The 288,358-nt window shown below is 38.4% G+C and overlaps 1 protein-coding gene across 2 annotated transcripts; it reads right to left on the reverse strand.

Moving 5' to 3' along the window:
* Window positions 1-67,897: 67,897 nt before the first annotated feature.
* On the reverse strand, window positions 67,898-200,073 carry ARHGAP20 (Rho GTPase activating protein 20). Of its 2 annotated transcripts, none has more exons than XM_054440284.2 (15): window positions 199,744-200,073; window positions 180,655-180,737; window positions 120,086-120,250; window positions 113,928-114,077; window positions 106,357-106,398; window positions 105,368-105,452; window positions 102,156-102,233; window positions 99,827-99,893; window positions 97,408-97,596; window positions 82,730-82,908; window positions 81,392-81,553; window positions 76,949-77,058; window positions 74,399-74,588; window positions 73,175-73,289; window positions 67,898-72,063 (listed from the first exon to the last, which is right to left on the reverse strand). In XM_054440284.2, the coding sequence occupies exons 1-15, from the start codon at window positions 199,846-199,848 to the stop codon at window positions 70,208-70,210; spliced, it is 3,576 nt and encodes a 1,191-aa protein (XP_054296259.1). In that variant the 5' UTR covers window positions 199,849-200,073; the 3' UTR covers window positions 67,898-70,207. The 2 variants fall into 2 exon arrangements, with proteins under 2 accessions (XP_054296259.1, XP_054296260.1); XM_054440285.2 differs by having other exon boundaries at window positions 199,279-200,073.
* Window positions 200,074-288,358: the final 88,285 nt, after the last annotated feature.

Below are 288,358 nucleotides of genomic sequence, written 5' to 3' on the forward strand. Positions count from 1 at the left end.
TTTTAATATGCAGATGAATTCAGTTTCCTAGTATTTTTTAAAGGATTTTTTCATCCGTATTCATAAGGGATATTGGTTTGTACTTTTTTTTTCCTTGTAGCATCTTTGTCTGGTTTTGGTATTTAGGCAACATTGGCCTCATAGGAAGAGTTAGGAAGTGTTCCAATTTCAATTTTTTGAAAAAGTTTGAAAAAGATAGGTGTTAATTTTTCTTTAAAAGTGATAGAAATCACTGATGAAGCCATATGCTTTGCTTTTCTGGGAGTTTTTTTTATTACTAATTCAATCTCCTTATTAGTTATAGATCTATTTATATTTTCCATTTCTTCATGATCTATTCTAGGTAGGTTTTGTTTCTAGGAATTGGTCTGTTTCATCTAAGTTACCCAATGTATTGGGGCCTAATTGTTCATAGTATTCCTTAAAATCCTTTTTATTTCTGTAGAATTAGTAGTAATGTCTTTGCTTTCATTTCTGATTTTAGTAATTTGAGTTGTCTTTTTTCTTAGTCTAGGAAAAGATTCAATTTTGTTTATCTTTTCAGAGAAAACTTTTTATTTTATTGGTGTTCTCCACTTCATTTCTTTCTTCTTTAATCTTTATTCTTCCCATCCTTCTACTTGTTTTAAGCTTAATCTCCTCTTTTTTCTCATTTTTTTAAAGGCATAATTATTTCTCTCCTCAATTCTGTCAGTTTTTGCTTCATGTGTTTAGGGCTTGGTTTTTAGGTCCACATATATTTATAGTTATTATTTATTCCTGATGAATTGACACTTTAATCATTATAAAAAGTTCTTTATCTTTAATAACAATTTTTTGTCATAAAGTCTTTTTTGTCTGCCATTAGGATAGCCACTTTAGCTCTCTTTTGGTTACTATTTGCATAGTATATCTTTTCTGATTCTTTTAAAATACTCGTGTCTTTGAATAAAAAATATGTCTTATAGACAGCGTATAGTTGGGTTAAAAAATCTATTTTGCCAATTTCTGCCTCATGATTGGACTGTTTATTTGCACTTAGTGTAATTATGATATGGTCAGTTTACATCTGTCATTTTGTTGTTTTCTCTTATGTATATTTTTTGTTCCCCTATTCCTTCATTATTTCTTTGTTAACATTAAATCTCTATTTTATAGAATACAATTTCAATTTCCATTGTTTCTTTTAACACATATTTTTAGTTCTTTTACTATATATTTTAGTCTACTATATATTTTCTTAATGGCTACCCTGGAAATTACAATCAACATCTTAACTTATAAAAATCTAGCTTGGACTAATACCAACTTAATTTCAATAATTTAAAGAAGTTTGCTCCAATATAACTCTACCCCATCTCCTCTCCTTCATGTTGTTATTGATATACAAATTACATTATATATACATAATGTATCAATGCAGTTTATATTTTTAAAAATAATTATTTCAGTTATCTTTTAAAATATATAGAAGAAAAAGAATTAGAAGCAAAAATACATTTGAATCATCTTTTAAATTTACTCCACTCCAAGATGCCACTTACACTAGATTGCCTCTGACCCAGTTATTTGGGCACTGTGTGTGTGTGTGTGTGTGTGTGTGTGTGTGAGCACCTGTAGAGCTATAAACTAAAAGATTTACTTCACTAAAGAACCACGACTATGGGATCCCCAGAAAACTTTGATAAAGGTAACTAATATCTGTTGGTGATCATAGAAGATTATCTAGTTCAGCTGTAATAGTGAAATGAAAACAACCAGGACCAGTTCCTAGATCTAATAGATGAGGATAACGTGCCCAGCATCAATAGCAGTAGTGATGGTAGACAGGGGTATCTTGAGGCTGTTGGGCTTTCAGTGGTGATGCCAACCTCTCAACTTTGGCAGCTTTAACTGTGGTATGAAGGTCTGTTCTGGACCACCCTGTGCTCAAAGAGCAACTGGGACTGATCTGTTGGACCTAATCATTCCCTAAATACGGAACACTGGGAGAGTCAGCATTATATGAATTTAAATATTAAGATAAGTGGCTTTCTTTTAAATCATAACTAGTGAATGAAATGTCAATAAATTTAAGCAACACATTTTAGTAAGAGCCCTGCCAGTGAAAAGTAAATGAATAAACAAACAATAGTATTGTTTAATAGATTATATCTCTCCCTTCCAGTGCATTTGCTTGATGAGATTTACAAAGTCTAGAAGCTCCTGAAGAGTGGGCCAACACCTTATGCACCTGTAAGGGAACTCAAAATAATCATAGAAGCTCACACTTAGTCTTACCCTGTGCCAGGCACTGTGCTTCTCAGAGTGTGAGCTGTGGATCATTGCTGGTCCATGATCTGTTTGTTAATGATCCATGACAATGAGTACACAAATCGAGATAAACATTTAAACATTTTTATAGCAATTTGACATTGCTGCAACTTGAAGGTAGGTAATCATTTTCACTGAGCTTTACAAAAATGGCAGTCCAAGTTTGAAAAAACCAAAACCAATAAACAAAAACTAATCTTTTTGTTTGGATAGCTTGAAAAGTACTGTTGTATAATATTATTATTTTTTCCACTTTACCAATGAAGAAACAAACTTAGATTAATTACTTGCCCCGGGATACAGTTAACAAGTAGGTGCTGGAATTTAAACCCAGGTGACCTGACTTCGAGTCTATGGTCTCAGGGACCATACTGTGAGCAGTAAGAAGCAGCTCCTTACCCCACTGACAGACATTTGGCCTCTGGTTGTGGCAGCAGCAGCTCTTAGCAGAGCCCTTTCATTTAAATGACTCTGTCCTTGAGCTGACCTGTCATTGGTCAGGAGGTGAGCACGGGGTGGCTGATGGGGCCTGGCCACTAAGGTGGAAGACTAGGGCATAGGTATTTGTGTTAATAATCACGTATGTCCAGAAAGTCAGGGGTTCCAGCCACAGAAATGAGGGTTTCAGCACACGGCACTAATTACCATGATTTCACAGCTGTGATCAATTCACGTTTTCTCACTTTGAGCTCAGGCCTGCTCTATGGGGACTAATGTGAAGAGGTGTAAAAATAAGTTCTGTTTCCAGCCAGATTAATTACAGGCTCTGCTGAGGCCCCAGTGCAGACTGCCTGGACTGCAAGATTGATTGGCTTAGGCCCCAGGTCCAGCTGAAGGAAGGCTACATGGGCTGGTCCAAGGCTGCCCCAGGGGATGCGACTGAAGTCAGAGAGGCAGCCCAGCCCTGCCACTGTCCAGCTGTGGCTCACCCTGTAGCCTCCTCCTGAGGGCCTTCCCTCCATATGCCACCCATCCATCTCACAGATGTTGAAGGAAGATTAAAATGAGGCAACGTCTGTAAAAGCCTAGGACATGACACAGAGTATAGGGGATGCTCAACAGAAGCTAGTTATAATGTCGTTATTATCAGTGTTATTTATTTTTATTGTTATTAATTTTCTTTTTTATATATCCTTCTCCTCCTACTAAATCCTAAGTTCTTTGAGAGCAGGGACTTTTTTTTTCTTTCAGAAAAATACGAAGTGCAGAACACAAGTCAGTGTGCATGCCTTTGACGCATGATTTTCCAATCCACTAAATGAATTGTGAAGTTAAAAAGACACTTCTGAGAAACAGCTATAGAGAGCTGCTGACTTCGCCTAGAGACAGAAGTCACAGGTGATGTGGCAGGGGCAAGTCTTTTGTGTGTAAAGAGTTAGATTATGGGTAACAGATGTAAAATCATGTTTTCTGTTCCTGCTGACAAGAGGGGATCAGTACACTTGTTGGGATGAAGTGTGTTTGCCCAGATGGAAGGCTTTGCTAGGAACTTATGGGGGCTCCTTCAGGGGTGCCCCAAGAGAAAAGGCAGGGATGATGAGTGTGGCTTCATGACAGTGGGAGTCTCTGCCCCTACTGTGTTGGAACTTGGCAGGAGTGGTGACCACAGAGCCTGTCCATGCGCCATAAGTGGGCACGCTGATCCAGGTCACCCTGTGACAACACGGCCCCTCCAGAGCCTGCAGGGAAACAGCAGCCCAGCCAGACAGTGGGCGGGGCACCTCTGAACAAAGGTTTGGGCCAATCAAGAATCGGAGCTCCTAACAACAATAACTAAGATGCACTGAGCTGGGCACTCAATAAGCATCTGCCTTCCTTTATCTGATGAGTTCTCATAACAACCCTTTATGGTAAATACTAATAGCATCCCCATTTTACATGTGAGGAAACTGAGGCTTAGGTCAGGTAAGTAGCTTATTCAGTGTTGCTCAAGTAAATACGTTTTAAGAACCCTCAGCCTCACTCTCCTCTTCCTCAGGGCACACTTTTTTTTTTTTTTTTCCTTCCTACTGTATGAGCTGTGGTGGGAATGTTAATTGGGTTGCCTGTCTTTCCCTAGTCTTGGGGTCAGGCAAGTGCTCAAAGTCAGGATAAGCAAACTCTCCTTCCTGGGACTCTGAGGAAAGGCTCATTGATAGGAGAAATGGAGGGAGTAGATTCACTCCAGCTCGGCTCTGGGACAAGATGGCTGTGGAGCTCCTGCTACGTAAATGTCAGGGACTATCCTGGCTCCAACCTGCCTGCTTCCCTAGCTGCTGCCCAGCACTCACCTAATAAACATCCTTCGAGCTGGAGTTAGCCCGAATTGGTTTCTGTCCCTTGTGACCACTGAGCCCTGGCTGACGCAATCACAGGCTGGCGAGCAGAGGTACCAGACTTGGGTCCAGGCAGCCTGGCTCCAGAGCGTGCCCTCCCCATTGCTCCAGGCCAAGCCAATGGGCAGTGGCCACCACAGAGCCCCCTCTATGGAATGCTCAGGATGGAAAGAAGGGACTCTGGAAAGGCCGAGGAGGTCCACTAAGAGTTGACCGACAGGAACCCCTGCTTCTCTGGCCTTCAGTGTGCATGAGGAGCTCAGGTTCCAAGTTTCCAAGTGATGTGCCTCCCATTCCGGCTATATTTACATCTTCTGAGTGATGTTCAGAGGTGGTGGCCTTGGTCCCATCTCCTGATGGCTGTGGGCCTGCTCAGGCCAACATTTTAGCTCCTAGGATGGTCCTGGAGGTGCGGCCCACCTTTTCCCCAGGTCTCGACTTTGCCTTGCCTTCCCCACAGCCTCCTTTGTCTTCTTGGCTGCCTCCCTCCTGCTCCTAGAAGGGCCTGGTACCAGCCATGGAAGCTGTGATGTGGTGCCGTCCACGGTCAGCAGCTGCCAACTCTACTATCCTGGAAGGAAGGGCTTAGCTCTCAGGTACAGAAATAGGAAGCTTCAGGAAGCTGGTGAGACAGAGTGGCTGTGGTTGGGGGCTGCAGTCACACCTATGTGAGGCTGGCCTATGCTCAGCCTTACAAGGGCTGATGCCTCCAAGCAATTGTTCTCCAATTATGTTGGCTTCTCTGATTCCCTTAAAGATTATTCTGCCCAGTTGGCCAGATCTGCCGCACAGGCAATCCAATTTGGTTAGGAAAATGCCAGCCAGATCATTTTCCAATCTGATGTGTTTCTTTGCCCAACCTGAGATTCTTCCATCAGACTGAATTTTTTCCTATTTTTCCTGGCTCATTACATGGCTCTCTGGCCCATCTCTTGGGCATCAGACCTCCTGAAGTCCTGCATTCAGAGTCCCAGAAGGCCAGCAAAGAGGCCCAGGGTAAAAGATAGGGCTTAAAAACAAAACAAAACCAAAAAAACCTTAGAAAAAAGGCAAAGAGTATGTGATTCAGTGAACTCATTCAGCAATGTGGAAGAGATTAGTTTTCAATTACTTTAAATTTGAAAAGCAAAATAAATACTAACAGACTGAAGCAATTCATTAATTTTATGGTGCCATTTCTTTTCATTTGATACAGAACATAATTGATTACAATCTATTTATTTTCATTTAATTTTTGAATAGGTGATATATGCATGTGTTTCACAAACCAATAATTATAAAAATGTATACGAAAAGTTTCCTTTCCAACTTTGTTCCTCATCTGCCCTGCCCCACAACCAGAATTCAAATGTTTTTCAATGACTAAAATTTGTCTTTCTAACCATATTTGTCCTCCCCTGGGCTTAGTTTTAACTTAATTTTATCCCACAGATTAAAAAAAGAAACTTTTATCACATTATCTTTTGAGAAGATTTTTGCTTTAAAAAAAATGGTATGTGATACATAACCAAGACTGTGTTGTCATCTTTGAAATTCTTTTCCCTGGTGTTTTTATAAGCCAGTCTCCACTGACCTCAGATAACCTGATAAGTTTTGTGTCTCAAAATCCCAGAAAGATTTGTTGAGTGTCAATTGGTATCTTGAGGTCCATGTAGTCAATGATAAATACCATGCCAAAACTCATCCAAAGTGGCAATGAGATGTTAAAGCCCTGAGAAAGATCTCTGGCCAGTCATGCCCTCTGTCCCTTTAGGGTCTCAAACTGTCAGTAAGAGCATGTTATTTTAGACCAAACCAGAGAAGTGTCAGGGGACAATGGTGCTCCTTGGGAAATGCCTTCAACTCACATCAACAACCATGCACCAAGCTCTGTGCCGGGTCTTGAGAAGGAAAACATAAGATGGTTGTTAGGTAGTTGGTCATTTTGGCTAGGGGTGGCATGCAGAGAAAGAGAAAGAGAAAGAGAATATGCTAGAACAAGAGCAGTAGAAAGAATGGTCTTCAATTCTGGCCACACATTAGAATCATCTAGGGAAGATCTTTAAAACTATTGATCCCTGTGCCTCACATCCTGGAGTTTCTGGATTCTGATTTATTTGATCTGGAGTGGAGCCCAGGTATGACTATATTTTAACATTGTCTCTAGGTGATCTGACTGTGTAGCCAGATGATGAACTCTAAGGTCATTAGAGTCCAAAATATTTACTTTGAATCTCATTGAGATACAAAAACATGTGATTACAACTTATATAGTACAGGTTTCACATTACAGATATCATTTTGTTCTTAGAGAGTAAATGGAACAATATAAATGGATTTCCCTTGTGGTATCTGAAGAAAGCCATCATATTTATGTGAATTTGACTGGAGCCAAGGTTAAAATGAAAACAAGCAGTGCAAAACCCAGCCCCTTTACAGTTTGGCCAGGGTAATTTGGATGGTCCCTACCTTTATGACTTGTTGTCTTACTACTCTCTTCTACATTTCCCTCACTGCTCTTCTCTATAAAATGATCATTACCATCTTTTCTTTGCATCTCAAACATTTCCAGAGCTCCTAGTGGCTTAGAGGGGACACTAGTTCTCAAATTGGTCCAAAGATCATATTATGCTTGGAGAAATCACAGTGTACGGCTCTGAGGACATAAAGTGTGTAACTTTTTTTTTTTTTTTTTTTTTTTTTGAGACACAGTCTTGCCCTGTTGTCCAGGCTGGAGAGCAGTGGTGCAATTTCAGCTCACTGCAGCCTCCACCTCCTAGGTTCAGGCGATCCTCCTGCCTCGGCTTCTCAAGTAGCTGGGATTACAAGCATGCACCACCATGCCTGTCTAATTTTTTTTGTATTTTTAGTAGAGACGGGGTTTCACCATGTTGGCCAGGCTGGTCTTGAACTCCTGTCCTTAAGTGATCTGCCCACTCAGCCTCCCAAAGTGTTAGGATTATAGGCGTAAGCCACCGCGCCCGGCCTAAAGTGTGTAACTTTGTTTAATCCAGTGTTTCCCAAATGCATTTGACCATAGAACACTTTTTGTGAACATGGGTGTGAAGCAGACATGGTCCACAGACCTGAGCTTGCGTCTTGAATGAAGGCAGATCTGTTTGCACATCCCCAAGATGGCCTTCAATGACGCTCAGACGCTCACCTTATGGCCCTTATGCTCTTGGGTGGCCAGTCCCATCTTGAATCAGGGCTGAGCTGTGTGACCTCCAAGGCTAGCTAATGAAGGAGGTGTGGCTTCCGCCTTGTTTTCTTGGGTTGCTTCTTCTTGGGGGAAGCCGGCTACCATGTTGTGAGGACACTGGAGTAGCCCTGTGAAGTGGTCCACATGGTAGAGAATGGTAGCCTCCCGTCTACAGCCAGCACCACTGTGGCTGAGCCACCTTGGAAGTGGACCCTCTGGTCACAGTCCTCCAGCTGACCAGCATCTTGATGAGAACCTCATGAGAGTCAGAAGTGCCAGCTAAGCTCTCTCAAATTCCTAACTCACAGAAACTGTGAGAGTTAATCAATGTTTATTGTTTTAAGCCACTATGTTTTGGGGTAATTTGTTATTTAGCAATAGGTAACTAACACACCTGGAGATTTTACTTTTGGGTCTCAGTTTCCCCATCTGTAAAGTGGGCATTACAGTACCTTCTTCATAAGGTTATCATGCCAATCTTAAAAGGAGAAAATGCCTGACCTATAGTATGTGATCAATAATTGGTAGCTATTTTTATGAGCTCTTCTCCATTCTGATCGGTCTTTGTTGTTTCAGTTGTCTTAAAACCTCATTGTACAATTTCATTTTAACTACTTCTGCCTATATTTGTAGTTACAACTAGATGGAAAGCTTATTGTCTTTCATTCATTTTGTCTCACCTGACGACACGTACAAAACAGTCTTTTGGATTCACAGTATGAGCGATAATAGTGGGCTCTTTAAAGGCTCATTTTGTTGTGTCTCCTTTGGGGATCTTGCTGACCATCTCTACCTGCTGCATTCATCTTACAGCCTAGTGTGAGGCCTGCCCTCTGCTATATAACTGTGCTTTAGAGCCACAGGACAACATTGTTCTTATTCCTAACCTTGGGGGTCCCATCTGCCAGGTAAGGGTAGAGATCTTAGGTGACAATGAACCTTAGTAGGAGCCTTACTGCTCAAGCACTGTGGTTCCCTCTGCCTGAAAGGCTTCCAAATCTCTCCACTTCTTTGTCCCTACCGCTACCACCCTAGGCCAGGCCATCATTATCTCTTGCCTGAGCTGTCACAATAGCTTGCCACCTGCTTCCAGGATTGTCTCCCCACTCCCTGAAATTATGTCTGATATTTCAGCTAGAATAATATTCCTAAAGTTTAAATTTGATTATGTCATGTCCCTGCTCCAAACTGTTTTAAATGACTTACAAGACCTCGCGAGTTCTCATGTCTGTTCACCCTTCCAGTCCCACCTCCCCATGATATCTATTTGCAGTTCCCAAATGTGCTAATCTGTTTCTAGTCTCTTAAGCTTTGCACATAATTTTCTCTCTGCTTTAGGTCACATAACGTATAAAGTTCCAGAGAGTCCCCCAAACAGCATTACCATCAAAAAGCCACGTTTTTCTCATCCCAGATTAGCTGTAGCTGCATAAAATTCTGCTATCCACTAGTGAGACACTCAAGAGTTTAATAAGCAATTTCTTCCGGTTAGATTACAGATAATTGGCAGGGTGAGTGGGTGGGGGATGGAGAGTTACACAGGAGTTTGGCTTCTGGGCATTACAGACCATATTGTCCGTGTGATTCCCCAAATCATTTCAGTTTACTTGGGTCAGTGGAGCAGTCAGATGTTGAGTGAAAGAAAACCAGGTTAGAGTTCTGGAGCCCAGGGGTCAATACATGGACCACCACCCAGGCCTGACCCTTCTTCTGAACTCCAGACCTGGAAAGCCAATTGCCAATTGGACGTCTCTACTCACATGTCCTGCAGACAGCTCAAATTTTTCATGTCCACAACCAAACTCATTGTAGGGCCTCCCAAGCCTTCTCTTCCTTTGGTATTATCTTGGTAAATTAATGGAGCCATTAACCACCCAGTCCCTGGGCCAGAAACCTGGATGCCCTCCTGTGCCCACCTCTAAATCTCAGAGTCACTTACCATGTCCTGCATGTTCTGTATGTTGAATGTTTCTTCTGGTGGGTCTTTTCCTTTCTATCCACACTGCTTCTGCCTTGGTTCTGATTGGCATCTCTGTCCTGCACCATGGCTACATCAGTTTCTCAAGAGTTTCTCTGCTTCCAGTTGTATCTTTCTCCGTACACTCCCATAATGATATTTGGAAAATGCAAAACTCTCCTGATTAAAATTCCTCAGTGACTCCTTTACTCTGTAAGGTGGTGTCCCACATCCTCGCCATTGCACACAGGGACCTTGATGAGGGGCTCCTGCCCTCCTCTGCAGCCTCCCCTTGGCTGGCACCCCACTCACATCCTACAGCCTGGCCATGGTGAGCTCATGCTGTTATACTCTTCCTGCATCAGGCTGTGAAGTTTCATGACCCCTTACCCCCCACTGCCTTTTTCATACCCCCCTCACTTGGGAAGTTCCCAAACAGCCCATCAAAGGCATCTTAAAGTCTTGAAAGGCCTTCTAAGACTTGGCTCAAACACAGGCTTGCTGAAGCCTTTCCTGACCACCACCCCATCCTCTCCCACTCGGCTGAGCGCTTACAGGGTGGGTGTTCCCCATTTCAGCAGCAACTGGCTGACTGAGGGAGGGGGTGTGGGGGGATGGAGTTCCAGCCGAGCAGGCAATGATATGAAAAATTTGCTCAGCGGAAATCATCAGTGGAAAGGAGGGTGATCCAGGATTAACTCTACTTTGAATTTGGCACCAACGCTTTGGCCCTCGGCCTATGTGAAACCAGAGTGGGGCTGAAGGAGATGAGGCTGCTGGCTGGAGGAAATCTCTCTGGGGGACAGCAAAGGGTGGCAGACATGGTCTCTGGCCCCTTGAAACTTCCATGCTTCTTGCTTTGGTGTTTGTGGAAATCTCAGTGTGAATGTGTGGTGGGGTGGGAGACGGGGCTTAAGACAGGAGAGAGGAAGGGAGAGAGACAGATTTGTAAGTGTGGACAGCCAGAGGCTGGGAGGAGGCGGAGGCCTTCAGAGTCGGGGAGGGAAGGGCCATGCTCTCAGCTGAGAAGGGGGAAGGATGCGTCACCTCATTTAAAAACTCTTTACCAGGCAGCTTGACATTAAGGTTTGCACCTCCTTTGCACTACCCATCCAGAATCCTGCTTCCACATTGCCATGGAAAGGCAAAGGTGTGGCAGTGAGTGAGGGGTGAGGCACACCCACCCTTCCTGCCTCCAGCCACTTACCCAAGATTCGGTGACCACAGAGACCCATTTCCCCAAAACGGATACCCCTGTTTTGTCCGCAAATGAGAGAAAATGGAGCCTAAGAAAGGAACCCTGTGTGCAGCATGTCATCCTGCAGTGGTTGGCTTGGCAGGCCCCAGCACGGGCCCCTGCAGCACTGGCAGTGCTTTCCCAAACACCGCGTTTTTGATTTAACCAATTCAAAAAGGAGTTAACTTCTCCTGAAGAGTTTCACATAATTGGAAACATGCATTCTGGCAAAGACAGATGGAGAAATTTTTGGTACAACTCCAGCAAAAAGGCCAATTTATCAACTGCAGTGGGACTGACAGAGGCTGGTCTGCTGCAGCCGGGGAATTTAGGCAGTCAATGAAGCCTGGGGCTGACGGTAGGTAGGTAGGTAGGCAGGCAGGCAGGCAGGTAGGCAAGTAGGTAGGTAGCTGCCTGAATGGTGATGGCAAGCTGGACAGAAAGGCATATGGAGAGAGCTTTATAACTAAAAGGAGCAGGCAGTACTGAGAAAATGGAATCATTTTCCCTAAAGCGATAGCAAACTTTTTTTCCAGTGAGAAAAAAAGTGAGAGGCCGGGCACGGTAGCTCACACCTGTAACCCTAGCACTTTGGGAGGCTGACGTGGGTAGATCACCTGAGGTCAGGAGTTTGAGACCAGCCTGGCCAATATGGTGAAACCCCTTCTCTACTAAACATGTAAAAACTTAGCTGGGCTTGGTGGCGCATGCCTATAGTCCTAGCTACTCGGGAGGCTGAGGCAGGAGAATTGCTTGAATGTGTGAGGCAGAGGTTGCAGTGAGCCAAGATCACGCCACTGCACTCCAGCCTGGATGACAAAGTGAGACTCCATCTCAAAAAAAAAAAAAAAAAGGAAAAAGAAATGTGAGACCGGTGACATGTCAGTGACCAACAGCGGGCTTAATATGATGCTCAGATGTATAGATGATCAATGTTTTGTCCACACTGTGTCGTGTAGAGGGGGACAGAAGGTGAGTTCTCTCTGCCACTGACTGACACTTATCTTAGCTTCTCAAAGCCTGATTCCTCATAGATAAACTGGGGACATGGATGCCTACCTGCAGAGCTGTCACTGGGATTTAAAAATTACTTATAAAGCATGCCTGGTATAGTACCTGGTGCTCTGTATGAAGGATGACCTTGTAGGTAACTTCGGATGCCTTAACGCCTACCATTTATAAGATCTTGCCAGCCAGCTCAGGAAGGGAGAGGAGGTGCCACTTCACCAAGCATTTAGGTCCCTGGGCCATTTGTTTTAGTGCCTGTGTGGTTGAGGACCCTCCTCGTGAGGACCTGTGATACCCTGCTTGGCCATGCTCTTCTCTGCTCCTGATCTCACCCTCAAACCTCTGGCGTGGCCTCCCCCAGATCCCGATCTCTGCCCTCTGTGCCTCTCCCCTGACCCTAAGCAGACTGCTCTCAGCTCCCAAAGACTTGGGTGTCTTTATTCACCTTCTTCTCTGATTCGCAAGAAGCTTCCTGGAATGATTACCATGATTCAGTTTCTATGGAAATAAAAAGTTACCCAGCAGCAGCCTGCCCTTTTAACACAACTTCATTTCTGAATTTTAGAGACAGTTTCTTGGTGGTGAAGAGTCAGGCTTTGGAGTGTGCATGTCTGAATTCTAACTCTTGCTCAGTTACTCACTTCAGCAGTGTGACTTTGGGTGAATCACTTAACTTCTCTGAACTTCATTTAAATAAACTATAAAGTAAGGGCCGGGCACGGTGGCTCATGCCTGTAATCCCAGCACTTTGGGAGGCTGAGGGTAGGTGGATCATTTGATGTCAGGCGTTCAAGACCAGCCTGACCAACATGGTGAAACCCCATCTCTACTAAAAAAATACAAAAATTAGTCGGGCATGGTGGTGCGCGCCTGTAATCCCAGCTGCTTGGGAGGCTAAGGTGAGAGAATTGCTTGAACCCAGGAGGTGGAGGTTGCAGTGAGCTGAGATTGTGCCACTGTACTCCAGCCTGGGACAGAGTGAGACTCTGTCAAAAAACAAAACAAAACAAAAAACAACCCTATAAAGTAAGAATAACAACAACAAGTTCATAGTGATATTATGAAGATTTAATTAGTATCTAGCACTTGGGAAATGTTCAATAAATGGTAGCTATAAAAATAGGATATGTCAACGGGTGTATATCAGTGTGTGCATATGCTGTATACACAAATATAAATAATCTCTACCCCTCCTCCAACACGAATCTTTATCTGGGGTCACAGATAAAGTAACCATTCAAGAACCAGGTGACTCAGTTGGGACCTGGCTTCTTTGAGATGGAGTCTTGCTTTGTCGCCAGGCTGGAGTGCAGTGGCATGATCTCAGTTCACTGCAACTTCCTCCTCCTGGGTTCAAGCGATTCTCCTGCCTCAGCCTCCTAAGTAGCTGGGACTACAGCCATGCACCACCATGCCCAGCTAATTTTTTTTTTTTTTCTGTATTTTTAGTAGAGACGGGGTTTCACCATGTTGGCCAGGATGGTCTCGATCTCTTGACCTTGTGATCTGCCCTCCTCGGCCTCCCAAAGTGCTGGGATTTCAGGCATGAGCCACCATGCCTGGCCGAGACCTGGCTTCTAATGCGGGCACTGCCTCTAACCAGCTGAGTGACCCTGGAGAGGCCCCCTCATGTAGATGGTTCTCTAGAGGCTTCTATGAAGTCTGGCCATAAAGCAGGCACTTGTTATAAACCGAGACACGGAGCACCATGCTGGGGTGCAGGGTTTGGGAAGCAGGGGTCCTCACAGGGGTTCATGCTTGTCAAGAAGGAGCTGTGTAAAAGAAGGGGAGGGGCCTGCTGCCTCCTGACTCTGCCTCTCCTCCTCCAGCTTCCTTGGCCACCACAGCCATGTGAACTGCAGGAGAGAGGCCTCTCCGGTCTGCCTTTTCCTTCGCTTAGTGCAAGGCTGCTGCCAAACTGAGGCTGGTTGTTTCTTGAGCTCCTACCCAGGTGGTAGCAACTTCCCAGATAAAGCAGGGTCCTCTGCAACCCCAGGAGCCCACCGTGTGCTGGAAATGGGCTTTTAACACTGGGATCAGACCCTTGGGGCTTAAGTTGGTTCTTAAGTTGGATATTGGACTGTCATTCTGACACACAAACAGAATACTTGAAAAATCCAGTCCCTAGAAAACCAGGATTAAGATAAAGTTGAGGTGCAGGGGCAGTGGGGTCTAGAAGAACATGGACTAAGAGGAAGGGAAAGAAACTAGTATAGATAGCACAGACTACTGTGTGCCTGACATTGGACTTAGCATTTTACATATATTCTTATCTCATTATCTCATTTATACACTTCAACAATAGGCAGCACTATTACCAGTCCCATTTTAGAGATGAAGAAGTTAAGGCTGACAGCTTCAGTGACTTGTGCAAGGTTACCCAACTAGTAAGTCCTGGTGCCAGGATTTGAGTCGAGGTTTTTCTGACTTCACAGCTTAAGCACTAAACCACTAAACCATATGAGACAGCTAAGAGATACTCAGTTCTCCCCACAGCCTTGTGAGGTACAGGAGGCATCACTATCCTGATTTTCCTGTTGTGAGAAGTATGACCCAGACTTTCCCAAAGATTCCCAGCATGGATGTGAAGCCGGGTCTGTCTCACACCAAAGCCTGTGTGAGAGCAGCACCTTCCTTGTCTCCACCGGACACAGGGAGGGCTGGTTGGACATCCCTTGGGACAGGGCGTGTGCTGTTGCGGGAAGTCAGGGACCCCAAATGGAGGGACTGGCTGAAGCCATGGCAGAAGAACGTGGATTGTGAAGATTTCATGGACATTTATTAGTTCCCCAAATTAATACTTTTATAATTTCTTATGCCTGTCTTTACTGCAACCTCTAAACATAAATTGTAAAGATTTCATGGACACTTATCACTTCCCCAATCAATACCCTTGTGATTTCCTATGCCTGTCTTTACTTTAATCTCTTAATCCTGTCAGCTGAGGAGGATGTATGTTGCCTCAGGACCATGTGATAGTTGCATTAACTGCACAAACTGTACAGCATGTGTGTTTGAGCAATATGAAATCTGGGCACCTTGAAAAAAAAAAAACAGGATAACAGCAATTGTTCAGGGAATAAGAGAGATAACCTTAAACTCTGACCACCAGTGAGCCGGGCGGAACAGAGCCATATTTCTCTTCTTTCAAAAGCAAATGGGAGAAATATTGCTGAATTCTTTTTCTCAGCAAGGAACATCCCTGAGAAAGAGAATATGCACCTGGAGGTATAGGCTTATAAACAGCCCGCCCAGGTGTGCCTGTCTCTTGAGACTGCAGAGGTGAAATAGACTCCAGTCTCCCATAGCACTCCCAGGCTTACTAGGAAGAGGAAATTCCCACCTAATAATTTTGGTCAGACCGGTTGCTCTCAAAACCCTGTCTCCTGATAAGATGTTATCAGTGACAATGGTGCCCGAAACTTCATTAGCAATTTTAATTTCGCATCGGTCCTGTGGTCCTGTGATCTTGCCCTGCCTCCACTTGCCTTGTGATATTCTATTACCTTGTAAAGTACTTGATGTCTGTGACCCACACCTGTTCACACACTCCCTCCCCTTTTGAAAATCCCTAATAAAAACTTGCTGGTTTTTGTGGCTTGTGGGGCATCACGGAACCTACTGACATGTGATGTCTCCCCCAGATGCCCAGCTTTAAAATTTCTCTCTTTTGTACTCTGTCCCTTTATTTCTCAAGCTGGCCGATGCTTAAGGAAAATAAAAAAGAACCTACGTGAATATCGGAGCAGGTTCCCTGATAACGCACGAGTGGAATTTTGTGATCCCCACAGCACTGAAGACTTTTAATCATTTTCATAACACTGACCACTTCTGTCCATTTAAAAACAGAAATTTAACATCAAGAGGAAGCATAACATTTAGAAGGGATTTGTTGAATCTGGTACTGTATTAAGAGAGCCATTTCAACTCACTGAAAGTATGAGAAGTATTTTGCATTTAAGAAAATAAAAGTCTCAGGAGTCCACTAATAATTATGCAACCCCAAATTTATGGTTCCTAGGTCTCATTGGATAAAATGTGAAGCATAACAACAAACTCGTTAGGTTATGACACATTAAAAGAATGTGAAATATTTATTAAAGCAACAGACAATGGTGAAATAGACAGCTTGGGGCCTGATATTTGAGGATGAGAATACGAATTTTGAGTATACGCCAAAATTGCTCTTTGGCAATATTCATTAACATCTGTCACAAAACGTCAAGAGACCCAGAAAATATGCGTAAAAATAATTAACCACCAGGTTGAAGTGAGCAGGGAAACCAGGCACAGGAGAGGTGTGAAAAGGCTTTACAATGTCTGGAAGTCTTCCTCTTCAGTGTGTGTGGGCAAGGAGCTTAGATTCATTGTGGGGACACTTCCTAGGCAAAAATATAATACCCAATATGCCAATAAGGAGGCCCTGAAAGGAGAGGTTTTCAGCAATGCCTCCTTTTGAGGATGGTGAAGAGAATCATTTACAAGTCTTTATGTTTGCCATTATTGTACTCTCTCATCATTTAAGAAATATAATTTAGGGCTGGGTGTGGTGACTCATGCCTGTAATCCCAAAATTTTGGGAGGCTGTGGTGGGAGGATGACTTGAGTTCAGGGGTTTGAGACCAGCCTAGGCAACATAGCAAGACCCTGTTGCTACTTTAAAAAAAAAACTTTTTTTAAATTAGCCAGGCACAGTGGCATATGTCTGTAGTCCCAGCTACTTGGGATGCTGAGGTGGGAGGATTGCTTGAGCCCGGAGGTCAAGGTCGCAGTGAGCCAGGATCATACCACTGCACTCCAGCCTGAGTGACAGAGTGAGACCCCAACTCTAAACAAAACAGCAACAACAACAACAACAGAAAAGGAAATACAATTTTGGTTCTTTTCTTAAGGTGAATAAATGCCATCTGGTTCATGTTTTAATAGTTACATTTTAAATAAACTGGGGTTCATTTAGACGAATCCTGGGAATACCAGTGATAGCACTGCTCTGAGCAGCACCTTCAGCTCTTTAAACTACTCCAGCTGTTTGGGTCCCCCATGCTGAGCTCCTAGACGTCAGGGAGCAGAGACAAGCAACTCATGCTGTACCTTGTCCAAATTCCTGACCTGCATGAGCATGAGAAGCAGTTGTGTTTTATGCCACTAAGTTTGGGTGGTTTGTTATGCACCAATAGAAAACCAGAACATGTGGAATCTCCTAAGTTTTAAATGCCATGCCTAATTCAAGATTTTACAACAACAATGGCAATACCACAATGCTGGCCAATACTGTGCAGACCAAACACAATTGCTGAATTTGTTCCCATAGGACACCAGCTTGAGATTTCAACTTAAAGAAATTATAAATGGTAGGTGGTCGATGACCAATGGGACAAAAGAGAACCAGCAAGGAGGGCAGAGATTTCTTTGCAGAGAGAGAGCAGTCACAGGGATTAGTGGGGTGCTCAGAATTACAGCAGGTTTTCAAAAAGTGAACGTTAAATGCAAGAAGGTTCTCATTGAGAGGCCAAATGACCTTAATTGATCTGGAATACATTGGCATCTCATGTACCGTATACTTAGTTTTGGAATTCACCCAAGAAAACCACTGATAGCTATTTTGGATCCACAAATACCAAGTATTTTCTCCTTGCAGGGAACCTCAGTCTGGAGGGTCCCATTTGTTTCATCCTTGCCTGTGAGCAACTAGGCACTGAGTTTTCCCAGGTTGCATTGTGAGAAAACACTAGAATGGACAAGACAAAGGCAGATAGCATAAGGAGACTGGCCCTTAGCAAATAGAGTCCATGCAAATAAGTCTGTGTGGACTCAGAGAACAAATGTAACAAACTCCTACATGGGCCAACCGTCTCATCTCTTGAGTAACTTGTTTCTAGTTACCCCTTGGATTGTGAAATTCATTGATACAAGATTGCCCATCAATTGCAGTTAGCAAAGAGCACAGGCCATTTTCAAACACATTACATATTGGAGCAAGAAGAGGTCTTATCATTCAGTCTTCTTGTTTTACAGACAAGGGAAAGGAAGGCCCAGAGAGGGAGAAGGACCTGCCCAAGATCACACGGCCAGTTAGTGAGCAATTGAACCTGGAGCTCAGCTTGCCTTTCATTGTGCAACCAACTCATTTTTTCTGTGCTTTCAGTAGCTTTCTGTTTGACTTCATCTAACCACCTTCAGAGCACAGCTTATATTCTTCTTCATGATTTCAATAATTTGTGAAGACAGTATATTTTTCTAAGAAGGCTAAATTTTTCTAAGCCACAACTTTCTGCTGCTTTTATAGAATACTGTCTGTGCAGGGCTGTCATGAGGTGTTATGTTGTCTTCTCAGCTCTGATTACCACTGCTGAAGTAGGTGGGCTTATGTGGGCACTTAAGTTCTATAAGAACCTGGTTCTTACTCCATTTCCAATTCCTAAGTGATTTGACCCAGGAGAGCTAGTCCATCAGCTGGACAGAAACCAGTAATTCTCTCTAACCACTTCCTACCAAGAGACTCAGGAACCATGGCTGGATGGCAGTGAGCTCTTGAATTAAAATGTTATATGGAGCAATAGCTGTGCACAAGCTGAAGATAAGCAGCAACATTTAGGGAAATCTGCTTTGAAGATGGACAGGGGAGCAAATCCATAGAAAGAAGCCAAGGCAGGATCATGTGGCCTGGAGTGGGCAAAGGAAAGCACGGCTGTCCTCATGGGGCTCCCCTGCCAATCTTGTGCTATGGGGCCTGGCCGGTAGCCTTTCTACTTGAACCAGCTATTATAACCCACTGATCTTCCCTCAGTGAGCCGTGACCTAATGGTAGAGATAAAATACGTCAGGTCATTGAATACCTGTAGATTCTAATTTGGCAAGTGTGGAAAGGGCCTGGATGGCATATTTTAAAAGACCTTACTTCGCAATTCAGCAGACCAGCCAAGATCAAGAGCATCGTCCTGCAGAATAAGGTCCTGGCTCCTTGCAGGTACACATCCCCTTCTGTGCCTTGGCCTTGTCTGCCTCATTCGCCTCACTTTGCCCCAAGTCCTGCCTCAGAATTTATGCTTTTGAGCTTATGCTCAGAGATTTTCTCTAAGCTTCAGGACTAAGCGGGATGGAATCCCCTCAAGGGCATCCTCCCCTAAGCTACAGAGCTACTCAAGGGGTCATATCTCCCTCTGAGTCGGCAATTCCTTCCCTCCTCATCTACAACCTTTCTCCCTTTTATACCCTAGACTTCCCTTGGTCCCGGGGAAAGCGCAGGAGGAATTAGGACTTCTCTGGGGCCATCCCAGGTCCTCACCTGCCCCCTGCCGCTGTGCTTCCTTCTACCTCCTCCTGGAATCACCCTCTTTGCTACAGGGAGTACCTCCCTTCCCTCCTCTCCTCCTGTCTCCCTCCCTTAGCCTGAGACATTCAGGCCAGAAGAACATCCTGGCATCTGCTGGGGGTCAAAAGGCTCTGGGGACAGACCTGAGGTGAGGGTGGAGAAGGGGGTCTGGTGTTCCAAGATGTGACCTTCACATTCATTATTTTAGCTGACTTTTTTTTTGAGCCTAAGACTAAATGTAAACACCTATCTCAAGAACAGACACTTTACAGGGAGCTGTCTAGTACCACCTTAAGCTGAAATGAGGAAATATTTTCCCAATTAGCAAGACACCTTCTATTTCCTGAGTCTTGAGTGCCTGTTAATAGAGCAGTGTGTGGTTTCCATCCTACTCACTGGTGGCTTCCTGTAACTTGAAGAAGCTACAGTATTCTTTTTGGTCCCTGAGACATCAGGAAGGGAACCTAACTTATTGGGTTATCACACTTCTGACACCCCTGCTCCCAATTCCCTTCTTGCTGCTACTTTCCTCTCCTATGCTAGCTGTTCCCTTTGCCTTGAATCTCTTGTTGTTGTACCCCTTTACCACGCTGACTCCTGTCTTTTCTTTTATTTTTTTTTAAGAAGGAGTTTCGCTTGGTCGCTCAGGCTGGAGTGCAGTGGCACGATCTCGGCTCACCGCAACCTCTGCCTCCCAGGTTCAAGCCGATTCTCCTGCCTCAGCCTCCTGAGTACCTGGGGTTACAGGCTTATGCCATCACACCCAGCTGATTTTTGTATTTTTAGTAGAGATGGGGTTTTACCATGTTGGCCAGGCTGCTCTTGAACTGCTGACCTCAGGTGATCCACCCACCTTGGCCTCCCAAAGTGCTGGGATTACAGGTGTGAGCCATCTGGCCTGGCTGACACTTGTCTTGGCATCAACATGACTCCACATTTTTATTTTTCATACAGGATTCTGTTAGTTATTTAGTAAAGGAGACTCTGGACACCAGAAATAGCACCTCCCTCTGCTAGGAAAGCTTTCCTTGATTTCCTCTCCTTTCTGCTCTCATAGACACCATATCTGTCTCCATGGCGCACTGATCAGAGATAAGCACAAGGGCTTAATGATGGCTGAGTAGTGGGTTAGTGGAGCCCCATAGCAAAGGGTCTCTTGGCCCCAGAAGTGATAGCATGAGACTACAGCATGATTATAGGTGCCTGGAAGGAGCTGTGGAAAGGGGTGGGTGATGGAGAAGCAGAGGATAATGGACGGGGAGAGAGCAGAGAGGGAAGAGCCACAGCCCATGACGGGGCTAGCCTGGGAAGAGATCTGGCTCTGGAGGTGCATGCTGGGAGGACCTGGAGCAAAGATACTTTGTAGAGAAGAGGAGATGACAGAGGGTACCTGGCAGATGGATGTCTTTGGTCCTGTAGGCTCGTGACTTTCAAATTTGTTTGAACCATAAATCATAATAAGGAAAACATTCTACTTCACAATCCAGCAAATAAATACACATCTACATGCTGTCTGAAAACATTTCACAAAAAGTGCTTAATTTTACTACATGTGAAGCACTGATATGTTCTATTCAATTCTAGTCTCTTTTATTGAAAAAATGCAGGTCAGACCATCTAAATTGATCTTACAACCCCTTAACAGATCAAGTTTGTGCATGTGTGTGTGTTTACCAACATTTTTTTTGAAAAAATTAAATTCACAGAAAGATTAAAGAACAGTGAACATCCATATGCCCTTTATCTAGATTTATCACTTGCCACATTTGTACTATGAACATGAATATAATACACGCATATGGATATGTACATATGTGTGTACATGTACATGTGTACACACACACAACTGATTCCCATTATTCACGTATAGTTATACTCTAGAGAGTCATAGTGAACACTGAATTAGAGAATATGGAACCATTGCTCCTAAGGGAGATACAGGGCTAGATTGCTAAGAGCCTCTGCTGACATTTTCATTAAGCTTGTTTTGTGTGTGTTTCTGTTTGGAGACACTTTATGTATTATACATTGTTGACTCAGTAACACTGAGCATATGGCCATTAGTGCTATGACTCATGTCTGAACGAAGCTTCTCTAATATGTACTTTCTCCATGAGGTTCATCACAGCCATCTTGCTCATGGGAACACTAGACAGCACTTCAGCCTTGTGCGTGGGGCAATCTTAAATAGTGAAATCACCAACAAAAACAAAAATGCAAAAAATGTGCCACTAAATAGACCACAGAAAGGACACTTGTTTACAGTGTGAAACAAGAAGACAGAGTGTTGGTTAACACTTCTTGACCTCATCTGAGAATGTTTGCATCGGATGACTGAAAGTTTTCATCACTTTGTGTACATCTGCAAGTAACCATCAAAGCCCTACGAATATTGATTCAGGGGGCTATAATTCTGAAATACATTTTAGCAAGTAGGCAAATCTGCAAATATAGAATGTCAGTGATGAGTATCAGCTGTATGTATGTGTGAAAGTTGAAGACACTATGTCTCTTCCCCCTGAATGCATCTTTTAAGAATAAGGATATTCTCCAACATAACTACATGACCATTACCCCGCCCAGGATAACTAACCTTCATTCAATAATATCATCTATTATGCAGTTTATATTCAAACTTCTCCAATGTTCCCCAAGAATTCAAAGAGCTGTTTTTTGGGGCGGGGCCTAAATTCAGTCAAGGCTCACCCACACATTGCATTTAATTGTGTCTCTTTAGTCTCCTTTAATCTATACATCTCCTGCCTTTTAAGAAATTGACGTTGATATGTTTCAAGAGTCCAAGTCAATGGTGTCTTAGAATGTTCCACGTCCTAGATTTATCTGGTTGCTTCCTCATGATTAAGTGTTGACGAAACCTTTTCGGCAGGATTACCCCAAAGCGGGTATTGGGTACTGCTTTTGCAGGCCAGGAGAAGGCCTCTATCACTTTGTCCCTCTATTGGTGAGGCTGTTTCATTCCTTCATTAAATTACTGCTGTAGAGCGGGTGTGATGGCTCACTCACGCTTGTAATCACAGCACTTTGGGAGGCCAAGGCAGGAGGATCCCTTGAGCCCAGGAATTTGAGACCAGCCTGGGCAACATAGGGAGACCCCATCTCCATACAAAATTTAAAACATTAGCCAGGCATGATGGCACATACTTGTAGTGCCAGCTAATTAGGAGGCTGAGGCAGGAGGGCTGCTTGAATCCAGGAATTTGAGGCTGCAGTGAGTCATGATTGTGTCCCTGTACTCCAACCTGGGTGACAGAGTGAGACCCTGTCTCAGAAACAAATAAATAAAAAATGAAGTGCTGCTTTAGGTGAAGTAGGGTCAGCGCTGTAGAGGTGAGAGCCTGAAGAGTGGAGGAAGAACCAGGGATCATTGTTGTGAATGGGGCAGGAAGTCTTAGGGGCTAAATCCTGGCAGCGGCCTCTCTCCCAGGAGCAGAGGGCCTGTATGTGTCCTGGAACCCTTCCCTTGTCAAGAGCATGAAGAAACACAGCGTCAATGTCTGGGGGCCTACTTTCAATTTCCAGTGAAATTAGGACAAAGTTCCTTTAGGCTTGATATCATTTCTTTTAAGCCTGGGGCTTGAAGTTGGAGCATTCTAAATGCGTAGGAAACTGTTATGAATAGCAACAAAAGGCAGAGTAACTAACACCTGACATAGCTATTTTCCTTGCCATTGCCTCTGCATGATTTAATATTTAATATGCTTGTGGTCAAACCAAGTCTGAACAGAGCAAGCCTGAAGCATTTCTAGCAACACAGCCAGGTGGCCAGAAGCCCAAAGTGATATAACTGCGGTTTACTCACAGGCTTTCAGAGTAACCTTTAGGGCTGGTTGAACTCTCAGACACCACTTAGAATTTCCTAACAATGATCTGTAATGCATTTGGGAAGCCCGTCTGAATCACCCAATTAGATCATGCTTTCTAATGGGCCTCAATGCAGAGATGCTGCCAACAGCTTTGGCAGAGGCACACAGAGCCCCCTTCTTTACAAGGCATCTTCCACACTCTGTTTTTGATTTCACTCTCACAACATCACTGTGTTGTATCCCAGGCGGGTGTTACTATTCCCATTTGCAGATGAGGAATCTGAGGCTCACTGAAGTTAAGTGACTTGTGCAATGTCACGAAAACGTTGAATGGTTGCTGTGAGCTTTCAACTCAGGAAAGGGCTTGACTTTCCCCTCAGGTGCCCTTTCCACTGTGGTGTTGGGAGTTAAGCAGAGGCAGACAGGTCATTACTGGATGGGAAATGCCCTGTGAGCCATTGCCAGCTGTGTTTCTGTTGGCCTCCAGCAGTGCTTGTCTGATCAGAGACAGGGGTTATGTGGTTAGAATTGGGAAGAAGGCACCCACTAAAATTCTCTAGTGACTTGTTTTAACTTTTGTTTTAGGTTTAGGGGTATAAGTACAGGTTTATTATATAGGTAAATTGCATGTCACAGGGGTTTGGTGTATAGATTATTTCATCACCCAGGTAATAAGCAGAGTACCGGATAGACAGTTGTTGGATCCTCACCCTCCTCCCACCTTGTACCTTCAAGTAAGCCCCGGTATCTATTGTTCCCTTCTTTGTGTTTACATGTACTCAATGTTTAGCTCCCACTTACAAGTGAGAACATGGAGTATTTGGTCTTCTGTTTCTTTGTTAGTTTGTTGAGGATAATGGCCTCCAGCTCCATCCATGTTGCTACAAAGGATATGATCTCATTTTTTAAAAATGGCTGTGTAGTATTCCGTGGTGTATATGTATCACATTTTCTTTATCCAGTCTACCATTGATGGGCATATAGGTTGACTCCATGTCTTTGCTAATTGTGAATAGTGCTGCAGTGAACATACATGTGCATGTGTCTTTATGGTAGAATGATTTATATTCCTTTGGGTATATACCCAATAATGGGATTGCTGAGTTGAATGGTAATTCTGTTTTGAGTTCTTTGAGAAATCTCCAAACTGCTTTCCACAATGGCTGAACTAATTTACATTTCCACCAGCAGTGTATGAGCATTCCCTTTTCTCTGCAACCTCGGTAGCATCTGTTATTTTCTGACTTTTTAGTAATAGCCACCCTGACTGGTGTGAAATGGTATCTCATTGTGGTTTTGATTTGCATTTCTCTGATGATTAGTAATGTGGGCATTTTTTCATATGCTTTTTGGCTGCATGTATGTCTTCTTTTGAAAAATCTGTTTATGTTCTTTGCCCACTCTTTAATGACGTTGTTTTTTGCTTGTAAATTTAAGCTTATAGATTCTGGATATGAGACCTTTGTCAGATGCATATTTTGCAAATATTTTCTCCCATTCTGTAGGTTGTCTGTTTACTCTGTTGGTAGTGTCTTTTACTGTGCAGAAGATCTTTAGTTTAATTAGGTCCCATTTATCCATTTTTGTTTTTGTTGCAATTGCTTTTGGAGTCTTCATCACAAAATCTTTTCTGTAGCCTATACCCAGAATGCTATTTCCTAGGGTATTTTCCACGGTTTTTATATTTATGTTTTGCATTTAAGTCTTTGGTTCATCTTGAGTTGATTTTTGTATATGGTGTAAGGAAGGGGTCCAGTTTCAATCTTCTGCATATAGCTAGCCAGTTATTCCAGCACCATTTATTGTATTGGGAGTCCTTTCTCCATTACTTGTTTTTGTTGACTTTGTCAAAGTTCAGATGGTTGTAGAGGTGTGGCTTTATTTTTGGGCTTTCTACTTTGTTCCATTGGTCTATGTGTTGGTTTTAGTACCAGTACCTTATTGTTTCGATTACTGTAGCCTTGTAGTATACTTTGAAGTCTAGGTATAGAATCATACTGTCTACAAACAGAGATAGTTTGACTTCATCTCTTTCTATTTGGATGGCTTTTATTTCTTTATCTTGCCTGATTGCTATGGCCAGGACTTCCAGTACTATGTTGAATAGGAGTGGTGACAATGGGCGTTCTTGTTTTGTTCTGGTTCTCAAGGGGACTGCTTCCAGCTTTTGCCCATTCAGTGAGATGTTGGCTATGGGTTTGTCATAGATGGCTCTTATTATTTTGAGTTATGTTTCCTAAATGCCTAGTTTGTTGAGGGTTTTTAACATGAGGGGATATTAAATTTATTGAAAGCCTTTTCTGCTTCTATTGAGATGATCATATGGTTTCTGTTTTTATTTCTGTTTATGTGATAAATCACATTTATTTATTTGTATATGTTGAACCAACTTGTGTCCCAGGAATTAAAGCCTACTTGATCATGGTAGATTAGCTTTTTTATGTGCTGCTGGATTGAGTTTGCTAGTATTATGTTGAGTATTTTTGCTATATGTTCATCAGGGATATTAGCCTGAAGTTTTCTTTTTTCATTGTGTCTCTGCCAGGTTTTGGAACCAGAATGATGCTGGCTTCATAGAATGAGTTAGGAAGGAATACCTCCTCCTCAATTTGTTGGAATAGTTTCTGTAGGAATGGTAGCAGCTCTTCTTTATACATCTGGTGGAATTGGGCTGTGAATCTGTCTGGTCCTGGGCTTTTTCTGGTTGGTAGGCTTTTTATTACTGCTTCAGTTTTGGAACTCATTATCGGTCTGCTCATAGATGTGTTTGTAGTAGTCCCCGAGGGTTTTTTGTATTTCTGTTGGGTCAGTGGTAATGTCCCTTTTGTCATTTCTGATTGTGTTTATTTGGATCATCTCTCTCTTTTTTTTTCCTTTGTTAGTCTAGCTAGTGGCCTATCAATCTTATTTATTCTTTCTAATAATGAACTTTTGATTTTTGTTGATCTTTTGTATATTTTTGCATCTCAATTTCATTCAGTTCATCTCTGATTTTGTTATTTCTTTTCTTCTGCTAGCTTTGGGGTTGGTTTGCTCTTGTTTTTCTAGTTCTTCTAGGTGTGATGTTAGGTTGTTAATTTGAGATCTTTCTAACTTTTTGATGCAGGCATTTAGTGCTAGAATCTTCCCTCTTAATATCTAGTGACTTCCCAGGAGGTCAGGAGGGCTCCCTCTACTGGAAGCATCAAAAGTGGCCCACAGCTTGGTGGTCAAGGCCATAGAGTTAGAGTTAGATTGAGATTGGAATCTCAGCTCTGCCTCTTATTGATGTGTGGCCTTGAGCAGGTTGTTTAACCTTGCTCATTGTAAGTCTTCTTACCTATAAAATGTGGTTTTATAGTTTTTTATGAAGATTGAATTATTGTATGTAAGGTACTTAGATCAGTAGTAGACACTCTACAATTAATAACTGTTATTGTATAATGCACTTAGTAAACACTCAATAAAAAGCCATTGTCATGGCATTGAGACATTTTCATGAACAGTGGTTGCTACTTTCAGACGATGTCATTGAGAACTGAACATAATCTGTGGCAGTGTCTCCCAGAGGCTAAAGAAACTTCCTAAGTACAGAAACCTGTGATTTGCACCTATATAATGTGCTCCATGAGACAGTTTTCCATTATGTCATCAGTAGTGCATTGAATAAGTGCTGGACAAATGGAGGTAAGAGTTGTGTTTCTTGCCCTCAGGGAACTTATGATCTGGCTGGGGTTGGCCAGTGGGGGAAGGTGCAAAAACCCATGCATAGAAGATAAACACCAAATATGGTAACATTGTCCATATGGAGAGGATTGGGTCCCTTTGGAGTACAGAGAATTAGGGGAGGCAAGAGCCAGGGTGGCCAGGCAAGTCTTGGCATAGGAAATGGACTTAAACAGTAACATTAAGTCATTCCTACTCCCTCCTTGCTGAGCAGGAATAAGAAAGTGAACTCCCAATGACAGGTACCGACTTGGTATCAGTTCAGAGGACCTCCCAGGCCTCTCTGCCCTTTGGTGGGGGTGTTACCTTGTGTTCAATTGTAATTCTCTCAGAGGGTCCAGGCAGCTGGTGTGGGTATTAGTCAGGGTCAGGCCATACATGTGTCTGGGAAGCTCTGTCCATCTACCTGTTTGTCCACTCAATTATCTATATTTGTCTATATGTCTGTCTGTCCACATCTGCTCATTTGCCTGTCCATCTTTTCATCTGTTGACCTGCATATGTGTGTCCTTCCACTCATCTATACATCTGTTAGTTCAATCATCCATCTATCTGTTGTCTCTCTGTGTGTCCACCTGTCCTTTCCATGTTTCTATTGCTCATCTTATTCTACAAAAGATTTGCAGTGGATTACAGAAAACACAAGGAAACAGAACAAGCAGACACACACACACACACACACACGTATGCACACACACAGAGGATTAGAAAGGTCTATGAAGCTAAGAAGTTGCAAATGGGAAAGGGGCTAAAACTAAGACTATGTAGAAATGACATAATTGGTTGCTGCTATACTTGAGCCACAAATTTGTCTCCTATTTATTTTTACAGTTATCTTCCCTGAAGTAGACACAATCTACTATTTGTTTATGAGAAAAAATATTTTTTCTTGTTTTTAGCTCAAAAATAACTTTATCTCATGAGGCTTCCTTCAGTTTCTGGGGAGAGGCAGTTGTTGGTAGTTTTATATGGTGGCTTCTAAATCAGACCAGCCTGAGTTCATATACTGCATCCGTCATTCAACAACTGAGTAACCTTGGGCTCACTGAGTCTTTCTGTGTCATACTTTCCTAATCTATAAAAAAATGGGATAAGCCAAGTATCAACTCAAAGGGCTACAGTGAGGATTAACTGTGATTGTATATACCCAGAATTTAGTAAGGTGTGGGACACATAATTAATCTTTAATATGTGACAGCACTTGTTATTATTGAACCTAATCAGGTTTTGAACGCAATCTCTTGAGTATGGTTGAGCATTAGCATTCACTCAGCTTCTGCATGCAGAAATCATGCAGAAAGTCAAGGACAGAGCAGCTGTGCCCAGGATAGTGCCTGCTAGCCTTGGATGGGTAGGGTAGACACTCTCATTCTCCAATCTGTCCTGTCGATTAGCAATCTGCTTTTTCACTGTCCCTCAAGGTCCAGTCATGGGGGAGTACTTAGCCAGACTGCCCTGACCTTGTGGTCCCAGCTGGGAAGCAGAGACTAGGCAAGCTGCTGCGACTCACCTAATCTTCCCAGCAGCCATCCCTTTGTGCTTAAAGATGATTAGTTGCGTGGGATAGTAAGTGTGCATCCCTCTCCTTGGCTGCAGTTGCCTTTCTCCCTCAAGCTCTGTATAGCTAGCAGCATTTCACTCTTAACCTTGCAGTCTTCCTGGGCCTGATTTGCATCCACAAAGTTTCTATGTCCTCTTTAGGAGTTGAACCATCTCTCCTTAGAGATCAAGGGGTGTGGGGCAGGGGACAAGCAGGAGGTGGTGTGGCTTATTCTGTCTGAGAGCAAGAGCCAATAACTCGGTTGTGACTGTGTATATTTGTGTGCGAGGGAAGATAGGGTGAGAATGGAATAATTCCACTTTGTTTTTACTTTTAAGTATTGCACAAATGGTCTCTGGAGTCCGCTGGCAGCTGGTAGACTTTGATTTAAAAGCAATGAATTATATCCTCCAGTTGTGAGTAAAATTACAAATATCTTCAAGATGTGCAGTGCTCTGAGAAAGGGAGCTCACTCATCCAGGCTCTGTGGTTGCCTCCTGTCCAGAGAAGGACACAGCACCTCTCTCTCCAGAGGGGAAGTGGGAAATGGGGAGAAGACTGTGGGGAGCATGTCCTACAACACAGGGACTAGAGAAGAGTATGATTTAGGGACATATCCTGGATCAGATATGGGGTAGGCAGGAATGGGAAGGCCAAGTGAAGCAACATGGGCCCCTTTCAGGCTCTGCAGGTAAAATCCTCTCAAATTCATGTCTGGAGAGCAGCCATGTAGTTGAATACCTGGTATCATCAGGTAGAATGGATGCTACTTGATGAAGGCTTCTTTACCTCAGCAGCAAATATATATATTTGATACAGTGTCTCGCTCTGTTGCCCAGGCTGGAGTGCAGTGGTGTGATCTTGGCTGACTGCAGCCTTGACCTTCCAGGCTTAAGCGATCCTCCCACCTCAGACTCCCAAGTAGCTGGGACTACAGGCACACCACCACACCTGGCTAATTTTTGTATTTTTTGTAGAGACAGGGTTTCGCCATGTTGCCCAGGCTGGTCTTGAGCTCCTGGGTTCAAGCCATCCACCCACCTTGGCCTCTCAAAGTGCTAGGATTACAGACATGAGCCACTGTGTCCAGCCAGCAAATATTTACCAAGTGCCTGCAGTATAGAAATAGAAAGTCAAAGCTGGGTGTTATGGTTTGGATCTGTGTCCCCACCGAATCTCATGTCGAATCTTAATCCCCATATTGGAGGTGGGGCCTGGTAGGAGGTGATTGGATCATGGGGGTGATCCTTCATAAATAGTTTAGCACCATCCCCTTGGTGCTGTCCTCATGATAGTGAGTGAGTGATCATGAGATCCGGTTGTTTAAATCTGTGCGGCACTTCCCACTCTCGTTCTCTTTTCCTTGTTGCGCTGGCCATGTAAAGTGCCTCACTCCCGCTTTGCCTTCTGCCATGATTGGAAGCTTGCTGAGGCCTCCCCAGAGCAGGGGCCGTTATGCTTCCTGTATGGCCTACAGAATCATGAGACAATTAAACCTCTTTATAATTTACCCAGTAGCAAGTATTTCTTCATAGCAGTGCAAGAACAGACTAATATACGGGACATAGTGTCTCCCACCTGTAATCCCAGCACCTTGGGAGGCTAAGACAGGAAAATGGATTGAGGCCATGTGTTTGAGACCAGGCTGGGCAAGATAGCAAGACTTCGTCTCTACAAAAAATAAAAAAAATGAGCCAGGTGTGGTGGCATGTGTCCATAGTCCCAGCTGCTCCCAGCTGCTGGAAAGGCTGAGGCAGAAGGATTGCTTGAGCTCAGGAGTCTGAGGCTGTGGTGAGCTGTGGTTGCACTACTGCACCCCAGCCTGGATGACAAAACGAGACCCTGTGTCAAAAGAAATTAATAAGGTATGGTGCTCTAGGGATATGAAACCCTTGGATAGGGAGGACCAAGTTTTTGTATATATGCAGGTTCCAGAGGGCCAACTTCAAGACTTGAGTATGTGTGGATTTTGGTATCCAAGGGGATCCTGAAATGAATCCCCCAACTCTACTGAGGGACTGCTATATATTCAATAATTATTTTTCAAAGAGGTCACATCTTCTTGGTATAGTTAAGCATATTGCAGAAGGAGGTTAAGCAAGATGTATACTTGGGGAAGGCAACCAAAAGGAAAGGTTGCTGAAGGGGAGATTTGGCCCCTTCCCAGCTAACCCTTTGGCCAGGGGCCCAGCTCCAAGGCCCCCAGTCCAAACACCTGGGAATGAGAACACTGGGGCATGCCATTTTGAAAAGAAAAAGCTACTAATTACCTGCATAGAATAGATATTAAGAAGAGATTTGTCTAGGGATTTCAAACCAAATAATCCATTGATTTAATAACTAACCAATTTCCTTATGGAAACAATGACATCTCATCAAGCACATGTTTAATTTTGGACATTCAACAATTTTCTGGATAAAAGAGAAAGAAATGTGCATGGGAGCACACACACACACACTCACTCGCTCTTAAATGGTCTGGGTCATTGACCCTGCCATTCTCAGTGCTTACAGACCTGGTGAACATGAATGGGAAATTAGAATATAGGCTTTCTTCAATAGGTCACAGTTTTTATGAACCGTACAGAGTGAGTATTTCGTTGCTTTGGTGCTGAAAATTTTTTGTTTGTTTGTTTGTTTTAAAATGACCAATCTACTTCATTTCATACTCACTGAAGAAATGAATCTGTTGTAATCATGGAGGAAACCTTGGTTCTGTTGGACTTACTGAGAGATACTGTCTTCAACATGGTGCTGTCCTAGGGAAATTTCAAGAGTACTTTTAATCATTTGTGAGCATATAAGTTTAGTTTTAGATGCATATAATATAAAACTCAAATTAGTGACTTAAGATGAATTTTGATATCTTTCCAACAAAAATGTCCAGAGAAAAAAATGGTCCGGGTTGGTGACTCTATGGCTGTGAGAGATCCAGTTTCTGCCTGTCTTCTGCTTCTTCTGTTTGCCAAGAGCAGCTCGGTCAGGGAGACCCTAACCCAGCGGCGCTAGAGGAGTTAAAGACACACACAGATAAATATAGAGTGTGGAGCGGGAAATCAGGGGTCTCACAGCCTTCAGAGCTGAGAGCCTTGAACAGAGATTTACCCACGCATTTATTGACAGCAAGCCAGTGATAAACATTGTTTCTATAGATTACAGATTAACTAAAACTATTCCTTATGGGAAATAAAGGGATGGGTTTGGCTAGTTATCTGCAGCAGGAACATGTCCTTGAGGCACAGATCGCTCATGCTATTGTTTGTGGTTTAAGAACGCCTTTAAGCGGTTTTCCGCCCTGGGTGGGCCAGGTGTTCCTTGCCCTCATTCTGGTAAACCCACAACCTTCCAGCAGGGGTGTCATGGCCATCATGAACATGTCACAGTGCTGCAGAGATTTTGTTTATGGCCAGTTTTGGGGCCAGTTTATGGCCAGATTCTGGGTGGCCTGTTCCCAACACTATTATTGGCACATGTTTTCCAACTCAAGGCTACCTCATGACCCAAGATGATTACAGTAACATCTTAAAGTCACATTCTTGGCAAGAAGAAGGAGAAAGGGAGGAAAGAGCACAAAGGTGACCCTCCCAGTCAAGTAAACCCCTTTGAGATGCTTTCCCAGCAGCTCCAACAATGACTTCAGCCTGTACAGCATTGGCCACACCTAGCTTCAAGGGAGACTGGGCATACTGTTACCCAGACTAGTCCTGGGGTTCTATTAGCATGTGAGTAGGGGAGAATGAGTGTTAGGGAGGAAATAGTCTCTGCTATGAGTTTTTGCTTATGAACTGACTTTAAAAATCCAATCTCCATATAAGGTAGATCTCCAATGTAACTCAGAGCCCTCCAGGTCTTCTGGGGCTATTTGTGACTTGCTCATTCCTAGAAGGCAGGTATGCTGACCTGGGCTAACCCAGAGGGCACTAGGGCACCAACTGACATGGTGTGAGTTTGCTCTGCAATTTGGATGGAGAGTAGAAGGGCAGAAAGTAGGTTCTTCATCCTTACTTTACAGAGGAAGAAAGCAAGTACGGCAGTGATGGTTTCTCAGGGACAAGAAGGGCTAGAAACATGGTAATGCAGGATGCAGGAAGGCAGAGGCAGAGCTTTATTGGTTGTGGGGAGGCTGGGGGTGGGGATGGAGGGTGGGGCCTTTAGCACTTTGTATCACCAGTGGTGAGTTCTGGGAGCCTTCTGTAGAGGGTGTGTCAGAAAATGTTCGGGAGTATTAGGCCATTCTTGCTTGGCTATAATGAAATCCCTGAGACTGGGTAATTTATAAAGAAGAGAGGTTTAGTTGGCCCATGGTTCCACTGGCTTTACAGAAAGCATGGTGCTGGCATCTGCTCAGCTTCTTGGGAGTCCTCAGGAAGCTAATAATCATGGTGGAAGGTGAAGGCAGAGCAGGCATGTCACAGGCCAGAGCAGGAGCAATAAGGGTGGGGAAGATGCACATGATTGTCAATGACCAGATGTCCCAGATCTTGTGTGAACTCAGAGCAAGAGCTCATTTATCACCAAGGGGATGGCTCAAGCCATTCACGAGAGATCTGCCCCCATGATCCAAGCACCTCCCATCAGGTTCCCCCTCCAACATTGAAGATTACATTTCAACATGAGATTTGGGTAGAGACAAATATCCAAACTGTATCAAGGAGTGTACAAGCACCCACTTTTGGAGTAGGCACTCTGCCAGGGAGGGAAATGTTTTTCTGCCCATGCACAAATATACCCCTTGTTATATTGACTGCTGGAGTTGGCCAATTTTCTTTTATTCAGCATACCACTCTAGTCTGCCTTTGGTCTGATGTTCTCTTAGAGTTATTCTGAGAAAATACAGCCTGAGAAGATAAGCAGACAAGTAGACAAAGACAAATGTACAGGGATGTTCAATGCAGCATTGTTCAAATAGTAAAAAATTGGATACAACCTAAATGTTCTAAATGTTCATCAAAAGCATATCAGTTAAATTATGAAAGAGCTATCTAAAGAATGCTGTGGGGTCCATAAAACCGAAGCCAAGATTTATCTATTCACTGGCATAGAATGAGCTCCATGACGTATCTCAGAGTGATAAAAGGGTCACAAATCATTCATTTATAGTAGTATCCCATTTATATAAAATGTTAAAAAATCTATGCATATTTATGCACAGAACAATATCACAAAGGACGTGTCCCAAGATGTTTGACATGATGACATTTTATTTTTATTTTTTTGAGACGGAGTCTCACTCTGTTGCCCAGGCTAGAGTGCAGTGGTGCAATCTCAGATCACTGCAGCCTCCGCATCCTGGGTTCAAGAGATTTTCCTGCCTCAGCCTCCCAAGTAGCTGGGATTACAGACGTGTGCCACCACACCTGGCTAATTTTTTGTATTTTTAGTAGAGACGGGGTTTCACTACATTGGCCGGCCTGGTCTTGAACTCCTGACCTCAAGTGATTTGCCCACCTTGGCCTCCCAAAGTGTTGGGATTATAGGCATGAGCCACCGCACACAGCCAGACATGGTGACATTTTAATATTTTATTCTTTTTTATACTTCTCTGTGTTGATTGAGCATTCCAAGGATGTGCTATCTTTATAATCAGAAGAAATTAGGAATTTAGAATTTAGGAAAAAATACACGTATGTAAAAAACTGGAAGAAAACCCTCAAATGGCCATACCTTTTGGTTGGAATTATAGATACTTTTTTTCTCCTTTCTTCTCTTTTTTACCCCCAGATTTTCTAGTGTGATTATAATGTTTATAATAGAACAATGAATTAAAAATAGTACTAAGAGATAATACTGATTGTTTTCAAGGATGGTTATAGATGCTTTTGCATTCATAGTTGCATATCTACGTAACAATTCAACCTCTCTTCCCTCAGGATGCCTAATCAAGAAGGCAGGCACATAAACAATGGACCTTAAACTAAGGTGACCAGTGAGACATCAACAATAAGAACAAGGCCCCATGGGGCCACCAAGGAGGCACCAGGATCTCTGCTCAAGCCAGTAGCGGAGTGGCAAATGACAATAAAAGAATATTCATTTGTAGGAAAGGATTCACAAATCGAGGAGTTGAGAGAGACCCCATAGGTCATCCAGTTTCTTTCCTGTGAATGTAGCCATCTTCTCCCTTATATTCCATCAGAGGGAATTCAGTCTTTTCTTGAACAACTGCAGTGACCAGCAAGCTCAAAACCATGGACGTCTGCTATATCCATTGCTGAATGCTCTATTTATTAGAAAGTCCCTGGTCATAGTGATCTCAATTCAGTCTCTTTGAAACTTGTACTCATTGTCCCTCTTTCTATTTTGTGGGTTAACAAGAGGCAGGTCTCTTCAACCATGACTGAATGCCCTTGGCAGTGGCTTTCAAACTGTCCAGTGAAAGCCAGGTTTCCCGGAGATGCCTCTTCTAAATTCTCTGTTTTGAACTGTGTATGTTCCTTTACAGAGCGAGGTGGGCACTGAGAACTTCAGCTCAGGTCAGGGCTGGCCAGCTCTGAACCTCGCAGGAACAATAGTTCTCTTGCCCTGGACCTGCCTCTCTGTGTACAGTGGGGGCCCAGGCCTTGTCATTCTTGCTACTCCATCTCTCATTGTGGCTTCTGTTTCCTAGGTCCTCGAGGATTTTTCTCATTTCCTAGTCTGACTTTGTAGCCTTATGCTAACTTTCTTTGCAGAGATAGTTTCGTATTTTCTGCTTAAGTTAGTCAAAATAAACTTCTGTTGTTTGCAACCAAAGAACCCTGTCTGGTACAGATGGCATTCACTTCTTTATCATAAATAGATATTACATTAATCACTCATGTTAAGATTCTGGTTAACCAAATCCATCCTTACCCCACTCCACCCGGATTACTTTACACTGAGGTTGTCACTAAGCCAGATCTGTCTGTCCTGTGCATGTGGAAGTGATCTTTTATTTTTACCCTTTAATCTGTCTCCATTACATTAAATTTTGTTAATTTGGTCAATTTCTGTTGGGGTTACTTTTAATCTGGATGCCTGGCTTTCATCTATCACACTCATCTAGGTTTTGTGTTATCAGCAGATGCCACAAAATAACATAATGTGGTCTAGACATGGACCACTGTCTAGATTCTGACATATTTGCTTCTGAATTTGATAATGCCAAGTGATGGTGAGAATGTGAGATGCCGGTGGGGGTATAAACTCATACTACCACTTTGAAGACAGACTGCAGGAAATTAAAATAAAATTAAAAATGGACATACCTGGCTGGGTGCGGTGGCTCACGCCTGTAATCACAGCACTTGGGAGGCCGAGGCGGGTGGATCACAAGGTCAAGAGGTCGAGATCATCCTGGCCAACATGGTGAAACCCATCTCTACTAAAAGTACAAAAATTAGCCGGGTGTGTTGGCGTGTGCCTATAGTCCCAGCTACTCGGGAGGCTGAGGCAGGAGAATCGTTTGAACTCGGGAGGTGGAGGTTGCAGTGAGCCAAGATCGCACCACTGCACTCCAGCATGGGCGACAGAGCAAGACTCTGTCTCAAACAAACAAACAAACAAAAAACCACACACACACACAACAACAAAAACCTATACCCTACAACAGAGAAATCTATTTCTAGGTAAAATGGAAAAAGTTCCCTTGTCCTCCTTGCAGGGTGTGCAATGGGGGTGTGGCTCACTTCTTTGGTGCCCCACTGCTCAAACCTCCATGGGGAGCATGCAGATGGGCAGGCTGTGGGGCTCTGACCCCACAGCAGTGTCTGGGGGTGGATGTTTACCTGAAGCCCCAGTGGGCATGTGTTACAGGGTGCTGTTTCAGTTTAGCAGTCCATAGGTGGCTTGTGTTACTCAGTTCAATTAGACCCCTGCCTTATCGTAAGGACAGAGGGCTTTCTGTATCCCGGGGTTTTTGCCTTGGTGTACCAGAAGAATTAGATCACACATGTGCTTGGAGAATGAGTGCAAGGTTTTATTGAGTGGAAGTAGCTCTCAGAAGATGGGGGAGCCAGAAGGGAGATGGTTTTCCCCTGGAGTCAGGATGCCCAGCAGCCGGGCTCTCCTCCGTCTGCCCCAGCCAAACTCTGCATTGTTCCAGGGGTCGCTGGCCTGCCAGTGTGTTCTTCTGCCAGCATGCTCCTCTCGACATCCTCTCAACGTCCAGCCACTTGTGTGTGCTTGTTGTTCTTCCACTGGTGTGTTCCTCTCGATGTCTAGCCACTTGTGTCTCTTCTCGCTAGGGTCTTAGGGTTTTTACAGGCACAGGATGGGGGTGTGGTGGGCCAGGGTGGTCTTGGGAAATGCAACATTTGGGTATGAAAACAGGAGGGCCTGTTCATGGGCATAGGCCCGAGGGTTCATGGGCATAGGCCTGAGGGTGGAGCCCTTGCTAGGGACTATGCTCTTCTCCTCCCAGCACTTTCCTGCCCCCCTCCCACATCATAGGTATACATGCTAAATAAAGTCTTCCACATGGCACATAGAGCTAAGTATTAGAATGCAGATTGTAATAACAAAGTATTAGAAATGATGTACTATATTCATAAAATGAAATATTGTTTTAAAAATAGATCAAATTTATTACCGTGGATAAATCTCAAATATATAATGTCAAATGAAAAAAAGGAAATAGTAAAATAATATACCTGGTATAAAACCATTTGTAAATTAAAAAAAAAGAAAAAAATACATATGTGATTTTGGATACCTCTATGCAGAGTAAAAGTTTAAAAACATATGGAAGGGATACATATCAACTTCAGACTAATGGTTATCTCATGGAGAAGAAGGGACAAGAAAGAGATGGTGTGAGAAGGACTGATTCTATAATGACTCTGTAATGATTTATGTGGAAATCTTTTTAAACTAACCTTTTTATAGATTTTTATGGTTATTAAAGCACTCGGTGCTGCAGATGACAATTTGGGGTCATACTGATCTGGGTCCAATTCTGGCTTCAAGCTGTACAACCACAGGTAAATTGTGTAAGCTCCAGCAACATCAGTTTTCTCATCTGTTAAATGGGAACAATAATTAAGCCTATTTTACAGACCTGCCATGAGAGTGGAATTATATTAGATAGCTAAACTGTTGAGCATGGTGCTTGGTCTGTAATAGCACTAAATAAATGTGAAATATTGGTTTCTTTCCTCTTGCTGAGGCTAGTGAAGCATAAATGGAAGAGGGTAGGAGTGGGCAGTGGTAGGATGGGGAGGGCAGGGAGGAGGACGAATAAGAGTTGTATTCATAGCCGATGTGGGGAACAACACCATGGGAGAGAGGAACTCCATGAGTGAGAGACCGCACTTAAGAAGGCAACGAGTGAAACAGCTGGAAGCATTAGGGAAAAACAACCCAACGCACCAAGTAATCCAATCCAGTGGAATGAGCTGGGAATCATGGAAGACCAGAGACTAGGAGAAGAAAATATATTTACACTCCTGGAAGGAAATGCAAATGGAAAGACAAATCCCCAGACTGGAGCAAGCAGGCTGGCCCAGCATCCCTGCCTCTCCCTGGGGGCTTCGCAGTCCCCGAGTCTGCCTTTTGCAGGTTACTTCTTTCTTAATCCTCTTCAATGTTACTCAGATTCTGTCAGGAAACCAGATGGAATAGGCTGCGCTACACTTCTCTTGAAACGATCTTCGACCACCTTACCCTGTGCTTTCAGGAATGCTATGGTTTGAATGATGGTGTTGCCTCCAAAATTCAGGTGTAGAGGCTTAATGGCTAGTGTGATAGTATTGAGAGGCGGGTCCTTTAAGAGGTGATTAGGTTATGAAGCTCCTCCCTCATGAGTGGGATTAGGGACCTTATAAAAGGGCCTGAGGGAGAGGATTTGCTAGCCTTTTCTTTGTGTCTTGCCCTTCCACGTGTGACAATGAAGCAAGAAATGCTCACCAGATGCCAGCACCTTGATCTTGGACTTCTCAGCTTCCAGAATTTGTGAGGAAATACATTTCTGTTCTTTGTAAGTGGCTCAGTCTCAGGTATTTTGTTATAGTAGCACAAATGGCTTAAGACACAAGAAATGCATAAAGTGTGGTGACCCTATAAAATTCTGTGCTCTTAAAACCCTGAAAAGCTGGTGTGAGTGAGGACTTTCAGGACATTGCTTCAGCTAGAGAAGGGCAAAGGCTAGCCAAGTGACTCTCATTACCTTTTACCTTGAATCCTGCACCCCATTCTCCACTTTTCCACCTCCTCTCTTTCCCAGTCCAGTTTTATTTTCCTGAGATAGAGTTCAAATTTTATCATTCTTCTGCTCAGAAACATTCAATAGCTTCCCTATTGTCCTCAAAATTAAGGACTAGTTCTTTGGTTTAACCTTCAGGAACCTGCCATAATTTTACCCTAACCCATTTTTCTAACTTTTCCAACGTATTTTTCCTCTAGACTGATTCTTACATCACTACATTCCAGCTCCCCCCCAACATTTACTGCTTTTCCATCTTTGTTCTTTTCATCGTGTGTTCCCTCCATCCTCCCATTTCCATGTGTCCACATTTTTCTCATCCTTCATAGACTACTCCAAATGCCATTTGCTTTGTAAAGCATTTTTGGATCCACTTTCCTTCCTCCCCTAGCTGGATGTAAGTAGTCAGTTCAATTTTACTTAAGAAACTATTGAGATTGGAGTCCAGATTGGCAACTAGATGCAACCAGGAAAAGCTTCTTCCACTGAGAAACAAGACCATCAAGCAGAGCAGCACCCTCCAAGATCTTCAGGAGGAAGGCACTGAGAGTAGCAGATGGGGGACAGACAGAGGAAGGATGCAGGCCCTGGGCTGAAGTGGGGAGGTCAATGGGGACCCTGCATGGGGTTGCTGAGCACCAGGACTCATTCCTGGCCGCAGGAAGTTCCTGGAGAAGGAGTGAGTTAAATAGGTGTGGAGTGGCCCGCTCTCACCATGGACCTCTGGATCCTAGCTGCATGAGACCCCATGACCCCATGGGCATTTGAGCTGGCAGCGAGAGCTGCTTGGGGAGTTGGTGGGGACAGGTCTCTAGCCATGCAGAGCCCAGAGGGTTTGGTGCAGGAATGGCTGCAGTGGAGTATATTCAGGAACCCCATCCTCCAAGGCTCACCATGCTCCTCTAGGTGCCTGTGACCTTTGCTGACTGTCAGACCTGGACAGGGCAGGGCTATGTTGCCTGTGGGATGGGCAACCCCCATATCTGAGCACCCCCATGTCTGCTTGCCTCTCCTTGGGTTCCTGCTTGGCTGTGCCCACTTGCAGTACAGCCTTAGATGCCCAACTAGGGCATTTACCAGGAGCTACCACCATATCTCCTTCATGAGCACACCCTGTGTAACCACTGGAGAGCTTTTGCAGATGGGCCAGCGTTGGCATGCACTCACTTGCGGCCTCCTGCCGTTGGTTTGCAGGTGTGCATGGGTGGACCTCACCACCCTGCTGCCACTGGTGCATATGCACAGACCTCACTGCCATGCCATCACTGGACAAGTGCACACACGTGGTATCCATCACCCCACTGCCACCAGTACTCAAGTGTGCATGCTGACTCTGCTGTTCCACTGCACTGCCACCCCCCGTACATGCAGGTGGATTCCATTACACTGCAATTACTGGTGCATGTGCATACATGGACACTGCTGCTCTGCTGCCACCCATGCGTGCAAACACTGCCATGCCACCACCCTGCTGTTGCTAGCACATGTGCATGAGCATGGACCCTGTTGCCACCACTCTGATGAGGCATTTTTTGCCAGCACCCCCAAGCAGAGTGTTGTGGCCAGTGGACTGGGAACACCTCAGCCCCTCCAGTGCAGCAGGTGCTTAACCTTGAGGGGCCAGAGAACAAAGAAGCTGTGGGCCTGGTTCCAGCCTTTCAGGGTTAGAGAACACAGGCCAGGAGTGCTAAGCTGAGCCTTGGCTCCCTGAAATCATCCAGAAATGAAGCCAGTAGATTGAAGCCAACTTATACCACAATCGAATCCTCAAGGGCATCAAGTATATAAAAGCAAAAAGCCCCATCCAAAAGACAGCAATTTCAAACATCAAAGGAACATCAGTTCACAGAGATGAGAAAGAACCAGTGCAAAAACTCTGGCAACTCAAAAGCCAGAGTGTCTTCTTACCTCCAAAAGACCACACTAGTTCCCCAGCAATAGTTCTTAACTAGGCTGAAATGGTTGAAATGACAGACATAGAATTCAGAATTTGGATGGCAACAACGATCATCGAGATTCAGAAGAAAGTTGAAACCCAATCCAAAGAAGCCAGTAAAATTTTACAAGAGCTGAAAGACAAAATAGCCATTTGAAGAAAAAACCAAACTGATCTGGTATAGCTGAAAAACTCACTACAAGAATTTCATAACACAATCATAAGTATTAACAGCAGAATAGATAAAGCTGAGGAAAGAATCTCAGAGCTCGAAGGATGGTTCTTTAAGCCAACTCAGCAGGCAAAAATAAAGAAAAAAGAGTGAAGAAAACCCCTGAGAAATATGGGATTATGGAAAGAGAGACCAAACCTATGACTCACTGGCATCCCTGAAAAAGGAGGAGAGTGAGCGAGCAACTTGGAAAACATATTTGAGGATATTGTCCACAGAAATTTCCCCAGCCTTCCTAGAGAGATTGACATTCAAATTTAGGAAATTTAGAGAACCCCTGCAAAATATACAAGATGACCATCCTCAAGACACATGGTAATTCACATTCTCCAAGGTCAATGTGAAAGAAAAAAATATTACAGGCAGTTAGAAAGAAGGGGCTGGTCACCTACAATGGGAGCCCCATCAGGCTAACAGGGGAGCTTTCAGCAGAAATCCTATAAGCTAGAAAAGATTGGGGGGCCTATATTTAGCATTCTTAAAGAAATTTTGACCATGAATTTTGTATCCAGCCAAACTAAGCTTCATAAGTGAAAAAGAAGTAAAATCCTTTTTAGACAAGCAAATGCTAAGGGAATTAGCATTATAACCAGCCTTATAAGAGGTCTTTAAGGGAGTCCTAAACATGGAAATGAGTGACTGTTACTGGCCACCACAAAAACACACACACTTAAGTAATAGACCATTGACACTATAAAGCAACTACACAATCAAGCCTAGATAACAACCATCTAACAATATGATGACAGGATCAAATCAGCCTACATCAATATTAACCTTGAATGTAAATGGGCTAAATGCCCCACTTAAAAAGTGCTGAGTAGCAAGTCAGATAAAGAAGCAAGGCCTAACTCTATGCTGTCTTCAAGAGACCCATCTCACATGCAATGACACCCATAGGGCCAAAGTAAAGGGATGGAGAAAAATCTATCAAGCAAATGGAAAACAAACCCAAAAAAAGGTTTTATATTAAAATACAGCAGGGGTTGCTATTCCTATTTTTGACAAAACTGTTTTTAAACCAACAATGATCAAAAAGGACAAAGAAGGACATTACATAATGATAAAGCATTCAATTTGACAAAAGGACTTAACTATCCTAAATATATATTCCCAACACTGGAGCATCCAGATTTGTAAGACAAGTTCTTGTAGACCTGCAAAGAGACTTAGATAACCACACAATCATAGTGGGAGACTTCAACACCCCACTGACAGTATTAGGCAGATCAATGAGGCAGAAAACTAACAAAGATATTCAGGACCTAAACTCAAATTTGACCAAATGGACCTAACAGACATCTACATAACACTCCACCCAAAAGCACATGGCATACACTCTAAAATCAACCGCATGCTCAGCTATAAAGCAATTCTCAACAAATAAAAAAAATCTGAAATAATACCAACAATATTCCTGGACTACAGTACAATTAAAAAATCAGTACCAAGGAGATCTCTCAAAACCATACAATTATATGGAAATTAACCTGCTCCTGAAGGCCTTTTGGGTAAACAAAGAAATTAAGGCAGAAATCAAGAAATTCTTTGAAACTAATGAAAACAGAGATATAACATAGTAGAATCTCTGGGATACAGCTAGAGCAGTGTTAATAAGAAAGTTTACAGTGCCAACTGCTCACATCAAAAAGTTAGATCTCAACTTAAAAACCTAACATCACACCTAGAGGAACCAGAAAAACAAGAGAAAACCAACCCCAAAGCTCACAGAAGAAAAGAACCAAAATCAGAGCTGAACTGAATGAAATTGAGGCACAAAAAAAACTATACAACAGATTAACAAAACCAAAAGTTTGCTTTCTGAAACAGTAAAATTGATACACTACAAGCTAGGGTAATAAAGAAAAACAGAAAAGATCCAAATATACACAATCAGAAATGACAACGGGGACATTACCATTGACCCCAAAGAATATAAAAAACCCTCAGGGACTACTATGAACACCTCTATGCATAAAAACTAGAAAACCTAGAAGAAGTGGATAAATTCCTGGAAACATATAACCTCCCAAGTTTGGACCAGGAAGAAATTGAGACCCTTAACAGACCACAATAATGAGTTCCAAAGTTGAAGCAGTAATAAAAAGCCTACCAACCAGAAAAAGCCTGAACCAGATGGATTCATGGCTGAATTCTACCAGATATATAAGGAAGAGCTGGACCAATTTTACTGAAACTATTGCAACAAGTTGAGGAGGAGGGACTCCTCCCTAACTCATTCTGTGAGGCCAGCATCATTTGGGCAGAGACACAATGAAAAAAGAAAACTTCAGGCTAATATCCTTGATTAACATACATGCAAAAATACTCAACAAAATACTAACCAACTGAATCCAGAAGCACATCAAAAAGCTAATCCACCATAATCAAGTAGGCTTTAATCATTGGGATGCAAGGTTGGTTCAACATATACAAATAAATAAATGTGATTCATCACATAAACAGGATTAAAAACAGAAATCACATGATCTCAATAGAAGCAGGAAAGGCTTTCAGTAAAATTCAACATCCTCTTGTTAAAAACCCTCAACAAGCTATGCATTAAAGGAACATATGTAAAAATAATAATAGCTATCTGTGACAGACCCACAACCAGCATCATACTGCATGGGCAAAAGCTGGAATCATTCCCCTTCAGAACTGGAACAAGACAAGGATGCCAACTCTCATCACTCCTATATAACATAGTACTGGAAGTCCTTGCCATGGCAATCAGGCAAGAGAAAGGCATAAAAGCCATCCAAATAGGAAGAGAGGAAGTAAAACTATCTCTGATTGCCAATGATATGCTTCCATACCTAGAAATTCCCATAGTCTCTGCCTAAAGGCTCCTAGATCTGATAAACAACTTCAGCAAAGTTTCAGGATACAAAATCAATGTACAAAATTGGTAGCATTTCTATATACCAATATTGTCCAAGCTGAGAAACAAATCAAGAATGTAATCTCATTTACAACAGCCACAAAAAGAATAAAATACCTAGGAATACAGCTATCCAGGGAGGTGAAAGATCTCTACAATGAGAATTCTAAAACACTGCTCAAATAAATCAGAGATAAACAAATAAAAAAAATCCCGCTTGTTTACAACAAGAATTACAAAACACTGCTGAAAAAAATTGGAGATAATACAAACAAATGAAAAAACATCCCATGCTCATGGATAGGAAGAATCATATTGTTAAAATGACCATACTGCCCAAAGCAATGTACAGTTTCAGTGCTATTCCTATCAAGCTACCAATGACGTTTTTCATGGAATTAGAAAAAACTATTCTAAAATTCATACGGAACCAAAAAGAACCCAAATTGCAAAAGCAATCCTAATAAAAAAGAACAAAGCTGGAGGCATCACACTACCTGATTTTATTTTACAAAACTAACCAAAACATGATGGTACTGGTACAAAAACAGTTATATAGGTCAATGGAAAAGAATAGAGCACCCAGATATAAAGCCACATGCTTACAACCATCTGATCTTTTGACAAAGCTGACAAAAACAAGCAATGGGGAAAGGACCTCATGTTCAATATATGCTGCTGGGATAACTGGCTAGCTATATGCAGAAGAATGAAACTGACCCCTTCCTTTCACCATATACAAATGAAAATACCCCTTCCTTTCACCATATACAAAAATCAACTCAGGATGAATTAAAAATTTATTTTAAAATAAAACCTCAACCTATAAAAACCCAAGAGGAAAATCTAGGAAATAGCATTTTGGACATAGGCCTTGGCAAAGATTTTATGATGAAGACTCCAAAGCAGTTGCAACAATGACAAGTGGGACCTAATTAAAGAGTTTCCACACAGCAAAAAGCAAACAAACAAACAAGAAAACCTATCAACAGAGTAAACAGAAAACCTACAGAGTTGAAAATATTTGCAAATTGTGTGTCTGACAAAGGTCTGGATGTTAGCATCCAGAATCTATAAGGAACTTAAATTCACAAGCAAAAAACAAACAACCTCATTAAAAAATGGGCAAAGGACCTGAATAGACACTTTTCAAAAGAGGACATACACATGGCCAACAAACATAGGAAAAAAACGTCCATATCACTAATTATCAGAGAAATTCAAATCAAAACCACAGTGAGATACCATCTCACACCAGTCAGAATGGCTATTATTAAAAAGTCAGAAAATAACAGATGCTGGTGAGGTTGTGTAGAAAAGGTAATGTTTATATACTGCTGGTAGGAATGCAACTTAGTTCATCCATTGTGGAGAGCAGTTTGGAGGTTCCTCAAATAACTTAAAATAGAGCTAGCATCCCACCTAGCAATCCCATTCATTCCTGGGTATATACCCAAAGGAATAGAAATCATTCTACCACATAGACACATACATGCATATGTTCATCACAGCACTATTCACAATAGCAAAGACATGGAATTAACCTAGATGCCCATCAACAGTGGACTGGATAAAGAAAATGTGATACATATACACCATGGAATACTATGCAGTTATAAAAAAGAACAAAATCGTGTCCTTTGTAGCAACAAAGATGCTGCTGGAGGCCATTATCTTATGTGAATTTACATAGGAACAGAAATCCAAAAACCACATGTTCTCACTTAGAAGTAGCAACTAAACATTGAGGATACGTGGACAAGTAGAAGGAACAACAGACGCCGGGGCCTACTTGAGGGTGAAGGGTAGGAGGAGGGTGAGGATAATAAGAACTGTCTATTGGGTACTATGCTTATTAACCTGAGTGATGAAATAATCAGTACACCAAAGCTGTGTGACATACAATTTACTCATGTCACAAACTTGCACATGTGCCTCCTAACTTTTCTCTGATTCTTCTCTTGCCCATTTCCCCCACCTTACAATTTCTTTTATTATTATTATTATAATACTTTAAGTTCTAGGGTACATGTGCACAACGTGCAGGCTTGTTACATAGTATACATGTGCCATGCTCGCCTGCTGCACCCATCAACCCATCATTTACATTAGGTATTTCTCCCAGTGCTATCTCTCCCCCCACCCCCCACCCCACAACAGGCCTGGGTGTGTGATGTTCCCCACCCTGTGTCCAAGTGTTCTCATTGTTCAGTTCCCACCTATGAGTGAGAACATGTGGTGTTTGGTTTTCTGTCCTTGTGATAGTTTGCTCAGAATGATGGTTTCCAGCTTCATCCATGTCCCTGCAAAGGACATGAACTCATCCTTTTTTATGGCTGCATAGCATTCCATGGTGTATATGTGCCACATTTTCTTAATCCAGTCTATCACTGATGGACATTTGGGTTGGTTCCAAGACTTTGCTATTGTGAATAGAGCTGCAATAAACATACGTGTGCATGTGTCTTTATAGCAGCATGATTTATAGTCCTTTGGGTATATACCCAGTAATGGGATCACTGGGTCAAATGGTATTTCTAGCTCTAGACCCTTGAGGAATCACCACACTGTCTTCCACAATGGTTCAACTAGTTTACATTCCCACCAACAGTGTAATAGCATTTCTATTTCTCCACATCCTCTCCAGCACCTGTTGTTTCCTGACTTTTTAATGATCGCCATTCTAACTGGTGTGAGATGGTATCTTATTGTGGTTTTGATTTGCATTTCTCTAATGACCAGTGATGATGAGCATTTTTTCATGTGTCTGTTGGCTGCATAAATGTCTTCTTTTGAGAAGTCTCTGTTCATATGCTTTGCCCACTTTTTGATGGGGTTGTTTGTTTTTTTCTTGTAAATTTGTTTAAGTTCTTTGTAGATTCTGGATATTAGCCCTTTGTCAGATGGGTAGATTTGCAAAAATTTTCTCCCATTCTGTAGGTTGCCTGTTCACTCTGATGGTAGTTTCTTTTGCTATGCAGAAGCTCTTTAGTTTAATTAGATCCCATTTGTCTGTTTTGACTTTTGTTGCCATTGCTTTTGATGTATTAGACATGAAGTCCTTGCCCATGCCTATGTCCTGAATGGTATTGCCTAGGTTTTCTTCTAGGGTTTTTATGGTTTTTAGGTCTAACATTTAAGTCTTTAATCCATCTTGAATTAATTTTTGAATAAGGTGTAAGGAAGGGATCCAGTTTCAGCTTTCTACGTATGACTTGTCAGTTTTCCCAGCATAATTTATTAAATAGGGAATCCTTTCCCTATTGCTTGTTTTTGTCAGGTTTGTCAAAGACCAGATGGTTGTAGATGTGTGGTGTTATTTCTGAGGCCTCTGTTCTGTTCCGTTGGTCTATATCTCTGTTTTGGTACCAGTACCATGCTGTTTTGGTTACTGTAGCCTTGTAGTATAGTTTGAAGTCAGGTAGCGTGATGCCTCCAGCTTTGTTCTTCTGGCTTAGGACTGACTTGGCAATGTGGGCTCTTTTTTGGTTCCATATGAACTTTAGTTTTTTCCAATTCTGTGGAGAAAGTCATTGGTAGCTTGATGGGGATGGCATTGAATCTATAAATTACCTTGGGCAGTATGGCCATTTTTGCAATATGGATTCTTCCTATCCATGAGCATGGAATGTTCTTCCATTTGTTTGTGTCCTCTTTTATTTCGTTGAGCAGTGGTTTGTAGTTCTCCTTGAAGAGGTCCTTCACATCCCTTGTAAGTTGGATTCCTAGGTATTTTATTCTCTTTGAAGCAATTGTGAATGGGAGTTCACTCATGATTTGGCTCTCTGTTTGTCTGTTATTGGTGTATAGGAATGCTTGTGATTTTTGCACACTGATTTTGTATCCCGAGACTTTGCTGAAATTGCTTATCAGCTTAAGAAGATTTGAGGCTGAGATGATGGGGTTTTCTAGATATACAATCATGTCATCTGCAAACAGGGACAATTTGACTTCCTCTTTTCCTAATTGAATATCCTTTATTTCTTTCTCTTGCCTGATTGCCCTGGCCAGAACTTCCAACACTATGTTGAATAGGAGTGGTGATAGAGGGCATCCCTGTCTTGTGCCAGTTTTCAAAGGGAATGCTTCTAGTTTTTGCCCATTCAGTATGATATTGGCTGTGGGTTTGTCACAAATAGCTCTCATTATTTTGAGATATGTCTCATCAATACCTAATTTATTGAGAGTTTTTAGCATGAAGGGTTGTTGAATTTTGTCAAAGGCCTTTTCTGGATCTATTGAGATAATCATGTGGTTTTTATTGATGGTTCTGTTTATGTGGTGGATTACGTTTATTGATTTGCATATGTTGAACCAGCATTGCATCCCAGGGATGAAGCCGACTTGATCATGGTGGATAAGCTTTTTGATGTGCTGCTGGATTCGGTTTGCCAGTATTTTATTGAGGATTTTTGCATCGATGTTCATCAGGGATATTGGTCTAAAATTCTCTTTTTTTGTTGTATCTCTGCCAGGCTTTGGTATCAGAATGATGCTGGCCTCATAAAATGAGTTAAGGAGGATTCTCTCTTTTTCTATTGATTGGAATAGTTTCAGAAGGAATGGTACCAACTCCTCTTTGTACCTCTGGTAGAATTTGGCTGTGAATCCTTCTGGTCCTGGACTTTTTTTGGTTGGTAAGCTATTAATTATTGCCTCAATTTCAGAGCCTGTTGTTGGTCTATTCAGAGATTCAATTTCTTCCTTGTTTACTCTTGGGAGGGTGTTTGTGTCCAGGAATTTATCCATTTCTTCTAGATTTTCTAGTCGATTTGTGTAGACGTGTTTATAATATTCTCTGATGGTAGTTTGTATTTCTGTGGGATTGGTGGGGATATCTCCTATAGCATTTTTTATTGCATCTATTTGATTCTTCTCTCTTTTCTTCTTTATTAGTCTTGTTAGCAGTCTATCAATTTTGTTGATCTTTTCAAAAAACCACCTTCTGGATTCATTGATTTTTTGAAGGATTTTTTTGTGTCTTTATCTCCTTCAGTTCTGCTCTGATCTTAGTTATTTCTTGCTTTCTGCTAGCTTTTGAATTTGTTTGCTGTTGCTTCTCTAGTTCTTTTAATTGTGATGTTAGGGTGTCAATTTTAGATCTTTCCTGCTTTCTCTTGTCCCCCTTCTTATAATTTCTTCTCTCTACACCTGTCAGAGGGTTGACTCTGACTGATAGGTTCCTCCTCTGCTTTAACCCCTCCAGAGTCTTGCTGTTGTACATGGAATAAAATCTAAACCCACCATCCTGACTTATAAATGCCCCTCGAAACAGGCCTTGTCTACCTTTCTGACTTTCTGGACTCCATTATCTGCCTCTACCTCCCACATTGCTTCAGCACACTAACCTTTCTGTTCCTTAAACAGCCCAAATATTTCCCTTTTAAGACTTTGAACCAGTTTTCCCCTTTATCTATAATGCTCTTCCATCCTCGCTCTTGCCATTTCATTATCTGTTTAAATATCTCCTGCTTGGTGAGCACTTCCCTGACCCATCCAGCCATAACCAGCTGTCCAACCGCACTCTTACAGCTCATCACTGGCATTTGTGCTATTTGGCTGTTGTTCATCTGTCTCTCCCCCTAACATAATTTCCTGGAAGGCAGAGGTCTTGCTATGTGGTTCATAATTGCAGCCCCAATGCTCTAATGAAACAAGGCTTGGCACAGAATAGGAACTCAGTAAATGTTTGATGAATGATTGAACAATAGAAAGATCTCATAGAAGAGTTGAGAGAGGAAGTTTATTATTGCAGGGAACAGCATTTTGGGCAAAGGGAACAGCATAAGTGAAAAGGAATGAGGAGAGTATTAATAATTAGATAGCTGCATGTACTTCCCAAATGTAACATTTGGCTCATTTCATTAAAATTGCTTGTTAAATTGGCTTTCACTAAAGACTGTCAGTTTCTGAGAGCAGGAGCCTCATCTATCTTGCTTGCCACTGTATTTTCAATATCACACTGAAGACCCATTGTGGGTTCACAACCATTGTAATGAATAAATGAAGGGAATAAAAGGAAGAGCAGTGGGACACAAGGCTGGAAAGATACTGTGAAGCCTCATTGCTAAGGGTTGAATGTTGAACAAAAGAGGTTTTATTTTTGTCCTGTAAAAAATGGGGAGCCAGTGAAGATTTTCTTGTGTGTGTGTTTTTTTGTTTTGTTTTGTTTTGTTTTTGAGATGGAGTCTTGCTTGGTCACCCAGGCTGGATGGAGTACAGTGGTGCAGTCTCAGCTCACTCTGCTTCCCAAGTTCAAGCGATTCTCCTGCCTCAGCCTCCTGAGTAGCTGGGACTACAGGCACACGCCACCACACCTGGCTAATTTTTCTACTTTTAGTAGAGATGGGGTTTCTACTAAATGCTGGCCAGGCTGGCCTTGAACTCCTGACCTCAGGTGATCTGTCCGCCTCAGCCTCCCAAAGTGCTGGGATTACAGACGTAAGCTACCACGCCTGGCTGTGTGTTTTAATTTTTTAATAATTATGTATTTATTGTATAACTTAAAAATTTTTTTTGAGACAGTTTTTTGCTCTTGTTGCACAGGCTGGAGTGCAATGGTGTGATTTTGGCTCACCACAACCTCTGCCTCCCGGATTCAAGCGATTCTCCTGCCTCAGCCTCCTGAGTAGCTGGGATTACAGGCATGCACCACCATGTCCAGCTAATTTTGTATTTTTAGTAGAGATGGGGTTTCTCCATGTTGGTCAGGCTGCAGAAGGCTGTGAAGAAAGGTATAGTGAAGTCCCATGCACCATTTACCCAGCCCCTTCCAATACAACCATAGCACAATATCAAAACCAAGAACTTGATGTTGGTACAATCCATAGAACTTATTTAGATTTCACCAGTTTTATGCATGAATCTGTGCTTGTGTCACTTCATGCCATTTTATCACCAGTGTAGTCTTAAGTAACCACCATCACAATCAAGATACTCGACTGTTGAGTATCTTGGGAATGGTATTTGTTGAGTACCATTGCCACAAAATTCCCTTGTGTCACCCATTTGTAGTCACACTATGCCCCCATCCCTAATGCTTGGTAATTAGTAATATATCCTTCATCTAATTAAGTTATTTCATAATTGTTACATAAATAGAATTATGCAACATATATCCTTTTAAGATTTGCTTTTTTCAGTCAGCTTAATTTCCTTGAGGTGCACCCAAATTGCAGTGTACATCAAGAGTCCACTGCTTTTCATTGTGCAGTGATATTACATGGTATGGATGTACCAGTTTGTTTAAACATTCATCATTTAAAGGACATTTGGGTAGTTCCCAGAAGATCTTTACTTAAGGGAATAATAGCATGCTGACTTTTTACCTCTAAGGAGAGAATTCTAGAGGCAGGGGAAGAAGGAATTTGACTAGAATAGTACTTAGTATAAAGAAGAGAAATGGAGACAAGTAGGAGGTCATTTCAATAGGACAAGAGGGAGATGAGGAGTGGAACTAAGGAAGTGGCAATGAGGATGAGGAAGAGGTCAGAGATTCAAGAGAGATTTCTGAGGTAGAATTGACAGAAAGGAGTTGGCAGGAATTTGATGTAGAAGATAAGATAAAATAAATCAACAATCCCTTAAATTGTTCTGGCTTGGTTAACTGCAAGATTGGTGATTGTATACACTATGATATGCTATTCAGGAAGACAGGGCATTTAAGGAGGAGAAAAATGAATCCAATTTTGAGCACCCAGAGTTTGAGATGCTTAGCAAGAGATCCAAGTGGTAGTGCCCAGGGGTTCAGGAGAACTACCTGGGCAGGAGATGCAATAGAGAAGCTTCCAGAATACAAGTTATATTTGGATCTATGGAATGGATGAGATTGTCTGAGGAGTGACAGAAAGTTGAGTAGAGAGATTGCTGAGGATATAAGCTTGGGAAATCAACATGGAATGCTATGAAGGCATCAAACACAACGACAGGGAAAACTGTTGTACTGGTCATCAGGTGATCATTGGGTGATCTTTGCACAACCAGTCTCAGTAGACAGCATGGTGGGGCAGGTGAGGTGATGAAGGAGAGATGAAGCAGTGGAGGCAAGTAGCGAGAGCTCTGAAGAATTTGGGAGCTGGGAGCTACCTGCAGGATCTCACCAAGATCCCCACATACCTGGTGCCCCCTGTGGCCATGGGGGCATACACCAATCCACCAGATGTAGCTTTTCTGCAAGTCCATATGTGATCCTGGGACTGGTCTAAGTTTAGCTCTTGACTAACACCTACTTGCCTTCTCGGGGATAGACTAGGAATGTTGCTTTGGGTCTGAGAAATGAACAGGTCTGTGAACTGAGGTCTTGATACCAAGTGAAGAGAGAAGAGATAAGCAGGGGCTGGCACAGCTGATAGAGTGAGGTCCCTGAGGAATGGGAAGAGACTAGTGGAGAGATCTGTGTTGGGGGAAGAATCTTTCCTCAGAATCTGAAAGTAATTCCATCAGGATGGGAGAGATGATGACAGTTGTGATGTATAGGAGAGAAGGGCTTAGGCCACAATGTTCTCAATGAGGTAGGAGGTCACTGCAGTTGAAAGCAAGAAAGTAGGGGTGTTCCATAGGTCAAAGACAGTGATAAAGATTCAGAGCAATGCTGTTTCTCTGTAGCACCTGTCACCACCTGACGTAATACTGGTGTGGCATTTGGCTGTTTTTTTTTTTTCTCAGTAGTATGTAAACTCCACGCAGACAAGTTGTCTGTCTTCTTCACTGTATATCTCAGCATTTAGAATCGTGCCTGACACAAAGTAAGGCTTGATAAATATTGAGTGGATGAAAGAATGAACAAGGAGGAGCAAAATGACTGGTTAGCATCACAGAGGGCCCAGCTGCGGTGGAAATAATTCCTTCCTCTTCTGCTCTGGCCCTCGCGTCTGTACTTGTCCCCTGTTGCCTTGTAGCTGAGTTATTTCTAGTCATGTCTTGTCCCCTGTCCTGCACTGAACACTCTTTGGGGCTAAGTCTGCAGCTGATCCATCCTGCTGTGTGCACAGGTGGTAGGTGTTCAGAAATTATTTGCTAAATGAATTGATATGTGAACCGAATGTTAAGCAGCTTCAGTTGTTGCAAAAGTCCTTGTTTTGTTGCATTAAAATCTATCTTCTTGTGACTTCTATACGTTAGTTGACATTTTGCCATTTGGAATAACTGAAGCCTGTTTCTTCTACCCTTAGCCACCTTTTCAAGTGTTTGAATCATTGCGGCATCTCCCACACTTTCCCAGGTAAAGGCGTGTGATTCTTGTGACTGCCCCTCCTATGACTGGTTTCCAAGCCCCCTGGCATTCTGGTCTCTCTGGGATAGGAACTCCCATAGACACCATCAGACTATGCCTCTGCAGAGACCCAGGCACTCTGGTCCAGCACATATAGAAATAGCCGGAGGCCCTGTTTTTTAATCATCCCTTTCCAGAGTTTTACAGTCAACCTATAAAAGTGTGAGGTCCAATGAATTCTAAAATTAGAAGCCAGTCTGTCATTGGAGCTGACTTCTATGCCAGCAATGAGGTACATCTCTGCCCAGCAGGACCTGTGACCCTGAGCCTGTTAAGCTGGTAGCACTTTGCAGAGAGTTGTACTTTATTCCTTTTTGGGAGGTGACAGGCAAGTGCCTCTGGCATTCCCCCTCTGTATTTTAACAGATGAAGATAATAAATAAGGGGCCCCTACATCCCTGGGGTTGGGGGGCAGACAGAAGCCTCCTTTTCAGCACTGCTGGGCAGAAACAGCTTTTGGTTGGAGTTGTTTTGCTGAAACTCTTCATTGCCTTTACCCCTTAGGACCAGGCTATGTGGGGAGTTCATTAGCTCATATCTCAGGTTTCAGTCAGAGGGGAGGAAACTGGCCTCCAAGGAGCAAGGCTATGACCCTTATAGATAACCCAGCAGGGTGTATTTTTAAATTTATTGAGAGATAATTAGCATACAATAAAATACATAGCTCTTAAGGGCTCAGTGCGAGGAGTTTTGAAAGTTGTAGACACCTGCTTAAACATTGCCTAAAGTAAGACACAGAACATTTCCATTACCCCCAAAGGTCCCTGGTGCCCCTTCCCAATCTAGTCCACCACCTTCCTAACCACTTTCTGCCTTCTGTTATGATAGACTAGTAATTTCTGTCCTTGGGCTCTGTGGAAATGGAATCGTACAGCATTCACTCTTTTGTGTCTTCTTTTGATCAACACAATGTTTTAGATTCTATCATGTTGTTGTATGTATCAGCAGTTTACTCCTTTTCAGTACCAAATAGTATTTCATTTCATGAACATACAATTTATTTATTTGTTTTCCTGTTAACAAATGTTTGGATTGTTTAAAGTTTTTGGCCGTTGTGAATAGAAGCTATAATGAATCTCTGTGTGCAAGTCTTTGTGTGGACATACGGTTTTCACTCCTGTTAGGTAAGTATCTAGAGTAAATGCATGAACCTTAGAAGAAATTTTCAAACAGATTTTCAAAGTGGCTATGCCATTTTACACTCTTCTGCCCCACCCCACACCTGTCCCCAATAATGTATGTTCCAGTTGCCCTACGTCTTTGGATGATGTCTTCTAAGTTTTACCCACTCTAGTGGGTATGGAGTGCTATCTTATTGTGGTTTTCATTTGCATTTTCTTATAACTAATGATGTTAAGCATTTCTCAAGCGTTTTATGGGTCATTTGTAAATCTTCTTTGGTGAAGTGTCTTTTCAGATCTTTGCCCAATTTATAACTTGGATTTTTTTTGTCTTTTCTTGATTTGTAAGATTTTTTTATGTATTCTGGATTTGTTAGATATGTGCTGTGTGTGTATGTAGCAGTGTGTGGCCTGTGGCCTATTTCATCTTCTTAATGGTATAATTTGATAAGGAGACATGTTTAATTTTGTTTATATCAATTTATCAGTTTTTGTCTTTTATGGTTAGTGCTGGCTGATATAATTTTCATATGAGAGACTCTTTTTAGCTGTGAGAGACAGGAGGTCTGAGATACCAGAAAATTACCTGGAATAATTGGGAGTGGAAGGGGCTGGTAGAACCTTCACCTTTTAAGGTTACAGCAGCCCTGCAGCTTGGTACTTGGAGAAGGCACAAGGTTAGTGAGTAATCAGGAGACCTAAACTCAAGGCCTGGCTCAGCCATTTACTACTTGAGTGACCAGTTTATTCATCTGTAAGATGGGGAGTTGTCGTTGAGCTTACTCAGCCCGTATCACAATGAGCTTTGAAAAAACTGAAAGCCAAAAGGCGCTCAACAAGTGATCATGAGTATTATAATACTATAACCCCCCATTATATTATAACCACCATTACAACTACCATTATATTATAACCACCATTATATTGTAATATAATAACCACCACTCTTATTATCATCCACCCTACAGTGGTCCATTGTCTTGTTTGTGTTATCTAATTCCTGCTTCCCTGTTTCTTACTCCTGAACATTTCATGTTCAAAAGCATTTTTCTTGGGGGACAGGTAGGAAGGAAAGACTGCAAAACTTGAATCCATTTTTTGTCACTTGTTTGTATTTCCAGAAAAAACACCCTTGAGGTGTATTAGTCCCATGGTGCCGTGTGCTGGGTGCTGAGCTGTGCAGTGGGAGCCTCACATGAGAATCTGAGAGGTTCACAATGGATGGGGACACAGAATGAGCCCGAGCAGGCTGCCACGGGTGACCTCTCGTGGCCGCTTTTGTGATTTTTGTTCCCCCTCTACATCCCCAATTTTTCACATACCTTTCACCAAAAAACTCATGTGATTGTAGGTAGTTTATTTTATCAGGAGTCAGACCTTACTTTCCCACAAGTTAACATGGGTTCATGAATTACATATAACCAAAAGTAACTGCCATTAACCTGTGCAGTTTTATAATTGGCTTTTTAAAAATGTCGAAAATGTCATGGGTATCCTGCTCCTACCTCTGAGAAACCCGAGCAGTCTGAGACCTTGGAAGGATGGTCCCTACTCACTGCAGTCCACGTCTTTGAGAAGAGCTACAAGATGGCAATCTTTTTCTTTTTCCTTGTTTTAAAGTACAGTCCCTCTTAGGAGCAAAGGGGGCAGGCAGGGAGTCTCTTTATGATGCAGATTGCCAATCTGTGATGGGAATGATCTAAAGTTTTTGATAGGTGGAAAACATCCACTCTCATGGTACCCAGCTGAGTTTAGGCCTAGAAGTGTTAAGCTGGACCATACAGGCTGCCCCTCCTCCAGCCAGACATGGGGGTTCAGCCTGATAGCCCAGGGCTCCTCGTTATTGCCCTCCAGAGGAGTGTTCAAAACATAAAAGTGGTCTGAGAAAGGCAGGAATCTTGTTTTTTCATCTCTCCTTAGTTTATGGAGAAGCCAAAAAACTCCATAACAAATATTCAAATCCAGACCCTGTCTCCACCCTGAGATGGGTCCCCAGAGCCTGAGTGAGATGCGGTATAATCTGGAGAGGGAGGAGATGAGGGCAGGATGAAGTGGCGTGGGAGGCGCGGTGGAAAGTGTAAGGTCCTTGCCTGGCTGTGGTATCAGTAGTGAGTCCAGCAAGCAAAGGGTGTTAAGGGAACGAACTTGATCCTTGAGGCCTCAAAGCAGGAGTGGTCTCTGTTCTCTGTGTATATCTGAGAGAGGAGTTGGGAGGTGGGGAGGCAGCAAAGATAAGAGGCCAGTGGCTGGGTGTCATATTACAAAGCTGAGAGGAAGAAGCGAAGAAACGAAGAGCTCTCACAAGAAAGATCAGAGAAAGCTGTGATTATGCAATATGCCCACTGCAGACAGACAGGCGGCACTGGCCCTTCATCTTTCTTAACCTCAGATTCCGAGAGAGCCTTTGTAGCCTGGTCAGTCACACACAGGCATGGGCTGGGCTGGGCTGGGGTGAATGTCAAAGCCCTGGCAGGTCCCACTCTGGATAAGAGGGTAAACCTGGGGAAAACCGAAGTCATTTCCAGGTTAGGGAACTGATGCTCAGCCACAAGCCTGGTTATGTTTCCCACATTTAGCCCCCTTCAAGTTGCCCCCACCCTTCCAACCAAGTACCCCAGGCCTCTAAAGCTCCAGCACTGCAGATGATAGCGTGTGCAGGGCCCCAACCTGCCACACACTTGGCAGGCCCCACCCAGACGCGTGCCAACTTGAGCTGGGTAAAGAGTGAAACCGCAATCCATCCGGCAGTTGTTTTGTCTGCATGACACCAAACCAACCAGTTATTTACACTGGTGCCACACGGTAAGGAGAGCTATTTTGACTAAAACCAGCTCCTTGGACATTGTGGAGCCTACACTTGGTACCACATGGAGGGAAGGTAAAGACGTATGTCAGAGACTTTCTCAGATTCAGGCTGAGTCAAACATCACTGCCCTGACTGAGACTGGGCACTGTTTTGGGGTGCCCCAATCTTAAGGCGTCAAGCATTTTTGTTCACTGCCACAGCTCTGAGTATATGTATGGCCTCTGTGGGTGTTCCTGGGTGCCAGGAGTTACAGAGCAGAAGGAACACCACGCTGTGCTTGCAACTGAGAGGATTAGAAACCAAAGCACCACAGACACAGATCCTCACCTAAGACAGCACTTGGCATTGGAGAAGGGTTGCAGGGAAGCCAGTCTCTGGGTCATAACCTGGACGTCGCTTATCCCCAGGGTGGGTTCTCAGTAAATGTCAAATCACCAGCTTCTCGGGTAGGCAAATGCCAGGAATAAATGTGGACCATGGGGAAGGCACGAGGAACATCCTGCCACTTCCTAACTGGGAAACTTTGCTAGATGTGGCCTCTCCTGTGGTCATCTGAGGTTGGTCTGTTGATTTCTGAGGTCATGTCAAATGGCTCAGATTCTAGATAATAGACTTAATCTTTTGACAAAACCTGGAGGCAATGGAAGGGAAAGAGCTCCACAAAATACCTAAGATGTCTGATTAATTTTCCCTCACCCATGCACACGCATAGAGGGCTTTAGACTTTTGGACAGTTTTCCCATTCATCACGTTGCCTTTGAATGCTCTTGCCCTAGATACCCACAGAGCCAGCCGCCTGTCTTAGCGAGGCTTCTCTGGATACCTGACCCCACATTTTACCAGCTCCATCTGCTCCTGCCACTTCCATCTCCCTTTCTGGTTTTATTTCTCTACTTAGCACTTACTATAATTTGATACACAAAATATTTTCTCATTTGTCACATTCATTGCTTTCCCCACTAGAGTGCAAACTCCATGAAGGTGGGGAGGTTTCCTTGTGCACTGCTTGTTCACTGCTGTACCCGGTGAGGACAGCACCCGGCACATAGCGAGTTATTAATACATACTTATCAAATGACTAAATCATTGTTTTATGTTCTTTGAGTAGATACGTTACAGATGAGGAAATTGAGGCAGAATGTATCTACATTCATTTCCAATGACTAGGTTTGGGATGGGCTGAGAGCTGTGCTTTCTGCTGAGAAAGTGCTCTTATCTCTTCTGAGCAACCACGTCCCTGAGAAGTGGGTCCACTCATGGTGTCACCACACACATACTTTGCCCTCAGATATCAGCCTGGCTGGAGCACCATCTGGTGACCAGTGAGGAGAGCTGGGGGGTCATCAGTGGGCTGCTGAGGTGAGCGATTATGGAGAAGAACAGTTTCTAAGTGAACGAAAAGGGTCGGACCAATAGTCTGGGCAAGTACCAGTGGAGCACTCAGCCTGCCAGGTCTGTGCCCAAAAGTGGAAGTGGGGCACTGAGCCAAAAGAGATGGTTAGCCTTCAGGACTGGGACTAAGAGTGGGGAGGGCTGTGGGTGGAAGCAGAAGGGCCACAGGAGGGAGGGGAATCCTCACACACTTTTTAGGCTTGGAAAGACACAACCACCTCAAGTCAGACGGGTCAGGCCTCACCTCTAGGAACCCCGATCTATTCAAGCTCTTAGTTCAGCCTTCTGAGTAGCTGGGACTATAGGTGCTTACCACCATGCCTGGCTAATTTTTGTATTTTTTGTAGAGATGAGGTTTCACCATGTTTGTTGCCCAGGAAGTCTCGAACTCCTAGCCTCAGGCAACCCACCTACCTCAGCCTCCCAAAGTAGTGGGATTACAGGCTTGAGCTACTGCACCTGGCTGATGGTGATTACATTCTTTCAACACTTGAAATATTTCACTCTCTTTTGCTTGCATGATTTCTGATGAGAAGTCTGTTGTAATTCTTACCTTTGCTCCTCTAGGTATTTTTTTTTCTTCTTTCAATATTTTCTTTTTGACTTTGATTTACTGTGGTTTAAATATGATATGCCTAGGTGTAGATTTTTTGGTGTTTATCCTGAGCTTCCTTGCTCTGTGGTGTGGTGTGTGTCATTAATCATGAGAAGTTTTCAATAATTTTTGTTTCAAATGCTTTTCTTCTGTTTTTCTTCTCCTTCTGGCATTTGCCTTATATATATGTTATACCTTTTGTAATTTTCCCACAGTTTTTGGATATTCTATTTTATATTTTTCACTGCTTTTTCTCTTTGCCTTTCAGTTTTGGAAGTTTGTACTGACATTTCTTCAAGCTCACTGGTTCTTTCCTCAATCGTATCAAATCTATTGATGAGCCCATCAAAGGCATTCTTCATTTTTGTTACATTGTTACAGTGATTTCTAGAATTTTTTTATTCTTAGAGTTTCCATACCTCTGCTTATGGTATTCATCTGTTCTTGCATGCTGTCTTTTTGATTAGTACCATTAGTATATTAATCATAGCTGTTTAAATTCCTGGTGTAATAATTCCAACATCTCTGCCGTATCAAAGCCTATGGATGTGTTTCAAATATGTTCCACTGACATGTTTGTCTCTCTCTCCATCAATACTATACTCTCCTGATTGCTCTAATTGTATAGTAAGCCTTAATTTTGAGAAATGTGGTCTTTTCACCTTATTCTTCTTTGCCAAGGTGATGTTAGCTATTCTAAGGCCTGTGCCTTTCCAATAAATTTTAGAAGAAACTTATCTACAGCTACAAAAATCCTTTCTGGGAGTTTTGGTTGGAATTGAATTAAACCTATATATCAATTTGGGAAGAGTTGACATCTTTACTGCGTTGAGTCTTCCAATCCATGAATATTGCATATCTCCCCATTTATTTAGGTCCTCTGATTATTTTCACCAGCATTTCATCAATATTTTGTAATTTTCAGCATTCATATCCTATATATATTTTCTTAGATTTATGCCTAAGTATTTCATTTTCTTTAGAGTAACTTATAAGTGGCATTGTCTTTAATTTTACTTTCAGCATGTTATTAGCATATGTAAGTATAAAATGATTTTTGTGTGTTGACCTTGTATTCTGTGACCCTGCTGAATTAAATTATTAGTCCTAGGAGGTATTTTTAAAAAAATTCCTTGGGATTTTCTATGACAGTCATGTCAATCTTGACACTTGCAGATAGCTTTATTTCTTCTTTTCCAATCTGTATGCCTTTGTTTTCCTGCCTTAGTTCAGTGGCTATACCTTCCAGTAGTATGTTCAGCAAGAGTGGTGATAGCAGACATCCTTGGTTTGTTCCTAATCTTAGGAGAAACTGTTTAGTCTTTCACCATTTCAGTATGAGATTAGCTGTAGACTTTTTGTAGATTTAAAATAAATCAAACAGGCTGGGTGCAGTGGCTCATGCCTGTAATCCCAGCACTTTGGGAGGCTGAGATGGGTGGATTACCTGAGGTCAGGGGTTCAAGACCAGCCTGGCCAACATGGTGAAACCCCGTCTCTACTAAAAATACAAAAAATTAGCTGGGCGTGGGTGGCGGGTGCCTGTAACCCCAGGTACTTGGGAGGCTGAGGCAGGAGAATCGCTTGAACCCAGGAGTCGGAGGTTGCAGTAAGCCGAGATTACGCCATTGGACACCAGCCTGGGTGACAAGAACGAAATTCCATCTCAGAAAAACAAACAAACAAACAAACAAAACCAAAACACAAACAGGAAACAGGTATTTTCCTTCTAACTTGCTGAGTTGTTATTTTTTTTAATCATTAATGGGTATTGCATTTTCAAATGTCTGTGTCAATTTATATGATACTATGATTTTCCATCTTTAGCCTGTTGATATATGGTTGACATACTGATTTTCAAATATTGAACCACTTGCATATCTGGAAAAAAAATCCTACTTGGTCATTGTAAATAATTCCTTTTATTCATTGCTAGATTGTTTGCTAATTAAAAAATTGGCATCTAAATTCATGAGAGACACTGGTCTGTAATTCCTTCTTTTCTTCCTTTTCTTCTTTTCTTCCTTTCCTCTTTTTCTTTCTTTTCATATTGTCTTTTTTGGAATTTGTACCAGGATAATACTGACCTCATAAAATGAGTTGGAAGTGTTTCCTACTTTTCTATTTTCTGAAAGAGACTGTATAAAATTGGTTACAATTTTTCTTTAAATGTTAGAATTCTCCAGTGGAACCATCTGGGCCTGGGAGATTTTTTTCTTTGGGAGCCTTACATTGTGAATTTATTTAGTGATTATGTGACTATTCAGATTATGTTTCATCTTGGTGGTGTATTGGTAAGTTGTGGTTTGTCAAGTTTATGAGTGTGAAAATTATTTGTAGTATTCTCTTATTATCCTTTTAATGGCTGCAGATTCTGTAATGATATCTCATGTTTTATTCCTGATATTGGTGATTTTTTTTCTCTTTCATTAGTCTTCCTAGAGATTTAGCAATTTTATTGATTTTTAAAAATGAGCCATCTTTTTAATTTTCTCTATTTTTCTATATTCAATTTTATTGATTTCTGCTTTGATCTTTATTATTTTCTCCCTTCTGCTTGTTTTGGATTAATTTTGCTCTTCTTTATCTAGTTTCTTAAGGTGGGGTCTTAACTTATTGATTGGAGATCTTTCCTCTGTTTTAATATAAGCATTTAGTGTTATAAATTTTCCTCTAGGCACTGCTTTACCAATATCCCATATGTAGTAAATCCTCATTTAATGTCATCAATATGTTCTTGGAAACTGTGACTTTAAGCAAAAGGACAACAAAATGAAACCAATTTTACCTAAGGTTAATTGATATAAACAAGAGTTAAGCTTCTTTGGTGTTTCTGGTCACAAACCCTGTCAAACTTCTACATAAAGACCCAAATTATTCTAATATTGAATCTTGGAATAAATACTAACTCTATACATTTAAAATAGATTAATAAACACAAGTAAGATACTTACTCAGTTGTTCCAATTCAAGGTCTCGGGTGGCAGGTGCCTGTCCTGGCAACTCAGCTTGCAAGGCGGGAACCATCCCTGACAGGATGCCATCCCAACGCAGGGCACACTCACACACCCACACTCATCCTGGGACAATGCAGACATGCCAGTGGACTTAATGGGCACATCTTTGGGATGGATTTGTGGGAGGAAATCAGAGTACCAGAAAAAACCCAGGAACACGTAAGGACAATGTGCAAACTCCACACAGACAGTGGCCCCAGCTGGAAATCAATTTATTTATTTTTCTTCAGTGTTATAAGGAAACAACATCGAATGAAATGACGTTATTCAAGGACTTGCTGTATTTTGTAATGTTGTATTTCCACTTAGTTTTGTGATTAAAAAAGTTTTCTTTTGAAACTTCCTCTTTGACTCATGGATTATTTAGAAGTGTGTTGGTTTCCAAGTGTTTGGAGATTCTCCTGTTATCTTTCTGTTATTTACTTCTAGTTTAATTCCACTGTGGTCTCCAAACATACTCTGTATGATTTCAATTATTTTAAAATGTTGATGTTTGTTTTATGGCCCAGAGTAAGGCCTCTTGTATATGTTCCTTGAGCAATTGAAAAGAATGTCTACTCTGCTGTTGTATGGATTATTCTATAAAGGCTGATTAGGTATGATTGATGGTGTTGATGAAAATTCTTCTATATCCTTGCTGGTTTTCTGTCTAGTTGTTTTATTTAATTGTTGAGAGAGGAGTGTGGAAGTCTCCAACTATAATTGTGGATTTCTCTATTTCTCCTTTCAGTTACATCAGTTTTTGCTCTAATGTTTTGAAGCTCTGCTGTTTGTGCATACACATTTAAGGGTTGCTATGTCTTCTTGGTGGATTGTCATAAAATGTTCCTTTCTGTCTCTGGTAATTTTGTTTGTTTTATAGGTCTATCCTTCCAGTTTTAATATAGCCACTCCTGCTTTCTTTTGATGAATATTTGCATGATACATTTTTTTCACCATTTTACTTTGAACCTACCTATGTTGTTGAATTTGAAGTTAATTTTTTTACACAAGAAATATTAGGTCATTAAAAAAACTGTTTGTTCCTCCTCCACCCCGTACACACTTAAACACTGTCAATCTCTGTCTTTTGATCAGTATATGTAGATCATTTACATTTAAGGCAATTCTTGATACCTTAGAGCTTAAGTATGCCATTTTACTATTTTCTATTTGCTTCCTCTGGCTTTATTATTCTTTTTTTTTTTTTTTGCTTTCCTGTGGGTTTTAAAGAATTTTTTTGGAATTTCATCTTGATTTATTTATTGCTTTAGAGATATACACACTCCAAATATATAGTTTTTGTAGTAGTTGCTCTGGGTATTACAATATACACCTGTAGCATATCACATTCTTCTGGTACCAACATTTTACCATTTTGAATGAAGTATGGGAACCTCATTTCCATTTAGGTCCTTTTATCTTTTCCACTTTTCAATATCATTTAGTATCAAATGGTGTTATAATTTTTGTTTCAAGTATCAAATATGACTTATAAAACTCATGAGGATTGTCATACATACCCTTATTTCTGTTTTTTTTTTCCCGATGCTCCAAATTTTCCATCATTTACTGTTTAAAAAACTTTCTTTAGCAAATCTTTACAAGTATATCTGCTAGTGACACACACCTGACATTTTCTTTCATCTGAGAATGTCCTTATTCTTTCTTCATTCATTGAGGTTAGTTTCACTGGATATGGGATTCTGGGTTGACAGTTCTTTTTCTTTCTGCACTTGTAAAATGCTGTGCCACTTCCTTCTGGCCTCCATGGTTTCAAATGATAAATCCTGCCATTTGAATTGTGTTTTCCTATAGGTAAGGTGTTGGTTCTGTTTTCAAAATTTTGTCTTTAGTTTCCAGACATTCAATTATGATGCCTTTGCATTTATCCTGCTTAGGTTTCAGTTTTCTTGAATGTGTAGGTTTATGTCTTTTACCACATTTGTTAAGTTTTCAGCCATTATTTCCCTGAATACTGTTTCAGCCTTACCCTCTCTCCTTCTGGAACTCTGATACAAATGTTGGCTCTTTTGTTAGTGTTCCACAGGTCCCCGAGACTCTGATTATTATTATTTTTTCCAGTCTGTTCTGTTGTTCAGATTGTGATCAAATTCTATCAATCTGTCCCCAAATTTACCGATTCTATCCTCTGTCATCTCCACTCTGCTATTGAGCCCATACACTGAGATTTCTGCTATTGTATTTTTTCAGTTTAACAATTTCCATTTGGTTCTTTTGTATAGCTTCTATTTACTTGCTCAGATTATATATGTTTTTTCATTTAAGATAATTTGTATTTGGTTTCTGACACATTTTAGAGTGGCTGTTTTAAAAATCATCTTAATGTTGACATTGTCTTTTCTCATTGAAATTGTGATTTTCCTGGTTCTTAGTGAGACAGGTGATTTTTAATTGTATCCTGGACATTTTGTCTATTATGTAAGAGACTCTGGGTCCTACATAAATCTTTTTATTTTCGCAGGCAGTCACCTGTTTAGTTTCAGCACCCAGATCTGGCCTATGTTTGGGGTGGTGGGCCCAATGACAACTTAATTTTCAGAGCTTTTGTGGTGTGTTATTTTGATGTTTCCAGTCAGGGAGGCCTCTTTGTTCCTCATGCCTGAGACAGCCTTGGTTGGGTATTTTTTGTGGTGGAATCCTTCCCATACCGTCTGGCTGTTTCAGTGTCTTTGGACAGGGGAGGGGAATCTTACAGCAGCTGTGGCCAATTAGCTTCCCAGGATGAGCTGCCTGTTGTGGTTGGGTCCCTCTTGCTGTTGTTGCCTGACCAACTGTCTTTCAGGGGTGAGGCGGAGTCTCAGGCCTAGCAGGAAAGGTCATTTATTACTAGTGGAGCTCTCATCAGTCCATCTTGCCGATGGTTCCTGCTTCACCCAGTGGTGTCAGAGGGCTTCTCATTGATCAGGGAAAGGGGCATTTCTGAGCTGCCCTGTGTTGCTAGTTGGGAAAGGTCAGGTCTTGGGTCACCTTCTTCTACTGGTGAGGAGATGTAAGATGCTCTGCCACTGTGTTGTTCCCCCACTCCTAGAGTTCTAAGCCAATTTCACTGCCTCTTACCCCTTTCAAGATTCTCTTTTGGCTGTCTGTGGTATATTTACAGGATTTATAGTTGTACTTAGCAGAGAGGAGCATGGAGACACAAGTCTGCCATTTTGTGTAAACTAAATTCTCAGTCCAATTATTTTTATATTTATCATAACTTCCTGATTTCTGATATGATTTTCATAAATTTGAGATACCCAGCCTAGACACAAGAATTTAAGAAAGTCTGGATGGTCTTCAAATACATAATTTGTGCCTGTTTTATTATGAAAGAAGTATTATCTTACCTATTTTAAGAGGAAAAGGTTAAAAAAAAAAAAGAAAAAAAAGAACCTGTGGTCAGAATGAGGTGCCAGCTGAATGTAACCAGGACACAAGATCTATTGTGAGCATTAAATGAAATACTATGTGTAATACATTCATCACCAGTGCATGCATGCAACTAAGTACCCAATAAATGTTACTGTTCCCACTCTTCTACACAGCCCAATTTTTCCCTTCCCTGTTTAAAGTCCTTGAGGACAGAAATAATTTGTCTTTTTCACCTTGTATCACTAGGGTCTGGAACAGTACCTGGCAATAAAAGTTTAGCTGCCTGAATAACATTTTATCACTTTTAACATTTTGATTTCGCCAAGCCATGCTCTTTCCTTCTTTTCAGTTTTTTTTTTTCTTAAACTCCCCGTGATTCAGTTTCTTGTACGAATCATAATGCTTACTTAAGGCTTTTCCCTCACTTGCTGTGCCATCAAGCAGGAAGCGTCTTGTGTTCATGTATTTTGATGATTCTCTGCTACTTAATCATACCCTTCTTGGGAAAACATACATATTTCCTTTCCTCCTGAAAATTTTAGGCAGTAACAATCACAGCCCCTGTGATCTGGCAGAGAAGGCACATTTCTTTGTAGCACTCATTTTATTTGCTTGGAGTAATGGAACTACCTCACAAGTTTTTAGCTGATTTATTCACTTTGTAGCAGATAAAGCGGCTGCAAGGAGAAGTCCTAAATTTAATTCCAAGTTACTGTAATCTAATATCAAGTCTAGACTATAACAACTAGCATTTAAATCTTAATGTCTCCAAAGCCTATATATTACCATGTAAAATTCAACTCCAGAAAACATATATTTTGCTTTAACAAATGTTAAAATATATTTTGATCTAAAAACGTGTATGTGTTCTGGTGCTGCACTATGTGAACACACATTAAAGAACAATGCTCGGCCGGGCGCGGTGGCTCACGCCTGTAATCCCAGCACTTTGGGAGGCCATGGCGGGTGGATCACCTGAGGTTGGGAGTTCAAGACCAGCCTGACCAACATGGAGAAACCTCGTCTCTACTAAAAATACAAAATTGGCTGGGCATGGTGGCACATGCCTGTAATCCTAGCTACTTGGGAGGCTGAGGCAGAAGAATCACTTGAACCCGAGAGGCGGAGGTTGCCGTGAGCCGATGTTGTGCCATTGCACTCCAGCCTGGGTAATGAGAGTGAGACTCTGTCTCAATAAAAAAAAGGAGCAATGGTCATCTAGTACCATCATCTGTGTGTACTTCGTTGGGATTTCAAAACAAAACTTTCCAAATTACAACCCAGAGCCCTCTGTCAATTAACTCTACCATAACATCTGACATTATGGAGTGCAGAGCTAGAGTTCATGGTGTTTAAAAACAAACAAACCTGAATGCAACATGAAGGTGGCTCAGGAACAGGATAAAATGCTAGCTCAGGGTAAGTCAGCACATAACTCAAGAATACTTAGAAACTTACCTTATGAGAAATTCTCGCAGCCAGAATAGATGTTGAAGAAAGTAAACATTTTATCCAACTTTATTATTCAGGGAATAAAAATTATTTGCTAAAATTTTTTTGTAATGAATTTTTCTTTGCATTGGAATAGGCAGTTTGTAAAGATGTTCTCTGTGTTGTTAAAACATGAGCTGGCGCTTTAGGAGGCCAAGGCGGTATCTCCTGAGCTCAGGAGTTCAAGACCACCCAGGGCAACATGGTGAAACCCTGCCTCTACTAAAAATTAAAAAAAAAAATTAACCGGGTATGGTGGCACGCACCTGTAGTCTCAGCTACTTGGGAGGCTGACGCAGGAGAATTGCTTAAGCCCCAGAGGCAAAGGTTGCAGTGAGCCGAGATTACGCCACTGCACTCCAGCTTGGGCTACAGAGTGAGACTCCGTCACAAAACAAAGACAAAAACGAAAACAAAACAAACAAAACATGACCTGGAAGGAAAATACGAATTAAACACTTGCCAACAAAATTTGGATGATGATACATAATATTCTTAGAATTATTTTTTCAGCAGAAACAATATGGCATTGGTTCAAAGATATACATTAGATTCCTTCGAATCAATGTCATGTCATGAAAAGTAGAAAAGCACAAAGGAGACAATCTCTTAAATTCAATGCTTTTAGATTAAGACTTTTTTTAAAAGTGAAATTATCATTGTGTTTCTGTAATATTTAGAGAGAAATCCTTTCTGGACTAAAGTAGTATATGTTTTTGAGTCCCTTTGAAATAGTGATTAACTTTACACAGAGGGAACCTCAGCCAACTTTCAGACGGCAAAGCTGTAGTAGTCATGACAATCTTGTCATATTAAATACATTTATATGACCTGAAAAGCACTGATGTCTTGGTATGTGTCTGGGGTCATCTGGGTATTCTGGTTAGAATGGTCCAAACTTAGATAAGAAAATCTCACACAATCTAAGTGATCTTATGGTTCTTTGACATAAGAATACTGACTATATCTCATTCCAGGAGCACAGTGAAAACATAATGCCTAAGAAAATGAAGACTTTGTATCTAAAACATGACTTGTTTGGTAAATAACATTAGAAAAAAAGTATTTTAAAAAACCACTTTTCCTAAAAAGACAGACTGACCATGGGTTCTGACTAAAAGCTCAAGGTTCAAATTCAACATTAATTATACTCTATGAAATTTCCAATGTTAGATTATATTCTATGAAATTTCCGGTGTTAGGCAGAGACTGGGATCATTAACTAGAACAATTCTACAAAGGGCAATATTGCTCTGGTGGGATGGTTGATTCTGCAGAATGGCATTTTATTTAACAGACAGCATGGACTTCATACATATCCATTATCAGTGCCTTGAAAACCAAACAACTTTAAAAGTTAGCAGCAGTTTCTGCAAGTACAAAAATACACATTTATTACATAACATATGGTAGTAAAATTTGTCAAGATATATTATACAAACTCAAAGCATTTTAGATAAAGCATCAGTCTAATATATTATAGATTGATGGAGTATAATAAAATGACATATAGTCTGTCTTCAAATCGTACAATATAATACTTTACAGCAATATTAACAAACTATTCACATTAAGAATTACAGGAGTATCTAAGGGAACACAGATAGTAGGAATGGTTATTAAAAAACCTCAGCAACTATTTTCTTCTATGCTTTAAATTGGGTGAATGATTTTTTACCTAATATGAAAAAAAAAAAAGGCAATTTCTTTCAGAAAGACACTCCAAGCCGTAAGAGCTTCATTCACATCTTGCAGTTCTGACAGTAGTATGCCCTAAGGGAAAGGGGAGTCCCTGCTGACTTTATATATTATACCAAAAAAGATGCATATGGACACTTAGGAGTCTTAATATGTAGGACTGGTTAGTTATAAAGTGAAATCGACTTCACATCTGTGACTCAGATGGCCAGTGTCACAAAGTAGCTCTTTGGATACAGAGTTCTAAAAGATCATTGTAATGGTTAGCGCAAACAGGGCCATGTCCCCAAGAGGTAGGTAGCACCTATAGCTAATACTGAAATAATTTCTTCTATCTTAGAGAAAACATTTTTTCCCCCTATAACTGAAAATGCAACCTTTAGAACAAAAAAGAAATACCATTTGATATGACATTTTCTGGTGATTAATAAGACAAATAATTTAGAATAAGCTAGCTTGTGAGAGAAAGGTCCATCTGATGGTGAACTAAAGAGAATAAATGGGCTCAGAGCAACTTCTTATAGGTAAGTAGTTAATGTGAAAGAAGATGCACATCCATTTTTAGTGCCATCCCTGCATGCTAGTTGGCAAGGCCTGATAATCTATTCCTAGGTGATGAGATGTACTGCTGTAACCTTTAAGTCAAGAAAGCGGAGAAAGGTCCATGGATATAAAATAAACCAATGGGGTATAAGCCATGAAACATTTGGGGCAAAAATATGGAACAATGTCTGGAAGTAAAACCCAAAGCAAATGGCTGTCTGAGAAGGCCTGGTAGCCACTTTGTTGGGTATTCTACTGTGGGACTTCTTATAACCTGCCAACTTCAATATTGCTCTCTCAATTGCCAAACTAAACTATAAAAATCAGAAAAGGGATGATTTATAAGTATGTTTTTCTGGCTGACTGTAATCTAAGAGGCAGGACTGTGCAGAAACATTTCAGCAAAGTGATGCCATGGTTTGATCACATGTTAACAGCATTCGTGTAATTGAGAAAGGACAGTTGTTGTGGTCTTTTCCTCCACATTGAGAGTGAATGCTGTCAGGAGGTCACCTTCTAAATAGAAAAAGTTGCATTTTGGAAGAATGTTCCTAGTCAGAGACACCTTTGAAAAGGGTACTGAAATGAGCAGCCATTTTCTTCTTTCTCCTCACGACTCTGTTTCCTGAAGCCTTGCAAAGCACTTCAACACGAATGAAAAAACAAATCGACAAATACAACCAACAAAACTGGTATCATGGTACCCATGGCTTTTGAGTCACTCTGTTTTTCTCTACTCTAGCTGTAGCAATGGGCTGGTTCATGGAATGATTCTGTAAGGACACGTGATTAGTAAGATCCCACAAAAATGGCCATTGGCTTAGATTTAGGGAAAGATTTTACATGATATTCTTCATTACTGGACATACTCAATGTTTTGATTAGTGGCATTTTTCTTGCCTACTTATTAAAAACATTCCATGGAATGTAGATGGTTTCTCTGTACCCTTCCCCTCTCTCCTCAGGCCCCTATTCCTCATTCCTGATGTCTTGGTCTTCTCAGGACATCAATCTCACAGACTGTTCCAATAAGTGGTTCCTCTACAGAAGATGCTTTCTCTAGCCCTCTGTTAGTATCTCTAAAACCACATGACAGGACCAATCCCAACCTTTAATAAGAAAAAGCCTCCCAAACACTTAGGTGACAAAATTTTTAGCATAAAGTATTTGTCAAGTAGTCTCAATAAAGAGAATTATTTCGTTGTCCTAAGTATTAGCAATGATAATCCTTATGCTACCTCTCCCAGGTATCTTATACAAAGGGGTCACAATAATTATTGTCTATTATTATTAACTCAGTTCCTGTTCTCGTGGACATCAGATTCTTATTATGGTTAAATGTCTTTGGTTAAATACCTGTCCTCAATGTCGCAGACCACTGTAGGCCCTGAGTCTGGGCTGGTCACATCCTCTAGAGTCCAAGAGCTGGCTGAGGCTCTTTCCCAAGGCAGAGAACCAGAAGAGCTCTGACTACCAGGCTCTATTTCCTCAAGTGACTTCATGCACAGCTTAAGTCTGCTCTCCACCAGGCTGAATGGAGAGCTACAGTGTCTCTCTGAGTCCTGGAAGGGAGAAGAACTACACCTTTGGGCTGATTGCACAGGGGCCAGTCCTTCAGCTGCCCTTAAGGGCAAGTCTTTTTGTTCCTCTTGCAGTGAGTTGGCTTCTGGAACACCAGAAGCATGTGGGGGTGGCTCTAAGGGTCCTTTTGGAGAAGCTATTTTCTTTTCCTCTGGTCTGGCTGCCTTTGCTTTCTTTTTGAGGGACCAGTTTTTCAAACTGGCCACACCATTTCTCAACCATGTGCTGGGATGAAGAGTTACAGAATGCATTTGTGAATGCCACTCCATGGTCTCCTTCTTTGTATAGGCTGGGCGACTGCAAGCCTGCCCTGATGAGGGACCGGGCATTCCAGAAACATGGCTAGCATTGCTAAAGTCAGGAGAATGCTCTTCTTGTTTTCTCTGAGCCTGAAAAGTGCAATCTATTGGAGAGGAAGTCTCAGTGGGTGTAAACACAGAGTGTTCAGAAATCTGAGAAAAAGCACTGTCTTGGGAGCTTACTGATGAGCCGGATGGGGAAGTGCCTGGGGAGGATAAGCTGGAATAGCTGGTCCTTGGGCAAAGGTTTAATCTTGGGGGTAAAACCTTCTCAGTGTTTTGGTTTGTGGCACTACTCTTGCCCACCTCAATCCCCATGACTAAACTCTGATTAATAAGCTTCTGCCCCTCCATTTGCAAAGACTTATGCCGTTTGAGATAATCCTCCTCTTCATGCAAGAGACCAGCTTCACAGCTGGTTTTATGTTGTTTCTTTGAATAAATTCCCCTGAGATAGGTCAGCTTGCGGTTCTGGTCTTCTATGTTGGGCTCTGAGCAGCGCCGATGTGTCCTTGGACCCTTGAGGGCATCTGCTGTGTGTGGTGGGGAGTATCCAGATGTATTCACATCAAAGGGCTGGTTCTTGGAATGATCCTGTGAGGACATAGGACTATAAGACGCCACAGAAATGGCCACTGGCTTGGACTTAGGGAAAAGTTTCACATGATTTCCTTCACTACCAGACAAGCTCTTCTTCTTAGTGTTTTGAGTAGTGGCATTTTTCTTGCTGACATCAGTGCCTGTGACTAAACTCTGTTTAAAACATGTCTTTCCCTCTTCCTGGAGGGGTTGATTCTGCTTCAGATAGTCTTCATCTTTTTGAGAAAGAATTGCATCACAGCTGGACTTGCGTAGCTTTTTCTGATAAAACTCCCTGAGGTAGGAAAGCTTTGAATCCAGATAGTCGATGCTGGGCTCTGAGCAACGCCGGTGTCGCCTCAGGCTTTTTGCAGCACTTGCTGCAGCTGTGGACAGGTAGCTGGGTGTGCACATGGCAGATGGGGCCCTGGCATGATCCCGCAGTGGGATCTTTGTGTACACTAAAATGTTCACCGGCTTGGATTCAAGAGGCCGTTTCATTTGAACATCTTCATCTTTAGAATGGGCCAAGTCAAAGTCGCTTAGGGTTAAAAGGCCTTCCACCTCTGGCTGGTCAAGATCATAGTCACTGAGGGTTAAGACAGAGTCCATGCTTCTGCTCCCCTGGCCAAGTTTCTTTACCAAGTCACTGCATGGGGCATCAACATCCTCATTTAGCTCATTTTCCAAGCTGTCATAGGAGGAGTCATTCAGTTGAAAGCAAGAAATATCTGTCAAAAAAATTAAACCATGATTAACATATTTACTTAACACAAATATACTCATGCTTCCTTAAGAACAAACTATGGTGCTTAGCTGAATTCTCTTTTCATGTGGAGTGTTCAAATTCCTACTCTCAAGAAAGAGAGAATCTTTCACAATGTCAATTGTTAGTGAAGAATAAAAATAAAATTGCTGCGGTATAGGAGATTTATCTCAGTTCCTGATGAATGGGCTTTCCTTAAGTAAGATTTTCTTAAAGCAATGAGCATGTCATATGACCAAGAAATGGTAAAAAATATGAAGGAATTAATGCCTTCATAGTATAAGTATATCCAGATTCTGAGTAAGACTCTGCCTTCTAACAGATTGCTAGTTGTTATACATACGTAACACTAGTCTTGGGGAAACCATTTACTAACTCTAACAATGTCTCTTTTACAAAGTTCTTTAATATCCATTACCTTATTTAATCCTTACAACAACCATAAAAGTTAGACATTATTTTTATCCACATTTTAGAGATAAAGACGATGTTCAGTGGCATAGAATAACTGGCCAAAGATAACATATCTAGTAATTGATGGCACAAGGATTCATATTCTGAAGGCAGCTGTATGTCTTCGAATTCAGTGTTCCCCCACCCTCCCAGCCAAATGATGCTAGTTGTTTCAAACTGTTTCATAGCACACTAGAATTCTCATGTGTCTGAGGGACCAGTATAAGGAAGGAGAGGACAAAAACAAAAACAAAACACTCATGCCTCTACTACCTCTGGGCTTTCTACACTAGTTTCAATCATAGCAGTTCTGTTATATATATTAGGGTTATTCACAAAGTTAAAAAGCCCATCAAGAAACATCATACCACAGCATGCTGCCACTAACTTATTGAAGGCTGGAACCTAATCTTTATATAGTTCTTAATCCCACTACACTGTTAACATATGCTGACCTATTGGCAGGCCATCTAAGGAAGGATCAAAAAGCCCTGGGCCCCATTGACCTGGATCAGAGGCTCCTTTCACTTCAGCTGCTACGGGCTCCAGGAAAACCCCTATCCCAGCATGTTTACAAACATGTGTCTATTTCTCACAAAAACCAATCCAATTATTCACAATACCTGAGGCATTCTCTCTAGTGTCACATCTCACTGAAACCTCTCTGAAGAGGGAAGTGATTTCTTCTCCAAATATCCTAAGGCAGTTCTCAATCAGAAATTGTATAAGCAGGGAAACCTGTAAGAAAAAGGACAAACAAAGTATTACTTTTCATATTACATGTTTATAAATCACATTTCTATATAAATCCTGATTTTTAACAAAAAGCACATGTACCCACGGAAAAATTCATATCTGCTTTAAAAGTACATTAAACAGTTTCCCTAAAAAACTATGATACTTTTAAAAGTAGTTTGGGCATAGAAATGTAATCAATGGACTAAAGTTATTATTTGTAGACTTGGCTTAATGTTTTATATCAATGGCTCTGTAAAATTGGGTAAAGAAATATATTTTGTTATTAAAATTTATAAAGCATCATTAGACAAAGACTTATAAAAACTATTTTTTGTGTAAAGGGCAGGCTGTCATAAGCTTGGGAAGAGGGCTCATCTGCGAGTGCACTGTGAAGGAGAAAGACAGCTAGGAAGAAAACTTGTGTTCCTGACTAGTCTCTACCCAAGCATTTGGCTGACAGGTCTATCCATGTACTGCCACCTTCTGATAGGCTCCCTAACAAGAGGTGCTTGTGGGGAAAGGTAAGAGTTTATTAGGGAGCTTTGTGACTCCATTGAGAGGTACTGGAACCTTTCTGAAGTTTCCCTGCCCCAGTAGCTGAGGCCAAGGGGCAGGAGAAATGTTAAGAGCAAAGGGAACTGATATACCCACACCGCTTATTAACCGTCAGGGACTACAGGAGTGTGATTTCAAGTAACTACTGTATTATCACCAACTCCATTTTATTTTTAGATGAGGACACTGTGGGTCAATGTAATTTTGCCCAAGACTGTACATCTGGCAAGGGGTGGAGCTGAGAATGGAAGCTTAGCTGTCCTAGTTCCAAAGTCCTTTTTTTTTTTTTTCATTTAAAAAATCATATCAGCTGCTTTATCACTTTATGGTTTTAGTCATAGTGTTTAGCCTCCTTAAAGGGAAAAGAGAAGTAACCCACCTGCTATCATTTTCTACTTAACAATTCACTTTCCTATAGTTTACCAGTAAAGTCAAATTTATAAGGATACGGTATATTTAAGTTATTTAAGAAACCATCTTTTAGAATACCCCAAATTTCAGTTTCAAAATGGGGACTCAGTCTCCCAGGGCATAAAAATGAAAAACTTCATTACCTTTTTTGTAAATTCGTTTTCTAGTTCTGGGCTGGAGGAAGTAGGAGGCCAAAGAATACTTGGAGCGACACACACAGCTAAATTAAATGCAGTCATCTGATTGGATGAGGAATGTTGCTCAATGTTGTGTAACACCCCAAAAAGATACCTTAGGAGAACAACATTGGCTCTCGGAAGCTGGTCTAATAGCCTAAAGACAGAAAAATTACTCTTTAAGCAAGACATTTCATTTAGAAACTTGTAAAGACAAGCGACTCTCACTTTGAATGGGGAAGACGGCAAATCAAGAACACAGTTCAGATATGAAAGAGTTTCAGTTAACATGGTACCATACAAAGTGAGGACTGCCTGTACAGAAAGAAAAAATAGGCATTGGGAATTTATTTTTTGTTTTTGTATATTGTCTTCACATCTCAATGAAAATGTAAAAGAATGCAGAAAAATGTTTCATTAAAAAAAATGCTGCCTGAAATACTTCCCTGAAACTAGCATAATGCCAACTTAGGCCAATCCTGTAACATTTCAGAATATTTTCAACCAAAAACAACAAAAAGCTTTCTGATAAAATTAAACAGCAATTTATAAAATGCTCCTTTATTTCCAAGTAGCAACACAGAAATGCTGTCTCTTGGTAAGAACCCAAACCTTAGCTATCAAGACGTCCAGGTCCATTTTGAGAGCTTATGCTCTGCTCCACCAGCTTCCAAGGTCAATTTTGTCCTAAATGTTTCATTGTATCACTTTCACATATAAGTTGCTTATAATAGATTTTCTACTGTTCTCATGTTGTAATTGATAAGGGATTTGTAAATGATCAGTCAGCAAAAATGACTACTATTATCCAAAAAAGTTACAAATATACTGATATTCATGACTTTTTTTTTTTTTTCAATAGAAACCTGCAACCTAGGGAAAAGATAGTCTGACTGCTGTTTGCACAAATAGCAGGGAGGCCTTTCTTCAGCACAATGGACTGACAATGAGCATAGTTTTTGTAAGGGTAAGTTATGAAGGACTTTGAAATAGAACAAAAGATTACTGGGTGTAATCAATGGAAAATAAGGCATCTAGCATAAGCTTTTGGGTTTTCTGCTTGTATGGGGCCCTAAGATTTTTCACAATAAGAGCTATTTTACAACTCTGTGTAAGTTGTAACTAACTGATAGCAATGCATCTAATACTTGTCTAAAGATGTGAAAATTCTGGTGGAGGACAGAACTGATTTATCTGCACCCCTGCCCTGATAGAAAAGGTCAGTTTTGTTTGTATTTATTTGCAAATTCACTTTAGCATTTCTAATTCATATATATATATATGTGAATATATAAATGAATATATATGTGAATATATATGTGAATATATAAATGAATATATATGTGAATATATATGAATATATGAATATACAGGTGAATATATATGAATATATATGAATATATATGTGAATATATGTGAATATATATATATGAATATATGTGAATATATATATATGAATATATACCTACAATTTCAACTTTGAAATTTCCTTTGAACTGGTTGTAACATCTCACTAGTTCCCTCATAAACTATTTAAACAAAATATTTCACGTGTTCATATTTGCATGAGAGTCATAATTTTACCTTTTTCCAAAAAATCCTTTAACAGCTTATAGGATATATAGCAACACAGTTTAGAATTTGATGCTCACTATCTGAATGGTTTATGCCAAACTGTAATGGAAGTGGAGGTGGTATTTTGTTAAACGGCCTTGGTTTCTGGTGTCTTCAGCAGCTGTACTATGTTCTACTGGTGAAAGATGTAGATAATTCATATATGAAAGTTGCTTAAGAAAAAAAAACTGTACTAAACAAGCAAATGCAAGTACATAATATTGAGATTCTTGAGTATTCACAGAACTAGAAATACCGCTTTTTGTTAAGGGACATTTCTTTCCTACTCTCTTATAATGCAGGAAACGTCCAGGAATGGGGTAGTGAGTTCTACCAGCAATTTCCCTTTGCATGAGTAGAGACAGTACATCCTTTGTGATCAGACATCCTTTGCAACTCTGCTTTTCCTTTCCACTTTTCAAGGACTTAACTGTGTCTTTGCTGTGCTTCCACAACACTCTCCAAATCCCTCTTCTAGCACTGATTGTGCTGCATTGTAATTCTTGATTTTTCTATCTACCTTACCAGACTGAGTTCTGTGAGAAGACAGAATAGGTCATTTTCTCTGTATGACTTCAGTTGGTGAATGTACTATATGATGAGTTGTCTGGTTAATATTTACAAAAATTAAGATCATAAACTGAAGATTGGGCGCATAGTATTAGCTAGTGGACTAATGGATTTCAGCTCCTATCAGATTCAGGTATATGGAAGGTGTACAATGTTCAAGTATTACAATGTTCAACTATAAGATTAAGGAGGAAAACAATGAGAAACTAGCATAAATCTATTTTTAAACTGGTCCACATGAATATGACTCTGATAGCTGTCATTATTTTAATAAATAATCTTATAAGACATTTTTAAAGTATTTTTGAGACATGACCAAATTAGAATAATTACCTTTGAACAGTATTTATTTTCTCTTCATCATTTCCTTGATCCATTACAGAGACCCAGTGATCATAGAGATCTGATGAAAAAATACTTCCTGGAATATTTCGCAGAAAATCCTTAAATAGATGGAAAAACAAATATTTCAAATCATTATCCTCATGCCAAATATGTATTAGAGAAAGCAGAAGACACTTTGTTGAAAAGTTCCCTTAAGTACTCTCTTCTGTGAACTACACAGAGCTCTGCACCAACTCTCCATTGACTTGGGGACACAGAAACATGTACTTTGATTTTCTTATAGCAAAAATCATTGGGATAACTGGAGTCTTCATTATGGTGGGAAAATAAAGGACAACTCATTTGGCTGAAACTTACTGTTTGCATATATTTTAGTGAACTAGTATGACATGACAAGGTCTGGCAGTAAACCATCCTAAATTCCTTTTCCCCTGTCCCTTAGACGGCTAGTTCAAGGAAATGAACCAAGGTATCTATGAGGTTCATTGTCTGGTAGTCATTCATTGAATCATTCTATATGCATTTATTCATATGTGCCAAGCACTATTTAAGTTGCTAGGGATAGAGAAGTGAACAAAACAAAGTCTCTGTTATCTTAGAACTTATATTCCAGTGTTATTAGTGCAAAATTGCATCAAGAGGCACTTAAGGTTTCTCCCTGTATTCCCTGTAGAAAGGCTCTCATATATTTGGGGAGAGAGAGCATTTCAGGTGATGGCTGGGTTCTAGAAACTTAGGCAGCACACCCATGCCTGATGTACGCTAAATAACATGTCCACGGGATATTATCCTTTTCTAGGAGACCCTATTCTGCTGAGACCACTGGCAGAGCTGAGTGTGGTAAGGTTGAACTATGACACAAACAGGTTATGATCAAGTTCGTTTGTTGTTTAGCTTTTGTTGTTTGGCTTTTGTTTACAAAAAGCTTAAAAATAACAAAATTTGGTTCTTGTCCTGGTCCTACAGAGTTGATTCTAGGCCAACTGTCTCTCTTGCTTTTGGTATGGCACTACCAAGGTCAAGCTTGCAGTCTGATCTCCACCTTAGTAAACTTTAGGCAGAGTAAACTCAACATCGTGTTTAAGTACCATACACATGGTTGGCTACCCTCTTGCAATTTCCTGCTTACAACATGAAGACAGGTGAAAGTCTGCAATTGGGGAATTTTAACTCTTGCTAAACCAAATCAATAATTTTATCTATGTGCCTTATTGAAGGCAACACACAACTTGTTACTTAGATATCATGTTTATAACAGTAATATAGAAGCTGTGATAACTTATTGTTACAATTAGCTGATTATGTGGGCATCTTCCCCACTTGCTTATGAGCTCCTCCAGGGTAGGGACAGACCCTTCTTTGTACATGTCAATGCCAAGCACAGTCCTAGCCATAGTAGAGGACATTAGTGAACTGCTGCTATATTGCATATGGCCGAATATTAATGGGAGCCAAGAGAAGGCCAATCAACTGTAACTGAGATTTTAAGATAATTTGAAAAGCCTCTTTGTAGTCATGTCACTTTATTACTATCCTTTTTTTTATTAGAATGTTTAACAAGAAGGAAGATTGACTAATTCAAAGTCTTCTTCTGTTCTATTATATCTTCTAGCAGAAATGTGCCTGCATGCTTGTGATTCAGGTATATCATTACAAAAGTTACCTCTTTTTGGGTAAAGTGATGGAATTTTCATAATTCCAGACTAATTTTAGCTGCTGTACCCACTTTAGAAGTTAGATTTAGAAGAAGCAAAATCTGTTATTTCAAAATGTGGTAGGGACAATAGCTCTCTTTTTAAATCTCAGTGGAAAACAAACTTATGATCTGTCTTGAAGAAAAACATCATTAACATCTTAAACCTACACTTGAAAGATAATAACTCGTAACATCTCAATGAACTCTCCCACAGCTGGAATAACAAGTTATGAAATACAACCATCATCACAGCTGAGAAGGATGTGAAAGCCGATTCTGCACTGCAATCACCAGCTCACAGCACTTAGTTGAATGTCTCCTCTCCTGCAAAACCAGAGCCAAGGCCATCAGCAGGACCCTCAAAGTCATCTGAGATGAGATACTGCAGGATTAAATATGAACTTTTCCTCAAAGGTTTGATGGATCAAAGTTATAGTGTCTTCAGCAATTTTTATCCAATTATAGTTTGAAGAGTTAAGCTATAACTTACGCTGGTTTTGCTTAAATACAAGTTTAAGTGAAAAAAAGTACCACTTCAAAACAGATTTAAAAAGAAGAAATAAAACAAAAGCTTGAAAACTTTTGCTAAAAATTATCTCCCTTTCTGCAACCACTTGGAAGAAAAGGGGGTAAAACATACGATAAAATGTTAATTACTTGGAACACATTTAACTAGGCTTTTCAATCATTTGGATCATTTTTTGCCTTTTGGTTATTTTTGGACAAATATTTCTGCAATTTGAAACATAATTTAACTCTTCTAGAACCATGCCTCTTTGCAATAGCATCAATAGTTTAGCACAAAATTTTAAGAAGTGTAATGCTATGAAGAATAGCATAGTAAGAATTTTTTTTTTCTGCAGACATTCTTGGTTGTTAAAGAAAATTGTTTTAAAACACAAGCTTGGGAGGCCGAGGCGGGCGGATCACGAGGTCAGGAGATCGAAACCATCCTGGCTAACACAGTGAAACCCCATCTCTACTAAAAATACAAGAAAATTAGCAGGCTTGGTGGCAGGCACCTGTAGTCCCAGCTACTCAGGAGGCTGAGGCAGGAGAATGGCGTGAACCCGGGAGGTGAAGTTGCAGTGAGCCGAGATCGCGCCACTGCACTCCAGCCTGGGCAACAGAGCGAGACCCCAACTCAAAAAAACAAAAAAACCCACAAGCTTTACCTTTGTAAACTGAGATATATATATAAAAGAAAAATTTATCATGCATAAAAAACCTTGGCATATATATATCTGGCTACATATTTTTACATATGTATATTTGTATTTTACATATATATATTTTTATTGTGTTCCAGGACTGAAGAGTAATTATAAACCCTGTGCAAAACAGATGAGATGACCTTAGCCTCAACCCTCCAGTTCTCTTGCATGGTATCTAATTGCAAAAATCTATAGCAGGGTTTAAGAGCAGATATGGCTTATTTATCCAGAAAATCTGATTGTATATAAAGTCATGAAGTAACATTCTGTAAGCACCTGGGCACTCAGCTGGAGTAGAGGTATGCAAGAATCTTCTTCACCATATTTTCCTTAGCTTGGTTTTCATGTTTCAGCCTGAGATACAGGCTGGGGCCTTGTCTCAACCCCTAGCTCTGGTGCATTCCAATCCTTTGGGAGGTAGGAGCCTGACACAGGTCTGCAGAAGATACTGCTAAGGTCAAAAGCTCTGCTTACAGCTCATTTTGACTGTAGGTGTTTCCAAAAATGTAGAGCATTTCCAAGAATGTGTGGGCAGAAAACATTTTAGAACTCTCTATCTCTGTAACTATGGATGTGACTTAAATAACAATGGGTAAAGTGTTAAGAACCACAAAGAATGCCAAGTGTGGTAAAAGTAAAGGAAAACTTAGATGCTGAAGTCGTTCCTACTCCACTTTTAAAGTAAAAGGCATTAGGCTGGGTGCGGTGGCTCACGCCTATTATCCCAGCTCTCTGGGAGGCTGAGGCAGGCAGATCACCTGAGGTCAGGAATTAGAGACCAGCCGGGCCAACATGGTGAAACCCCATCTGTACTAAAAATACAAAAATTAGCTGGACCTGGTAGTGCATACTTGTAATCCCAGCTACTCGGGAGGCTGAGGCAAGGAGAATTACTTGAACCCGGGAGGTGGAGGTTGCAGTGAGCCGCGATCATGCCACTGCACTCCAGTCTGGGCGACAGAGTGAGACCCCGTCTCAAAAAAAAAAAAAAAAGGAAAAGGCACTAGAGGACAATGGAAGTCATGATGATTATGAAAATAAATGGAATTTTCAGTAATCTCAGCAATTTTTTATTTCAATTGTGAGGCAAATGTTTATTATGGCAAACTTCTTTAACTATTTTCAAATGTCTAATGTTTATATTTGAAAACTGCCTTCATTAAGAAGGTAGTAAGATAGTGAGGAAATCATAAGCACAATGTCTGTTTTGGTATACATGTGTTTTTTGATCTTTTAAACTTAAAATTTTTATTTTTTACATGGAGTGGCAGAAGTAAAGATGAGATTAGTGTGGGATAAAAAATTTAAAAAGCATATTTGATACGTCATATCATCAGTGGTAGCTTTAGTCCAATGTTGACTTTGTGAAATGTTTTTATAACACTTTTTAGTGTTAAAAATTATGTTAATAAATCTATTATGGGTCTTTGCAAATAGGAACAATGTTCATAATGAAAAAGTAAAACACCCTCTTTCTCTAGAGCTACACCATGGGGTAGATAAAGGGATGACTCTTCTTACCTTTAAGACAGATGCTATCACAAAAATAGATTCACAGTCTAGGTGTACTTCGACTCCAGAATTCAATTTCTCTTTTAGTTCTCTGCAGGATTTCACATTGGCTGATTGCCTGAAGATACCTTTGGTGAGAGGTCCTTTTTGATTAAGAAAGAAAAGCATATCCTATGGGGAAGCAAAGGAAAATAAACAAAATGACACTTCACACACACAAATAAGGGAATGTATACTTGCCCTCTTTGGATGCCAGAGGCTAGGGTGTGCTAGGGTAAAAGCACTGAAGGATTGGAGCTAAACAAATGGCTGGAAAAATTAAAGTCACCTTTTTGGAGAGTGGAAGAGTGGTTACCAGGGGCTGGGGGTGGTGGTGAGGTTGGGGAGATGTTGGTCAAAGGATACAAAATTTCAGTTAGGAGGAATAAGGTCACATGATCTATTATATAACATTATGATTATAGTTAATAATGTATTATATTCCTAAAAATTGCTCAGAGAGTGAATTTTAAGTGTTCTTTAATTTTGCTTTCTATCACTATGTCCTGCTTACAGTGTAAGAAGAGAATGGGTTTTGAAGACAAGCAATCCATGGGATTCAAAACCTAGTTATGCCACTTGGTTACTGTGTATTGTGTAACATTGAGTACAGTACTGAGGCTTTAAAACAATTTGTAAAGGGGTGGGATGATGACATGATAACAAATATCCCCAAAATTTGTTGTGAAGAATAAATAAAGTGGCTAGACAAGTGTCTGGCATTTATAGATGCATAATATAGTATAAAATGCCATATACCTAGTATAGTGCTTGAAGGATACTGGAGACTCAATACTGCTTAGCAGTGATTATTTAAAATATCAACTGGAGATAATATAAACCCAGTGGCTTTCATCTGACCCACTTTATATACAAAAGATAAATAAATGCCAGGGAATGTATCTTTATGCGTGAGCACTTGAAATATAAATAAAACGGATTTAAAAACCTAACTGTAGGATTGAGTAGTTTCTGTTGCTACAATGATCAAAGAAGACGTTGAGAACAATGTGACGTTCAAGAAAGGATTTGTGAGGAATAATGTGAATTCTCTGTCTGCAGGGCAAATTCTGCTTTATCTGAGAAAGCTTACATGGCTCTTTCCTAGGTTATCTCTTCCTATTATGTCTTCCTTCTGATTTCACAGTAGCTAAATCAGATTTTGTTATTTGGAGGAATAATAATGAAGATTCTTAGCCAAAGACAGTGATGTCTATAATTTTTCCATTTGGGGACAGATTTACCTCACAGAGCTCTCCTTTCCCAAACACCCTTTCCCATCAGTTTACAGACCAAAATGAGCCTTACCAAGACAGGTTTGGGCAGATTGTCATTCTCACAAATATCTGGCAGAGAAATTCCAAAGAGCTGTCCTGGCATAGGTGATGTTGGCGATGTGGGCAAGTTGTCCAGGTGAGTGCTAGAACCTCGCCAGAAGGCCCAGTTTATGATAGATCTTCTCCTTTTAAATGTCTTATGACCTGAATCTAAGGAAGAAGTGAGCTTATTAGAAAAGTGAGTTTCATTCACTTAATCTTATTTCTATAATTTCCATTTTATGGTATGTTTGTTGCTATGGCTCAAAGAGAAAAAGATGCTAATAGATGGCTTTTGTCATTGACAATTCAACCTATAAAATTTCATTATGGTATCTTACAAATGAAAGACGAATCAATGAAGGAAGAATCAAATGTTTGGGTTCTTCTCCCATCCAACTTTTGGACATCACTGGTCTGTTTACTAGAGTTTTGGCACTACATTTTCAAAGGTGAAAGACTCCCTTATTGAACTGTAACAACTAAAAGCAAAAAGCGTTTCATACAAACCCATTTATTTTCCCATTTTAAAGATGAGACTAAGCATACGAAAAGTTTAAATAAGACTATAGTTAAATACTGAGAAAAAAGAAAGGGAAAATAAAGGTGGAAGGGGAAGTAGGAGTAAGAGAAGGACAAGATTGAAAGGGAAAAGGAGGAAGAAAAAGGAAGAAGGAAGAGAAGGGACGAGGGGAGGAGAAGAAAGAGGAGAGGAGTTTTCTCTGTTAAGATGTTCTTTAGAAATAAAGAATGCTTTAGTATCTGACATCCTACTCTCTCCTCTTGAGAACACAGGAAGCTAATGTCCTAAAGTGTTTTCCTTTCTTTGCAACTGTAGACTTTTATGTTTCTTTTCAGTTCTTCACTTTAAAGTATGTTTAAGGAAGCATGGATGGACACAAACATGAGTGAGACTTGCCCTTACTGATGAAGTTTATAATCTACTTCATCAGTCGGGGGGGAGGGGGAGAAAAGCAAGTATGTTAATAAATATAATGTCATGAGGTAGGAACAAAGTACTAAAAGCATTCAGAGAAAAGTAAATCACATCTGGTCAATAAGAGGGAGGGGGTGATCTTGGGGGTGTTTGCATTTGACTTGGATTTTGAATGAACAAGATTTTAACAGATAGAGCATCTGGCATAGTGCCTTCCATCTAGTGAGTACTCACTAAATCATTATTAAACAATAATTGAAATTGAGGAGGGATTTAAGTAGAAAAAGACAACATGAAAAAGAACAGGCAGAAGAAAGGTCAACAGTAAGGTATGGTTTTATACCATAGTGCCAAAATGTTTTTGGTGTCATTTGTGTCTACTTTTAACATGAAGTTTAACAGGTTTGCTTATGATTTAATACATAAAAAGCTCTTTATTAAAAGTGGCTGACCTCTCTGTCCCCTCTTCCCAACAGATACACACAAGTAACAACTATAAACTCTGGAAAACCAACCAAAATAAACCTAGCTGAAGGCACTAAAGAGTGAGCAAAAGAAGGTAGATATAGAGGTCAAAGTGTGACACTTGGATGAAGGGAATGGCATAGCACTGGGTGAGTTTTCTAATCTTACAGCTTTTAGACTGAGAGCAGGCCCCCGGGTAATGGGGGTGACTAAAAGTTGAGAAGAAACCTGTACTCTTACTGGCTTGAAGAACTAGAGAAGGGAGACAGAGGTACCCACAGCTGGAAAGTGAGGGGGGATCCCAGAAAGAAGAAAGCCTGATAGTGGGAGCCCTAAATATTATATATAAATTCTGCCCACATCTCTGGCTAACCCCTGAAGCTTGCATTCATGCAGGCAGATTCAAAACAGTTTGCAATTAAGGTTGACAGAACTGAGATTTGGGGAGCCATAATGCCTAGGCAGTACCCACTCATGGTTTGACTCCATTTTCTCCAGTGAGACTGCACGAGAATTGGTAATTAGACTGGCTGTGTGGCACTGTTCTTATGACACCAAACTAAACTTACACGGAGATGTTCCCAACATTCCCTGATAATGAAATACTGAAGGGTTGATCTTTTCAAGGACACAGTCAGCAGTCTTGTCATTTCAGTGGAATTAGACATGTTAATTCCAAAGAAGTCTTCTATATTGTTTGGCTACCTTAGCATTTTATTTCCTTAGAATAAACTACTTAACTAAATATTTAAAAAGCCAAGTTGTGGGAGGATAGATAAGTAACATTTTACAAAATGGACTTAAGATCATCATCTACACATCACTTCCTTGAAATACAGCAAACGCATCATCAGTGTACACACACAGGTATGTAAACCTTCTTGGCTCTAGAGTCAGGAGCCTCTCTGCACTCCCAGTTCAGACACTTATTTGGACCAAGTTACTTAACCTCTTTTCTTTCCTCAACCTTAAAATGTAAAGGATATGAATTAGCCCTCAAAGGCTTATTGAAAGGATTGTATAGGATAATCTATGAAAAGTACTACTTTGTCACAGTGATCTTGATGAACGCTGTCAAGATACCAATCTCCTCCCCACAAAGAGGACAACCTCTCTGCACCTACTCTCCTTGTGGTTTCACAGCCTTCAGCAGGTATCCGGATATGAAGGAATACAAATACTCCACTTAAGTAAAGCAGTTTCTTCCTGCTCTGACATTCTCAACCTCCATTATTTAAAAAAAACAAAACAAAAACGGAAAAGGACCAACCAAAAAAAGTCCAGTACCAGATGGATTCACAGCCAAATTCTACCAGAGGTACAAGGAGGAGCTGGTACCATTCCTTCTGAAACTATTCCAATCAATAGAAAAAGAGGGAATCCTCCCTAACTCATTTTATGAGGCCAGCATCATCCTGATACCAAAGCCGGGCAGAGACACAACCAAATAAGAGAATTTTAGACCAATATCTTTGATGAACATTGATGCAAAAATCCTCAATAAAATACTGGCAAACCGAATCCAGCAGCACATCAAAAAGCTTATCCACCATGATCAAGTGGGCCTCATCCCTGGGATGCAAGGCTGGTTCAACATACGAAAATCAATAAATGTAATCCAGCATATAAACAGAACCAAAGACAAAAACCACATGATTATCTCAATAGATGCAGAAAAGGCCTTTGACAAAATTCAACAACCCTTCATGCTAAAAACTCTCAATAAATTAGGTTTTGATGAGACATATCTCAGAATAATAAGAGCTATGTATGACAAACCCACAGCCAATATCATACTGAATGGGCAAAAACTGGAAGCATTCCCTTTGAAAACTGGCACAAGACAGGGATGTCCTCTCTCACCACTCCTATTCAACATAGTGTTGGAAGTTCTGGCCAGGGCAATCAGGCAGGAGAAGGAAATAAAGGGTATTCAATTAGGAAAAGAGGAAGTCAAATTGTCCCTGTTTGCAGATTACATGATTGTATATCTAGAAAACCCCATTGTCTCAGCCCAAAATCTCCTTAAGCTGATAAGCAACTTCAGCAAAGTCTCAGGATACAAAATCAATGTACATAAATCACAAGCATTCTTATACACCAATAACAGACAAACAGCCAAATCATGAGTGAACTCCCATTCACAATTGCTTCAAAGAGAATAAAATACCTAGGAATCCAACTTAAAAGGGATGTGAAGGACCTCTTCAAGGAGAACTACAAACCACTGCTCAATGAAATAAAAGAGGATACAAACAAATGGAAGAACATCCCATGCTCATGGGTAGGAAGAATCAATATCGTGAAAATGGCCATACTGCCCAAGGTAATTTATAGATTCAATGCCATCCTCATCAAGCTACCAATGACTTTCTTCACAGAACTGGAAAAAACTACTTTAAAGTTTATATGGAACCAAAAAAGAGCCCGCATCGCCAAGTCAGTCCTAAGCCAAAAGAACAAAGCTGGAGGCATCACACTACCTGACTTCAAACTATACTACAAGGCTACAGTAACCAAAACAGCATGGTACTGGTACCAAAACACAGATATAGACCAATGGAACAGAACAGAGAGCCCTCAGAAATAATGCTGCCTGTCTATAACTATCTGATCTTTGAAAAACCTGACAAAAACAAGAAATGGGGAAAGGATTCCCTATTTAATAAATGGTGCTGGGAAAACTGGCTAGCCATATGTAGAAAGCTGAAACTGGATCCCTTCCTGACACCTTATACAAAGATTAATTCAAGATGGATTAAAGACTTACATGTTAGACCTAAAACCATAAAAACCCTAGAAGAAAACCTAGGCAATACCATTCAGGACATAGGCATGGGCAAGGACTTCATATCTAAAACACCAAAAGCAATGGCAACAAGGGCCAAAATTGACAAATGGGATCTAATTAAACTGAAGAGCTTCTGCACAGCAAAAGAAACTACTATCAGAGTGGACAGGCAACCTACAAAATGGGAGAAAATTTTTGCAACCTACTCATCTGACCAAGGGCTAATATCCAGAATCTACAATGAACTCAAATTTACAAGAAAAAAAAACCCCATCAAAAAGTGGGTGAAGGATATGAACAGACACTTCTCAAAAGAAGACATTTATGCAGCCAAAAGACACATGAAAAAATGCTCATCATCAATGGCCATCAGAGAAATGCAAATCAAAACCACAATGAGATACCATCTCACACCAGTTAGAATGGTGATCATTAAAAAGTCAGGAAACAACAGGTGCTAGAGAGGATGTGGAGAAATAGGAATACTTTTACACTGTTCGTGGGACTGTAAACTAGTTCAACCATTGTGGAAGTCAGTCTGGTGATTCCTCAGGCATCTAGAACTAGAAATACCATTTGACCCAGCCATCCCATTACTGGGTATATACCCAAAGGACTATAAATCATGCTGCTATAAAGACACATGCACACGTATGTTTATTGCAGCACTATTCACAATAGCAAAGACTTGGAACCAACCCAAATGTCCAACAATGATAGACTGGATTAAGAAAATGTGGCACATATACACCATGGAATACTATGCAGCCATAAAAAATGATGAGTTCATGCCCTCTGTAGGGACATGGATGAAACTGGAAACCATCATTCTCAGCAAACTATCGCAAGGACAAAAAATCAAACACTGCATATTCTCACTCATAGGTGGGAATTGAACAATGAGAACACATGGACCCAGGAAGGGGAACATCACACACCAGAGACTGTTGTGGGGTGGGGAGAGGGGGGAGGGATAGCATTAGGAGATATACCTAATGCTAAATGACGAGTTGATGGGTGCAGCACACCAACATGGCACGTGTATACATATGTTACAAGCCTGCACGTTGTGCACATGTACCCTAAAACTTAAAGTATAAAAAAAAAAAAAAAAACAGAAAAGGAAACTAAACCTTTTCTGAAGTCCAGGAAGGGGTTCCTGTATGTCTAGCAAGGTCAATCTATGCAAATATGTGTTTAATATATATGTGAATATATATGTTGAGTATTTGTGCTCAGTCTTGGTTTGCTCACATTTACTTGATTTTTATTTATTATTATTATTTTTTTAGAGATGAGGTCTCACTATGTTTGCCCAGGCTAGTCTCAAACCCCTGGGCTCAAGCAAGCCCTGCCTTGGCCTCCCAAAGTGCTAGGATTACAGGCGTGAGCCACTGTACCCAGCCCTGATTTTATTATTTCTAAAACAATCAAAATAAAAACATTTGATTTTTTAGCTTTCACACATTTAAGAAGAATGCTCTATCAAAAAGTTATATACTCAGCTACCCTATGAGTGTTGACAGAGGATAAAGTAGAAATTGAGTCTTTTACTTTATCATACTCTCAGCTGTAGCCATGCGTTTTGCTATATATACACATGGCATTCAACCTGAGTGTTCAGAATTCCTCTGGCACTGAGAGAAAAAAATTTCATTAAAGTTTACTTTCTTACAGAGCTTTTAATGCACAGATCTTACTTTCTAAATGTCACAAAGGCTAATGAAAAAACATGCTATTGCTATAAGAAATGAGGGATGTAAATGTAAAGCAAACTAAATTCAAGTAAATCTAGCTTTCCTAAATGTCCCTGGCAAGATTCAAGTTAGTGTGTTTATGTGCTTAAATTAGATAACTGAATGTTAAAAATTACAGTTCTTAAAACTTTGTGTTTATATAATAATAATCATAACAACAAAAAATGTTAGAAATTCTACTCCGGCCATGTAACTCCCCAAATTAAGAATATCCCCACCTTTTTTTTTTTTTCCCTAGAGTAGAAAACACAGAGGTGAATACAGGGTAAACAGAAAAAAACATGTATCCCATATTTTACCAGCCACCATAAAAGTTTAATTCCAGTTCAGTCGTAGGTCTGAAGCAGGTGTGGAAAGTGAACCTACTTTGGGCATAGAGCTGGGAGTTCAGGACAGACTGGAACTCCAAGAACTACTTCAGACTACACTCACAAAGATTCCATTTAATTCCAGAACTCTTCCATTCCACTCAAGTTTTTCCATACTAGGGTTGAGTAAGCCATTCAATCTTTCATTTAATTTCTACTCTGTTCTATACACTAGACTAAGCCCTGGGATGAGTTCCCAGGTCTTAAGAAGGTCATTGTCTAAAGAGACAAGTAGATTATATAAACAGATAATCATAATGTGATTTTTTAAATGTGTTACACTAGAGATGTGTATAAAGTGCTACCTGCCTGAAGGAACAAAGATTTCCTAGAAGTAATGATGGCAGCAGCGGGCTGTCTGGAGTGGCTGCTGCCATCACACTGGCTGTAGTGGGGAGGCGTGGCCAGGGCTGCAGGATTCATGAAGCTGGCAGGGGCTGGGGACAAGCAGGAGCCCTGCCCCTTCTGAGTTGGGGTGGGAGGTCCCTGCGTGCCACTGCAGACACCCAAGCCATGGCTGTGGACCCTGACACCCCTGGACTCTCAAGACCTGGGAGCAGGTGGGAGCCCTGCCCTCCCGGGTGGAGGTGCAGCCATCTAAGTTGTGGTTGCAGGCCTGAGCTTCCTGCTCCACACAGAAGGTAGGAGCCTTGCCCTCCCAGGAGCTGCAGCTGTCCAAGTCATGGCTATAGACCAGGCCTCCCTGTGCTCTTGTGTAGGGACAGGTAGGAGCCCTGCCCTCCCAGGTGTAGCTCCAGTCACCCAAGTCATGGCTGCAGACCCAGGCCTCTTGCTCCATGGAACATGCAGAGCCCCATTCTCCAACACAGCTGTAGCGAACCAAACTGCGACTGTAGACATAGACATTTCTGTACTCTTGGGGGCCCTTAAGGCCACCCCTGCCCTCACAGGCTCAGAAGTGCCTGCTACCATTGCCTGGCTTCTCCCTGCTGTTGGCACCTGCTCTGATCATGGTGCAAAGTTGGGTGAGTCCAAGTGCTGTTGCAGCCCAGCCGGGTTGTGCAAACACTTGGGGCAGTGCTGACATGCCAGCCCCCTGGTGCCTTGGACTGCTCTGGACTTTGGGTGCCAATGAGCATAGGAGGGAAGCTGATCGGGGGCTGATGCAGCTCGGTGCTGGCCAGCAGGTGCCCCTTTGCACCTATAGCCTGGGTGCCAAGAACAGCAGCAGGAGGCAGAAAGGTTCCTGGGCAGAAGGGGGTGAGTCCCTGGTGAGGCCTACTTTTAGGCCAGGGAGGGCCCGAAAGCTGGGGGCTGGGCTGCCAGTCCTGTGGACTGGAGTGGGAACTTGTGGTGCTTTTTCTGGGTCTGCCCATGGCTGCCCATGGACAAATAAGCATGCTTTTCCTCCCCTCTGAGGCCCATAAAACCCCTAGGCTCAGCCAGAGCTGAGCAGATGTCCTGACAACCAGCTGCAGAGAGGACTACTCACTCCAGGGCCTCCTTTCTGCTGAGAGCTGCAGATGTGAGGATGACGAGCCTGCAGAGAGGAGCTACCCACTCCAGGGCCTCCTCTCTGAAAGCTGCATAGATGATGAAACAACCAACTACAGGGAGGAGCTACCCTCTCTGCTAGGAGTTGGACATCATCTGATGGGATGACCTGCCTGCAGAGGGGAGCTACCCTCTTTGCTAGGAGCTGAACACTTGACAGGGCACCCTGGCTGCAGAAAGGAGCTGCCCCCTGTGGGTCTCCTCTGAGCTGTTATATTGCTCAATAAAGCTCCTCTTCATCTTGCTAACCCTTCACTTGTCTGTGTACCTCATTCTTCCTGGTCACGGATGAGAACTTGGGACTCGCTGAATGGCGAGGCTGAAAGAGTGGTAACACAAACAGGGCTGAAACATGCCCCTTGTTCACCATGCTGTGGGTGAAGAGAAGGAGATAAGAGCTGTGGCCCTTTGGGAAGCCCAGACCTGGGAGCTCCCTGAGCAGGGCTGTGACTCCCACTTTGGGTCCCTGCAGTTCCTGGCATCTCCAAGCTTCTGGGCACCACTGTGTTCCCTAGTGCCAGCCATGGAAGCTGCTGGTGGTGTGCCTGGTCTCGCTGCAGCCTCACAGACAGCCAGCACCCATGCAGGCACGTGGAGCTGTCCGCTCCACTGCAGCAGCTGGTATGTCTGACTGTGTGCAGTGGCCAGGCCCCATGCTCGCTCACACACCCCTCGCCACTCCACACCTGACTTGCCTCTGGCAGGCATGGGATCCAGGCCAGTAGTAAGAGCCAAATGCAGCCTGCAAGGCCAAGTGGGTGGAATGAACCCAGTGGCCTGAGCAAATCTTGGGCAAATGCGTCACTGTCCACAGAGATTTCTGGCCAGAAAAGTGACAACCCCAAGGTGTTGTAACAGTAACATATAACAGTAACAGTAACCTGTAACAGTAACATGTGAGTTGGGCCTTTGAATGTCTATATCTTGAACCTCCACAATTAACACTAGAGCTTTCCCACTGGGGATCAACCATTCCAAAGATGAGTTACAGATCTAAGTCTCAGAGGGGGCCTTCTGAAAGATCTATTGCTGTTATGTTTTCAGTGTAAGGCTATTTACTAGGAGGACTTCTCTACACTGAGGCAAAAATTTGAAAAACAGATTGGCAATGACTATCTCACTGATGGTTATGCTGGTTAACAGGGATATTTTCTGAAAGCTAATTAGAGAACGCTTTACATTTAGTTTAAAAATAAAATATTGTTCTCAGACAATATTCTAACAGAAATCATTAGATTTTAACCCTTTGTTTCCAGGGGAGAAAACAAGACATGATTTTCCACATGAGAGACTATGTAAAATACCCATTTCCTAGGACTAAGCAATTTAAGAATTTATGAATTCTGTGCATTTTAAATATACAGGCCACAAACAAGTATGAAAGATTCTGACTATACCAACTGGCACTTGGTAAATAAGGCAAAATTCTATGTTTATACTATGTGCCAAAAAAGAAGTATTAGCTCATTTTTCCCCATTAGAAGTCAGGTTAATAGCTGGTATGCATGTGAACAAGGGAGCATGAAGATACTCTTGCTCAAATTAGAACATGGCAAAGATGTAACAGGCAAAGGAATGAAGACAAGTCAAATAAGATGGCTCTGTCACTTGTATGAGCTCTGTTATAAAGTCTGGTAGAATATAGAGTCTTTAGCTGGCATGTTTTTAATTACACATATTTTAATCATTCAATCAGAGGGCACAAACTATGCTCCCTGGACTAAATCTGGCTTGCCACCTCCCTTTGGATAACTTGTGAGCTAAGAATGGCTTTTATATTTTTAAAAAGTTGAAAAAAATTCAAAAGAATAATATGTAGTAACACATAAAAATTATATGGAATTTAAACTTTAGGCCAGGCATGGTGGTTCATGCCTGTAATCCCAGCACTTTGGGAGGCCGAGGCGGGTGGATTGCCTGAGGTCAGGAGTTCGAGACCAGTTTGGCCAACATGGTGAAACCCCATCTCTACTAAAAATACAAAAAATACTAATTTTTGTATTTGGTGGCAGGCGCATGTAATCCCAGCTGCTCGGGAGGCTGATATAGGAGAATCGCTTGAACCCGGGAGGTGGAGGTTGCAGTGAGCCAAGATCGTGCCATTGTACTCCAGCCTGGGTGACAAGAATGAGATTTCATCTCAAAAAAAAAAAAAAATCAAATTTTACTGTCTAGAATAGTTTTACTGGAATATGACCATACTCATTCACGTAATGTCTATGGCTGCTTTCACTTCACACTCAATAGCAGAGTTAAGTAGCTGTGACAGAGATGGTATGTGGTGCGCTCATTACTTTGCACTGCTGCTCAGGGCACTACAAATTGCAGTGACCCTGTTACATCTTGACTGTTTCAAGTGCCACATGTATCAGGATACCACAACATCTTTTTTTTAAAATTACTTATTATGTAAAAACAATAAAAGAAAAGTGGACTTCTTCTAATGTTAAATTTTTAAGGCAAAGTGAAATGCAGATAACTTTGTTATGGAACTAATGGCAAAGTATTATGTTTACTGTGCAATGAAGTAACAGCTGTGGTTACAGAATATAATATGTGTCAATGGTTAACAGACCAATGGTTAATCACAGTGCTCCCAACTCATAAGAAAGCAATGGATCAGAAAAATAATATTTAAAATGAAATATATCATTACTGCAGAATTCCCTCACAAAAATAAAAATGAGGCTACAATAAAAGTTAAGTTTCTGAGTGGCTCATCTGTTAGCTAACCAAGGAAAGCCATCTACCTATTTACCAATGGTGAACTGATTAAATCTGTGTGCTTGCAGTAGATTAAGAAAGGGGTCCAGAGAAACTAGATTTAAGATTATCAGCCTTTTAGTGAGAATAGATGATTGAATAGTTGAGGGCATTAGGAACAATATCAATAGTAAACTAAAAAACAAGGCAAGTGACTTTCCTCGGTTCTTGATGAGGTGACAAATGTTACCAATAACACTAAGTTGTTTAGTCAAGAAGTCGATGCTGAGTTTGAAGTGACTGAAGAATTAACCTTGAATAGTCTGCATAGAATAACTATGGGTAAGAATATTTTCAAAGCGTTTGAGAAAACAATAATTCAGTACAACCTGAAGTGGAATCTGCTGTGTTATATTTCATGGTAGTGAAAATGTGTGGAGCAGAAAAAGGTGTAATTTGACAAATTTAGAAAGCTTGTGAAAATTTGAAGTGTTTAATACCTACGATTATTCATTGTATTGTTTTGATCAGTGGTCCTAACTGAAAAATATGGAAATCTATCAAGTGTTACTGGATCAGTACTGTCAACAGTAAACTTCATTTACTCTCATGGACTTAACTATTGTCAGTTCTGCGAATTTTTGTTAAAAATAGAGGCTAAACATTAGCCTGCATTATGCTATCACACAGCATTTCAATGGCTCAGCACTGCTAAAGTTTCATAGTGATATTTTGAACTCAGGGCCCAGATTGAACTTGTTATGAATGAGAAGAACAGCCTTCAACCTCTATTAATGGACACTAAATGGCTTTGAAAGTTAGTTTTTGCGGTAGATATGATGATGTTTCATAATAAATCCAACCTAAAATTACCAGGCAAAACAGTGCTTACATACAAAGTTTTTACTGTAGTAATTTTCAAAACAATGAATGTTTAATTACAAGTAATATCAAGCTGCTTTATATACTTCTTGTGCCGTCAAAAGTTACAAGAAGCAAGATCTTGATTCACATACAAATGTACAGCAGATATGTTTTTTGAGTTCAAACTACAGTTTGAGTAGTGTTTTACCAACCTCGATGCAAGAGCAAAGGTGATTTCCATATCTCAAAATCCATTTCACTATGCAACTGAAGAGCTTCCACCTAACCTTCAATTGAAAGTGATTATCTGCAATGAAATGATATTGCTAAAAGGCAAATATCAAGAGAAGAATCTAACAAAATTCTACAAATGCCATATCAAAGAGACATATGCTCAACTGAAATTAGATGCTTGTAGGATGATATCAGTATTTGGCAGTACCTATGTGAGAAAATATGTTTTCAAAGATGAAATATAAAAATTTTATGATAGATCAGAATGTTTGTACTCAATTTTGATGGCTAGATCACTAACTTTAAATTCCAACTAAGTGAAATGTTATCCCTCCAAAAGAATTCACTTCTCACTCATTATATTTGTATTACATAAAACTGTACTCAATTGTTATATTTTGAATTCTATCAATAAAATTTGGTGGAAATTCGTTTTTTCTCCTGTTATATAACACTTACATAATATCCTTGATTTGCAATACTGACCTGCAAAATTTTACTATCTGGCCCCTTACAGGAAAAGTTTGCTGACCCCTGATCTAAATCACTGGTTTCTAAAGCAGTTGTTCATCAAATTCTTTTGTATTTAAAAAGAAACAACATTAGTGATTCACCTGTAATTTTTTACACAGGCGATTCTGATGCTCTCAGCTGGCCCTTGGCATCACTGGTCTATAGTTATTCCATCCCTAATCCCATTTACCATGAATCATTTACAGCTGGAATCATCTAGCCTCACTTCCAATAGAGAGAAACTAAGCAGAGGATGCCTACAGTTTAGTTGAGCAAGTCATTAGGAAAACTGGTTAAAACCCTTAGGATTCCTGATTCCTGATTATTATAAAATAAAATTGACAAGGGATCCAGAAAAATAGTTTTGAAAAACACAGGTACAAAGGTAGAAGAGTAGAAGATTATTATTCTTCTTAGCTTAGTTATAAAGATACCCTTTGTATCTTTAATGAGCTAACAACAGACCTATTATTCATTTACTCAACAGATATTGACTGAATACTTATTTGTATATGCCAGGCAGTTTTCCAGGTACTGGGGATATAAAAGTGAACAAAAAAGACCAAAATCCCTGCCTTCATGGAGCTCACATTTTAGTGGATGGAAGACCATGATATCTCAGTGTTCCCCTTTCAAAATTACCCAAGGTGAGCGAAAAATTTTAGAGTCCAAAACCTCAATTTACTATTATAGAGAGATGACTGTTAACAAATTCAAGGTAAATTTGTATATCTGATGTTGGTAAGATGAGGGAGTCCCTGATAGACTGATCTACTGATTTACCAATGACTTCGGTAAAGTATAAAGTTTGAGGCTAGGTCATCAACAGAAAGTGACAGGCTGGATGTGCATGTGACTGGAAATTTATATAAGACAGTTGACTCAAGTAGTTGAAGAATGCTGCACAGAAACAAAGTTAAGACTACTCACCCAGTATGAAGTGCCCATTAAGGTTGGTCATTAATGATACCAACTAGCCTTGATGCTATATGATTTCTTCCAACAGTGCACAGAGTTCATCTAGAGATGAGATTTTAGGAGGTGTATAGGAATGTAGAAAAAAGGGTCCAAGAAACAATTTTTCTGCTAGACAGGGATGATCATGATAACCATGGAATTCAAGTTGCATAAGGAGGAAAGTAAAGATGGACGGGGGACTAACAGATGGAGAAAGTGGTAGAGTTTAGTAGGTTTGAAAGAAGCAGAAGGAATCTGGGCTTCCAGAGATGAAAAATAGAATGAACAAAGGCTGGCTGAAGAAAACAGATGGTGGTTACAACTCTTTTTGTCCAATAAAATGTCAAAATCTTGAATCAAAGGGGCGAACAGGAAAATAAGTTTCACAATGCTGTTACAATTTCTTGATGTCGTTATTTCAGAAACTATATGTTTTAGTATGAAATATAAATTAGAAATTAACTTTAAATGCATTAGAGGAGGTTCTGTTTAAAACAATCTTGGAGTGTATTAACACTTAAGGCAAAAAAAACTCTTTACAATGAATGCTGATTTAATTTGTTTTCTCTAAGTTTAGATAGCTACATACAAATGTTTCTTAAAGTAGGGTTGTTCTGCAATGAAGATAAAAACAGTATGAGCTAATTTTTCATTAACGCTATATCAGTTGAATCACACACAGATGAAGAATTTCAGACTTTCCCCTGGCACTCAGATGATGCCAATAATCTGTCAAGTGGCAGGAAGGTAGCCTCAGTGATCTCTCAAGGTCTATGACATCCCTTTAAACTTATTACACCTGGGGTCCAAGTTTGGTCCTTTGCAAAACGCAAATCCATGGGTCTCCCAGTTGGTTCACATTGACAAAGGTAGCTACAGAAATTCACAATCAATTTTCTACTATCTCACTCATACTTTTGGTATCAATTTTCTTCTGTTGCTTATACAATCTTCCTTTCAGACAGAGCTTAAAGCTCAAACTTGGGTTAGGGTAAATTACAGTTCTCTTATATTGAACATCACTTTTATCATTCCAGAGTCTTTATTGTGGGGTGGGTAAGAGACTGCTATGTTCACAGGGAATTCATATTAGATTAGTAGGCTAAGGAGAGACTTCTGTAGAAATCATCTTAGTCTTCACATACTTATCAGCACCAGAATCCAGGTAGGGCATCACAATCTTCTGACACCCATCATTGACAGCCTCCTTTTCATAATGCAACCATTTAGGGAGAACACACAGTTGGAGTGTATTACAGTACAAAGAAGGCATTGAAGCACCTGCAACACTGCTTAGTGCCTTTGACTCTGCAGTAGGAATAAGGTTAAAGGGGAAAGAATGGTGAAGAAAGAAGGAACAGACTGTATTGCTACTAGCTGCTGATTCTTAGTCAATCACGCCTATTGCTGATTTATAAAACCATCTTCTTCTAAAAGTCCATCTTTCCTTTTCAAAATACTTAGCAAATTCCAAGAAAAAATACCTCATCTGGCAGGAGGTTTGAGTCTTTGCCTTTGTACTAAATTTATGTTCAGGAACGAAAACTTTTGCTAGAAGCAACTCACCACTCAGTTGCTGGGCTGCAGCCAGGCGGCTGGGCTTCAGGATGAACTGGCACTGCATCTCTCGGGGCAGCTGTTCCATAAGGAAGGGCTCTTGGAGGTTGAAAGGGGTGGTGGAGTCTTTTGATCCTGGTGTCAGGAGTGCAGTGTCTCGAAGATGGCTCATTTTAATTCCATATGGATATTCATGCCCTACACAGAGACAAATCTAAATGTAGACTTCAGGCTGACTGGTACTGTTAGCATGTGTACTACAAAATAGGAATGTACTGCAATTTACTCCTGGGACTTTTGGCATAAAGAATCCCTTTGTTTGACAGAATGATCATTTACACTCTTACAGTTGGAGATCAGTATGCAGGTGGTCCTACCAAAGTAGTTTTAAGGGGAGGAGGGAGAAAAAGAAGAAAAAAATCTTTAAAGATTATCTTGTTTGGAATGAATGCACAGATCAGTTTGCGAGTTCCATAATGCTGACTTTTCCAATTCGTGCATCTAAGGAAAATTAAAGGTATTCTATTGTCTCCTTTGACATTAACTAGATCTATAGATTTTCAGCAAATAATGTCCTTGCTCAGTCTCAAATCTATGATTTAAAATATTTTTTTCTACCTACCACAGAAGTATAAGGATCTATATATGTCAAGTATCACTATTATTAATATTATTTAACACAAGATATTTGCCTAAAAACATTTCATTAATTTTTATTAGTTATATAGTTAGTTACTCAACTGGTTTGATTTATGCTTCCCTCTCACTGCTGCCCTCTGAGACTGATGTTCAGAGGCAACAATCAGAAGGAAGACTGCAGGGGATCAGAAACACAGAAACAGATGCAAAAAGGAATGTACAGACTATAAAAACTAAACCCTGGACATCTGACTACAACATGATTTTAACTCTTTAGTATTCTAACTAATTACATCCTTTTAGTGTAATCCTCAAATACCACTGATGTAGATTTTTTTTAAGTACAGAGAGCAAGTTCCCTTCTATTCCTGACTTATCACTAAATGTAACTCAGTGAACTCTTACTCTTCCTTTTCAGCTGGTCTAGGCATACAATGTCAATGTTTCATTAATATCAAGTACTACGGCAACTTGCAGAGATTAAGACAGAAAAAGGCTTCTATGACAATAATAAAACAAAATCAATTTATCAAAATAGCCGGCAGCTAATCTACAATTGAGGTTTGCAGAACACATTAAAATGATTAAGCATTGCTGCTAAATCATGGGACAATAATGTCCTATGTCCTGTTGTTTTTCAGTAAGAGCTAGTCAGGAAGCTTGTAGCTGTCATAAGCCTAAAAGTTACCATCTACATAGTTTTCATTAATATATTTTATTAAAACAATTATTTCAAGTGTTTGATTTTTAATAACTTTATTGCTCATTGACTATTATAAAAATGACAACATTAAAAACCTGAAATACAGTCAATTTTGTCTTTAGCTCTGTGCATGATCACTTTCTGTATTCTAAATCTGAGTATATACATTTGTAGAAAAGTTTGGTTTTAGATTACTAAGATCACTTCAAACACTGAATTACACAGTTGCGACCTCATAGATAAATGAAAGAATTACATGAAATAATGCATACAATATGCTCTGCACGATGTCTGGCAGGTAGCAAGCATTTAAAAATTGTTAACAGAAATTGTCATCATCATAATTAACATCGTCATCATCTCAAGATCTGGTAAAGATACGGTCCTTTATTTTAATTGTTCTATTTCTGTTAACCACACTGAATGAAATTACTGATCAAGAAATATTTTTTAGCTAATGATTTAAATAAGGTAAAATGTAACATATTTATCAATAATTCCTCATGACAAATGCTGGAAAATCTGACTAGAGAAATAGCAAAATAATTTAGTTATTGAAATAGCAGATAATAAAGACTTTTAGGAGTCGAAATGGGTAAATCTGATTTTCTTCATGATGCTTAGGAAGGTTCTGGGTACATAGCAGGTATTACATACTCACTGATGAATTAAGATGCATAGTTGTATTTTAGGTGGTCTTCCATAGAGACACATAGGAGGTAAGGGAACAGGAAATTTAAAAACTGAATATGAAAAATAAATGTATAGAGAAAAATAAATACCAACATATTTCTTTCTTAGAAAAAAATTTAAAAAGGTTTGGTAGGATAATTCTTGTTTGTCAAATGAAAAAGCAGAGAGAAAAGTTTATATTTCTCTTCCCAACTATACCATTAGCTGCTTGAATGAGGAGATATTATTTGTCTAGCACATAGTAAATCTTTGATAGATATTTATTAAATGAACACCATGAAATTTCATATTTAATAGTATTTAAGCTTAGGACCATATGACCAATTCTCGGAGACACTTAGAATTATAATTAAAACACAATCAATGCTATCTTAGACTTTTGCAAAAACTTACCAATGAGTGGGTATGGAGCCTCCTCTTTGCCAGAATTGACCCACAACTGGTAATCTCTCTCAGAGCCCTTAGAGATAAAAGAGTTAAATGTCACAATAAATCTTTCACATTTGATACTTGAATGAGGACACATTTTTTTTTTGGTTATGTGTCCTCCCTCCTGTCCCCTACCCAGTGATAGTTAGAGATCCATGAACTGCAGTGGAATCAGGCCTTCACTATATAGGTAGCCTACAGAGTGTAAAATCATAGCTAGGCCCCTTTGCAAAGGAAAAACAATCTTTCCGGCTCTTAAAGGCTAATCTCTTCTTTAGAGTCCTGACTTCTGCTATGTCCCTCCACTTCTCAGAGAATATTGGGCTTAACCTCCAACATGCCCCTGCAAAGACAACCTTATTATCCAGAAAACCACAAACACTGCTGTGTCTATGATTAAAAAGTAATATCTCAAAGGCTGATTATTAGCTCAGCTGCTTCTGAGCAGGAGAATGACCAAGAAACTTTGAGGAGATAAGTAATTGGCACAACCTCTACTGGCTTTAGTTTAGGCAAGTTCAGTCCTGGGGAAAGAAAGGACAAGAATTCTGTTCTAGAGAATAGGCCCAGTCATAGAAAACAATAAAATTGTTCACTAGCAGAATTATAATCCAGCATCATTATAAATCCCACTTGAAAGAAATGATACTAAATTATACAGATTTCGCTGAATCCTCTAGGAGGGATAAAACAGAAATGTTTTAAATGAAGCTAGAACAGGTAAGCCTGTTGGCAATATTTCATATCCTTACCTTTAGCTTCTGATAAAAAATCATGGCCCTGCCCTTACAATACCATAAAAACCATTCCACCCCCCATACTCAGTTTATCTGTTACTTCCTCCCTGCCCCATCCCTCCTAGTCAAAAAATTTATTGTAAATAGGAAGGCCAATCTAATAAAAATCCTTTCTTTTTATATAGTGTCTGAAAACACTGTAATAATAATCCCTTAAAACTGGTATAACCAAATAGTCTCAATTCCTAATTAAATTAACAGTTTTTTTTGGTCTGAGGAGATTAATAATTTTATCCAAAGGAAAAGCATAGTTAAAAGAATGAATCATGTCAGTAATTCCTCTACATACCTCTAAAACTATCTACTTTCTTCCAAAATATACTCATATAGCTTAGAAATTAATGGAGGTGCCTACTTTACCCACTGCATATATTTTAAATGTAATCAAATTTATATTACTAAATTTAACTAATTATCAGATTATCCCAAATTCTGGTTGCCCTGAGTTCTAAAGGGCTTACTATAGTACTGTTTATAAGCAAATCTAAACAAAATTAATAATACTATGGCATGTCTTAAATATGTGTCATGAATTGCTCTGGAAACAGTGCTCCTTGAATGATGTAACGTGACACATATTTAAGACATGCCATAGTATTCCACAGTATTATTAATTGTATTTAGATTTGCTTATATACAGTGTACTTTCATATTTACAGATAATCTCACTCAAGGAATAGTGTTTTTTAAGTGCTTCCTTTAGTTATCATCCTTTTGAAAGTCATTCCCTTTAATGAAAGTACTCATTCTGTGGGGTTTATACAACTGGTAGCAAGGTGATGATGACAGTCTTCCAGTTCTCTTTCCTCTACCTCGTCCTCAAATGTTCTAATCTTCTCCACTCCTAAAATTCTCAAAAATTCACCTCTATCACAGAAAACAGAAAGGTACAAAGCTAAAAGTAAAACACGGAAGAATGTGGTGTGCACACTAAAGCTCTCCAAATCCATGATCTAATTCAAAGCTTGTCTTTTTATTTACCAATTTATCAGAGGTATTAGCCATATCATCCTTAGGACTTGTAGCCAGCTAATATGGTTTTATGTAAAAATTCTATTATAGAGCAAATTCTTCAGAATTCGTCATCCTAAGACTGATTGAGTCTTGGGATAATAACAGGATAATTATATAGGGGAAAAGTCAAATTGTGACCAGTAGCAAGGGGAGAAGGAGGATGAAACTTTATTTAGAACTTTATACCAAAAAATTTTTTGTATATATATACAGCATATATAATAAAATACATATTGTCACTTTAAAATTATAGTCCAATCTTATAATTTTCAGTTCACACAGGTTTTAAAATAGGAGAACAGCACCACCCATATATTAATCATATTAAAGCTTTACTGTTCTTATTTTCTATATTTTGGGGAATAAAATATGACTTTGGTATCTCTAATAATCAGCTGTCTTATGATGGAAGGAAAATACTTACATAAATTTAAATAATCAAAGTTTATTTTTAATTAAGAATGTCTAGCAGAATAACTTACAGTTATCCCTAGCATTGGTAATGACATGTTGATAACTTCATTCGCTGTATCTGAATTCATTACTGTTATAGTTTTAGACTGTAGAAACAAAATAAGAAATATAGCTATAAAATAATGAATTTTAAAACAGGTTAACAAATAATCATTGTCAAATGATTATCGAAAGGCAAATGTTGATTTCAAACGTGGACAAAGTAAAGCATAAGATTTAGGTAGAACACAAACCTTTGATTATAATTTGCTTTCATTCCCTCATAAATTATGCCCTCTAATAAAACATTTCTCTTAAAGGATGCATGGCTTACAGAATATAAAACTTAAGCAAATAAGAAAGACTAAATATATTTCAGAGAGAGTACATGGACCCAGCTCCCAATTAAAAAAATAAATCAGTGAGGTTGGTCCTCTGTCTTATTTCCATAAGGCAATGGGTAATAAAAAAAGGCAAGAGCTGAATCTCTTTCTATTTCTTCCTTAGTAGTGTTTTCACAATACAGGGTTTTATTTCTTTGCGTGGTATAAAGTCAGGTTAGGTAAAATCAGGATAATAACTGGTTACAAAAGACATTTAAAGCTTAGAATTTTAAAAAGTCACTATTGGGAACTTTCCATGTGTCACACACTGTGGCCACTAAGATTTTAATTGTTGAAATCTTTGGAGGACATAAAACCAATGAGTCTAGAAGAAAGAACTGAAAATTTTAGAAACCTCAATTCTATTATAAACTCTGCCAATGAATAGAATATCTGTAATAGCTCTGTGCTAAACTATATTGAATACTTTTACTTAAAAATAGACAATTTGCAGCAAACAGTAAAAGAGTTAACAAGCTCACGCCTGTAATCCTAGCACTTTGGGAGGCCGAGGTGGGCGGATCATGAGGTCAGGAGATCGAGACCATCCTGGCTAACATGGTGAAACCCCATCTATACTAAAAAAAAAAAAAAAATACAAAAAAAATTAGCTGGGCATGGTGGTGGGCGCCTGTAGTCCCAGCTACTTGGGAGGCTGAGGCAGGAGAATGGCGTGAACCCGGGAGGCGGAGCTTGCAGTGAGCCGAGATCGCTCCACTGCACTCCAGCCTGGGCGACACAGCGAGACTCCATCGCAAAAAAAAAAAAAAAAAAAAAAAAGAGTTAATAAGATTCTGAGATATCTATAGAGATTGCTGAATTCCAAAATACATTATTTAAATATAAAACAATGTCATGTTGTAAAAAAAACTTGCTACATACATAGGTTTTACACATGAGAATTATAAGATTAAATCAGCAATTAGGGCTGTGTCCCTGACAGAGAAGGATTAAATGGCACAAAAAAGTAGCATAAATACGAAAATGATATAAAAATAAAGGTAAATGAAATCTGATAATTCATTATTTATCCTTCCATTAACAGAATTTCTTCTCTATGAGTGAATTATTTGATATGACAAATTGCCTCTAAAAATTGTTTAATTGAATTTTAATTTAAAAAAGCATTTTAAATGCACAATTTCAAACTGTGTTCCTGGTAGCCCCAAGGATTGTGCAAAATTGTCTCAGAGTGAAACAGGGAGTCTTTGGAGCACTCAACCCAGTGTCTGTCTTCTACCAGAGTGTCATAGGTATAAGATATACTGGGCTTTAAATTGAGAGATAATTTTTAAAAAGTCTAAAATTTTTTCCATTTAATTTAAAGAAACTCTCCCATGAAGTCTTATAACATGAAGAATCTATCCTCCCAATAACCTGGTTTCTAAGATAGTAGTTTTTCTTAATACTAGGCACGTATGTTCAAAACATAATTATAGAAAGTATATTTTTTTCCTACATGCCTTTCCAGTATACAAAACAAATGAATTTCAGCAGATAGAACTCTTTGGCTAGTAAACAAATAACAGACAAAACTGAAAATGTGGCAATTTTGTTCCATATTAGCATAATTTACTGACAAGGTGTGTATAACTAGAGGGCAAAGACAAAGAATGCTTCCCACACATGCACTCCTATTTGGGGGAATCGCTCTGGAGGCAGGGCTCCCTGAATGAGAGTCTTGTTATGAAAGCTACTTTAGACAGCAAAGGACAGAGTACGTCACATCATCCTTGACTTAACCAGGGTACTAGTGATAAAAACAGAGCACCCAACCTGACCACATCTCTTATCTTCTCTTCCAAAATGACAGTGGGACATCAGTCCTTTCTCAAGTACACATTTTCCATATACTGAAAAGAAAGTGTCAAAAAAAATTTAAGGGATTTTCCAGGAAATCCTGAATGTAACCAACTGCCACAACTGAATCAAAGCAGACAGAAAAAAAGTGTTTTTGTTTTGTTTTGTTTTACATTGCTACAGGAGATCTCTGTAGTCTCATACTATAAAAATTTGAGTATTTCCCTCAAGCAGTGACATCTGGCATTCAGGAGTTGGTCAGAACATTTGCATAACTTTTGCTTTTGGCCAAAACATAACTATTTTGCACTACATATTTTTCCACACATAAATAAAACTATTCTGTGTGATCTAGAGCTGCTGTGAAGTATGACAGTTGATAGTATAAAACATTCATAAGTTTTCATATTTTTCATAATTGATAACATTTATCTCGTACTATGATTTCAGTCATCAATTTATACATAATAGCTGGGGTTAAAGACTTAATATTTATTTGACTAATATGATAAACATTGTGAAGTAGTAAAATGCTGATCCCTTAAAAATGTCACCTCTCCTAGATCATCCTCCTATTAACCTAAGGGATTCAATTCCTAAAAACTTAAAGAATGAAGAACTTTTCAAAACCACTTTCTGCTTAAGAAGTGACAAGTTGGGAAAAAAATTGCTTAATAATAATAGGAAATACTCCTTGTGGAAACAGCTTTACTACAAGCCTCTGCAGCTGCTATTGAAAAGATTCAGAGAAATATTCGTGCCAGAGGGAGGAAAGAGACATGTCACAAGCAATGTTCTTTCCAAGCGTAAAAGTTTAATACTGTAGTTCATATGAATTTCTCTTGCTTTATTTTCTCTAGGGTTTATTTTTCATATATATGAAGACATACATATAACCAGGAAAATGCATTTTCCCCCTGTGGTATTTCTAAATGCCTACCTTCCATAGCACGTACACAGTCTGCCTGCCTGCCTGCCTGCCTGTCTCTCTTCTTATCCATAGTGTTCTGTCTTATGCAGGGACTTGGAATTTAATTTTCTGGCTTAGAAACACTTACATAGGCACAATTCCCAATGTCCTTGGCGAAGATTTTGAGGGGAATGCTCTTCGGGTAGTCCTTTTCTTTCTCTAGATTGATGTATCTAATCAAATGCAACAACAACCCAAAACAACACTGAGTCAGATGGAATTCACTAATAGCTTATTTTAAAAATCAACTTATTTTGCTAATATTTCCAATATACTTATATGCTACTTTTTAAAAAGATAGATAAGAAGACTCAGCAAAGTCAGATTATATTATGGGTTGGAAGAGAATAAAAAAAATTTCAGGACATTACACATGGGCACAAAAAAATAGGACAGGCATGTCAAGTGAGGTTTGAGAAGCACAATCAGGTTAGGCCACCTCTGGGTAATGTCTGTCTTCTCTGGACAGGTCCAACACCTTACTGATAAGTATACGAACATATATAATAAATATTTTACAACGTCAAACCAAAGCAATGGCCTTGTACTTCTCATTTAACTCCCCAGTAGGGTGTAAATCTTGGTTATCCTATTGTGTGGAGAGGGAGAGAGGACAGGAGGGAGGGAAGGACTGTAAGTCTAACAGATGAGCCTAAGTCAATCATTTTAGTCTGCATGCTCAATGGTAGGGATAATAACTACCATTATTTTTGAGGTGCTTAGCAGAAAACCCTGCATTTATGGAAACTTAATACATACTTTGAGGAAACTATTAGCTCCAATTGGTAGGCTGGAGACAATGGAAAGAGAGAGATTATTGACTAACTTCTGTCTAAAATGATTTAACTAGACCTCAATGTTCTCCTTCCTAGAAAGTTAAGAAATACATATAATGAGAGAACATTATTTGTAGCAAGTAAGTAGCTAGTGTACAATATAAACAGCAGCTTATTTAGAGGACAAATGAACAATTTCTACTAAGGAGAAGGGGAATAATTTGGGGCACATCTCTGCAGAAAAGGTCTTAATTCATTTATTAAAGGTTAAAGATTAAACATATGAATACTGAAAAAATACCTCTGAAGGAGAGAGAGCCATTTGTCCTTTTGTTCTGGAGAACTGCAATCAAAGAAAATGGGAGAGAAAAATTAAACCACATAAAATACAAATGCTAACAGATTTAGGATTGTCAATCCAGATGAAAATATCAACAGTCTGTTGTTGCTAATACAGTTGCACACATAAGCTGCAACCTTGGCATAATTGTGTTCTAGAGAACTCTGCAGTGGAAATATCCCTTTGGAGAAACTACAGTCAAATGTCGTTTTATTAAATCCTTTTGGATGGATCTAAGACAAACCCTCTTTTCTACTTTACTGCTTTTTTACAAGTAGCATTATATCAGTGTGAGAGAGTTCCTATAGTGGAAAGAGTACTTGATTTGGAATCTAACACTTGATTTCAAAATTATATGCAAGCTAGACAATCATGGACAAGTCATTTAACCTCTAAGCCTCAGTTTCTACACCTATGAAACTGGGTTAGTATTTTTGTAGCTCAAACGGCCATACAAATAGAAAGTATGCTCAATATTGAGAACACAGAGATTAAGAGAAATTTGGCATGTGGACGGAAATCTCTTTGCCCAGAAACCAGTTTGTTGTTAGGAAAAGAAACATTAAAAAAAAATACATACAGCAAGATTATGATTTAGTAAATTAGTTCATTGAAAACTTATTCTTAATAACTATAACCTTCTAAGATCAATCCATTGGCAACTAAATTAGTATTAATTTTTATGCTGATTTCACTATTACATTTAATTCTTCAGATTAAAAATAATTTAAAGTTTATTCCTATGTGGTCTTGTCACTAACAAGCTTTTAAAATCATATTTCTCTCTCATATTTTTAAAGACAGGGGTCTTCCTCTGTTGCCCAGGTTGGAGTATAGAGGCATGATCATGGCTCACTGCAGCCTTGAACTCCTGGGGCTCAAGTGATCACGCTGGCTCAGCCTTCTGAGTAGTTGGGACTACAGATGCATGCTACAAGGCCTGGCTAGTTTTCTAATCTTTTTAGAGATGTTGGAAATCCTAGTTATTTTATTATTTCCAAAAATACATTTATTCACTAACTTTGTTGTTTAGCAATTTTCTCCATAAGCAATCTCCCAGGATTTGTCATCAGAAAGTGTATCACATTTTTTTTTTTTTACCATTGAGCATACATTTTCCATCTTTCACAATTCCTTACTATCTTTTGATGTATTCTCTTTTCTAAAATAGATTTTCTAGGTTCACTTATGTCAAATCTTGGATTTATTTAGCAAAAATCTGTTGAGAAACAGATAAGAGGTTTGCTTCAGACCTGCTAACTTTTTTCAAAGCAGTTAAAGAAAATTGCCCCTTTAAGACTCTTAGTATTTTTTTAACTTTTAACTGAAATAAAAGATATATAGAGAAAACTGCACAAAGCTTACATGCACAAGCTTGAAGAATTTTAACAAACTGAACACACTCACATAAACCAGCACCCAGATCAGGAAATAGAAAATCACCTTGGAAGGTCCCTTATATTCTTTTCCAGGCAGTAGTTTCCACTATCCTGACTTCCAATAGCACAAAATAGTCTTGCATGTTTGAGTACTTTATATAAATGTAACCATAAAGTATATACTATTTTGTGTCTGGCTTCTTTCAACATTATGTTTATAAGATTTAATTATATTACCACATGTAGTTTTAGATAATTCATTCTCCTTTTTTTCTTTTTCTTTTTCTTTTTTGAGATGGAGTTTCACTTTTTTTTGCCCAGGATGAAGTGCAATGGCGTAACCTCGGCTCACCGCAACCTCTGCCTCCTGGGTTCAAGCAATTCACCTGTCTCAGCCTCCCAAGTAGCTGGGATTACAGGCATGTGCCGCCACGCCTGGCTAATTTTGTAGATTTTAGTAAAGACAGGGTTTCTCCATGTTGGCCAGGCTGGTCTCGAACTCCCAACCTCAGGTGATCCACCCACCTCGGCCTCCCAAAGTGCTGGGATTACAAGCGTGAGCCACTGTGCCTGGCCAATTCATTCTCATTGCTGTGTTCCCTTGTTTGAATAAATAGCATATATTACTTCAAAATATAAATTATGAAGTGTGTCAGGTTAATGTATGGAGATTGATTTGTGTAATCTTCTTGTATATTTCCCTTTCCCCCCTACTCTATACCTGAATCCAGGACTCCCTTTCTTTAGTAATTCTTAATCTCAGGCATTTTTACAGGACTAAAAATAGAAGTACTTCAAAGTCAATGACTATCTCTGCATTTTATAAATAATTAAACCCATTAAAAAGACAGTGAGATCCAGGACAGAAGAAAGCAGTGTATCTTGGAAAATAAAATAAAAAGGGCATGGCAGATTAGAAGATTCTCTCAAATTATGGAGGAGATAGAGGCCTGTCATCACTGAGAGTGAGCCGGGAACCATATGTCACTCAGTTAAGGTACCCTAAGGAAACAGAAAGAACACAGAGGAAATGGTTTTAAGGAGTCATTAGGGAGGCTGGGTCCTAGGCACCAAAGTTTTTATATTGGCAAAGATACCTTACACCCACCCCCTGCCCCCCTTATGGCAAAGAAGCAGAACATCTCTGCATATACAGGGACCACTCTGGGCATAGAAAAAAATGTCAACAGTGACCACAATAGACTAAAGTCAGAAGCCCTTTATCTGTTTTGGAGGCATCTTAGAAGTCTCCTGTATTCTAGTTCTACCTTATAAAAACAGCAGTTCCAGTAAAGAAGAAAATCTGATTTCCTACCAGCCTGGCAAAATGGGGGTTTAAGATGAGTTTTAATTTGATCTATAAATAAACACGCATACCTGAGTTTGTAGTCTAAGATTCACAGTAGGTACTTAAGTTAAAATATTATTTTCTGATTCTTATAGACAGACCATCGTCAGATTCAAGTACTTCCTGTGCCTTTTGACTAATTTTCCCATTCTATCATACCATTATTTGTGAAATCAAGGTGCAGCACCTATTTTTCTGGTGAATCAGAGTATATGTAGCGATAGAGTATACATAGTGATAGAGTATACGCATGCGATAGAGTATACGCAGCGTATACGCATGCGATAGAGTATACGCAGCGATAGCGTATACGCAGCGAGAGTATACGCAGCGAGAGCGTATACGCAGCGAGAGCGTATACGCAGCGAGAGCGTATACGCAGCGAGAGAGTATACGTAGCGATAGAGTATACGCAGCGATAGAGTATATGCAGCGATAGAGTATTTGCAGTGATAGAGTATATGTAGTGATACAGTATATGTAGTGATAGAGATGAAACTCCTTTTGGGCTTTTTTGAGATGTGACTACCCTGCTTTCCAAAGTAAAGCATGAAAAGCTCACATGGATTGTCTGCTCTTTCCTCAATTTGACTCAATTGGGAGGTTTTCAGATTCTGGCAATTGTCAGTCTTAGATTTCAATGCTATTAGTTTTTACTTTCTATTTTTATTTTTTTGAGACCGAGTCTTGCTCAGGCTAGAGATATTGCCCAGGTTGGAGTGTAGTAGTGCAATCACAGCTCACTGCGGTCTTGAGTTCCTGGGTTCAAGCAATGCTCCTGCTACATCCTCCCAAATAGCTAAGACTACAGATGGGTACCACCATGCTCAGCTAATTTAAACAATTTTTTAGAGATGGGGTCTATGTTGCCCAGGTCTATGGTCTCAAGCAATCCTCCACCTCAGCCTCCCAAGTAGCTGGGACTACAGGTGTATGCCACCATGCCTGCATAATATTTTGACTTTTTTGTAGAGATAGAATCTTGCTATATTGACCAGTCTGGTCTCAAACTCCTCCCTTCAAGTGATCCTCTCACCTTAGCCTTTCAAGCAGCTGGGATTACAGGCACCAGTCACTGTGTCTGGCTACATTTACAAAAAATAGTTATTATAGTAACTGGATAGTAGAGACTGCTTCTTTAACCTGCTACCTGATGGAATTTTAAACGGATGATGACCTAGATTTCCCTAACATTTCCAATGATTTCCACTCCTTCCTAAAGATCCGAGCTTCCCTCTTGTATTTCACTTCAGTGTGAAAAACTTGTGTTAACATTTTTTTTTTTGGCAGGACAGTTCTGCTAGTAATAAATTATTATAGTTTCTTAAAAAAATCTTCATTCTACCTTCATTTTAAAATAATATTTTTGCTGAATATTGTATTCTAGGTTAAAAGGTTTTTGTTTCAACACTTTAAAAAAATATATTCCATTGTCAGCTGGGCGCGGCAGCTCACATCTGTAATCCCAGCACTTTGGGAGGCTGAGGCGGGCAGATCACCTGAGGTCAGGAGTTTGAGACCAGTCTGGCCAACATGGGGAAACCCCGTTTCTAATAAAAATACAAAAAAAATTAGCTGGATGTGGTGGTGTGCACCTGTAATCCCAGCTACTCAGGAGGCTGAGGCAGGAGAATCACTTGAACCCGGGAGGCAGAGGTTGCAGTGAGCCGAAATCATGCTATTGCACTATGGCTTGGGCAACAAGAGCAAAACTCCATCTCAAAAAAAAAAAAAAAAAAAAAAGCTCCACTGTCTTCTAACCTCCATAGTTTCTAATGAAAGGGCCATAATAATTCAAATTGTCATTTTCCTATTTGTAATACATTGTTTTTATCTGACTGCTTTCAAGATTTTTCTCTTATCTTTGATTTATGGTTGTTTATAACATGACCAGGTATAGTTTTCTTAATAATCACACTGTCTAGGTTTCAGTGAGCTGTATATTTATGCCTTTTACCAAATTTAGGTAGTTTTTAACCACTATTTCTTCAGCCCCATTTCTTCGCTCCTCTTTCTGTAATTCCAGTGACATGTATATTATACTTTTTGATATATTCCCACAAGTCCGTGACACATTTTTCCTTTAAAAAATCTTTTTTTTTCCTGTTCCTCAGATTAGAAAATTTGTATTGATAAATCTTCAAGTTCACCAATTCCTCTTTCATTTCCATTCTGCAAAGAAGGCCACTCAGAAAATATTTTATTTCAAATATTTTAGTTTTCAGTTCTAGAATTTTTATTTGGCCCTTTTTAGTATTTTCTATTTCTCTGCTGATATTTCCTATCTTTTTATTAATTTAAATTGAATTTTCCTTTTACCTGCCATGCTTACTTATGAAAGCTGTTTTAAAGTTCTTTTCTGGTAATTCAACATATGAATCATCTCAAGATTGGTATCTATTGATTATCTTTTTCCTTGTTCTTCACACGTCAAGATATTTTAGATTGTATTCTGGACATTACAAATGTTTTGTTTTGGAGACTGTATTCTGTTATATTTGTGGAAGTGTTGATATTTTTGTTTTAGCATAAAACTAACTTGATTAGATGAAGCTACAAACTCTATTTCATCTGTGATGAGTTGCAGCTCAGTTCAATTCTTTCAGTCTTAGCTTCAAGATGCTCTGAGTCTATCTCGTGCATGTGGGGTTTGGTGATCAGCCAGAGATTTGGGCAGTGTTTATACATAGAATTTGGAGCTTCTCTTCTCTGCTACTTTCCTTTTTGAGATTCTCCCCCTCATCCCACAATAGCTGTGGATGACATAGCTTTTGTCCTCTGGTTCTTCAGCTCAGAAAGATTGTTTTTGCCAGTTTTAGTTGTCCTACACCATGATGTAACTGTACCCTGCCCTCAGGCTAAGGCCTTAAAAACAGGAAACTCACCCAGTACTTGTGCCTACTTCCAAGTTTAAATTCCTCTCCAAAAGACCTCACTCTGCCATATCAGAGGCAGAACTCCTCAACACTTCACTTTTTTAAAAAAATAAATTCAGAAATTTTAGATTTCCATAAAAGTTACAAAGATAATATAGAGATTCCCTACATAGTTCTCATGCTGTTTAAGTTCAGAGGAATCTAAATGTTATTCTTTTACATTATCATGGCCCATTTGTCAAAACTAAGAAACCAATATTAGTACATTACTATCAAACTCTTGACTTATTTCAGATTTCACCATTTTTTCCAGTAATGTCCTTTTTCTGTTCTAGAAGCTAATCTAGAATAACACATTATAATTATTATATCTCTTTAGTAACTGATCTATGACCATTTCTCAGTCTTTCTCTGATTTTGTTTTTTTGACCTTGAAGATTTTAAGGAGTGCTGGTCAGGTATCCTGCATAATATAGCTCATTGTGTGTTTGTTGAATGATTTTCTCATGATTAGACTGGAGTTAAAGGTTTTTGGGAGGAAGATCACAAGGTTAATTGTTCTTCTCATCACAATATATCAAGGAGTACATGTTATCTACATGATATCACTGGTGATATTAACCTTGATCATTTGGTTAAAGAACCATAGTTTAAATAATATAATATAGGTAAAACTTCTTTCCACATTTTCCCCTCTTTTCTTAAAAAAAAGAAGTTTCATGAAAATTCCTTGATTAAAAATGTCATGTAGTCACACCCTCACTTAAAATTACTTCCTTTCACCTGTAACTCCAAGGAGATTAAGCAATAGGAAATGATAATATCTAGAGAAATCTGTCATGGAAAAGAAGATATGCTGAAAATGAAAAAAACACATTTTTTTTTTCCAAATCAGTTCTTAAAATCTTGTGGTAGGCCAAATAGTGCATAATAGCATTTAATGACATGCCTATCTTTTAACAAAAGATTAACATCGTGGAAAATTTAAGTTGTCTGGCTTTACGATGATGTCCTAGGAGTTTTGTGGTGGCAAGAAGAGAAGCAGAATAAAAAGCATCATGTGCCTGTGATGGACACTAACTTTAAGTGTAAAACAAATACTGGAGAGGTTGGGACACAGTTATTCAAAATCACAGGTGTGAGTTTGATTGTTCACTCTGAACTGGACAGTGCTAATTAAGCATGTTCATTAGAAGAGGACAAATATTCTGTATTCATACATTCTCCAACCCCATCCTAGCATAGGAGTAAGTCTTGGGAAACTCTGACTCCTTAAAATCATACATTTGCTTTCTATTGTCACATCTCTACAGACACCAACTCAAAACCTGCTATACAATTTGGGCAACCAGTATTTCATGACATTAGTTTTATTTGTATAATAAAACACTATTTATTTAAAAATTCAGGAGTATAAACCACTTATTGAAACTTAATTGGACTACACAATTTGCTTCAATGAAAGTCTTTTTCAGTGGTTTGAAAAGACTGATAAGACTTGAAAGCTCAATATGTAAAACAAATACCTACATATTAAGGAAGGAGATGTTGAAGAGGGGGTCCTAAAGATGGGACTACTCTATTTCCCTTCTATATATTTCCCTTCTATATTCCTGTTGTTGTTGTTGTTTTTTTCACAAAAATAACTTGTCAAACCAAGGTACATGATCCCAAGAGTTCCAAATATTTACCATTAATCTTCACATATTTTAATCAAAAGCCCATTGGGAGAAATATATGGCATACAAGTATTTTGGTTGGGTGTATGTGTCAACAGATGAGTTATCAACTTAATACACAATCAGAATAAAATATTTCCCTCTTAAAAATTAGAGGAACAACATTTGATTAATTTTTTTTTAAATTTCGATCCTAGAAATTATCATAGTAGCTAACCCAGGTAAACAGAGGACAAGCTATAGTTCTTACCTGAAAGTGGCCACAAAGTTCACTGTGGGCCAGCCCAAAACAAAGGATTTCATGGCATTGGTGTTGCCTTCTCCCACTTCATCCACACAGTTTGCTGTCCACATATCAGTTAATTTAATTTTATTTTTTATCTTAAAGTTATTGTTATATCTAGAAAGATAAAAACCAAACAGAACCTTTTGTTATTTTGTTTCTTAAATTTTATGGGAGCTTCTCTGGAAGGCATCATCCTCAGCAAACTAACACAGGTACAGAAAACTAAATACTGCATGTTCTCACTCATAAGAGTGAGAGCTGAACATTGAGAACACATGGACACAGGGAGGAGAATAACACATACCAGGGCCTATTGAGGGGTGGGGGATGAGGGGAGGGAACCTAGAGGACGGGTCAATAGGTGCAGCAAACCACCATGACACACGTATCCCTATGCAACAAACCTGCACATTCTGCACATGTATCCTGTTTTTTTTTTTTTTAGAAGAAAAATAATTTATGGGAGCTTCTGTACTTGTGATAAAAGGACCATTTTCACTAATCATGGGCAAAGTGTCTTATTCATTGTTTTTATCTTCAGTGCCTAGAAGAGTAAACTAAAACAGGGTTGGCTACCTTAGCCCAAGAAGATCTTTGAAACATTGGTGAAACAATTAGCCCTCATGCCTGCATTTATGGCAAGAAATAGCCATAAACTGGCCACCTTATTTTTCTACATGTAGAGCATTGCATTTGGATCAAAAACCTAACTTCAAATGTACTGCTGTTACAAAATATTAATTCATTTATTATTTATAACTTGCTAATTTCCAAAACAATCTGAGTGGCTGAAAACAGAAAATACACAGGATTAAAATGTTTATAAAATTTTCATTTTAAGAGAGATGCACTAAAAAAACCCTGTAGTTAATTAGAAGAATTTATAATATATTTTCAATGAAGTGGTTACAAGATTTTCTAGCCTTTAGAAGCATAGGTTATTTTAAATTTCCTTTCTTAGATTTTGTTCAACCATTTCCCCTTATATTCTGGTTAAGGGTAAAAATCTGCAGTCCCCCAAAAAGAACCTAAACCAAACTTAAAAAGTAGGGTTGACACAATTAACATTCATCTCTGGGGACCTTGAAGGTGATCTACTTTAATTCAAGTGAAATTGCTTTTAGACAATTTCTACCTAATCCCCGTAGACTCCTGATATGGAAACCACCATATCTCTTGACCTAATTGTCAGGTTTAACGCTAGCAGGGACCTGAGACTTAAATAGAAGGCACCGAGAAGGATAAAGAGAACGCTCAGGAAAACATGGGTACTTCTTGGCATTCAGAACCATTTGTGTAAATACTAAAAGTTAAAATGAAATCAAAGGTACCTTATATGGAAGTATCCCTAAAAATTCCTCTGATTCATGGAATATTTAAAGATACAATTTTTCAGTGGAATTCATAAGATGAAAAACGATTTTGCAGGAACTGAAGGAAAATCTAGATTCAAAGCCTCATTTATGCTTCCCATAGAATTTAAGTGTAATAGAAAGTGCCTTGTGGCATAATGGCTTCTTTCTACATTTCAATATTTTCCACCCTATTGTTATGAATCTTTAGATTTTTAAAATAAAACAGACCCAATTACAGACCAAATCTTATTTATTGATGCCAACTGTTTGGGTAATATAAAATTAAAACTACACATCTTTGGAAAAAATAGGTATCCTTCCATATTTGTTTACACATATTTTGTATTTTCTGATGCAAGTCTCTATCTTAGTAGATGCTGCAGATATCATGTGGGAACATCCACATCCATTGACCTGGAAAAAAAGTCATCCCAAAGATCCTTTCCCTAGATCAATAAGGTGCTACATTATCCACCCCGATTTCCAAAACAAGCAACTGTCTAAAAGTATAAACAATGACTTCCATTCTCCTATAATAAAAATAATGGCCAATATTTATTGAGAACTTACCATATACCATTGTTGTAAATACTTTACACACATTATTTAGTTTGATCCTCAGGAATTTTAAAGGTAAGGAAATGGAGTCGTAGAGAGGTTAACCTGCTAAAAGTCACACAACTTAAGTAGCAGAGCTAGAATTTAAACTTGGACAGTGTTGACTTCTGAGCTTATTTATGCTCTTAACCACTAGGCATCTATAAAAAGTCCTGGATATCACTATTCCTATAAAGCACCTGAAACCTGGGTGAAATTATATTTTCCATGAAGTTCTCTTCAGCTTTTCAATCTTTGGCTTTTTTTTTTTTTTTTTTTTTTTTATCTCTCCAGAGCTACAAGGCTTTCTGATGTGGCTATTATGGAGGCTGAGGAAGAAATCTCATGAACACTTATGAACATAAAGCTAGATGGACTAGATTGAAAATATTTAAAAGAAGTATTCCAATAAAGCTTTATATTAAAATGGGCATTCTTGGGGTCATAGAATGCTTCTTCAGATTTTTCACTTTCAATTTCCAATGGTATTAGACAATAGAAATTAAAAAATGCTAATTTAATGTGAACCAGCTCCAATAGCATGACAATGACTATCTCCAATAGTATTACGACAACAGGAATTAAAAAGTGTGAATACAACATGAACAGACTGAACAAAATCCCCTAAAAATAATTTTTTTTTTTTTTTGAGACAGAGTTTCGCTCTTGTCACCCAGGCTGGAGTGCACTAGCGTGATCTTGGCTCACTGCAACCACCACCCCTCAGGTTCAAGTGATTCTCGTGCCTCAGCCTCCCGAGTAGCTGGGATTATAGGGGCCTGCCACCATGCCTGGCTAATTGTTTTGTATTTTTAGTAGAGATGGGGTTTTGCCATGTTGGCCAGGCTGATCTCGAACTCCTGACCTCAGGTGATCCGTCTGCCTCGGCCTCCCAAAGTGCTGGGATTACAGGTGTGAGCCACTGCGCCCGGCCAAATTCTTTATTTTGACAACGTAGTCCCTTACTACAAATTTATTAAGCTGACAGATGTACTTTGCTTTCCTGTCCTCCTATCTTCATACTGGAGAAAATTCCAGTGAATTGATGAAATACACAGGATTCCAGGGAGATTTCTCCCCATTCTAAGATAGGGATGTCTAAATAAATATGTTTTGGGGTAGAGCTCATTATATATTCCACAAATATCTGATGGTAATCCTATTAATAAATTTATTTCATCTTCTTCACCTAAACAGAACTCATTACTATTTACTATTTGCTTATTCTCATAAAATATGATAATAGTGATGGCTTACGAGGGTGTGAGGTAAATACAGTCATTTCTCCTTTCTGTAAATTCCATATGGGTGCTCAATGGCTATTATCAGAGAGAATAATAACTTCTTTCTAAATAATGTTTGTAAAACAGATCGTGTTTTTTAAAAAAGAAAACTCATGATTTCTTTTTTAACTCATGATTGGAAAAAGTAACTTATTTATCTTCCAAATGAATATCAAAAGTGGTCCCCAAGTACCCATCTAGCTTTAATACTTTACTAATTTAGTATGGAAAAGAATTACCATAAACTCAAAACAATTTTCAGCAAACATTGTCAGCATCCAGTACAAAACAGATCAAATATAATAATTTAGTCAATAGAAGGAAGCATTTAACACCCGCTTTATTGTTGTACTTACTAAAATTCACTAAACAAATATGTAGCAGTTGATTATTTATCCCACTCAAGTTTATTTCTCTAGGCCCAACCTAAGGACTGAAAGCAGTATCTAAAAGAAGCCTGAGGATGAGCTGATGTAATATGGAACCTAAGGTCCCCTCCTTGTCTCCTATAGCTCAGTAAGAGACTTAAGTGCTAATTTCAGATTATTTCAACAAATTAATTGATCCAGGGTAACACTCAATCCTTCATCCAAGGGTAAGAAGTGACTCAGAAGACATAGGTTTGGAATTACAGGGACTATTTGCTTTTGGTTGTTATTTCATAAAAATTAAGTTCTTTCATATTAAGAAGGATCTGTGAATATAACTAACTGCTATGAGAATGATCATGTAATCAATTTCCTAAAAAATGGTGGTCAAAATTTTTGCAAAGTGGCAGGATTTAATAATAATAATAATAATAATAATCACCTCAAATATCTATGTTCTATCTCAGGGGGTTTGGATTTATGCCAAAAAATAGCTTAGATCATTCACACTTTTAAATATTCCCAATGGGTATAAGAAGTACTTAAAATAATCTTTCATAATTTGAACCTCTTAAATAACAGCATTTAAATCAATTGATACAGTTTTTTTCACTTCACAAAGTGGACATTAAAGTTATCTCAAAAGCAGTGTACGGGAAAAAGTGGTATAACCTTATGTGAGAAAGGGACAATCAAAATAAAAAGTCAGCTACAGAAGCAGACGATGGGTACACATTTTGTCGATATATCTAAAAACAGCAATATTCTAGTGGAAAAGAAACTGTCTTTATATAAAATATTTTTAGCAAAACATAGGTTCCATAAAAACAGCTTACATGCTAACAGTATACAGAACAATAAATAACCTCAGGTAAAAAAACAGAGGTCCTCTATTCTAGTTATCATTGTAACTGCTAAGGGGAAAAATATTCAAAAAAGGTGAAGGAAACTATATTCTTCCCTAAGAGCTGAATGCATGCTACAAGTAAATAGTCTTTAAGATCCTGAAGTTCAGAAAATTGGTTACTATAAAAAATTTTTGTTGTCTATTTATCTGCCTCCAGGCTGAGGTAATACACCTAATGAGTACTGTGTGCTAAAAAATATAGAAAGAGCCAGCTGTTGGAAGTAAGGCCTAGATTCAAACCCCAGCCCTGCCATTTCTTAGTATACAACAAACCTTCCTGAGCCTCAGTGTTCAATATCTGAAACAACTCTTATCTTGGGGGATTGTTAGGATAATTAAACGAAATCTTTGTGATTCTCCTATTATAATATCTAGCATAAAGAACTCATCCAATAATTTTTAAATAAGGGAATAATTGTTTTTTGAAAATAATGACTTGTTCCTCTATTAATAGTTTCCCAACTTAGAGCTTCAAGTGGACGTAGTGCAAAGATGTGGCTGGAGAAACTTTTTCGTTCTCTTTATTCCTATAATACCATATGCACTCCAAAACTATATCTGTAGGCATTCCTTCATTCTGAAACAGTTCTTATCTTTATGCTTGCCTTTAGTTTAAAAAAAATGTTTAAAAACAGTTCACTAAGCATTCTACACCATTTCTTAAAAATGGGTATTTAGTTGGAGCCTTTTACTCATCCACGTGGAGAGGAACTCAAGCCTCTGGCCACAAGCCACTGAGTAACTAAGGCTAACAGCATCCACCTGAGTGAGCTTGGAAGTAGATTCTCCAGCTCCAGGCGAGCTTTGAGATGACTTTAACCCAAGCCAACAAGCTTGAGGGCCCTCGGGAAGGCTTGTAAGCCAGAAGCATCCAGTGAAACACTCTCAGACTCCTGACTCAGAGAAACTGCATGAGATATTTATAGTTTTAAACTGTAATGTTTTTGGGTAATTTGTTAAATGGCAATAGATAATCAATGTAGCCTACACAGGTCCTTATAACCTAACCCTTGTCCACTTCTCTAATCTTAATTCATCTTACTCTCCTTGGCTTGTGAAGTTCCAGTTACACAGGCCTTCTTTTAACTCCTCCAAGGGCTAAGCTTTCCCCAACTACCTTTGCACCTGCTGTTCCCTCTCCCTGGAATGCTCATCCTCCCAATATCTGAATGGCTGATTGCTTTCATCCTTCACTGAATTTTTCCCCGGACTACACCTACCTAACATATATGCCATCTTTTACTTCACCCAGCACCCTATTTTCTTCATAGTACTAATCACAATTTGTCATTCTCCCTCACCCCATGCATAAGACTGTAAGCTCCCACATTAGAATATAAGCTCCCAAAGATCAGGGACCGTACCCATCACATTCTTCATTGAATTTCCTACATTTATTCAGGACACAGCACAGAACAGGACCTAAATAAACACTTGTTGAAAAAACGAACGATCAATTTTTTTTTTGCAAAAAAGGGCATAAAATCACTTTAGATATTACCTATAGTAACAAAGGCAAGACATTCTTACAGTAAGCATTGAGTAGAAAGGGTATCTTTGTAAGTAAAAGTGCAATTTCATAATGATAATCAAGAGTATATAGTATACGTACTTGATTTTGGCCACAACAAACAGATCATTGAATAGGAAAAGATGCCGCTCCTGCCTCTGGAGGCCTCTTTTGAGTTCTGCCCGGCCATCAATCAGCAGAGTCCTATTGGAGCACACAAATGATGACAGAAATGTGCATGTGTCAACACTCGCAGAAGGACTTTCCCTGTAACAGATCAAATGCCACAGATCAGTCAAACGATCATCTTACAGTTGGTCAAGAACTACAAAACTCTAATTTTTTTTAATACAATGGTATAGCATCCTAACTGGTCATGAGTCTATTCACCACACAGTAGTCTTTAATATTTCATTATGAAAATTTTGAAACAAAGAAAAGTTGAAATAGTTTTATAATAAACACACGTATATGTATCTCAATCTAGATTCTACCATTAGTATTTTACTATACTTGCTTTATCAAATACCTATCCAACCATCCATTGAATAATTCGTTTTATTTTTGGCATTTCAGTGTAAACTACATACAGGCAGTACATATCCCCCTGAATGCTTCAGCATACATATCATTAACTAGAGTTCAATTATTTATTTTGAATTTTTCTTTTGATATAAAATTTACATACAACAAAATGTACAAATCTTAGGTGTATATCCACTGACTTTTGACAAATGTACTTATCTGTGTAATCTAAGCCTCTAACAAGATTTAGAAAGTGATCATCACTCCAAACAATTCCCTTTTGCCCCTTATCAGCTATTATATAAGTTAACCAAATATAGTCTCTATGAATTGGCTCCTGAGTTGTTTATTTCTTCACTGCAGGCTGAGACCTGTCAGTTCAAAACCTCACTAGTACCAAACTTAAATTTTTATATATCGAAGTATTTTAAAAATAGCCCAATCAGATTTTTAGCCAGTAACAGCCTGCCTGCTTTGCATACTCTATCAAACTACACCCAGCACCTGCTGGCCACTGAAAAGAGAGTGTCTGTGGTTATGAGACCCCCAAGTTGCTCATGCCCTTTAGAGCTCTCTGACCCAGCCATTCCTCACTACTGAGGAATGGACATGTACTCTCCAGAAATATCTGCTCTGATTCTCTTCTCCCCTGCCCTCCTTCCCTTCTGGATGGTGGCCCCTTGCCATAAGCCTCTGGACAGTCTCATACTGTGAGGGATTTACTCTCTCATGCAATCCTGCACAGTATGTTAAATCTTTGATCAGATCCCAAATACCTCAAACTCCTTATACCAGTCAATCCTGACTTGATCACCCCAGAGGTAATCACTATTCTGATATTTTTTTTTCCCATGGAAGACTGCCTGTTCTAGAATTTTATGCAAATTGAACCACAGTATCTGTTCTTTTGTGTAAGATATTACTTCCTCATCATATTTTTGGAATTCATTCATGTTATTACATTTATCAGTAATTCATTCCTTTATCTTACTTAGGTATTCAATGTATAAATATGCCAGAGTTTATTCTTCTATTGTTGTACACTTGTGCTGTTTCCAGTTTTTAGCTATTATGAATAAAATGGCTATTAAACATTGGTACTAGTCTTTTTGTATCTATGTTTTGATTTCTCTTGGGTAAATACCTCAGAGTGGAATTGTTAGGTCACAGAGTAGGTATATGTTTAATTTTAGAAAAACTACCAGTTAGTTTTCCATAACAATGGTACCATTTTATATCCCCAGCAACACTGTAAAAGAGTTCCAGTTGCTCCACGACCTTGCTAACATTTGGTGTTATCAACCTTTTGAATTTTGGCCAGTTTAATGGATGTATAGTAGCCTTTAATTAGGATTTTTTTTTTCTTATTTTGAGATGGAGTCTTGCTCTGTCACCCAGGCTGAAGTGCAGTGGCATGATCTCGGGTCACTGAAACCTCTGCCTCCTGGGTTCAAGCAATTCTCCTGCCTCAGCCTCCTGAGTAGCTGGGATTACAGGCATGCATCACCACGCCCAACTAATTTTTGTATTTTTAGTAGAGATGGGGTTTTGCCATGTTGGCCATGCTGGTCTCGAACTCATGACCTCAGATGATCTGCCTGCCTTGGCCTCCCAAAGTGCGAGGATTACAGGTTGAGCCACCACGCCCAGCCTTTAATTAGGATTTTAATTTGCATTTCTCCGCTAATTTCTTTCACGTTCTTACTGGCCATTTGCATTATCTTCATTGGTGAACTGTCTTCAAATCTTTTGCTCATTTAAAACAATTTGGATTATGTGTTATTATACACATATTATCTATTGAGTTGTAGGAACTTTTTTATGTATCCTAGATTCCAGTCCTTTGGCAGGTTATGTGTTTTGGAAAGTATTTTCTCTTAGTCTGTTGCTTGCCTGTAAACTTTCTTAACCATGTTTCTGACAAAAAGTTTTAAATTTTGACGAAGTTTATCAAATTTTTTCATATGGTGTTTACTTTCTGTGACCTTTCTAGGAAACTTCCACCTATCCCCTACTCATCAAGATACTCTCCAATGCATTCTATTAAAATATGTATGATTTTTAGTTTTTACATTTGAGTCTATGATCCATCCCAAATTAATTTTGCTTTATAAGGTAGAGGGCCAGGTTCATTTTTTTCTATACGAATACTTCATTATCCTAGCACCATTTATACCAAAGACTTGGTGCTTACTTATATGTAAAGTAAGTTAGTTGGACTAGGACTACAAGATCTTTAAATTCCCTTCCTCAATGGATTGCTTTGGTACCTTCTTAAAATCACAACTATAAAGCATAGGTCTATTTCCAGGCTCTCTATTCTATTGCACTGATTTATTGATTCTTATGCTATAACCACACTGTCTTACTGTTCTATGTTTATAGTAAATCATAAAGTTACGTAGTGTTAAGTCCATCAACTTTTTCTTTCTTGAGACTGTTTTAGATAATCTAGGTCTTTTGCATTTCTATGTTTTTTGACTCACCATTTTTTCACTTTATGATGCTGTGAAACTGATAGGCATTCAGTAGAAACTGTACTTCAGATTTTGAATTTTACTCTTTTCCTGTGCTAGCTTAGGTGTATTAAATGCATTTTCTACTCATGATATTCTCAACATATGATAGATTTATTCTGACATAACCCATTGTAAGTCGAGGAGCATCTGTACATTTTAGAGATTAACAAAGATGAAGAACAAAGGAGGGAAAGCCTATTGTGGCTGGGGAAGAAGAGATGACCTCAGTTTCAAATGTACTGAGTCTGAAATTATCAATGGGCTAGGTGGTATGGCAAAATCAGGTAGGCATGCAGCACTTGGAAGAGATGTCAGAAGCAGAGATGTTATTCAAAGACAGGTGCATAAATAACTCTTTGTAATGGCTAGAACTGCCAAGGGAAGGAGCACAAAATAAGAAAAAAGGCAGAAACATATCCCTGAGAAAAGATGTAAGTTGAATAGATGAAGGGAAGAGAACCTATGAACAAAGATGGAGACTGGTGAATGAAGTAGCAGAAAAAGTAGTGGTGGTCAGGAGTGCTGAAACCAACAGAAGGGATAACAAGCTGAGGTCTGAAAAGGTGTCTTGGGGTAAAAAGTCATCAGTTGGTCACTAAGACCTTTGAGAAAACAGTTCCAGGAGAATGGTGTAGGCAGAACTCAAATGTCTGGAATTTGAGGAGTAAAAGGATGAGAAGTGAGGAACTAAAGGCAAAACTCCTGTTTTTTTTAGCAGCTAAACACTAGAAGGTGACTTTAAGGATTCTAAAGTGGGTACAGCTGGTGAGGAAGGACAGGTAAGAGAGAAACAATCAGCCCTGAAGGTAGGTATTACTATCCCTCATTTTACAGATTTGAAGGTATTTAGGGTAGCCAAACTATACTGCTACTAAGGTGATTTACAAGTATGGTTTCATGTACTTTAAAAAATTCTATGTAGTCTTTCAAATGGACAAACACTGCATTGACTCAGCTTCCTCCTCCAGCCATGGTGATTGAGTTCAGTGGTTTAGGATTTAATGACTTGGGTGGAGTGCTAATCCAAGCCTTTTTGCTAAGTAGTGTGATATGGCAAGTTATCTGGTTGGCTTAGTTTCCTATATGTAAAGTAAGTTAGTTGGACTAGGACTAGAAGATCTTTAAATTTCATTTATAATTTATATATGGGACTAACTAAACATGTATCCAAAAGGTGGAATTAAGATTACTGATGAGAGGGAAATGGATAATGGATATGATTGGCTATGTCTGTGAGAACACTCCAATCCTAAAATATAGTTTATAAATGTGTAGTTAAGCATATTTGAGAGTCACTTCAGGGAAACAATCCAGAGCTGAACTAAATTAAAAGCCATGCAAAAGTCATAATAATGACAATGAGAACAGTTTTTTTTTTTAAATTAGTCTAATTAAATGAGGAGCTCAAAGAACAAGTATTTCTCAGGGTCTCCATCAACACACAAGGTGTAAGAGGCCATGACTTGTCACCTCAATTATCAGGTCCACCTGGCAGCTATAAAAAATCAGAATTATGGCTTATCTATGTTTCTTGGGTTTGGATAGCATGGGTCACAGTGTCTGATCTCCCCTGGGTATACTAAAAGTATGAGGACCATCCACTACCCTAATAGCTCTGAATTAATCCCCAGTGGTCAGCCATTCCTTTCTCTATTATATTCTCATTGTGTGGACTCCTGATAAGCATCATCATCATCAACTGGGAACATGTTTTAAAAATGCAAATTCTCAGGCCTTCCTCAGGCTTATTGAATCAGAAACTCTGGAGGGCTGGCTCAGCATCCTGCAGTTTAACAAGCCAGTCAGGTGATTCTAACGCACATTGAAGTTTGATTCTAACGCACATTAGATCAACTCTCTTCATGAGTCTACAACGCATTCTAGCTCTAACATTGTAAAATTCTACAATAGTGTATTCCAAGTAAGTATAAGTAGTTTATAGTTCTACTTCAGCTAAGTTGAACTTTTGAGAGTTATTCTATCATTTCCTATGATTTCTCAGCTATAGCTACCCCTTCCAAGAAGCGAAGTCTATTATGCTCACTAATTGCTAATTAACCACATATTATGTATAACTTAAATACATGTAGGTGAATAAGGCAAGTAAATTAAAGTCCTGTGAAAGAAAAGGGAAAAGGAGTTTCTATGTTTGATATTATAGGTTGGAATTAAGCAGAGAACAAAGAAAAGGCCTACATTCACCATCACAGAAAAAAAAATCCTTTCTCAAGTTCTGAGGGAGTTGGAGAAGGTATAATAGAATCTTTCAGTACATAGTGATTTTCAAATGTATAGAAAACAAAAATAAAGCTTTCACTTGTTGAAACCGAGCAAGGACAAGGCTACTAAGCAATGAATGGAGGAAAGAATGGCTAAAATAATATTTTGCTGAGCTTTAATTTTTTAATTACATAACAGGAAAACTTTGCAAGAGGAAAAATCATCTTTTGCATTTTGGTTTAGGTATCCAACAAATAACTGCTTCTTGATTATAAGAATAAGCCATCAGATTGCAGTATGGTTTAATCTAGGGACCTTCAAACTATTACTCAAAGGGTCTGATGATAGTTTAAGTTTTGTGGGCCATACCATTTCTGTCAAAACTATTCAACTCTGCCCTTATATTGCAAATCAATCATATACATAAATGAACAGGTGTGGCTGTGTTCTAAGAAAACTTTATTTACAAAAATAGGCAACCTGTCTGGGTCATGGTTTGAGGATCTCTGGTTTAAACAATACTTCCAAAACATTTAAATGTTTATAAATAAAGGCTAATCTGAAGTAACTGGAAAATTATTACTATTATTTTGCTTGGGGTTGGCCTAGGCCAAAGATTAATTAGGCTATTTTAAAAAATAGTTTATATTTTAATGCAATTCCAAAGGATTTTCATACACAATAACTCATTTTCCTCCTTGTGATATTACTTTCAAATAAGTAGACTGGTGCTGTTGTCAGGGAGAATTCACAATAAAATTAAATGATTTTCTTTTTCTGTGTGCATCTATCAGGTTGTCATTTTAAAAACCTATATGTAAGTGTGGTGAGAGATGCCTGAAGACTTCAGTAAAAAATTCATGCCATACACTAAAATAAAAGCAAACATCTCAGCACTCACATAATTTAAATGGAAAAAATTTTCATGGAAGGAAACAAAAACACAACTTTTGTGTTTTTTAATACAATATTAAAGTCTCCTATTTAAAAATGTATCTCTCAATTTTATGACTCTGAAGTGTTTATTTTTATTCTGAGTGAAGTGTAGATGTGTTTATTTTACTCTTTTAGAGTATGGAAATGGGGAAAGGGTAAGACTATAACCTATTTAGGCTTTTAATATAGCCTGATTAGGACTTACAAGTTATAATTAACAGAACTCTAAAATAATTTAACAAATCCAAGCAGAGTCTAGGAATTCACCTGTTGCTTGCTTTTTATGTATTAACATTCCATTTTCAAATGGGTTTGTGAAACCAATTCTGAAAAGCAAAAACAAGTTTTAGAAACGTAAAAACTAGAAAACAGCTTTCACAAAACCTGGCCACAGTAATATATCAGTATTTATAACTAAAGTTCATTCTAAAAATGAGTCCACTTTCAGGTACAGTTTTAGAGACAGTGTTGCTTAATCATAAATTACAAAGAAAATAAAATTCAGAATACTTGGAAATGTCTATGTTTATTAGTAATCAATTAGAGATTACGATAACAAGTACTAGATAGGATCTGGATAAACTTAAAGCCTGGTAAAATAATTAGCACATGGTCACTGACTGATAACTGTTGAATAACTACATAAAATTTACCTTCCAAAAATTTACCCATTTCTCAAAGCCCATTCCAAATATCAGTTCTTCCATGAAAACTTTTTATCAACTGGATCCTTGCTTGGAATCTCTTATATGACATCTAGCACCTATGTTCTGCTTTATATATTGTAAATATTCTCATTCAACATTTATTGTGCATACAATTACTGTATAATAAATTATTTGTAATAGAGATAACGGCTGTCTTTGCTGGGTACCTGCCATGTGCCAGGCATAGGAGCTAGATTGGGTCCTTGGCCTCCAGGAGTTATCAATCTGATAGGCAAGTCAGACAAGTAACATGATGATAAACAAGTGATTTAAGTACAATAAAAGAAATGCAGAGTGCACGAGCACAAAAAAGCAAAAACAGGAGACCCTATCTGAGACTGCATTGGCTAGGAAAATTCCTTGGAGGAACCAAAGTCTAAAGGATGAACAGAGAGACCAATGAAGGCTGAAGGGCACTTTAAGAAGGAACAGCGTGTCAAATATGCACCTTGTGCTTCAGTAACTGGAAAATTCAGAAAGGCAGGAGTTATAAAGGCTTGAGAAAGACTAGCAGCAGATGAGAAAGGGGTACAGTCATTGGTGTTTCTCCTATCATGTAAGGGGCTTAGATTTTATTTGGAAGCACTACAGAATTTTGAGCAGGACATTGCATTTTGTAATACAGGTTGAGCATCCCTAATCTGAAAATCTAAAATCCAAAATGCTCCAGAATCCTAAAATTTTTGAGCACCACTATGACACCATAAGTACAAATTCCATACTTGGCCTCAAGTATACAAATTTTGTTTCATGAACAAAATTATAAAAATTGCATTCAGGCTATGTATATAAAGTGTATATGAAGTATAAATAAATTGTGTATATATGCTTGGGTCCCACCCCCAAGATATCTCATTATCTATAAGCAAATATTCAAAAATTAAAAAAACTGAAATTCAAAAATAAAAAAATGAAATTCAAAATACTTCTGGTCCCTAGCATTTTGTAACAGGGATACTCAACCTGTACATTGAAGAATACACAGGAGGGCAATTTAGAGTGAGTGAGACCATTAGGAAGTTACAGCAGTAGTCTTAGGTAAGAGATGTTGCACACCCAAGTTGGCAGTGAGAAAAGGATAGGAAAGACAACAGAAAACATAAAAGATAGAGATTGTTAAAATTAATACATTGATTTACTGGCGGTGGAGTGGGGTGAGCTGGAGATGAAATTGACCAAGAAAAAGAAAATGTGGCACATATACACCATGGAATACTATGCAGCCATAAAAAATGATGAGTTCATGTCCTTTGTAGGGACATGGAGGAAGCTGGAAACCATCATTCTCATCAAACTATCGCAAGGACAAAAAACCAAACACCGCATGTTCTCACTCATAGGTGGGAGTTGAACAATGAGAACACATGGACACAGGAAGAGGAACATCACACACTGGGGACTGTTGTGGGGTGGGGGGAGTGGGGAGGGATAGCATTAGGAGATATACCTAATGTTAAGTGATGAGTTAATAGGTGCAGCACACCAACATGGCACATGTATACATATGTAACTAACCTGCACGTTGTGCCCATGTACCCTAAAACTTAAAGTATAATAATAAAAAAATAAAAAATAATAATAAAAAAGAAAAGGAATATAATCTTACTGTCCAGGCTTTATTTCCTTATTTTTAATTTTTCATCCAACAAATAACTGAGCATCTATATGTACTGTCTAGACACTGTGCTATATTAACATATGGAGTAAATAAGTTTGATTTTTTTTCTCTACTCTTATGGAACTAGTTTAGCTGCTTGGCTCAGTTTCTAGTAGAGGTTGGAAACCGTAGCCCACAGTCATATTGTATTTGACACGCCCCCACAAGAGTTTTAAAAAACATTTGATTTTGAATGTCCAGTTAGCCACATCCCCTCTCTGTTACTTCTTTTTTTTTTTTTTTTTTTTTTTTCCTGTGGATTAATGACAAGCTTTTATTCCCCTAGAAGCTCTTTTTCCCCTAGAAGCTCTTTTCCAACAAATATGGTATCGATAAGATTCAATAAAGAAATTCTTTATAGCCTTCATTTTAGTTATATAAATAATTATTTGTAGTTTCAGCAAGGTGTTAAAAGGGTTATTAATATTATAGATATAACTGCCAGTTCAAAATATTCTTGGCATTAAAATTGTCTTTTTCAGTAATTTTCTTAGACAACACTACAATATTAAAAAACATATGGTGTTTACAATTTCACCCACAGGCTATTTTTCCAAAATGACTTCACTGATGGGCAATCTTAGGATTTTCAGAATAGATTTTCAATGTAAAATTTTACTTCCTCCATCCTTTATCTGATTCTTTTATTTTTTTATTTTTTTATTTTTATTTTTATTTTTTTAAGTTCATTTTTTATTTTAGTTTAATAGGAGAAAAAGACACCAACATGAAGCTGAATGAATTTCAGGTAAATGATTCCCTTTTGAGATTTTAAGAGATTTTAATTCTCTAACATTGCTCTAAATTTAATAGGAAAGATGTGAAAACCTGTAAGAAGTTAGAGCAGTGGTTCTCAATCCATGGCAGTGCCAAATTCCCTAGGGTGCATCTAGAAATGCATGGACATGTTTTTGGTTGTCACAATTATGAGGATCCTGGCATTCTCCAGAGATGTCAAACATCTCATTATGTACCTGACAGACCTGACATCAAAACATACCCAACTCAAATGTCAATAGCTCCCCCAGTGACAAACACTGGGGAAGAGTCAATGTATGTTTTCTTTTTTTTTTATTATTATTATTATTATTATACTTTAGGCTCTATGGTACATGTGCGCAACGTGCAGGTAAGTTACATATGTATACATGTGCCATGCTGGTGCGCTGCACCCACCAACTCGTCATCTAGCACTAGGTATATCTCCCAATGCTATCCCTCCCCCCTCCCCCCACCCCACAACAGTCCCCGAAGTGTGATGTTCCCCTTCCTGTGTCCATGTGTTCCCATTGTTCAATTCCCACCTATGAGTGAGAATATGCGGTGTTTGGTTTTTTGTTCTTGCGATAGTTTACTGAGAATGATGATTTCCAATTTCATCCATGTCCCTACAAAGGACATGAACTCATCATTTTTTATGGCTGCATAGTATTCCATGGTGTATATGTGCCACATTTTCTTAATCCAGTCTATCATTGTTGGACATTTGGGTTGGTTCCAAGTCTTTGCTATTGTGAATAATGCTGCAATAAACATACGTGTGCATGTGTCTTTATAGCAGCATGATTTATAGTCCTTTGGGTATATACCCAGTAATGGGATGGCTGGGTCAAATGGAATTTCTAGTTCTAGATCCCTGAGGAATCGCCACACTGACTTCCACAAGGGTTGAACTAGTTTACAGTCCCACCAACAGTGTAAAAGTGTTCCTATTTCTCCACATCCTCTCCAGCACCTGTTGTTTCCTGACTTTTTAATGACTGCCATTCTAACTGGTGTGAGATGGTATATACCATCTCATTGTGGTTTCTGTTACTTCTTTACTCTGTCTACTGAACCTCTGAGTTCTCTGCAAGCATTAAGTCTATGGTTCTTGCGCTAGTGTGCTTTTTTTTTTAAACAAAAACAAAGAACTAGTATAAAAAACACACGTAAAATATCTCATTGTGACCATTTAAAAATGCATAATTCAGTGGCATTTAGTACATTGACAGTGTTGTAAAACCATTATCACTATTTAGTTCCTGAATATTTTCATTACCCCTAAAGAAAAACCATATAGGTTTTTCTATAAGCAGTTAATAAGCTTTTCTATAAGCAGTCATTCCCCATTCCCCCTAGTCCCTGGCAACTACTACCATCTTTCTGTCTCTATGGAGTTGCCTATTTCGGGTATTTCACATCATGTAATATCTATCCTTTCATGTATGGTTTCTTTCCATTAGCATAAGGTATTCAAGATCTGTTCACGTTGTAGCATGTATTAGCCCTTCATTCCTTTTTGCTGCTGAATAATATTCTGGTGAACGGCTATAGCACATTTGTTTATCCATTCATTCACTGATGGACATTTGGGTTGTTTCCACCTTTTAGCTACTGTGAATAGCGCTAAGAATTCATGTGCATATTGTTTTTGAATATCTGTTTCCAATTCTTTTGAGTACATACCCAGGAGTGGGATTGCTAGATCATATGGTAATTCTATGTTTAACTTATTGAGGAACTGCCAAAATGTTTCCCACCATGGTTACACCAGTTTACATTCCCACCAGCAATGCATAAGGATCCTAGTGTTACTTTAGACTTCCCCTCTTTTGCTTCCCACATAAAGTCACTTCTTATGTTTTGAGAATATTCTAATTAAAAATAAAATTTCTTGACTCTGGATCCTCATAACCTATAGTTTATAATGAACTCCTAACTGGATTCTCTAATTTTTGCCTCTCTCTTTTCTTCAATCTATACTACTCGCCTCTCTCAAATTAATCTTCCGGATGCATAGTACCAATGATCATAGCATAGACACTGTCTAAAGGGTAAGCCCAGATCATTAGCTTATCAAGTTCTAGCATCTGTTTTACCCTACCTGGTTCTGACATGGAGGTTAGCACTTTCTATATTGCCTGTGTAACTCTGCAGAGTGTTAGGGAATAAATCAGTCCAGATATCATTTGGAACAAAAAGACTACTGAAATGAAGCTACAAAAACCACTCTCAACATCAAAACTCTATCTTATTCAGCAATGCAATCCTATTATTTATTTATGACTATACTGGACAACTAGAATTAAAAGTATATTATATGGAAATCTAATCTATGGCAATTATCTGTCTTAATGAGATCAAACATGAGAAAGTACTATTACATTCTATCATCTTGATAAAATCACATTGAAATTACCAAAGAAAATAACATATAGTGATTATAACAATGTGACTGTATGTAATATGTACTGTAACTTCAATGATTAAATAATAAATCGGGGGAGGGGGGAGGGATAGCATTAGGAGATATACCTAATGTATATGACGAGTTAATGGGTGCAGTGCACCAACATGGCACATGTACACCAACATGGCACATGTATACATATGTAACAAACCTGCATGGTGTGCACATGTACCCTAGAACTTAAAGTATAATGAAAAAAATAAATAATAAATCATGTAGCTCATAGTCTGAGTTATGACTTGTATTATGAGAACAGAGCCTAGTGATAATAGTAATACCAGCATCAAAATGAATGAAGACAGGATAAGGGCTTGGTAAGATAGGTGGACAAATCGTTAGATAAACAGTGAGCAAGGGCTTAAAAGCAAGAAATATATAAAGGAGCACTTTTAAATTATCAAGATGCTGATGGGAGCATATGCGATACAATGAGATCAATACATCAACAATGATACTAATATTTAAAGACCAAGGAAAACATAAACATTAAGTAAGTAAGGACAGAATAGAAAGATGGAAGGAGAGAGGAGAGAGTGAAGGTCAGAGAAGGACACTAATACACAGAGTCACACTAATAGAGTGAGATCCATACACAAAATTACTATTTCCAAAGAAGAGAGTAACTACATAACTTCCTAATAACCTTGACACAGAAGTTGTTTAACAACATCTATTACGAATTCACTTAGTACAAGGCACTTGATAAAACATTATCAAGAAGGAAAGGAACAAGATTTTACGAGCATTGTCTCTAAAGACCTTAAAAGGAAACAATTTATATATGAATTATATATAGTGATGCAAGACGACTAATCAAGAAAAACGAGACTATTTGAACTTCAAAGAGCCTAGTGAAAACGGCATCCCTTTAAGAATAGTTCTGCTTCATTATGTTTTCTTCCCCCCAACCCTCAGAGGCTGTAGTGAGCTATTACCATGCCACCACACTTCAACCTGGGCAATGGAGCAAGACCCTATCTCAAAACAAAAAGCAAAACAAAACGAAACAAAAACAACACAAAACCTTCATTATGAAAGAAAGAGAAGAATTCATAGAAACAGATCCCAACTAAGGGAGAAACCTCCAAACCAATTTAGTCATCTTTGTGTGTGGCCTGCTGACTTAAAACTACTACCTCTCTTCATTATCCACTAAGTAAAATTCGTTTGGCTACTCATTTTGAATTCAAGCTACTCAAAGAAATTTATATGTGTAATGATTACACTGTATGTGGTTCTGTTAGTTTGTTTACGGATTCAACAATGAACAAGGTCATCAATATGCTTACTGGGAACTCCAACAGTTTGAGTTTTCTTGAGATAATAATTACATAATGGTACACTTAAAGGAACGAAAGAATTAAACTGATTAAAAATAATTCTATATATAATTTCTGGATCTTCTAAAGTTAAAAAAAAAACTGATTTTGCATCCTGAAACTTTACTGAAATTGACCAGTTCTAAGAGCCTTTTGGCGAGTCTTTAGGGTTTTCTAGGTAGAGAATCATACCGTCGGTGAAGAGAGATAGTTTGATGTCTTTCTATATTTGGATGCCTTCTTTCTTTCTCTTGCCTGATTGCTCTGGCTAGCACATCCAGTACTATGTGGAAAAAAAGTGGTGAGAATGGGCATTCTTGTCTTCTTCCGGTTCTCAAAGAGAATGGATCCAGCTTTTGTGCATTCAGTATGATGTTGGCTGCGGGTTTGTCATAGACAGCGCTTATTATTTGAGGTATATTCCTTTGATACCTAGCTTGTTGAGTATTCTTATCAGAAAGGGATGTTGGATTTTGTTGAAAGCTTTTCCTGTGTTTATTGAGATAGTCACATGGTTTCTGTTTTTAATTGTTTATGTAGTGAATCATGTTTATTGATTTGTGTTTGCTGAACCAACCTTGCATCCCAGGAATAAAGTCTATTTGGTTGTGGTGAATTAACTTTTTGATTTTCTGTTGGATTTGGTTTGGTAGTATTTTGCTGAGGATTTTTATGTCTATGTTCCTCAGGGATATTGGCCTGTAGTTTTCTTTATTCATTGTTGCTTTGCCAAATTTTGATATCAAGATAATGCTGGCTTTGTAGAATGAGTTAGGGAGGCCCTCCTCCTCGACTTTTTAGAATAGTTTCAGTAGAACTGGTACAAGCTCTTCTTTGTATGTCTGGTAGAATTCGGTTGTGAATCCATCTGGTCCAGGGCTTTTTTTGGTTGGTAGGTTTTTTATTACTGCTTCAATTTCAGAACTCATTGGTCTGTTCAGGGTTTCAGTTTCTTCCTGGTTCAATCTTGAGAGGCTGTGCATTTCCAGGAATTTGTCCATCTCTTCTAGATTTTTTAATTTGTGTGCATAGAGCTGTTCATAATAGTCTCAGGATCTTTTGTATTTCTGTGAGATTGGTTGTAACATCACCTTTGTCATTTCTGACTGTACTTATTTAGATCTTCTTTTTCTTTGTTATTATACCTAGCAGTCTCTCAATCTTGTTTATTCTTTCAAAAAATCAACTTCTGGTTTCACTGGTCTTTTGCATAGATTTTTATGCCTCGATTTCATCCATTTCTGCTCTGACTTTATTTATTTTCTTCTGTTTGCTTTGGGATTGCTTTGTTCTTGTTTTTCTAGTTCCTCTAGATGTGATGTTAGATTGTTAATCCGAGCTCTTCTTTCTTGATGTGGGTGTTTAGTACGATAATCTTTCCTCTTAACACTGCTTCAGCTGCATCCCAAAGACTCTGGTATGCTGTGCCTCTGTTTTCATTAATTTCAAATACTTTTTTTGATTTCTGCCTTAATTTCGTTGTTTAACCAAAAGTCATTCAGCAGCAACTTGTTTAATTTCAATGTAATTATGTGGTTTTGAGAAATCTTCTTGATATTGATTTCTATTTTTATTGCATTGTGGTCTAAGGGTATGCTTTGATGATTTTTTTTTTTTTAGTTGATTGAGATTTGCTTTATGGTGAGCATGTGGTCAATCTTAGATAATGTTCCATGTGCAGATGAGAAGAATCTTCTGTGGTTGTTGGGTAGAGTATTCTGTGGGTGTCTATTAGGTCTAATGGGTCAAGTGTCAAGTTTAAATCAGGAATTTGTTAGTTTTGTGCCTCGATGATCTAACACTGCCAGTGGGGCCCTGAAGTCTCCCATTATTATTGTGTGGCTGTCTAAGTCTTTTCATAGGTCTAAAATAACTTGTTTTATGAATCTGGGTGCTCTAATTTTGGGTGTGTGTAGACTTAAAATAGTTAAGTTTTTGTAGTGAATTGAACCCTTTATCATTATAGCATTTCTATACAACAATGACCAAGCTGAGAGATAAATCAAGAATGCCATTCATTTACAACAGCCACAAACAGAACACAATTCTTAAGAATACAGTTAACCAAGGAGGTGAGAGATCTCTACAAGGAGAACTACACTTTTGAAAGACATCTAAGATGACGCAAATAAATGGAAAAACATTCCATGCTCATGAATTGGAAGAGTTAATATCATTAAAATGGCCACGCTGCCCAAAACAATCTGCAGATTCAATGCAATTCCTATCAAACTGCCAATGTCATTTTTCACAAAATTAGAAAGAAACTATTCCAAAATTCAAAGGAAACAAAAAAAGACCCCAAATAGTCAAAGCAATCCTAAGTAATAAGAACAAAGCTGGAGGCATCACATTACCTGACTTCAAACTATACTACAAGATCACAATAACCAAAACAGCATGGTACTGGTACTAAAACAGACACAGAGATCAATGGAACAGAATAGAGAGCTCAGAAATAAAGCTGCATACCTACAACCATCTGATCTTTGACACAAGCAATAAAAAAATAGGGGAAAGACTCCCTATTCAATAAATGGTGCTGGGACAGCTGGCTATCCACATGTAGAAGAATAAAACTGGACCCGTATCTATCTCCCTATAAAAAAATTAACTCAGGATGGATGAAATACTCAAATGTAGGAATATAAAAATCCTAGAAGAAAACCTAGGAAATACCATTCTCAATATTGGCCTTGACAAATTTATGTTTAAGACCTCAAAAGTAATTACAACAAAAACAAAAACTGACAAGTGGGACCTAATTAACTAAAGAGCTTCTGCATGGCAAGAGAAACAATCAAAGGAGTAAACAGACAATCTACAGGGTGAAACGAAATATTCACAAACTATGCATCTGACAAAGGTTTAATATCCAAAGCAACAACAAATAAAGAAACAAACAAATCAACAAACAAAAATAAAATAACCCCATTAAAAATTTTGTGAGCAAAGGACATGAACAGACACTTCTCTCTCTCTCTCTCTCTTTTTTTTTTTTGAGACACAGTCTCGCTCTATCACCCAGGCTGGAGTGCAGTGGTGCAATCATGGCTCACTTGAAACCTCTGCCTCCTGGGTTCAAGTGATTCTCATGCCTTAGCCTCCCAGGTAGCTGGGATTACAGGCGTGAGCCACCACGCCCCCGCTAATTTTTGTATTTTTAGTAGAGACGGGGTTTCTCCATGTTGGCCAGGCTGATCTTCAACTCCTGCATCAAGTCATCTGCCCGCCTCAGCCTCCCAACAGTGCTGGGATTACAGGCATAAACCACTGCGCCCAGTCAAACAGACACTTCTCAAAAGAAGACATACAAGTGGCCCACAGACATATTTTTTAAAATGCTCATCATCACTACTTGTCAGAGACATGAAAATCAAAACCATAGTGAGATACTATCTGACAGCACCAGTCAGAATGGCTTTTTTTAAAAAGTCAAAAAGCAACAGATATTGGTGAGGCTACAGAGAAAAGGGAATGCTTATACACTGTTGGTGGAAATGTCAACTAATTCAGCTACTGTAGAGAGCAGTTTAGAGATTTCTCAAGAACTAAGAGTTGAACTATCATTCAACTCAGCAATCACATTACTGGGCATATACCCAAAGGAAAAGAAATCATTCTACTGAAAAGACACATATGTACCTGTATGTTCGTTGCAGCACTACTCACAATAGCAAAGACAAAATCAGCCTAGGTGCTCATCAATGGTGGATTGGATAAAGAAAACGTGGTACATGCTCACTATGGAATACTATGCAGCCATAAAAAATGAAATTATGTCCTTTGCAGCAATATGGATGCAGCCGGAGGCCATTATCCTAAGTTAACTAACACAGAAACTGAAAACCAAATACTCCACGTTCTTACTTACAAGTGGGAGCTAAACACTGTGTACACATGGACATAATTATGGTAACAATGGACACTGGGGACTATTAGAAGGGGGAGAGAGGTAGGGGGCCAAGGGCTGAGAAACTACCTATTGGGTACTATGCTCACTACCTGGGTGATGGATTCATTCATACTCCAAACCTTGGCATCATGCCATATACCTTTTTAACAAACCTGCACATGTACCTCCTGATTTAAAAATAAAAGTTGAAAAAAATCACCTAATAACTCCTATTTAGGAAATTTACAAATATTGTATTATACATACAAATTACAAAGTCCTCAAGGCAGTATACTCTAGGCAGTGACTTATCTACTACCTTCTGCTCACTTATGCCAAAATGTCAATATTCAGGTTGATACACAAATGAGCTGATTCAATTAATTGATTCATAACTAAAGAGAGCTGGCTTTGAAAGGAAACTTTTAACTACTATTCTGCCAAATATTAATACCTACATAACATATTTCAGGATAAGGAGGAACCACATAATGAATAATTGCTTTAAGACATCTTCTTAAAGCAAACCATAGCAATGATTTGACTGAAGTATCTTAAAGAAAAAACTCATTAGAGGCTTTGAAATAAATTTTGAGCACATTCTTGTTTTGATAAATTTATTTCAAACCTTCTCAGAAATAAAAAAAACATTTTCTTAGTGAATGCTAAATAAAAAGTTGAATATAAAGGAATATTTTAATCCAGTGTATGGTTTTTCTATATAAAGATGGTTATCTATTTGACAAAGGGTGAACTTTTATTTTTTAAATCCCAAATTATATTCCATATTTACAAATAATTTGCTCAGTCACTTACATATTAATGATTGCCTACAGTACATGAAGCACTTTCTCCAGTACACTGGCTGGGGATATGGCAGCCAGTGAAGTAGCCAGGGCCATGCAAAAAATTTCACCTTTTATTCTGAGTGAGATAGGAAGAGGGTATGGTTTAAACAGGGAAGAAACATAATTTATATGGTGAATAGAATGGAAGAAGGCAAGAGTGGAAGCATATAACAGATACTTGTTCAAGAAAATTTTCAAAGAAAATCATAGTAATAAGTTAGCTAAAATTTCTTAAATAAAAATTTATTGGAGGCTTTTTGCAATGCAGTAACTTGAGAGAGAGAGAACGGAGCTTTGTAAAAGAATGGTAGCTGTGGGGGTTTTAGTAAGAAGCAGTTCTATCTGGAAATATTTCATAGGTAGTACTTAATAGGATTTAATTATAGATTGATTTGTGTGTGTGTGTGTGTGTGTGTGTGTGCATGCGCGCACATGCATGCAACTGGGTTAAGGATGGAGATAAGAAATTTGGTCTGAAACACCTCTTAGATATCAAAATGGGGATTTAAAATCTATGAAAGAGACCAGGTCAAGTAAGGAGTTAGTATAGGTGGAGAACAGGTTCAAGTACTGAGCCCTGGGGACACCAACCTTTTGAATTTGATAAAAGGAGAAACTAGCTGAGGGAAAGAGCTGTCAGTAAACAGAACTAAGAAACCAAGGAAAGAAAAGACAGACAAGGGTTTCCAACACTTCAGAAAGGTCTAGAAAGAGGATTTGATCATTGGACTGAGCATTATGAAGGTCTCCAGCGACCAAGAGAAGAAAATTCTGGTAGGCATCCATGAAGAAATGATTCCAATGTGGTTTTATGTTAACAACAAATTTTCATAATTTTTGTTATGCAAAGGCACTAACTTGTTTCAAACCCTACTCAATTTTTGGAAAAAAATTTGTTAAAAAGATAAAAAATAGAAATGGAAACACACAAAAGTAGTTCTGAAATCCAAGGAAGGAATGGTTTTTGGCCTTTAATTTGATAGAGCTATTCACAAAGCTCTAACAGTATTCTCTCACTATAACAGATAAATAAAGTTAATAGAACATAAAATCTATTCATAACTAGAATAGGCATTCTCTCATATGTTACAGAAAATTCTCCCCTACAGTGCCAGGAAAGGATCTCCCATCTGAGAATGCAAAATATGCTTTTTAAAACACTAGCAGTTTTCTGTAAATTGGTGTTGAAGTTAAGAATCCATTGATATGTTATAAAGAAAGGAAGTCAGAACACTTTGATAGTCTATTTCAGTTTTCAAAAAGAATGTTTTAAAACTACCTTATGTATTAAAGCATTGAATAACTACCAAAAAGCCTAGGACATTTTTTGTTTCAACCTTTGGGACCACACAATCTTCCTTTTTACCAAACCCAAACTCGGTCAGTGATATATATTTTATATATATATATATATATATATATATATGTAAATATATATATGTAAATATATATGTAAATATATATAAAAATATATATGTAAATATATATGTAAATATATATATGTAAATATATATGTAAATATATATGTAAATATATATGTAAATATATATGTAAATATATATATGTAAATATATATGTGTAAATATATGTGTAAATATATATGTGTAAATATATATGTAAATATATATGTAAATATATATATGCATATAGACATATATGTGTACAAAGTCCTCAAAGACGTATGTGTATACGTCTATATGCATATGTGTATATGTGTGTGTGTATACATATATACTTTTATATATATATGGATATATATGCGTGAATCTGAATCCTTGATAACTGAGGATTAAACAGTTGTTAGAGACACCAGTAATTATGATTAGGGACAGAAGAATAGACTCATAAGTTCCATACCCTAACATGAATTTTTTTTGTTTTGAAACAGAGTCTCACTCTGTTGCCCAGGCTGAAGTGCAGTGGCTCAATCTTGGCCCACTGCAACCTCTGCCTCCTGAGTTCAAGTGATTCTCCTGCCTCAGCCTCCCGAGTAGCTGGGATTACAGGTGTGCATCACCATGCCCAGTTATTTTGTATTTTTAGTAGAGACGAAGTTTCACCACGTTGGCCAGGTTGGTCTTGAACTCCTGACCTCGAGAGATCCACCTGCCTAGGCCTCCCAAAGTGCTGGGATTATAGGCATGAGCCACCACACCCAGCCCATGAAATGTTTTTAAGTCAGTAAGTCCTTTATGTTAGCCTGAAATAAAATATTCTCATGTCTTTTTTGATAAAAGTACCCCAAAATTCAGGTAACTGAGATTTCCAAGTAACTTGATTATTTACTTTACTGTATTAAAATTTATTCTAGGTAGAATAAAAGGAATAACATATTAGAGGACACTAAAGTTTTACATAGGGCTGCCTTAACATCAAGTGTTTCATGCAAGCCTGTGTTGGGGAATCTAATTTTGACATATATCTTTTGAAGCATTAAAATCTAACATTTTAATTTAAATACTTTCTATTTGCAAACAAAAATAAAGCCAAGCCTTAAAATAAAAGCTTTAGATGACTTTTAAACAGTAAAGAGAAACAATTTTTATATTAACTATTGTTTGTTTTCCAATTATTAAACTTTTTTTTTTTTTTGGAGGGGGTCTTGCTATGTTTCCCAGGCTGGTCTCAAACTCCTGGCCTTAAGTGATCTTCCTGTCTCAGGCTCCCAAAGTGCCAGGATTACAGGTGTAAGCCACCACACCCAACCAACATCTTTCATTTCATTTCACTATTGCCAAAACAAGAAACAAAACAAAAAACAGAAATCCTCTAAATCGATCAGGCACAAGTTGACTGCCATCAATATGTATTGAAAACAAAGTATTTAGATGTAAAAATGAGACAAGCTTAAAGTTGGTATCATAGAAAAGAAGTATATTGAGAGAGTTCAAATATTAAGAGTTTAGGAGTCAGAACGTGTCCTTCCAACAAGGCGGTGAGCTGGGAAGAAGTGGAGTGGCCAGGAAGGAAGACATCAGAAAAAACTTTACAGAGGAATCAGTATTTCATTTGAATCTTTCAGAGAGTTACATTTTAGTCAAAAGAAAAAAACTGTAGAATAAAAAGATGTGTGATATGCTAAAAGCTCACAAAGCTACTTATTGCAAAGCCAGACCTGGAAAAGTGGTTTCCTGAAGCTCAAAACAAGTAGATTTTGGATTAGGCATAAAATTTTGGACAGAAGCAGCAGTTTTGACAGTATTTTTTAAAATCTAGTTTTACTAGATCTCTATTTTTCCAGTTCTCTCATTGAACGAAATAGGTCATAATGAAAAAAATTTGCTAAAAGGTCACTGAGGACAATAAAAACTCCATAGCTTATGTTTAAATTACCTACATTTCTTGATCTTTCTCCTCTCTAAGCACATAAACTATATGAAATCTTCAAAAAATCTCTGTGTCCCTGGTATATGAGCGATATCTGACTCATAATGGGTGTTACAATTATTTGTTGACTAATATAGCCTACAATGTGCTACTTAGCACTTAATTATACATCTTTCATGTTTTCTACTTATTTTATATCTATATGCCATGTTTCCCCAGCTGGATGGTAAGCTCCTAGGGGGCACTTTAATTACAGTATGTATCGAGGTAGGATGTAAATCTTATTTCTGAACCCCTGTTCCTAGAACTGTGCCTAGTACAGAGGATTCAAATGTTGCAGAATTAATAGCTAAACAAAACAGCATCCTTAGTTTCTTCTATAACTACAAAAGTAGAGAAATCCTAAAGCCACTTTGATCTGAATCTGTGGTGCTACAAATAATTTTTAATTAGAGTAGAGTGGGGATGGGAAAGGGAAGTTTTTCTTTCTTTTGGCTGGTAATCACCACAGTTCCAGTAACCCAATGGAATACAGGATAAAGAAAGTAACTAACTCTCTTGAGTGGAGGCAGACTTATCTGCTTATCTGCTCCCATTCTCTACCTTTATGCCTGTAGTCTCACCTCTACATCCACACCACTCTATTGCTGGAATTACTTTCCACTAGTGCTTCTAAATAAAAATTATAAAAGGAAGAGGGGAGAATTCAGGAAAGATGAGTACTTCATGCAATTTAGTTCATAGCAGCAGGGATTTTTTTCAAGTGATCAAAGCATTCTAAAAAGTGAGAAAAAGTTAAAAGCTGTTAGAAATAACTTTAGCCAACTGTCTCTCTTGCCCATGCTAACAGACTCTAATTCAGACTTACCCCTCTCAAAGACCTCGGTTGTGTACACATGTGCTAAGATGCCCAATGTAGTTTTGGAATTCTAAGCCCTGATGCGAGGACAAATCTTTCAATTTTGCTACTTACAAACTACAAAGCTTGGCTACATGGCACTTATTCTAAAATTGATCACCTAATTGGAAGTAAAACACTCCTCAGCAAATGCAAAAGAACTGAAATCATAACAGTCTCTCAGACCACAACACAATCAAATTAGAACTCAAGATTAAGAAACTCACTCAAAACCACACAACTACATGGAAATTGAACAATCTGCTCCTGAATGACTCCTGGGTAAATAATGAAATTGAGGCAGAATCAAGAAGTTATTTGAAACTAATGAGAACAAAGAGACAATGTATCAGAATTTCTGGGATGCAGCTAAAGCAGTGATAAAAGGGAAATTTATAGCACTAAATGCCCACATCAAAAAGCTAGAAAGATATCCTAACATCACAACTAAAAGAACTAGAGAACCAAGAGCAAATAAACCCCAAAGCTAGCAAAAACAAGAAATAACTAAGATCGGAGTGGAACTGCAGAAGGTAGAGACATGAAAAACCCTTCGAAACAACAACAAATCCAGGAGCTGTTTTTTTTTTTTTAATTTAATGAAATATTAATAGACTGCTAGCTAGACTAATACGGAAGAAAAGACAGAAGAATCGAATAGATGCAATAAAAAATGATAAATGGGATATCACCACTGACCCCACAGAAATATAAACAACCATCAAAGAATATGATAAACACCTCTAAGCAAATAAACTAGAAAATCTAGAAGAAATGAGTAAGTTCCTGGACACATACACCCACGCAAGACTGAACTAGGAAGAAGTTGAATCCCTGAATAGACCAATAACGAGTTCTGTAATTGAGGCAGTAACAAACAGCCTACCAACCAAAAAAAAAAAAACCCCAGGACTAGATAGATTTATAGCTGAATTCTACCAGAAGTACAAAGAGGAGCTGCTACCATTTCTTCTCCACCTATTCCAAACAACTGAGAAGGAGGGACTCCTCCCTAACTCATTTTATGAGACCAGCATCATCCTGATACCAAAACCTGGCAGAGATACAACAAAAAAAGAAAACTTCAGGCCAATATCCCTGATGAACATTGATGCAAAAATCCTCAATAAAATGCTGGCAAATTGAATCCAGCAGCACATCAAAAAGCTTATCCACCACAATCATGTCGGCTTCATCCCTGGGATGCAAGGCTGATTCAACATATGCAAACTGATAAATGTAATTCATCACATAAACAGAACTAGAGACAAAAACTACATGATTATCTCAATATATGTAGAAAAGGGCCTCAATAAAAATACCTAGTTTATTGTTAAAAACTCTCAAAAAATTAGGTATTGAAGAAACATACCTCAAAATAGTAAGAGCCATTTATGACAAACCCACAGCCAGTATCATACTGAATGGGCAAAAGCTGGAAAGCATTCCTTTGGAAAGCCTGCACATGACAATGATATGCTCTCTCTCCATTCCTATTCAACATAGTATTGGAAGTTCTGGCCAGGGCGATCAGGCAAGATAAAGAAATAAAGGGTATTCAGATAGGAAGAAAGGAAGTAAAATTGTCTGTTTACAGACAACTTGATCCTGTATCTGAAAACCTCCTTCGTCTCAGCCCTAAAGCTTCTTAGGCTGATAAGCAACTTCAGCAAAGTCTTCAGGATATAAAATAAATACGCAAAAATCAGAAGCATTCCTATAAACCAACAACAGACAAGCAGAGAGCCAAATCATGAATGAACTTCCATTCACAATCGCTACAAAGAGAATAAAATACCTAAGAATTCAGCTAACAAGGGAAATGAAGGACCTCTTCAAGAAGAACTACAATCCACTGCTCAAGGAAATCAGAGAGAACACAAACAAATGGAAAAACATTCCACGCTCATGGATAGAAAGAATCAACATCGTGAAAATGGCCATATTGCTTCAAACTATACTAAAAGACTACAGTAACCAAAACAGTATGGTACTGGCACAAAAACAGACACACAGATCAATGGAACAGAACAGAAAATTCAGAAATAAGACCACACATCTATAACCATCTGATCTTTGACAAACCTGACAAAAGCAATGGGAAAAGGATTCCCTGTTTGATAAATGGTGCTGGGAGAACTGGCTAGCCATGTATGCAGAGAATTGAAACTGGACCCTTTCCTTACATCTTATACAAAAATTAACTCAAGATAGATTAAAGACTTAAATGTAAAACCCAAAACTATAAAAATCCTAGAAGAAAATCTAGGCAATACCATTCAAGACATAGGCATGGGCAAAGATTTCATGATGAAAATGTCAAAAGCAATTGCAACAAAAGCGAAAATTGACAAATGGGGTCTAATTAAACTAAAGAGCTTCTGCACAGCCAAAGAAACCATAAACAGAGTGAACAGACAACCTATAGAATGGGAGAAAATTTTTGCAACCTATCCATCTGACAAAGGTCTAATATCTAGAATCTACAAGGAACTTAAATTTACAAGAAAATAAAACAACCCCATTAAAAAGTGAGCAAAGGACGTAAACAGACACTTCTCAAAAGAAGACATTTATGTAGCCAACAAACATATGAAAAAAAGCTCAACATCCCTGATCATTAGAAAAATGCAAATCAAAACCACAATGAGATACCATCTCATGCCAGTCAGAACGGCAATTATTAAAAAGTCAAGAAACAATAGATGCTGGTGAGGTTGCAGAGAAACAGGAATGCTTTTTACACTGTTGGTGGGAATGTAAATTAGTTCAACCATCGCGGAAGACAGTGTGGCAATTCCTCAAACACCTAGAACCAGAAATACCATCTGATCCAGCAATCCCATTACTGGGTATATACCCAAAGGAATATAAATCATTCTATTATAAAGATACATGGACACATACGTTTATTGCAGCACAATAGCAAAGACACGGAATCAACTCAAATGCCTATCAATGATAGACTGGGTAAAGAAAATGTGGTACATATACACCATGGAATACTAGGCAGCCATAAGAAGGAACAAGATCATGTCCTTTGCATGGACATGGATGGAGCTGGGTGCAAACTAACGCAGGAACAGAAAACCAAACACTACATGTTCTCACTTATAAGTGGGAGCTGAACAATAAGAACACATGGACACAGGGAAGGGAACAACATACACTGGGGCCTGTCGGGGTGGTGGAGAGGGGGAGCATCAGAAAAAATAGCTGATGCAAGCTGGGCTTAATACCCAGGTGATGGGTTGATAGCTGCAGCAAATCACCATGGCACACATTTACCTATGTAACAAACCTGCACATCCTGCACATGTACTCTGGAACTTCAAATAAAAAAATACGAAGCCTGGAATATACTCAAAAATATTTGCTGAACTGAAGTCCAAACTGAACTGAAGGAAATCAAGAAACATTAAAGTAGTCACCCAACGAACACCAGTTATGGGGAGCTATCATATTAAAATCATCATATTAAAAGTCATCATTCTCAAAAACATTTTCCTTATGTTCAAATTATCAAGAGATTAATCACAATGATCACAAATTAGTGCTAAATAACAATTGTCTTAATTTCTATTTTACTTAAAGTCTTTAAAATTTTACTAATAATGAAATACTTATAAGTAACTGCTGATGCACGTTAAAGTGTGAAAACCACGTATTAAAAGCCAGACAAAATAAAATTGATAGCTGAACTAAAACCAAACCACATTTTAAGTCATTTTTCACATAGCTAAAATGACATCATTCCCTTAACAAAGCAGAAAGCATGTATTGCATCTGTGTTGGTAGAACGAGCAAACACACATGTGGTCTGATTTATTTCCAGACTGTGAGAAGTTTAGTGCAATGCTATAAGGTCCTTCCTCTGAACATTCAGCATAAGTGCTAAAGCAAAATTCCCCAGCATAAAGGCCTACCTGGAAGGAGAGGTTACAGGGAAAGTGCTCAACCAATTCTATCATTCCCAATACAATTATATTGTAAATAAATTCCACATGTTTCTCAATCTAGGGGTTGGGAGAAGATTTGAGAATAAATCTTTAAGCAGAATACAATTAGATTCCAGTAGAAGTTTCATTCTCATTCTTTACAAAAAGCTTCTCCACTGACCCCAACTCTGGACGTCTACATGGTGAGTTAGTATTCCATAAAAACAGATTCAAATTAACTACATTTGAGCTACTCTAGACTATATTCTTCTTTATTTAGCACCAGGAAGCTAAGTAGTCAGCTTTCTGAAAGAGAAGAAAACATAAAGGGGATTGGGAGAAAGCCTTCTCCTGGAACCAGAACTTAATGTGCCCAAAACATCAGCAGAACAAATCAGAGTCCCTTCTTTCATGAAGCTAACAATCTAATGAGACACATGAAATAATCAGGGAACAGAAAATTTTAAACTACGTGGTACCAACTCTAAGTACAGTAGGAAGAGTCACTGTCTTATAACAGAAAGAATTCTAAAGTTTAGTGAGAATGAGATTTAAATCTACCTTATCAATTAATTACTAGCAGTAAAACCTGGAGAGAGGAAGCATGAGAGACCTATATGTGAATTACAGCTAGGATTAATGTGTTTTGCAGTGGAACATTAACGTAAGCTCCACAATGCCAAGGGTTTTTGTCTGTCTTGTTTACTGCTGTGTCCCCTGAAGTGCTTGGCCGTAGGAAATACTCAATAAGTATTTACTAAATAAATTATGATTATGAATATCTATCTTGTTATGGTCTTGTAAAGCCCCTTGTAGACAGTCATGGGTTTCCTCTGAAGGTGGCAGATACTGTCAGGGTTAGTGATCAAGGAAGAGGCAGGTCTTTGAAGTGGGTGAGAATATCTATCTCTGATCTCTCACTCTTTAGTCTGGGAGCTCCTTGGGGTTGGCACAGAGATGACCAAAAAAGAGGGGAAAGAACAAGTCCTATTTTATAAATGATATTTCCTAAGGCTATGTGATTGTCTCTATTTCCCTTAGGGCCGGGCATTTCTCTGAGTATCTTCCATTGGATGTTAATAGGTGTCTAAGATCAGGGAGGCCTTTCCTGACTAACCTAGTCACTCTCTAATTGTCCTGGTTTATTTTCTCATACGAGACATGAGAACAACTTTACCTTCTACTACCTTAATTTGTTTGTGTGTTTTGCTATCCACATCCCTCCACTAGAACGTAAATTCTATAGAAGCAGGGGCCTTAATGTGTTGTCTGGGATGCTAGAGTGTGTTTCTCACTGTTGATGCTCTCTCTACTTTCAACTTTCAGCAGTCCCTAAATGCTAGGACTATGTGGAGGGGGTGGGAGGAGTCTCTTGTAGCTACCGCTCCTCCTCAAGCAGTAGACTCCTACTGCTTGTTACTCAGCATTAGGCTTTTGGTGGGAGCATGTGGGATTCTTAGTTCTTCTTAGGCTGAGCCTGTGTACCTGAGCCTCTGAGGTAGGGTCTTCTCATTTTCCTGCCACTCCTCAATCCTATGGCTACCAAATTCTACTTTGAATTGGTGGAAGCTCTTGGGCAAAAGAGTTTCCAGCTTCTCCTTTAGTGGTAGCAGACCTCCGCTTTGTATTGGTGCAGAATCGAGAGACCAAGAGGCTTTTCCACCTCTCCCATATATGGCCTATATTTCTACTTCTTCCCCAGTGGGTATTTGCCTGAGTCCTCTTAGTAAGGGAGAGAGTTCCCTCTCCAAGAGGCAGATGGGTTTTGCTTCTACCTCTCCCCAAGAAGTAATAGAAGTTCACTTAGGCCCTGGGGATGAGAGGGTTTGCTGCTTCTCCATTGTATTAAAAAAGTTCTGAGAAAGACGTCAGTGCTTCAGGTGTCTCGCTGAGTCAACAAATCAACTTTTGCATGCTCAGCCACTGAGGTGGGCTATCTTCCATCTCCTGAACTACCTCCAAAGTTTTTTTGGGAGAAAATCAGTGGAGGCCCATGGAAAAGAACCTGCACATGAATGTCAACTCTCTTTGTGTTCTGGGGATCCCAGTTACTAAACTGATACTTTAGCCCATACTTGGTGGTGCCTTTAAGAAATGCATTCAACTTTTAATTGATTTCTTTTTACCCATTTTGTTGACAGCTACCTCTTCCTCCCATGCTCTTCCAAAGGTAAAACAGTTTATGTATCTTATCTCTTTTTAGAGGGGCTTGCTACTCTGAAATTCAGTTCACTTGGTTGTTTTACAAACTCAGTTCACTAATGGATTCAAGAGAGGTTATAATCTGAAATTCAGTTCACTTGGTTGTTTTACAAACTCAGTTCACTAATAGATTCAAGAGAGGTTATAATTTTTAAGATTATATAGCCTTTATTCATTGCTAAAATAGAAATGATGGTCTCTTGAGGATTTATTTTATTAAGGAAAGCAGCAGTTTTTAGCCATTTAATATATATTTTTTTCAATCCTTGGTCCTTTAAAATGTGAGTTAAGTTTTTGTTGTTAAGTCCATTCCAGTTCTAAATTTCTGATTCTGAGATCACAGAAAGGAAATATAAAGCTGGAGTTATCAGGACAAGAGAATAAGAAACCAAACCTGGCTATGAGGTAGTCACTGGCCACTGAGAGGCAGAAACCTAAAGAAATGATTATGTTAAAATGTGTGGTGAAGGAGATACAGTTTACATTTTAAAAAAAAATGGGAATTTAGTGTGGGGAGTGGGAGAAGCTTGAAGAGGAAAAATAGGATGATCTGACCAAGAAAGGTATCACAAGGCATAAGCTGAACCAACCCTTGAAGTAATTATCTAAGTAGACAAAAAGAAGGGGAGTATATTCAAGGTAAAGGGAGGCAAACAGACCTTAGAAATGTCTAGGGCTGGCCGGGCACAGTGGCTTATGCCTGTAAATCCTAGCACTTTGGGAGGCTGAGGTGGGCAGATCACCTTAGGCCAGGAGTTTGAGACCAGCCTGGCCAACATGGCAAAACCCCATCTCTACGAAAAATACAAAAATTAGCCCGGTGTGGTGGTGCATGCCTGTACTCCCAGCTACACGGGAGGCTAAGGCAGGAGAATTGCTTGAACCCAGGAAGCGGAGGTTGCAGTGAGCCAAGATCATGCCACTGCACTCCAGCCTGGGTGACAGAGTGAGACTCCGGCAAAAAAAAAAAAAAAAAAAAAAAAAAAAAGAAAGAAAAAGAGAGGGAGAGAGGAAGGAAGGAAGAAAATGTCTAGGGCTGAAGTATGGGGAGGAAGTTCCAGGAGATGAGAATTAAGAGCAAAAATTTAAGAGTCAGACAGACCTGAGTCTGAAACTTGACCTACCACTTAAAGACTATGTGACTTTAGATAGTTGGGTAAGCCTTTTAAACTGCATTTTACCAGTCTGTCAAATAGAAGTATTCATGCCTACTCCTCAGGGTTGTTGTGAGGATTAAATGAGATAATCCAAGTAAGGCACTTAGCTAAACACATCTGGAACACATCTGTGCTGAATACATAATGGCTGTTACTACTGATAGTAATGGTTCTCCATCACAGAGTAGTAGTAGCACTACACATCCTCTGAAGCCCTATTCATCTGGGACTTTTCTAGAAACCTGAAGGAGCCAGAGGGTCACATGCTTTAGGAAAACATTTGTCTCCCTGTGGCTCGAGAATAATTCTCTTCTTCCTTAAGGTACTACAGTTCCTATCTCCTCGTTGGCACAAAAACTAGAATATATATTTAAAAGTAGCTACAAAGAAAGATCTTCCTACTAGAAAACAGTAAGTAATAATTTATGCCTGACAAGTAGGAAAAACTACTAATTTCATCTGTTTCTCTGCCTCTATGTGGGAAGCAAAGCAGACAAAAAAGGGATAGGCTAAAACATCATTCTTATTTACAGGGTAGAGTTTAGCCCAGGTTTACATAATGCAAATACAGAGAAACACAGACAATATATTGTTAGGCAAGGACTTCATTTCTGCACCGAGAACTGAGGTTTAATCCATTCCTCCAGCATCCAAGTACTCAGGTTGTTGTTATTTATTGTTTTTTTTTTCTTTTTATTTTTTCATGTCTTGGGTTACCAGAGCCTGCAGTAGCTCTCCAGACACTTAGGAATCCTAAAAAGGCTTGGAAATTGCCCTTCAAGTGTTGCTAAGGCATTAACTATATCACCTGAAACTCATTCCCTGGGCTATCCCCTCCTGGCTACCGCTTAATCACTTCTAAATAATTTAACCTAAAAAATACCCTAGGTCAGTGGTTGTCAAATTTTTAAGCCTATATCAGAACTACATATAGGGCTTGTTAAAACACAGAACGTAAGGTTCTACTCTTGGAATTTTTGACTCATTATGGGGCAGGGCCCTAAAATCGGCGTTTCTAACTTGTTCCAGGTGATGCTGATGCTACTGGGGCTAGGACCACACTTTGAGGACCACTACCCTAGGAAGTTTTTGTTTTCACAGAGTGGGGTACCTTCCAGGTACCTAAAGGGTGAGTCAAGAGACCAGTCACTGGCCTACAGAAAGAACTGTGTGAACCAGATACAAGTACATAAATAATAACATGGTAAGCCATGTGCTGAAAAAAGAGATGATTTGTTCTTCCAACAGTTTTCAAAAGGGGTTGAATCTGCAGGTTTAACTTGGGGGTAGGTGGAAAGTGCTGGCAGGCCAACCTTTTTATTCATATTATTTTCTCTAGATCCTGGGAGCACAGAGCCAATTTTTCCAAGCCCATCGACAGATCTACCCTGTCTCCTATACCAAGACAGGGTATTCCCAGAAGTACAATCCCTAAGGACAAATATCCTGACCTCTCCGCAAAGTCATTCCTCTCAGAACTAAAAGAGGTTACTCACATTCTCAGGTGAATATTTTCAATGCCTTAGGAAACAAGCAGGTGCTGTTGCTATTCTTTTGAATGTCCTGTGTATGATTATGTTGGTCTTTTTTTCATCCACTCTTATTTTTAAGGCCAAATACAAGAAAAAAATTGGGGCTAGAATGAGGACAATGAAAAACTTGGGCCCTGTCTCTAGTTCTAACACTACTTGCTCTGTAACCTTAGGCATCCAATCTCTCTCACTTTTACACTCGTCATTCATAAAATAAAATGCCCAGTGAAAACTGACTGCAGAGTTCTATGCCACAGATTCTGATGCTCAGTTCAGAAGTTTACATAATTCCAAAACAAATACATCAGAAGACCATTGTCAAACCAGTAGTTTCACTTAAAAGTTATTCCATCTGTTCAGTGTTTGCTGGGGGTTAAAAAATAAAAAGCTATTACTGATTCCATCTTCTTTTCCTGTCTTTATCCTATTTTCATTTTAATAAAAAGCAGATCATTATTAAGTCCAAGAGGAATTAGTCTATTTCAGTATCCAGGTGCAAAAACATAACCATAAACTCATTTTTATATAATAAATGAAGAACTTATGTGTTTATCTGAAACACAGAGGGGAAAAAACACGGTGGGGGAAAAACAGCAGGAGGACAAGAAATTCATTCTCATAATTTAGTTGAAAAGGGCCTTTAAAACCAATGAATTAAGTTTGCAAGTTCAGTGATCGTTTACTTCTTACTGTAATTCTGACATAAAAATATTATCTGGGTACAAAGCCCAGTTTAAGAAAAATTCAGTAACCCTCTCATCATTAACACAACCAAATTATACTTAAAAAACTGATACAGTAAAAAAATTCAACATTTGTTTTTATATAAAGAACATTTTTTTCTCTATACTGCACTGATGAATTCTTATTTTTATATCATGAATTTCCTATGTTTTCATAGCAAAATAAACATAATTCACATTTATTTAGCATAACATATAATTTAAAATGTTTTACTTCACACCAATAGATTTTTAAATTAAAAGTACTCTGATATAACATATTAAGACACTGCTAGTGAGGCTGTGGTAAAAACAGATATTCTTCTACGTCACTAGCAAGAATGGTAATGGTACAACCCTTATGAGGGAAAAGTGGTAATATTTAACAAGATAGTGTATAGCAATCCACTTCTGCAATGTAGAAAAAATACAAAAGATATAAGCACAAAGTTTTTTCACTGCAGGATTATTTATAACAAGAGATTGGAAACAACATAATAATTCATCAGTAAGGAACTGGCTGAATAAACCATGGCATACGTAAGCAATGAATTTACAGGAAGCTGTAGAAAGGGAAGAAAAGTATCTCTATGTACTGGTAAGGAGTAATCCTATATCGTTATGTAAAAAAATAGGGTGGAAAAGTATATAGTATATTTTTGTTTATGTAAGAAAGATATATATATATATATAAAATTCATAGTTGCGTATATCAAAAAGGTTAAAATTTTAAAGTTACCAATGAAAGGAGAAAAAACAGTGTTGAGGAGACAAAAATAGAAGCTGAAATTTATCTGAATACATCTTGTTTTAATAGATTCAACTTGAACTATGTAAACGTTTACATAATTATAAAATCAAATAAAAACTTTGTAAAACTATAAAAAATAAAATTAAAACAAATTAACCAAAATTTGTGTCCAGTTAGTAGCACAACCACACACAGAAAAACTATTCCACGTGACTTTAAAAAACACTAATATGGTTATACATTATTATTAGGATATACCATAAAGATAGTTGCCAAAACAAATCTTAAACAATTTCCAGGAATCATATTGGTAGTGGTAGTGTTGATACTGTTTTTCTGAAACTATTAATAGTCTGTATACACTATAAGATAATGTGAGTAATTATGTGATATTTTAATTCCTACATTCCCAGTGTCATTGAGAGTGGTATTTTCAGCATAAAAGAAATGAAACATGAATGTTAACATTAGACTAGGTTTAATTTAAACAAACATCTGTAGTCCTGAATCTGAATTGGAAATCAATATAAATTCAGTCATGACATATTTTTTCTCTAAAGATAATTTTCCTTATTATGTGCACTGAAAAGACCTGGAAATGATGAACAACCTAGTAGAAATGAATGACCCTCGTCCCCAAATGTAGTCTTGGAGAAATACCTGATTTCTGGTCTGAAGTAGGAAATATACAAGATGAACCAAGAACATCTTGTCATATTAAAAATACTCTTTTAAGCAATCCTATATATCAAAGAAGAAATCAAAAAGAAAATTAGAAAAGTGTTGTAAAAAATGAAAAGAAAAACATACTACATCTCAGAATTTGTGGAATACCAATAAAGTAGTACTTAGGGAGAAATTTATGGTATTCAATGCCTAAATTAGAAAAGATCTTAAAACAATTACCTCAATTCACACCTTAAGAAACTTAAAAACAATAGCAAATTAAGTGCAAAATATGAAAAGTAATAATATCAGAGTGGAAATCAATGAAATAGAAAACAGAAAAGTAATAAAGAAAATAAATGAACTAAAATCTGGTTCTTTGAGAGTACTCATAAAATTGTAAAAACTTTGCTAGACTGTTCAGGAATATGAGAAAATACACTAATATTACACTATATATTATATAATACTAATATATACAATATACTATATAAGACATTAATACTATAATTACTAATATCAGGAATTCCAAAGGTAACATTGCTATAGATGCTACACAGGTTAAAAGGATAATAAGGGAATATTATGAAAAACTATATGGCTATAAATTAGATAACTTAACTGAAGTGGAAAAAAAATCCTTGAACTATATAATCAACCACAGCTTACTCAAAAAGAAATAAACAACCTGAATAGTATTATTAAGGAAATTGAACTCCAAGCCCAAACAGCTTCACAGTTGAATTCTACCAAATACCAATGAAAGAAATAAAACTAATTCTATACAAACTCTTCCAGAAAATTTAAGGGGAGAGAATAGTTTCCAATCCAATCAAAAGGCCAGCATTATTACCCTGTTATCAGAGCCAAAGACATTATACGAAAAGAAAAGTGCAGAACCAACACCTCTCATGAATACAGAGGTAAAAATTCTAAAAATACCCATCAGCAAACTGAATACAACAATATATGAAAAGGATATTACATCATGACCAAGTGAAGTTTATCCCAAGAATGCAGTCATTTCAACATTAAAAATTAATCAATATAATTCACATAGTACAAATTTAAAAAGAAAAATCATATGATCATCTCAATAGGTAGGGATGGTGAAAAGCATTTGACAAAATGTAATACTCATTCATGATAAAAAGTCAGTAATCTAGATATAGAAGTGAACTTCCTCTTTCCTCCTAATATTAGGAATAAAACAAAGAGGTCCACTAGAACCACTTCTCTTCAACATTTAACTGCAGATTTTGGCCAGATAAATCAGGCAATTAAAGGAAATAAAGGGCATCTAGATTGTAAGGAAGAAGTAAAACTGTACTTGTTCACAGATGACATGGTAGTCTATGTAGGAAGTTCAATGGAACCTACAAAAACAATCCACAGAAGCTAACAAGTGAGTTTAGGAAGGTTGCAGGATGTAAGACATATATATATATACATACACAAACACACACATATATATCAATATCAATTGTATTTCTACATATAGACAACACACATTCAAAAAAATGAAAGAAGGGGCCAGGCGCAATGGCTCACGCCTCTAATCCCAGCACTTTGGGAGGCTAAGGCAGGTGGATCATGAGGTCAGGAGATGGAGACCACCCTGGCTAACACGGTGAAACCCCATCTCTACCAAAAATACAAAAAATTAGCCAGGCATTGTGGCGGGTGCCTGTAGTCCCAGCTACTTGGGAGGCTGAGGCAGGAGAATGGCGTGAACCCGGGAGGCAAAGCTTGCAGTGAGCGGAGACTGCGCCACTGCACTCTAGCCTGGGCGACAGAGTGAGACTCTGTCTCAAAAAAAAAAAAAAAAGAAAGAAAGATATTGTTTACACTAGCAATAAAATATGAAATACTTAGGGTAAATATGAAAAAAGATATAAAGCGCCAGTACACTGCAAACTACAAAACACTGTTCAGAGTCATTAAAGAAGACCTAAATAATGGAGAAATATATCTTGTTCCTATGTTGAGTCAATATTGTTAAGATATCAATTCTGCCTCAACGATCTATAGATTCAGTGCAATTCCAGTCAAAATCCCAGTAGGTAATCTGCAGAAATCAAACAGAGTATGTTTTCCAATTAAAATAGAAGTAAATTAAGAACTAATAACAGAAAGACACTAGGGAAGTGCCCATAAAACAATAACTCATAGGTATAAAAAAGAAATCATGGGGAAATTAAAAAACATTTTGAATGGGATGTAAACAAAAACACATATGTAAAAATGAATTCATATATCCAATTTTATGAAATGCAGCTAAAACAGTGTTTTAAAAAGTTGAGACTTTTTAGACATATTAGAAAACACAAAAGGTCTAAAATCAATAATCTGAGTTTTCATTGTAAGAAACTAGAAAAAAGAGAATAAAATCCAAAATACATGCAAAGAAGGAAATAATGAAGAATGAAGGTCATTAAAATAGAGATTCCTGTTCCTGATTATGCTAGAATAACTTAATCTAACAACAAAATAAGAAAAAATATATAAAACAAAAATTTTCAGACATTGGACAACAGAAACACAGAACAATGATTGCTAAGAAAAGAGAAAAATATGAGGTGAGGTCTAAGATTGTCCCAGATAGCAGCCTAGAGAGAGATTCCATTGCACAGTGCAGGGAATAAGAAGCTAAACAGAGCCCAGCTTGAGGAGACAGAGTTGAGAAATCAAGGAGGCCAACTTGGATAGAATTCACAAAACAGAGTGCCTTGAGAAAAGAGCTGTCCAGAGATAGAGCTCAGAGATCTGCAAAGTATTCCTCACAAGTTTCATCTGAGAACTGATCAGTGTATGTATGCGAGGAAATTACCTGAGGCTGGGAAAATAGCCACTAGGAAAAAGCAGGTAGGACAATACTCTAAAACTCACAGGGCTGGGAAGAATTCATGTACCCAAAAGCCAAAGTAGAGAAACCTAATGAATATAAGGCAAAGATGACGTGATTGTTGCTAAGGCAGAAAATCCTAATGAATCTCGAGAAATGCTACCAGATAAGTGAATTTAATATGGTCACTGGATACAAGATACACACACACACACACACACACACACACACACATATACACACACACATATATATACACATACACACACTATGATTCATTCCACATACTACCATTGAACAATTGGAATTTGAAATCTAAGAACTGTGCCATTTACAACAGCATCAAACACCTAAGAATAAATTTGACAAAAATGTGCAAGACATTGTGAACGATACAATACTGAGAGAAATAAAAACTCATTGAAATAAATGAAGAGATACCATGTTCATGGATAGAAAGACTCAATATTGCTAAAATGTTGATTTTACCCACACTGATATAAATGAAATGCAATCACTATTGAAATCAGCAGCACTATTATTGTAGAAATTGTCAAGCTGATTCACAAAATATATGAAAGCTTATAGGACCTAAAATAGCCAAGTTTGAAAAATAAAAACAAAGCTAAAGGACTTGCAGAACATGTTTTAAAACATATTTTAAAGTTACTATAATCAGAAAAGGGTCATATTGGCATGAAGAACAGCACAGAATCCAAAGTAGACTAACACTTACATACCCAATTGATTATAAACATACCTTGTTTTATTGTGCTTCACTTTATCGTACTTTGCAGATATTACATTTTTCACAAATTGAAACTTTGTGGCAATTCTGCATCAAGCAAGTCTATCAGCACCATTTTTTTTCCAACAGCATGTGATCACTTCACATTCCCATCACATTTTGATAATCTCACATATTTCAAACATTTTCATTATTATTACTATTTTATCTGTTATGGTGATCTGTGATCAGTAATCTTCAATGTTACTATTGTAATTGTTTTGGGGAACTGTGAATTAACACATGAGTGATAGGAACGTGATATAGCCTTATTGCTGATATGGGGAAAGTTTTAGGGATCAGGATAGATCAAACCAGCCACAACATTCCCTTAAGCCAAAGCCTAATCCAGAGCAAGGCTCTAAATCTCTTCAATTCTATGAAGGCTGAGATCGGTGAGTAACCTGCAGAAGAAAAGTTTGAAGCTAGCAGAGGTTGGTTCATGAGATTTAAGGAAAGACGCTAACTCCATAACATAAAAGTACAAGGTGAAGCACTACATGCTGATGTGGAAGCTGTAGCAAGTTATCTAGAAAATATAGCTAAGATAATTGATGAAAATGGCTACACTAAACAACCAAATTTTAACGTAGATGAAACAGCCTTATATTGGAAGAGAATGCCATTTAGGACTTGCATAGCTAGGGAGAAGTCAATGTCTAGCTTCAAAAGACAAGCTGACTCCTTTGTTAGGGGCTAATGCAGCTGGTGACTTTAAGTTGAAGCCAATGCTTATTTACCATTCTGAAATTACTTTCTGCTAAATCTACTCTGCTTGTGCTCTATCATTGGAACAACAAAGTGTGGGTGACAGCATATCTGTTTACAACATGTTTTATTAAATATTTTAAGTCCATTGTTAAGACGTATTGCTCAGAAAAATAGATTCCTTTCAAAACATTACTGCTCACCGATAATGCACCTAGTCACCCAAGAACTCTGATGTAAATATACAAGGAGATGAATGTTGTTTTCATGCTGGCTAACAAAATATCCATTCTGGCAGTGCATGGATCAAGAAATAATTTTGACTTTCAAATCTTATAGCTGCCATAGACAGTGATTCCTCTGATGGATCTGGGCAAAGTAAACTGAAAGCTTTCTGAAAAGGATTCACCATTCTAGATAGCATTAAGAACATTTGTGATTCATTTGAGGAGGTCAAAATATCAATATTAACAGAAGTTTGGAAGAAGTTGATTCCAACCCTCATGGATGACTTTGAGAAGTTCAAGACTCCAGTGGGGGAAGTCACTGCAAATGTAGTAGAAACAGCAAGATAATTAGAATTAGAAGTGGAGCCAGAAGATGTGACTGAATTGCTACAATCTCACAATAAAGTTGCTTCTTAAGGATGGGTAGAGAAAGTGGTTTCTTGACGTGGAATCTACTCCTTGTAAAGATGCTGAAATGACAACAAAGGACTTAGACTTAATTGATAAAGCAGTAGCAGAATTCCATAAACTTAACTGATAAATCAGTAGCAGAATTTGAGAGGACTGACTTCAATTTTGAAAGAAGTTCTGTGGGGAAAATGCTATCAAACAGTATTGCATGCTACAGAGAAATCTTCCGTGAAAGGAAGTCAATGTCTCAAACTTCATTGTTGTCTTATTTCAAGAAATTGCCACAGCCAACCAACCTTCGGCAACCACCATCCTTATCAGTCAGCAGCCAACAACACTGAGACAAGACCCTCCACAAACAAAAAGTTTGTATGATTGGTTGCATTTTTAAAAAGCAATAACATATTTTAAAATAAAGGTATACAAATTGTTTTTTAAAGTTATAATGCTGGACTGGGTGTGGTGGCTCACACCTGTAATCCCAGCACTTTGGGAGGCTGAGCTGGGCAGGTTCCTTGAGCCAAGGAGGTTGCAACTAGGCTGGGCAACATGGCAAAACTGTTTCTACAAAAAATAAAAAAAAATTAGCTTGGCACGGTGGCACACACTTGGAGTCCCAGCTACTCAGGAGGCTGAGGTGGGAGGATCACTTGAGCCCTGGAGGTGGAGGATGCAGTGAGCCAAGATCGCACCATTGCACTCCAGCCTGGGCAACAGACCAAGACCCTGTCTCCAAAAAAATAAAAAGAAAAAAGTAAAGAAAGAAAATATATAATGCCATTGGCACACTTAATAGACTACAATATAATTTATACATAACTTTTATATGCACTGGGAAACCAACAAATTCATGCAACTCACTTTATTTTAATATTTGCCTTTTTTGGTACTCTGTAATTGAACTTGCAATATCTCTGAGGTATGCTTGAATTTGACAAAGGTACAAAGGCAATTAAAAGGGAAAGGATAATTTGCTCAAAAATGATGCTGGAACAACTGAATAGCCTTGCACAATAAAAATGAACACTGACCTTTATTTCATAAAATATATAAAAATTAACTCAAAATGGATCACAGTTTTAAATGTAAAATCTGAAACTATAAAACTTCTAAAAGAATACATAGAAGGAAATTTTGACTTTGGATATAGAAAAAAATTAAATAGAACACAGAATGCACAAACTCAAAGAAAAAATGATAAATTGGACTTCATTAAAATTTAAAACTTGGCTCTTTGAAAAACATTGTTATGAGAGAAAGGCAAGTTATATACTAGGGTAAAATATTCACATGCCATATGCCCAGCAAGGCATTTATATATAGAACTGTGCTGCCAGTAGAATTTTCTGAAATTATGGAAATATTTTACATCTGCACTAATAGAAAGCCACTACTCATACTTGGCTAAATGAGCTCTTGAAATGTGTTTAGAGTGACTTGGGAACTGAATTTATATATTCAATTTTAGTTAACTTGAATTTAAATTGCCAGTGGTTAGTGCCTACCATACTGGATAGCACAGATTTGGAACATATGAAAAACACTTAAAACTCAACAGTAAGAAGAAAAAAAAACCCAACACAAAATGAGGAGATGTGAACTGACTCTTTTTTTAAAGATTATCTAGGGATATCAACTAAGCTCATGCAAAGATGCTCAACGTCATTAGTTATCAGGGGAATACAAATTAAAACCACAAAGAAATATAAGAATGCACACATAGAATACTTAAAATTAGAAGCTCTGACCAGAGGAAGTGTTGACAAAGATGTGGAGCAACTGTAACATTCACACACTGCTGATGGAATATAAAATGATACAACCACATTAGAAAATAATTTGGCAGTTCTTAATATATACAACTACCTCACGACCCAGCCATTCCACTTCTTGGTACTTATTGAGAAGTCTGAAAGCATATGAAGTAAGAGTACACACAAATACTTATACATGACTGTACAAAACAACTTTATTTTTAATCATAAAATTTAAAAAACCCTACTGTCTACTAACACATAAAAGAAATAAAGAGGTTTTGGTATACCTACACAGTGCAATAGTACCCAGTAATAAAAAGTAGCAAGGTATTTATATAAAATTCTCAGAAATGCAAACTAACCTATCAAGTAGCTCACCGATTGCCTGAGGATAGGTTGGCAGTATCAAGGAAGGATGGACTGAAAAGGCGCACAAGGAAACCTTTGGAGGTTATGAAAATGTTCATTATCTTGATCATAATGTTGGTATATAACATATAAAAATTCATCAAAATCACACACTTTATGTGTGCTTTATTGTACATAATTATACTTCAATAAATCTCTCAAAAATAAATCAATGAAATATAAAGTCAACACAACACAGAAAAGCTACAAAACTAGAAGTTGGTTCTTTGAAAAGATAAAATTCATATGCCTTTAACTAGACAGATCTAGGGGGAAAAAAGAGAATTTGGAAATTACCAATATCAAGAATGAAAGAAGGAACATTATAGCTCCTACACACATTAAAAACATAATTAAAATATTATGCATAACTCCGCATCAATTGACAACTAGGATGAAACAGACACATTCCTTGAGACACAAATTACTCGAACTGACTCAAGAAGAAACTGAATACTCAATAGTTCCATATCTATTAAATAAACATAATTAAAAATCTTCCCACAAACAAAACTCAACCCTAGATAACTTCAATGATAAATTCTACCCAACATTTTAGGAAGAAATAATGACATTCCTTCATACAATCTTTCAGAAAAAGGAAGTGATAGTTCCCAACCCATTTTATACCAAAACCAGACAAGATAATACAGGAAAACTACAGACCTCTATCTCTCATGAACATAGACTGAAAAATACTCCATAAGCCCACAACCCCTTTCTAACCACAAGAAAACATCAGACAAATCCCAATTAGAGAACATTCCAATTAACTGACCGGTCTTACCCCAAATTGTCAAGGAACAAGGAAGGTCTAAGAAAAACTCACAGTTTAGAAAAACTAAGAAAACATGATGACTAAATCTAATGTGGTATTCTGGGTAGGATCCTGGGATAAAAAAAATACTCTAGGTAAAAGCTAAGGAAATCTGAATATAGTATGACCTTTAGTCAATAATGTAATATTGGTTTATTAGTTATAACAAGTATACTGTAACATTGTAAGATGCTAAAAATATAGTACACTGGTTGAGAAATCTGCAAAAACTCTGTAATATTCTTGCAACTTTTCTGTAAATCTGAAATTACTCCAAAATAGAAATTTATTAAAAAAAATCAATGGAATCAACCATATTAAGACTAAAACAAAGAAAAAAAACCCCAACAACATGATCATCTCAAAGTTGCAGAAAAAAGCATCTGATGAAATTTAACACACATTCGTGACTTAAAAAAAAACACCTCACATACTGGAATTAAAGGATACTTCCTCCACTTTATAAAGAACATCTACCAAAAAATCCTAAAGCAAACATCATACTTAATGGTGAAAGACTGAATATTTCCCTACTTAAGATCAGCAATAAAGACAATACGTCCGCTCTTACCACCTTCAACAATACAGTAGAAGTTTTAGTACACTGAGGCAAGCAAAGGAAATAAAAATCAAACAAATTAGAGTGGAAGAAGTAAAACCATTTTTATTCACAAAGGGAATGAATGTGTATGTAGAATATCCTGAAAAATCTACATTAAAGCTAATAGAACTTTTTTTAGATTAAAGAATAGGTCAATAACAAAAAAATCCATTGTATTTCTATATATTAGCAATGGACAAATGAACATGAAATAAAAAAACAGTCATAATATCAACAAAAACATGAAGATTTATTAGAAAGCTAAGTAATCAAGATATTATAATATCAGTAAGGAGAGACGTGTAGATTGATGGAAAAGAATTGCATCCAGAAGTAGATGTATACAATATAGCCAATTGATTTTCTACAAAGGTTCCAGAATGAAAACATATGTACTTTTTGGGAAAGTACATTGGGAAAAGAAATTGTATTTCAATCAATTTCTTTGATTGCAAAGAAATTGCAGTTGATACTGCAACAACTGGATATCCATAGGAAAAATAATAATCCTCTGCCCTTATTTTATACCATAGACAAAATTAATCAAACTTGATCCCAGACTTAGTGGAAAAGAACATAGGATAACATCTTTGAGACTTTCAAGTATTCAAATGTTTCTAAGATAGGACACAAAATCAATAAGCTTTACAGCTTTATAGAAAAAAATTAATTAGACTTTATCATAATAAAAAACTTCTGCATCTCAAAAAGTACTGTTAAGAAAATGAAAAGACAGATTTAGAGGAAACATCTGATTATATATATTTGACAAAGACCTATATCCAGAATATATAAAAATTCTTTCAACTCTACAAGTTTACACATTAAAAAATGGGCAAAAGGTTTAAACAGATCACTTCACAAAGAAAAACATACAAATGGGCAGTAATTTTATAAAATGATGCACAATATTATTTGTCTTCAAGAAAATGCAAATTAAAACCACAAAGTGATGGCACCATACACCCACCAGATGGCTAATTTTTTTTTCTTTTCTTTTGAGATGGAGTCTTGTTCTTGGCTCACTGCAACCTCCACCTCTCATGTTCAAGCGATTCTCCCATCTCAGCCTCCCAAGTAGCTGGGACTACAGGCATGCACCACCACACTTGGCTAATTTTTTCATATTTTTAGTATAGAGAAGAGGTTTCACCATGTTAGCCAGGCTTGGCTGAAATGTTTTAAGGTGTCAAGCCAAAATTCTGGTCTTGGCTAAAATGTCTTAAGCTATTATTACTAAGTTTTGGTGAGGATGTGAAACAACTGGAATTCTCATACATTGTTGATAGGTATGTAAAATGGTACAACTACTTTAGAAAATAGTTCTGGTGATTTCTTTTAAAGTTAAACAAACATTACATGACCTAGTAATTCAACTCTTAAGATATTTACCCAACAGAGTGAAGACATACGTCCACATAAAGATCTCACAAATGTTGATAGCAGCTTTCTTCATAGCAGCCCCAAATATCTCAAATATCTCTCAACAGAATAATTGTTGCATATCCATAAAATGGAATACTAGTCGGCAATATCAAAACAGAACAAACTTCTGATACATACAACATAGATGAATCTCAAAAAAATCCTGCTGAGCCAAAAGGGACTAACACAAAAGAAATATATAGGACAAAAAGAGGGATATTTCCATTTGATAAAAGGTATAATACACCAAAAGATCCTAAACCTTATGGACCTAACAATGCATGTTCAAAACACAGAAAGCAAGAAACTAATAAGAAGAAATTTACAAGTCCACAACTTAAGTGGGAAACATTTCACAGCCCTTTTAGCAAATGACAGAGCAAGAGGACAATATATTAGGAAGGATATTGATGATTTACATAATCAATAACATACTTTTAAAACATATAATACAGTACTCATAAAAACTTAGCTACATTGTCAAGTCATAAAAAAATTTTAAAATCAGATACGATACAACCATATTCTCTGATACAAGCCATAAACTTAGGTATCTACATTAAAAATTATGGCCATAAAAGAAAACAAAACCAAATAAAACAACATTTTAACTTACTGCTTTATACTAGGAAATATCTAAAGATAAGTAAATAAAAGAATTATACTAAGCAGTGTAATTTATAGAAAGAACTGTTGGCCTCCAGAGTTAGAGATAAAAGTCAGTGATTGGTAAGTGACAGAATCATTTCTGAACCATTGTGTCACTTTCATTTAAAGTGATGATCTCTGATCTGTCCACATGGAGCCAGAACAGACAGAACCTTATGGCCACCATGATATTATCATAGTAACAGTTAAGTTTCTTAAACCTAGTCCTTGGTACAGTCTTTATCTTATCAGATAGAAAATTCTCAAAACAGGCAGTCTAATATGATGGCTAAGGTAACAAATTTTAGAGTCAGAGAGAAGTAAATTTAAATTTCAACTCCATTACTTCATAGTTGTGAGAACTAAGGCTTTTTTTTTTTTTTGAGACAGCATTTTGCTCTGTCGCCCAGGCTTGAGTGCAGTGGCATGATCTCGGCTCACTGCAACTTCTGCCTCCCAGGTTCAAGCAATTCTCCTGCCTCAGCCTCCCGAGCAGCTGAGATTACAGGTGTGTGTCACCATACCAGCTAACTTGTATTTTAGCAGTGACAGGGTTTCACCATGTTGGCCAGGATGTTCTCGATCTCTTGACCTCATGATCCACCTGCCTCAGCCTCCCAAAGTGCTGGGATTACAGGCGTGAGCCACCACACCCAGCCGGTTATTTTAAATCTCTAAGATTAAATATCTTTATTTGTAAAATGAAAAAGCCATTCAACAATGTATACACAATGTACTTAGTTTAGAAACTGGCACCTGGTAAGTACTCTGTTTAAATTAAAGCAATTATTAATACAGGTTGAGCATCCCTGATCTGAAAATCCACAATCTGAAATGCTCCAAAATTGGAAACAATTTGAGCGCCTACATGATGGCATAAGTGGAAAATCCCATACTTGATCTCATGTGACAAGTCACAGTCAAAATGCAGTCAAAACTTTTTATGTGCAAAATTATTTAAAATATTATATAAAATTACCCTCAGGCTATATTTATAAGGCATATATAAAACATAAATTAATTTTGTACTTAGAAATCCCCAAGATTTCTCATTATATATATACGCAAATATTCCAAAATCCAAAAAAAAAAAATCTGACATCTGAAACACTTCTGGTCCCAAGCATTTTGGACAAGGGATACTCAACCCTTATTACCAATACTAATATGTTGTTCTACACCTCAAAACTCACCATGTTCAAAACTTGTTCACCTTCTTGATTAGCCAATCAGTTAATGATTGATGTCATTACCATCTACCCAGTCTGCAAAAACTAGAAACTTCATTCTTAGCTCCTCTCACTTCCTTTTTTTAACTGTAATAATGAATTATATATATCATCTCATCTTATTTTTTTATTATACTTTAAGTTCTGGGGTACATGTACAGAAAGTGCAGTTTCGTTACACAGGTATACACGTGCTATGGTGGTTTGCTGCACCCATCAACCCATCACCTTTACATCCAAATTTTACTCTCACTTCTAAGTATCTCTGTTTTTCCTCTTCACTGCCTCAGTTCAGATTTTTATTATCATTTGCTTCAGTGATGTTCAACTGTCTTCTAAATGGTCTACCTGCCTTGTCCGTCTTCCAATCAGTTATTTGACCGAGCCAGTTTTCAAAAACACAAATCGTATCACTAACTTTGATTTTCTCAGAACATTTCCCTACTATATAGAAATCTAAGGCCCTCAGACTGACAGAGACCACTTCTAATCTGGTCCTTATTTACTGTATTGGCCTCATTTCCTTTCTCAAAGTTTGTCATGCCTTTCTACACACTTTGAGCTCTAACTTAAATTCTTATTGCTAGAACATTATATCATCTGTTGTCTCTGCTAGAGCAGTGGTTCCCAACCTTTTTGGCACTGAGGACCAGTTTTGAGTGAGACAATTTTTCCATGGATGGTGGGGAGTTGTGGAGGAGGAGGAAGGATGGTTTCAGGATGAAACTGTTTCACCTCAGATTATCAGGCACAGGCTTTAGATTCTCATAAGGTGCACACAACCTAGCTCTTTCACATGCACAGTTCACAGTAGGGATTGTGCTCCTAGGAGAATCTAATGCTGGTGATCTGACAGAAGACAGAGGAGCTCAGGTGGTAGGTAATACTTGCTTGCCTGCCACTCACCTCCTGCTGTGCTGCCAGGTTCCTAACAGGCCATGGACCAATACCAGTCTGTGGCCCGGGGACTGGGGATCCCTGTGCTAGAGGACTCCTACTCATCCCTCAAAACCCAGCATGGATAGCAGTACGTCTATGAAGCTTTCCCTCATGCCCTAAGGCAGCTGCTTTGTTCTCCTGTTTCTACCTTAATTATAACACTTATAGTCTATTCAAGTAATTTACTTCTGACAAATTTTTTTTCCTCCACCAGGCTATGAGCTCCTTGAAGGCAAGCACAGAAAAGCAGATCTAATTTGATAGAGTGCCTGCCTCATGGTGAGCAGTCTTTGAATGAATCACAACATTTTTGTAAGGAAAAGCTGAGATGTTGAAAATAAAAATATATGGTATTACAACTCCCGCACATTTATTTCACAACTCTCTACTTCATGTTAGAAGTTTAAACAAATCCATATAATTGTATACACTTTCAGCATGTTTCCATATGAGAAACACATAAATACAGCAAGTGGAGAATATTTCAACCACATACAGCATCATATTGATCATGTTTGTCATCAGTTTAAAAATACATAAACTTTGAAGCTGAATGACAGAAAAAGGTATTGTTTTAGTCCTGTTCTGATGCTGCTAATAAAGACATACCTGAGACTGGGTAATTTATAAAGGAAAGAGGTTTAATTGCCTCACAGTTCCTCAGGGCTAGGGAGGCCTCTGGAAACTTACAGTCATGGCAGAAGGGGAAGCAAACATGTCCTTCTTTACATGGCAGCAGCAAGGAGAAGTACCGAGCAAAAAAGGGAAAAGTCCCTTATGAAACCATCAGATCTCATGAGAACTCATTCACAATCATGATGGTAACCACCCCCATGATTAAATTACCTCTCACCAGTTCCCTCCCATGACATGTGGGGATTATGGGAACTATAATTCAAGATGAGATGTGGGTGGGGAAACAGCCAAACCACATCAGGTATAAAGGCTGATATCCCTGAATATAAACCAAACATTTTTTTGTACCTCCTTGCATTTTCCAAATTTTCCAAAATGTACATACATTAATTTTATGATAAAAATTTATTCAAAAATGAAAAGTAGGTATTCTATAAAACCAAAATTATAAAGAGACTTAAATCTCCTAAAATAAGTTTTTTTAAAAAAATTGACAAATAAAACATACAGATTTATGGTGTATAACATGATATTTTGATATATGTATACAATGTGGAATGGTTAAATCAAGCTAATTAACATTATTTTATAGACTCTACATCATGGAAACCTGACAAAGGATCACAGTTGGATTCAACGTATAGAAGTTATTCTTTTCCAAAAACAAAGTTAGACTTGATGAAAAAACATACCAACCCAAAGGCATATAAATACAAAATACAGAATGAAGTGGACAATTGAGTTTGGTTGGTCTTCATTATCATGATGTTTCAAGTTCAAGTGCTTCAAATTAAATGCTTTAATCCTATACTTTGCTTTGCATATACACATATAACATTAAGAACAGAATTTGACAATAAAGAACTCCTAAAACTTGTTAATAAAAACTCAAATAACCCAATTAAAAATGCCTTCAGTTTTAAATAGAAATTCCTCCCAAAAGACATACAAATGACAAACACATGAAAGAATGCGCAACATCATTAGAGAAACACAAATCAAAACCATGATAAGGCCACAGATGTTGTGACCCATGCCTGTAATCCCACCACTGTGAGAGGCCAAGGTGGGCAAATGGCTTCAGCCCAGGAGTTCGAGACCAGCCTTGGCAAGACAGCGAAACCCAGTCTCTACAAAAATTAGCCAGGTGTGGTGGTGTGCACCTGTGGTCCTAGCTACTCAGGAGGGTGAGGTGGGATTGCTTGAGCCCAGGATTTTGAGGCTGAAGTAAGCCATGATCGTACCTCTGCACTCCAGCCTGAGTGACAGAGCAAGACTCTGTCTCAGGGAAAACAAACAAATAAACAAACCCCACAATAAGCTACTTCTTCATACCCACTAAGATGGCTATAATAAAAAAGATAGAAAATAACAAGCACTGGTAAGGATGTGGAGAAATTAGAATGCTCATATATTGCTGGTGAGAATTTAGAATGGTGCCAACTGCCTTGGAGAATAGTTTGATGGTTCCTCAAAAGATCAGAGTTACCGTTAAGACCCAACAATTCCACTCCTAGTATATACCCAAGAGGAATGAAACATATGTGCAAACAAAAACTTATACATGAATGTTCACAGCATTATTCATAAATACCCAAAATGTGGAAACAACCTAAATGTCCATCAATTAATGAATGAATAAACAAAATGTGGTATACTTATCTATAAAATGGAAAGTAATAAAGTACTGATACATGCTACAACATGGATGAACCTTGAAAACATCATGCTAACTGAAAGCAGCTAGCCACCAAGACCACACAGCACACGATTTCAGTTATTTGAAATGTCCAGAAGAGTCAAAGTTATAAACATAGACAACAGTTGAGTGGTTGCTTAGAGCTGGGGATGTGGAAGTGCAGCAGGAGAGAATAGGAGTGACAGCTAATGGCTATGCATCTCTTTTTTGGGGATGAAAATGAAGATTTTGGTGATGGCTTCACAACCCTGTGGATATAGTAAAAACCACTGAAGTGTACACTTTTAACTGGTGAATTATACCATAAGAACTGTATCTCTATAAAGATGTTATTTTGTTTTGTTTTAAAAAAGATGTTGTCTGGCCCCTTTTTCAACAAATTACATGATCTGGGGAATTGGCCTTTTCATTTATAAACTAGAATAGCATCTGTTTCCATCTTTCCACCTCTAGCTGTAAGAATACATAAAACATATTAATACCTGAGAGAAACATTCTAGAAAGCTAGTTTCATAACTTGAAGATGACTGTATTGATCTATTGCTGCAATAACAAATTACCCCAAACATAGCATCTTAAAACAACAAACATTTATTTATTTATTCATTTATTTATTTTTTCTGAGACAGGGTCTCATTCTGTTGTCCAGGCTGGAGTGCAGTGGCACAATCACGGCTCACTGCGCCTCAACCTCCTGGGCTCAAGCAATCCTCCCACCTCAGCCTTCTGAGTAGCTGGGACCACAAGGCGCACACCACCATGCCCAGATAATTTTCACATTTTTTTTTTTTGTAGAAACAGGGTTTTACCACGTTGCCCAGGCTGGTCTTTAACTCCTGAGCTCATGCAATTCCACCCGCCTTGGCCTCCAAAAGTGGTGAGATTACAGGCATGAGCCACTGCACCCGGCCAAACAAATATTTATTACCCTACACAATTTATAAGGATCAGAAACCTGGAAGTGTCTTAGTTGGGTGAGTCTTAGGTCTCTCATGAGGTTGCAGTAAGGTTTCAACCAGGGCTGGCTGCAATCTCTGAAGTCTTGACTGGAGTGGGAGGGTCTGCTTCCAAGAGCCTTCACGTGGCTATTAGAGCCTTCAGTTTCTCATCTTGTGGGTTCCTCCATAGGGCTGCTCATGACATGGCTTCCTCCAGATCAAGCGGTCAGAGAAAGAAAGTATGAGAGCAATCAAGAAGGAAACTCCGCCTTTTGTAACCTAATCTCAGAAGTGGCACATCATTACTTTTACCAAATCCTACTGGTTACACAGAGCAACTCTGATACAGTGTAGCAGGGATTAGACAAGGGTATGAATACTAGGAGGTGGGAATCACTGGATGCCATTGTGGAGGCTAGTTACCAAAACGACATGATAACAAGTAGACCAGATTCTACATAAGCAAATGTTTGACCTTTGCACTGAAAGAGGATACTACTTACTCCTCAACAGTGTGACAGACACACTCAGAGATGTTTTATGAGTTGCAATAAAAGGGTGTTCAAGAACATTCATACTGATTTTCATTCTTCTTGTAACTGAGGTATGCTTAGAATAATGAAACACAAAACCGTACAGCTGGGGTGAAAAAAGTACGAGAAGAATTTAGTCAACTTTACTCTCCCCTCCCCTATCACCAACAGATGAGGGGAAAAAGTCCCAGTCATGGAAAGAATGGGTGACTCCACCAGGGTCACATAGTGCTGGAGCAGGAGACTAGAATCCATTCTCTGTGTTTTCTCATCATACTCAGAACTATGTATCAGAAAACCAAAGGCAGTGACTCATAATCCAGATGACATGGTGTACATGTAAGCATTAATTCAATATACATTAAACAGCTGGTCACTCCAGAATGGACATTTCTTTCTGTGGCTTTTCAACACTGGATGTGTACACTTTCTCAGGTAGCAGTACACTCTTACCCTTTTTCCATCCAACTAAGAGTTGACCTATAGTCAAGTTGAGGCAAGACCTAAACCTGGAACACTCGGCAAATTAGACATATGTGACAGGAGACCCTAAAGATTTACATATTTTTAATAATTTTATTTAATGAAAAATTATATAACAGTTACAATATGTCAAATACATTATAATATTAACTCATCTAATCCCCTATGAAGTCATCCCCATTTTACAGATGAATAAAGTGAGGCCTGAAGAGGTTAAGTAACTTGCCAAAGTTCTCACATCTGGTAAGAAGAAGGGCCAGGGTTCAAACCCAAAAAAGAATGGCTACAGAGTCCATACTTTCTTAACCACAATAATATGAAGCTTCTCAATAATAGTAATAATTGTTCTTCTGCTTCCCTAATACGTCTTTTTTTCAAGGTTCTGAAGGAAGGTCAATCATGTAATGCCAAAACTCTGAGAAATCCTAGCTTTCAAGTTGTATAGGGGAAGAGAGTATCTAGTTCAATATAGTCAGGATGTCGTGAGACAGACTGCTATCCCTATGAACAGGGGTGAGGAAGGGCAAATAAACATGCACTAATGAGGTAGTGCCTTCCTGGTGCCAAAATGAAAGATACAATTGAATCGTAACTGCAATTAGCAATTAAGCTAAAATTGGAATTAAGAAATTAAATGGATGTGCTGTTCTGTAGCTACAAAAATAAATTAATTTGACCCCATCAAAGCCCACTAGAATGTGGAGAGACTAAATTTAATCTCCTAAAGATTTCCTCCCAGAATCATACCACAAGAAAATTAGCACACTGCACCACAAACAGATGTATTTGATCATTTTTTAAAGAGTATGAAAAGTAGTTTGAAAAGAATAAAGCAATATATGGGCCTGGAAATCTTTTGTCTAACAAAGTAATGAGTTCCATTTCGGTAAAAAATTTGCCAACTTTGCCACCTTATAAAGCAATTGCTGTCTCTTTTCCTTATATCTGAATTTTACAACTTTGAAAAATGTTCCTTGCAAGGAAAAAAAAAATGGGGTTTTGCAGGCTACTGGCAATCTTCAAGTATTAAATTTCTACTTTGGTGTTCTCATCATATACCTTGGATCATTCACAGATCTCTCAATTAAAAACCTCACAACGTATTGTCCAAAACTGTAGGAATGGACCTTATGTAGAGCCAATTGGCATGTTATGCAAGACAGAACATGGAACAGTGTTTGACATAGAATTTTTCTAAAATAACATGTCAGTATAGTTTATTGTAATTTTGAAAAGGTCTTAAAGATTTTTAAAAATTCCTCTAAAGTTCAAAATTTTATTTAAGTCTTATACCAAGAAACCATATCTAGGTATAGAAAGTTTATAAAATTCCAAGAAGTCTGGTAACTTCTCTTTTAAATTAATTTTTCCTTTAAGTGATGTCAATTGTTATTACAACTACCTTAGAGTCTCAGCATGAGAGTGGACTTTATGAGGTCATTGAGTTCATTCCCATTACTATATCTGAAAGGTCCACACTAAACTGTCACAGGTAAAGGCAGTTTTTCATTCTGTTATGAAAGAAGATTTTACTACAATCCTCAGTAAACCACTGCAAAGTATAAATGTACTTCCTTCATTCGAAAGTATGATAAGCTATTATCCACTTTAGGCTAATACTGAAGTTATGATGCTAACATGACAGAGGAAAAAGGCAGTGGAATAATGAGGAATTTGTAGAACACAATGGGGGATAGTCAGAGTAGGACAATGTGAGCATGGTGGTGTGTGGTCATGCACAACAGGAGTGAATGAACCCAAAGGAAGTGGAAGCCAGTTAGCAAATGGCTGCTTTCCTAGTTACAAACGCCTTCTGACTGGGCTCCCTCACTCTATTATCTGTACCCTAAACCAGCCAATTCTATATGTACCTGATCTTGACTCACAGCTTTGGCACATATAAACCTCCTGGAGCCTCTTCATCTTAAGTGACTGAGCAAAGCAGGTCAATCCTCCATGGTTCAAACCCTCATTTCTCAGAGTCATTCTAGGCATACTGAGAACCTCTACATAGGGAGAACTCAAGTTGTCAGGGTCTACCAAGAATAAATCCAAAATATCCTGAGTTAATCCTGCTTTAGGTCAGACCTAGAAATATAATTGTCTTGCTAAAATAAATTTAACATTAGACTCTAGCAGGCTTCCAAATTCTCCATCTTTCATCTTTTTAATTTCCCATCTGCTATGGTCTTCAAAGAGTCTCTCTATGAGAATGTGTACTTCCTTCTGCTGTTACTACTGCTACTACTACTAACAATAATAAATAGCTTACATACACATGTAGTGCTGATTATGTACTAGAGACTACTTTAAGAACTTTAGATATGTAAGACTCATTTAGTTCTCCTTAAAATCCTATGAGGTAGGTATTATATATTATCTCTGGTTGAAAAACTTACCCAAGATCACACATAGCTAGTAAGGGGAAGTACCAGGATTCAGACCTGGCAATTTGGTTTGCACTTAGGTACTGTATCATATTCCTTTAAGACAAGACACCTGGGTTCTGGTCCTGTCTCTGACATTAATCAACTATGTGACCTAGAGGAAGTTTTTGACTCAATTTCTGCTACTTAATGAGCCAGGATCAATGATCCACTTTTAGTTATACAATGCTGTGATGATAAAGCAGGTGCTTTTTATTAACAAGCTTGACATTAATAGATGAGCCAGAAGGCTTGAGTCTTAAAAATTATATATCTATACATTATATAATGGAAGGGAAGAAGGGAAATAATAATAACTAAGTTAATATTCTAAGCATTTTTACTTAGCATTTTTACTAAGCATTTTATTTCCTCATTTTGTGTTCTATGATGTAAGCATTATGACCCATATTTTACAGCGGAAAACGCTGAGACTCAGAGATAAAGTAATTTATCCAAGGTCACACAGATAGTCAGGATGGAGTGCCAACATTTAAATGCAACCAAAGACCAAATACTTTCTCTTATACCACAATTCTTCCCTGGTGTTGTCTTTCCCTCCTCTCAGCAGAGATTTAAAAAGTACCTAGCACAAAGTCTTGCAAACAGCCCAAACGCAGTAAATTAACTTGGAGGTGGAGATGGAGATAGACAAGTGAATATCAACTTAAAAGTGGTAACAGGTTGTTACCCAAAACAAAAGTGGATACATTTTTGTGCAATTTCCACAAGGTAGGCTGTTCACCATATCAAAATAACACATTTTTGAAGGGAAAGTTTGTATGACTTGAATTCATTCCTAAATAAACAACGAAGAAATACCATAACAATGCCAATATATATGAGATTTCTAAACCATATACATGAGCACTTGTGGCATTTTGCTGCATGAAATTACTTCCTAACAATAACAAAGAAACACTTTGTTAAAAAAAATCTCCATTTTCCCTATCAAGACTTTCACAAATGCCAATGAAAAAGTAAAGTGTCTTATACATTAAGGGAAGTCAGGAAAGTCAGAAACTACTGTGCTAACTTATTAAATTCCTCTTTTGGTTTGCAAATGGAGACATTAATTTATTCACTAATTCATCCAACAAATAATAACTGAACAGCAAGTATGTACAAGGTATTATTTTATTAATAAATGTGTGCTAGGACATTAAAGGAAACATGCATATAAGGAGATTCCAATAAAGTGTGATTGAGTGCTATGATTAAAAGATATATAGGGTGGTTATCACACTGTGCCCCATAAATATGTACAATTATTATGTGCCAATTTTTTTAAAAAGGTACTATTATGACTCCTATTTCACAGATGAGGAAACTGAGACTTGGAGTAACCAGTTGTTATAGTCTGAATGAGAGCGATCATCTTCATAGATTTTTAACTATACAATTCTCACCCAAGTCCAAATGTTGCAACTTAATTACCAGTGTGATAATAATAAGAGGTGAGGCCTTTTGGAGTTGATTTAGTCATGAGGGCAGAGCCCTTATGAAGAGAATTAGCTCCCTTATAAAAGAAGTACAAGGGAGCTGTTTGCCCCTTCCATCATGTGAGGACACAGTAAGAGATGCCATCTTAGAAGTGGAAAGCAGCCTTCACCAGGCATGAAACCTGCCAGTGCCTTAATCTTGGACTTGCCAACCTTCAGAACTATGAACAATAAATGTCTAATACTTATATATAAAAAGATATATAGTGTGTTATAGGAGCATGGATGTTATTTATGAAGAGTTAGAAGAGTTTTTGAAGGGAAGTGACATTTGAGAGAAGGCTAGAGAGTATGATGTGTTTAGAAAACTGCAAACATTAGAATTCAGAGTATATATACAGAAGTCTTTTGTTTTTGCTAACAGATTGATTTTATTATATTAGTGAACCTTTAAAGTAACAGTATTCAGAAACTATTCAAAATTATTTCTTAAAAAAGGGAAAATAACAGCTGGGTATATTAAAACAATGTTCATATTGATTATCTAGACATATTCTTGGTACATATTAACATACTTTAATTTCTTAGCATCTGAGTAGTATTTTTCTGAAAAATGTAAATTAGTTCAACTCCTATGAAAAATAGTATGGCAAATTTTCAAAGAACTTAAAATAGAAATACAATTCAACCCAGCAATCCCATTACTGGATATCTAAACAAAGGAAAAAAACTGCACTCTTACATTTACTGAAGCACTATTTACCATAGCAAAATCATGGAATCAACCTAAGTGTCTATCAACAGTGGATTAGATAAATAAAATGTGCTACATATATACCATGGAATACTACGCAGACATAAGAAAGGATGAAGGATGAAATCATGTCCTTTGTAGCAACATGTATGCAGCTGGAGGCCATTATTCTAAGTAAATTAACACAGAAAAAGAAAACCCAATACTGTATGTTCTCACATATAAGTGGGAGGAAACAATGGGAACACATGGACAGAAACATGAAAACAAAAGACACTAGGGACTCCAAAAGAAGAGAGGGAAGTGGGGGGCAAGGCTTGAAAAACTACTACTGGGTACTACATTCACTGTTTGTGTGATGGGTTCAATAGAAGCTCAAACCCTAGCATCATGCAATGTAACATACATGCACATGTACCCCCTGAATCTAAAATTTAAAAAATGAAGTTGAGGCTTTTATCACCGAAAAATTATATGAAACAATAAAATTAAGATCATATTGGAAAATACAGAGTCTTCTGGGAAATCTTTTTGATTTGTTGTATTCAACAAATAATTATATGACCATAAAATTAGAAGAAGTTTAACAAATAACATATTTCAACACTTTCATTTTATTTTTAAAAAAACTAAACCCTTTAACATATGTGCTCAGAGTCTTATCTTAACACAAGGATGATTACCACACAATGTTAGATTATCTTTAAACACAGAAGTGAACACTACTGTGTCAAAGAGAAAAAGTAGTTGACTGCAGCTATGTAACCACTCACCTTAGAAAACCTCCAACCTTCTCAGTATGAAAGATGTCTGTCACATTTCCTAATATAATAATTACTTAGAGAAACCACCTCCAGCAGCTCTGAATGGTGCCATATTAAAAAAAAATGTTAAAATCTGTGAACTGTCTCTCCTTATGTACTCTAAGCATTCACCAAAGAACACTGGAGATAAAACTACCTTTAACACATAAATACAGTTAACTCATCAGTTAATTTAAATCTTTCTTCCTCTTTAAATCTAGCTCCTGTTCATTAAATTATTTTTAAAAAGGATTCTTTGAAATCTCCTGCAGATTTAGATACAAGCTTTGTCATCTACAAGTCATTAATTACTAAGTAACAACTATGGGACAATAGTAAAAATAGTAAGGTTCTACAGCAATGCCAAAATCAAATATAGATGTAATTCAAAAAATATAAAATGTCAATAATTAAAACACTATTTCTTTGCTGTCTGCCCAAACACTGCCCACAAATCTTTTGCAGTCTAGTTCCCATGTTACATTTCAAGAGATAGAAATGATTTTGGGGGAAGGCTATGAGAATTTTGCTGTACAAAGTACCACTTGAACTGGATGTGTTATCATCTTGGACTTCAGAAATTTCTCATATTTCTGGAGTATAATGGATAGAAAAGCAAAATTCTATTTGCAAAAATTTGCATTATTTGTAACAACTTTGGAAAAAGTTAGAAGTATATCACTGAATACTACTATTTAGTTTTATACTATAAAATTTATTTAAGTTTTAACTATAGGATTTATTTAAAACAGCAAGCTCATTAACAATTCATAAAATCTGATTTATGTAACTTTTCAGGAACATACATTATAAAAAAGTGGACAAAATTCAAATACTTTCTTGAATGTTTATTATAATAGGATTTGATCTCCAAGTTTTTAAAAAAACTGCAAGAGACTTGAAAAGAACTAATACATCTATGTTTAAGTGAGAATTTAAACATGAGGGAAAACAAAAATCTGAATCACTACTGAACAGGCAAGAATTTAAAAGGAAATACAAATGATTAATAGTAGTTACCCCTGGGGATGGAGTAGAGAATTTACTTTTTGTTTTATACATGTCCATATTGTTTTCTTTTATAAGAAATATGTATTACTTTTGTCAATTGTAAATACTTCCTTAAAACTCTATCTTATATTTCTTTTTTATAAGCAAATAAACATAAAAGCATTCTTTTATATCATGCAACAGTGGTCCTCCACCAAGCATTCATTAGAATCCTATAGATAACAGTATTATATTCTACACTTAAAAATCTATAAAGATGATAGCTCTCATGTTAAGTGTTCCTACTACAATTTTAAAAAAGAGTGCACAGAATTAACTATGGATTTGAAAAATATGCTGATATCTGTATCCCACTCTAGAATACCGAATTAGAAAGGCTTAGGAATCACTAAACTAGAGGACCCTTTCAGGTTCTTTCCAATCCTGAAATTGTATTGCTTACAAATATTTTGCATACCTTCAGAGTACAAGCACCAAGAGCTACACAAAGTAAAAGCATAATCTCATCTTTATAAGATTATGAGAGAGGTGAAGGTCCTATTCCCTAGCATTATGCACCCTAATTACAGATCTAGAGAAACTTCCAGGAAATTAACTGAAGATTAAAACATACATACACACACACACACACACACACACACACATATATTTTAAGACAGGGTCTGAGTGCAGTGGCACAATCATAGCTCACTGCAGCTTCCAACTCCTGGGCTTAAGTGATCCTCCCACCTCAGCCTTCCAAGTAGCTGGGACACACATCATCATGCCCAGCTAATTTTTTTTTTTATAGAGACAGGGTCTTGCTATGTTGCCCAGGCTCAAGTGATCCTCCCACCTTGGCATACCAAAGGGTTTGGATTACAAGGATGTGCCACCATGTCCAGCCAAACAAACTTTTTTCCTTACAGTTATTTTGACACAAAACTCATCATATTTTGCTACTACTAAGAATTTGGGAGAACTGGTTCTAATGTAAGCACCAATTCTTGAAGAAGTGATAGGGAGGCAGTGTGGGGAAGGGCATTGTTGCATATTATTATATTGGTTCTCAACTTAAAACAATGAGAAGTGGCATTTTTCAGTGAGTCAGATAAGTGTTAGCATTTTCCCTAGCATGGCACTTCATCTGTATCAGTAGTTCTTTATTAAACCCATGACCCTTTGTTATATAAAAGTCTATATATATGTTTAAATTCCTCTTTATATCCTGAAATGAAATTCACAGGTATTTTCAAAAAGTTAAAAATAATAAAACACTCTAACAGTAACATAAAGAAAAAAATGAAAGTAGTTCTTAATAAAGTATGTATTTCAATAAGTACATGCTCAGATATGATTATACTAAAGATAATTAAGTAGTCAGACGCTTACAACCAGTTACAATTAATATATTCAAATTTAAGAGAAGTCAGATAAGAAATTTCATGTAACAAGCACAGAAAAATGAAGCCCAGTAATTTTTAGAAATGGTTCCAAACAATACAAAGTACAATTATCTCTTGATGTACAAGGTAGCTACATTTCTGAAAAATTTAGTGTTTATTGAAATGTGTAAAAATACTTTGTGCTTATATATAAAATAGGTTACAGGCATAGATAATTATATAAAGATTTTTCCCCCCTTCATGCATATGCTATACAGGGGACTTTCAAAAGCTATGCAGGAACCCACCATTCTTCTCTACGCAGGATATTCTGTGCTTTCCATGATGCCTAGCATCCCTGGCTGCTGCCACCAAATCACTGACCAAACATAAATGTTCCACAAAATTCCAAAGTGTTCCCTAGAAGTTAGTAACAACCCCCCACCCCCAACCCCACTGTGAACCACTGGTCTGCATGAACTTTCAGTACCTGCATGTATACTTATCGCAGATTCCCACCCTGGAGTAGACTGGGGGAAGATGATTACTGGTTCCTGATCTCAGACTAAAGCTTCTATAAGGACCACTTTTAAGTAAAAAACCTTAGCACACTTCATACTCACAAGCTTCCAATAAAAAGTTTTACCCAAAACTGTGTATTTGTTAAAAATTTAGTTAAAAAATAAACAATAAATTTAGTTTTACATCTACAGTAGAGAATTAAAGACAGCTTTACTGATTAATTCTGTTTCCTCTATCCACCTCCCCTAAAAAAATACTGTTCCTTGAGGTTTCTAGATAATCAGTGTTAAACTGTGAAGATACAACCATTCTCTTTTATTCACACTAAAGGATACACTGATGCAAACAATGCAAAAGTCATTTATGTATGACACTGAAATATATTACCGTATTTTTATTTGGCAGAATGGCTTCCTAATTAAATTTTGATTAGGCATCTATTAAAAGGAGTTTACATTTCTTGATCAACCCAATGACTAAAGTGTATGTCTTCTGGGGGCAGGTGAGAAAAACTACTGAGTCTGAGAACTTGCTACGTGCTCGGAAGAAAGTGATGTGAGTATTTTTGTATATTTCACTTGTTGGGATTTGGATATATAACTTATTTTTAATACTGAAAAACTTCCACACTTTCATATAGTTTTGTTTTTTTTTTTTTTTGGAGATGGAGTCTTGCTCTGTGGCCCAGGCTGGAGTGCAGTAGTGCGATCTCGGCTCACTGCAAGCTCCGCCTCCCGGGTTCACGCCATTCTCCTGCCTCAGCCTCCCAAGTAGCTGGGACTACAGGCTCCTGCCACCATGCCCGGCTAATTTTTTATATTTTTTTAGTAGAGACGGGGTTTCAACATGAACATGTTAGCCAGGATAGTCTTGATCTCCTAACCTCGTGATCTGCCCGCCTTGGCCTCCCAATCATATAGATTTTATGTTAAATTAGCACAATTTGAAGAAATGTCATAGATATATCCTCGCTTTAAATAAAGTTGGTGAAGCCTTCACTTTACCTAAAAGGATTCACAGCTTAGAGAAAAATCATTGTAACATTCCTTTGAATACAAAAACTCTTACGAGTTGAAATGCCATTTAAAAATTAATGAATTAATGAATATTTGAATTTGAAAAAATTAGTGAATAAATTAATGAATATTTGAATTTCAAAAAAATGAATAAATTAATGAATAAAATGATAATGACTATTCAATTTCAACACATCATGAAAGACTCTTAAAATGTCTATTGAAATGTTACAGTAGGTAGCTAGTCAGGTGTGAGCAGGGCAGGAAAAGGCTCCCCGCAACACACACCAGGAGTATTGGGTGACCATCAGTTGATGGTCAGGTGGTTGTTAACCATTTCTCTAAAGTATTAATCGGTCACAGCTGGCACCAGGGAAAGGCGGTCTCATAATAGACAGAAAACACCTGAAACTGATCAGCATCTTCCCAATGAGATCCCAGAAGTATGCCAACATACAAAATCCCCCAAATCAAGAGGTCAAGCTGTGTACTTGTTTTCTCAAGTCGCCTGCTTGGCCCTCTTTCAAGTTGTACTTTCCTTCCTTTCCTTCCTGTTCTAAATCTTTTTAATAAGCTTTTGCTCCTGCTCTGCAAAAAAAAAATGTCTACTTCAATGTCCATTGAAATAGCAATTAGCCTCCACTGGTGAAATGACTGTGTTAACAGGTATTTAGCTTATTTTTCCACTTTGAATTTCACTAATTTAACTAATAATGCCTAAAATCAATAAATATTCTATTTTAAAAAATAATCCTAATATGGTTATCTTCCTTCATATCTAAAGTTGGTAAGAAAAACTGCCTTATCCATGCACAGCCATCACTTTGTGTTGATTTAAAAATATGCAAAGTTTTGTGCAAAACATTCATTTTTCAGTATTTTGATTTCTATTTTATAAGTAAACTTTGTTAAAATGTGGAACTTGCAAGTTTATATATTTTTGGGGTGAAATTCACTTTTGAATCAGTTTTAAAGCAACTGAGCATATATACCAGCTAGGCACTATTAACCTCAGAACAAAAGTTGTATTCTACTCTTAAACAGAAAAGTTGTATCCTACTCTTAAACAGAATTCTGGTGCTGATAACAAACAACCTCTACACATTAAAGAATATGTGATCTGAAAAACTCTTCATCTAATATAAACTTCCAAGCACATACGGAATGTGTAATACAAAGCTTTGCACTTACCTGGTAGTAGGCCGTTTTTGTAGGGCTTTATCCAGGATAAGAGATGGAGCGCTCCTCCTCCTTTCTGCTAGTGTTTTCATTTTCTGTTGATGAAACAAACCAAAATGAAGACCACATGGCTTGTAAGGCAAGACAATGTTGATTTTTTTTTTCAATCCAATTTAACAAGTTTTGCATTGCCTATCTTTGCCTATCAAGGAGCCTACAGTTTCATTATGGAGATAAAACTGTAACATCTAAAATAGGATAGTTAAAAAAAAAAAGGACAGTAAGTGTCAAAAAGTGGTAAAAGCAATAAGTATTTTTTGTGGTCAGAGAATGAAGAGGTTAAATGTTTACCAGAATATTTGGGAGAAACACCATCATAACCATTATTACTGGTTATCATGTGTCTGGCTCTATGCTAAAGGCTGGACATGGATTATCTTATTTATAATCCAAAATGTCATCGGGGTAGATACTACTATCTTTATTTCACAGGCAAATTTGGCTTCAAGAAAAGACAAGTAAAGGAGAGGTTTTAAAAAACAGTTAAAGCAAAAGCATAGAGACTAGATTTTTGCATAAATATTAACACACTTGGGAATCCCTTCTTCCAAATAGACTTTTTTTAAACTGTAACTTCAAACAATAAAAAATCTTTGTTTCTAGGTGGTATATAAATATAAGAAGGTGGTAATCTGTTCCAATGACCTAAAATTGCAGTAAATGAAGTTTATTCGACTTGAATTATTCAGATAATTACTCTCTAAATTTAGTCTTATACATTTAACACATCTAGATACAGCCACTAGAAGCAGATGAGTAAAATTAACCATACATAGTCACAAACAGCCATGAGCGAAGTTCAGGCTGCATTATCAAAGCCATTCTTCTCACCCTATATCTCTATACCCTTTCATCCCATATCCCTCTCACCCTGTATCCTCGCCAAAGGTGTTACCCACTACCTCTAGGCCAGTCATGCTTGGGAACTGGATGTTGCTCCAATGGGAACCATATAAAACTAGGCAGCTCAGTGTCGGTATCCTATTCTGTGATTCATAAAGGAATTACTTGTAGTTTTTAAAGTAAAACAATGATCCTAGCATAGGAATAAAGAAAGAATCATCCAGTGAGAAGAGGATGCTAGACTTCTTTGGCGCAATTCTTATCCCACAAATTCTCCATGTTCCTAGGGATCTCTCCCAAATTATTGTCACCACTGCTCTGGCCTCGGTGTTGCTATTCCACTCATTAATCTTTTGGCTCACATGTGGAAGCTATAGGCACAAATCTCCTTAGCACAGCTGAGACAACAGCTGGAATAATTATGTAAAACATTAATAAATGACAGGAAACACATGGGTTAAATATAGATACTATCAAACATCTCAATTGGGAGTTATTAACCACAAATCAATTTCAGGCCAGGTTACTTATATAAAAATTTTTTGCATGATGTATACGTGATGTCTTCCTTCTAGAGAAACAGCCCGGAGTTATCATCAGATTCCCAGAAAAGTCTAATCCTTTCCAACACTGGTGATTTCAATAACCTAGTTTATATATTATAGCGTGCAAGCCCCATCTCACTGTTTCCATTACTCACACCTCTTAGGAACATAATCCTCAGGAATCTAATATCCTTAGGCTAGTGTGACTGCAGAGGTTACAAGGAGAAAGGAAAACTGGGAGATAAATATTCGTATTGCAAGGTACAGCAGCACTTCCTCATGTGAAGAGTCTCAATACTGAAAGATTGGATTGATTTTACTAAGAAAAGTGGCAGTTTGTTCATATCCATCAAGCTATGTTCCAGATTTTTTGCAGGGTTCTGTTTCACCTTCAGGCCTGGAATTAATTCCTACTCTCTATCCTGATTCCCTTTACAGGACCAATTTACTACTTTGAAGTGTGAAATGTACCCACTCTTGTAAGCTTTACCTTTGTCCCTCACACCCTCTGTCTGCTTTGACCTTGAGGATCTGCCATTCAGCAGCTTTACATCTGCTTTCTCTAACCTTCTGAAATCACTGTCAGCAGATCCAAGATTCTAAACTATATCTTCATTAGTACATAGTTTCTAATTCTGAGCTCCTTGGCTTTCAGGTTTATGAAGAATTTGGAAAGGATTCAAAAGACAGTGTAAAATGACTTAAAATGTGAAGAAAAAGAGCCTATGAAACAGGATAAAATGATCTGAGATTCTTCATTTAGAAACAGTAATAATCTCAAAATTAATGCAGAACTATAATGTGGAGGAAAGTAAGCATCTTCCAAGGAAGATGAGGCAAAAAGAAATGAGGAGAAACATGGAATATCCAGGTTGACCTTGGGTAGTGGTTTGTTGAGAAATCTATAAACGTTGTGAACTAAATTTTTCATGCAACTTCAGGGGTTAAGAACCCCCATAAAATGGATTCCTTAGGGATTTATGAACCTCAAGTTAAGAAACTTTCAGATGTAAGAAAATCCTCCCAAGAATGATAGCTGTTAAACATGAGAATGGATAATCAAAGAAGGGTGACAAATTTTCTTCTGAAAAGGTGCTTTTGAAATGGGTGTTTTTCATGGAAATCTATTGTAGAAGATCATTTGTATAATAGTGAATAGAATGTATTTTCTGAGTTTTAAAATTGTCAGATGTATAATGGGTCAAATGCTGAGTGTACCCACCTCATCCAGCTTGATTTATATTGAAGAGAATGCAATCAAACTACCAGCAGGTAGTTTGTTTTTATTTCAGGTTCCATTGTTCGTACTCAGACTTACTCTATCATTAATGACATGTGCAACCCAAGGCAATTCAGCCACTTCTCTGGGCCTCCATTTCCTTACCCACAAAATGAGACAGTTTGGACTACATAGTCACTTAGGTCCCTTCTATTTCTGATAGTCCCACATTAAGTGTCCACCAAAGATTCACCGTGGATATGCAAGAAAATAAACATTACATGAACCATACATTTAGGATTCACAGGATTCATTCTAAATAAGTAACAAAAGGTCTTATAAGCAGCCAATATAATCAGGGGCTGAATAGATTTAGATATTAATTCATTCAAAATACACTTATCTCTTTCTTTTGCTTAAAAGTGTAACCAAACAAAGGGCCACTAATAACTTCAAAACAAATTCACTGATCTCTTAAAGAATCTGTTCTCAGGCAATGAAAACTTAGATTTTCTTGTTTATAACTATGTGAAATACATCAAAATAGAATGAAACTACTGATTCTTTTACAGGTGTATAATAGTACAAACTTATCAGCACAGGTTTACGTTATGCTTATCTTAGCACCAACAAATTTCACAGTTGTTCTGTGACAGGGATAACTATAATTATTTGCTTCACACAAAACAAGGTAAACTTCAGACAGTATATAGTATATATTTTCTGTTGTACTTGACGTTTATAACTAGATGACTTCATAAATAGTGGATACCACTGTGAAATAGAATATTTTTAAAAGGTAATGTTTTAAAGAAATGATAAACTATACATTTAGGCAAAAATACCCAATTAATTAATTGCATTAATCTTTCGGGAATGAGTTTGATATCATATCACTTACCTAGTGTTAAGTAGCCCCAAAAACTAAATAATTTTATGTGAGCTAAGAAACAAACAAATATGAAGTAGTACCTATCTATCTCTCTGTCCCCCAAACGGGAAAAAATGAGGAGGAGAATGGAAGAAGTTCTAACATGGAATAAAGAGTGATTAAATGTCAAAAACTGTTGTCTATTTACAAATGGCCTTTTATTAGGAAAGTATAACACGAATACTAGAGAGAAATTATTAGGTTGGTGTACAAGTAATTGCTGTTTTTGCCATTACTTCCAATGGATCTTTGACCCTCTGCTGTCTCCTCTGCAGTTATATTCAGTATTGTAGGTCAAAAAACCTATTATGCCTAACAGTAAATGAATAAAGGTCATAATTGAATATGAGAACCAAATGCCAGTAATTTGTTTTTTATCTTTTACATTTAAATAATAACACAAAACTGCAGCAACATTACCAACTAATCTGCAAGGTGCTTTCTACCTTCAAGTCATTTTAAATACATGGATTAATTACATATTCAACTCTGTGTGTTCCTTCATATATGATGCCTCAGTAGTAGCATTTCACATTATACTTATGTTTCTGACCCTTTCTAGAGAGCAGGGGCTATATCTTCTTCCCAAATTTTCTCCCTTCCTTCAACAATTTTTTACTGAACTCTACTCTGCAGCAAGCATATTTTTGCATTCCCAAATCCCGGTATAATGCCTGGTACAAACTATATACTCTATAAATGAGGGTTTTATGTGAATTAAAAAACCCACTAATTCACCACATAAATACCACCATCCCCAAATGCACACATATGAAAACAAACAAACCTTTAAGGGGCTTTGCTGGAATGGTATCATTAAGAAAAATGTAAGTATTTGCTATGGAACTAGACATAAACAGCAAGAGTATACCTGTGCACTGCAAACTACACCTTTTGAACATAGTGTTGACACTTATCACTTTGAGCTACATAGTAAACATCTGCCTGACAATAAAGTTAATCATTTGTCAACAAATAAATGGTGCGGAGATAATGGGATATCCACATACAAAAGAATAAAGTTGGACCCCTACCTCAGACCATATACAAAAATTAACTTAAAGACCTAAAAGTACCAGCTAAAAATTATAAAAATCTTAGAAGGAAACACAGGCATAATTTTGTCATCTTGGATGAGGCAGTGGCTTCTTATTAATAGATATGACACCAAAAGTACAAGCAACAGAAGAAAAAATCTAGACACTGTCAAGATTTAAAATTTCCATGCTTCAAAAGACACCATTAAGAAAGTGAAAAGACAACCCACAGAATGGGAAAGCTTTTATTGCAAATCATATATCTGACAAGTGACTTGTATCTATTATAAAGAAATATTAAAACTCAATAATAAAGGCAAATTGCCCAATTAAAAGTGGGCAAAGGATATGAATACAGTCTTCCAAAGAAGATATACGAATTGCCAATAAGGATATGAGAAAATGCTCAACATAATTAGCCATCGGCGAAATGCAAATCAAAATTACAATGAGATACCACAGCACACACATTAGGATGACTATAATAAAAAAATAATTACAAGGGTTGGTGAGGATTGGAGACTGGACTCTTATACACTGCTGGTGGGAATGAAAACTGATAAGATGGAAAACAGTTTGGCAGTTCTTCAAATGGTTAAACATACAGTTACCATATGATCCTGCAATTCTACTCCTAGGTACATATCCAAGAGAAATAAAAACATATGTACTCAAAAACACTTGCATATGACTGCTTATAACAGCATTATTCATAACAGTAAAAAAGTGGCAACATCACCAATGCCAATCAACTGATGAATGGGTAAACAAAATGTGGTATATCTATACAATGAAATATTACTTGGCAACAAAAAGAAATGAAGTATTGATACATGCTACAACATGAGTGAACCTTGAAAACATTATACTAATTGAAAGAAACCACTACAAAAACCATATAGTATATGATTTCATTTATATAAAGTGCCCAGAACAAGCAAATCTATACAGACTTAAAGATCTGTGCTTGCCTAGAGTTTGGGGAGACAGCAGAATTGGGAGATGATAGCTAAGGGGGTTCAGTGTTTCTTTCTGAGGTAATGAAAATATTCTAAAATTGATTGTGGTGATGAATGTACAATTCTATGACTACACTAAAAGCCACTGAACATAACTTTAGGTGGGTGAATTGTATGCTATGCAAATTGATTTGGTTAATACCAAAGAAATCTAACTACCAAATTACTAAACCACTGGGCTTCAGCCCAGCAAACTGGTCCTTAGCCATAAGTTATAATTTTCGTCTTATCACAATCATCTGAAATATATGAAAAAGGAAAACTTTTTTTATCTCTTTTTTTTGTACAAAAAGTTTCAGTGGCTCTCCATTTGAGTTCTTCAGAGATCTGAGGAATTTGCCTACCTGCTTACTGTTTTAATTAACATTTTAAAAAAATTCTAGATTCATGTGCATGTGCATGTTTGTTACATCGGTATATTGTGTACTGGTGAGGATTGGGCTTCTAGCATACTCATTACCCAAATAGTGAACATTGTATCTGATAGGTAGTTTTTCAACTCTTGCCACCTTACCACCCACCTCCCTTTTGGAGTCTCCAGTGTTTATTTTTTCCATCTTTATGTCCATTTGTATCCATTGTTAGATCCCATTTATTAGTGAGAATATGTGGTATTTAATTTTCTGTTCTGAGTTAGTTCATTTAGGATAATGGCCTCTAGGCTCCACCCATGTTGCTGCAAAGAAAATTATTTCATTCTTTTTTATGGATGCATAGTATTCCATGGTGTATATGTACCACATTTTATTTATTCAGTTAACTGTTGATGGACACTTGGGTTGGCTCCATGACTTTGCTATTGTGAGTAGTACTATGATGAACATAGAAATGCAGGTGTCTTTTTCTGTTTAGGTGTCTTTAAAACATAATGACTTCTTTTCCTTTGTGTAGATACCCAGTAGTGGGATTGCAGGATTGAATGGTATTTCTATTTTTAGTTGTTTGATAATCTCCATATTGTTTACCATAGATGTTGAACTAATTTACATTCCCATCAATATTGTATGTTTCCTTTTCTCCACATCCATGCCAACATCCGTTTTTTTTTTTTTACTTTTTAATAATAGCCATTCTGATGGGTGTAAGATAATATCTCATTGTAGTTTTAATTAGCATTTCTCTGATTAGTGATTTTTGAGCATTTTTTCATGTGCTTTTTGCCACTTGCTTTTCTTCTTTTTAGAAATATCTGTTCGTGTCCTTTGCCCATTTTTTAATGGAGCTGTTTTTTTCTTGTCAGGTTCTTTCAGTTCCTTGTAAGTTCTGGATACTAGTCCTTTGTTAGAGGCACAATTTGTGAATATTTTCTCCCATTCTGTAGGTTGTCTGTTTACTCTTATTATTTCTTTTGCTTTGCAGAAGCTGTTTAGTTTAATTAAATCCCATTTGTCTATTTTTATGTTGCATTTGCATTTGTCTAGTTTCATTCTTCTGCACGTGGCTAGCCAATTTTCCCAGCACAATTTATTGAATAGGATGTCCTTTCCCCATTGTTTGTTTTTGTTGGCTTTGTTGAAGATCAGTTGGTTGTAGGTATATGGCTTTATTTCTGGGTTCTCTACTCTGCTCCATTGATCTGTATGTCTATTTTTATACCAGGACCATGCTGTTTTAGTTGCCACAGCCTTGTAGTATAATTTGAAGTCAGGCAATATGATGTCTCTGGATTTGTTCTGTTTGCTTAGGATGGCTTTGGCTATTTGGGCTCTTTTTTTGGTTCCATATGAACTTTAGGATTTTTTTCCTAATTGTGTGAAAAATGAAATTGGTAATTTGATAGAGATTGCACTGACTCTGTAGATTGCCTTGAACAGTATGGGCATTTTAATGATACTGATTTTTCCAATCCATGAGCATGGGATGTTTTTCCATTTGTGTCATCTATGATTTCTTTCATCAGCCTATTTTGTTAAGGGTTTTTATCACGAAGGATGTTGGATTTTACTGAATGCCTTTTCTGCATCTATTAAGATGACTGTATGGTTTTTGTTTTTAGTTCTGTGTATGTGGTAAAACACACTTATTGATTTGTGGATGTTGAAACATCATTGTATCCCTGGGATAAAACACACTTGATCATGATAAATTATCTTCTTCATGTGCTATTGGATTCGGTTTGCTAGTATTTTGTGGAGGATTTCTGCATCTACTTTCATCAGAGATATTAGCCTATAGTTTTCATTTTCTGTTGTGTCCTTCCCTGATTTTGGTATCAGGGAGATGCTGGTTTCATAGAATGAGTTAGGAAATAATCCCTCCTCATTGGTTTTTTAGAAGTTTCAGTAAGATTGAATACCAGTTCTTTGTATGTCTGATAAAATTCAACTGTGAATCTGTCTGGTCCTGGGCTTTTGTTGTTCTTGCAAGATTTTTACTACTGATTCAATTTCATTACTCATTATTGGTCTGTTCAGGACTTCTATTTCTTGCTGTCTCAATCTTGCAGGGTTTTATATTTCCAGGAATTTATCCACCTCCTCTAGATTTTCTAGTTTATATGTATAGAGGTGTTCACAGTAGTCTGTGATGATCTTTTGTATCTCTATGTTATCAATTGTAATATTACCTTTATCATTTCTGGTTGTACTTACTTGAATTTTCTCTTTTTTCTTGGTTAATTTAGCCAGCAGTCTGTCATTTTTGTTTATCCTTTCAAATAACCAACTTTTTATTTCACTGATCCTTTATATCTTTTTTTGTCTCAATCTCATTTACTTCTGCTTTAATCTTTGTTATTTCTTTTTTTGTGCTAGCTTTGGGTTCCAATTGGTCTTATTTTTCTAGTTCCTTGAGGTGTGACATCAGGTTGTAAATTTAAGATCTTTCTATCTTTTTGGTGTAGACATTTAAAGTTATAAACTTTCCTCTTAGTTCTACTTTTGCTGTATCCCTGAGGTTTTGATATGTTGTCTATTTTCATTTGTTTTGAAAATTTTTTTGATTTCTTAATTTCACTGTTTACCCAAAGGTCACTCAGGAGCAAGGTGTTTAGTTTCCATGTAGTGTGTGTTTATGAGAGTTCCTCTTGGTCTTGATTTCTAATTTTACTCCACTGTGGTCCGAGAAGACACTTGATATGATTTTGATTTTTTTGAATTTATTGAGACTTCTTTAATGGCCAAGCATATGGTCGATAATGGAGAATGCTCCATGCAGAGTGAAAAGAATGTATATTCTGTGGTTGGCTAGAACGTTCTGTAAATGTTTGTTAGGTCCATTTGGTCTACAGTTCAGTTTAAGTCCAGAGTTTCTTTGTTGATTTTCTGCCTTGATGATTTGTCCAATGGTATCAGTGGGGTGTTGAAGTCCCCCACTATTATTGTATTACTATCAATGTTTTCTTAGGTGTAGTAGTATTTGTTTTATGAATCTGGGTGTTCTGGTGTTAGGTGCATATATATTTAAGATAGTTAAATATTCTTGTATTGAACATTTAATCATTATATAATGCTCATTTGTCTTTTCTATTGTTGGTTTAAAGTCTGTTTTATCTGATATGAGGATGGCTACTCCTGCCCACTTTTGTTTTCCATTTACATGACATATCTTTTCTTACCCACTTACTTCCTGTCTATTGTGATTTGCCACCATTCCTCCCCTGTTCCTCCGGTGTCCTCCTTAGGGTTTTCACATAGTAAATTCTCAATAGTTGTGTATTAAGTGAATGAATTAACGTATCCAATATCTGAGACTTTAAGGTGGTAACACAAGTGTGCCTATGTAGAAAAATGAAGTTGTAAATAGGTAACTGAAGAAAAAAACTTTTGTTGTTTTATTTTCAGTACCAATGCAGAAAACAATTTTTATATAAAAACCTGTATGTAGGCTCTCACTGGAATTTTAACTTCATGACAGCCAAGAGATATAGTACTATTTTTGGAACCTCTAAATCACTCTGAATCTGCTCATTATTAGTTCTCACAGAGATTAAAGAAAAACAAAGCATATCAAAAGGAAGGAACAGGATGAAAGATTAAAGTTGGAGGTGAACTGCAATTTTTCATGCTTTGTTTTGTTCCAGTCACTTTATGAAGAAAAAAAATCAAGCATTTCAGTTGAATTATGGATGTTGAAGTCACTTTCAAGCATTTAAAATAAGCATAGTATTAAAATAAGGGCACTGGGAAAGCTTTTATAGAACTCTAAATTTTCAAAGCTAGAAAAAATAAGTAATCAAATTAACAAATTAGCTTATTCAAACTTGACTATTAATTCTTTTGTGGCTAGTCTGTGCAATTTGGTGAGCATTAAAGTATTTCTTGTCTTCCCTACATGCCTGTAGCATTTACTTGTGGAGACGTATCCAAGCCACTGAACAATTATACTTCAAAGACACTGGCTCTGTAAGGGAAAAAGAGAATTACTTTTAACCTTGCACCTTGCTTCTGGGTCCTGCTATCACACAAGGTTTTGACCACTAGGTAAGCTGAAGCTTCCTGCTATTGTCAGTTTGGTCTGTGATAAATATGATCTTCTATTTACCCATAAATCATCCCAACCAGGACCACTTTAAACATTTAGCTAAAATAAATGTAATTACAGTACAGACTACTGTAAATGAATATATGTTCCTTTCTGAAGAAAGAATTGATTTTACTTTCCAGCTCTTTCCTCTTTCCAAAGGACTATTACCATGTTGAAATACAACAATAAACATGATCATCTATGTAATGCAGAAGAATGGGCACTAGGCTAGGAGACACTGGACCTTAATTCTGGACCTTAGCCCTAGTTCTATCACTTAATTTCTCAGATTTTCTCTAAAATGGACATAATACCTGCCCTACTCACTATATGTGTGTGTGTATATATATGTATATATATTCATTCATATATACGGATGAAAGTCCTCTGAAATGAAAAGCACTGTGATAATGTAACAGACAGTAAACTTTAAAGTGCTTAAGTGCCGTACATAAATAAATACAAAGATATTAGAATTTCCCTTATACATTATTCTTTGTTTCCTTGCCTCCATCCCCACACATGCAGGATTCTGGAGCATCACTATGGGCCTTCACGTTGGCTGGATTTTTTTTTTTTTTTTTTGGCAAAGCTACAAGTTTCAACCTTTGGTCATGATAATCTTTAAGTAGCACCCTGGAGTAGGTAGAGTCAATCACCAATGTTCTCTGCCTAATAGTTTCTTACAGGGCAGGGCTCCACTACATTTTTCACATAATGGTCCATACAAAATGATATTTGTACAACTATAACACTCTATGATAAACAAAGTGGCACCCTGGCTCCCCAGTATCCATCCACTCGCTTGAAGGCCAAGGGGCTAATTGTCAGACACATCCGCAACAGTTGGGAAGCTTTGCCTTACGGTAGGTAGCCCCTCATTGTCTTCAACGTAGAGGGGAAAAGTACTGTGATCAAATCCTAAAACTATAATGGTAAAAATCAAACAGACTATATCAAATGAGAATAAAAAGCAGATCCACATCTATCTAGATTCAGACATAGTGTTACCTGGTGATGGCTATTGTTAAAGCTGAGGTTCAAAAGAGTGAATGTAGGGATAGGAGAGGAAATAAAAACACTCTCCTAGGTGTAAATTAGGACTCAGGTAAATAAGGAAAGCAAAAGGCCACAGAGTAGCTGCGTTTTCCAGATCTTTGATATGTGAGCTGATGTGGGCACACATACATTCCATTTTCAGAGTCCACACACAAGTGACCAGACATCCAAAAACAAGTTTTACATTTCAGTTGTGTCATGTGACAGGTGTCTGTCAAAATTAGGTCAAGGCTGCTCTCAGCACACCACTGACCTACAGTGCTGATGAGGCTATTTCTGCTGTCAGTTAGATGTTTCTACCATAAACTTGTCCTAGATAAAGAAAATAAGACTGAAACAAAATATAATATAAACTGGGCTGTATTGCCTACAAGCCTCATTATTGATGGTTGACGGAAGGCAATCACATCTGCTACCTTTCCAGCCTCTTACATTGTGGCAGAGTCTCCTGTAAGTAAACAAAAGCTAAAGATCAACCTATCCTAGTTTGCTTCACAAAACTGTTGTAGTTGCCACTACCAAATTGAGCATTCTCTCTGCAGGCTTTCCGCACACATCAGGACCTCTACAATCCCTGTGATCCTAAACACTTGAAGTACCAACAGAACAGGAGAGCAAACTTTCCCTTCACTTAAAGTTTACTTTAAAGGTTTATACCAAATGCTCTGAAGACATGAGGGGTATGAGTAATAAAACTCCATTGAATCATATAAATATATATTTCCTCAAAGCACTCTGCATATTATGCGTATACAAGTGTTATGTACACACACATAACTTTGATATTACATACCTATTTTTGTGACACTTTATAATGTATTTTAGTGGCAATTTAAGTTGAAATCTAGTATATTTTCAGCTACAGACACCTTCTAGGAAGGCAAGTTTTACAATTACATATTTTTGTTAAGTTGTATGTAGTCCCATAAAGCATAACATGCCTTTACTTTGAAAAGAATAGCCACCAAGTCCAGGATGGAAAGGTAAGAATTGTGAAAGAATTCAGACTTCTAAGTTATTGATTGGAGAGGATTTCATTTCTGTAGGTACCATCAGTTTTCTCAGCTCTCCCCCATCTACTGAACACGTTCCACCTTTTGTCCTGCCGCCCTTTCGCCAAATCATAACCTGGGAGAATGCTGAAGGCAAAGAGGGTGATAAATTGCTTCATGACAATCTTCACTTTAGAACTAAAAGCAACAACTGCACTAACTATTTAGGTATCTATGACTTGTGAACTTTCAGTCTATGAATTCCAACTGCCTATTTTAACTTAGGGGACTCAATCTTCAAAATTAATACTTACTTTTTACACATGTATAAGAAGATTATCCTTAACTTTTATTTTATAACACTATAATTTATTGTACTCTATGAACTTTAGAGTCACAAAAATTAATTTTTCTTCTGCCATGGTAAAATGCACTATTGTATTCACATTTTAAGTGAGCATAACTATGGACACAAAGTTTTTTCCTCCAGACTCAGTGGAGCAGTGATATAAAAGTTAACTGAGTTGAGAGAGTTTCAACTGGGTTTCCACATGATTTTCCAGTGGAATCATCTGAGGCTTAGGATTCAGTGCACCCACACATAACTTTGAAATATACTCTTCTGAGTTTGTTTGGAGAATACACCAAGCTTTCCAATAGCAAGCAAGGCTGAGGTATCAGCATAGAGATCAGGCCTGGCTAAGAGCCCTTGAAATACATCTGCCTTATATAAAACATCTGAAAATGTCAGACACCAAGGCATAAAAATCACCAAAGTAATTAGACCAGTGATTGTGTCATTGATTGTCACTATAAGTCAATGTTTACCTAATATTTACCTGATGGAAGCAGTGAACATAACATTCAATGGTAGACAGAGAGGGTAGAAATGCCACTCTCCAAAGAATGTACACTCTTTTTTTCAATTGAGAAAAGGCCCTCAATTGTACTTTTCTCAGCTGGTTATATATAATTCAAACCTACTCTCCCCTGTATCTTATGTTACCAGCAATAACAAATGCAGCCATAGTCTCGTTGAAAAAAGAAATGGAGTTGGAAGAACTGGATTCAAATTCCAGTTTTGCCGCTTACTACACTGTAGCCTTGACATGGTTCAGTTCCTTCTTTAGGAAAAAATTAACACCTACCTCATATAATTGATGTGTTTTGAATATAGTTAAGCATTCACTTAAAGAGGTTTTTAAATTTTCTTTATTCTTCCATAAGTTATAGCCAACCCTTGTATTTTTATTCAAGTTCCTCCTCATGATATTTGATACTTATGGCTTCCAATGATGACTGCTTTAAAGGATGGTATACATTCACATGCATGTACATGTTCTGATGTTACATTTTTTAAACTCAAACTCCTTTTGTTGCTTTACACCTACTCTCACATGGCAAGATATACTAATAACTCCTGCACTTTTGCAAAGTGTTTCCATTTACCTTTCATGACCCATAAAAACCAACCTTGTGAGATGTGCACGATAGGGGTCATTACCCCATTTTGCATACAAAGAAACAAAGTCCAATCAGAAGTTCAGAGGTCACATGAGGGATAACAGAGGCCATTCCTGATTAATCTAATTTTATTTTTATAATTCTAGGATCCTCCCTGCCAAAACGATCTCACGTATCTGATTTCATGCAATTCATTTTGTGAGTAACACCAGATAAGAATTGAGTAGGATACTAGTTTAACTATGGGCATAATATTTTTCTCAGTATTGAAGAGTAAAACTAAAGCTTACTCACTAAGATGTTTAATTCAAGCCCCAGTATAAGACACACACATAGTCCAAGTTAGCCCTTGGAGGTGTTCTACCATGAGGTGTTATAAACAGATTTGGACCCAGAGAATTAGAAAGAAAAGGCAGAATGAAGTTTACAACAGCAGCTGCTACATTTAAATATGTTAGAGCTATTTTAAAATTATTTTCCCTTGCCTGGCTTTCCAGGCCTATAAGTCTCTTTTTCCCCATTCCAACACTCATCCTATTTAAAGATTTTTCAATTAGTATATGAAACCAAAAGGTCAGAGTATTTGAGTCTAATACAAATCATTCCTAACTAAAATGATTCTAATATGTGCTTCCACTTCGTTAAAACTATTCTGTGAAAATGTGGATATCCTCAAGGATGTATTATTCCAGAATAACTTAAAGTATTATCTATGCTTTATCTATAAGCTATTATATTTTAGAATCCAATTTTTAGGAATTACTGTACAAATTTATTGTATATTCTTTGGAAGTGCCTCAGTGATAGAAAAATCTTTGTCTTCTGAGAGCGGATTTGATTTTTGGAAACAACAAAATCCTCTGACTAGTGAGTAAAAGTGAGTGATCTAGCTAGGCAATTCTACTTGAGATTAAAATAATAAATGTGGCTATAAAATAAAGAGACTGACTTCATTTACAGCATCTACGTACTAGCTCCTCAAACATACCTACCTCAGGACCTTTGAACTTAGTGCTCCCACTTCTTTTTATAGCATGGTCTTTTTAAGCCATAAGAGAGTTAAGGGACACTTAAAAAAGGCCTTCCCTGAACACCCTAATGCAGAATGATCTAACTCAACAACCACATTTGTCTAATTCAGGGTTATGTTTGCTCCTTTAATAACAGTTATCACCATTTATTAATTTTTTTGGTTTTTTTTTTTGTCTCTTCCTCTGACCCATACTGTCCAATACAGTAGCCACTAGACACATGTGGCTCTTTAGATTTAAATTCAAGTTGATTATAATTAAGAAGCTTACAGAAAAAAAAAATGACAAATTGTATTTCACCAAAAATAAGAACTTCCGTCCTTTTGAAAGATACTCTTAAGAAAGTAAAAAGACAAGTCAGACTGGGAGAAAACAGAATTAAAATTGGGCAAAATATTTGGATACTTCACCAAAGATAACATATGGATGACAAATAAGCAAACGAAAAGATGCTCAACATCACTAGTCATTGAGGAAATGCAAATCAAAACCATTAGATATCACTTTACATCCATTAGGATGACTGTAATAAAAAAGGCAGATAATAATAAGTACTGGTGAAAATTTGCAGTAGGTGGACTCATATGCACTGCCAGGGGGAATGTAAAACCACTTTGGAAAAAACAATTGGACAGATTCTTAAAAAGTTTAATATATACCTAAAATATGACCCAGCTATTCCACACCTAAGTATTTACTCCCCCAAAATGAAGTCCATGCAAAGACTTGTACATGAATGTTCACAGCAGTTTTACTTGTGATAACCTAAAACTGGAAATAATCCAAATGCCCATCAACAGATGAATGGATAAATAAATTGTGGTCTAGTCACATGATGGAATACTGCTCAGCAATGAAATGAACTATCGATACATGCAAAACCATGGATAAACCTCAAAGTAATTGTATTGAATGAAACAAGCCAGACAAAAAAAGAATATAAAGTATGATTACACTTACAAAAAATCTTTGGAAATGTGAATTAACCTACAGTGACAGAAAACAGACTAGTGGTTGCCTGGGAATGGGGAGGGAATTAAGGAATTAGAAAGGGACATGAGGAAACTTTGGGGATGACGAATATATTCCTTTGCTAAACTGTGGAGATGGTTTCACAAGCGTATGTATATGTCAAAACTATTAAATTTATATACTTTAAATATGTGCAGTTTATTCCATATCAATTATACTTCATTGAAGCTGTTAAAAAAATTTTTAGTTTCTCAGTCATGCCAGCCACATTTCAAGAGCTCAATAGCTACATGTAGCTAGTGGCTACTGAATGGACACTGTAGATAAAGGAGTTCCATCATTACACAATGTACCACTCAGTGGCACTACCCTCTCCTAGTTAGGAGAGAGGAAACTACACCACAGAGACTCACCACTTGTTTCTCTAAACAAAGTTTTATTACAACATAGCTTTGCCCATTCATTTCTTCATTGTCTATGGCTGCTTTAGCACTATAATGGCAGAACTGAGTAGCCTGTAACAAAGGGCCTACAAACCTTAAATATTTAGTATCTGGTCCTTTAAATAAAGGTTTGCTGACCCTGCTCTGAGCCATAAATTCTGAGGATGGGGCCATATCTGTCCTGTTCACTGCTGTACATAACCCAACTAATATTTACGGAAAATCTAATATATAGCAGACACTATTCTAGGTGCTGGAGAGGCAGCCTTAAGCAATACAGGTAAGGTCCCTATTATCATGGTTTTCAATCTGGTGAGGGATGTGGGTAACAGATAACAAGCAAGTAAATAAGAAAATATCAGGCAAGGATGAATGCTAAGATGACAATAAAGCAGAAGGTATAGAGAATGACTGAGGAGCACTTCCACTTAGGTAGTCAATGGCAGGCCTCTGCTAGAACCTACGATCTGACAATAATATGAAAGTCAAGACTGCAAAGACCTGGGGCTGAAGCACAGAAAAACACCATCAAGGCCTCAAAATAAGAATGAATTTGATGACTTGAAATATGAAGAGGAAGAAGGCCCATGTGGTTGGAGAATACACAAACAAGCGGGGGATGCATAGATGAGGTGGGAGAAGTAGACAGGGCCAAGAAAAAGGGGTCTGAATTTTATTATAAATGGATGAAAAGCCACTGCAGGATTTTAAGCAGGTAAGCAACATGATTAATTTACATTTTAAAAGATTATTCTGGTGCTAAGTGGTGACTGGATCAAAGAAGGGCAAGAAAGGTGTTAGGCAAGTTAAGACATTTCTGCAAAGGTACAAGTGAGAGATGGCGGCTTGGCTTGGACTACACTGGCAAGAGTGGAGATGAAGTGGAGAAACTCAAGAAACATTCGGATTGACAGTAGCTTCCCTGATGGATTGGTTGGTGCAGAGAGAGGAAATGAGTTGAAAACGAATTCTAGATTTTTGGCTTGAACAACTAGGACACAAAGGTATGAATTACGGATACAGGGATATTGCAAACAGTAAGTGCTAACATTTATTAAATGTCTATTATATGTCATTCATTATTCACTGAATTTCACATTTAATCTTCCCAACGATGTTGGGAAGGTAGGTACTGGTTTGTTAATGTGTGAACCTGTTAAGTTTCATAACAAACGACAGCATCTTAAGGACAGTGGCTATGATAAGTAAAAAGAATGTGGGAAAAGAGCGAAGCAACACTTCATTTATTGGACAAGCATTACTTGATAAATGATAATAAAGCTCTTCTTTAACGCTTCCTCCCTTTGGCAGTGTTATACCCTTAGTAAAAAAAAAAAAAAAAAAAAAACTGTTCAGAAAAATAAATCTTTGATTTTCTTCCAATTCCTTACGTTTACAAAAATAAAATGCTTTAAGTTTTAAAATTTATGTCAGTAAATGTAGGGCTAGCCTGATAAATTCACGTTTTATTTGGGAAGACTTGACTACACACACACACACTCCCTCCATCTCCGAAGGGGAAAAGCGACAAGGACAAACCGCAGCCTCAATACATCAAAGGCTGAGCCGGCACTACAGCCCATACATCATCAAGTTCACGGACACCCCTAGATGGCTCCGTGACACGGTCAAGGTCCTTGGGAACTCCCACACATTTCTATACGCGGCACACCGATCACCTCTCTTCAACTGACCTCTAGCTGACCTAAGATCCTGGTGGGAAGATTTATGAAAGGCAGTAAAATCAAGACAAGCAGGGAACCTGCGTAACCCCTTTAAGTCTCTAATGAAACAAATGCAATCCCTTAAGATATTTCTTAAGGAAAAGCTAGAAGATGCTTCTAATCGCAACTTGTTTCCAGAAAAGCTGGAAGGGCACCACTAACACAAGGAAAAAATAAAAAAGGCCAAATATCCGAACGTCTTACGCTGGGGGCGGGGGTGGGGAGGCGGGGGTGGGGAGGCGGGGGATAGGCAGACAGGGCTAGAAACACCCAAATCAATTCCTTAGGGAGCGGAACGGCAGAGGCCGGCAGCCCGCGGCCCACGTGCACTTGCTCAGGGAACCGTTCCAACGAAACCTGACCCGGATCGGAATCCTCCCGCAGCACCGCGGCCGTGTTTATCGGAATGGAACGCTACAAGTTGTCACCTGCATCCCTCTTCCAGCTTTGACAGGGAACACGCGCTGCCCCCACGCCCACACCGACACCCGGATCCCTATCCAGCCCGGCCAGAGTCCCAGGGGCCAGGGGACCAGTGCAGGGAGAAGGTCCCCCGCCTCAGCCCTCAGGACCCCCAACCACAGCCCACCCGCCCCCACCCTGCTCGGTTCTAGGCCCAGCCGAACCTACATGTCCCCATAGTGTCGACCGTTATCATCCACAGTCGCCCCTCAAACTGTGACCCCCACCTGGGAGACCCGGAATCATCCAGGACCCTAGTGTGGGGGACAGTACTCTCTATATCTGCCCCCCGAAAACTGCCATGGAGCAGCCGCGCCTCGGCGGGCAGGTGAGGGGGCCGAGCCCACCAGCGCCGCAGCCCCGCCGCCTACCTTCTTCAGCGCCGGCTGCCGCTCCCGGGCAGACATCGCCGGCCCTGACTTCGGGGCTGACACCGCCAAGGGGCAGTCAGTGCTCGCCCAGGCCACTTCGGGGGGCCTGGGGCACGGCGAGGGGTCGGGGAAAGGCGATCGCCCACTCCGGCCCGCGCACCTCGACTGAGGGAAGAGCCAGGCTGCCGATGCGGCGGCGGATGGAGACGGGAGGGAGGCTGCGGGGTCGCTCGGGGAGAGACTAAGGCTCTAGAAACGGAGAAGCGGGCGGTCTGCGGGAGGCGGCGGCGCTGTCGGCCGTCAAGGGCGGGAAGTGTTCTGGGACTCTCGTTAGGGACCGCGAGCCTCGAGCGTCAAATTCCCGCGGCGTCCGCCTAGCGCGCTGCTGTGGCGGGCGCGGAGGGCGCGCGCCGGGAGTGGGGGCTGCGGCGGCGGAGGGCACGGGCCCCCGCTCAGCGTCCTCACCTTCTTGGTGCCGCTGCCTCCCGCGAGCCGAGACACTCCTGTCAGGGAAGAGGAGCGCCCCGGCTGTCCCCCTAGAGTCTCCTGCTGGGGGGACATCGCTTCCATGAAGAAAATCTTCAAACAAATCCCAGCCCAGGAGAAGGCTACACGATCATGTCCGCGGGATGCCGGCCGGAGGGGTGAGGACGCGTGGGCCGAGGCGCGACTGCAGTGCTCAGGCGGGGAGCCGAGCCCCGGGTGCTGGCCGCGCGCCTCCCGTCGGGGCCATGTACCTCCGCCTGCGCTCGGCACCGCGGGCTGGAGGCGAGTGCAGCGGAGACAGCCCGTCAGCGCCGCGGCCCGCCCCTCCTCGGGCCCGCCCCCTCCGCTCCGGGCGCCCCGCGCCGGGGCCCGCCCCCGCAGCCCTCCTCAGCCCTCCTCCAGCCTGGGCCCTCCTAGCCTCGTCCCAGCCTGCGGCGCGCCTGGCGGGCGTCTCTCTATATATGTTAGCGCACCGGCCACCGGCTGACCTTTTCGGTCTGTGACTCCGCGTGGGTGCAGCCTGCAGGAGCTCACCGGCCTATGTCACGCATGGGGGCCTCTAGTGCACGGACACGCGCCTCTCCCGCCACCTGCCCACTCCCACCAGACCCCATCCCTTCTCGCGCCGTGCCCGCGGCGGAAGGCGTCGGTGCAGCGCGTGCATCCGCGGAGCGGTGGCGACCTCAGCCTGATCAAAGGAGTTGCAGTGATTCCTGCCTTGCTTTCAGCGGACTGCGGAGGGAATCCCCCACCCCACCCCACTGGGGATAGGGTGGCACGTCGCAGAGTGTCGCAGCTGTACAAATTTTTAAGCCCACAGCATCGCCTGATCTCTTGTGCAATCCCGAACGCTAGCCTGTCCGGGTAACCCTGAGTGGCTTCTGCAGCCGGTCATGTCAGCGGCCCCTGCACGTTTGCACCCGCGGTTTCCGCTGTCTGCAGGCTGCAGAGACGAGGGCATTCCAAACGTGAAAGCGCAATGAAGGAAAATGCAGACAGAGCGAGGACGCCGAAATTTAGCTAAGCTATTGAGAAGGCTACAATATGTGGAAGTGTTTATCAGATATCTGCGCCGAGAGCATAACTTCCTGTCAGCCCAAATAGTGGCAAAAATATTTTAAAGGCCAAAGAATAATCAGAGGGAGAGGATTTGGAGCTGACCCGCGTTGAGCTGAGTGTTGCTGCACTTTGCGGGGCTGGTTGACTGGTGCGGATGATTCGGTAGATGGCATTCTTCCCTTGGAGTCAGGACTAAAGCAGCAGTGGCGGATTAGTGAGGAAGGATACCACGCTATGATATTAGGTTGTGGAAGGGGTTTGGTTTGCTTTTGTGGTAAGAAGAAAAAAATCGAGGTTCCTGCCAGGTTAGGCTGTTGTTAGGACAGGTTGTAGAAGAATAGGGCTCTGGCCTTCTCTGTTCCAAGGAAGGGATGCAGTCCAACACACACTCGCGCGCGCACGCATCACCACCATGCCCAGGAATGGTTTATTGTGGAAATAATAGGGGGAAAATGTTCCAGCCCGTTTTAAGCCTTGTCCACCTCATATTGTTTAAAGTAGGCTTACATAGGCTTTATAAATCACACACACGTATAAATCACATGTATGATTTATAAATCATCCATTATTGTGTTTATGTATGTGTGTATATACACACAGTTTTTCATGGCTACTCTCTTTTTGCAGCTGAGACCCATGTGCAGCGACAGGACTTTGCCCCCACCATAGAGTTTGTCATGAATTCTACACGCAGAGGGCTTTGCAGTTCCTTTCATTCCTTGCTGAAATCATCTACTTACAACTCGTTAGCCTCTTTTGGTTCCTATCATAAATGCACGCTCCCAATTTTCCTCTGTTTTATTTCGATAACACTTATCTCCTTCTAATATATCATGTAATTTACTTAATATGTTTAGTGTTTATTATCTATATCTCAGAGAAATGCAAGCTTCCCGAGGGCAGGAATCTTTTGTGGGCTTTTGTTATTGTTGTTCTTTGTTGTATACCAAGTGCTTGAAGCAGTGTCTGGTGCAATAAATGTTCGTTTGCTAAGGGAATTAATGAGGCACACAAGGGTTATGAGATAGATCTTAGAAGGGCCAGACTGGTAGAGTTGGTTGTTTCACTCAGAGTGTCCCATGTTTCTTTTTGTGATCTTCTTTTTTGCACAGATTTCTTTCTGTGATCAATACTACATGTTCCAAATCAAAGTAGTATTTTACTGCAGATTTGGAAAACTCACTCTTACTTCTTAATTTTTAAGTGCTTTTACTTCAAAACCCATTAGTTTTGGTTTGCATAGAAAACTGTCCCATACCTAAAGAAAACTGACTTTGCTCAGATTAATACTATCACCAGAGTCGTGTTTTAAGAACACAAATTTGATCACATCACTCCCCTGATTAAACCCTTCTTTGGCTCCTTGTGTTTACAGAATAAATTTCAAATGCCATAGTATGATATGCAAGACTGCCTGTAAACAGACACCCCTGCTTCCACTTGTTTCTCTTGTCATTTATTGCTCCTCTTCAACTCTCACCCTATTCCCTGTCACATTGAATTCTCCAAGAACTCACCTTCCACGAACTCGCCTTGCCTTCTCACATCTTTATGACTTTGAACCTGCTATTTGCATTGCGTGGGAAGTTTTCCTTCTATATTTCCAACCCCTATTACTTTACACTTAAATGTCTAATACTTGGTGCATAGTAAATGCCCAGTAAATATTTGTTGAGGAAATAAATCTCCCAGATTTGAATCACTAATTACCTTAGAAAAATCTTCCTGACCTTATTTCTACGTATCTAGCTACCTCCACACACCAACCATACACATGGGGCATCCACTGTAGGCAACATTTATTGATTGCTTACTTAATGCCAGTGAGTACCTGTAGGTAACAGGTGACATTTATTGAGTGCTTACTTAATGCCAGACACTGTTCTAAGCATTTTACACACATTAATTTACTTATACCTTTATAATCTATGAGGTAGCTTCTTTTACTACCCCATTTTATAGATGAGAAAACCAAGCCACAAGGATATTAAGTAATATGCTCAAACAGCTAGTAAGTAGTCTTGCCAAGCTTGGAACATGGGAAGTCTGCTTCAGAACCTGTGTTCTTAGCCACGTGGCCAACTGTCTCTCCTGTGTGTATTTCTTTGTCTTTATAACACATATTACATTATACCATTACCATCTGTTTTACTTGCCTTGAAGTAAAAGATTGTATTTTGTCTTTTCTTCTTTATGCCAGGCACACAAGTATGCTCTCAATGAATTTTTTTCAATGTCTTACCTTTGAAAGAATGGATGCAATGTTAGAAACAACCATCTTCATCTCCATTATTATGCTGTACAGTTTAAGGAAGATACTCTGGTGGGAAAGAAACAATTCTGGACTATTCATTAGACTGTGAAACTATTTTCCATGCACTAGGAATGTTATGTTGTAGAAAGGGGTGGTGCCAGAAAACAAAAATGATAAGACAGTTAAGGGAGTGTGATGACCTATGTCTGACAAAAGCAGGAAGTATCCAGAATATTTCGAAACAAATCTTAAAGCAAACTACTAGGAATAGCAACACTTAACAGCTGGGAAATGCCAATAGCAGACCTTTAGCAGAAACTAAGAATGAAACCAAAATGTTTTGCCAACCATTAGATTAAATAACAGTGAAGAAATTTAACTATAAAAGGAAATGCTTGGGCCAGGTACAGTGACTCATGCCTATAATCTCAGCACTTTAGGAGGTTGAGGAGGGAGAATTGTGTGAGGCCAGAAGTTCAAGACCCCGTCTCTACAAAACGTAAAAAAAAAAAAATAGTGGGGTGTGGTGGCACATGCCTGTAGTCCCAGCTACTCAGGAGGCTGAGGCAGGAGGATCGCTTGAGCCAAGGAGTTTAAGGTTACAGTGAACTATGATTGTGCCACTGCACTTGAGCCTGAGTGACATAGTAAGACCCTGTTTGTTAATTAAAAAATAAAAAAGATGTTCATGAAACTCATTCATTCAATGTATATTTATGTGCAGGATACTGTGCCAGGTGCTTGGGGTACAATCAAGATGAATCCCCAGAAATAGTCCTTGCAAACCCCAAGATGCACACAAGAATGATTGACTGCTATCTAAATACCCTACATAAGTGATTGCAAACTGATGGCCATCTGGGCGAATTCTGGCTTGTTTTTCAACATATGCACTCTCTGTTCAAACTTATTACTAACCTTAAAAATCAAAATATTTCAAATAGAATTCTGGGTTCTCTTGAAAAAAAAAATCAAGAAGTTAACAACATTAAACTCAACTTCTCCAAGGAGCAAATCAGCTAAAACTGACTCATAGCTGTGTTATTTCATTAAATGCTCAAAACAACCCTAAGGGAAATGCACTCTCATAGTCATCACTGTCCCTAGTGCTGGGAAACTACAAACAAATAAGGCAATAGAAGGTGAAAAACGGCAAGAGACATAGAGAAGAGGCCAGGGAATGAGAAACACAAAGTGGGTGCTTTTTTAAAAAAAGTAAGCCAAAGTAATAGAGTATTTCAAGAACAGAAATGATTGACAATATCTTCTGCTGCAAGAGAGTAAGCTGGTAAAGACTAAAGTATAATGAGAAGAGAGAAAGTTGAGACTACTCTTTCAAGAAGCTTGGCCCAGAATGAATATGAGAAAGGGCAGCAGCTATCAGAGGAAGATGGGCTCTATTTTATTACTAAATTAGAAGGCAGATCTGTTAAGAGTGAGGCAAGATGTTAGTCTTCACTTGGAAAACAAAGCCAGAAGGAAGTGTGTTTCTAGAAGGAGGAAGTGATCAGTAACATCAAGAAAGATGACTGAAAAATATCTGCTGAATTTATCAACCAGCAGGTCATTGGTGAGTTTATCTGGAAAGGCTTGAGTGAAATGAATGGACCAGGGATTTAGAAGAGAGGAAGAAGTGAAGACAGTGAATGCGCACAACTCTCTTGGGAAGTATGATTGGGACAGGGAGGAGAGAGAGCTGGAGAGGATAGGAGTTTGGAGGGAAGCCATATGGGTGTAACTGTAGACATGAGTATATTTAAATAGTGATGGGAAGACATTAGGGGTGACCCAGAAGCTGAAGACACTGGGACCAATGGGATGGGAATGGGACCTCTAGGGCAAAGATAGAGGAGTTAGCCTAGATCAGAGCAAGAGCAGTGCTTTCGTTATCATAATAGTAAAGCAGGAAAGACTGAGTGCTAGGATAGAAAGCTCTTCTGATGTATTCTATTTTCTCTATAAAATAGGAGGCACTGAATACAGTTTGAGGCTAGGAACTCAAAACATGTGTTTTCCATTTGTGAATCAGTGAATTCTGCTGATATTGGGCAGCAGGGCGAATCTAAGGGTTGGAGGTTGGAGGAGAGTTGAATGTTCTAAACAGACACTGAAGAATGAGAATAAGCAAGGATAAGTTTGTATTGAGGGCTCAGCTGAAGTATGAAGCCATGAATTTATAATGGACTGCCTACACAGCCTATGGTTTCTCTTCAAGAATTCATTCAAGGAGAAGGTATGCCAGCTGAGTGTGATGAAGAAGAATAATGCAAGAAAGTTGAGAATGGTGGTAAGAGAGCAGTTGATGGGGAAGACTATGGCCTGGGTTCTTCCTCACTCCTTAAAAATCACTAACATGTCTTTCTTCTGGTTTCCTTCTCAAATAATTTTGTGGTCTTATTTCTTTTTTCTTCCAGCCCTGAAATGCTCAGGGATTCACCCTCACTCTTCCTGGTGCCCTTGGAACCCTCTGTGATTTTGCCCTCATTCCTTGCATGTAATACCAACTGAGTCCTTTTTAATTACTTCCCTGACTACCTCCCAAACCTCCCTACTGATCACCCAAACTGACTCACTTATATGCTGATATGAGTTGGCTGTGTCCCCACCCAAATCTCATCTTGAATTGTAGCTCCCATAATCCCCACCTGTTGTAGGAGGGACCCAGTGGGAAGTAGTTTAATCATAGGGTCAGGTTTTTCCCATGCTGTTCTCATGATAGTGAATAAGTCTCATGAGATCCGATGGTTTCATAAAAGGCAGTTTCCCTACACACGCTCTCTTGCCTGCCACCATGTAAGACATGCCTTTGTTGCTCCTTTGCCTTCTACCGTGATTGTGAGGCCTCCTCAACCATGTGGAACTGTGAGTCCATCAAACCTCTTTTTCTTTATAAATTATCCAGTCTTGGATATGTCTTTATTAGCAGTGTGAAAACAGACTAATACATATGCCTTGTAAACACGTCAAACTCCAATAGGTCTAAGGCTGAATTAATATTAACTCCTTATCTCCTTCCCCCACCCTTACCAGTTCTCTGTAACTTCCACCATCATTTTCCTCAGTAGCTGAAGCTTAAAACCTTGTGAAAATGACAGATTTCGCTTTATCTTCAAACCTATTCAACAGCCTCTCACCCCACTGCAGCCCAGTCACTCTCATTTGACCACAAAATTGACCACCAAGTTCTCTTTACTCTTATTTTGTACACCTGAGATCTTTCCCTTCATTTTTATTTGCAACCATACCCACAGAAAATTTCTGTACTCGATTTTTTTTCTAAAGAGTTTTCTTCCCCCTTTGTGTATTCCTGGGGGGAATAAAAAATGGTGCAGTTTGGTGATTCATAAAAAGATAAACATAGAATTACCTTATAACCCAGAAGTTCCACACGAGTGCTAGGTATATACCTCAAAGAGTAAAAAACAAAGACTCAAACAGATACTTGTATGCCAGCATTCATTGCATCATTATTCACAATAGCCAAAATGTGGAGACAACCCAACTGTTCATCAACAGATGAATGGATAAATGAAACGTGGTATATACATATGATGGAATATATTCAGCTTTAAAAAGGAATGAAGCTTCGATACATGCTACAATATCAATGACCCTTGAAAACATGCTAACTAAAATAAGCCAGATACAAAGGACAAATATTGTATGATTCCATTCATATGAAATATAGATATTTCATATTCTAGAGAATAGGCAAATTTATAGAGATAGGAAGTAGGTAAGAGTTTACTAGGAGCTGGGGGAGAGAGGAATAAGTTATTGCTTAATGATTACAGAGATTCTGTTTGGGGTGAGAAAAGAGTTTTGGGAATAGATGGTGGTGATGGCTGCACAACATTGTGAATAATTAATGCCAATAAATTGTACATTTAAAAATGGTTAAAATGACAATAATAACAAAAAGTCTCCTTGCTTATACTTTTGCCTTCCTGTAAGCAATAACACATATTCCATCTTTCTGAAACACCAGTCTGAGCACGTCTGTGTGCTCCTGGAAACCTTCAGTGGGTCTCCATTACTCTCGGTACTCAATCCAGACTCACAAAGGTCCTATCAGATCTTCCTGCCTGCATCTCAGACATGAATTCTTGCCTATCCCTGAACTGCACTCAAGCTTCTTCCTCGACCCTCAATTCTGCAGAGCACGAAGACAGTTGTGTAGAGCCTAGATGCTTCTCTAACCAGTCTAAGTGACACACAGAAAGCCTTGTGACTTTTTGTCGTTTGAGGGCACCAGTGGCTCAGCTCTCGGGGATGACTATGAGCCTTGATATAAGAGAGCTTTTGACCTTAAGTAATTCTCAGGACCAAATGTGGAGCTCTGTTTCTCTTTCTTTTATTGGAATTTCAAAAGGGGCTATTTCCTCAAAATACATAATCCCATTTATGAGAGAGGAAGTTTATAGGCTAGAGTTAGGGAACAGAGAGGAGGAAGAAAGGAGAAAAGGGAGTATAAGAGAGAGGGTGTTTGGAGCAAGGGCTGGAAAAATACATAATCCCATTTATGAGAGAGGAAGTTTATAGGCTAGAGTTAGGGAACAGAGAGGAGGAAGAAAGGAGAAAAGGGAGTATAAGAGAGAGGGTGTTTGGAGCAAGGGCTGGAAAAAGAGCTTGGGGTCACACTGTGAAGGACCTTGGATTCCATGGTGAAAATCTGGACATTATTTTCTAGGGAAAGTGGTAGACAGCAGACTGGCATTTGATGAGTGCCTGCCATGTGTTAGGTATACCTTACATACTTCATTGTTACCAAAAAGGTAGGTATTATTATACTCATTTGAAATATGAAGATGAGGTTCAGAGAAGCTAAGTGACTTTCTGAAGTCACACAATCAATAAGTGGCAGAGCCAAGATTTGAATTCAGATCTAATTGGGTTCAAAACGTATATGCTTACAATATCAACAGTGTTACAGTATTAATAATAGCTGCTATTCGTTGGTATTTAACTTTGAAGGATAGGGAGATATAAATTTGGCAGTCAAACACTGTCCTAAGTACTTTATACACTACCATCATCTTCAAAAACAACTCTAATGGCTTGTATTTTTAAGCCCACTATACAAATGAAGAGCCATGTACTTAGAGATATTAAGCTACTTGTCAAAGATCATATAGCTACTGAGCAAAAGAGCCAGATTCAGACCCAGGACACCAAAGCCCATGTTCTTAACTACTAAGACTTGATGGTACAGTCTTCTTTTTGTTCTTCATAACTGGAGTGCATCATAAATTGTGTTGCACTCATTTTCATGTGACATAAAACTAAATACGACCCCAAACTCTCCTCCTTAGTCCACGATCAGCTTGCTTGCTGGTCAGAGGCTTAGCCTCATGATTTTAAAAATGTATTTTACAAAGTAACTTGATATTTTAACAAGAAACAGCAATAAGGAGGAGGAATGTCTGTTTTCCATCAAAGTTCAGATTGCTCTGTGAACCAGACCAAATTAATTAACTATTCATCATTTATTGTCTACTGCATGCCTCATGCTCTTGCCCATTCTTTAATGTGACACTTCTCTCTCTCACAAATCACTGTGGCTTTCTGTTCTTTTTCCTTCGGGTTTTTCCTAGGCATTTCGATTGACTGGATGTTTGTTAGTTCTGTCTATGTTTATGTTGTAATCCTCTCCAGAGATTTGTGGAAATAGCCCTTGTAACCATACTCCTAATTCACTGCTATATTTGCTGCAAAGTTGATTATTGTCTGTGCTGATATGGTAGAGTTAGGGAGCTTGGTCCCATGAGTAAGTTTAGTGAGTTGTGCAAGATTGTTCAGCTTAATAAGTGGTAGAGCAGCATTCCAATCCAGTTCTGACTCTCAAAAATATAAGACTTCAATCCTTTTCCTTAAATCCTACTTAAGTTACAAGTAAAAATAAACTGTTGCATATTTTCAATAGAAAATAACAAAAAATGATATTGATAATTTTAAAAAGCACTATTTTAAAATGCTTACATCAAATAAAAGAGAGATAAATTAGATACAGGCATTCTGAAAGATTTTTACTTTAAAGCATATTTCACAAAGTGTGCTATAGGGAACAGGAATCCCTTAAGACGCTTTACAAAAAAGGGTTCCAGAGTCAAACAGGTTTTGCAAATACTGCTCATGTGACAATTATAATGTGTATTATAAAATGTGTATATTAAAATCATTTATATATTCTGCAGAGAAACACTCCTAAATTCCTTCTTAATTTTTTCTTCTGTCCCTATGTAATTAATGTACTAATATAGTCCTAACTAAATTAGTATGTTGTTACCAAAAAGGTAAGTATTATTATATTCATTTGAAATATGAAGATGAGGTTCAGAGAAGCTAAATGACTTTCTGAAGTAACGCAATCAATAAGTGGCAGGGCCAAAATGTCTAAATCTATCTCTCTCTCTCTATATATATATCTTGGTATATATATCTATATATCTCTATATATGTATATCTTGGTATATATATACTATACATAGTTAGTACTAATATAGTTAACATGATAATATAGTCCCATCAGCAATACTGCTGGTTACACAATGTTCTCTTTTTTAAAAACTGATATTTTAAATTTAAAGGTACATGTGCAGGTTTGTTACACAGGTAAACTTGTGTCATGAGGGTTTGTTGTATAGATCATTTCATCACCCAAGTATTAAGCCTAGTACCTATTAGTTGTTTTTTTCAATCTTCTCCCTCTTCCCACTCTCCACCCTCCAAAAGGCCCCAGTGTGTGTTGCTGCCCTCCATGTGTCCGTGTGTTCTCATCATTTAGCTCCCACTTTTAAGTAAGAGCACTTGGTATTTGGTTTTCTGTTCCTGTGTTAGTTTGCCAAGGATAATCACATCCAGCTCTGTATGTCTCCACAAAGAATATAATCTCATTTCTTTTTATGACTGCATACTATTCCATGGTGTATACGTGTTAATACCACATTGTCTTTATTCAGTCTATCATTGATGGGGATTTAGGTTGCTTCCATGTCTTTGCTATTGTGAATAGTGCTGCAATGAGCATACATGTGTGTGTGTCTTTACAATAGAATGATTTCTATTCCTTCTTGTATGTACCTAGTAATGGGATTGCTGGGTCAAATGGTATTTCTTTCTTTAGGTTTTTGAGGAATCAATACACTGTCTTCCACAACGGTGGAACTAATTTGCACTTCTACCAACAGTGTATAAGCATTCCTTTTTCTCCACAACCTCGTCAGCATCTGTTATGTTTTGACTTTTTAATAATAGCCATTCTGACTGATGTGAGATGGTCTCATTGTGGTTTTGATTTGCATTTCTCTAAAGATCAGTGATGTTGAGCTTTTACTCATATGACTGTTGGCCACACATATGTCTTCTTTTGAGAAGTGTCTGTTCATGTCCTTTGCCCACTTTTTAATGTTTTTTTTTCTTGTAAATTTAAGTTCCTTATAGATGCTGGATACTAGATTTTTGTCAGATGCCTAGTTTGCAGAAATTTTCTCCCATTCTGTAGGTTTTCTGATTATTCTATCGACAGTTTCTTTTGCTGTGTAGAAGTTCTTTAGTTTAATTATATTCCATTTGTCAATTTTTGCTTTTGTTGCAATTGCTTTTGGCATCTTCATTATGAAATCTTTGCCTGTACCTATGTCTTGAATGGTATTGCCTAGGTTGTCTTCCAGGGTTTTTATAGTTTTGGGTTTTACATTTAAGTCTGTAATTCATCTTGAGTTAATTTTTGTATATGGTGTAAGGAAGGGTCCAATTTTACTCTTCTGCATAAGGCCAGCCCATTCTCCCAGCACCATTTATTGAATAGGGAATCCTTTCCGCATTCCTTGTTTTTTTCAGGATTGTCGAAGATTGGATAGTTGTAGGTGTGCAGTCTTATTTTCGGTTTCTTCATTTTGTCTCATTTGTCTAAGTGTCTGTTCTTGTACCACTACCATGCTATTTTGGTTATTGTAGCCCTCTAGTATGGTTTGAGATTGGGTAATGTGATGGCTACAGCTTTGTTCTTTTTGCTTAGGATTGCCTTGGCTATTTGGGCTCTGTTTTCATTCCATATGAATTTTAACATAGTTTTTTTTTCTAGTTCTACACAATGAATTTTAATGGAATGGGGATGGGACAATGGGGTATGCTCTCATTTAATCAATTTCTCTCCATTGGTTTCTTTCTTTTGGCACAAAATATACTTAAGTTTTTACAACTTTTTTAATTTTTTTTTTTCAAACAACTTTACTTTTTAGTGTAGTTTTAGCTTTACAGCAAAACTGAGAGGGAAATACAGAGATTTTTCCTCTACTTCCACTTGCTTACACATGCATAGCCTCCCTCATTATCAGCATCCCTCACCAGAGTGGTATATTTGTTACAACTGATGAACCCACCTTGACAAATCATAATCATTCAAAGTCCATAGTTCACCTTAGGATTCACTCTTTGTGTGGTACATTGATTTCCTATTTTCTTAATGATTTCCTGTTTTCAATTTCATTGATTTCTGCACTAGTTCTTATTCTTTCTTTTCTTCTGCTTGCTTTAGATTTAATTTCCTGTTGTTTTTCTAGTTTCCTAAGGCAGAAACTTAGATTTTCAATCTTTCTTTTTTTCTAATATATATGCCCCAATGCTGTAAATTTCCCTCTAAGCACTAATTTTGCTGCATCTCACCAATTTTGATAAATTGCATTTTCATTTTTATTTAGTTCAAAATACTTTAAATTTTTTGAGGTTTCTTTTTTGACCACGGTGTTATTTATTATAAATGTGTTATTTAATCATGTTTTGGTATTTCATAGTTATCTTTCTGTTCTGTTTAATTCCATTGTGATCTGAGAACAGACATTGTATAATTTCCATTTTTGTAGATTTTTTAAGATGTATTTAATGGCCCAGAGTGTGGTTTATCTTGGTGAATGTTCCATGTGAGTTTGAGAAGAATGTGTATTCTACTGTTTTTGGTTGATGGAGTTTATAGATGTCCATTCTATCCAGTTGATTCATAATGCCCTTACTGATTTTCTGCCTTATGGATCTATCCATTTCTGAGAGGAGTGTGTTGAAGTCTCCAACTATGATAGCAGATTCATCTGGTTCTCCTTTCAGTTCTGTCATATTTTTTGCCTCACATGGTTTGATGCTCTGTCGTTAGACATACACATGTTAAGGATTGTTCTGTCTTCTTGGAGAATTGACACCTTTATTATTATGTAATACTCTTTTTTATCTCTAATGTTCCTTGCTTTAAAGTCTTACCTGTCTGAAATTAATGTAACTACTCCTGCTTTCTTTCGATTAATGTTAGCATGGTATATTTTTCTCCATCTATTTACTTTTCATCTGTATGTGTCTTTACATTTAAAGTGGGCTTATTATAGACAACATAAAGTGGAGTATTTTTTAAAAAACAACTGTTACAATCTCTGTCCTTTTTTTCTTTCTTTTTTTCATCATACTTTAAGTTCTGGGGTACATGTGCAGAATATGCAGGTTTGTTACATAGTTATACACGTGCCACAGTGGTTTGCTGCACCCATCCACCCGTCATCTACATTAGGTATTCCTCCTAATGCTATCCCTCCCCTACCCCATAACCCCCGACAGGCCCTGGTGTGTGATATTCCCCTCCCTGTGTCCATGTGTTCTCATTGTTCAACTCCCACTTATCAGTGAGAACATACGGTGTTTGGTTTTCTGTTCTTGTGTTAGTTTGCTGAGAATGATGGTTTCCAGCTTCATCCATGTCCCTGCAAAGGACATGAACTCATTTATGTCTGCATAGTATTCCGTGGTGTATATGTGCCACATTTCCTTTATCCAGTCTATCATTGATGGGCACGTGGGTTGGTTCCAAGTCTTTGCTATTGTGAACAGTGCTACAATAAACATATATGTGCATGTGTCTTTGTAGTAGAATGATTTATAATCCTTTGGGTATACACCCAGTAATGGAATTACTGGGCCAAATGGTATTTCTGGTTCTAGATCCTTGAGGAATCGCCACACTGTCTCCCACAATGATTGAACTAATTTACACTCCCACCAACAGCGTAAAAGCATTCCTTGGCCAGGCACGGTTGCTCACACCTGTAATACCAGCACTTTGGGAGGTCGAGGCAGGTGGATCATGAGGTGAAGAGATGGAGACCATCTTGGCCAACATGGTGAAACCCTGTCTCTACTAAAGATACAAAAAATTAGCCAGGCGTGGTGGCGGGCGCCTGTAGTCCAAGCTACTCGGGAGGCTGAGGCAGAAGAATCACTTGAACCAGAGAAGTGGAGGTTGCAGTGAGCCAAGATTGTGCCACTGCACTCCAGCCTGGTGACAGAGTGAGACTCCAGTTATTTCCTGACTTTTTAATGATCGCCATTCTAACAGGCATAAGATGGTATCTCATTGTGGTTTTGATTTGCATTTCTCTAATGACCAGTGATGATGAGCTTTTTTTCATGTTTGTTGGGCACATAAATGTCTTCTTTTGAGAAATGTCTGTTCATATCCTTTTGATGGGGTTGTTTTCTTCTTGTAAATTTGTTTAAGTTCTTTGTAGATTCTGGATATTAGCCCTTTGTCAGATGGATAGATGGCAAAAATTTTCTCCCATTCTGTAGGTTGCCTGTTCACTCTGATGATAGTTTTTTTTTTGCTGTGCAGAAGCTCTTTAGGTTAATTAGATCCCATTTGTCAATTCTGGCTTCCATTGCCATTGCTTTTGGTGTTTTAGTCATGAAGTCTTTGCCCATGCCTATGTCCTGAATGGTATTGCCTAGGTTTTCTTCTAGGGTTTTTATGGCTTGGGATTTTACATTTAAGTCTTTAATCTATTTTGAGTTAAATTTTGAATAAGGTGTAAGGAAGGGGTCCAGTTTCTGTTTTCTGCATATGGCTAGTCAGTTTTCCCAACATCATTTATTAAATAGGGAATTGTTTCCCCACTGCTTGTTTTTGTCAGGTTTGTCAAAGATCAGATGGTTGTAGATGAGTGGTGTTATGTCTGAGGCCTCTGTTCTGTTCCATTGGTCTGTATATCTGTTTTGGTACCAGTACCATGCTGTTTTGGTTACTGTAGCCTTGTAGTGTAGTTTGAAGACAGGTAGAGTGATGCCTCCAGCTTTGTTCTTTTTGCTTAGGGACAATCTCTGTCTTTTAATTGGTATGTTTAGACCACTGATGTTTGAAATGATTATTGATATAGTTGAATTAATATCTACCATACTTGTTACTGTTTTCTATTTGTTGCCCTTGTTCTTTTTTTCTATTTATATCTTCCACTCTTTTGTAATTTTAACTGAGCATTTTGTGTGGTTCAATTTTCTCTTCTTTCTTAGTATATATATTTATATATATACTAAGCTATATTTCTTTTTTTAAACTTTTTAAAACAGTCGTCCTAGAGCTTTACAACATATATATTTACAAGTAATCCAATTTCACTTTCAAACAACACTGTATTGCTTTATGGTTAGCACCAGTACTTTATAATTACAAAATAATTATAATTCTTCCCTCCTGTCAATTATATCATTGCTGTCATTTATTTTTCTTATATATGCATATATATGATATATACATAAGTGTGTGTAATAGTACTATTATTTTGAATAAGCTGTTATTTGTTAGATCAATTAAGCCCAAGAATATTAAAGTTTTTATTTTACTTTCCCTTACTCCTTCTTTGATGCTCTTCCTTTCTTTACCTAAATCCAAGTTTCTGGCCTAAATTATTTTCCTTCACTCTAAAGAACTCTTTTAACATTTCCCATAAGGCAAATTGCAGGAAATTCCTACTGGCAACAAATTCCTTCAGTTTTATTTATCTGAGAATGTACTTATTTCACCTTCATAGTTAAAAAATAATTTTACAAGGTACAGAATTCTAAGTTGGCATTTTTTTTCTTTCAGTACTTTACATATTTTACTCCACTCTCTCCTTGCTTATATTGTTTCTGAGGAAAAGTTGGATGCCATTTTTATAATCATTGGCTCTCTGTAGGTAAGTTGTTTATTTTCTCCAGCTTCTTTCAGGATTTTTTCCTTACTTTTTTTAAATTTAATTTTTTTTTTTTTTTGCATTTATCCTGTTTGGTGTTCTCTGACCTTCCTGGATCTGTGGTTTGATCTCTGACACTAATTTGGGGAGATTCTCAGTCATTATTTTTAAAAACATTTCTTCTGTTCCTCTCTTTTTCTTTTCCATCTGATATTACCGTTACATGTATGTTACACCTTTTGGAGTAGTCCCATAGTCCTTGGATATTCTATACTGTTTTTTCAGTCTTTATCTTTACTTTTCACCTTTGAAAGTTTCCACTGATATATCTTCAAGCTGAGATTCTTTCCTCAGCTATGTCCAGTCTACCAATAAGCCCATCAAAGGAATTCTTCACTTTTATTAGAGTGTTTTTGATCTTTAAATTTTTTTTGTGTGTTCTTTCTTAGGATTTTCATCTCTTTGCTTACATTGCCCAACTGTTCTTGCATGCTGTCTACTTTATCCATTAGAGTTCTTAGTATATTAATTATATTTGTTTTAAATTCCTTCTTCTAATCATTCCAATATCTCTGGCATGTCTGGTTCTGATGCTTCTCCTACCTCTTCAAATTCTGCTCTTTGCTTCTTAGTGTATCTTTTAAGTTTTATTGATAGTCAGACATCATGTACTGGATAAAAGGAACTGTTATAAATAGGCCTTTACAATATAATGGAAAGGGGTGATGTGATGAAAGAGGGGAAGCATCAGTACTATGACTAGATTTCAGTCTTTTAGTGATCTTATACCTCTGGACTGTGAACTTCACAAATGCTTCTCAGTTTCCTTTTTCTCTCTTAGGTGGAGCAGAATGGCTAGAATAGGTTGGAGTTGAGCATTTACCTTCTTCAAAGTGGAATGCTAGAGGTGACTCAAGTTGGGTATTTCCTTCCCCGCGGATCATTAAGGCCCTGTTAATACTCCAGCAGGTTAGACTCTGGTTAACTAATTTTCCTGAGGGCAGAACTTGTTAAGAAGAACAGAGTGTTCTGCCATATTTTAAATCCTTCTTTTGCCAGAAGCATGAGGGGATTTTTTTTTTTTTCTGATGTTTACTATGAGGACCTGGTCAAGAGCCTGGAGGTAGAACTCATGAAAATGTGGAGGCCTCTCCAAGACTTGGACCCGTGGAGATTTAAGTCTCATCCTTGTCTGCACTGGGATTCCAGCAATTTGTTAACTACAGTTCAGGTTTTCCTAACCCAGTACTTGTTCCTATGGCAGTTTCCACTTGTGAGACTCTGCTCCAATTAAACCGTGACTCCCTATGTTTGCCTCTCTGTCCAACCTTGCGGCAAGCAGATTCCTCTGTGTCCTTTCCCCTGTCTGGATCCAAGAAGAGTTGCTGATTTTTTTTTGCCCTCTGTTCAGCTTTTTAATTGTTGTTAGAGTGGAGTGGCTATTTCCAACCTCCTTCCATGTGGAACCAGAAACCAGAAATCCAGGTTTTCATTATTCTAAAATAAAACTTTTTTGCAGCATTCTTCCCTCTTGAGTTATCACTTACTACCCTCCCTCCACTTTCTTTTTCTGTTCGTTGCCAACTTTTTGAGAAAGGAATTCATATTCATTGCCTCTGCTTTTTCATTGCCTTCCCTTCTTGCTAACATGAGATCCCTTCTATGATTTCCCAATGATCAAATGCAATAACTTTCACAATCAAGTTAAGATGACTCTTTGTAGCATATGACTTGCCATTCTTTTCTTGGCAGCTATGAAACTATATGTCTCTTTTACTCATTCATTCATTAATTCACTCACTTCACAAGTATATATAGGCTACCCAGGTTGTGTTAGCCACCATCTTAGGCACTGAAGGTATAAAATGAACAATTTAGATGTGCTTTCTATCCTTCTAAAGTCTGAATTTAGTTGTGCTCCTATTTCTCTGACTTCTTTTTGCTGTCTTCACTGGATCCTCTTTTCCTGCCAATATGTTTAATGTAGGCATCTCCTAAAGTCCTGTCATTTCTCTTTTCCTACCACATATGTGGGTACCACAAACTGCACACATGCACACACACATATACATTCAAGATATTGAGGAACAGAAACATGACTTTAGATCCCATAAACATTTGTTGAAAATGTGAATTTATGATTTTCCTAATACTGGATATAACTATAGCACTTGTACTACTCTTATTCTTACTCAAAATGAGGACTGTTCTATGATCTACGAATGAAATAGAGAGTGTTTTGTTTTGTTTCCTGTGATAAATAGGTATGTGTTGAGTGAGTGAAAGGCAGAAGTGGATTTCAGAGGACTGTATCGTTTATATGAAAAATAACTTAAGCAATTAGCAAATAATTATTGAGAACAGTTCAGTTTCCTGTTAAGAAGTGCTTAAAAGGGTGGCAATTATAATCTTATCATAGAATTTTTCTTCCAAAGCATATCACAAAATAAGCAAAAAGAATTTGTTTGTTTGTTTTTAATCTCCTATAGCCACCAAAGAAGGAAAGGAGCATACCCTAAGCTTGAAGTTCTCAAGCATTCAAACCACTATGGGAGCTTTTAAGAATAATATTTGGGCCTGGCGTGGTGGCTCACACCTGCAATCCCAGCAGCTTGGGAGGCCTAGGCGGGTGGATCACCTGAAGTCAGGAGTTTGAGACCAGCCTGGCCAATATGGCGAAACCCCATCTATATTAAAAATACAAAAATTAGCCAGGCTTGGTGGTGGGTGCCTGTAACCCCAGCTACTCGACAGTCTGAGGCAGGAGGATTGCTTGAACCCAGGAGGTGGAGGTTGCAGTGAGCCGAGATCACGCCACTGCACTCCAGCCTGGGTGATGGAGTAAGACTGCATCTCAAAATAGATAAATAAATAAATAAAGAATAATAATAATATTTGGGTTTTTTCCTTCAGAGATTCTGATTTAATTTGTCTGGGGTACAACCTGAACATCAAAATCTTTAAGCTTCAGGAATTTTTAAAGCTGCAAAGGTTCATCCAAAGTTAAAATCCATTGACCTAAGCCAAAATTTCAAAACCTGATTACTTAGAGGGGAAACAATTCTGTAGCGTAGTAAAGAAGAGTAATAGGGCTGCATTCTTCATCTCACTTCAAATCCTAGAGAATGAACTTCTGAAATGGCTAAATATAATTCTGTCCAATATTGCCTAATCTACAAAAAAAACCCAACAAAATGAGTAAGCATTTTCATTTATTTTTTCCTTCTGATCAATAATTAGCATGAACTGCAGCTGGAGATAAATAGGTGATAAAAAAAGGAATGGTAAAGCTGCTTCTCTTATGGGAAGGAGGACTCTAGGCTATACATCAATTCAAAGAGTGATCCAAAACTTGAAGGTCTTCTCCCACTAGAATAGTATACCATCCTTCACCCCAACCAGAAGCAGAGAATCCCAGTATAGAAAATATAATAAAATCTCAGAAGACATAGAAAAAAATGAGCAAGATGCAACAAAATGGCATGGCAACTATACAAAAATACAATAGCACAATGTGAAATCATGCATTGCATGCAAAAGAAAGAGACCAACCTAAATGCCAATATAACCTAATGGAACAGGAAGTAATTCTTTATAAAGGCTGCCTTCTACAGAACAAGTTAAGTAATGAAACAAGTGTTCAAAGATGAGATGACATATGAAATGAAGAGAGGTTTCATACATAAGAAGATAAAATGAGAACCAAAAGCAATCAAATAAATTAAACACAAAAATTTAATCTGAGGATTAAAAAAATCATCCTGTGTTCTTGGTAAATTTAATACTTAGCATCAAGACTTATCTTTATTAAACTGTTACACTTCAAGGTTTCATGATGGCAGGGAGATTTTTTTTTTTTTTTAATGCTGCTGTATCACCAATGCCTAAAACTGTGTCTGGCAAATTGTAGGTACTTAGTGAATATTCGTTGCATGCATAAAAGGATGAGGAACTTCAGATTTCTTTGCAGTCAGAAGAAAACAGATTAATGGAAGTTTTGAGAGTAAAAGTGATTCCAGAATTATACCCAGCCAAAATGGTATTCTGAAATAAAGGCAGTAAACAGATATTATCAAATATAATACAATATGGTGAACACAGCATTATTGAAAAAAGATCTTGAAATATAAATCTAGCCAGCTAAGAGATGAATCAAATAATTCATGAATGTAGAAACCATAGTAAAAAGTCTTGTGGGTAAGCATTGAATCAACTTAAGTATAAAACCAATATAAAATATTTCAGGTATTATGGTAACAGGAGAAGATGCAAAAATAGTAAAATATTAACAATGTAAAGATAAAAAAGAACTAAAAACTTTTTGAGAGATCAGAGGAGTAGAGAGGGAAAGAAGACTTAGTCTCCTTTAAAGTATAGCGTCAATGGATATTGAATAAAATGGATAATTGTAGGTTTTAAAAAATATGACAAATTTTATTAATATTTCATACTCTTTTTTTAACCCTCATTTCCCACATTAAACCTTAAAGAGCTCTTTTGGAAAATAATATCTTTTGAGGATAAATATTTTATTTGAATATGACACTCCTTCAATTTACTTGTTTTCTTTTAAAAAATTCCAAGAAAATATGATTTAATTTTTTTTTTTTTTTTGAGATGGAGTCACTGAGTCTGGAATGCAGTGGTGCGATCTCGGCTCACTGCAACCTCTGCCTCCCAGGTTCAAGCAATTCTCCTGCCTCAGCCTCCCAAGTAACTGGGACAACAGGCTCCCGCCACCACACCCAGCTAATTTTTGTATTTTTAGTAGAGACGTGGTCTCGCCATATTGGCCAGGCTGGTCTCGAACTCCTGACCTTGTGATCCACCTGCCTCGGCCTCCCAAAGTGCTGGGATTACAGGCGTGAGGCACCACACCTGGCCCATTTAATTTTTAAGTAATTTCTCCATCCATTCATCCATCCATTCATCAATACATACATGTGTTAGTCTGTCTATCTGTAGTTGTATAGAAAATATCCTGAATTATCTTCTCCTAATATTAATAATATTAATTTCTGGGTAGTGGAGTTTAAAGTGATTTTAAAACTTTTAGTCTTCTGGATTGCTTGATCTCTTATACTTAGCATGTATCATCTTTTTAAAAGAATAGAGTTATTTTTCTTTAGAGTGAAGAAAGAAAAATAAAAGTTAATCTGCTAAGATGTTAACAGTAATTAATGCTGGGTATGGAAATCTCTTATTTTCATTTTCTTATTGTACTTAACATTTTTTTGTTTCTAAAAAGTGTTAGTGAAAGATTTTTTAAAAAGTCTTTACAAACTTGTTTAGTAAACAAAAGCAGTTACAAATGGGCATATTATGTAAGTTTCACTCCTCAGAATGAAATTTAAAATGAATTTTTCCCTAGGTTCCCTAATTTTAATAGTGGAGAGTTTGATAGTTAAATTGGTGTTTAGTAAGAATAATCACAAGATTGCATTTGGGAACTGAAGGGAAAGGGAAAAAGATAATGGTCATTTCACGAATGCCTACTGTGTCCTCGGCAATGGACTAAGTCCTTTATTATCTCATGTAGTCTTCACAAAAAACCCAGGAGAGGGGCACTATTATTATTCCTGCTTTTAGAAATGAGGAATCTGAGGTTTTGAGACAGTAAATCACTTTCCAGGATTGTATGAGGCTGGATTCTAACCCAAATTGTATAACTTCAAAGCCCATTACTTTCATTCTCTCATTTAATTCTCATAACCTTTGGAGAATTTTCCACCTTTAGATCAGGAAACTGAAATGTTAAGAGGTAAAATAATTTCCCCAAATCACATGACAGAGCCACCACTTATGAGCTTTCTAGGGAGAGAGAGTTTGTGCGTGTGTGGTGTATGTGTGTACAATCACATATATGCTACTGCAGGAACAGTATTTTTTTTTTTTTTTTTTTTTTTTTTTTTTTTCTTTTATTATTATTATTATTATTATTATACTTTAGGTTTTATGGTACATGTGCGCAATGTGCAGGTAAGTTACATATGTATACATGTGCCATGCTGGTGCGCTGCACCCACCAACTCGTCATCTAGCATTAGGTGTATCTCCCAATGCTATCCCTCCCCCCTCCCCCCACCCCACAACAGTCCCCAGAGTGTGATGTTCCCCTTCCTGTGTCCATGTGTTCTCATTGTTCAATTCCCACCTATGAGTGAGAATATGCGGTGTTTGGTTTTTTGTTCTTGCGATAGTTTACTGAGAATGATGATTTCCAATTTCATCCACGTCCCTACAAAGGACGTGAACTCATCATTTTTTATGGCTGCATAGTATTCCATGGTGTATATGTGCCACATTTTCTTAATCCAGTCTATCATTGTTGGACATTTGGGTTGGTTCCAAGTCTTTGCTATTGTGAATAATGCCGCAATAAACATACGTGTGCATGTGTCTTTATAGCAGCATGATTTATAGTCCTTTGGGTATATACCCAGTAATGGGATGGCTGGGTCGAATGGAATTTCTAGTTCTAGATCCCTGAGGAATCGCCACACTGACTTCCACAAGGGTTGAACTAGTTTACAGTCCCACCAACAGTGTAAAAGTGTTCCTATTTCTCCACATCCTCTCCAGCACCTGTTGTTTCCGGACTTTTTAATGATTGCCATTCTAACTGGTGTGAGATGGTATCTCATTGTGGTTTTGATTTGCATTTCTCTGATGGCCAGTGATGGTGAGCATTTTTTCATGTGTTTTTTGGCTGCATAAATGTCTTCTTTTGAGAAGTGTCTGTTCATGTCCTTCGCCCACTTTTTGATGGGGTTGTTTGTTTTTTTCTTGTAAATTTGTTGGAGTTCATTGTAGATTCTGGATATTAGCCCTTTGTCAGATGAGTAGGTTGCGAAAATTTTCTCCCATTTTGTAGGTTGCCTGTTCACTCTGATGGTAGTTTCTTTTGCTGTGCAGAAGCTCTTTAGTTTAATTAGATCCCATTTGTCAATTTTGGCTTTTGTTGCCATTGCTTTTGGTGTTTTAGACATGAAGTCCTTGCCAGTATTTTATTTAAAAATTATTACTTTTTGATTTGATTTCTATCCATTTTTCTTCCCGCTTCACCCTTTCTTGGGAAATATGCTACACAGAGAAATCGTGATTCCTAAGACTTTCTTTAACAACCCAATTGTATGACCTAGTAAACATGCCCAAGGCAATTTTCTTTCAAGATCAGAGCTCGCTTTGTGGTTACAGAGCTTGTGGTTCTAGATGTGCTCCAGAAATGAAAGAAACTAGAGAAGGGCAGAGAGTGTGAGGTTCTCACAGCATAACTAAACACTATTTCTCTACTTAGTTCTTCAGCCTAGAAATATTTTTTGTCCTGAGGAAAACAAACAAACAAAAAAACTTAATAAAGTGTTTTTTCTACCTGTTCAGATACTTCATTACTCTTTCTTTGTTTTCTTTCTTTTTTTAAGGCATATTCATACATACACAATTTTAAGATTTAGAATGAAAAGTTTCTACTGAAAGATGGACAGATCAGGAAATGTTTTACAGTATAATTCTATGAAGCAGTAGCCAAGTGCTGTGTTTGTGAATTAGAAAATAGAAAGTAACCTTGATGAGGCAATTGCTTGGAGATGGGTTCTGTGAAAATAAAAAAATCTTTGATACGTGTACAGAATATACTACAGTCAAATTACTTCAGCAATGAGCAAATAAATGAATATAGCTTTTATTTCATGAATGAAACGGACATAGTGGTTAGTAATTTATACTCTGATTTATCCTACTGTGTGATAAACCCACATTCTGAGGGAATGGGCAGTGGAAAGAAACTCCTACCATGATTTGAATTTGTTCTTTGGTTTCTTGGAGAGAATGACATGCCTTCCAAGAATCATAAATCGGAAAAAATAAATCAGAGATGCTTCTCTGAAATTTTAAAACTAAAAAAACTTAAATTCTTCTGCAAGCAAAATAGTAAACTTACATTATCCAGTAATGGATCCAGCATTTAATTAATCCCAAACTGCAGATTATCTAAAAAGCAATTTATATTTGGTTTAGAAATGTGTTAATTTTTTGTAATACCAGTAGAGTTTCTTTGCTAATTGTCCTATATTTAGATTAATGTTAACATGGATCTGATTTCCTACAATAGTGAATGTTGACTGCCTGATTCAGGGAGGCAACTGATCTAGGATTATAGCTTTGCAAATAGATTCTTTTCTGGGTAGCAATTAACCTTGAATCTGTTCACTTCATTACTTTCATACCTAGAAGTAGGTTGGGCTAACAACAGCATTTTATGAAATGATCATTTGAAGAGACATTTTATAGTTGATTTAAAGTATGAATTCTAAAAATGGCTTTATTCCAAAACAATCAAGAAAAATACCTGCTAGGGAGGAACAAGTGGCTAGTCCATAAAAATATTCTTAATTTCCACAAGCATATTTATATCATTTTTTTCAGTCACTGTACATTTTAGGCATTTTCATGTACAATACAATATTGCTATCCAATAACTCTTGACTACCTAGCATTTTATTTATACTAGAAACTTATTTAGCCTTAACAATACAAATTCAAAATCACCTAAATTTATGAATTTGCTCCTGTTACTTTCCTTCTGAGAACCATTAATCCAAATCAGGGAACCTCTGTTCTTAGAGATCTTAGTTTGCTTCCTGGCTCCATACCCTACATCTTAACTATGTAAACATGGGCAAATTACTTAACTGCTCTGTACTTCAATTTAGACATATTTAATACCTCAAGGGTTTGTTGACTTGGTATATATGAGATGAATGTAGGTACAAGCATGTTGTGTAATGCAAAGCACTACACAAATGGTATTATCTTCTGTTTAATGTGGATGTTAATGTCCTGGAACCTTAGTTCTAGGCTGGGGGCCACAAGTTAATTCTGGAGTTCCTTGACTCTCTAAGCCTTGGGACAGGCACAGGATCTCCTGAGAGGAGAAGCAGAGGAGGGGAGGAGGAGAAGAAGGGGAGAAGGGATCCTTCTGTCTTTCCCAAGCCATAGAAAAAGACCTTACAAAACCAGAGTATGCAAATATGAGTGAAACAACATGAATTCACATCCCTGTAAATTAAATTTGCCAGGACATTTCTTTCCTATGTGGGCTTTCTTTCCTATTATTAAGGCACTGTAGGCTGTTTCTACAGCTCCAGTGATAAAACATGGCAATGTTAAATTACTGAATGGCACCATAACTCAAAGAACAGAGCAGGAAGTGGAGACTGATGAGAAAAGAAAATACTTATGTTTACACATGGAAATGCTTTAGTAATGAGCAAAAAAATGGAAAGAAATAAAATATACATGATTGTTTAATGGGGTTTTTAGCAAATTAAATTTGCAGACATGTGCTTAAGCATGTGGCATTGCTTAAGGGCTTGCCTCGTCAGGTTAGGTGATCAGACAGAGCCTTTGTTTGCACACTGTGTGTGGCAGGGAAGGGAGAGAAATACACATTTATTTTCTGAGGATCATATGATTGCTGAATTAAAGTACCAATATATTTTCTTTTAAGTCCTTTGGTTAGAAAGAAATGTTAGGCATCATCCACATTGAATCCAAGGACAAGGTGAGAAAATAATGCTCTGTAGAAAGGAGACATCAAATGAAGACATATGCAATGTATCACAGACTGTGTTGCTATAGGCACACTGTTGCTCTGTAGGAGGATGTTAAGAGGAGTCGAGATAAAATTACAGCTGATACAGCATTTTTATGTTATCTTGACAAGAGCAACAGCAGGATTTAGCTTAACCAAATATTAACACTCTTCCCAAATGCTAATGAAATACAAGTACAGAAATTGGAGGATTCTGAATTTATTTTATTGGCAGACACTTTACATGCATATCTTGTTTTGTGGTAGAACACAGAAATAGACACAGAATGTATTCACATTCCGTGAATGGTCATAGTCAACTTGCTTCCCTTTAAGCCTCCGGCTTTATGTTCGGAAAGAACATAAAGGGAAGAGGGAGAGAGAAGAAAAGAAAAGGGAGGGAGGGAAGGAGAGAAAGGGAAGGAAGGAAGGAAGAAAGGAAGGAAGTGAAGGAAGGAGGGAGAGAGAGGGAGGGAGAGAGGGAAGGAAGAAGGAAGGAAAAAAAAAAGCAAGAAAACAAGCAAGAAAGAAGAAAATCATGTGCAAACAACAATTGGTATACCAAACCTGTAAGTAGTATTTGAAGGACTGATCTAAGATTGGGAGGTAGAAAAAGATTAGGTCTTTAAACACATTGCTAAGAAATACCTTATGGTGGAGAAGTAACACACAGAAGCACTTTCAGTCCTTTCTGCAGTACATTGCATAATTGTAACTATTGTGGCTGCCTTTTCGTAAGGAAATAAATCTAATACAGATGAATATAGTATTAATAGCCTAATGGCCTAAAAAAGCATAAGAGAGAGGGGATCAGCATATTTAAATTTCAAAAATACACTTTTCCCAAACTGCAGATCGGTTGAGGAAAGTAATACATAACAAGATAGGCTGATTTGATCAAATTATCTTATGGAGTATTTTTCACAGTCTGATATGTTTTGCATGCCTCTGATAGTTCTGTGCTTTTAAAGTCTATTCACTTCTCTGCAAAATAAAAATATTATACTTTGACTTTAGAGAAATAGTTTTATGTATCTGTCCATTGCAACTATGGTCTGGTATATTAAAAATATCCTATCTATTTTACAAATCTCTCAACCTGGTAGATTATACAATTATGTTTCAGCCCATTTAATTACTTTCAGGAAAAAAATATCATAAAGATTGATCATCTCACAGAGCATTCCTGATATCGGACCTCAAATCTGGAAGTGGAAAAAATGAAGAGAAGAGAATAATAGTGTTATATTATCCTTCCTGTTGGAGTTTAGTGAGCTCATCCTTACCTATAGGCCTTGTGTAAGAAAAATGTATGCACAAGGATGGCTGAGGAGTGGTTGCTACTCACTCAATTTACATGTTTTCTATGGAATATATTAAAGTAACTACATTTCCTTCGGGTGTACACCATCACCTCAAATACAACAGGTCTAAGTGAACACCTTCTCTTCCCTATTATGCTATTTGCCCTTCTTTTCTCTCGGTTGTACAGCCATTCTATCAATAACTAAAGGTTTAAATTTGGCCCCTACCTTTCTCTTAATTTCCACATTGAATCAGAATGGAATACTGCTTCTTCTCCTTTGGAAATCCCTCTCAAATATACATCTCCTTCCCCACCGCACACACAGTTTCTCAGCCAGGCCTATAACATCTCTTGCTTTGGTTCTTAACAATTTCTAGCTGGTCTTCATACCTCCATTCTTTTCATATTTCAGCCATGCTACAAACTACATAAAGTAACATTACAGTTGCAGGTTCAGATTCCCAGGAAATAAACTCTGAGATGCTGAGATATATGTGCAAGAGGTTTATCAAGTGAATGTTCACAGGCACAAATCTGAGGGAGCAAAGGAAGCAGGATAGGACAGATAGAAATGCAGAAGTGGGTTGCAGCTTGCAACAGAGGCCTCAGCTAACCCCATAGGGAACTCTGAAGGGCTGGGACTTCAGAGATACCCACAATTGAGGCAAGAGGGTTGACCTCTTGTAATCCCACATAGACCAGTTATTAGATGTGGGCTTTCCTGCAAAAAGGGAGCATAACTTTGGGCAAAGTAGTACCCTTCCACAGAGGGCAAGGTCTGGGGGAGAAACAGCTGTGAGTAATTAGCAGCAAATACTCCTGGCTACTGGTATCATATGTGCCTTGCTCCTGAAGAAGAGCCTGGATGGTATACCAGAGAATCCACTAGAATTTACCTCTTGGAATGTACAGATCATCTTGTTTCACATAGGACATCTGAGACAATCTCCAGGACTGCAGTTGGTCTCTTTTCCTGGAAATTTATAAGAGGAAGATTAGTAGGATGCAATACAACCTCTGCATCTACAGCTGTTGTGAAAGTCACACCTCATATCCCTCTACTACCCAATCTAGATTCCTTTCACCTTCACCCCAGCCTCTCAACAGGTCTATGTGGCTTAACTGGTGGGCTCAATCAGTCACTCATACCTGAGGGGTATGAGTGACTTGGTTACCACACCCTCCTTAGGCTATGGATGCAGTACTTGTCCATTTACTATCAAAATTGAGCAGAGGAGTATTGCCCCAGTGGCCCACCTGTGGTCCTAAATAGAGCTTATCTTGGCCTGGAGAATGGCACTTTATCCTTGCAGTGTATCACCTCTGTATACCCTCAGGTGGTGGCACTGGCTGAGGCCCTGTGGGTGGGAAAGGGAAACCCTACCTGGAATATGTGTCAATTCCAGTCAAGAAGAATTGCTGTTCTTTCCAGCATTGAGAGAATCCACTGAAATAAACCTGTGAAGTAGCTGGTTGCTAAGTGCTGCATTAGGACTCAGTACTGGTCTTTGTTGCTGGTGCATGGGACTTTTGGCTGTGGCAGTAGCTGAACCAGCAATTGGGCCCATGAATTAACTTCTGTTTTTATAAACCAATTGGACTTGCACTTGTTTGTCCAGTGGCCAGAGGTTGGCTGACATCAAACGCCAGGTCATTCTGTCTACTTAGTTATTAAATGCCTCTTCTGTGGATGGATGCCGTCTTGTGGACCTTAACATGGGATACAAAGATCTTCACTTACGATGTTCTCTCCCATACATCTACCCACATGCCTCTTCTGCAGACTTGTATACAATCATCCAATCTATTTCCTCCAGACCTCTGATCAACTAGCCAAGTCAATTGTCACTGCCTTTGAGTTTATAACCTTGGTCCACTTCTCTTTTCACACAAAGTGACTGGTACACTGCTCAAAGATTCCCCTGCATCAGCTTACTTATCTCCTTGAATTGGCCCTACGTGGGTTCAATTCAAAATGTACTATTTAAGTCTTAAGATAGATTGATGCTGGAAGAATACAACCTTGTGACATGGTGGGTCTGACAGAATGAAAAACTGTTCTACCCTCATAGTCATTTGATGTTTCATGATCAGATACTCTCAAGGGCTCAGCAGCACATTTGGAGCTGTTTATTGAGCAGTATATAATTTTGTGCTATAGATGGTATGGCTTTGTGAAAGAACCCTCTGATCTACTTATGATTCTCCTATTGGTGCTTGCCAGAAACTCCACACAGCGTCTTTTCCCACCAGAGATACCATAGGGTCTGCTGGGTCATATGGCCCAAGTGGCAAGGCTCTTTACACACAGCTTGGACCTGCTATAGAACATATCCTTCATCTGGGCCACATTGAAAGCTGGTATCCTTACAGGTTACACAGTAAATCATCAGAGTACCATTACCAAATGGGGCATAGGCTACCTCCAGGATTCAAAAAACCAGGTTGTGTGGTTGTTTTTTCATAATAGGAAGCCAAGAGGAATAATTTGTCTTTTACTTTGACAGACTTGTCCTAAGCTCCTCAATGGTCCCTTAAACATTTCATCGATCTGGTACATCTTTGAATCTTTATAGGATTTATCTCCCATCCTATATAGTGCATGTTTCTTACCAAGGCCTCCAATGTACTTCCACTTATTGATCATCTTGTTAATTAATTATGATCATTTAACTACTGTGATATTCTGCAGAATGTCCAGATGGTCCAGGTCCGTTTGGACTATATTAAGACAGAGAACAAGAGAGTCAACATGCCCTGGGGTAAGACTGTAGTAACTTTATACTGGTGTCTTTCCCATATGATTGCAAATTGATTCTTATATTCCTTTCAGATAGGGTTAAAAAACGTGTTAATCAGGTCAGTAGCCTTATACCATACTAAGATGGTGCTAATTAGTTTTAGCCACATCTGGCACAGCAGCTGCATTTGGACCTACTACTTTGTTGATTTTGCTTTGGTCTACTTTCATCCTGCAGGACCCATCTGGTTTTTGTGGGGCCCAGACTGGTAAATTAAATGAGGATATGATGTGGGTCACTATCTCTATATCCTTTAGGTCTTTAAGCATGACGATCTTCTCTTTTGTTCCTCCCAGGATGCAATTTTATTTTTGGTTTACTATCTTTCTTGGGTTATAAGGGAGGAGTTTCAGAGGTTTCTACTTAGCCTTCTTAGTATGATATTTCTTGCTCCACAAACCAAGGAACCAATATGGAGGAAATAACCAGGTGGGTTCATAGATCCGATGGATCCACTGTGGGCCAAACCTGAGCCAGAATTCTGTCTCTTAGTTAGCCTCCATAAGCCCCACTCTAAAAAAATAAATTAAGGATGAATAACCAGGCCTTTAGCCTTCTGATTATTCATTCATGATTTCTCTTGATGTTAAATATTTGACAATATTCTTGTTGACTGTCTATCTTGCCCCTGTGAGTGCCATGTTCTATTAGTTTAGTGATTCTCAACTTGTGATTTCTAAACTAGCAACATTAGTATCACCAGAGAACTTATTTGTTATTCATTATAGCAGGTCCCACCTCAGAACTACTAAATCAGCAAGGTGGTGGGTGGAATCTAGCAAGTTGTGTTTTAAAAAACCCTCCAGGTAATTCTGATGCATGCTGAAGTTTGAGAACAATGGCATTAACTAATGCTTTAGCTCTCTTCAGGTCCAGACCTTCCTGGCTGCTACCCTCACCTTGCTGCTTATTACCGTGATTGCACTTATTTTGCTTCAGACACTTAAGTGCAACCACCTGGCTCTAGAATCTCAGGATCACCATTGTTATCAGGGAGCCAGGTTCTGTAATAGCATCTCTTGTAGTCAGCTCAGGCCTGCAGGGGGCTGCCACCAATAGGTAGTGATATTGCTCTCCTTCTCATCCACTCAGCTCATTGGTTATTGCTTTGGTAAATGGAGTGTACTTCAGATCCTCCCATGGAACATAGCCATATAGTAGGTGATATGATTTGGCTCTGTGTTCCCACTCAAATCTCATCTTGTAGCTCCCGTAATTCCCACGTGTTGTGGGAGGGACCCGGTGGGATGTGACTGAATCATGGGGGCAGGTCTTTCCCGTGCTGCTCTCATGATAGTGGATGGGTCTCACAAGATCTGATCGTTTTAAAAATGGGAGTTTCTCTACACAAGCTCTCTCTCTTGCTGCTGCCATGTAAGAAGTCCCTTTCACCTCTGTCATAATTGTGAGGCCTCCTCAGTCACATGGAACTCTGAGTCCAATAAACTTCTTTCTTTTATAAATTGCCCAGTCTCAGGTATGTCTTTATCAGCAGCTTGAAAACAGACAAATACAGTAGGTTTTCTGGCCTTTGATGTGGTGTATATACCCTAGTCTGCACATTTTTCTGAGCCTTTTGGTTCCTTCTTCTTCTGTCTACCACAGCAGTTGTGGCATTTTACTTCACTTGCTATGAGCCATTGCTTTCTCCAAGCTTCCAAGTACTACCCTATCAGTGTGCTGGCATTATCTCCCAATCTTCCCCAATTAGGGCCCTGAGCTTGGTATATCAGACTTGCTAAGGTTGAAGGTGGAGAATTCAACATCCTTTGAAGCTCTGCTACTCTGATTCTTAAGTTTGTTTCTGCTCTCTAGCCACAGGAGAGGAGAAGACAGGAGATACCACAAGGATATCTTCTGGTTTTTGTGATTAGCCTTTAATAGATGATTCATTACTGTAAGTGTCTTCCATCCAATTCCACACAGTGCTTATAATTACTACTTCCCCTGTACTTTCCAATGCTTGACAAGTTGCACCCACCAGTGCAGTCCCTTCCATTAGTATTTCACCCCAATTCACCACTGAAAGTTTAAATAATTGCGCCACTGCTGCATGCCTGGGGCCATCCATATCCCACCACAAGTGAACAAATGCTTTTATTTCTTTAGTTAAATACCTAGGGATGAAATTGTTGTAATGTGTCGTAAGTATGTATCTAGCTTTATAAGAAAACTGCCAAACTATTATTCAAGTTGGTTGTCCATATCTACATTCAGTGATGAGGATTCTCATTGCTCTATATCCTCACCAATACTTGTTATTATTTTAAAAACAGCTATTTTAGAGGATGTGTAGTAATATCATGTTGGGTTTAATTTGAATTTTTTTATGATTAATGATATTTACTATGTTTTCGTGTGCTGATAGTCATTTGTATTTGTCAGGATTCTCCAGAAAAAAAACAGGACCAATAGAAAACAGAATATTTATTTATTTATTTATTATGAAGAATTGACTCATGCAATTATGGAGAGTGACAAGTCCCAAGATCTGTAGGATTGACAGGCTGGGGACCCAAGAGAGCCAATGGTGTAGTTCCAGCCTGAAAGCCAACAGGCTCAAGACCCTGGCTCGACAGGAAGAGCCAATATTTCAATTAGAGTTCAAAGGCAGGAAATAGCTAATGTCTCAGTTCTGTGTGAGACGGACAGGAGGAATTCTTTCTTACTTGGATAGGACCAACCCTTTTGTTCTATTGAGACCTTTAATTGATTGGATGAAATGTGGTTTAGAGGAAACTTGCAAAACTAAACATGTTAAGCACCTGAACATTTCTAATGTTTTAAAATAATCTACAGGACAAAACTCTTGCCTGTAGAATCAGATTTGGTAGGCTTAGAAGAGGGCTATTTGTTATCAGTGGTGGTGCAGTTCTGTTCTCTGTGCTTTCCCCAAAACAGCCACACAACCTGTACTGCAGGGAAGACTAGGAAGGATTCTAGGACTGCATTTTGCCTACAAAAAAACTAAATTATAACATTTGTCTTGACAACAGTGTTGAAGACAGTTCTAATACCTAATAAGTGTTATTTAGCAAGTGTCTGAAGACTTTATAGTCGAATGGAATATTTATCCTGAAAATAATCCTATTGTGCCTCCCTAAGAAATTCAACTTTCTACTCTCCCAGACAACTATTTCATATCTTCTCTTCCCACCATCCTCCATATACTGATTAACCTTTTAGCAGAAGTTTCCATTATCTGGCTATTTGACATCAGTCAATTTCAGAATTTGAACTGTCACTTCCCATATGTAAACTAAAATGTCATGAACACTGGTTTTTGACATCTCTAAGTTAACAAGAAGACAAGAGGATTCTCAAGCCAATTTTTAAGAAGATAATGCATCTTTCTTGTTTGGAGTGATTGAAAAGGAAATACTGGAAAAGCAGAAGATGGCTTAATAAAGTTTTGGGAAAAGATGTCAGTCTGTTTGTAGTAGCAGTGTTTTCATTATTTGGCTTTGATCGTTTCTGCTTTATTTTTGGAAAACAAAATCAACCTAACAGCGTGGCTTCTTGTAATGTTATCTTAGGGCCTCGTATACTTCCATCCCTAGCGCCTCCTTCTGAAAGACAATCTCTTGGTGACAAGGGGCTTGAATTTAATGTCATGAGTAAGTTCTCAAAAATCTGTCACTGGCCTAACATCTAGGCTTACCATTAGTGGAAGTCAGTGATATGAGTTTGGGGAGTCTTTTCTGTTTCCTAAATTCTAAAATGTGCCTATACTTATGATCAGATGCTGTATGTAGGGAACACAGTTTCTCTATCATACAGCCGGAATAAAGGTTGAAATGAACTTTAATGTTCATTGATTTCTGGGTTTTGGTCTCACTGACAACTAAATTTTTTTAAATGTTGGAATGCTAGAGGGTGGAGAACAGAAAAAGTTGCTAATTTTTAATTTTGGCAACTAATAACATTCAACTTAACTGAACAAAGAATCCCCACTCTCTAAATATTCATAGTTCTCTTTTCACTTTTTAAAAAGGATAATTTAACACAGAAGGACATAATAACATAGTCTTAGAATAGTTTCCCAAGAAAGAATGCTTGAAAAACTTACCCCCTACCCTGCCTACAACACTCTCACACACTTGGGAACCATGGATCTAATCCAACCATGCAGCTAATGTTCTACAAGATTCCATCCCAATGGTCAGAGTTTATTTGTAAAAGCTTTTAAAAACAGAGAACATGCTATTTTTATAAATACTCCTGAAGATTATATTAGATCTTTTAGAGGTCATATAACATTGTTCTTCATGATTATGTGACAAACACTGCTAGATTCTTTGGCTATAAAGATTCAAGATAGTTCCTGCCTTCAAAGAGTTCACAATCTAGTGACACAAAGACATATGTAATTATAATGCATGTGGTAAGAAGAACTATAGAATTCAACACACTTAGAGTGCACTAGGGATTGGGGTGAGGGTGTCTGGATCAGTAGGGCTTTCTGGAAGTAACTTTTTAGCCAGGCTAAGTGTGGGCAGGTGGAGGGAACACAGACATAAAGAATAGCTTGGGCAAATAATCATCACTATTTGTGGTGCTTACTACGGGACAGGCACTTTACATGCATGATCTCAACTGATCCTTAGAACAGTCCCAAGAAGTAAATATTAATGCCTATAAATTACTGAAGCTCAGAGAGCTTAAGTAACTACCCCCTAAAGCCACTTAGCTAGTAAGGGGGAAGAGTCTGGGTTGCAGACAAGCCACTCTGACTTGCCCAAAGCCCTTGCATTTAGTAGCGATGCTATATTGTTAAAGCATAGTGTGTTAAGGTTTTATGGACAGTATGAAAATCCCTAAGACTATTAAGCTAAATTCACCTTTCTGTACTGGGCAGTTGGTCATCAGCATGAAAAAGCAGGACTCTGCATCAATTGCCATTAAAAATGTTTTGCTAGTAGTGGTCTACATAACTGATATGGAAGCAGATAGTCCAGTATTTTCATTTTCACTCTTTCTGTAGAGTGAAAATGAAATCTCAAAATGACATATTTCCTTGTCTTCAACATTTGATGTAGGCTTTTTTTCCTTTACATTTTTTATTGTGGCAAAACACACACAACATAAAATGTACCATCTTAGCCATTTTTAAGTGCATAATTTGTGGTATTAAGTACATTCATAATATTGTGCCACCATCAGCATCATCCATCTCTATAATTCTTTTCATCTTGCAAAACTGAAACTCTGTACTCATTAAATCAGATAGTAACTTCCCATTTCCCTCTCTTCTCAGCCCCTGGCAGCCACCTAGTATAGTTTTAAAATAAAAAAAAAATCTCTAAAAAGAAACAAAAACTAGCATAAAGGTGACATAGTCAGATTATAATGAAAAAATGTTCATTTTTAACTTTGCCCTGTGGACATCTGGATAGTTTGTTATATTTGGATTTAGAGACTGGATTCTAATTGTTTTATTTTACATATTTGCTTTCTTTTCCAGATTCAAGTCGCCTACAAGTTGGTGGTGGTGGTAGTGGTGGTGGTGGTGGTGGTGTGTGTGTGTGTGTGTGTGTTTGATCATCTGGTCATCTGTACATTGGTAAATGGGGTTGAAGAAATGCCCCAAGGAACTCCTCATTCCCTGTGCTGAGGTCCTTTGCCAAGAGAATCACACAAGCCTCAGGTTCTCGAAAAAGCCAATGCTCAAGTCGGCTTTCAGAAGAATGTCTCAAGGATGCTGGCCTCCCTGCAGGCTTCCCAGGCTCTAATAAAGTGAGCTTCATTATCAGCCTTCTTGAGGGCAGAGTGACCCCTTATATCCTTTTTGTGTCCCTGGAGGCACCTTGCATAATGCCTGGCCTATGCTAGATGTTCAGATGCATACTTAGTAAATCAAAATGAATTAAACACAGAGTAGGACTATAACTGTTACTGCTTTGGAAAAGCATGGTCACTCTCTCAGACTTATTTTGTGATTATGTTATTGTGATAATGACAAAAACTCTTTAACACAAGAGGATTTGTGTACCACTTCTTTTTTTTTAAATTTTACTTTAAGTTCTGGGATACATTTGCTGAATGTGCAGGTTTGTTACATAGGTATACATATGCCATGGTGGTTTGCTGCACCTATCAACCCGTCATCTAGGTTTTAAGCCCCCCATGCATTAGGTATTTGTCCTAATGCTCTCCCTCCCCTATCCTCCACCCCAAGACAGGCCCTGGTATGTGATGTTCCCCTGCCTGTGTACATGTGTTCTCATTGTTCAACCCCCACTTAAGAGTGAGAACATGCAGTGTTTGGTTTTCTGTTCCTGCTGAGGATTCTGTTTCCAAATAGTTTGCTGAGGATGATGGTTTCCAGCTTTATCCATGTCCCCGCAAAGGACAAGAACTCATTTTTTTTATGGCTGCATAGTATTCCATGGTGTATATGTGCCACATTTTCTTTATCCAGTCTATCATTGATGGGCATTTGGGTTGGTTCCAAGTCTTTGCTATTGTAAATAGTGCTGCAATAAACATACGTGTGCATGTGTCTTTATAGTAGAATGATTTGTAATCCTTTGCATATATATCCAGTAATGGGATTGCTGGGTCAAACGGTATTTCTTGTTCTAGATCCTTGAGGAATTAACACACTGTCTTCCATAATGGTTGAACTAATTTACACTCCCACCAACAGTGTAAAAGTGTTTCTATTTCTCCACATCCTCACCAGCATCTGTTGTTTCCAGACTTTTTAATGGTTGCCATTCCAACTAGCGTGGGATGGTATCACGCTGTGGTTTAAAAACACCAAGAAGAGAACAGGTGAAATTGTATTTCTCTCTAGCCATAGGTAGTCTTAGATGAGGAAGAGTAACAAGGTGAAATTCAATGGTGATAGAGTTTAAATAGGTAGGTAGAGGAGATGAAAAAGTAAAAGGAACCAGTAAGGTTAGAAAAGTTGCGATGAGAGCTTATCCTCTAACTGTTCCTTATCTACATCATGATAAATATGTTGAAGGCGCAGGGCTAAGAGCTGAGCTCTGAAGCTAGCCCCTAGAGACCTCCCTCCAAGATGAGGATCCATTAATCAGCCTCTTCTGAATATGATTATTTAACTGGTTTACTGTGGGCCTCCTTAATCTTATCCCCAAGGTTACAAGAGATCTCATAAAATCAGCAGTTGTCATCCAGATTCACCATGGCTGTTGACACTGTTGACCACAATTTTCTTTTTAAAAATGTAATAGACATATTAGGAACCTTTACCCAATAATTAGAGACCATGTGGTCAATTCTTGTGATTCATGATAGTTATGTTCTATAAAGTCCCCATGAATGCTGACATGGCAAATATTGAATTATTGGTCCTGGGGGAAATATAAGGTTAAGTTCCTGCAAACCTCTGACCATAGTATTTTTATCACCCAATTCATATGTCACTTTGTTTCATGTGTATTTCCATTTAAAGGCACCTTATTTAATATATATTATTGATTCATTAACATTGAGCAAGGCAAGTAGCACTATACCTTATGCCTGGAGGAAGCTTATCTAACATGTATTTTCTGTGTAAAGTACATCACATAGCCTTCTTGCAATTGAGGACACTAGACAGCACTTTATCATTGTTCTTGGAAGCCATTATAAATAACAAAATCACCAAGAAAAAGCACAATAATGCATGCAAAAATCATGGCACTGACTAGGTTGTGAAAAGGACATTTGTTTATAGTATAAGAGCTAAAACAAGAAGGCAGGATGTCACCTTGTTTGACCTCAGCTGGGAACGTGAGCATTGAACAACTCGATTTTTTACTGCTCTGTGTATGTCCTCAAATGACTGTGAATGCACCGCGAGTATTGATTTTGGGATCACAAACTGTAGTAAGTGAATTCACAAATATGGAATCTGAATAGTGATCAGCTATGTTCTTAAGCACACATGAAGCATTTACAAATATCGACTACATTCTAGGTAAAATAAAAAACAAAACAAAACAAAGCAAAACAAAAACCAAAAAACTCAGCTATCAAAGGACTAGTATTACACAGATTACATTGTGTGTCTACAGCCTAATTAAAGTAAAAACTAACCTTCTGTCATCTAAAAAATCCCCATTAGAACTAAATAATAATAGTAGTAGTATAATTCAAAATGTGTGGGATATAATTAAAGCAGTAGATAAACAGAATTATAAAAATATATATTTTAACATTTATTGTAGGTTCAGGAGTACATGTGCAGGTTTGTTACATAGGTAAACTCATGATTTGAGGGTTTGTTGTATAGATTACTTCATAACCCAGGTACTAAGCATAGTACCCAATATTTTTTTTCCCTGAACCTCTCCCTCCTTCCATCCTACTCCCTCAAGTAGGCCCAGTGTCTGTTGTTCCCCTCTTTCTGTCTATATGTTCTCATTATTTAGCTCCCACTTATAAGCGAGAACATGTGGTATTTGATTTTCTGTTCCTGCATTAGTTTGCTAAGGATAATAGCCTGTCGTTCCATCCATGTTCCTGCAAAGGACACAATCTTATTCTTTATTTATGTCTGCATAGTATTCCATGGTGTATATGCACTACATTTTTCTTCTATATTTCATTAGTTTTGGGGGGGGAACAGATGGTTTTTGATTACATGGATAAGTTATTTTTTTTTCTTTGAGACAGAGTTTCACTTTTTATGCCTAGGCTGGAGTGCAATGGCACAGTCTTGGCTCATTGCAACCTCTGCCTCCCAGGTTCAGGTGATTCTCCTGCCTTAGCCTCCCAAGTAGCTGGGATAACAGGCGCCTGCCACCATGCCCAGCTAATTTTTTTTTTTTTTTTTTTTTTTTTAGTAGAGACAGGGTTTCACCATGTTGACCAGGCTGATCTTGAACTCCTGACCTCAAGTGATCTGCCTGCCTCGGCCTCCCAAAGTGCTGGGATTACAGGTGTGAGCGACTGCACCCGGCCAGATAAGTTCTTTAGTGGTAATTTCTGAGATTTTTGTGCACCTGTCACCTGAGCAGTGTACACCGTACTCCATGCGTGGTCTTGTATCCCTCACCATCCTATCTTCCCCAACGAGTCCCCAGAGTCCATTATATCATTCTTATGCCTTTGTGTCCTCATAGCTTAGATCCCACTTATGAGATCATATGATATTTGGTTTTCCTTTCCTGAGTTACTTCACTTAGAATATTGGTCTCCAAGTACATCCAGGTTGCTGCAAATGCCATTATTTCATTCCTTTTTATGGCTGAGTAGTATTCTATGGTGTATATATACCACATTTTCTTTATCCACTTGTTGGTTGATGGACGTTTAGGCTGGTTCCATATTTTTGCAATTGTGAATTGTGCTGCTATAAACATGCATGTGCAGTGTCTTTTTCATATAATGACTTCTTTTCCACTGGGTGGATACCCAGTAGTGGGATTGCTGGAAAAAATGATAGCTCTACTTTTAGTTCTTTAAAGAATCTCCATACTATTTTCCACCATGGTTGTACTAGTTTGTATTCCCACCAGCAGTGTAAAAGTATTCCCTTTTTACTACATCCATGCCAACATCTATTATTTTCTGATTTTTAAACTATGGCCATTCTTGCAGGAGTAAGGTGGTATGTCATTGTAGTTTTAACTCATATTCAATTAGTGATGTTGAGGATTTTTTCATATGTGTCTTGGCCATTTGTATATCTTCTTTTGAGAATTGTCTATTTATGTCCTTTGCCCACTTTTTGATGGGATTATTTGGTTTTCTCTTGCTGATTTGTTTGAGTTCCTTGTAGATTCTGGATATTAGTCCTTTGTTGGATGGATAGTTTGTGAATATTTTCTCCCATTCTGTGGGTTGTCTGTTTACTGATTATTTCTTTTGCTGTGCAGAATCTTTTTAGTGTAATTAAATCCCATCTATTTATCTTTATTTTTGTTGCATTTGCTTTTGGGTTCTTTGTCATGAACTCTGCCTGTGTCAACATCTGGAAGGGTTTTACCAATGTTATCTTCTATAATTTTTATGGTTTCAGGTCTTAGATTTAACTCTTTGATGCATCTTAAGTTGATTTTTGTATAAGGTGAGAGATGAGGATTCAGTTTCATTCTTCTACATGTGCCTGCTAATTATCCCAGCACCATTTGTTGAATAGGGTGTCCATTCCCCACTTTATGTTTCTGTTTGCTTTGTCAAAGATCAGTTGGCTGTGAGTATTTGGCTTTACCTCTGTCTTCTCTATTCCGTTCCATTGTTCTACATGCCTATTTTTTTTGCTAGTGTAATGCTGTTTTGGTAACTATAACCTTGTAGTATAGTTTGAAGTCAGATAATGTGATTCTCCAGATTTATTCTTTTTGCTTAGTCATGCTTTGGCTATGTGGACTCTTTTTTGGTACAATATGAATTTTAGGATTTTTTTTCTAGTTCTGTGAAGAATGATAATGGTACTTTACTGGGAATTGCATTGAATCTGTACATTGCTTTTGGGAGTATGGTCATTTTCACAGTATTGATTCCACCCATCCATGAGCATGGGATGTGTTTCCATTTGCTTGTGTTGTTGATGATTTCTTTCAGCCATGTTTTGTAGTTTTCCTTGGAGAGATCTTTCACTTCTTTGGTTAGGTATATTCCTAAGTACTCTATTTTATTTTTTACAGCTGTTATAAAAGAGATTGAATTCTTGATTTGTTTCTCAGTTTGGCCATTGTTGGTGTATAGCAGTGCTACCAATTTGTGTACATTAATGTTGTATCCTGGAACTTTAATGAATTCATTTATTAGATCTAGGAGCTCTTTGGACGAGTCTTTAGGTTTTCTAGGTATATGATTGTATCATCAGCGAACAACAACAGTTTGACTTCCTCTTTACCAATTTGGATGTCCCTTATTTCTTTCTCTTGTCTGGTTGCTCTCGCTAGGACTTTCAGTACTATGTTGAATAGAAGTGGTAAAAGCGGGCATTCTAGTCTTGTTTCAGTTCTCAGGAGGAATGCTTTCAACTTTTCCCCACTCAGTATAATGTTTGTTTGTCATAGCTGGCTTTTATTACCTTGAGGTATGTCCCTTCTATGCCAACTTTGCTGAGGGTTTTAATCATAAAGGGATGCTGGATTTTGTCAAATCCTTAATTTCTGCATCTATTGAGATAATCATGTGATTTTTGTTTTTAATTTTGTTTATGTGATATATTACATTTATTGACTTGCATGTATTAAGCCATCCCTACATCCCTGGAATAAACCCCACTTCATCATGGCATATGATCTTTTTGACATGCTGTTGGATTCAGTTAGCTAGTATTTTGAAGAGGATTTTTGCATCTACATTCATGAGGGATGTTGTTCTTTAATGTTCTTTTTTTGCTACATCCTTTTCTGGTATTGGAATTAGGGTGATACTGGCTTCATAGAATAATTTAAGGAGATTCACTTTTTCTCTATTTTTTGGAATAGTTTCAATAGGACCTGTACCAATTCTTCTTCGAATGTCTGATAGAATTCAGCTGTGAATCCATCTGGTCCCGGGCTTTTTTTCTTGTTGGCAATTTTGTTATTACCGTTTCAATCTTGCTGCTTGTCATTGGTCTTTTCAGAGTTTCTAGTTCTTCCTGATTTAATCTGGGAGGGTTGTATATTTCCAGGAATTTATTCATCTCCTCTAGGTTTTCCAGTTTGTGTGTGTAAAGGTGTTCATTGTAACTTTGAATTATCTTTTGTTTTTCTGTGATATTGGTCATGATATCTCCTGCTTCATTTCTAACTGAGCTTATTTGAATTTTCTCTTCTTTTCTTGGTTAATTTCACCAATGATCTATCAATTTTGTTTATCTTTTCAAAGAACCGGCTTTTTCTTTCATTTATCTTTTACATATTTTTCGTTTCAATTTCATTTAGTTTTTCTCTTTCTCTGATCTTTGTTATTTCTTTTCTTTTTCTGGGTCTGGGTTTGGTTTGTTATTGTTTCTTTAGTTCCTTGAGGTGTGACCTTAGATTTTCTATTTGCACTCTTTCAGATGTTCTACTGTAGGCATTTAATGCTATGAACTTTCCTTTTAGCACCGCTTTTTCTATATCCCAGAGGCTTTGATAAGTTGTGTCACTATTATTGTTCAGCTCAAAGAATTTTAAAATTTCCATCTTGATTTCATTGTTGATCCAAAGATTACTCAAGAGCAGGTTAATTTCCGTGTATTTGTATAGTTTTGAGGGTTCCTTTTGGAGTTAATTTCCAGTTTTATTCCACTGTGGTCTGAAAGGATACTTGATATGATTTCAATTTTCTTTAATTTATTGATACTTGTTTTGTGACCTATCATATGGTCTACCTTGGAGAATGTTCCATATGCTGAAGAAAAGAATGTATATTCTGTAGGTGTTGTGTAGAATGTTCTGCAAATATCTGTTAAGTCCATTTGTTGTAGGATATAGTTTAAGACCATTGTTTCTTTGTTAACTTTCTGTCTTGATCACCTGTCTAGTCGTGTCAGTGGAGTATTGAAGTCCTCTACTATTATTGTGTTACCATTTATCTCATTTCTTAGGTCTAGTAGTATTTGTTTTATAAATTTGGGAGCTCCAGTGTTAGGTTCATATATATTTAGGATTGTGATATTTTCCTGTTGGACTAATCCTTTTATTATTATATAATATCCATCTTTGTCTTTGTTGTTGTTGTTGCTTTAAAGTCTGTTTTGTATGATATAAGAATAGCTACTCCTGCTCACTTTTGGTGTCCATTTGCATGGAATATCTTTTTCCTCCCCTTTACCACCCTAAGTTTATGTGAGTCCTTATGTGTTAGGTGAGTCTCTTGAAGACAGCAGATTCTTGGTTGGTAGATTTTTATCCATTCTGCCATTCTGTATCTTTTAAGTGGAGCATTTAGATCATTCGCATTCAATGTTGCTATTGAGATGTGAGGTACTGCTCAACAACAATGTTGTTGCCTTAATACCTTGCTGTTGTTTTTTTTTTCTGTTATGTTATTATTTTATAGACCCTGTGAGATTATGCTTAAAGGAGGTTCTATTTTGGTGTATTTCGCAGTTTTGTTTCAAGATTTAGAACTCCTTTTAGCATTTCTTGTAGTGCTGACTTGGTAGTGGCAAATTCTCTCAGCATTTGTTGGAAAAAGACTTTATCTCTCCTTCATTTATGAAGCTTAGTTTTGCTGGATACAAAATTCTTGGCTTACAGTTATTTTGTTTCAGGAGGCTCAAGAAGGGACCCAGTCCCTTCTGGCTTGTGAGGTTTCTGCTGAGAGGTCTGCTGTTAATTTGATAGGTTTTCCTTTATTGGTTATCTGATGCTTTTGCTTCGCAGCTCTTAAGATTCTTTCTTTTTTCTTGAGTATAGATAACCTGATGACTATGTGCCTAGGCGATGATCTTTTTGCAATCAATTTCTCTGATGTTCTTTGAGCTTCTTGTATAGATCTCTAGCAAGGCTGGGGAGGTTTTTTCTCAATTATTTCCTCAAATAAGTATTACAAACGTTTAGATTTTTTTCCTCAGGAATACCAGTTATTCTTAGGTTTGGCCATTTAATGTAATTCCAAATTTCTTGGAGGCTTTGTTCAGTTATGTTTTTTTCTTTGTCTTTGTCTGATTGGGTAAATGTGAAAGCCTTGTCTTTTGCTCTGAAGTTTTTTCTTCTACTTTTTCTAGTCTATCATTGAAACTTTGCATTGCATTTTGTATTTTTTAATTGTGTTTTCCGTTTCCATAAGTTGATTGTTTTTTCTGTATGATATCTATTTCTCTAGAGAATTTTTCATTCATATCCTGTATTTTTAAAACTTTAATTGACTTTTACCTTTCTGTGGTATGTCCTTGATGTACCACATTTTCTTTATTCAATCTACCATTGAAATGGGCTTTTAGGTTGATTCCATGTCTTTGCTACTGTGGATAGTGCTGCAATAAATGTATGTGTGCATGTGTCTTTTTGGTAATACAACTTATATTCCTTTGGGTATATACCCAGTAGTCGGATTGCTGGGTGCAATGGTAGTTCTGGTTTTAGTCCTTTGAGGAATTGCCACACTGCCTTCCACAATGGTTGAACTAATTTACACTCCCACCAGCAGTGTATAAGTGTTCTCTTCTCACTGCAACCTCAGCAGCATCTGTTATTTTTTGACTTTTTAGCAATAGCCATTCTGACTGGTGTAAGATGTTATCTCATTGTGGTTTTGATTTGCATTTATCTAATAATAGTAATATTGAGCTTTTTTTTCATATGCTTGTTGGCCACATGTATGTCTTCCTTTGAAAACTATCTGTTCAGGTATTTTGTCCACTTTTTAATTTTTTTTTTTTTGCTTGTATGTTTAAGTTTCTTGTAGATTCTGCATATTAGCCCTTTGCCACATGTACAGTTTGCAAATATTTTCTCCCATTCTGTAGGTTGCCTATTTACTCTGTTGATAGCTAGAGAATTTTTTATAGCTTTAAATGATTTCATTTCAAAAGAAAAAAAAAGTGAGGCTGGGCAAGATGGCTCACACCTGTAATCCCAGCACTTTGGGAGGCTGAGGCAGGTGCATCACTTGAGGCCAGGAGTTTGAGACCAGCCTGGGCAACATGGCGAAACCCTGTCTCTACTGAAAATACAAAAAATTAGCCAGGAATTGTGGTGTATGCCTGTAATCCCAGTTATTTGGGTGGCTTAGGCATGAGAATCACTTGAACCTAGGAGGCGGAGGTAGCAGTGAGCCAAGATTGTGCCACTACCCTCCAGTCTGGGTGAAAGAGCGAGACTCTGTCTCAAAAAAAAAAAAAAAAAGGTGAAATGTAATAAGCTAAGGGTAAAACTTGTTAGAAAAGAAACAAAACTGATCTAAGGAGATTAAAAGTAATGAGATAGCAGACTAAAACCCTAGAAAATCAAAAAATAAATATACTATAATTTAAGTTAATATAGCCAAAATTCATTGACACATCTCAAATGAAACTGATAATGGAAAAAAAGGCAGAACAAAAAAATCTTAGGTATAAAAACGGGTCATAATACAACATAGTAGAGTTAGTGAGACAATAATAAATTTTATATTTTGCCCACAAACTTTAAAACATATACAAAATGAACATGTTATTCAAAGAGAAATAAAAAATCAAAGTAGCCCTATAACTTGAAAAAAAATTGCTCAGTAATCAACAATCATCCTGGAATGAAAACACCTTACTAAATGACTTTGTAATTTCTACAAAACTATAAAGAACAGACTATTTCAGTCCCATACAAAATCTTCAAGGTGACAGAAAAAAGGAGAAAACATTCCAACTCATTTTGTAGTATTAAATAACCTTGATATCAAATTTGGACATAGTAAAATAAAAGTAAATCAAAGTCCAATCCACTTATGAACAGAGATATTAAAGTATTAAACAAAATATTGGTAAATTGAATCCAGAAAGAATATATAATAATGTAATAGATCATGTTGAAAATGTTTTATCTCAGGAATTTGTGGTCAGATTTATGTTAGAAAATCTAATAATGAATTTATTGCATTAATAGAAAGTAAAAATAAAAATGACAATATTCTCAATAGATTTAGAAATATTTGATTAAAAGTTCTTTGGTAAATTAGGAACAGAAGAGGCAATCTACTTCAAGCTGCAGCAAATAGTTTATATAATGGTAAAATGTTAGAAACATTCTTTGTTGAATCAGATATAACACAATGTTCTGAAGGTCCCCAAAATGAAATGAGCAAAAATTATGCATGAGACTTCTCCAAGGGCTATTGTTATGGTAACTGTGGTTTAAAGACAACAACAACAGATGAAGTCCTGAACTGGTAAATCAAGCCTACCCATTATCTTCTATGGAAGGTCATTTTTTCCTTCTTCAGTTCCCCAGATTTTATCTGAATATTTTGAGTAAATAAGGGTTGAGGACGTTATTCTAGGATGGTTGGCTTAGGAGTTAAGTGACTCTAACTCTGAGCTGCCGGCAGTAGCCAAGCCTGGGTGGTTACGTATTCTATAGGAGTGATGGATCTGGAGCTAATCTCCGTGTTCATAAAATTCTTGACATCCAGATGCCAGCAGTTCACAGAAATATTTATCCACAGTGCTTATGAGGGGAAGCTCCTCATCAGGGACCTCCCTAAATCTCTCTAAGGCTGTAGCAGAGTAACAAAGATTTCTCAGTGTCTGAAGGAAATTGACTCTGGTTCTATGTCATCCCTAGTTTCCTTGGTCTTGTTAAACAGTGAACAGCTGTAGAATCTGGCTGAGCTCCCTGGGGAGGCTTTTATGGGCTGTGCTTGGGATGATTCCCTTTAAATCACTGGGAATATTGAGCTGTGCCTTTGGGGCCTGAATAGTGATAAATGGCATGTGGGACGTGGGTAGCCTTCTGGGGAACAACCCATTCTTTCCTTCTTGACTGTCCATCTCTTAGGCATCACAGTTTTCTCTAGCTTTTCCTCTTATCTTAAAATAAGTTAGCAATCTAGATTGTCATATGTAAACTTCCAGCTTAAAATGGTGCCAACTAATTAAAACTGCTTTAAAAAACACTGTGTTGGCCAAACAACAATTGCTTGGTATGTATCATTTGTATGTATGATTTGTATGTATGTATTTGTATGTATGATTTCTGAGCCAACATTTGTAACCCCTGTACTAGGTTAAGATTGGCTGGGAAGGGCCATATTTGTCCTGTTCACTATTATATACCTAGCACTTAGCACAGTGTCTAACATGGAGTAGGAGTTCTGTAATTGATGAATAATAGGAAAATCAGCCCAGAAACATTGTCAAAGAGGAAATGAGAGGAGTTTAACTGGGCTTCTGTAAGCTAGCACCAGTTTCTCTTCTGGGTGTTCACAAACCATTCCTTTTACAGTCTAGAATAATGCCAAGTGACATAATCCACTTTTTTTCTCTTTAGAAAACTAGAATGCTATTTGCCTTTACCTATTCTAGGCTTCCAAGACTCCTCAACATACTTTTAGAGGCCACTGGTATATCTAGAATATATCTAGAATTATATCTAGAATAATTTTATTTGCAAGATTTCTGAGTTCCCTCGTTTTAATCCAGTTAGAAACTGGAACATATTGGGAACAGGCAGATTTCTTACAATCTCCATACCTATCTAACCAATTTTATTCTAACCTTTTCAACATGGAGACCATTCTCCTTGAAAAGGCAGAATTAAAACAGAAATTGAGCTGCATTTTCTCTTTGTTATCCATTAACATTACACCATCATTTCTAAGTTAGTGACTGAAATTATTATTATTATTGTTAGTAACCCACAACCTAATAAATTCCAAAGAATGATCACATACTTGGCCTGGAATAGTTATTGCAATTTAGTGAAGGAATATCCTGGATAAAACTTGAACCGAAACCAAATAGGACAGATGGTTTTATTCATTTATTCAACAACTATTTATTGATCATCTGTTATATGTCCAGAAGTATGCTAGGTGCTATGGACAAAGAGTTATGTTTCTGACCTGGAGGAGCTCACAACTTAGTGGATGGGGAGGGGTGGGATGAGGAGTTGGAGAAGTGAGATAATCATCAGACAGTTTAGTACTAGGAAAGAAAGTGGTGATTGTTAGGAGTCAGAATGAGCCATTAAAAATGATTTATTTTTATTCTTTGGTAGGGTTTTGGCTTAATAGATCAAGGAGCACTGTAGAGAGAATATATCTGGATTTTAGCAAAATGCTGTAGTCTGTTATTACCTAACTCATAAAATAAATATTCAGTAGAATAGTATGACAAGCAAAACTTAAAAACGTGGACGGAATCATAGTACAGTGAGGTAAAACTTATTTTAATACAATGTGTTGAGTATCAAAAGGTTGACTAATACTTAGGTACTAACATGAAGGGATGTCTTTCATGGTACCATGGGGCTCTGTCCTTGACTGTCCTCTTCATAAACCTAGTGAAGAAATGGACAAAATGCTCATCAAATTTACATGACACAAAAATCTTGGAGGGAAAATGAGGGTTATGGATGATATTTAAGATTTAAAGAAGTGCTAACAAGTTGGAATGACGTGCTTAAAGCAGATGAAATGTAATACAGAAAAAGACACATTTAAAAAATTCAATTGCATAGTACAAGATAGAGAAGAGGTGAGTAAGCAATAATTCACATGACAAAATCCAGAAATTTTTCTTCACAATGAGCTCAATTTTAGCCAATAGTTTGATAAGCCTAGCAGAAAGTTAATGCATTCTTATGCTATGCTAGTTAAAGTATAATATGAAAATATGCTTATGCATATGGGTAATTTAGCAAATACCAAACTATGTTAAAATTATTTGTTTAGCATGTCTTGCACTAGATTGTGAAATTCTTAAATAAAGAGACTGTGAGTTGTTTATTTTCATATTCCTAAGATTTAGCTCACTTCTTGGAATGTTCAAGGAATAATTGTCAAATGACTAACAAATAATAATTATGTGTAGAGGCTGCTCTAAGAACTTTAATGTAATTAGCTTAATTACACCTATTGAGGAAAGTAATAGTATTATTTCCATTTTACAGGTGAGAAAACCAAGTCCTCCATATGTGGCTTATGGATTAGAGGGTGCAGGAAGGCAAAATATACAAAAGCTTTCTGAATATCAATATGGAAAATAGTTTTAGATTTCTCCCTTCAAGGTTTTCAAAAGACACAAGTAACTTGTCCAATGTCACATACCTATAAGTGACAGAGCTGAGAGCTGAACCCCCTGAAGTCAAACTTTTAAGTTTATGTTCTTACACACTTTGCTTTACTACAGTGTTTACATAATGATATGCCGTTGGACTGAATGCCTCAGAGCATATTAAGGTTCAAGGGTTAATGGAGATACTTTTCTTTCCTTTCTCTTTTCTTCCCTCTCTCCCTCCTTTTCCTTCCTTCTTTATCCTTTTATAAAAAAGTATTCAAATCAGCTTATAAAAATAAGTGCAACTTTTTTTTTAAACATAGAAATTATGGCTAAGGGAAAATAGGGGTAGGTAAATAAGATGCATCCATGGTAAGGTTAGTAAAAAAAACACATACAGTGAGGTCCTATCTCCGTAACATTCTTTGTGACCTCTCAACTCCATGTTTGTATAGCTCCCTTCTCTCACTTTCTATTGCATTTCTTGTCTAGATGATGCACTTGGCACTCCGTCATACATTTCTAATACTTTTGTCGGTGTAGCTTTCATTTCCTCGATAAGATTATATGCTTCTTGAGGCAGGAACCTTATCATATCATCTTTCATATGCTTTTGGACCTTAATATAATACTAGATTTACAGTAGACTCTCTCTAAACATCTGTTGAATTGAAAGGACTTTTAATTATCGAGAGTTAATCAGCATCTATTTCTGGACTTTTCTCAAATCCTTGTTTCTTTCCTTTCTCTTTCTGTTTTCCTGGAACTCCAGGCAGAATTAATGATTCTGAGTGTTCCTGCAAAAACAAAAACAACAAAACGAAAAAAAACTGTATATTTTAACTATAAAACTTTGAACTACTAGTTATATTTGTTTCCTCCTATAGATTGTGAATTATTTGACAACATAACTTATTTATGCTCATATTTCACTCTGAGGTAAATTACTAGTAGATACTAGGATTCAATATGTTTGGGAAGAAGGGGAAGAAAAAGAGGAGAGACAGAGGATTATCTTTTTCCCTTTTGGCCATTCTATTGCTGATTATCAGCAATGCCAGAAAGATGGTAGGAGAAAAAATTCAGGTAACAAAATTTTGCATCTTGAAAGAGTATTAATGAGGGGGAAATAGTTAAAATTATTTGCTATCATGAGATTTTAGAGTTTGTATGTTTTACTTTTCTATACTCCTTTTTATAAATAGCATAGTAATTAAGAGTATGGAGCTCTACCAACTGGGTTCAAATGCTGGCTGTACTACTGCATAGCTATATGACTTTGGGCAAGGCATTTATTTCTCTGTGCCCCAACCTCATCATCTATAAAACGGAGTTAACAAAAGTATCTATACTTCATAGGGCTAATAGTGTGAATTAACTAAAGATACATAATTCAGGAATAATTTGGAATGGTGCCTACTACATGAAAAGTGCTATAGAAGTGTTTGCTATTATCACGACTCCCCTGTTTTTGAGAGATTGAATTTCTCATCTTGGACTGCAAAGTCTGGAATACCAGCTACTACTAAAGGATCAACTGCTCTTTTTGAGAACTGGAAGCACTCCAAGATTTACTTTCAGCCAGGCACTCTGTACTTCCTGGAGCGATGCTGGCCGCAAAAGCAATGTTCATAGAAGATAATGAAGTACCACATGATTGCAAAGTCAAGAATGCCTAACCCCTAGAAACACCCAAAGAAACTTGGTTTAGATTTACCCTATGCTTGAAAGCCTAATAGGTATGAGGCAGGCAAGCATCCAACTAAGGAGTGGCTCAGGCTATGGAGAAGAAACCCTGGGGATGCGAGGATGGCCCCACAGAGCCCCCTGACTCAGCTGTGACATTCCTGACAGCTGGACAGAGGAACTGACTCCAGGACCTGAATCCAAGTTTACAAATTCCTTATGTTAAAAGCGATAGAACAGAGGCAACTGATGCCATGCTAGATTTTTATTCTTGTAACAACTTAACTTGGTGTAGTCTATTGAAGTTTACAAAAGCTCTTTCCAATACGTTATCTCATTGATTTACTTGTGAAAGATAAAAGACAGGTATCTTTATTAAAAATTCATAACGTAAGCATAAATATCAAAAGTGTCATACACATTTACATATTACCCTCAAAATCATTATCAGTCTGTCTTTCTCCTCTTATTCAATGGGGTACTGTTTTTCTTAGAGATATGGAAATATTACTTCTTGGGTCTAGAAGTAGAAAAATAGATTAAGGAAAATGGAATTATTGAAAAGCTTATTTCAGCTAGATGAGAAGAACAGTATTGGTTCCAGAAACAGAGCTCAAATGTTTAGATTTGGCTATACGGCCTCAGCCTGTGCAGAAAGCGATGGTAGACACATGCCTCCAATCTGATGGTTTGCAGCTTCAATCTCACCCCAAACTCTGATTGGAACCTACTCCAGATCCCATCTTGCCCAAGCTTCCCAAGATACTCACAATTCCAGATACTGTCTACTGCCCATTCCAGATACTCACAATAAGAAGTGGTAATTGAGGAGCAAATAGCCAGCAAATTCAATTCAAATCAATCCAATTCAGCTTTATTGAATTAAATTCAGTTAAACATACCAGTATTGACCTCCTTATGAGCTATATGAATGTACTAATAAACTAGGTTTGGTATTGAGCATACAAAAATATTAATATATTATTCCTGCCTTTAAAGAGCTCATAATTTAATGAATTAGACTTACATAAAGCTAATAAAAGCCAGGTTGTAGGGTATCTTATAAGAGACACAAATAAAATGGGCAATGGTAACACAGAAGAAAGAATAGTTTTTGCTGATGGGGCAAGTTAAATGCCCTGATATACAACATTTCGTATAATCCCATAAAGTCATCAAGGTAAAAACTGATTTCACTGACGATCCCAGTTCCTGATGATGGAACTTGTAAACTTCCACTATAGGGTTCCTAAGACTAAACATACCATGGAAAGGCAAATGACTTATGCTTAGATGGCCATGGGACTACCTTGATGCTACTTCTGGGGGAAACTGTGAATTAACTAAAGAGATATAATTGAGGAATAATTTGGAATGGTGCCTGGTGTACATAAAAGTGCTGTAGAAGTGGTTGCTATTATCATGACCCCTATTTTTGAAAGATTGAATTTCTCAATCTTCATTTCTCAGTGAAGTCTTGTAGCTGGATGACAAGTAAAGCCATGTTAGGGAAATGTGAGTCTCTGCTTGGAGTGCACTCAATAAAGAAGAGATGCAAAATCCCAGAAATCAGTCCCAGGAATGGGCTCTGCTCCCTGATCTCATTTAGTGCTTCTGTATCTGCAACAGATACTGATAGTGCACACCTGTACCACTGCCACCATAGCAACAAGCCTGTGAGGTGTGGGTGTGTGTGTGCGTGTGTTTTCAGGCAGAACAAGTAATGCTATGGACTTGTTCTAGAACCGCTTTTCTGTAGACTGTTCATAGCACTCACCTTAGGAAGTTAATACTTCTAAGTGATGCCTAGGCAAACTGCCAGTTGTTTTTGCTTATCATTAATATGTGCTTCCGATTTGGTTACCATGGTTACAGGAAACTTCAGCATTGGCTTTCATTCAAATCAGCCATCCTGTCTTTTATCCATGGTGAATGTTGCACTCTGACCCAGCATTCCAGTCTGGTCCCATCCAAGCAAGGAGCCACATCTCTATATGTTGTTATAGTTTTCAAGGGTAGTAAATTGTGTAAGGGAGCCCTATTTTTTTTTTTAAATTATGGCGCACTTTTATAATTAAGTGAAATGCTACCTCTTAAAAATAAAACAGGATATTTATTCCTAATGGGAGCCTCGAACCCACTTCTGGGAGGGGCCATTAACCTCCAGTGGTGAGGACTTTACCCCCAAGGGGAAAATTAATTTTCTTTGCATTTTTCCTCCAAAGCAATCAGAATTCATCAGAATTACACTCCTTCATCACTACATAGTGGGGGATCCTAAATATTATGATTGGTCTCAACTTGGTTTATTATTACCAAAGGCAGAATCACCACCAGCCCATGAAATTACTTCCCATTTTAGCAGGATGACCTTTAGAACTGCCAGCCTTCAAAAAAGTGCCTGGGGAATCCTTAGCTCATTCTTCTGATTTGATGCCTAGCTGCGTCTGCCTGTGATACATGAGGCATTCACAGAAGGCACCAGCTAAACTGCTGCAAGCTTGAAAACAGGCATGTGCTTCATGGGTCTATAATCAGCTCCCCACGGGCTTTCGTTCACCATGGCTTCTCCCCTTCAGCACGTGCTACTCATGGAGGTTGTTGGTAGGGCCTTTAAATGTACCTCCCCAACTCAAAGCTGCCCTTGCCATACATTTTTCAGTTTCATCTGCATACAAGTATTGGGCAGGGTAGGTGAGCGATCCACTTACAATGATTGGTCTTGGGCCCCACCGCCAGGTTTTCATCACAATAAGAAAATGCTCTTTCTCATTATATATCTTATTTTGGTACATCACTTTTTGCAGTGGCTTCATTTTGTGCTATCTGGAGGGGACCACGGAGAATTATTTTACTTTGAATTTTTAAAATAGGAACCCCTTATTCGGCTCCCCTAAAACTCAGGCAGCAGGCAGCTCTGGCAGTCCCCCAGAGCAAATAATGACTTGGTATTTCAATATTCATTCTGAGCATTGTCTATTCCCCTGGGAGGTCAGGCACATGACCCTCTAGAAATCAAATAGCAATAAAATCCAGTTTGAGCTGGTCAAAGTTAAGACATTTCGGGGAATGTGGGATTGTTTTTTTCTACAAGCATAAATCTGGCCACACCACTGTCTGTAGCTTCTTCTCAAGGACAACAAGTAAAGTTGCTATATTCAGGAATGAATCTGACTCGGGCAAAAGAGCTCAAATTAACTAGTTCCTTGCTTGCCAACCAAATATTTCCCAGAGCCAAAGTCACAGTGAGGATGTCTAACTAGGAAAGAAGAGGTAACAATTCTTATTTGCCTGCAGCCTGATTTCAGCTGGGAAAAGTTTAATTTAGTGCTTGTGTGGGCGGGCATGTGCAAATTTGCAGAATAACTTGCATTAACTGTTTATTTACTTGTCCTTTGGAATTTGGCATGCAGCCTGGCAGCCAGTCACTGGCCAACACAGCAAAAGTGGGGAGTAAGGAAAGTTTATTTTAGGCAACCCTGCTGCCTCTTTCTGCTCCTTCTTTCCACATCTGTGGCATTCCCTCCCCCAGGTGTCCTGAGCTATTATGTTCTCTCTCCCTCTCTTGCTGTCTTGCTCTCTATCTCTCAAATTTGCTCTGGAAAATATGAATAAGTCATTTGTTCTAAGTTATGAGAGATCATCCCAAGGGAACAATAACATCTTTTTTATTCAGCAGTATTAGAAAATGAGGTATCCTACAAAAATAAAATTTCTAGATCAATAAAAATGATAATTTTAAGTGCCAATTAAAAAATTAATTGGCTTGGATAGACACATTTAAAAATGCATTATTTGTTTTTTTATTTTATTATTATTATACTTTAAGTTTTAGTGTACATGTGCACAATGTGCAGGTTAGTTACATATGTATACATGTGCCATGCTGGTGTGCTGCACCCATTAACTCGTAACTTAGCATTAGGTATATCTCCTAATGCTATCCCTCCCCCCTCCCCGCACCCCACAACAGTCCCCGGAGTGTGATGTTCCCCTTCCTGTGTCCATGTGTTCTTATTGTTCAATTCCCACCTATGAGTGAGAATATGCGGTGTTTGGTTTTTTGTCCTTCTGATAGTTTACTGAGAATGATGATTTCCAATTTCATCCATGTCCCTACAAAGGACATGAACTCATCATTTTTTATGGCTGCATAGTATTCCATGGTGTATATGTGCCACATTTTCTTAATCCAGTCTATCATTGTTGGACATTTGGGTTGGTTCCAAGTCTTTGCTATTGTGAATAGACTTGGGGAATTTTATAATTCCCCAATAAACACACATGTGCATGTGTCTTTATAGCAGCATGATTTATAGTCTTTTGGGTATATACCCAGTAATGGGATGGCTGGGTCAAATGGTATTTCTACTTCTAGATCCCTGAGGAATCGCCACACTGACTTCCACAATGGTTGAACTAGTTTACAGTCCCACCAACAGTGTAAAAGTGTTCCTGTTTCTCCACATCCTCTCCAGCACCTGTTGTTTCCTGACTTTCTAATGATCGCCCTTCTAACTGGTGTGAGATAGTATCTCATTGTGGTTTTGATTTGCATTTCTCTGATGGCCAGTGACGGTGAGCATTTTTTCATGTGTTTTTTGGCTGCATAAATGTCTTCTTTTGAGAAGTGTCTGTTCATGTCCTTCACCCACTTTTTGATGGGGTTGTTTGTTTTTTTCTTGTAAATTTGTTTGAGTTCATGGTAGATTCTGGATATTAGCCCTTTGTCAGATGAGTAGGTTGTGAAAATTTTCTCCCATTTTGTAGGTTGCCTGTTCACTCTGATGGTAGTTTCTTTTGCTGTGCAGAAGCTCTTTAGTTTAATTAGATCCCATTTGTCAATTTTGGCTTTTGTTGCCATTGCTTTTGGTGTTTTAGACATGAAGTCCTTGCCCTTGCCTATGTCCTGAATGGTAATGCCTAGGTTTTCTTCTAGGGTTTTTATGGTTTTAGGTCTAACATTTAAGTCTTTAATCCATCTTGAATTGATTTTTGTGTAAGGTGTAAGGAAGGGATCCAGTTTCAGCTTTCTACATATGGCTAGCCAGTTTTCCCAGCACCATTTATTAAATAGGGAATCCTTTCCCCATTTCTTGTTTTTCTCAGGTTTGTCAAAGATCAGATAGTTGTAGATATGCGGCATTATTCCTGAGGGCTCTGTTCTGTTCCATTGATCTATATCTCTGTTTTGGTACCAGTACCATGCTGTTTTGGTTACTGTAGCCTTGTAGTATAGTTTGAAGTCAGGTAGCGTGATGCCTCCAGCTTTGTTCTTTTGGCTTAGGATTGACTTGGCAATGCGGGCTCTTTTTTGGTTCCATATGAACTTTAAAGTAGTTTTTTCCAATTCTGTGAAGAAAGTCATGGTAGCTTGATGGGGATGGCATTGAATCTATAAATTACCTTGGGCAGTATGGCCATTTTCATGATATTGATTCTTCCTACTCATGAGCATGGAATGTTCTTCCATTTCTTTGTATCCTCTTTTATTTCACTGAGCAGTGGTTTGTAGTTCTCCTTGAAGAGGACCTTCACGTCCCTTGTAAGTTGGATTCCTAGGTATTTTATTCTATTTGAAGCAATTGTGAATGGGAGTTCACTCATGATTTGGCTCTCCGTTTGTCTGTTATTGGTGTATAAGAATGCTTGTGATTTTTGTACATTGATTTTGTATCCTGAGACTTTGCTGAAGTTGCTTATCAGCTTAAGGAGATTTTGGGCTGAGACAATGGGGTTTTCTAGATATACAATCATGTCATCTGCAAACAGGGACAATTTTACTTCCTCTTTTCCTAATTGAATACCCTTTATTTCCTTCTCCTGCCTAATTGCCCTGGCCAGAACTTCCAACACTATGTTGAATAGGAGTGGTGAGAGAGGGCATCCCTGTCTTGTGCCCGTTTTCAAAGGGAATGCTTCCAGTTTTTGCCCATTCAGTATGATATTGGCTGTGGGTTTGTCATAGATAGCTCTTATTATTTTGAGATACGTCCCATCAATACCTAATTTATTGAGAGTTTTTAGCATGAAGGGTTGTTGAATTTTGTCAAAGGCCTTTTCTGCATCTATTGAGATAATCATGTTTTTGTCTTTGGTTCTGTTTATATGCTGGATTACATTTATTGATTTGCTTGTATTGAACCAACCTTGCATCCCAGGGATGAAGCCCACTTGATCATGGTGGATAAGCTTTTTGATGTGCTGCTGGATTCGGTTTGCCAGTATTTTATTGAGGATTTTTGCATCAATGTTCATCAAGGATATTGGTCTAAAATACTCTGTTTTTGTTGTGTCTCTGCCTGGCTTTGGTATCAGGATGATGCTGGCCTCATAAAATGAGTTAGGGAGGATTCCCTCTTTTTCTATTGATTGGAATAGTTTCAGAAGGAATGGTACCAGCTCCTCCTTGTACCTCTGGTAGAATTCGGCTGTGAATCCATCTGGTCCTGGACTCTTTTTGGTTGGTAAGCTATTGATTATTGCCACAATTTCAGAGCCTGTTATTGGTCTATTCAGAGATTCACCTTCTTCCTGGTTTAGTCTTGGAAGAGTGTATGTGTCAAGGAATTTCTCCATTTCTTCTAGATTTTCTAGTTTATTTGCATAGAGGCGTTTTTAGTATTCTCTGATGGTAGTTTTTATTTCTGTGGGATCGGTGGTGATATCCCCTTGATCATTTTTTATTGCGTCTATTTGATTCTTCTCCCTTTTCTTCTTTATTAGTCTTGCTAGCAGTCTATCAATTTTGTTGATCCTTTCAAAAGAATCAACTCCTGGATTCATTAATTTTTTGAAGGGCTTTTTGTGTCTCTATTTCCTTCAGTTCTGCTCTGATTTTAGTTATTTCTTGCCTTCTGCTAGCTTTTGAATGTGTTTGCTCTTGCTTTTCTAGTTCTTTTAATTGTGATGTTAGGGTGTCAATTTTGGATCTTTCCTGCTTTCTCTTGTGGGCATTTAGTGCTATAAATTTCCCTCTACACACTGCTTTGAATGTGTCCCAGAGATTCTGGTATGTTGTGTCTTTGTTCTCGTTGGTTTCAAAGAACATCTTTATTTCTGCCTTCATTTTGTTATGTACCCAGTAGTCATTCAGGAGCAGGTTGTGCAGTTTCCATGTAGATGAGCGGTTTTGAGTGAGATTCTTAATCCTGAGTTCTAGCTTGATTGCACTGTGATCTGAGAGATAGTTTGTTATAATTTCTGTTCTTTTACATTTGCTGAGGAGAGCTTTACTTGCAGCTATGTGGTCAATTTTGGAATAGGTGTGGTGTGGTGCTGAAAAAAATGTATATTGTGTTGATTTGGGGTGGAGAGTTCTGTAGATGTCTATTAGGTCTGCTTGGTGCAGAGCTGAGTTCAATTCCTGGGTATCCTTGTTAACTTTCTGTCTTGTTGTTCTGTCTAATGTTGACAGTGGGGTGTTAAAGTCTCCCATTATTATTGTGTGGGAGTCTGTCTCTTTGTAGGTCACTCAGGACTTGCTTTATGAATCTGGGTGCTCCTGTATTGGGTGTATATGTATTTAGGATAGTTAGCTCTTCTTGTTGAATTGATCACTTTACCATTATGTAATGGCCTTCTTTGTCTCTTTTGATCTTTGTTGGTTTAAAGTCTGTTTTATCAGAGACTAGGATTGCAACCCCTGCCTTTTTTTGTTTTCCATTTTCTTGGTAGATCTTCCTCCATCCTTCTATTTTGAGCCTATGTGTGTCTCTGCACGTGAGATGGGTTTCCTGAATACAGCACACTGATGGGTCTTGACTCTTGATCCAATTTTCCAGTCTGTGTCTTTTAATTGGAGCATTTAGTCCATTTACATTTAAAGTTAATATTGTTATGTGTGAATTTGATCCTGTCAGTATGATGTTAGCTGGTTATTTTGCTCATTAGTTGATGCAGTTTATTCCTAGCCTTGATGGTCCTTACAATTTGGCATGTTTTTGCAGTGGCTGGTACCGGTTGTACCTTTCCATGTTTAGTGCTTCCTTCAGGAGCTCTTTTAGGGCAGGCCTGGTGGTGACAAAATCTCTCAGCATTTGCTTGTCTGTAAAGTATTTTATTTCTCCTTCACTTATGAAGCTTAGTTTGGCTGGATATAAAATTCTGGGTTGAAAATTCTTTTCTTTAAGAATGTTGAATATTGGCCCCCACTCTCTTCTGGCTTGTAGAGTTTCTGCCAAGAGGTCTGCTGTTAGTCTGATGGGCTTCCCTTTGTGGGTAACCCGACCTTTCTCTCTGGCTGCCCTTAACATTTTTTCCTTCATTTCAACTTTGGTGAATCTGACAATTATCTGTCTTGGAGCTGATCTTCTTGAGAATTATCTTTGTGGTGTTCTCTGTATTTCCTGAATGTGAATGTTGGCCTGCCTTGCTAGATTGGGGAAGTTCTCCTGGATAATATCCTGCAGAGTGTTTTCCAACTTGGTTCCATTCTCCCCGTCACTTTCAGGTACACCAATCAAACCTAGATTTGGTCTTTTCACATAGTCCCATATTTCTTGGAGGCTTCGTTCATTTCTTTTTATTCTTTTTTCTCTAAACTTCCCTTCTCACTTCATTTCATTCATTTCATCTTCCATCACTGATACCCTTTCTTCCAGTTGATCGCATTGGCTCCTGAGGCTTCTGCATTCTTCACGTAGTTCTTGAGCCTTGGCTTTCAGCTCCATCAGCTGCTTTAAGCACTTCTCTATATTGGTTATTCTAGTTATACGTTCATCTAAATTTGTTTCAAAGTTTTTAACTTCTTTGCCTTTGGTTTGAATTTCCTCCTGTAGCTCAGAGTAGTTTGATCGTCTGAAGCCTTCTTCTCTCAACTCATCAAAGTCATTCTCCATCCAGCTTTTTTCCGTTGCTGCTGAGGAACTGCGTTCCTTTAGAGGAGGAGAGGCGCTCTGCTTTTTAGAGTTTCCAGTTTTTCTGCTCTGTTTTTTTCCCCATCTTTGTGGTTTTATCTACTTTTGGTCTTTGATGATGGTGATGTATAGATGGGTTTTTGGTGTGGTTGTCCTTTCTGTTTGTTAGTTTTCCTTCTAACAGACAGGACCCTCAGCTGCAGGTCTGTTGGAGTTTGCTAGAGGTCCACTCCAGACCCTGTTTACCTGGGTAGCCACAGCGGTGGCTGCAGAACAGCGGATTTTCGTGAACCGCGAATGCTGCTGTCTGATCATTCCTCTGGAAGTTTTGTCTCAGAGGAGTACCTGGCCCTGTGAGATGTCAGTCTGCCCCTACTGGGGGGTGCCTCCCAGTTAGGCTGCTCAGGGGTCAGGGGTCAGGGACCCACTTGAGGAGGCAGTCTGCCCGTTCTCAGATCTCCAGCTGCGTGCTGGGAGAACCACTGCTCTCTTCAAAGCTGTCAGACAGGATCATTTAAGTCTGCAGAGGTTACTGCTGTCTTTTTGTTTATCTGTGCCCTGCCCCCAGAGGTGGAGCCTACAAAGGCAGGCAGGCCTCCTTGAGCTGTGGTGGGCTCCACCCAGTTCGAGGTTCCTGGCTGCTTTGTTTACCTAAGCAAGCCTGGGCAATGGCAGGCACCCCTCCCCCAGCCTCGCTGCCACCTTGCAGTTTGATCTCAGACTGCTGTGCTAGCAATCAGCAAGACTCTGTGGGCGTAGGACCCTCCGAGCCAGGTGTGGGATATAATCTCCTGGTGCGCTGTTTTTTAAGCCCGTCGGAAAAGCGCAGTATTAGGGTGGGAGTGGCCCGATTTTCCAGGTGCCGACTGTCACCCCTTTCTTTGACTAGGAAAGTGAACTCCCTGATCCCTTGCACTTCCGAAGTGAGGCAATGCCTCGCCCTGCTTCGGCTTGCACACGGTGCACTGCACCCACTGTCCTGTGCCCACTGTCTGGCACTCCCTAGTGAGACGAACCCAGTACCTCAGATGGAAATGCAGAAATCACCCGTCTTCTGTGTCGCTCATGCTGGGAGCTGTAGACCGGAGCTGTTCCTATTTGGCCATCTTGGCTGCCTCTCCCAAAATGCATTATTTGTATTACTGTCTTCCTTCACAGAGTGCTAAAAATAATAATGAACCAATTGTGTAGCATTTGACACATTACAAAGTGCTTTCATATACATTTTCTCATTGATTTTTCACAAATTTAAAAGGAAATGTATTAATTCGTTTTCATGCTGCTGATGAAAGAAATATCTGAGACTGGGTAATTTATAAAGAAATAAAGAGGTTTAATGGACTCACAGTTCCACGTGGCTGGGGAGGCCTCACAATCACGGCAGAAAGCAAAAGGTTTGTCTTACATGGTGGCAGACTAGAGAGAATGAGTACCAAGTGAAAGGAGAAACCCCTGATAAAATCATCAGATCTCGTGAGACTTATCCACTATCATGAGAACAGTATGGGAGGAACCGCCCCCATGATTCAGTTATCTCCTACAACATGTGGGAATTATGGGAGCTACAATTCAAGATGAGATCTGGGTGGGGACACAGCCAAATCATATCAGGAAGATACTGGGTTCATGTTTGTGGTGTGGGAATTATTGTCTGAAGTATGAGTTGCTATAATTCATGCTGCACTGTAATACAATGATGTCATATGTGTCTATTCAGGGTGTACAATATTTGCCCCTTTCTCAGGTCCCAATTTTCTTGTTATGCTTTCTGGTCCTTGTGGCTGCTACCTCTGTAGGATTAACTCCTATTTCTCATTGCAGGAGATCCTATATCCAGCAGCTTAGACCATCCAATTTGGTTTCATATATATATGCCTCCTTCAATTAACTGCTTCTAACTTCATGCAGGCTGGGAAATCAGATGAATTAGTTTATTATAATAGTGTCTTAAAATAAGACCAAAGAAGCTATCCATTTATTTCAGCTTGGCCCTCACACTGACTTTATTTCCAAAATACAAAGGTTTAATATTTTTCTGTCTGACCACATTTTCTCAGGCCATGACCCTGTTTCGACCTCGTGTCAGTGATGCTCATGAGGCCACAATTACGATTCTCAAATTTCTTTACTTCTGAGAAAACTCAACTATTAGCTTTCTCTGATTCTGTTCCCAGGCTGCTGAATGTTCCTAAGGAAGTTCAGAAAACCATGTTGAATAGTACATTATAACTTAAAGCTTTGTGAAAGTAGTGTATTATTTATAGAAAATATAGAAGATGAATTTTGAAATGGTCCCTTTCCCAATAAAGGAAATAAATCACCAAGTCACCTATAATTCCCATACTCCAACCCAAGCTCTGTTGGGAGTTTTGGCCTATTTCCCTTCAGTTCTTTTTCTATGTGCATACATGCACCTGCATGTGTGTGTCTGTATGTGTGTGCATTTAGATAATACTTTTAATTTTTTCTTCTTGTTTTTTACTTGTTTATGTCATTGGCATGTTCCCTTGTCATTGTATGGTTTTTATACCTATTATATTTAATGATTCCATAATAATTTGTCAAGTAGTTTTATCGCACATGTTTTTATGATAATTATGTCTCTATTATCATATATGTAGTTTTTTATTTTTTATGGTTTGTGATATTATAAATAACTCTGCAGAAAACTTTTATATTTAGGACATTTTCTCTAATTAGGATTGTTTTCTAAACTCCTTAAAGTTGAAATTACTGGATCAAATGGCAAGAACATTTTAAAAACTTTAAGTCTTTAGAATCTTGAGTCTTTTCTTCTTCACTTACATTTTTATCTTTTCCTATTAAATACGCTACTAATTGAACATTATCTTGTGTCTACTTTATGTCAAGCACTAGGGATGACAAGAGGAATAACACATGGTCCCCATCCACAAGAGATCCTCAGTTTGCTGTTATCCTGTGATCAGTGCAACAATGAGATAGCATTTACTTGGTGTAGTAGTGACACAGAGGAGAGACTATTTAGCTCTTGACAGAGGAGACCAGATGTGTGCATTAAATTTTGAAGAATAAGCAGGAATTCATCAGGCAAAGGCACAGATCCTGGAGAATCATGTTGTGTTCTGAAAATTACAAGTACTTCATTATCACTGGAACATAGTGGGGTACAAATAAAATAAGAACATCTGCTACAATTTATTGCAAGTTGTGCAGCAAGTATTTGCTAAATATTTTATTGACATCATCTCCATCAATCTTTACAACAACCTTGTGAGGTAGGTATTATTAGTCTCATTTTAGAAAGGAAGATTACTCATCATCTAGCGCACATGTACCATAAAACCTAAAGTATAATAATAATAATAATAATAATAATAAAAGAAAAAAAAAAAGAAAGGAAGATTACTTAGTCATTCAATATGGATAAGTAGTAGAACTTGTATTTGAACACAGGTGCACATGACTGTATAGCTTGTGCACGTAATCATCATGTTGCACTACCACTTGGATACAAGTAGAGTTATGAGAGGTGAGGCTGGTAAGTAAGGAAGGACCAGCTCATATAGGTCCTTCTAATTCATGCTAAGGAGTATGGACTTTTTGTTCCCCTAATGCAGAAGATTGGTTATTTCCTCTTTTGTTCTCTTGTCAGACCTGTATAGATTTCTATTGCAACACTCATTATACATATTGCTAGTGTTATGTCTCTTCCATTGAACTGAGATCCTCAAGTGAAGGGCTTGTCTCTTTTTTACATTTGTCTTCTCTGTAATTAGCTTAGGGCCCAGCAAAGAGCAGGCATGAAATCAATATGAATGAATGAAGAAATTGTGGATTTTTTCTTTTTTTAATTATACTTTAAGTTCTGGGATACATGTGCAGAACATGCAGTTTTGTTACATAGACATACATGTGCCATGGTGATTTGCTGCGCTCATCCACCCTTCATCTACATTAGGTATTTCTCCTAACGCTATCCCTCCCCTTGCCCCTCATCCCCCTACAGGCCCTGGTGTATGATGTTCCTCTCCCTGTGTCCATGTGTTCTCATTGTTCAACTCCCACTTATGAGTGAGAACATGCAGTGTTTGGTTTCCTGTTCTTGTGTTAGTTTGCTGAGAATGATGGTTTCCAGCTTCATCCATGTCCCTGCAAAGGACATGAACTCATCCCTTTTTATGGCTGCATAGTGTTCCATGGTATATATGTGCCACATTTTCTTTGTCTAGTCTATCATTGATGGGCATGTGGGTTGGTTCCAAGTCTTTGCTATCGTGAATAGTGCCACAATAAACACACGTGTGCGTGTGTCTTTATAGTAGAATGATGAAATTGTGCATTTTTAAGCCAGAACATTGATGTGCTGGAGCAGGCTCTTCCTGGCTTATAATTGTCCATCATTATATTTTCAGAAATTATCTGAGCTTGTTGTTAAACACAGCCATATTAAAAATCAAATTATATAAGCTTAAAATGAAATATATTATTAAAATCAAAGGTAACACACACTGTCAAGACTCATAACAATTATTTTACATAATGTATGCTCTCGAGGGTATTTCACCTATTGCCTTTGTATGGTGGAAATAGTCTACAATAGTGAACATCTCTTTTCACCTCTCTACTCACATTGGTAGCTTGAAATTGTTCAAAGTGCCAACCATCTCTTCTTTTGAAACTCCTTCTTAGATTTTGTGATATTCATTGTGCTAATTTCCCGGTTTCTCTGACCATTCCTCTTTCCTTTACGAGTTCCTTTCTAACCTGTCTTTTAAAAGTTATTTATTTAGTCCTCTTAAATCTTCTTGCTTTTCATCAGTTTTATCTACTTCCAAGGCATCGACTTCTGTCTCTGTACAAATGACTTTTATGTTCATATATCCAACCTCAGCTTCTCTTTTTAGCTGCAAATGCGTATCTGATTTCCCACTATCTGCTGGATATCTTGAACTAGGTATTCTAAAATATGTCTCAGACTTCACCTATCATATAACTGAGACCAGCCCCCCATCCCTTGCTGCCATTCTGACTTCCATAATTATGTTGATGACAACTCCTTTATTTAACTTAATTATCTGGGCTTGAATTCTTAACATAATTTTTGTTTCCTTCCTATCATTTCCTCTTGACATTTTTCTTAATCTTTATCTGATAGTCTTTTCCTTATGTTTTCCTTCCTACTAAATGTGGTACAGTTGAGATAGCTTGACTACATTTTGTCTTCTACTATAGTTACTTATGCATTTGTCTTACACTTCTTAGATTAAAAAGTCTTTTAAAAGGCAAGAACCAATATTTAGAACATGCTACCTTACATTGCAAGAGGGACTTCCTAGATGTGATTAAATTAAAGCCTTTGAGATGGGAAGATTATCCTGGATTATTAGAGCAGGCCCAACATAATCACTAGAGTCCTGATAAGAGGGAATCAGGGATATGAGTCAGAGAAGTGAGGACAGAAGATGAACTCCAGCATTACTAAGGGGACAGGGGCCACAAAATGCAGGTGATTCCTGCAAGCTGGAAGAGGTAGTGAAGTGAATCCTCCCCTAGAGACTTTGGAAGAAGCACAGCTCTGCTGTCTTTTAGATTTTAGCACACTGAGACTGATTTTGAACATCTGACCTCTTGAACTGTAAAATAATAAAGATAATAAAGTTGTGTTGTTTTAATCCACTAAATTTGTAGTAATTTTTTACAGTAGTCATAGAAAACAGATACGAGGGATCTTGCTGGAATGTACATTGTAATATTAGATGATGTCAAAGGCATCAGTTCTTAATGGTGGAATTTGAAGTACCTGTAAATCTTTAATAAGATTTTGACTAATGTGATCATGTATATTAATTATCTATTGCTGTGTAACAAAGTACCCCCAAAACTGGTGACTTAAAACAACAATAGGCATTTATTATTTCTCAAAATTTATGTGGGTCCTAAACTCAGAGATGGTTGGCTGGTTGATTCTGGCTCATGATCTCTAAGGTTGCAGTCAAGATGTTAACCAGATTTTCAATCCTCTGAAGGCTGAGTGGGACTGGAATATTCACTGTCAATGCTGAGATTGATGCTAGTTGTCAGTATGAGGCCTTTGTTTCTCTCCACATAGGCTTTTTCATAATAGGACTTCTTGAGCACCCTTAAAACAAGGCAGCATGGACTTCCTCCAGATCATGAAATCCAAGAGACAGAAATCAGCAGAAGCCTTCCTTTTTATAACCTAGCCTCAGAACTCACAAAGCAACAGCATCACGTCCATTATACTGTATTTATTAGAAATAATTCACCAAGTCTGCCCCACATTCAAGGGGCGGAGGATTAGACTCTCCCTTTTGTTAAAGAATTTGGGGACATGTTTTAAAATCACAACATGCCTTAGAAACATAATAGCTAGAGCAGTTACCCATTAACACACATATGGCATCTTGAATTTCACAATAGTATATAAAATAGTGTATATGAGATAGTGTATATTTTTATATACACCATCTCAATTGAGCTTTGTAAAAGTTTGGCAAAACAGGTTATTATTATTCCTACCCCCATTTTATAGAGAAGGAAAGTGGAGTTTAGAGACCTAAAGAAATTAGCCAAATCTAGTCTTTGTGACTCCAAAACTCATGCTCAGTTTCATCTTCTACTTTCACTTTTTGTTTCACAGTTGCTTCTTTTCCCCAAAGCACAGATATCCTTGGTGAGACATAGATGTTGTTGTTACTGTAATTCACATGGTAATCTGCCTCTACTTAATGTCCAGTGACTCTACTGAGAATAAAGAAGAAATGTGCTGATAAGCAACTTCAGCAAAGTCTCAGGATACAAAACCAATGTGCAAAAATCACTAGCATTCCTATACACCAACAACAGGCAAGCAGAGAGCCAAATCATCAATGAACTCCCATTCACAATTGCTACAAAGAGAATAAAATACCTAGGAATACAGCTAACCAAGGACAGAAGGAGCTCTTCAAGGAGAACTACAAACCACTGCTCAAGGAAATCAGAGAGGACACAAACAAATGGGAAAACATTCCATACTCAGAGAGGAAGAATCAACATCGTGAAAATGGCCATACTGCCCAAAGTAATCTGTAGATTCAATGCTATTCCCATTAAACTACCATTGGCATTCTTCTCAGAATTAGGAAAAACTACTTTAAAATTCATATGGAATCAATAAAGAGCTTGTATAGCCAAGACAATCCTAGGCAAAAAGAACAAAGCTGGAGGCATCACGCTACCTGACTTCAAACTATGCTACAAGGCTACAGTAACCTATATAGCATGGTACTGGTACAAAAACAGACACATAGACCAATGGAAAAGAATAGAGAACTCAGAAGTAAGATTGCACACCAGCTGATCTTAACAAACTTGACAAAAAACAATGGGGAAAGGATTCCCTATTTAATAAATGATGCTGGAAGAACTGGCTAGCCACATATGCAGAAAATTGAAACTGGACCCCTTCCTTACACCATATAAAAATTAACTCAAGATGGATTAAAGACTTAAATGTAAAACCCAAAACTATAAAAATCCTAGAAGAAAATCTAAGCAATATCATTCAGGACATAGGCATGGGCAAAGATTTCATGACAAAAATGCCAAAAGCAATTGTAACAAAAGCCAAAGTTGACAAATGAGATGTAGCTCAACTAAAGAGCTTCTGCACAGCAAAAGAAACTATCCTCAGAGCAAACAGACAACCTACAGGGTGGGAGAAAATTTTTCCATCTATCCATCTGACAAAGGTCTAATACCCAAAATCTATAAGGAACTTAAATTTACAAGAAAAAAGCAAACCCATTAAAAAGTGGGCAAAGGAAATGAACCACACTTCTCAAAAGAAGACATTCATGCGACCAACAAACATGAAAAAAGGCTCAACATCACTGATCATTAGGGAAATGCAAATCAAAACCACAATGAGATACCACCTCACACCAGTCAGAATTGTAATTATTAAAAAGTCAGAGGATGGGCGCAGTGGCTCACGCCTGCAATCCCAGCCCTTTGGGAGGCCGAGGTGGGTGGATCACCTGAGGTCAGGAGTTCGAGACCAGCCTGGCCAACATGGAGAAACCCCATCTTCACTAAAAATACAAAATTAGCTGGGCACAGTGGCGCATGCCTGTAATCCCAGCTACTCTGGAGGCTAAGGCAGGAGAATTTCTGGAACCTGGGAGGCAGAGGTTGTGGTGAGCTGAGATTGCACCACTGAACTCTAGCCTGGGCAACAAGAGCAAATCTCTGCCTCAAAAAAAAAAAAAAAAAAAAGTCAAGAAACAACAGATGCTGGTGAAGTTGCAGAGAAAAAGGAATGCTTTTAAACTGTTGGTGGGAGTGCAAATTCATTCAATCATTGTGGAAGACAGCATGGCAATTCCTCAAGATCTAGAAGCAGAAATACCAGTTTACCCAGTAATCCCATTACTGGGTATATAACCAAAGGAATATAAATCTTTCTATTATAAAGATACCTGCACACATATGTTCATTGCAGCACTATTCACAATAGCAAAGACATGAATCAACCTAAATGGCCATCAATGATAGACTGGATATAGAAAATGTGGTACATGTACACCATGGAATACTATGCAGCCATAAAAAGGAATGAGATCATGTCATTTCCAGGGACATAGATGGAGCTGGAAGCCATTATTGGCAAACTAATGCAGGAACAGAAAACTAAACATCACATGTTCTCACTTATAAGTGGGAGCTGAACAATGAGGACACATTGTGGGGGAAACAACACACACCGGGGCCTGTCGGGGGGGCAGGGGGAGGGAGAGCATCAGGAAGAATAGCTAATGGATGCTGCTGGGCTTGATACCTAGGTGATGAGTTGGTCTGTGCACCAAACCACCATGGCACACATTTACCTATAAAGCAAACCTGCACATCCTGCACGTGCACCCTGGAACTTAAAATAAAAGTTTAAGAAAAAGAGATGTGGGGCCGGGCATGGTGGCTCATGCCTGTGATCCCAACACTTTGGGAGGCTGAGGTGGGCAGATCACAAGGTCAGGAGATCGAGACCATCCTGCCCAACATGATGAAACCCCATCTCTACTAAAAATACAAAAATTAGCCGGGTGTGGTGGTGGGCACCTGTAGTCCGAGCTACTTAGGAGGCTGAGGCAGGAGAATCACTTGAACCTGGGAGGCGGAGTTTGCAGTGAGCCGAGATTGTGCCACTGCACTCCAGACTGGCAACAGAGCGAGACTCTGTCTCAAAATAAATAAATAAATAATTAAAAAATAGGAGAGATGTAATGCTTATTGCTCATCTGATATTTCCCAGACATGGTGCTGGTTACATACTAATGAGTTACTTCAGGTTGAGACTTATTCATCTCTCTCTTCTCCTTCTCCCCACTCAAATACTAAAGGGTGGACTTTCAAAGGGCTTGATTTTTGTACTTCTTTTCTCCAGCTATGCTAACTCTTGGATGATGTCTTCTAGTCATGGCTTTAAATGCCATCCATACCCTGATGTCTCCTAAATTTATATGATCAGCCCTGGCCTCTCTCCAGAGCTCCACACTCACTTACCTAGGTGCCTACCAGACAGCTCTACTTGGCATATTCAGCCCAGCCTTTACAAAACCATACTTTTGACTTCCTTTCCCCTTAAACCTCTTCCTTCCCATTCATTGTGAATGATGCTTATATTCATCCAGTTACTCAGACCAACAAACTTGGAGTTTTTTTACTTGTCTCCTTCTCTCATACCTACTTCATCAGAAAATTCTATTAATTTTATCTTCAAAACATCCCCCAATCCAACCACTTCTCAGCGTCTCTGTCACTAACCCCCCAGCCTTAGTCACCATCCTCGTGCATAACCTGTTCTAACTCTTTCTGCTTCTATTCTTGTCTGCCCTCCTCTCAGGTCCATTCTGCATGCAATAGTCAGGGTGATCCCTTGAAAATATAAACCATATCTTGTTACCCTTTGCTCAAAATCCTCTAGTGGCTTCCCACAACACTCAGAACAAAGTCTGAACCTTTTTTCAATGTCTCCGAGGCCCCACCCAGTCTAGTCCTCGCACACCTCTCTGACCTCATCCCCGCCACACTCACCCTTGCTTGCTCTGCTTCAACCACAGAGGCAGCCTTGCCTTTCTGTGAACACGCCAAGCATGCTGTCACTGAAAGGATTCATACCTCCTGTCCCCTCTGCTGAGATGCTCTTCCACCAGATGGCCACCTGGCCTGCTCCTTTACTTCATTCCAGTTCCTTAATGTCTCAAACAGTCCTTCCCTGGCCACCCTCCTTCCAGCAGGCCTACTCTTCACCCTCCCTCACTTTCTGTCCCCTTATCCCACTCTATTTTTCTTTAGAGCACTTATTAATGCCTGGCATTATACATATTTGTTGGGTTAGGTGTGGGGTGTTTTTTTTGCTGTATTCTTTAGTAGAACATAAGCAAGAGCTTTGTTTTATTTGTTGAGCTAATAGTAGATACTCAGTAAACATTTTGTGAATGAATTCATCTTTTTACCCTCCTACCAGTACCTAATTCCAAGTCTAGAATGTAAGAACTGCTCAATAATGTTTTATTGGATTATCTCAATTATCCTAACTAACTTGAAATGTTAATATTCTTCTTATTTGACAGAAATATTACATAATTTGCCTAAGGGCACCCAGTTGAACAGAAATATTATTCCTGACCTCTTCAACTTCAGAGCCTCCATCATTGCCTCTTCCTCCCAGGATTTCCACTTCCCCATTCTGTGTCTGAGGTGTTGGAATGGCTCAAATGACAACTAAAGGCTCCTCTGCATTGTGTTCATAAGAGAAAGCTAAGGAGAGCTCAGGTAGATGGGATCTGGGTCTCTAGGAACCCAGAGAAACACAGTTGGCAAATTCCAAGTGCCATATCTTCTCATAGGTGCAGGCAATAGCATTCTTGCCATTTTACTCCTCAAAGAGCTGTCTCAAAATGCATACTGTGAATTTTTTTCTGGGCAATCAACAAAATTCCCCCAAATAGCAGTCTCAGGCCAAGTCCTGAAGGCTTCAGAGCTCACATCCTATTTCAGTTCTCTTCAGATCTTGGGAGTGGGGATGGTGGATAAATGGGGTAGATCTTTAATGACATTCTGCATGCTGTGCAGGCCAATTTCAACATTCCAAAGAAGCTGTGAGTGGGAGTGACTGTGGTTCTTCATACTTATAGGAAACATTAGTGAACCAAATACATTACTTTTCCAAATGTCTTCATATAAGTAAGCCTCTGAAATAAGGCTATTTGGTATAGCTATCATTTTCTTTGTAACTACTGCTTCCAAGGCTTCCCAATCTAAAGGGTTCTCTTCAGTGGGTACATGTCTTGGATCCCTAACTAGGTTGGTGACCCTTTGAAAGCAGGGACCACAGTATACCTTTCTCTGCTGTCCTGTTTTATTTGCTATAATCAGCATATAAGCTCACCTCTGAGGAGGTGTCTGAAATAATCCAGGCCAAGGTAAAGCCTATATTAGGAAGCTTCCTACCCCACTCTCCCATATCCCATCTCAATTGGGTTTTATAGTCTAGAACAAATTGTGCTGCATTGACCGATTGACTTATATGCCTGGAGGGAGCTCTGGTTACTTGCCCATCAGCCACAGCATTCCGTGAAGACTTCTTACACAGGTCACATCAGAGAAACTAGGTGTATGGCCAGCAGTCCAGTTTCCCACAGAGACTGAAGCCCCTTCCTGAAATCTAGTTCTGACAATCTGTGGAATTCATAGCCAGCCTCCTATTCTGGGCTGGGCCCTATTCTCCACATCAGCCAGCTTCTGAGTGCAATTCTGTATTGACCAGAGCTAATTTGCCCATACCCAGTTAAGTGTAATATCACCTCTACTTAGACTCCCCTGCCACTGGCTCCACCCACTGGTATGGTTCTGAAGCATCTCATAGTTTTGGATACTGGATTTAGACAGCAAACTCTGGAACTCAGGAACCTGTTGCCCCAGTACTAATTCCAGTTTCTCACTTTCGTTGCTGACCTATGTTACTGAGTTCTTTGCAAGACTTAAAGCTCTTACCAGAGTTATGACAGCAATAAAGCAGGTACTCAACAATACTAGCTAGAATAAAAAATAAGCATTTCTCTCTTGTGAATCTTTATGTAACAAGAAATGCTGGCAACAGAGGTTGATATTTCAAGCTTCACTTTGTGGAGGAGAAACTAAAGCTTCCCTTATAGGAGAAAGTAAGATGCTGGTAGATTCAGGAGCTGCACTGTGTTTCCAGGTATCCTGCTGGCACCATTTTCAAACCCTTCAATGCCTCTGACTCGAGGCCCTTAAATTTGACCTATCAAGGTACTTCAGATCTCCTTAGCCCTTTAAAGTATTATGGAACAATAAAAACTGGACTACTCTATTCTGTGTCACTTAGCATCGTTAGTAAATCTGCCATTTACACCCTTTCCAGAGGTGTTAAACGATGACCACTGTCTCAGTTTAAAAGGACAGCCTGAAAAGTTCACTTTGTATAAAGAGATGGTACTCCTGACCCTAACAGGAGAACATGCACTTACAGTCACTTTTCCAGGAGTAGGGAGCAGGCTGCTCTCCACTCTATGCATTCTCTCACTCAGCAGTGTGAGAACAGTCAGAAAAGCACAAGATCTGTTTGGTTTGAGATCCAGTGTTCTCACTTATTGACACTTTAACTTTTTTTGTTTGTTTGAGACAGTCTTGCTCAGTCACCTAGGCTGGAGTGCAGTGGCATGATTTCAGCTCAATGCAACCTCTGCCTCCCTGGTTCAAACGAGTCTCGCACCTTAGCCACTGGAACAGCTGGGATTACAGGCCTGCACTACCACACCTGGCTAATTTTTGTATTTTTTGGAGTGATGGGTTTTGCCATGTTGGCCAGGCTGGTCCTGAGCTCAAGTGATCTGCTCACCTTGGCCTCCCAAAGTCCTGGGATTACAGATGTGAACCACCATGCCCGGTCAACCCTTTAACTTTTGACAAGACATTTAACCTCTTCCAGTCTCAATTTTCTCTGAGGGCTGTTTGTGAAGATTAAATGCTGTAGTATATATTAAAGGACTTCAACAATTATAAATTTGTTTACCATATTTTTGGATATTTTAAAGATAACAATAGCCAAGATCAATAAGATAGTTTAGATGTGGTAATGAGATGGAATTTTCCTTTTGTGCAAAGCTAGCTGGCTCATCTGGGCATTAAAACTGTAAGGAAGTTTTCTTTGTAAGGAAGAAAACTAAATCAGTGTTTTTGTTTGTTTGTTTTTTTGTTTTTTTAATGTGGAAGTAGTTCCTAAGACATACTGTATCTGAGAGGTGACCCCATGAAACTCCAGCAGGAGAAAGAGGAAGTGATGCAGGAAAGGGAAGGCATCCAAGAAGGGGTGTGTTATGACACCATCTACCAAAGTGGGTGATGGAAGATTATTCCCATGGGAAAACCCTAGGAAACAGCATGAAACACATGCCTTGGAACTATCCCACTGGAGGCTGAGGGAGCTGGGTGCAATTTGTGCACTCACTCCCATTACTCGTTGTCGAAATGAGTACTCACTGCTGGAGGTGATGGTGTTAATTCCTGATACTTCCAGCCTGTGCCCTGTGTGTGTGTGAGTGTGTGTAAAGAGGGTGGCTAGAATTCAGCCTTCTAGAAAAGCCCTTAGGTACAGAACTCGTAACTGGAGGTTATGTGCGGCACACTGGGCAGGATACTAACAGAATCTGCTATGAAATTTATCTGTGGTACAATAGCAAAGACATGGAGTCAATCCAAATGTCCACCAATGATAGACTAGATAAAGAAAATTTGGTACACATATACCATGTAATACTATCCAGCCATAAAAAGGAATGAGATCATGTCCTTTGCAGGGACATGGATGAAGCTGGAAGCCATTATCCTCAGCAAACTAATGCAGGAACAGAAAACCAAACATTGCTCATTCTCACTTATAAATGGGAGCTGAACAATGAGAACACACGGAAATGGGGAGGGAACAACATACACTGGGGCCTGTCAGGGGAGGGTGAGGAGTGGGGAGAGCATCAGGATAAATAGCTAATGCATGCCGGGCTTAATACCTAGGTGATGGGTTGATAGGTGCAGCAAACCACTATTGCACGTGTTTACCTATGTAACAAACCTGCACATCCTGCACATGTACGCTGGAACTTAAAATAAAATGAACTTATCTGTGGTATTTGAACTCTATGCCAGGCACAAAATTAAGTATTTTCCTCTAGTTAATGATGATGAACCCATGGCTCAGAGAGCTCATATCTAGTTCTGTACTGAGTTGTAATCCCCTTGAGATCAGGGATTGGCTGGTACCTCTTAAGTTCCCAGTGCTAGACACTGGGCCCCACACCTAACTGATGCTCGGTAAATGTTTGAGCTTGATAATTATGGTGATAATTTACACAAAGCCAACTGTTAATGAATGAATTGGGAATCATACTTTTATATCTATGATTTAATTATACTTGACTTTCATAATAACTTTATGAGTTACTATGAGCAAGAATTGTTATTATAAGCTGAATTCTACAGGTGAGAAGCCTGGCAGTAAGTCATGATATATTTAAAAGGCTGAAAATAAAGAGCTAAATCTTTTTATCTGGAAAATATAACTCACAGAAAAGTTACAGTAATGATAAAAGCTAATAGGTGGTCATTGAGAAAATGTAGTCAACAATGCCTGGAAATTAGAAGCAAAATTCCTTTTTATTTAATAAAGAACATTTAATATAAACTTTAAAAATGGTTATATATGTTTTAATTGTTCTTAAACTGTTTTTGTAAAACTGTTGCCACATTTCCAGCATTTTTATGGAAACTTGAGGGGAAAAAATTGCTCTGTGAACTTTTCCCTTTCTTATTAAGGCAAATAAACAAATAAAGATGAAACTCTGTGCATGCATCTGAGACCCAGATAAGGGTTCCTTTGTCGCTCTCACTAATATAGAAAAATCTATTTAAATTTTCTTACTTCCCCTTTCCTTTCAAACCTGATCCAGTTAGTCTTGGCTCCCACCCCCTCCTTCCCCAGTTATAAAACCTAACAGAAAGTTTGTACTGAAGGAACAAGTCCCTGCAGTGACTCAGAGGAAACAAGCATTTATCAACCATGTTTCCCTAATGCCTCAGTACAAACATGGCTGTGGCCCAATTCCAGATTGGACAAGGCAACACTCACTTGTGTGGCCCCAGCAAAGCTGAGTGTCAGAGGGGGCTAACCAGAAACAAGACCCGAGCTGCAAATGACCATGAGGCAACACTACACCTTGGAGATCTTTCATCACCAAGAATCAAAACAACAATGGCTGAAACAAAGTCAGTCAAACAAATGTTGGACTTTGCTGGAATGGAATCTTCTCTTTGAATTTTCTATATAGGTTGGCCTGGCTGCAGCTTCCATACTAGCTAATCCCTTCTTAGTGGTGTCTGCGAGTTGTTTTCTTTGTATAGCATCTTTGCCCTAGGTTCTAGGTAGACCATATCTGCCTGGAATACAAAGGGTTACAAGGACAGTTTGGTTTTGGCTCCGGAGTCAGTCACATCTAGTTTTGAATCTCAGTCCACCACTTCATATTTTCACTTGACAAATGTTTACTAAGGACCGATTTTGTGCCAGGCCTGGTTCTAAGTGCTGAGAATGAGGAAGTGAGCAAGATAGTCAGGGTCCCTGCTCTCCTGCTGTTACATTCTAATTGGAAGAGCTATGAAAAACAAACAAAAACAAAAACAAAACCAGAGAGATGGTCTGGCAGTGATGGTAATAATGTTATGGAAATAAATTAGAGAGTCAGGTTGGGTGACCAGGGAAGGTCTTCACAAAATGGTGAGGAGGAGGCTTCTGTGAAGAGATTACATTTAAGCTGGGAGCTTAATTACATGAAAGAGCCAGTCAGGATAAGAACACTCCTGGCACACACAAAATCCTGGAAGAGGAATAATCTTGGCCTCTCTGAGGAACAAAAAGAAAGCACATGTGGTGAGTGAAGGGAGAGTAGTATGAGAAAAGGCTGGAGAATGTGGTATATGAGAGATGGCCCCTCACTCTTAAAGATGCCTCTCATAGACATGTGGGTCTATTTCCCCTCCTCTTGAATCTGACCTGGCATCTGACTGTTGTGACCACTACAGCATGGCAGAAGTGATGTGGTGCCTGTCCTGAGCCTAGTCTTTAAGATGACTGGTAGCTTTTATCTTTGTCCTCTGTGGCCCTAAACTGACATGTAAGAAGGCTGAAAACCTGCTGCAGGGCCACATAGACAGGCCCTGAGGACACGTGAAGAGAGGGCCTCAGCTGAGCCCAGCCTTTCAGCTGCCCCTGCCAAGGTGCCAGACAAGTGAGTGATATGGTCTTGGACCAGCTTAGCCGCAAACTTAATACCACCACGTGACTCCAGTAAAGGCCACATGAGACAGAAGAACCATCTAGCTGAGCCTTGCCTGAAGTCCTAACACAGACAAAAATCATGTGATACAATTCAATGGTTATTGTTTTAAGCCACTAAATTTTGGGGGTAATTTGTTTCTTAGCAAATGATTTCCAGAAGAGAGAGAGAGAGAGAGAGACAGAGAGAGAGAGAGAGACTGTAGCAAGACTATTTTGACCTTGATCCAGGATAGTTTGGCCTGAGATGGATGAGAAATCATGGGAGGGCTTAAGCAGAAGGTGTAGAGCTTATAAAAGGTACATTGTGAAAATTATATTATATGTAAATAATGATAGTTTGCCTGTTTCCATTTCAATAGAAATTGTATATTGTTGCTTTTTATTTTTCTTGTTTTACCCCATTATCTAGGGTTTCTGGTTAAATGTTTAATGGAAGTGGTATTATCAGGAATTTTTGTTTTAATCTTCATCAAAAATGGAAGCTTTAACCTTAATTCTAATACTAAATGTTAATCTTATTCTAGACTGGATATTGGATATCAGACTGGTAATTACACTACTAAATTTGATATTTAAACTAAATCTTTTGTTGACACTCTTTTTTGTTGTTGTTAAGTCTTTGGAAGTTTCCTTTTATTACTGATGTGCCAAATTCTTTTTTTAATCACAAATAGATTTTGGAATTCATTAAACTTTTTTCAGCCAAAAGAAAGCTCCATGGTATTTTAAAACTTAATTTGAGTGCTATTTGCTCCTGGCTTTCTAGTTCTTTGACCTTGCACAAGTAAACTGAACTATCTGCGTCTTAGTTTCTCAAACTGCAAAACAGGAATAATAATAGTATTTACATCATAGAGGTGTTTGGGGATTAAATAATATAAAATCATTAACATAGTATGTAGCATCTGGTTAAGGGCTCAAAAAATGTTAGCTGTACACAATATGCTATGTGCCAGCATAGTGTGCTATTTTTATGGCTCAGTTTCCAGCTGAAGTTCTATCTATAGCTGGAGGAGACTCCAGCTATATTCAAATTCCTCTCAACTAGTTCAGGAAATCGTTAGAGGAATCATGCACATACTCACATACAGGGCCTTTGTCATCCCAGTTGCATATCCACTAGAATTGGCCAGCCCAACTGCCATTTGGTATCCTCCAGGGCCTCTTCTTCTCTGATAATGGTTCCATGGATTCTCCAAAATGGCAAGCCCTATTAGCCTACTGAACAGTGGCTGCTTTGTCCCTTCCAGTGGGGGACATGCCAGGCTGCTGCCTCTCAGACTGTCAGTTGAGCTGCAGCCACCATCAAGCTCAAGTGGGGCAAACATCCTCACTTTCTCCCCTTTGGAAAGAAACTGCCAAGAGAGTGATTACTTGACCTTCTGGATCCCTGTAGAACTTTCTGTGTTACTATTATATTGTATTATATTATAATTTATTTCAGTGACGCCTGTTATAAGGTGATACAGTCCACTTGTACTCTGTGAGCAAACCTGTTCACTGGCCCTCTACTTGGCCTCTGCTCTCTGCTTGGCCTCTGATGCCCTTCCCTTCACTCAACTTCTATCCTGGTTTGTTCCTTAGATGAGTTTTTTCAAAGTTGTGTTGAAAAAACTTTAGTTCACTTCTTCAGACATGCCCCATAAAAGCAAAGTGCTCTTGATTAAATCCCTTTTTCTTTTTACATTTCCATTTCATAGACTCATAGTGCATATCAGCATAGTAAGACCCCAAAATATGCTCTAGCAAGAAGCACTCTATCACTTGGCTTAATCAAGTATTTCATAAGTCTATTTAAACACAGTGATTTTGATCTCCCTGATGAAGAATCCATATTCAAGAAATGTTGTTTGAGGAATGCTGCATTTCATGTCTTCCCTACTTCCAGGGATCATAAGCTTTTAAAATTTAGTTGTTACCTTACTTCTTTCAGTTACAATGAATACCAAAGTAGTGCAGATTTTTTTTTGTTCTTCTAGGGGTTAGTCCTATTACATAATGAAAATAGACTCCCTGCATTTGAGTCCTGAATCCATTACTTACTTGCTACGTAACTGGACAAATTACTTTATTTGCTCCTCAGCTTCCTTGTATGTAGAATGAAGATAATTGATAGTATTTTTTTCAATAGGGCTATTGTGATGATTGAAAGATATCATGCATAGAAAGTTCCATATATTCTGCTCATAGATGTTAGTTGCTATTATTGAAACTATTATATGATTATTATTACAATTATTATTCAAAATGAAAGCACCAACGGTTAAGGCCTATCAATCTTTCTTTTATATACAATTTTTCTTGAGACAAAATTGATCAATACTAGATTTGTCCAGCTTGATTTAAATGTCATCCTGTTGAGCCATGCTCAACAAAATCTGATTTTAGAATTTATGTGATATTGTACATATGTATCACTGAAATCAGAAGTTATGTATCACTGATATGAGAAGAGTGTTAACTAAATGTCTTTCCTCTTTCATTCCTATCTATGTAATATATTATGACAATTACATTTGCTATCTTACTAGTGTTAATGCCAAAATAGAAAAACCCAATGTTGATAGTACTATTTAAAATATAGTTATATGCATTTAGTATATTCCAGCCACTACACATCAAATATCCCTGAAAAAAAAAAGGATTGGAGAATTGTAAGCCTCATGTTAGCCAATTGTTTATTCTAAGCACTTAGAATCCTCTAGTTGTTAGTTCATATTATGTTCAAGAGAGCTGTTTGTGTTGAGTAGGAATCAGCATTAATCTCATTTTCTAAATGAAGCCTTCAACGCATATGGAAATTTTATTTTGATATTTCTGATGATGGAAGTGGAAAGACACAGGCTAGTTAACAGGGTGGAAGAAACCATGATTAGGACCTTTCCAGGATTAGCTGTTACTATTAAGGGTCTTTTGTTTGGGAACTCAGAGAATAGGAGTGGCAACTCTTTAATCCCAGTCACCAGACAGTGTGTACAAAACAGGATCTTCTACTTTATAAAGGAAACATAAGGCCAGTGAAATAGGGAAGATCAGGGTTGAATTGAATAGGGATACAGTTTATCACAAACTAAAATTTAGTGATAGAAGAGACATGTGTCCCATAAGTTCCCTAAATCTTGCTGTGTATGTCAGTCTTCCTTAAATTATGTATATATTATAAATAGGAGAAAAGCAGGTTAGATCCTCTATTCAGTGTCTTCTGCCTTTCCTTGCAGGCAGCTGCCCAAATAGGAGGGATTCTGTATATGAGAAAATATTCTAAAAGCTATCCTTGAAAACTTAAACTTATTCTAATGGCAAATGTACATCATACGATACAATCATTTAATTATCTGTTTTATTGTTTTTATAAAACTCTTGATTTACAAGCAATAAGTTTTGGGCAAGGGTTCTTTTGGCTAATGTAATGATGGAAGTGATTTTATGATGCACACAGCACAAGGGCTCCTTACAGAATTGTTATTGTTAATATATTATTCTTGGCTGAATTTCTTGGCTACATTCTCTTTATCCTTGAACAGAATATGATTTTCTTATGATTGGGAAGGGCAGGAGTCCTGAGAAGATTATTTAACTTCCAGTAGGCAGGGCTGTACCTATCTCGTTCACCACTGAATCTCCAGGGCTGGATATATGCCTGGAACCAGAGAGTCTCAGAAAATATTTGTTGAAAAAACGGATGAAGGAATGAGTAGATAAAATGTTTTCTCCTCGAATTATCCAAATACGCTACTTAGAATTCAAATTACTGAATAATTTTTCAGTTCTCCACTTTGCTTGGACACTGAAAATTTCTTTTGGAAAAGTCAAAAATTAATTTGGAGCCCTCTTCAAGAGCAACTTTTTCTAGAACCCAATGTATAATATAAATATAAAAGATGTCTTATTTCCTATCTATTGCTATCTTCTTAAATTGCCAAAGGCAAGAAGACAAGTATCTCTCAAATGCAATGCAGACAAACTGCCTACTGCTATTTAATGAAAAGGAAACAAAATTGATCTTACATTGTACTTTTTTTTTTTTTTTTTTTTTTTTAATTTTTTTTTTTATTTTTATTATTATTATTATTATTATTATTATTATTATACTTTAGGCTCTATGGTACATGTGCGCAACGTGCAGGTAAGTTACATATGTATACATGTGCCATGCTGGTGCGCTGCACCCACCAACTCGTCATCTAGCATTAGGTATATCTCCCAATGCTATCCCACCCCCCTCCCCCCACCCCACAACAGTCCCCGAAGTGTGATGTTCCCCTTCCTGTGTCCATGTGTTCTCATTGTTCAATTCCCACCTATGAGTGAGAATATGCGGTGTTTGGTTTTTTGTTCTTGCGATAGTTTACTGAGAATGATGATTTCCAATTTCATCCATGTCCCTACAAAGGACGTGAACTCATCATTTTTTATGGCTGCATAGTATTCCATGGTGTATATGTGCCACATTTTCTTAATCCAGTCTATCATTGTTGGACATTTGGGTTGGTTCCAAGTCTTTGCTATTGTGAATAATGCCGCAATAAACATACGTGTGCATGTGTCTTTATAGCAGCATGATTTATAGTCCTTTGGGTATATACCCAGTAATGGGATGGCTGGGTCAAATGGAATTTCTAGTTCTAGATCCCTGAGGAATCGCCACACTGACTTCCACAAGGGTTGAACTAGTTTACAGTCCCACCAACAGTGTAAAAGTGTTCCTATTTCTCCACATCCTCTCCAGCACCTGTTGTTTCCTGACTTTTTAATGATTGCCATTCTAACTGGTGTGAGATGGTATCTCATTGTGGTTTTGATTTGCATTTCTCTGATGGCCAGTGATGGTGAGCATTTTTTCATGTGTTTTTTGGCTGCATAAATGTCTTCTTTTGAGAAGTGTCTGTTCATGTCCTTTGCCCACTTTTTGATGGGGTTGTTTGTTTTTTTCTTGTAAATTTGTTGGAGTTCATTGTAGATTCTGGATATTAGCCCTTTGTCAGATGAGTAGGTTGCGAAAATTTTCTCCCATTTTGTAGGTTGCCTGTTCACTCTGATGGTAGTTTCCTTTGCTGTGCAGAAGCTCTTTAGTTTAATTAGATCCCATTTGTCAATTTTGGCTTTTGTTGCCATTGCTTTTGGAGTTTTAGACATGAAGTCCTTGCCCATGCCTATGTCCTGAATGGTATTGCCTAGGTTTTCTTCTAGGGTTTTTATGGTTTTAGGTCTAACATTCAAGTCTTTAATCCACCTTGAATTAATTTTTGTATAAGGTGTAAGGAAGGGATCCAGTTTCAGCTTTCTACATATGGCTAGCCAGTTTTCCCAGCACCATTTATTAAATAGGGAATCCTTTCCCCATTTCTTGTTTTTGTCAGGTTTGTCAAAGATCAGATAGTTGTAGATATGTGGCGTTATTTCTGAGGGCTCTGTTCTGTTCCATTGATCTATATCTCTGTTTTGGTACCAGTACCATGCTGTTTTGGTTACTGTAGCCTTGTAGTATAGTTTGAAGTCAGGTAGCGTGATGCCTCCAGCTTTGTTCTTTTGGCTTAGGATTGACTTGGCGATGCGGGCTCTTTTTTGTTTCCATATGAACTTTAAAGTAGTTTTTTCCAATTCTGTGAAGAAAGTCATTGGTAACTTGATGGGGATGGCATTGAATCTGTAAATTACCTTGGGAAGGATGGCCATTTTCATGATATTGATTCTTCCTACCCATGAGCATGGAATGTTCTTCCATTTGTTTGTATCCTCTTTTATTTCCTTGAGCAGTGGTTTGTAGTTCTCCTTGAAGAGGTCCTTCACATCCCTTGTAAGTTGGATTCCTAGGTATTTTATTCTCTTTGAAGCAATTGTGAATGGGAGTTCACTCATGATTTGGCTCTCTGTTTGTCTGCTATTGATGTATAAGAATGCTTGTGATTTTTGTACATTGATTTTGTATCCTGAGACTTTGCTGAAGTTGCTTATCAGCTTAAGGAGATTTTGGGCTGAGACAATGGGGTTTTCTAGATATACTATCATGTCATCTGCAAACAGGGACAATTTGACTTCCTCTTTTCCTAATTGAATACCCTTGATTTCCTTCTCTTGCCTAATTGCCCTGGCCAGAACTTCCAACACTATGTTGAATAGAAGTGGTGAGAGAGGGCATCCCTGTCTTGTGCCAGTTTTCAAAGGGAATGCTTCCAGTTTTTGCCCATTCAGTATGATATTGGCTGTGGGTTTGTCATAAATAGCTCTTATTATTTTGAGATACGTCCCATCAATACCTAATTTATTGAGAGTTTTTAGCATGAAGGGTTGTTGAATTTTGTCAAAGGCCTTTTCTGCATCTATTGAGATAATCATGTGGTTTTTGACTTTGGTTCTGTTTATATGCTGGATTACATTTATTGATTTGCGTATATTGAACCAGCCTTGCATCCCAGGGATGAAGCCCACTTGATCATGGTGGATAAGCTTTTTGATGTGCTGCTGGATTCTGTTTGCCAGTATTTTATTGAGGATTTTTGCATCAATGTTCATCAAGGATATTGGTCTAAAATTCTCTTTTTTTGTTGTGTCTCTGCCAGGCTTTGGTATCAGGATGATGCTGGCCTCATAAAATGAGTTAGGGAGGATTCCCTCTTTTTCTATTGATTGGAATAGTTTCAGAAGGAATGGTACCAGCTCCTCCTTGTACCTCTGGTAGAATTCGGCTGTGAACCCATCTGGTCCTGGACTTTTTTTGGTTGGTAAGCTATTGATTATTGCCACAATTTCAGATCCTGTTATTGGTCTATTCAGAGATTCAACTTCTTCCTGGTTTAGTCTTGGGAGGGTGTATGTGTTGAGGAATTTATCCATTTCTTCTAGATTTTCTAGTTTATTTGCGTAGAGGTGTTTGTAATATTCTCTGATGGTAGTTTGTATTTCTGTGGGATCAGTGGTGATATCCCCTTTATCATTTTTTATTGCATCTATTTGATTCTTCTCTCTTTTTTTCTTTATTAATCTTGCTAGTGGTCTATCAATTTTGTTGATCCTCTCAAAAAACCAGCTCCTGGATTCATTTATTTTTTGAAGGGTTTTTTGTGTCTCTATTTCCTTCAGTTCTGCTCTGATTTTAGTTATTTCTTGCCTTCTGCTAGCTTTTGAATGTGTTTGCTCTTGCTTTTCTAGTTCTTTTAATTGTGATGTTAGGGTGTCAATTTTGGATCTTTCCTGCTTTCTCTTGTGGGCATTTAGTGCTATAAATTTCCCTCTACACACTGCTTTGAATGCATCCCAGAGATTCTGGTATGTTGTGTCTTGGTTCTCGTTGGTTTCAAAGAACATCTTTATTTCTGCCTTCATTTCGTTATGTACCCAGTAGTCATTCAGGAGCAGGTTGTTCAGTTTCCACGTAGTTGAGTGGTTTTGAGTGAGATTCTTAATCCTGAGTTCTAGCTTGATTGCACTGTGATCTGAGAGATAGTTTGTTATAATTTCTGTTCTTTTACATTTATTGAGGAGAGCTTTACTTCCAAGTATATGGTCAATTTTGGAATAGGTGTGGTGTGGTGCTGAAAAAAATGTATATTCTGTTGATTTGGGGTGGAGAGTTCTGTAGATGTCTATTAGGTCTGCTTGGTGCAGAGCTGAGTTCAATTCCTGGGTATCCTTGTTGATTTTCTGTCTCGTTGATCTGTCTAATGTTGACAGTGGGGTGTTAAAGTCTCCCATTATTAATGTGTGGGAGTCTAAGTCTCTTTGTAGGTCACTCAGGACTTGCTTTATGAATCTGGGTGCTCCTGTATTGGGTGCATATATATTTAGGATAGTTAGCTCTTCTTGTTGAATTAATCCCTTTACCATTATGTAATGGCCTTCTTTGTCTCTTTTGATCTTTGTTGGTTTAAAGTCTGTTTTATCAGAGACTAGGATTGCAACCCCTGCCTTTTTTTGTTTTCCATTTGCTTGGTAGATCTTCCTCCATCCTTTTATTTTGAGCCTATGTGTGTCTCTGCATGTGAGATGGGTTTCCTGAATACAGCACACTGATGGGTCTTGAGTCTTTATCCAATTTGCCAGTCTGTGTCTTTTAATTGGAGCATTTAGTCCATTTACATTTAAAGTTAATATTGTTATGTGTGAATCTGATCCTGTCATTATGATGTTAGCTGGTTATTTTGCTCGTTAGTTGATGCAGTCCCTTCCTAGTCTCGATGGTCTTTACAATTCGGTATGATTTTGCAGTGGCTGGTACCGGTTGTGCCTTTCCATGTTTAGCGCTTCCTTCAGGAGCTCTTTTAGGGCAGGCCTGGTGGTGACAAAATCTCTTAGCATTTGCTTGTCTGTAAAGTATTTTATTTCTCCTTCACTTATGAAGCTTAGTTTGGCAGGATATGAAATTCTGGGTTGAAAATTCTTTTCTTTAAGAATGTTGAATATTGGCCCCCACGCTCTTCTGGCTTGTAGGGTTTCTGCCGAGAGATCCGCTGTTAGTCTGATGGGCTTCCCTTTGATGGTAACCCGACCTTTCTCTCTGGCTGCCCTTAACATTTTTTCCTTCATTTCAACTTTGGTGAATCTGACAATTATGTGTCTTGGAGTTGCTCTTCTCGAGGAGTATCTCTGTGGCGTTCTCTGTATTTCCTGAATCTGAATGTTGGCCTGTCTTGCTAGATTGGGGAAGTTCTCCTGGATAATATCCTGCAGAGTGTTTTCCAACTTGTTTCCATTCTCCCCGTCACTTTCAGGTACACCAATCAGACGTAGATTTGGTCTTTTCACATAGTCCCACATTTCTTGGAGGCTTTGCTCATTTCTTTTTATTCTTTTTTCTCTAAACTTCCCTTCTCGCTTCATTTCATTCATTTCATCTTCCAGGGCTGATACCCTTTCTTCCATTTGATCGCATCGGCTCCTGAGGCTTCTGCATTCTTCACGTAGTTCTCGAGCCTTGGTTTTCAGCTCCATCAGCTCCTTTAAGCACTTCTCTGTATTGGTTATTCTAGTTATACATTCTTCTAAATTTTTTTCAAAGTTTTCAACTTCTTTGCCTTTGGTTTGAATATCCTCCCGTAGCTCGGAGTAATTTGATCGTCCGAAGCCTTCTTCTCTCAGCTCGTCAAAGTCATTCTCCGTCCAGCTTTGTTCCATTGCTGGTGAGGAACTGCGTTCCTTTGGAGGAGGAGAGGTGCTCTGCATTTTAGAGTTTCCAGTTTTTCTGCTCTGTTTTTTCCCCATCTTTGTGGTTTTATCTACTTTTGGTCTTTGATGATGGTGATGTACAGATGGGTTTTTGGTGTGGATGTCCTTTCTGCTAGTTTTCCTTCTAACAGACAGGACCCTCAGCTGCAGGTCTGTTGGAGTACCTGGCCGGCCGTGTGAGGTGTCAGTCTGCCCCTGCTGGGGGGTGCCTCCCAGTTAGGCTGCTCGGGGGTCAGGGGTCAGGGACCCACTTGAGGAGGCAGTCAGCCGGTTCTCAGATCTCCAGCTGCGTGCTGGGAGAACCACTGCTCTCCTCAAAGCTGTCAGACAGGGACATTTAAGTCTGCAGAGGTTACTGCTGTCTTTTTGTTTGTCTGTGCCCTGCCCCCAGAGGTGGAGCCTACAGAGGCAGGCAGGCCTCCTTGAGCTGTGGTGGGCTCCACCCAGTTCAAGCTTCCAGGCTGCTTTGTTTACCTAAGCGAGCCTGGGCAATGGCGGGCGCCCCTCCCCCAGCCTCGCTGCCGACTTGCTGTTTGGTCTCTGACTGCTGTGCTAGCAATCAGCGAGACTCCGTGGGCGTAGGACCCTCTGAGCCAGGTGCGGGCTATACTCTCCTGGGGCACCGTTTCCTAAGCCCGTCGGAAAAACACAGTATTCGGGTGGGAGTGGCCCGACTTTCCAGGTGCCGTCTGTCACCCCTGGAAAGGGAACTCCCTGACCCCTTGCGCTTCCCGAGTGAGGCAATGCCTCACCCCTGCTTCGGCTGGCGCACGGTGCGCTCACCCACTGACCTGCGCCCACTGTCTGGCACTCCCTAGTGAGATGAACACGGTACCTCAGATGGAAATGCAGAAATCACCCGTCTTCTGCATCGCTGGCACTGGGAGCTGTAGACCGGAGCTGTTCCTATTCGGCCATCTTGGCTCCTCCTCCCTACATTGTACTTTTATATAAATAAAAATATTATTTAAACCCTCAAGCCAGAAAACTTCCCTAGAGAAATATTGAATGATTGCTTGGTATTTCTTTCTTTACAAAAATATCAATATCAACTCTCTATAATATATGAATTTTATCTTCTTTTTCCCAAAGTCAAACCAGAAAATAATTGTTCGTATATATAATATACATAGCTCTTTATTGCTGGAGGTCTTCTCAAAAACTTGTACTCTGAGATTTATCTCAAAGGCAATAAAAATAAAGTTATAAAAATATTTTATTTGGCAATATATTTTTTCCTGCTGTTTCACAGAACCAAAGAGTGAGAAAAAAGACTCACTGGAAATGCATTTGTTAATAATTTACACATAGAGTATCATGGAATATTTTTCCTACAAATAGCTTTATATTAGAGATGAATCTTCCTATAGCTTCTAATTCAAACCATGTATTCTGGATTTAATATTAGGAGTCACTCTTAACTATCTCATATGAAGGACAGGGAATAGATCAAAGATGTCTCTGATAATAATGGAATACAGTTATAAAAAGAAGAACCAAAATCAAGAGAATGATTGCCATAGCCTTCAAAATGTATAAAATTGACATTGGGCTTGTTGCTTTGGATAGGTATGAACTCAGGTTAAAAAGATTTTTATGAAAAAGAAAGAATCTATAAAACCTCAAGCAAAGCTACATTTTCCAGCTTTATTTGTTTTATCATTATTGACTTCAAAACACAAGTCACACATCAGCTTTGGAGATTAAGTCTCACTCTGTCCTTCTTGGTGTGTGTGTGTGTGTGTGTGTATGTGTTCTTCCCAAATTAAAGTAATAATTCTATTGCTTTGCAAAATACAAAACATAGGGATTATGGGAAAATGGCCAAGTTTATGGGACAATGTGCTGGTTTATATATACCATTAGTCTCATTAATTTAAAGCACTTTTCTGTGCTGATATTTTTCTATTCCCTATCCTTTCATTCAGAAAGCACATATGGAGCCTTCCATAAAAGTATGTCAGCAGCTCCTTTACTGAACCCTCTCTATGGACCCAGCACTGCCTTAGGCTTTATGAGACATGATTCTGGCACTCAAAGATCTCATATTCTAACTGGGATTAGTGGATTATATGGTTTGGAGCTGTGTCCCTGCAAAATCTCATGTTGAAATATAATCCCTAGTTTTGGAGGTGGGGTCTGGTGGGAGGTGTTTGGATCATGGTGGCCGATCCCTCTTGAATGGCACAGTGCCATCTCCTTGGTGATGAGTGAGTTTATGACAGTTTGGGTTATTTGAAAGTGTGTGGCAGCTCCCTCCTCACTCTCTTGCTTCTGCTGTGGCCATGTGATATGCCTGCTCTCGCTTTGCCTTCTGGCATGAGTAAAAGCTCACTTAGGCCTCCCCAGAAGCCAAGCAGATGCCAGTGCTATGCTTGTACAACTTGCAAAACCATGAACCAATTAAATCTCTTTTCTTTATAAATTACCCAGTCTCTGGTATTCCTTTATAGCAATACAAGAATGGCCTAATACAGAAAATCAGTACTTAGGAGTGGGACATTGCTATAAAGATACTTGGAAATGTAGAAGCAGCTTTGGAACTGGGCAATGGGCAGAAGTTGGAGGAGTCTGGAGGACTCAGAAGAAGGCAGGAAGATGAGGGAGAGTTTGAAACTTCTTAGAGGCTGCTTAAATGGTTGTGACCATAATGCTGATAGTGATGTGGACAAGTGAAGTCCAGAAATGAGGAACTGATTGGAAACTGGAGAAAGGTTACCCTTGTTATTCTGCAGCAAAGGACTTGGTGGCTATATTGTGTACATGCCCTAGGGCTCTGTGGAAGTTTGACATTAACAGTGACAACCTAGGGTATCTCGTGGAGGAATGCAGCGAAGCATTCAAGATATGGCCTGGCTGCTTCTAACATCCTAAACTCAGATGCAGGAGCAAAGAAATTACTTAAAATTGGAATTTATATTTAAAGGGGAAGCAGAGCTTAAACATTTGGAAAATTTGCAGCCTGGTCATGTGGTAGAAAAAGAAAGCCCATTTTTCAGGGGAAGAATCTAAGTGGGCTGGGGAACAACCACTTGCTAGAGATATTTGCATGGGTAAGAAAGAGCCAGGTGCTGATAGCCAAGACAATGGGAAAAAGACCTGAAAGGAATTTCAGAGATCTCTGAGGCAACTCCTCCCATCACAGGCTCAGAGGCCTAGGAGGGCTAAATGGTTTCATGGGCCAGACCCAGGGCCCCATTGTCCTGTGTAGTCTTGGGAAACTGCTCCTACATCCCTGCTGTTCTAGCTCCAGCCATGGCTCAAATGGTCACAGATACAGCTCAGGCTGCTACTTCGAGGGTGGAAGCCATAAGCCTTGGAGAGTTCCATGTGGTGTTAAGCCTGTGGGCATGCAGAGTACAAGAGTGAAGGAGGCTTGGCAGTCTCCCTGTAGACTTCAGAGGATGTATGAGAAAGCCTGGGTGCCAGGCAGAAGACTGTTGCAGGGGCAATCCCTCACAGAGAACCTCTACTAGGGCAGTAGTATTGAGGGGGAAATGTGGGGTTGGAGGCCCCACGGAGACCCCACTGGGGCACTGCCTACTGGAGCTGTGAGAAGGGGGCCACTGACCTCCCAACCCCAGGATAGTACATCTACTGGCAGCTTTACATCTTGAGCCTAGAAAAGCTGTAGGCATTCAACTCCAACCAGTAAGTGCAGCCTTGGGGCTGAACCCTGGAAATCCACAGGAGTGGAGCTGGCCAAGGCCTTGGGAACCCATCTTTGCTACATTTTGTCTTGCATGTGGGACATGAAGTCAAAGGAGGTTATTTTGGAGCTTAAAGATTTAATGACTTAAAGATTTAATGGAGCTTAAAGATTTAATGGGTTTCAGACTTGCATGGAGCCTGTAGCCTCTTTGTTTTGGCCAATTTCTGTCTTTTGGAATGGGAGTGTATACCCAATGTCTGTACTCACACTGTGTCTTGGAAGTAAATATATATTTTTTAATTTTATAGGCTCATAGGTGTAAGGGACTTGCCTTGTTTCAGACTTTGGAGTCTGGACTTTTGAATGATGCTGAAACAAATTGTGACTTTTGGGGAACTATTGGCAGGAGATTATTATGTTTTGCAATGTGAGAAGAACATGGGATTTGAGGGGCCAGGGGCAGAATGATATGGTTTGGATCTGTGTCTCCACCAAATCTCATGTTGGAATATAATCCCCAGTGTTGGAGGTTGGGCAAGGTGGCAGGTTTTTGGATCATGGGGGCAGATCTCTCATGAATGGCTTAATTGCATCTCCTTGATGATGAGTGAGTTCATGCAAGATTGGGTTGTTTAAAAGTGTGTGGCACCTCCCTCCCCCTCTTACTCCTGCTCTGGCCATGTGACATGCCTACTCCCACTTCATCTTCTATCATAAATAAAAGCTCCCTTAGGCCTCTCCAGAAGCTGATCAGATGCTAGCACCATGGTTGTACTACCTGCAGAACTGTGAGCCAAATCAATCTCTTTTCTTTATAAATTATCTAATTTCAGGTATTCCTTTACAGTCAGGCAAGAATGACCTAACACATTGGATGTGCAAAGGAGACACCGGTAAACAAAGTGATACTGTGAAAAACCAAGTGCTCACATAAAAAACAAATAAGGATCCAGAGGAGATGGAAGGTGTGCTTCCATTTCTAAGCCCTTGCTCATGCTTTTTCTTCCACTTTGAAAGCCACCCTCTTCCTTTAGAAATCCTGCCCATCCTTAAAAACTGGCCCAATGCCATCTTCTTTAAGATGCCTTTCCTTATCACTCTAGTCAGATTGATCTCTCCCAGCCCTGTAGTCTTATCTTTTCTTCTGTACTAATTCTACGGACGTTATTACATATGGGTTCTTAATATAAATATTTACATATATTAGGAAAAAATATCTCCTTTGGTTCCCAAATGGCCAAAACCAGATTTTTTCTATCTTGGG

This window comes from Pongo pygmaeus, chromosome 9 (assembly GCF_028885625.2).
Source record: "Pongo pygmaeus isolate AG05252 chromosome 9, NHGRI_mPonPyg2-v2.0_pri, whole genome shotgun sequence".
NCBI lineage: Eukaryota > Metazoa > Chordata > Mammalia > Primates > Hominidae > Pongo > Pongo pygmaeus.

Excerpts from the sequence above, each read along its gene's own strand:
- ARHGAP20 (XM_054440284.2), bottom strand. The coding sequence starts at position 199,848 with ATGGAAGCGATGTCCCCCCAGCAGGAGACTCTAGGGGGACAGCCGGGG. Across the intron at positions 105,453-106,356 it reads TGGCTCTCTCTCCTTCAGAG|ATACATCAATCTAGAGAAAG; the intron begins GTATTTTTTCAG and ends GCATTTGATTAG. Across the intron at positions 73,290-74,398 it reads AAAACGAATTTACAAAAAAG|GTTTCCCTGCTTATACAATT; the intron begins GTAATGAAGTTT and ends TTTTTCTTACAG.